Source organism: Rhinoraja longicauda, chromosome 2, assembly GCF_053455715.1.
Source record: "Rhinoraja longicauda isolate Sanriku21f chromosome 2, sRhiLon1.1, whole genome shotgun sequence".
NCBI lineage: Eukaryota > Metazoa > Chordata > Chondrichthyes > Rajiformes > Arhynchobatidae > Rhinoraja > Rhinoraja longicauda.
In genome coordinates, this window is record NC_135954.1 from 79185458 (window position 1) to 79473815 (window position 288358).

Below are 288358 nucleotides of genomic sequence, written 5' to 3' on the forward strand. Positions count from 1 at the left end.
TAGACCAAGTGGACCCGTTGGGTCCAAACCTCTCCTGCATTGGTGCAGCAGCCTCTCCTCCCCCTCCCCTCCCCCCTCCCTCCCCTTCCCCTCCGCTCCCCCACTCTATCTCCCTCAACCCTCCTTATCCTACACCCCCCCTCCCTTCCTGTCTCCCTCCACCCCTCCCTCCCTCCCCCTCCCCCTCTAGGAGATAGATTTAAACTTTAAAATGTGAATAACTTAAAAAATATAACCGATTTCAATGAAACCTCTTCCATGAGCACCAAAGGGACGAGGGTGAGTAAGGTGGGTCTAAAATTGTTGCGCTATCGTGTACCATTTTGGCTGTAGTTCAGGAACAAACAAACAAACAAACGAGAGTTTTGAGTATACAGATATGACAAATGTGGGGAATCGGGATGAGGGTGTCTTGATCAGGATGGACTATTTGGGTCAAAGGGCCTGTTTCCGTGCTATGCTTAGTTGAAGAGCCTCTCTATCCTTGTTTGGCTGCAGACATTGCAGATGCGCTGTACACAGTTTTGCACTGGATCAGATGTCAGGTTGAAGCAGGTGTACACACAAGCCCATGTAACATTGTGAGTAGCTGTCTGTAAAGTGAATAGTAAACATCATTTCATGGCTGTTGACGAGAAATCCATATCATTCCGTTGAAGGAAACAGAAGTGAGCAGCTGACAGGAACAAACAATGGCAGAGTGATTAGTTAATGGACTAATAATCCAGAGGCCCAGTCGAACAATTTGGAGAACCAAATTTGAATCCCAGCAGGCAGCTGTAGAATTAAAATTCAATCAATAGCCTGGGATTTAAAGCAATAAAAACAGCTAAAGAATGGACTCTTGTTGTAAGAGCACATCTGGTTTCACTATTGTCCTTCGTGGAAGGAAATCTACTATTCTTCACTGGTTGAGAAAGCCACTCTGTTCAGGGGTGAACAGAAAGGAACATTGGTGATAGAAGAGATCCAATGACAAAGTCCAAGGGGAGAAAGGGTGGTAATAACCAAAGACGTACAGATATGTAGGTTAATTGACTGGGTAAATGTAAAAATTGTCCCTAGTGTGTGTAGGATAGTGTTAATGTGCGGGGATCGCTGGGCGGCGTGGACTCGGTGGGCCGAAGGGCCTGTTTCCGCGCTGTATCTCTAAAATCTAAAAATCTAATAGAACAAATAAGAAAACACTAAATTAATGGAAGGGAGTGTGAATGGCAAACAATTACCCTTAAATTACCAGACAAAGGCGAAGTGAGCGTCAGAATAGATTCTGAAGTTCATAAGTCATCGGAGCAGAATTAGACCATTCAGCCCAAGTCTGCTCTGCCATTCGACCTTCAGAGATCTATCTCTCCTCCTCAACCCCATTTTCCTGCCTTCTCCCCATAACCCCTGACACGAGTACTATTTATTGGTGATGCCCGTAATTGTTGACACCCTTACAAATACTGGAAATCTGGAGTATTGACAATACTTTTAAAAACTGTTTGGAACCCAACATTTTATGAAGTTATTTATATTTACTATTTCCTGTTGCTTTATTTAAAATATTTCAAATCACACGAACCATAATGGATGCATACAGTTAAAGCGAAATAGGTGAAGCAAATCTATGAATAGGAATTCATAGTGTGGTGCTGGCTCAAAGGGCCGAATGGCCTCCTCCTGCACCTATTTTCTATGTTAATTCTTCGTAGGTTTTGCTAGTCAAAGAATGGTGACAATGATGAATGTCTTCACAAGGAGTGGTTGAGCCTGATAAGAGTAGCGGTTATACTGTTCGATTTATTTGAGGATAGACCAGGCACATGCAGGACATACCATTAGCTGATGGCATATTTCTGTGTATATATTCTGTAAAAATAAACCTACAATCCTAAAATGCAGCTCAGCTCAAGGCTGAAGAGGACTGAAGCCTACGACGTGGCAGGCAAAAGTGAATGGAAGTAGAAATCAAGATGCAAGCACGTCTACAGAGATGTGTTAGAATTGCCCAGTACTTCAGAGAGCTGAAGTAGAGATGATTCTGTGTAAATTGCTTGTGTAATGTCCCAACCACTTTCACTTTAGACTTGTTACATTGCAAAGGTTTATGTGTAGGTACTCTCAATTACCTTTGCTTTTGCATCTATCAAAACAGATTTTAGCATCACTGTTCAACATAGTAGTAGAGTTGAACTGCTGCATCATGCCTCTAATGACCCGGATTTAATCCTGATCTCCTTTGCTTTTGGTGTGGGGTTTGCATGTTTTCCCTGTGACTATGTGGGTTTCCGTCAGGTGCTCTGGCAACATGTAGGTTGTTGGATTATTTGGCATTGCAAATTGGTCTCCGCGTGTCTGTGAATGGTAGAGTCTGGTGACGTGGGTGGGAAGGAGAATAAGATGGGATTAGTATAAAAGCTTGATAAGTCTGTTTGCCATACTGTATGACTCTAGCATAAGAGAGACAACAGCAATATTCATCTATTATTATGAAAACATTATGATAGAAGGTGAAGTATAAACAGCTACACTGTGTAATCATCTAAAAGTATACCAGGAAGATGGGGGTTCCCTTTCATCTGCCTCACTTTTGTTCTTTCCAAAAAGCATCAATTCCGCTGTTATTAGGATTATTATGTGTCTTCCATTCCTCCCTGCAAAAGTTTTAACTCCAAAAAATCTTAGGTTCTATTTTCCTGTAGAGCCCACGAGGGACGGGGCCAGAAGCTCTCTAGGAATTCCTTTTCCAATGTTTATCAGATGGACATAACTTCAAGTGAGTGGAACTGTGTTTGGAAATGTGACATGATAGCCTGGACCAACTTTATTATCTTCTCCATAAGAACTGCTAAAAGATCATATCCCAAACTTACCAGAATGTTTGAAGCAAGCTTCTTAGAATATGGTTTCCTTTGAACAGAAGCCGAAATTTTACTTGATGTCCACTCTCTCCACATAGACTCCCCCCCCCCCCCCCCCCCCCCACCTCACTCAGGGAAGTTATCTTCACCAGAAGCATGAAATGTATCACTGTTGGTCTGGACACTCACCAATGCAAGCACATAAAGATCCCTCCCATGGATCCACCAAAGCCACTGGCAGTGGTTTAAGTGAATGACCCCTGATGTTAATGCAAGAATAGATTGCATTGCTGGTTTATGTACAATCCAACTTTCTCCTTCAGTCTTGGGTAACTTCACATTGCACACTGGAGCTTTGTGATGTTATACGTTACCTTCAGCAAGTGTTTTATTTTGCTCACTGTGCTTTCATGTCTGTTCCAACTGCCATGCCAAAAAGGACATGGCATCCCTGGAGAACATGGATAAGTGACATTTCAGATCGACACCCTTCTGAACATCACCTATCCACGTTCTCCAGCGATGCTGCCTGACCAGCAAAGTTACTTCAGCACTTTGTTTCCTTTTGTGTATTAACCAGCACCTGCAGTTCCTTGTTTCTCTAGCTGCCAGGCTTTTGTGCCTTTCAATGATGAGGGTTTCTCTTGATCTTCTATCTAGCAATGCCTATGCTTTGCCAGCAAATTATCCATTTACATCATTACAATGATACCTATATCAAAAGTCTTGCAACCTCCCACAATTTCAACATTATTTTCCACCTCAAGACAACATTCTTCTCCAGGCCAATAACAACTGCTCCTCCTGTGCACGTAAATGCAATGCAAGACCTACATTTTCATCTGGCCCATCGCCACTGATCGGGACCCACGTATCTCCTGGTCATGGGACAGCTTACATATAATTTCTGCAATCCTCTGAAGGCTACCTTTCTTTTGTGGTGCTCTGGATCTTTCCTGAGAGCACAGTCTTGGGATAAAGTCTAGATTGGATTAATGATCTGACCTTGTTCCATCTCTAGTTGGAGATCTGAATTTCCATTTTAAATTCCCTAGCTCGTTTCTTTTCAATTCTTTTTCTCAGTCCCTATATTCCACCCATCATTTTTCCAGAGTTTTCCTTGCACATTCCACCATTAAGCACATTTCATGATGCAGATGATCCTGAAGTTAAAAAGCAGTTTCTAGCTTTCCTAATTATTAACTCAAGTCTATTCAATAACACATATTTTCTCCTTATTGAAATCATTTTCATTAATAAAAAAGTGATGGAGGACAAAAATTTGATTCCATTTAAGGGACTAATCATCGTTCCAGTTCTGTTGAATGTGTACACTTCGAATTTTGTTTTGTTTTTCTATAGCGTTTTAATTAAAGTAACACTCAACCAAGCACACATTCAGTAATTTTTTATTACAATACTGAAGTTTTACAAACTTCACTGAAGACTATATTTTAAGAGAAACATGTACAGTGTGTGTGGACATAGCAATTTGTGAGCAAAACAAATAGAAACAAGTCAAAAAATATACAAGAAACATTTATAGTAATACTGTTTAAACACCACTTTCACAAAAAAGGAGGGCAGAGAGCAGAATTTGAACTCGTTCCAAATCTTCACTGTGCTCCTGCAGTCATCATAGTCCTGCATACACCATTTCATTATATACTACTAAGGCAAGCTGCTGTAGAAAGTAAAGGGCAAAAGACTAATAAGAAGCTATGTGTGTAGTATAACAAATGAAAATGCTGATAAGGCAGTACACAAGTTGTACTGGATATTTGGCACTTAGTAACAGGATGGTGGTTTGTATTTGGCTTAATAGACTATAATATGATACAGCTGTACTTCACAAACAGTACTCATGTACAACAATGATGCTGTCCCTTTATACCCTTAATACAGTGTTTGTAGACCCAGCTACTATTCATTATGTTCACAAACAGCAAAAAAAAACATGCAATGAAAATTGATTGTGCACTTCAATTCCACAATGCATTTGATGCTTCAGGCTGGCAGTTTTCAGATCAAGAAAAAGGCTGCTTAAATCTAATCTCTCCAATCAAGGTTCTAAATGTTAGTGTTGATAGAAATTTTGTTCCCTTCATAATGCTGTCAGGGCTAGTCTGCTATCAGACATTGCAAATGACACAGAAAAAGGTTACTTTATCTTCTGTCCTACAGTAATCAACTAAGCCACTTTCTCCAAAGATACGTTCATAGAAACATAGAAAATAGGTGCAGGAGGAGGCCCTTCAGCCCTTTGAGCCAGCACTGCCATTCATTGTGATCATGGCTGATCATCCACAATCAGTAACCCATGCCTGCTTTCTCCCCATATCCCTTGATTCCACTAGCCCCTGGAGCTCTATCTAACTCTCTCTTAAATCCATCCAGTGATTTGGCTTCCACTGCCCTCTGTGGCAGAGAATTCCACAAATTCACAACTCTCTGGGTGAAAAAGTTCCTTCTCACCTCAGTTTTAAATGGCCTCCCTTTTATTCTAAGACTGTGGCCCCTGGTTCTGGACTCCCCCAACATTGAGAACATTTTTCCTGCATCTGGCTTGTCCAGTCCTTTTATAATTTTATATGCCTCTATAAGATCCCCTCTCATCCTTCTAAACTCCAGTGAATACAAGCCTAGTCTGTTCAATCTTTCCTCATATGATGGTCCCGCCATCCCAGGGATCAATCTCGTGAACCTTCGTTGCACTGCCCCAATTACAAATCATAGATTTCAAATCTCCATTATTTGCAAATATTTAGTCTCGATCTCAATCATGGTTAGCAAAACGTCAAAGAGGTATAAGGGATGCCAAATATAATTGTATCTGACTTAATCTGAATTGAAACAGACTTAAATAGAATTAAGGCACTAGGAAGGCTGATCATGCTATTGGATCTCAAAGCATTTAACAAAATTTTGAAGGAAATCGGAACCAACATGTGAATTAAAAGTTTCAGGTCCATTATCAAATTCTAGTGGACTGGAAAAATGATGATGGGCAAGTCTAATAAGGGAAAGTAAGTGGACCTAGAAATGTTGACATTGGTTATAGGAATTGTACTGAACGGCATTACAAGCAATCAAAGGTATAACAATATGAAGAGGTCGGCAGCATACATATAGGAAACAAAGATTTTACTACATTAACATGATTGAGGAAGGGAATAAATTGAGAGATGTTGACCAAGAATGATAAGAATAGATTTTATTTGCATTAATTCTGGAAACTGAGCGCGGTAATATCCTGAACAACTTTTTTTCCCCTCAAAATCCATCTTTAAAGAAAAATTTAACAGGCAAGTTAATGTGAACATCAAACTTGTCTGTGCAATTTTGCGAGTAGAGGACTGCCTTCACTCAGATTAAATGTGTGGAGTCAGGTCACAGATGTAATCTCTGCAGAGTTTTGAGTTGGACCTATTGCTGTTTATTTCCTTTAATAATTTGTAAGCATTTACAAGTTTCAGGTGACACAAATCTTTGCATATTTATACATAGTTTTGGGGAATTTATATTTTTGTTCATAACTAAATAAGTTAAAGCTTGGCAGATATCATTGAATGTAATAAACCCAGTAATATTAATTTGGGTTTGGAAACTAATGTTTTACGACATGGGTACTCAGTGGGGTTACAGACCAAGGGAGAGGCTTAAGACATGGAACTGTGAAATTATTAAAGATGGAGTAGAAGTGTAATGTTGTTATTGAACATATTATTGCTTTCCTGGGATACATAATGCAATATTAAAGGAAACCTGTTAAATATATAGTCATGATCTTCTGAAGCATGTTACAGAACATGCGTGCATTCGACTAGTGCAATCTTTAAGGAGGGAGGTTGATACGTTACATCCGATTGATTTGTGTCGGAGTAATATTTTCAAATTGTGTGTTCAATAGTAGTTTGCTTTCTGCATGATGAAATACAAATGCTTCCAGGCTGAAGGTCGCACATAGTGGGTCTCCTGTTAAGTAACGGGAAACTAAATTCATGTGATAGCCATCACAAATTGTTCCTCAAAAAAGTGACAGCTGAAATGGATGAATATTTAAAAAATCAACACCATTAGCTTTGCATATTACTGTCTTTTGGTTTTTGCATATACAATTACAACATTTACAAAATGTAATAAATGCATCTTAATAAAATTATCTTCATAAGGACAGTTTAAAAAATGTTACATAATGCACACCATGTAAATTTAAACATGTGCAAAATTAGTAATTATCAAAAAATGTACATTGTGCACCAGTACTTGTGTTTTTAAGTCTAAAACCTGTCTGATAAAGTAATTGCATTTGAAGAGTACATTTATTTGTTAAACTGTACATGATAGCTTCTAATAATTAAAACACCATTGTATTGTAGTCCTTTGTAATTGCTCACTGAATCAATAAGAGCTTTTACTTTGAGTATGAATTTGTTTCCTGACAAGAGTGCAATCTACAAGAGGAAGGTATAATAACTGAGGCGCGCGCAGTACTCATGGAAGACGATACTAGATATATGTAAGTACTGGGAAAAAGTACAACTCATAGTGGGAAACCCCACACAATAATCCTCAATACTGTTGTCTTGCTACATGTTGCATGCGTGCCAGAACCCACAGCATGCCAACATCTAAAACTAATAATTTACACAAAGAAGGTTGCTGCATAGACCATAGTTTCTTTAAATTAAAAACAACTGACTATATCATGGTTCCTAGCGAATAAAGAGACGTCACTGCTAAAATACAATTCTTGGAAAATAATTTCTATTTGTAAATTCTTTCACAAGATAATTTGTGGAAACATCAGTAACTGTTAAGACACATGCTTACAAGGGGAAAATAAGGTACCCATTATTGAGATTTATGTATCAATGCAACTTACACAAATGGGAGAAAATGCCTCTGAAGATACTTACTATATTTAGTGATTGCTATCTAATGTTAAATATTTGCTGCAGTCTTGAAAAATTTATCATTAAACACTCCGATTTATATGGAAGAAAAATATTTTAAATCCAAACTAAAATGCACAATCAGTATAAATTTCATACCGATTTGCTTTAAAGGGTGGGTATAAAATGGGGTCCAACTGTTTGTGATTAAAAGTTATTCACAGGTATTAATTTTAATTAACCATAATCTTGTCACTTTAAGTTATTCTAATGCGACCCATTCTGTATTCTACTTGTACAGCATCCATGGGATTCCTTTATCTCAATGAAAATAGTTGTTGTTTCTTTAGTCTTAAGGAAAATTACTATAGTGCACAGGGTTCTTCAGCATTTCCATTATAACATTAACTGGTGGGCCACAAATTTTGAAAAAGTTCATAAATGGTGTCAGATGTTATAAATCATCAGGATGTGAACTTCTACTCCAACGTTATCACCATGTATGGGGGCTAGTACAAATATTTATAGGTTTGTATCAATTTGAGACAAAAAATAAATATAACAATGTCTTTTTATATTTACTGTTAGCTGTCCCAGAGAAAATATCCTTTACATTTCATTTCTCGGCAGCAGATTCTCCTTGTGTCACTACTGTTTTTAAAGTGCCATAACATGAACAGTTGAAAAGGGTAAATGATTGTCAAATCTTATCTCGCACGCACAGTCTTGGAAGGACCATTTCCATTTGGCAAAAGTACATCTGGCAAATTAATGAACACAACTTTAAAAAAAAATTTTTTAGCACACTGGAATAACCAGCTTCTATAGTTGTTGTAAAATTACGTTCATTATAAGTTAAATTTGGTGCTACATCCTACAACTCTATGTCCAACCAACAATTGCAATACAGGTCATTCATTGTGAAGGAACATCTTGATATTTCCCATATGAATCCTGGAACAAAATACATATTGGAACCAGACTCAGCTATAAAAGAGCATCATGGTATTTGAAGACTGGAGAGACCGTAATACAATCCAGCACAGTACAATCTCTTGCTCCTTTTAATCCTCAATTTAGAAGCTGAATCCCTTCACATTCTACATACATATATTGGTTCCTTCAGCAAGCAATGCAAAAACACTCCCACATTTCTTGTCACAGAAAGTTCCACGCTTGCCTAGATAAAGCCACTGGACGATTGATTTGAGTACGGTCCAGGTTCTCTTGGATGATCGTGTGGAGCCTGGGGAGCTGTGTGTGTGTAATTCACATTATTGAACATACTTGGATAAACTTCATTACTGTTTCCATTGTTGCATCCAGTTTGGATCTGTTGAAGCAAAGAAAAACACGCTTTATTTTTTTTAAAGGAAGGACTGATTGCCAACATTAAAATAATATTTACTGGATCTTGGTGAACCAGCCCCAGTTTACAGTGCAAACTATTTTCATTCTTTAATTTATATTAAGTGCCAAAACTAATGATACTTTAAGATTGTTAAGAAAATATAATTTAAAAAATTTCAATATATACAATAGAAAATAAAACTTGCACTGTCATATAATAAGGATATTTTATTGGGTCAGGCAGCATCTCTGAAAAAAAGGAATAGGTGACATTTTGGGTCAAGACCCTTCTTCAGACTCAACCTGAAACATCACCTATTCCTTTTCTCCATTGATGCTGCCTGACCTACTTCGGCATTTTGTGTCTATCTTCGGTGTAAACTAGCATCCGCAGTTCCTTCCTACACAGGATATTTTAACGTCAGATTCATAAACTGGCTTAGGTATGCTAGACACAAAAAGCTGGAGTTATTTAGTGGGACAGGCAGCATCTCTAGAGAGAAGGAATGGGTGACGTTTCGGGTCGAGACCCTTCTTCTGACGTCATTGCTTTTTCAAACACACAGTATAATGTCAATACATGAAATAAGTCATCAATCAAATTTAAAATTACTTCAGCTCTGCAATATGAATTTAATTTGTCATATATCGCAAGACTTTATAGATAATTAAAATATCAATGGCATACTGGAATGTTTGGAGATTCCGTATCCAAGCAAGGTCCATCTGCTAACAACTTCACCAACTCTAGTAATCGTAGAATTGCCCCATGCCGTGCAATCAAAACACCCACTCATTGACTTGATCCTTCCTGCAAGACTGATTCCAAACCGTCATAAGCACCCTATCACATTTCCCTCCTTGCTCAACAATGTAATATTTTACTACCAAGATAGGTGTATACTACGCAAAGACATTGCAAGATACCTTCCGTCTCCCTCATTTTCTTTTGAGAGTGTCACCCAGCAAGCCAACAACAGGATATCAGCAATAGATATTACGATGAACATATAAATTTTTTGCATCTTTCACGTACTCAGCATCTGACATGAGGTCAAGCTTTGCCCATTAAACAAGACAATGGTGAACCTGACGAGTTCCCAGGAATGAAAAAGCCCACAGTCAGGGCAAAGGACAAGGGTGGCTTGGATACCAGTTACTCAGGGGTGAGTATGGACATTATTTATTTATTTCATTCTTTCACCTCCTTTAGAAAACAGTGTGTAAGTTGTCATCTTTATTGCAGTGCTTGCTCCCATAATGCTGTCATAGGATTTCAAGCCAGCAGTAAAGAAGCTTTAATGAGGCACTTCTGGATTAGTGGTGAAACACTTTGAAGGTGCTCATTGCTTTCTTCCTCCCAGCTGGTAAAGGCCAGAAGGTTTCCTGTTCCAGTCAAAGTGCCTTGGTAGTTGCTGCCATCCATTTGTATTTGGTGTACGCTGCTGCTGGTCTGTGCCAGTGTGGGGAAGAGTGACAAATTCATGGTGCTTGAGTGGGTTGACAAAATGCAGTCGGCCGCAGTAGATTGGGTGAAGTCCAACTTCCTTCGTGCTGTTCGAACTGCATTCTGCCTGGCTGGTAGAGAAGAGTTTGTTTTTCCCCTCATCCCTTCAGGGGTCTTGCTTCAAAATTAAGGCTTTGGAAAATCAAAAGTTTGCTGCAGAAAATCCTGCCGCTGACAAATAGAACAGTACAGCACATGGACAGGCCCTTCGGCCCATAATGTCTATGCTGACATGATGCCAACCATCTCTTATCTACCTGTACATAAATCATCTCTCTCCATTCTCTGCATATCCATATGCCTATCCGAAAGTGTCTTAAATGCCACTATCATATCTGCCTTAACCACCAATCCTGGCAGAATGTCCCAGGCACTCACCACACTGTGTAAAAATAAGTTGTTCCAAGCATCTCAGAATCGTAGTGACATTAAACTTTGCATATCTCACCCTCAAAAATCATCAGTAAACTTCAATACATTCAAAACTCCGCTGCCCGTCTACTCACCCACTCCCCGATCCGTGACCATATCACCCCCGTCCTTTACAAGCTCCACTGGCTCCCCATCCCCCAGAGAATCCAGTACAAAATCCTCCTCATGACCTACAAAGCCCTCCATAACCTGGCCCCATCCTACCTGACTGACCTCCTCCACAGACACACTCCCACCTGCACCCTCCGCTCTGCTGCTGCCAACCTCCTGTCCCCCCCCAACCGGACCAAACTCAGATCCTGGCGGGACAGGGCTTTCTCCATCGCTGCTCCCACCCTCTGGAACTCACTACCCCAAACCGTCAGAGACTCCTCCTCACTCACCACATTCAAAACATCACTGAAGTCTCACCTGTTCAGCACTGCCTTCAACCACTGACCGTCACCTCACCTTCTGTCTCCTTTTTCTGTTCGTTTACTTATTTATCTATTTATTTTCTTCTCTATGTTCTAGTAATCCCTGTAAAGCGTCTTTGAGTGTTTGAAAAGCGCTATATAAATGTAATGCATTATTATTATTATTATTATTAAAGTTAAGCCCTCTTGTATTTGATTTTTGCATCCTGGGATAAAGATTCTGACTATCTACGCCTCTCATAATTTTATATACTTTTATCAGGTCTCCCACAACTTCTGGCATTCCAGAGAAAACAATCCAAGTGTTTCCAATCCAGGCAACATTCCGGTAAACTTCCTCTGCACCCTTTCTAAAGCCTTCACATCCTTCCTGTAATAGGGCGATCAGAACTGCATGCAATACTCTAAATGTGGACTAAACAGTCCTATAAAGTTGTATGGTGACTCCCTGACACAGTCTATGAAAGGAAGCACATCATATGCTTTCTTTACCATTTTACCTGCTTGAATTGCTAGTTTCAGGGTTTATGGACTTGAACCCCAAGACCCCTCTGCACAGCAAAGGAATCTTATTAATTTAGCAAAATAAGGGATTCTTGTCCTTGAACTTGCATGTTGTATATAGCCAGTGCCCCAGTGGAGATTGTATCCACCGTGGAACCATCATTACAGTATTCAGGCATTAGTGCAAATGGATTTTGAAGGACAAGAACCCCTGAGGACAAGCACCATTGAGGGCTCCAGCAATGAGAGCCAAATTCTTTTCAATTACAGTAATTTCATGTCTGGTTCCAGCCAAGGTAAATGCTTAGACTTCTTTGTCTAATGTTGTGAATCATAATTACGTACCATAAACATAACCTGCTACTTAGTAAATCAGGTTGTACCGCATTCAGGTACAGACCACCTTCTTTTCTGAGCTGTGACTCTGTGAGTAGGATTTCCATTTGAAGCAAAAGGGACATCCAGAGCACTGGTTAAAGATCCAAATGTTGTGAGCCTCATTGTATGTTATTTAACTGTAGTCGCTGGAGCCTTCACTGGTGTGGACTCAGTGGTTCTAGTCCAAGAATAGCCATTTGCTTTCTTGTCTGGTGTCTATAATGATGGCTGAACAGCGAGTAACACAATCTCCCCTGGGGCACAGGCTACATCCAACATGCACATTTAAGGGGATTAGTTCTTCCTTTTGCCATACAAATAAGATTCCTCGTTGAGCCCCCAATACCATGACCACAGGTTATCACTCCCTGAACCGCAAGGTAGTCTGCCATATTGGCAGAGGCACATGCCATGCTGTCATTGCCTCCTAAATAATGAATTTTCCTTTCGTTATCTAGAATGTTCCTTATGTAGCAACAAGGAAATGATCTGCGGACAAGCACTTGAGGACCACGATAACCTTCATAGCCAAAGAACAGAGCAGGACCAGGTCGAAGGCTGCTCTGCCTGCCACAGGTAAATCTCAATGGAAACCTTGGCATCCAGGCAAAATATCTAGCCCACTGATGCATAAATAATTACTCATAGAAGACACCTGGACAAGCCGTAAGACATAACAGAAGAATTAGGCCATTCGACCTCCATCATTCGATAATGGATGATCTATTTTTCCCGATCAACCCCATTCTCTTGCCTTCTCCCCTTAACCTTTGTCACTCTTACTTATCCTATCACTATCTACTTTAAAAACATCCAAAGACTTGGCCTCTACAGCTGTCTGTGGCAATGAACTCCACAAATCCACCACTCTCTAGCTAAAGAAATTCCATCTGTAGACGTACACTATAGTCAGGCCTTTCATTACTTGGTAGGTTTTAATGAGATCCTCCTTTATCCTTCTAAACACCAGCGAGTACAGGACCAGAGCCATCAAATGCTCCTCATACATCATCCCACGGATCATTCTCGTAAACCTCATCTGGACCCTGTACAATGCCAGCACATCCATGCTCAGATATGGGGCTCAAGACTGCTCACAATATTCCATTTATGGTCGGACGAGTGCCTTGTAAAGCCTCAGCATTACATTCTTCCTTTTACATTCTAGTCCTCTTGAAATGAGTGTTAACATTGCATTTGCCTTCCTTACCGCCAACTCAACCTTGCATCTCCGATTCCTGAACCTTCTCTCCATTTAGAAAATAGTCTACTCCATCACTCCTTCTACCAAAGTGCAGGACCATACACTTTGTTAGACTGTGTTCCAATCGCCACTTCTTTGCCCACTTTCCCAATCTGTTCAAGTCCTTCTGCAGACTCTGCTTCCTCAACACTACCTGCCCCTCCACCTATCTTTGTATCACCCGCAAACATGACAACAAATCCATCAATTCCATCATCCAGATCTTTAACATATGACGTTAAAAGTAGCGGACTCAACACCGACCCCTGAGGAACACCACTAGTCACCGGCAGCCAACCAGATAAGGTCCCTATTATTCCCACTCTTTGCCTTTTGCCAGTCAGCCAATCTTCTGTCCATGCTAGTACCTTGCTCTAATAGTATGGGCTCCTCTCTTGTTTAATAGCCTCATCGCTGCTCCCACCCTCTGGAACTCACTACCCCAAACCGTCAGAGACTCCTCCTCACTCACCACATTCAAAACATCACTGAAGTCTCGCCTGTTCAGCACTGCCTTCAACCACTGACCGTCACCTCACCTTCTGTCTCCTTTTTCTGTTCGTTTACTTATTTATCTATTTATTTTCTTCTCTATGTTCTAGTAATCCCTGTAAAGCGTCTTTGAGTGTTTGAAAAGCGCTATATAAATGTAATGCATTATTATTATTATTATTATTATTATGTGCGGCACCTTATCAAAGGCCTTCTGAAAATCCAAGTAAACAACATCCACTGACACCCTTTTGTCTATCCTACTTGTTACTTCCTCAAAGAATTCCAACAGATTTGTCCAGCAAGATCTCCACTTAACATGACGATGCTGACTTTGGCCTTTTTTATCACATGCTTCCTGTAACCCGAAACCTCATCTTTAATATAATCTATATACTAAAACTCTTGTTTGTTTGTTTGTTTGCTTGTTTGTTTGTTTGCTTGTTTGTTTGTTCCTGAACCACAGCCAAAAAGGTACACAACAGCACAACAATTGTAGGCCCACCTTACTCACCGTCGTCCCTTTGGTGCTAATGGAAGAAATTTCATTGAAATCGGTGTTATATTTTTAATGTTATTTCCATTTTAAAGTTTAAATCTATCTCCTAGGGAGGGAGGATAAGGGGGGAGGAGGGAGGGAGGGGGGGAGGAGGGAGGGGGAGGAGGGGGAGTGGGGGAGGAGAGCGAGCGGGGGGGGGGGGGGGGGGGGGGGAGAGGGTGCTGCACCAATGCAGGAAAGGCTTGGCCCCAATGGGTACACTTGGTCTAGTGGACTCCAAAATCTTACCAGTTACTAAAGTGATACTGACTGGCCTATAATTTCCTCTCTTTGCCCCATTTCCATCTTAAACAGTGGAGTTACATTTGTGATTTTCCAGTCCTCTGGTACTATTTCTGACTCAAATGATTCTTGAAAGATCACTATTAATGCCTCCACAATCTCTAGTTACCTCTTTCAGAACCCTGGGGTGTAATCCATCTGGTCCAGGTGATTTATCCACCTTCAGACCTTTCAGTTTCCCAAGAACCTTCTCCTTAGAAGAGTAATTGCACTCACATCTGCCCCCTGACTCACTTGAATTTCTGACATGTCGTTGGTGTCTTTCACTTTGAAGAGTGACACAAAAAAACTTATCCCATTTGTACTCCATTTCTTTGTTCTCCATGACTACTTCTCCAGTATCATTTTCCAGCAGTCCGATGTCCACTCTTGCCTAGCTTTTACTGTTATATATCTCAAAAATCTTTTGGTCTCCTCTTTTATATTATTGGCTGGCTTACCTTCGTATTTCATCTTTTCTCTCCTTATTGCTTTTTAAATTACCTTGTTGGTTTGTAAAAGCTTCCCAATCCTCTAACTTCCCACTAATATTAGCAAAATTATATGCTTTCTTTTCAAGGATGCCTTTGACTTCCTTTGTCAGCACTGTTGCCTCATTCCTCCCTGAGTATGTTTCTTCCTAATTGGGATGAAAAGATCCTTGTGTTTTCAAAATTACTCCCAGAAACGGCTGGGGCCATTGCTGCTCTTGCTAGTGTCCACTTCCTAACAACTTTAGCCAGCTTCCCCACCCGCCCCTCCCCCTCATGCCTCCATCATTACCTTTACTCAACAGTAATTCCGATACATCTGATTCTGGTTACTCTCTCTCAAACTGCAGGTTGAATTCTACCATATGATTATCACTGCCACCTAGGGATTCCTTCACCTAAGCTTCTTAACCAAATCTGGTCCATTACACGACACCAAATCCAGAATTGCCTTTTCCCTAGTGGGCTTGACCATGAAATGCTCCAAGAAGCTATCTCGTAGACACTTTACAGTACCAACCTGATTTTCCCAGTCTACCATATTGAGATCCACCACGATCCATTGCCCTTCTTACATGCTTTACTACCTCCGGATTTAATTTGTGCCCTGGCACATCCTGGCTGATTATTTGGAGGCCTGTATATAACTCCCAACAGGGTCTTTTTACCCTTGCAGTTTGTTAACTCTACCCACAAGGATTCTACATCTACTGATCTTATGTCATTTCTTGCTAATGATTGGATTTCATTTTGTTATCATCAGAGCCACCCACCCTCTCTGCCCACCTGCCTGTCTTTTTGATAGGATGTGTATCCCTGGATGTTCAGCTCTCAGCTCTGATCCACGATTCTGTCATGCCTACAATGTCATACCCACTACTTTCTAATCACACTATAAGTTGATCCACCTGGTTTCGTTAACTACGTGAATGCAAATATAACACTGTCAGTTCTGTATTCATCACGCCTCTTTTTAAATTGGTCCCCATGTTGCTGGATGTAAGACTCTTATCCCTTTCTAAATTTTTAGTTTAGAGATACAGCGCGGAAACAGGCCCTTCGGCCCACCTAGCCCGCACCGACCAGCGATCCCCGCACATCAACACTGTCCTCCACACACTAGGGACAATTTACACATACACCAAGCCAATTAACCTACATACCAGTAGGTCCTTGTAGTGTGGGGGGAAACCGAAGATCTCGGAGAAAACCCACGCGGTCACGGGGAGAACGTACAAACTCCGTACAGACAGCACTTGTAGTCGGGATCGAACCCGGGTCTCTAGTGCTGCAAGCGCTGCAAGGCAGCAGCGCTACCGCTGCGCCACCGTGGCCGCCCTTTCTGTCCTATTTATAATTCTGGAGACTTTGGGAACCTTTCATGCACTCTAGCCTTTCTAGCCACAATCCATTCAAACTTTAATATAACTACTCTTCAAATTGACACCAATATACTGTGTTATGTCCAACACTATGCATTCAAATCTCTATGATTCCCAAATGGAACCAAATCACCCTTCATCACCAATCTCAAACAGAAGTTTCCCAATTCTGTGATATAGTTCAGCAGAATGAGCTCAAGCCCAACAAGTAATTATGGATTCATCTTAATGGGAGAGTGCTACCTGCTGTCACGAGAACATAACAAATAGTAATAGATGGCTATTGGGTTCTTATACGGTCTTCTATTCAATAAGATCAATTAATCTTTTATTCCAGAACCACATTCCTGCACTAACCCATATGCCTTGATTTCATTAATATCTAGAAAGCAATCACATCTCTTAAATACTCAGCCACAAGTTTCCACAACCCTGCTGGGTAGAGAATTTAAAAAATGCACTGCCATCTCGAGTTTCCATTTTTCTGTTTTGAGTGGCTGACCAGTTACTTTGAAAGACTCTGCGTCTTTCCCGACATGCCCTTTCAGTATTTTGCACAAACTTAAGACAGTACATACCTAATCTATTAAATCTTTCCTCTTTCAAAAACTTTTCATGCCAGGAATTAATCCCAGTGAACCTCTGCTGCATTTTATCCTTGTCAAGCTTATCCTTTTGAGAGTAAGCAGACCAGACTTGCACCCCACATTCACTTGTATAAGCGAGTTCGGTACTTTGACTGAGCATGTGCCAGTCATAGGTCGCAGGAACTAAACATTTTCGCCGGCTGATCTGCTGCGTGTATTACAGACCTGCGTTTCATCCGTGTTTTCCAGTTTTGCTTCGCAGAGGTACGAAAATACAGCTTTAAAAAATTTGAATTAGGTGTATTTATGGTTAATTTGTACAAGACTACGATGATTTTGTAGGTTTTATTGCTTTATGCTTTGGTGAGTGAGCGAGATTGTTACAATTTTCTTTTGCTGGTCGTGCAGCGATTAGACAGTTGCAGAGGTCAGCATCCAGCGGAGCAGTTTGCTGATCAAACCATCCCTATAATATCACCCGGTAGACACAAAATGCTGGAGTAACTCAGTGGGACAGGCAGCATCTCTGGAGAGAAGGAATGGCTGATGTTTTAGGTCGTGACCCTACAGGAAGAGTCTTGCTCACTCACCAAAGCATAAGGCAATAAAACCTACAAAAATCATCGTAGTCTTGTCCAAATTAACCATAAATACACCTAATTAATATTTTAATGGAAAATATGAATGAAACGCAGGTCTGTATACACGCAGCAGATCAGCCGGCGAGAATGTTTAGCCCCTGAGACCTATGACTGGCACATGCTCAGTCGAAATACCAAACTCACTTATTCTCACCTGGGGTCTATATGACAATAATTGGAGTAAAATGTCTCCACCCTTGCACTCAAAATCTTTTTGCTGTAAAGACGGAATTCAATTCTAAAATTTCACAAATCAATAATCCACCCCCAATACTATGCAATCTAATTTTAGTATTCTGTTGTGATTTTATTGGCCAGATACACCATATCAACACTGGTTTACCCTTATTGATTCTGCTAGTTACTATTTCATAAACATACAATAGATTCATCAAACATTATTTCCCTTTCACAAATCTATGTCCTCGGTCCTATTTTTATTTTTCCAAGTGCACCGTTAAAACTTAATTAATTTAATAACACATGTCAGCATTTTCCTTAATACAGATGTCAGGCTAACTATTCTACACTTCCCCGTCCTCTTCCTCCATTCTTATATAGTGAAATTGTATGTAGAGACCACTCTAGAATCTATGGAATTTTTCAAATGCATCTGCTATTTCCCCAGCCACCTCTAAAAATATAATTAGATGCAAATACCTTATCCTCTGGGAACTTGTCACTTCTCCGTCCCATCACTTTCTCCAATATTTTTGTTTTTTACTAATATTTATATATTTTTTACTTACTTTAGATCTATAATCCTGAGAGGTATTTTTTTAATTGTGAAACAAAATATTTAACTTCTATGCTGATTCCTTATTTCCTAACACAATTCTTCCTGTCTCAATCAGTAAGGCATCCTAAATGATTTTTCACAACTTTTTATTTTTACATAACTATATGCACTTTTACAATCTGCATTCCTGTTTCTTCCCTGCCTACTGAGGAAGGGTCTCGACGCAAAAAGTCACCTATCCATGTTCTCCCGAGCTGCTGCCTGACCTGCAGAGTTACTCCAGCACTTGTGTTGTTTTACTCATATTCTACTTTCCCCTTGAAGTTTTTAGACATTTTGAAAATCTGATTTTTTTTTCTCACTCCCAAGGCTTGTTGTAGTTTTTGGCAACTTTACAAGCCTTTTTCTTAGATCTAATGCTATCCTTCACTTCTCTTGACAGTAACGGGCGGATTACCTAGTATCTTGGCAATAATTCACAAATTGCTTTGAATGCCAGTTTGATAGGGCAAAGAGCAAATCAATGTAGTGTGAAGAATAGCACAATCACATGTAGCATGCAACACCTTTGGCACAGAACTTTGATTCAATCTGATAAACAGCGCAAGACACTCAATAACATTAAGACTGTAATTCATATTCAAAATTCCAACCACATTAAGATTATTACTCTGCAAAATAGAACAATGATACATCCCCAGTTTGAGATCAATCATAAGATCATGTGATAGGAGTAGAATTAGGCCATTCGGCCCATCAAGTCTACTCTGCCATTCAATCATGGCTGATCTATCTCTCCCTCCAAACCCCATTCTCCTGCATTCTCCCCATAACCTCTGATGCCCATACTAATCAAGAATCTATCTATCTGCCTGAAATAGATCAACTGACAGCCTCCACAGCCTTCTGTGGCAAAGAATTCCACAGATTCACCACCCTCTGACTAAAGAAATTCCTCCTCATCTCTTTTCGAAAAGAATGTCCTTTAATTCTGAGGCTATGATCTCTAGTCCTAGATTCTCCCGCTAGTGGAACCATCCTCTCCACATCCACTCTATCCAAGCCTTTCACTATTCTGAACGTTTCAATGAGGTCACCCCTCATTCTTCTGAACTCCAGCGAGTACAGGCCCAATGCCGTTAAACGCTCATCATATGTTAATCTACTCATTCCTGGGATCATTTTTGTAAACCTCCTCTGGACCCTCTCCAAAGCCAGCACATCCTTACTCAGATATGGTGCCCAAAATTGCTCACAATATTGCAAATGCGGCCTGACCAGCACCTTGTAGAGCCTCAGCATTACATCCCTGTTTTTTGTGGACAAGCCGTCTCGATCAATGTCATGATTCGAGAGGTGCATTCCCATTCAAAGCCTATTTCTAATCAATGATTTCTTTGTTTGGGCTCCATTCCTTGTGAAAGTGTTCTGCTTTATATTTACCTCTCAACTCAGATTATTGATATGCTTTGAATTTTTTTTTTAATGTAAATTTTATTTTGGTGTTAGCCTTCATCACTGGCAGCATTTGCATTTCCCAATCAGAAAATCACAGGTTCTCATTTCATTCCCTAAGCTGGATTGCCTAAACTAAACTGGCAATGATGGACCGTTAGACATTCATTGACATTAAACCAAGTTTCTATCTGCTGTGTCAAGATGATGTAAATAATTACAGGTTACGGAACCCTGATTTATGTTAGCCTGGAGATATGAAAGAGTATTTGGAATACCGGCAGACTAGATCCGTTGGATAATGTTGCGGGGTGGGGGGAACGACACAGTCCGCGTATTGTTACGGGAGAGGGGGTTAGGGGAGAGATTCAGTCTGCAGCCACATTCCTGTCCTGTGAACTGTTTGGGTCATGAACAGTACTCAAGAAAGGAACATGAGGGAGAGGCTGTAAATTGCTCTATTCAAAGTAGTAGCAGGAAGCTCCATTAAATATAAATTGAAAATATTTTTTGTTTGCACAAGTTGAGAATAGAATTATTTCTAAGAATTTGAGTTTTAACAATGATTGCACTTTAAACCTTTGAGCTTATTCGCAGTAGTGAAATATGCTATTTGAATGGAAGTCATTTTCAAAGATATAAAATCTCACAGTTAAACAGTAATCATGATTATCTTGAGACAATGTCAGTTTAACTTCAAGTTCAAAAGAATCTTAAAACGCAAAGATTTAACATGAAAGTGCCGTGGTGCTGACAATTGACAAATAAATCAAACGGCAATAACCCAATGTACAGGAAGGAGGTCAAATCTCTCTTTGGCAGTGTCAAAAATTGAACTTGATTTGAAAATAATGTGGAAATACAAAAGCTGCCACTGATTAAAACAGATATTACAATCGGGTAATTGTGTTCCCACAAACACATAATGATTCACTGATATTCTTTATAGAAGTTAACATAGTCTGGCATGTATGTACCTCGTGACGCATGACAACATGATATGCCATTGAGCGGTCAAGGAGGCCTTCCTATTGCACCAATACTTTCTCAGGGCAATCAGAGACAAGTAGAATTGTTTTCCTTTACCCCGACCTCTTGAGAATGGTATAAGAAAATAGTGTTTACCTTGGCTAAAAATGGCTGTTCGCCCGGGTTTGTCGACTTGAATTGCATTGTATCCATACAGGGTAAGTCACTCTCTGTTAGACATGGAATCATTGACATGGCGCCTGTGTAACATGCCTGTGGTGTAATCAAATCCATTGATGGGCTTATAGCACTACAATCCTGAATCTCGGAACGCTGCGGTACACAGTCCAGGTAATCCTCCAGGCCATTAACTTTGTTGCAGTTCTGTGTATGGAAGCCATCAACCTGGTTTGTTTGGCCAAAGTCAGAAGGCTGGGTTAACCCACTATCTCCCTGCTGATACAACAGGAAGGCTTGCTGACACGCTGAAGTGGTAACATTCAGCTCAGATTTATATTGGAATCCTGATGATGTGTTGTCCAAAGTAGAGAAATCAAACTGCTTCTCCTGATCATTAGCAAGACTTTCACTGCCAGAGTTCCAGTTTCTGAACAATCCGTTGACTTTCATGAGCTTCATTTTCTGGCACAGCTGCTGCTGTTGCTGATAATGTTGCATTCGAGATTGTTGCTGCTTTTGCTGGCAATGTTGCGATGGAAGAGGCTGCTGTCGGTAATGCTGGATTGGATGTTGTTGCTGCAACAAGTGTTGTGTTGCAAGTTGTTGCTGCTGCTGCAAGGGTTGCACTGGAGGCAGGTGCTGCTGCAATGGAGGAAGCTGCTGCTGTTGCTGCAAGGGCTGCACTGGAGGCAGCTGCTGCAAACGCTGTACTGGAGGATGCTGCTGCAAGTGCTGCATTGGAGGAAGCTTTTGCTGTTGTTGCTGCAAATGCTGCGCTGAGGGCAGCTGCTGCTGTTGCTGCTGCGAGCGCTGCATTGAAGGCAGCTGATGCTGTTGTTTCAGTGAGCACTGCACTGGAGGAAGCTGCTGCTGTTGCTGCAAATGCTGCGCTGGGGGCAGCTGCTGCTGTTGCTGCTGTTGCAAATGCTGCATTGAAGGCAGCGGAAGCTGTTGCTGCAAATGCTGCGCTGGGGGCAGCTGCTGCGAGCACTGCATTGAAGGCAGCTGTTGCTGTTGTTGCTGTAACCGCTGCACTGGAGGAAGCTGCTGTTGCTGCAAGTCGTGCGTTGGGGGCAGCTGATGCGGTTGCTGTGATTGCTGCACGGGTGGCAGCTGGTGCTGTTGTTGCTGCGACTGCTGCACTGGAGGTAGCTGATGCTGTTGCTCAAAACTTTGTGCTGGAAGTTGCTGTAAGGGCTCCACTGGAAGCTGCTGTAAGGATTGCAATGGAAGTTGCTGCTGTTGTTGCAAATGTGGCAGAAACCGTTGTTGCTGAAAGCGTTGTGTTGTAGGTTGTTGTTGCATCATGCAATTTGAGTTTGAGTTCAGTGGTTTCCCCTGCATACAGCTTGAATACATGCAGTCTGACCTCTTCTTTAGCGATTCTTGAACAAAATTTAGAATTTCATCATTCAATGTAATGTTATTTATATCTCCAGCATCATCCCACTGAACCTTCAGGAATGTCTCATCCTGGCTTATGAGATCAAAGTCCTCTAGTTCTATGTCAAGATTTTTCATAGTGTTATAAAGCTCACTGCCAATGCTATTTGCCATAAAGTCTACATTTTTTTCAGGAGCAGGAAAAGGCTTTTGCTTCTGAACACAATCAATCTTCCTAATACTGTTATCATCATTGAACATATGTTCTTCCCAATTATATGGATAGACATCACTTAATTCCATATCTCTGCTCTCATTAAAAAAGGCCTTTTGAAATGTTTGATCCTGTGAAGGTTCAGATATATATACTGATCTATCTTGGCTCAACATGGCACCAAGAAGGGAGTTTGGATCCAGTGGTTCCTGCTGCGTCGTTGTTTCTGCCACAATTGTGTGTTTAATTTGATTAATTATAGGATCCGATAATCCAAGCATTATACAATTTCCTTCATATAGCAATGCCTCGCCTGTTGCAAAATTAAAAGGTAACTGCAAAGTTCGTTTTTGCAAATGCTCTTCCCCTTCCTCCTTCCTGGAAAAAAACAGAAATGTCCATTGTTATTACAAGCATTTGCAGAACATCCAAGAACTCAAGTCTAACTGTTTCTAATATAAAAGGGCTCTCAAAGGGGGTTAATTTCTGATGAAATTACTCTAGCCTTTGCAGGAAGAGGGAATGGGTGAAAAAAACAAGGAATTAGGAGTCCTGGATTGTGACCCGTTACCTGATCTTGCAGCTTGCGTTACCTATCTGTTCTAGATATGGAGGGTGAACAGGGCTGACTATCCAACCAGAGTTTTCCTGAATTGAATAGAACTCCATATTGCAAGTGAACCTCAGACAACAGATCACAGAGAGAAGCACTCGGGAAACCAAGGGAAACACAGGGAAACGTGTACATTCTTCACACACGGCCCCTTAGATTGGGAATGAACTCAGTCATTGTTGAGAGGCAGCAACATTAATAGATAGACACAAAATGCTGGAGTAACTCAGCAGGACAGGCAGCATTTCTGGAGAGTTTGAAGAAGGGTCTTAATTCGAAACGTCACCCATTCCTTCTCTCCAGAGATACTGCTAGTCCCGTTGAGTTACTCCAGTCTATCTTCGGTGTAAATCAGCATCTGCAGTTCCTTCTTGCAGCATCATTAATACGTCAGCTACTCTGTAGCCCAAAGATGTTTGAATGCCGATCAATCTTTGCCTTCAATATATTCAAGGTGTAAGGATGGCTATACTTAAATCTCTAACTTGAAGTTATCAGCAAATGATTCAAGGTGTGAGGCACTGTTAAAGCAATTGTGAAAGGATCCAGGGGCATTGTATTAGACGTGGTCACAGAGAGAGTGTGTAAACTCCATACAGAGAGCACCAAAAGGCTCGGCGGAACAAGATCACTGGTTTTGTAAGGCAGCAGCTTTACTAGATGTAACAACTTGCAACCTGGAAATATGGAAGTGAAGGGATTATTTAATAATCATCATTAATTCTAGACAAAATTAAACAAGTATTTAGACATGTTTTCCCTTCCCCGAAGAATGGTACATCAAATGGGTTGCTTCGTGAAGAGAGGTGCAAAGTCAATCAGGGTCCCGCAAATAAAATGTAAATCTTTTTTTTATATATACTTACGTGAGAGGCCTTTGTGTGGCTATAATATAATCTGGCTTCCCATTTTTGTATCCAAGTCGTGCATTTGCTTGCACCCAAGTCCACCTATTCTCTTTGGTCAAAAGTCTGAAAACAGTCATTCCACTTTCCCCTTTCTTCATCACTGAAATGTAAAAAAACAGGTAGAAGTAACTGAAGAATAAATTCAGACTATTCAACATTTGTTAAAAATATGTATTTGGAAAAAGTTGAGGTGATGACCAAGTTGATTATAAATAGAATTAAGATATTCAATTTACAACCCAATCCAACCCCCACCAATTTGTCCACCACCTAATAAACCAGAAGCATACTCTCCCTGCACCAAGAGAACACTATTGACTACCATCATTCAACAGCATATAAACCAGTTTACATCATTTAAAAATCTTCACATATTTCATTCCAATAGTTAAGCCATATATTACCACATTGCCAAATTCCAGATTACGCCTCTGTATTTTCACGTCTTCTGGGATTTATTACATTGCACCGCCACCATTCCCGTACCTTCCATCCATTTGATGTTTTTTAATTAAAATAATTTTGTTCAATCCCGTGCTTCTTAATCTTTGGTGTCAGCCTACTATGGAGTATTTTTATCAAATGCTTTACTAAAATTTACATAGACAATAATCACCGCCCTACCCTCATCAATCACCTTTGTCACCTCCTCAAAACACTCGATCAAGTTAGTAAGACACAGCCTGCCATGTACAAAGGTATGCTGACTATCCCTAATTAATCAATGTTCTTTCAAACGGGAATAAATCCTATTCTGAAGAATTCTCTCCAATAGCTTCCCTGCTACTGATGTTAGGCTCGCTGGCCTATAATTCCCTGGATTCCCTCTACTATCATTCTTAAATAAATGAACATTAACTACTCTCCAGTTCTCTGGGATCTCACCAGTGGGTAGAGACGATGCAAAGATCTTCAACAAGGCTTCAAACCAGTCACTGGAGTTGTGAAGCAGCAACATTAATACGTCTGCCTCTCTGCAGCCTAAACTAGTTAAAATGCCTGTCAATCTCTTTCTTCAATATATTCAAAGTGTAAGAAAGACTGGCTATACTAAATAAGTTATGAGCAAATGAGTCAAGGACTGAGGCACAGTTAAAGCGATTGTAAAAAGTTGCATGGGATTAGATATGTGCAAAAACGCATTGCTTACAAGCTCAAGATACGGGTGTAAATTGAAATGGTACTACTCTTCAAAGTGATAGGAAACAATCAAGGTTTTTGAAAGGGAAGTGAATAGTCACTGCAGTGGAGTGTTTTTGTGCAGTATGACTCTATGACTTGAGAGATGATGCAGGATAATGGGGTAAAAGGAGGATAATAGGACTGACTATCTATATACTAAAACTCTCGTTTGTTTGTTTGTTTGTTGCTGAACTACAGCCAAAATGGTACACGATAGCGCGGCAATTTTAGGCCCACCTTACTAACCGTCGTCCCTTTGGTGCTAATGGAAGAAGTTTCATTGAAATCGGTGTTATATTTTTTAAGTTATTCACATTTTAAAGTTTAAATCTATCTCCTAGGGAGGGGGGGGGGGTAGGGAGGGAGGAAGAGGGGAGGGGGGGACAAGGGGGGTTGAGGGGGATGGAGTGGGGGGGGAGGGGAGGGGAAGGGGGGACAGGGGGTGGAGGGAGGAGGTGGAGGGGGAAGGGGCAGGGGAGGGAGGGGGAAGGGGCAGGGGAGGGAGGGGGTGGGGGAGTGGAGGGAGGGGGTGGGGGAGTGGAGGGAGGGGGTGGGGGATTGGGGAGGAGAGGGTGCTCCACCAATGCAGGAAAGGTTTGGACCCAACAGGTCCACTTGGTCTAGTATTACTATAAAGTGCTGTCCTAGCTCTGTCGGCTGAATAGCCTTTTGTTTTGTTTAAAGACTTGATTCCGTGAAATTACTATATTTATATTAACCAAATCCTGGTTGAATACATCTTAGTTTGCTGAAAAAAAGGAGGACAAACTGCAGAAATACTGACCGTTTAGAAACCTCACTAGATCTGGGATTGGTATACTGGAGAATTCGAGAAATTACTTCCTTGTTCAAAACACCTGGCAAGGATAAACCTAGCAAGCCAGTCAGTCACTCTTTCCTTAGTTGCATGGAAGCCACTATGGATGAACATCCAGGACAAAATTCAGTGTCATGCAGACAAGGGTGGATTTTAACAGTATGGATTTGTTAAAGTAATTCTTGTTTCAGAAAATAAATTGGGTTTTTTTGCTGATGAAATACATAAAAGTTGATGAGTGTGACATTCATAGTAGGCAAGTCAGTAAAATTAAACCTTGTGAAATGAAAACCCATGGAGTAAAAGGGGAGTGGCATATTGCAAATAAAATTGGCTTAGGGACAAGAAGCATCAGCAACAAGCTGGTATTTTGCTAAAAAAAAAATCTCACCAGAGTAACTAACTCTTCATTGGAGGTGGTACTAAGACAACTACTTTTCTGGATTTATTTTTTATAGCTTGGCTATTCCTGGGCATACAGGACCCAGGTCTGTAATAAACGCAGGCTTAGGCCACAAATGCAAAGAAGTTATTTTGAATACAGTGCCCACACCAGAAGTAAGAACAGAATTAACTGATTCAGCACCTCAAGCCTGCTCTGATATTCCTCAATTCCTGCCCCTTCCCCCCCACCCCCCCCCCCCCCCCCCCCCCCCCCCCCCCATAGTCTTAAATGTCTTTGGCTGATGCATCATGGACAAATGCAAAATATCTGTTTATCTACCATTTCTTGTTCTTCATTAATATTTCCAAAGCTTTCTCAAAGGGCCTAACTTCATTTGGATCTCTTTCATCATTTTTATTTACTTAAAGTATCAACCCATATTGCCTGTTTTTTACATTCTTTGTTTGCGCTCTGAGTTTTTTCTCCACTATTCCAATCCTTGGCCTACCACTGTTTTTCCTCCTTATAAAACTTTTTGTTCCAACTTAATACCCTCCTTAACTTCCTTGGTTAGCCCCATTTGGTTTCTTCCCACAGAATCCACATCATTACTGGGATATATTTTTTACTGAATCCTTTAAGGTTTCCTTAAGTGTCGGCCACTGCCCGTCCTGTTCATTTATCTACTCAGTCTACTTTAATCAACTGTTAATCTTCTTTCCATTGTAATTCCCTTCACTGTTGTTTCCAATCCATGTCTTTCCTTCTCAATCTGAACACAAAATTAAGAAACATAGAAAATAGGTGCACGAGGAGGCCATTCGGCCCTTCGAGCCAGCACCGCCATTCATTGCGATCATGGCTGATCATCCACAATCAATAACCCATGCCTGCCTTCTCCCCATATCCCTTGATTCCACTAACCCCTAGAGCTCTATCTAACTCTCTCTTAAATCCATCCAGTGATCTGGCTTCCACTGCCCTCTGTGGCAGAGAATTCCACAAATTCACAACTCTCTGAGTGAAAAAGTTCCTTCTCACCTCAGTTTTCAATGGCCTCCCCTTTATTCTAAGACTGTGGCCCTTGGTTCTGGACTCCCCCAACATTGGGAACATTTTTCCTGCATCTAGCTTGTCCAGTCCTTTTATAATTTTATATGTTTCTATAAGATCCCCTCTCATCCTTCAAAACTCCAGTGAATAATATCATTCTATCAAAATTCTATCATGCTGGGATATCTGGGTATAAGCTATCATGCTTCTAGAGATCCTCCTTCCCCAAACATCGTTCCAGTATCCCAAGAATCTAAATCCATTCTTTCTGTACCATCTTCTCAGCTGTGATTTAAATCTGGTCTAATTCCCTATACTATATTCACTGATACGTGGTCCTGGAAACAATCCTACTACCCTGCTTTTTTTACTTATCAACTCGCTCTGTAAAATTAGTTTGCTGGACCCCATCTCTTCCTTTAACCTTAACCATTGGCACCAACATGTACTATAACCACTGGTCTCTCCCTTCAGCATGCTTTGCAGCTGTTTTGCGACATCCTTAAGTTGATGCTAGCAACCTCTATGAATGGACAAGTTGGTGTTATTTTTCACCTAGATGGAACAAGAAACTGCACCAGCACAAAAAGTGTACTTACTTCGGACATGGTTTTCTGCGCAGTACATCATGTCAGCTGCGTGAATAAATTGATAGCCGCTTCCTCGCATACATAATTCAGCATCTGTGTAACCCAGGACAATCTTCCCTCTGCAGCAAAACAGAACAGTATTTGCCTTTGCACATAACACCCAGGTTTGCGCGCATAAAATCCTATAAACTAAATTTTAGTTTAGTTTAGAGAAATAGTGTAGAAACAGGCCCGTCGACCGACTGAGTCCGTACCGACCAGCAATCCCTGCACATTAACAAATCCTACACACACTAGGGACAATTTACATTTATACCAAGCCAATTAACCCTCAAACGTGTATGTCTTTGGAGTGTGGGAGGAAACCGAAGATCTAGGAGAAAACCCACGGGGAGAACGTACAAACTCCATACAGACAGTAGTAGGGATGGAATCCACTGTAAGCGCTGTAAGGCAGCAACTCTACTGCTGCGCCAACGTGCCCTTGATAATTTCCAAAATGAAATTATGTGAATTAATGAAACTTTCTCCCCTTCAAAGTTCATTGAGATAAATTTATGACGACTTTTAATTGATCACACATTTGCCAAAAATTGCTACATGACCATCAATCCCCTGCCATAAACAGTAACTTTCCAGCATACAACAGCAATGAAATTGATTGCATGTGAAGAACAATCCAAATGGAATACAAGCCACCAAAATTAAATTTAAACAGCTGTAGGCTCACAATGCCAGCTGCCAACACAGCATACCTAATAACTGCACGAGTCCATGGGAAACATGCTGTAAGAAAATAATTCTAAACTAAATTTTGAATGAAACAGAACATTTAAAACGAGTACAATAAACAGGATACTTCATAGATCCATTTTCAATAGATCCATTTCCCCCCTATTGAAGGAAAGTGAGTGCCTTTATAGAATAAGAAGCCAAACAAAAATTGCAGATGCTGTTAATCTGAAGCAGAAACTTTAGATGATAGTAGGACAGACAGCATCTGTGAAGAGAGAAATAAATTTAATAGATGATTAATTCACTTGAAATGATAACCCTGTTTCTCTCTCTACTGATGCTACCCAACTTCTTGAGTATCACCATCATTTTCTGTTTCTATTTCATTATTACGACATTGGCTCCTCTGTTCAGCAAATCTAATGTAAACAAACCAAACTTCCACCATTTTTGTGAATTTGAAGTTCAAGTAGTCCCCAGCCTCAGGCAAGCTCTGTCTCAGCAGGTTTGACCTGGCATAGGGCCTATGACACTTTTCATTCGAATGAGGATTTTGCAACCACAAGGAGAAAGGTAAAAATAAATTGTGTATTCTTGCAATGTTGTTTTTAATAATTCAAAAATCTTTTTAAGTACTTAGTCTACTGATGTTTTCAATTTTTAACAATTTAACATCAATTTGACTTCATTTTTAGCAATTTCTAAAGGTTTATGAATGTCAGGGACATCCAGTGCATTGAAAATCTTTAACAAAGTGCAGAGTTGTGGTCTTGCCACCAGTCAATGTTTCTCAATAAGAGCTTGCTCAGCCCAGCTTGCGTCTTGGTTAGCTGATAAGAAACTCTGGTGTAGAGCTCCTTTCCAAGTGCAGTCTGGTGATGACCTTTAGCTGGCAGTGGGCCACCTTCCACAAAATCTAGGCCAGTGATGAAGAGAACAGGCGACACAGGTTATGATTTCATTTTCCTTGCTGTATTATCTGTGGCTCATTTATCTGAAAATTATCTGACGATCGTGGATTGCACTAGCAAAAATCCAGGCTGACTCTGTTGCGCAAATACCAGGAGAACAAAATTCCAAATCTGCTTATATTGAGGAGCCCGCACAAAGTACATAATGCATAGTTCTATACTTTCTTACCATACAACTGCCTAGGAGGGTTGCAGAATTATTTAACGTTTGGATCAAGTGACTGATGGGTGTAACTAAAAAGACTGACAAACTTCCAATCTATATCTCCATTGTGACTTAGAAAAATGCTACTTCACCTCAAAATATTATTTAAATTTTCAGTTGCTGCTTATTGAACACCCAGGTGCTTTTCTTTCTTTAACTACATGTGTAAGTTACTTGAATCTCTCAGCATTTAACTATTGAATGATTTCTGCCATTTAAAATACATTGAGAACGAAATAAATCCCAAGTTTGTAAGTGATGTTTTACACACTAATGTGTTATCACAATGATATTGCAAATACTTTCCACTCACTTAGCATCGCAGCCCATTGGGGTGAAGTCTAATTTGTGTTTGGTTCTGAAAATTAAATTTTTGGTTCGGATCTCCAGAATGGACGGAGGTTGCAGTGGTGTTGCTATAGCAAACAAAGCCAACTGTGGAGGAATAAATGAGCCATCCTTTCCCTTTATGTTCTGTCCATAAAGATGCTTGAGTCTGCCTTGGAAATTCATGGCCTTGAGGGAAAAAACGTTAGAAGTTAGTTGGTACATCATTGATAATCATATCATATCATATATATACAGCGCGGAAACAGGCCTTTTCGGCCCACCAAGTCCGCGCCGCCCAGCGATCCCCGCACATTAACACTATCCTACACCCACTAGGGACAATTTTTTACATTTACCCAGTCAAATTAACCTACATACCTGTACGTCTTTGGAGTGTGGGAGGAAACCGAAGATCTCGGAGAAAACCCACGCAGGTCACGGGGAGAACGTACAAACTCCTTACAGTGCAGCACCCGTAGTCAGGATCGAACCTGAGTCTCCGGCGCTGCATTCGCTGTAAAGCAGCAACTCTACCGCTGCGCTACCGTGCCGATTACAATTGTAATGCTGATTACAATTTGTGAGGATAGGTCACAATACATCCTCCATAATAATTCTCAACACCGATACCCTGCAGGATACTGTTTTAGTCCCCTACTGTACTCCTTGTACACTCACGACAATGCGGCCAAATTTAGCTCTAGCTCCATCAAGCTGCAGATGACTCCACTGCGGCGAGCTGGATAACGAACAATGATGAGACGGAGTACAGGAAGAAGAACTTGGTGACATACAGGAAGAAGAACTTAATGATATGGTGTCAGGACAACAACCTTTCCCACAATGTTAGCAAAACAAAGGAACTAGTTATAGATTTCAGGATGTGTAGGAATGAACTGCAGATGCTGATTTATACCGAATGTAGACACAAAATGCTGGAGTAACTCAGCATGTCAGGCAGGCTTTCTGGAGAAAAGGAATAGGTGATATTTTGGGTTGGGACCCTTCTTCTCTGGGACCAGGCAACAAAACTGCCCTGAGCCACTATCTACCTCATCGGAGACCCTCGGACTATTTTTGATCGGACTTTACTGGACTTTATCTTGCATGCAACAATATCACGTTATTCCCTTTATCATGTATCTGTACACTGTGGATGGCTCAATTGTAATCATATATTGTCTTTCCGCTGACTGGTTTGCATGCAACAAACGTTTCAAGAAGCATGGTGGAGTAAATGCTCCAATCAGCACAAATGGTGCCAAAGTGGAAATGGTTGTGAGCTTCACGTTCCTTGGCATTAATATTGCCAATGATCTGTTGTGGACCAACTACATTGAAGTGACAGCTTTGAAGACAAACTAACACCTTTACTTCCTCAGAAGACCGAGCAAATTTAGCGTGTATCCAGTGATTCCTACAAAGTTCGACAGATACAGCATAGAAAGCATACTGTCGAGTTACATCGCAGCCTGGTTTGGGAACAACTCTGCCCAAGACTACAGGAAATTGCAGAGAGTTGTAAATGTAATGCAGTCCATCACACAGGCCAGACTCCCCACCCTTGACAACACTTCTGCTGCCTCGAAAAACAGCCATCATATTCAAAGACTTGTCCCATCCCAGTCATTCCTTTTTCTCCCTGGTCCTGTCTGGCAGAAGGTACTGATGCTTGAAAGTGTGTACCACCAGACTCAGAAACGTAGAAACGTAGAAAATAGGTGTAGGAGTAGGCCATTCAGCCCTACGAGCCAGCACTGCCATTCAATATGCTCATGGCTGATCATCCGAAATCATTCCTGCTTTCTCCCCTTATCCCTTGATTCCATTAGCCCCAAGAGCTATATCTAACTCTCTCTTGAATATATCCAGTGAACTGGCTTCCACTGCTTCTATGGCAGAGAATTGCACAAATTCATAACTCTCTGGGTGAAACAACTTCTTCCCCTCTATTATCAGGCTACTGAATGGCCTTTCCATAAGCTAGAATACTGTCTGGTTCACATCTACCCCACTGTGGTCATTGAACTTTAAGGCACTGACACACTGTAATGCTGAGAATTACTTAATTCTGCACTTTGCATCTTCCCCTTTGATCTGCTAATTGTGATAGAGTTTGATTTGATTGTATTTATGTATAATTTCATCTAATCCGAAATAAAGCTTTTCACTGTACACGTGACAAAATGAACTTAAACCTACAATGGAAAAGAATGAATCAGGAACAAGAATCCAAATTGGATGATCAGACCGTGTGTCAGTTCAATGATATAACAATACATTAGGAAATTTGCAAAAAATGGCATTGCTTATAATGATGAATTATTAAAATGGCTAATGTTAACAGAAAAATGTTAACAGAAAAATGTTAACAGAAAAATGTTAACAGAAAAATGAATATCTTCACATGATGGCATGATTTCCTGAAAATTAATTTCATTCAATATTGAGGGCATTTATAGTTTGAAAGTATTCATACATTTAAAATGTTACAATTCTTGCTGACACTTCTGAGAAGAATTGCGATGCCAACCATCAGAAAGCAGAGCTGCACAAATGCAGGAATGCAGACACTCTGTTCAATAAGCATAGATTCTGGCCAACATTTACTAATAATCTATGGCTAGAAGCATAATGCCCAAGCACTGGAATATTGCTGATGTGGCACGGTTGGTTGAAGAAGGGGAAGCCTTATTCATCCACAGCCAAACCAACCCATTGGTGAGCAGTTGTTTATCAGCATTTATTAGCTTTTAGAGAGGTACAGATTAATTACGAACAGTCAGCACTGGTTTAGGAGAATGTTCAACCGACTTAGGTAATTTTTTGAAGCCATGAAGATGAGAGCAAAACAAAAGCAAATGTTGCCAATGCTTAAAATCTGAAGTAAAAATAGACAATGCTGGAAATAGGCAGCAAGTCAGGCAGCATCTTTCACAAGTATACAAATATTCTGGAAGGCTTTGTCAAAGATCGATTGGTTGCGGAAATAAAAGTCATTGGATATATATCAGAAAAGGATTAAAGATGGGTTAAAAATTGGGAAATCAAGAACTAGAGGACATAGGTTTTCAGGTGAGAGGGGAAAGATTTAGTAGGAACTTGTGTGGCAATATTTTCACACAGAGGGTGGTGGATATATGGAACAAGCTGCTAGTGGAGGTAGTTGAGGCAGATGCTATGACATTTTAAAGACAGGTACATGGATTGGAAGGTTTGGAGGGATATGGGTCAAATCCGGGCAAGTGGAACTAGTGTAGATGGGGCACCTTGGTCGGTGTGGGCTAGATGGGCCAAGGGGCTTGTTTCCATGCTGTAATGACTATGACTGGAGTGCTTGGCTTTAAGGCGAGAGGATCAAAATTTAAAGGATATGTGCAGGGCAAGATTTGTTTTTTACACAGAGGGTATGGGCCTGGAACGCACTGCCAGTGATGGCGGTTGAGGCAAATATGATAGCGATATTTAGGAAACATTTGGATATGTATATGGATAGTCAGGGTATGGAGGGTTGTGGATTATGTGCAGGCAGATAAGTGTTGGTTTTGGCATCATATTCGACATAGACATCGTGGACCAAAGTGCCTGAACTTGTGCTGCACAGATTCACGTTCATATTCCAGTGTTCCAAAGCTTTACAGATTTTAATGTGGCATTAAATGACAAACCAAGTATAGGAAAGACACAGAAGCTAAAGTAGATGCAAAGCACTGGTGTAACTCAGTGGGTTAGGCAGCATCTCTGGAGAAAAAGAATGGGTGATGTTTCACGTTAGGACCCTTCTTCAGACTGAAAGTAGAGGGGAGGTAAGAAAAGGCCAGAACAAACCAGGGCCGGCAACAAATGACCATTATGGCCTATTGGTGGCTGTGAAGAGGTGATAACAAAGGGATACAAAAATGCAAACAGTGGAACTAATATGACAACTAGAGTGGGGGGAAGGAAGGAAGGGAGTACAGGCGTTACTTGGAATTAGAGAAATCAATGTTCATGCCACTGGGTTGTAAGCTGCCCATGCGAAATATGAGGTGCTGTTCCTTCAATATGCTTGTGGCCTCACTCTGACAGTGGAGGAGGCCCAGGAAAGAAAGGTCAGTATGGGAATGGATAGAAGAGTTAAAATGTTTGGCAACCGGGACGTTGCACAAGCCAAGGCGGACCGAGCTTAAGTGTTGAGCGAAACGATCGCCCAGTCTGTGCTTGGTCTCGCCGATATATAGGAGCCCATACTGAGAACAACGGATACAGTGGATAACGTTGCAGGAGGTGCAAGTGAACCTCTGCCTTACCTGAAAGGACTGTCGGGACCCTGGATGGAGTTGAGGGAGAAGGTATAAGGACAGGTGTTTCATCTCCTGCGGTTGCAGGGGAAAGTACCTGGGGAGGGACTAGTTGGCTACTCCTGACCAGCGATGTAGAACCACTATATGACTATTCTGTTTCAGTCTAAGCTTATGAAGTCAGTAATGAAACAGCAAATAGCACATAAAGTTAATGTCTCAGCTTGGCATATCCCCAAAATCCCTCACCAATGTCCACACATGTGCAGTTGAATGCATTTCATTGGGATGCATCACTGCCTGGTTTGGGAGCAGCTTCATTTTAGACCATAAGAAATTGCAGAGAGTTGCGGACATAGCCTAGACCATTGCGCAAAAAGACCTCCCTCCTATTGACTCCATATACACATAACGCTGCCTTGGTAAGGTCACCAGGATAATCAAGGTCCAGTCTCACCCCTGCACTCCATCTACTCCCCCATCCCATCAGGCAAGAGGTACAGAAATTTGAAAACACGTGCCTCCAGATCCAGAGAGAGTTTCCTCTCAGCTGAACTATCCTATCACCAGCTAGACTGCGATCCTGACCTCTCATCTATCTCATTGGAGACCTTTGAACTATCTTTAATCAGACTTTACCTTCCACTAAATGTTGTACCCTTTATCCTATATGTGTGCTCTGTGGACAGCTGAGATTGTAAAGTGTAAAAAGGAACTGCAGATGCTGGTTTAAACTGAAGATAGACACAAAAAGCTGGAGTAACTCAGCGGGACAGGCAGCATCTCTGGAGAGAAGGAATGGGTGATGTTTTGGGTCGAGACCCTTCTTCAGACTACTCAGAGGAGAGGGAAATGAGAGATATAGACAGTGATGTAGAGATAAAGAATAATGAATGAAAGATATGCAAAAAAGCAACAATGATAAAGGAAACAGGCCATTGTTAGCCGTTTGTTGGGTGAAAATGAGAAGCTGGTGCGATTTGGGTAGGTGGAGGGATAAAGAGAGAGGGAATACTGTGGCGACCTGAAGTTAGAGAAATCAATATTCATACCACTGGGCTGTAAATTGCCTGAGATTGTAATCATGTATAGTCTTTTCTTTGATTGGATAGCACGCAAACGAAACGCTTTTCACAGTACTTTGGTACATGTGACAATAACAAACTAAACAAGGAACCTCCGACTCATGGATTAAACTACAGTGAAATAGCTGCTTTTTCTACATGTTTTTTAAAAACGAACTTTAAAAAAATACATTTCTTTAATCGATCAGAGATTGCTGTTCTACAAATCCTTTACCTATTTATAAAGCTATTTACACCATTTTTCTCGGCTAAAGGTACTTTACAGATACACACGTGTTGTGATTCCAAGCAGCCGACTTGTTGTCCACATTACCTTCAGCTCCCTCTCCATTGTTTCAAAGCCACCTGCACAGGAACTCACTTTTATCAAAATAACATAGTTTGGAAGACAAGCAGATTATCCACTTCCATAATTACACTAGTGTGCCAAGATCAAACTCTCTTGTCTGGAATGTAAAATGCTATACTTCCTTCTGTCGAATCATCAGTTTAAAGGCACAATAAAAAAACAAATGCACTGCTTAACCCAAGAGCAAACTACTACATAATGTAATTATCAAGTGCTACCCCTCACTTAGCCACTTTACCTTACTACCATGTATTTCTAGCACGCGGACAAAAAAAATATTTGGGGTAACCAAAAACATGATTTAAACACACTGACTTTAAGGGCATGGTGTTTCAGATTAGGGAATGCGATTGTGAAACAAAGTGTATGTGCCAATTGTGAGCTGCGATGTCAGAGAATGCATCAGCCCAAACTGAGTTCAAACGGGTGAGGGTTTGTAGAATGTAGGAGATTACAAGTAGTGAGGAGCAGTGAGACAGTGAACAAATCCAAGCAAAAGTATGATATTTTTGTACTTGAAGTGCCGGGAAAGTAAGCCAGTTTAAATATGGGAAAAAGTGTGCAAACTAGTTGGTAACAGGTATTATGGAAAAGTTGAAGAATTTGCAGAGAATGGGAAGCTGACTAAGAAAGTAATGAAGTTTGTCAGTTCTTGAGGTGACAAAAAACATGGATGAGAGTTTTGGAAGTGGCTGGGCTCAACCATATTTCCTTCATTCTGAGTTTAAACCCCAAAGCCCTGCATGTAACAGGACTAACTTTTGTCCCATAGATTACAGCAAATGAAGGCAATAGCTCATCAGAATATGCCCAGGGCTATAAGAAATAGGCAATAAATGCTGGGCTTGTCAGCGATGCCAACATGCCATTATATTTTTCAATTACTTCTACAACGTGATAATATTGGTGAAGTTTCTGTAAATCAGGGAAAAAGTGGGTAAATCAAGCAAAATAATTTTGAAAACTTTCTATTTTAGAATTCCATTCTATGTTTACAGCAAGCATAGGTTGCATATATAATTTAGCCATAATTTGCTATATGAGCAATTTTAAGGTATCGCCAATAAATAGTATGAGTGGCAGGGGTTATGGGAAGAAGGCAGGAGAATAGGGTTGAGGAGGAAAAAAAGATCAGCAATGATTGAATGGTGGAGTAGACGATGGGCCAAATGGCCTAATTCTGCTCCTATACCTTATGAACTCAACTTGTCCTTGAATCTTTCCATAGATTGATATATGGGCAGTGAAGGGAAAGGGCATCTGGATCACCATGGACAGGATCTCCTTAGTCAATTAGATTGAACATGTAAATTTAATAGCACATAGACTGGGAAAGAGGAAAATTCAGACACAGAGGTGCAAATGAAAAGAGGAAAGGATTAATGGATAGTGAGATGGAGGTGAAGGAGCCAAGCAGAAAGAGAACAGGGGAGAGGAAGAGAGAAAGAAAGGAGCAAGTAAAATAACAACAAACATGTTTCAAAGTTAGATTTTGAAAATCTCCAATAGCAGCTGACAGCTGAAGTAATGGGAGTCCATAGTATTAACTTTAATGACTGACAACAATCAATACATCACATCATTAAATGGAGTTTTGATTTAACTGGTCATATCTCAATTTTACAGGGCAATTTTAGTTCTTATCTACAATGCAACTTCACTGTATTCAAAATGTTTCAAGATCAATTCAGTCAGTTACTGTTCTTGTTTTTTTGTTTTTAAACATTTTTGTTTGTTATTTTGTATTTGGTTCTTCAACTCCTTCATCCCTAAACACACTTTGAAATTTGTAAAAAGATCATTTATTTTCATTAAATAAGTTAAACTTAACATGGTAACACCTTAGGACTTTGGAATTACGATACAGCACATAGGATAATAACATTTGAAAATCAGTGCCACTTAGTAAATGTTTATTGATAAACAACAACATGAAAGCTGCAAGACAACATAAAAATGTGCAATGCCAAAAGCAACTTTACCAGAAATCCAGAGGAATTATCCAAGAGACATCGCAACCTGCACACAAAGTTCCTTTCCAAAAAAGGGGAATTTTCTGGGGGAAGTTGCTCAGGACTGTAATGGGTGATGGACAATGGAAGGCCATTTTCACCTGAATGAAAAATAGTGTTTTGTGAGACATAGACTGAGAATGTAAAGAAATATAAAAACATAATGTGGCTTGTTTCACGTAGCTTTCAATTTCTACACTATATCTATATTATGCAATGGCATAAGCATCCCAGAGCAACACTGCTATTGATCATATTGGATATGAATTTGATATCTGCCTTGAGCGTGACATAAGAGAAGCCTTCTACTCTTTGTACCCATCCATCTCAGCCTCTATCTCTCACACACACACATGCACTTCTCTCAGAGTACCAGTCTCCCTTATCCTACGTACACATCATAACCAGACCCAACCTGACTTTAGATGGTTAGTAAGCACATACATTCAGGCAGATCCAAAATTAACAGGTAATTTGAGAAGCTACAGACTTGAGTCAAGGCATACTTTGCTAATGCATTAAATGTATCATTATTCTGAATCTGCAGAGATTAAGAAGCAATCGCATCATTACTGACAATGTATCAGTGGCAAATGGCCATTACTAATTTTATTAATCTCACCACATATCTATCTCTACAAATATATATATATATTATTAAAACTCTTATCTTGTTTGTTCCTTTACCCTGTATGTTTGTTCCCCGTTTGTTTGTTTGTCCCGTATGTGCAGTTTTCATCCGGTAAAAAACGGTACACGATAGTGCCACCATTTTAGGCCCACCCTACTTACCATTCCCCTCAATAAATAAACTTTTGTTACTTTTTAAAAACAATTCACTTCATAAACTTTAACAAATGCACTCCCCCCCCCCCCCCCGGCTGGAGGACCTGCGCCCGTCCAGGCGGTTCCTGCGCCTGACCTTCCTCCCGTGGTGTAGCGCAGCAGCAGAGGGTTCAACAGGGTCCATCAAGATGGCCGTCTCCGCCATTTGCTGCCGACCGCTGCAGGACAATTTTCGGGTCCACGGCTCGCACTGGGCGACGCGATGGACGCCCGGTGCCGACGTAAGTGACTCCCTCTACCCTTCCCTGTTCCCCCTCTCGAATGCCCACCGCCCCGGGGGACACACACTGCCCGCCAACAGCTCCACGGATCGGTAGGGTTGCTGGGCCTGCAGGAGAGGTTTGGACCCAACGGTGGTTGCCGCACCCACAGGACCACCCGCGGGAGAGATTTGCACCCAATGGGTGAACACCCGTCTAGTATATTATATTACTAAAACTCTCTTCTTGTGTGTTTGTTTGAATGTTTGTACATACCCGTCCGTACCCGAAATACAGTGAAAACGATACACGATAGCGCAACAATTTTAAGGCCCACCTTACTCACCATTGGCCTGCGGTTCAAATGGTGGTTATATTTTAAAAGTTATTCACTTTTTAAACTTTAATAATTCGCTCCCACTTGCCTTGCCCGTCAGCCGCACCTGCGCAGTAATACCTCCGTGTTCGACATCACAATGGGAACCCAGCGGGTCCGTGCCTGCGCAGTTTGGGCCCGTTGATCTAATACTTATGTACGATGGCCACCGGATCTGCTCATGCGCGAAACCCAATGGGTCCACGCCTGCGCAGTTGGGGCCCGTTGATTTAATACTTTTGTAAGATGGCCACTGGATCCGCGCGTGCGCAGAATCCAACGGGTCTACGCTTGCGCAGTTGGGGCTCGTAGATCTAATAATTACGTAAGATGGTCGCCTGATCCGCGCGAGCGCAGTTGCGGGAGGGTTGCGGGACCCGCCCAAGTGACGGGAGTGGTGGCCAATGAGGGGGGGGGGGGTGAGGAGAGCTCTCCTGCTGCTGGCCGCCTCGATGGCTGCCCGGGGCCGGGGTGAGTGGCTCCCTCTCCCCTTTCCTCTCCCACCTCGCCCACTCCCGGCCCTGGGGGAGTTTTAAGGGGGGTTGAGGGGGGATGGAGTGGATGAGTATCGTCAGTTGGGGAAGGGTTGCTGGGCCCGCAGGAGAGGTTTGGACCCAACGGGTCCACGCCCGGCTAGTAGTATATCACAAAACAAACATGTGGAATGACAGGCAAGATGCTATTTCATCCTGGATTTCTCAAGGTGATAGAAAATGAATCATTAACAAACTTTACCTTCTTCATAAAGCACCATATAGCTGAATTGCTAAATTGGAGAGGTTTCATGAACTAGTAAGAAATAATACTATAAAATCTCTGTGAACACATTACAGTATTGAGGATTAATGCCAGATGTTCAACTCCAAAATTAAATGACAACTTAGAAAATAAAACTATGGCGATATTCTGAACTAATTACACAGAAATTATTTGCAAACTGGAATTAACATCCTGACTTGATAGATTTTGAAGAGAAGCATCCCATGTAAATTATGTTAAATATAAAATACTATTTTATATAGTTTAGATTAGAGATACAGATCAGAAACAGGCCCTTCGGCCCAAGGAGTCCACGCCGACCAGTGATCCCTGCACAGTAACACTATCCTACACACACTAGGGACAAATTTAACCAAGCCAATTAACCTCCAAACTGTACGTCTTTGGAGTGTGGGAGGAAATCGGAGCACCTGGAGAAAACCCACACAGGCCACAGGGAGAACGTACAAACTCCATACAGACAGCACCTGTAGTCAGTATCGAACCCGGGTCTCTGGGCTGTAAGGCAGCAACTCTACCGCTATGCCACCATGCCACCCTAAAAAGTTTTTTATAGACCTTCACACACCTAAGCACCTGGTGAGGACTTTTGTTCAATGTCTTTTTTGAAAGATGGCTTCTCTGAAAGCATAGCATTTCCTTGGTACTGAAACTGCCTAGATTATTTGTCCTGAGAAGCAAGAGCAATCCTGACAATGATAATACTTAGGAAAAGTAAAATAAAAAAGAATGTATGGATTATTAAAGTAAAATGAAAAATGAGAATGTCACAAATGAGTACATTATTATTTTTTTAGTAGGTTAATTGGCATGGGTTTGTATACTTGGTATAAGTGTAAATTGTCCCTAGTATGTGTAGGATGGTGTTAATGTGCGGCGGTCACTGTTCGGCGTGGACTCGGTGGGCCGAAGGGCCTGTTTACACACTGTATCGCTAAACTAAACTAATTTACTTTTGCTCCCCACAATAATTCCGAGAGCACACATGTTATTCCATACTTCAAATTTTTGGGTAGTAATTTGTAAATTGTATAAGGGCGATTTTCGGTCACCCAGGGTTCACCTGTACAGCTTTTTTTCTGAGAGTTCTAGAGTCCAGGGAAGGTACTTTTGCAAAATATCAGGCAATTAAAATAAAGTTGGAAAGGAAATCTAGGCTAAGAAAATGAAGAGTACTTGAACTCAAGTTAAATCTGCAGGGATTGGAACTTTAATATTGAAAAGCTAAGAGTAATCTTCCTCTCCATTAAAAATAATATTTTATTTTTTAAGCTGTAAAGCAACATTTTGAAGATATTGATAATGAAAAAAGAAATAGGAAATTGTATAAACAAATATAAATGATTCAGTTATTTATGGGTAATTTATTTTAACTATAGGTATATTAATAAAGCTTGAAAATGAGATACCAAGAGAAAATATATAACATTTTGATTCATTTTCATAATGGTGTAACAAAGTTCATTATTGTCTAAGCGTACATGCAGACAAAAAGAAATTGAATATATGTTTTCACATATTTGACCACTAATATTAGTTAACTTTTCCCTTTTCAGATGGAATCAGTATTTCAGTCTATCTCTAAAAAAAAATTATAACATGAAGAACATATAAGAAACTGAGCGTTTCTTAGCTTTATTTTATTCTTGGCAAATACAGTCACACTAACAGTGCATGCCTGGTTACGAGAGGTATCTCTGTTCCTTAAGGCATCTACTGCTATAATATGCTAATCTATCTTTAGCTAGAGGAGGGTGCCATTTCCAGGGTACATTTGTGTTTTCGTTCAAAATTATCGATTGGCAGAAGATATGCAAATGAACAGATTTTAAGAAACTTCAAATCTACAAAATACAAGGCTCCTCATGATGACACACGTACCTAAATCTTATTTGAGGCAGCATATAACTCGCTGTATTTAATATGCTCTGAAGTGGTTCTGCTCAAGTAATCTGGTCGTCTAAACTATTGGATCAGCTTACTGTTTCTAAATTGGTACTGCATGATTTGAGGCTTATGGTCTGTGCTTAATTTAGCCAGCAGCTGTTGTGAAAATGCACATTTATGAGCTAACATACTCTGGAGTTAAGGCAACATCTAAAAGCATTTCAAAAATAGCAAGTCTACAAATATGTAGTCCTAAATAATATTGAGGTAACTCATGGAAATTAAAACTACCGTCAATATATTTAATAATAAATAATACCTTTTTGAGATCAGCATTTGCCTGTGTTTCTCTTAATCTTTCTCATCCAAGTACCCAGTGAAATGTCTTTCAAACATTGTACTTGTACTTTCTCTATCATCTCCTCATATGCCCATCACCCTCTGTGGAAAACCTGCCCCCCAGATCTCCATAACATCTTTCACCTCTTATCTTACACCAGTGCCCTCTAGTTTTAAATTCTATACCCTGGGGAAAAAGACTGTGACTATCTACACTAACTATGCCTTTCATAATTTTATATAATCTCATAGGTCACTCCATAGCCTCCTCTGCTTCATTGAAAACAGTCCCTGTCTATCCAATCTTCTTCTTAGGTAGTCCTTTGGGGTCAAGGATGACTTACTTCCATTTCAGCTTTGTGGGTTTTGAAGTGGCCCATAAGGTCAATGTGGGAATCACAAATTCTTCCACAGAGAAGGTCAGAGCTGCTGGTTAGTTTGTGAGATGGTGCCATAGTCAATGGGTTTTGTGCCAAGTCTTGATCTTCAATAACCATCTTCCTTAATTGATTGGAGGTTGTGCTGTTGCATTGAAAGTGATGGTGAGGATCATCATCCGTCTGCCTTGATGAAAGGTGGCTTCTGACACATGGAGCATGGTCCATGTTTTTCAGGGTCTAGCTGTGAAATGTTATTGGCAGAGGGCAGTGTGAAGTGGCAGAAGCCTATTAGTGGAGGACTAACTTGCAGGTGTTAAATGTAAGGCCTAAACTCTTGAATGCTTCAGTAACTGAATCAATAATTGCATGGAGCTAGCATAAACAAATAGGTGTAAATAGCATTAAGCAGAGCCAACAAGGTTTTAGACAATAGACAATAGGTGCAGGTGTAGGCCATTTGGCCCTTCGAGCCAGCACCGCCATTCAATGTGATCATGGCTGATCATTCTCAATCAGTACCCCATTCCTGCCTTCTCCCCATACCCCTGACTCTACTATCCTTAAGAGCTCTATCTAGCTCTCTCTTGAATGCATTCAGAAAATTGGCCTCCACTGCCTTCTGAGGCAGTGAATTCCACAGATTTACAACTCTCTGTTTTGTGAAGGAAAAGTCACTTTTAGCTAATATACCAAAGGTCTCTGAGAATGTGAACAGTAGATTAAACAAGGGGGAACCAGTAGACATGGTATTTTTGTAACACAAGAACACAAAACAGGGAGCAGAAGCAAGCCACATGGCCACCTAAACTAGTTCTGCTATTCACGGATGATCTGCCCTAGGCTTCAACTCTACTTTTTCAATATTTCGTTTAATTTCCAGATCTGTAAAATATATATGTACCTTCTCTTTAAAAGCCTCCAGCAAACTAGCCTCCACAAACCTATAGGGTGGAGCAATCCAAAGATTTTCATCCCCTGCAACGAGGAGTTCCTACACACCTCAGTTTTAAACAACCACCCCCTTATTTTGCATCTATATCCCCTCATTTGGGATTCTCCCACTGATGGAACCATCTCAATATTTTGATTGCCCATTTTGCTTGCCTCCTTATAATTTTCTATACTTTTAATCTTCTAAACTCCAAATAAAAATACAGATCCAACTTTATTTAACCACTTGTGATTAGATATTCCTCTCGCCCTAGGAATTAACTTAGTAAACCTCTTATGTACTTTTGTTAATGCTAGCATAGGTTTTCTTAGCCAAGGAGGTCAGAACTTGATTTTCCAAAGAAGCTTGATAAAAATCCTGCACAGGAGTTGGTCAACAACAACAGAATACATGGATTTACAGTTTATATACTGACAAGAATTGAGAATAAGTTAACAAATCTAAATCTTTAGTAGTTTAGTTTAGAGATACAGCCTGGAAACAAGCCTTTTGGCTTACCGTGTCCACACTAACCATCAATCACACGCATACTAGTTCCATGTTAGACCACTTTTGTATCCTACATACTAGGGACAATTTGCAGAGGCCTTTTAACCTACACACCTGCATGTCTTTGCAATGTGGGAGGAACCGAGCACCTGGAGAAAACTCATGTGGTCACAGGGAGAAGATACAAACTCCACACAGACAGCACTCGTAGTCAGGATCGATCCCGGGTCTCTGGCACTGTGAGGCAGCAACTCTACCGGTGCACCACTGTGCCACTCAAACAAATCGAATAGTGAGAATGAAAAGATTGCTGTCAGGCTTACAGCCTGTGAATTAGTGCTTGGACCCCAGCTGTTCAGATTTTACATCAAAGAGTTGGTGAACATACTAAATGAGGCATAGTTGAGTACAGATGAGGATTTAAGGAGGACTTGGAGCACTAGTTAATGGAAAAGGTCACGGAATTCAGAATGTTCAGTCTCTGCATTGTTTTTGCAGCTACCTTGAGTTGTTTGACTTCAGCCAATGAAGACTTTTCCGCCCATTCCCATGACTTCAATATTATTAGTCATCTTGGTCATACTTGGTCAAATGCTTGCTTGATATCAGATAGACACTTTCACTCACTTGTCCATATTTGCATCATGTGCAATCAAATCTAATCAAATATTTATTTTGTAACAAAAAATATGTGTCTTTAAATGTCCCAGACATTGGGTTCATTGGGTCAGCTCATTTAGCTTCATGTTGAAATTGTGGGTGGCAAGCACATATTCTATGCAATAGGTCTGATCTAGCACAGTCACAGCAATGTTTGTAACACGCAATTGAATGATGTTAAAAACTAAAAACGTTAAAAAAACAAAACAGATATGAAAATACAAGACATGTATTATCAACAAATCCAGTGAACAATTTGATGAACAAGATCTCGATCTGAATAAAATGTTCTGTGAACTGGGAAGGTAAATTAGAAACAATAAACAGCCAAAGATCGCGTAATATTTCTCATTGTTGCAAATTAAAATGTGATGAGCTTTTCAAATAGCAAAGGCTTGCTCATTAGGTTAGTTAAGTCTTTAAGTGAAACAGCAGTGTTACCTTGAACCATTTTTCCCAGTTCATCTGAATCTGGGTCCAGAGCCCAGTGAAGCTGCCGTTGAAATTCAGGTCTATCTTCAGTATGGATCAGTTCAAATACACTCTGATGGATGATATCAGACTGAGAACAGAAAACAAATGTAATATTCAGCTTCATGGTGCCTGCTAAATGCTATTTTGAACATACATTCTTATGCAGCCAATTTAAGCATTTAACTTGAACATGATCAAAGTCAGTAAAATTATTCATCAGCAAGAAAACTGGCACAACTTAAATGCTTACAAATAATGAAATGAATGTGTATTATATAGTAGATTTAAAAAATAAATAAAACAAAGCATTATTATTATGATTATTAAATAGGCACATCTCACAAGAAAATCCTATGCTCAAAAAAGGTCACAAAGTGCTGGAGTAACTCAGTGGGTCTGGCAGCACCTCTGGAGAAAATGGATAGGTGACATTTCGGGATGGGATCCTTCTTCAGACTGATGGATTCAAGCAGTCTTTTTCATGCCTGCCTTTTTCATCGCCCATTTCACCTGCATTACCACTTCAGGAAACGATGGACTTGGAACTCTAGGTGACTTTGTTTATCAACTTTGCTGGTGCCTTACTGTGGGTCTGGCTGCCACTGATCATGGAAGTTGGGGTGCCTGTTATCAAAAGGTATCATTGAGTTGGTGGCGGTGGCCTGAAGAAAGCGCTGTTCCCAGTGGCTACAACGTGAGCTGCAACAACAGCCGTGTCACCAGACCATGTGATGGGTGATGAAGGGCTCGCTGGTCCATCTTGTGAGTCGGGAGTGGCGTCGGAAGCCGGGGCGACGGTACGAGCCAGGGATGGGTCGGCAGCACGTTGCATTCACATTCAGTTTACATTTCTATCTAAGTTTCTGAAACTCCATGGTGCTTTAGAGACACGGGAGGGGAGTCATTAGCGGGCCAGGGGTGTATTGCTTCATTATCACGTGACCTCTGTTGGTCTGGAAAAACGGGTAATCTAGAAAGGTTCTGGAACAGAGGGTGCCGTTAAATGAGTTTTCAACCTGTATCAATTTTGAAGCTGTGAATTTTGAATACGGATTTTTGAGAAAAAAAAAAACTTCAATGCTATTGTAACAGAATTCACATAAAACAAGTCGTGGTATTTTTAAAATGTTTCTCTATTTACCATCAATTATGTATATCATTTATTGATCATCAGGGAAATATCTTAATCACATTTTCTTTCTTCAGAGAATAAAATCACCAAAGAAACACAAAGTGCTGGGCAGATCCTGAAGGGTTACAACCCGAAACATTGTCAGAAATGCTGCCTGACCCACTGAGTTATTCCAGCACCACGTTTACTCTGGTAACCAGCATCTGCAGTTCGTTGTGCCTCCAAAAAAAACACCACAGAAATTAAACTTTAAAAATAAAAGTGGATTACAGCTCATAACTAGAAATTCTGAGAAAAATAAAGAGTTATGTGGCTATGTTCAGTGGTTTACTTTTGGTAAACCATCTAGTCTCCTGAGCATCCAGATATCAACCTATTCAATGAAAGCTGCATATAAACTATAAACCATTGAACAAGTTTGCAATTTTAAACACACGGCACACATGGATCAAGGCTGTCTATATATGTTAGCAGCCTAAATGCAAACATAAACCAATGTTTAAATTATAGCTAAGACCAGCTTTCATTTAACATTGTTTAGTGCCGATTCAAAGAAAATGCCATTATACCGCTGTAATCTTAGTTAATGCACAGATAGCTCACATAAGCTAACAATTAACAGCATTGTGAAGTTGCGCCTGGTTTAGATTTTTCATAGGCCTAGAATTTGGACTTTATCCATCTCTAGAGTGCTAAATGGATGCTGTACTGAAACCAAATCCGAAGTCTCAAAAAAATAAAGAATATGTTTGCATAAGAACATTATTTATTTAATGCGCACTAAACCTGACCCAAGGGAATCAGTGGGAATTACGATGGAAAATAGACGATGGGGAGGGAAGAAACTGAGATTGGAGACCGATATCTGTCCCCATACCTTCGTCAACCTAGACTCAATTATATATTTTGATCATAGGGATCAAATAGGTATCTTGATTAGGAAGGGTGACAAAGGTTACGGGGAGAAGGCAGAAGAATAGTGTTGAGAGGGAAAAACATCTCATCCATGATTGAATGATGGGAGTGGAATCAATGGGTTTGATGGCCTAATTCTGCTCCTTATGTCTTATGGTCTTATTATAGTATACTCTCATGATCAATGACAGCCAGAGATACATTACAGTTACATTAGAACTATTACAGTTCCATTTCCACACTGATCTATCCATCCCTGGCCTTCTCCACTGCCAACGTGAGGCCCAAAGTAGAGGAACAACATTTCATTTCCACCTGGGTAGTACACAACCCAATGGTATGAACCATTAATTTTCCAATTTCACATCCAGTGTCATCCCCCACGCCACCTTCTCACTCTCTTTTTATTTTCCTCCTCCAATCTTCTCATTTTTGTTCCCCCCCCCCCCCCCCCACACACACCCTGCATCATCCCTTTTCATAGCTTCCATCCCTCCTGATTCCATTCAGCTACTACCCTCTCATTACCCTCTTTTTTTCCCCAGTGGAGGGGCATCATAAATAAAAGAGCCTGGGTTTAAAGTGGGAAGATGGAGGAGTTAAGGGGATTTTTTTTTTAATGTAACCTAAAGAGTGGTTGGTTTTGTGAAATGCACTGCCAGAGTTGGTGGAGGAATCAGTTACAATTACAGCACTCAATAGATATTTACATAGGCACCAAAGTAGGCAAGGGATAGGGACGGAATGAATGAAAATGGCAAAAAGGTCATCGTGGACATGGTGGGCCGAATGATTAACCTCTGTGCAGTACACCTGTATGACTCAAAGTTAGAAATTGTGATAATGTTCCTGGGATGCATTTTAAATCATGCAGAGTTTATTACTCAGAGAACAGAGTACTCTCTGCTTTATTGCTAATTAATTTTTAAAGTCCAATTTCCATTGTTAAATAATTAAACCAGCGATGCATGTGTATGACATAATTACATGAAGGAAGCACAGCTGGCAGATGGTTGAACGTGTTAGTGAGAATCGGGGCATGAAAGAGCTGGTTTAATTTCCTGATGGCAGGCTTCTGCTAGAAGTAATCACAAACAGTTCAAAACAGGTAAAGCTTTGCTTTTTAGATATGATGATTTACTCACAAAACAGAATATGCAAGTCCAGTTTTGAAACTAATCCCTTAGTGCAATGTCCATATGGTTGTGACTTACTATTTTCCAAGAACATCCACAATTACAATAGAGTCATAGAGTTACAACATGTAAACAAGCCCCTTGGCTCAACTTGCCCACACCAGCCAAGATGCCCCATCTATGCTAGTCCAACCTATCTGTGTCTGGCTCAAATCCCTCTAAACCGGTCCTATCTGTGTATCTTTCTAAATATTTCTTAAACATTGCGATAGTATCTGCCTCAACTACCTCCTCCGGCTGCTCATTCCATACACCCACCATCCTTTGTGTGAAAACGTTACCCCTCAGGTTCCTATTAAATCTTTCCCCCCTCACCTTAAACCTATGTCCTCTGGTTCTTGATTCCCCAACACTGCGCATCTATTCCTCTCATGATTTTGTACACAAATGACTTAAGTTTTTGAAATTAATTATTTTGATAAAGCACAAGCACGGAACAGCAAGTTAGTTTTATTCAAGTGTAAATCAAATTAACGTGCAACTTGGATTATACAAACAGAAACCATCGGTAATGTCAACAACATTCTTTTCTAAACGTCCATTTTTCCTGAGTGCAATTTTAAATCTTATTTTGAAGCCAAACTCTGAAGATAGAAATAGCAGGCGGCTTGGATAAAGCGGAAGTGGAGCGGATGTTTCCACTAGTGGGAGAGTCTAGGACCAGAGGTCAAAGCCTCAGAATTAAAGGACGTTCCTTTAGGAAGGAGATGAGGAGGAATTTCTTAAGTAGGAAGGTGGTGAATCTGTGGAATTCATTGCCACAAAAAGTTGTTGGGGCCGTCAATGGATATTTTTAAGAAAGAAAGAGATAGATTCTTGATTAGGGTGTCAAGGGTTATGAGGAGAAGGCAGGAGAATGGGGTTAGAAGGGAGCGATAGATCAGCCATGATTGAATGGTGGAGTAGATTTGATGGACCGAATAGCCTGATTCTACTTGATTGCAGAGAATAAGTTTAAAAATCATCTGATGATTTATTATAATTAAGCAGACCACGTCATCACTTTATAATCTATTCGGATGTAGACCGTCACCAAGTAAAAGGTTTGCGGAGACATTTCATTATGAACTTGGTTCTATTTCAATTTCTGATTCTCTCATTCTGAAAATAAGAGCATGATCCCTTATATGACAGGCATGCCAACATTTTTTATAGCTGAAATATTGGAACCACTGAAATCCAATAACTGATCTGATGTACACACAAGTAACTGTAGCTGCTGGTTTACAAAAAAAAGAAACAAAGTGCTGGAGTAACCCAGCGGGTCAGACAGCATCTCTGGAGAACATGGATATGCAAGGTTTCAGGTGAATGCTTGTTGATTTAACCTCATTATTGATCAACTAGCTACAAAATCAATAACACACTAATTTTTCATCTTTGATAATTGAATAAAAACAAAGTGATTTACTTAGAGAGATTTATTCACAAAATGCTGGAGTAACTCAGCAGGTCAGGCAGCATCTCAGGAGAGAAGGAACGGGTGACGTTTCGGGTTGAGACCCTTCAGACTGATGTCAGGGGGGGCGGGACTAAGGAAGGATATAGGTGGAGACAGGAAGACAGTGGGAGATCTGGGAGAGTTAGGTTCTAAATAAATTTCAAGGCTCTTCACAAAACAGTAATCAGCCTAAAGTCTGCACAAATATTTACTAACCTATTAAATCAACATGTAATAAATAATACCTGATGTTGATAGTTATAATCAAAACTCTGCACGAAGCACTGGGGCATCAGCACATTATAATGAACTTTTCATCAATTGTTTTTAGGATTTTTCATGAACTTGTAAATCATCTTTATGATTCCCTTATTCACTACTGGTCCAATGAAAGTGGTGTTGACTTTAGGGTTACCATAATTATCTGCGTCATGCCAATGAAACCTTATGTATACTTTCATAAAAGCAACACTTCCTGCATTTAACGAGATTTGCAAAATTATACACACCACTGTCTGCCTAAAATTGCATTTGTATAAAATTGACTTCTATAATGTCTCAATATATAATATTTAAAATTTCATTTTCTTTTGAAAATGTTTCACTCTACCTGAATGGATATCTTTACATATTAACCTTTCACTCTTTTTTATCTCCTAACCTTTCAGTTTTAAGAACCTAAACACCGAGTTACATGCAGTACTCTTCCAGGCAAAAAATGGAATCAAAGTTACAAAGAGCAGCAGAGAAAGAATATACAGTAGAGCTGTTCAAAAATAGAATTTAAACAAAATATTAAATAATAATCTACACGTTAACCTTATCAGAAAAAGTGTCTGTTAATATATAAAAAGAATGGTAAAGAGGAATACAAATCAATTAAATACTGATGCTGGCTAAATTATAATGTAAATCATACAACGTGGCAAACGTTATATTTATTCTTAAAATGGAAAGGACAAAATTCGGTGGTACGAGGCGGCACTGCAAAAACACTGGGATTAAACACAGACATACTCCAGGATTGGATCACCTAACCCCTACGATAGAGGTAGGTTTGCCTCGAAGGATGTTTGCTAGAAGAAATGCCATAAGGTTTTTGAAAACTAGGTAGAATGTTGAAGAAAAAGGGTTCATGCCTTGTTTTGTGGGGCCTGATCCTCGGGGATAGCTTAATGACGGAACAGCAGGTGTTAAAAACACTGCACGCAGTGAACTCCGAACAGAAAATGTCAAAAGCCAAGTGCGTTCACTAAACCAAAAAGGTCTCAATATGGGGAGTCGACTCTTAGAAAGACAAATGTAAATTTTATATTAAGGTAAAAGTCAAAGACCTGTAGAATATGAAATGAACGTCGATATCAATGCACATAAACTGTTTAAGCAATAGCCAAAAAAGGTCGATGGAACGTTAGCCTTAATTTCAAGTGGATTATGCTTCAGTTATGGTGAAGGTTTGGTTATGAGGTTTGGTAAACCTCTTTGGTTTGGAACTGAAGTTTTATTTGATAAATAGAGAGCACTGAGTAGATTCACCAGAAGTGATATAGTATCTGACCCAATGATAGATTTCAATAAATTGTCTAGTATCTCTGTGATTTTAGGACAACATTTGATTTAACTGAAGATAGACACACAAAGCTGGAGTAACTCAGCGGGACAGGCTGCATCTCCAAAGAGAAGGAATGGGTGACGTTTGGGGGGGGGGGGGGGGGGGGGTGGAAGAGACCCTTCTTCAGACTGGGCTGATGGATACAGAAACTATTAGATATACTAGCTCTACTTCAAATGAAACTCCTTCATTCCATTTTCACGACTACTTGACCTGGTCGTGAAAATGGAATGAAGGAGTATCATTTGAAGTAGAGCTAGTATGTCTAATAGTTACAAAATGAATCAGGAAACGTCTTGATAAAAATGCTCAAAATTATAACTCACTCCCCAAATGGTTATTGGGCCGAGTCAATTTTTCAAGACTGACACTGAAAGATACTTCTTAGGAATAGCTATCACAGGGAATGGTTCAAAAGGCAAGCAAATAGAGTCAAAGCTTTCCTTGATGCAGAGAAAACAAACCTATCGTTCGAGTCTCTCCTTGCAATGGAAAAGCTCCAATCCTGGCAACATGCCAGCAAATCTCTTCCTTGCCTTCTCCAGTGCAGTCACATCCTTCCTAATGTGGGAACCATAGAATTGCACAAATTACTCCAGGTGTGGCCCAACCAAACATTAAGCTGTAACATGATCTCCATGTTCAATGAAGGCAGGCATCCCATATAGCTTGCTCATCATTTTATCCATCTGTGTTACCTCTTTTAGAGATCTTTCAGACATACCCGAGTCCCTTTGTTCATGAACACTCCATAAGGCCCGACAACTTACTGTGTACACCCTACCCTTACTCGCCTTCCTATAATGCATTATCTTGCATTTTGTCAGCATTGAATCCCATTTGTCATTGTTCTGTTTAACTTTTCAGCTGAACCCTGTCATTCTGTGACCTTAAAAACCATCCTCAACACCACCAATTTTCAAAACTCCATGGAATGCCTTGCTTCATTAAAGGCACTATACAAACACAGGTTTTATTATTGTTGATTGAGCGCACAAGTTGGGAGAAAAATCACACAATGAAAGCCTAAGACTGCAAAAATGCCTACTTGAGAGAGGAAATTTTGATTTCTACTAAAATTACAAATCTTCAAATTACTGTACATAGCAAGGCCATTCACTTTAAATAAAACAAATTTATTTTTTAGACATAATCCAGCAGTTCATTTGCTTAAAAGAGAAGTAAGTGGATTGTTGATGTTTTAATTGTACAATAAACCATATTTTTAAACTTAAGTGGCAGTTGATCAATGCTAAAGTTTAATATTTTGCAATCGTACTTGGAAGCAATTCAGGAATACATTCAACAACAAGATAACCTGATTGCAGAGCAAGAGCTTACACCAATCATGTTCAAACATGAAAGAACTGTACTGCAAGCATATTGTTTTAAATGGCTAAAATATCAAAAGACTGCACCTTTTAATGCAACCTGTTTTAATAATGAAATTCATTCAGATGAACTTGCAGGCAAATAATGGTGTCTTCTTTGAGTTCACAATTTGGGAAGAGTGAACATTCTCCCCACAGTTAACTGAATTCTGAATTATGAAAATCTGCACGTGCAATTGTGTAAAATATAAAATAATCTTAAAAGATTTGCGAGTCAAAATAAAGTGATGTATGCAATTGCGGATGACTTGCCTTTGGGAACCTACATTTGGTTTTCTGTTCATTTTTTCCTCTAATTAATTAGGTCGAATTAAGAAACAAGAGGATTCCTTTTCTGGGTGCTCAGCGATAAAAGGTAGCTACTTAGCTAAGGAAGGGGAGACATTTGGAAAGTGAGTTTTGTAGGAAAGAACAGCAGATGCTGGTTTAAATCAAAGGTAGACACAAAATGCTGGAGTAATTCAGCGGGACTGGCAGCATCTCTGGAGAGAAGGAATGGGTGACGTTTCAGGTCGAAAGTGAGTTCATGGATGCACATACCAGGGCATCTATTGCACATGAAATGGTTAACATTTAGAAAGAATAAGATGAACAAACAATTCATTGGATTTTTCTTTATTGTGCTATAAGGCTTCATTTCTCGCTCTTTGTGAATTAATATTATGGCATGCAAAATAAACCACAAAGATTAGAATCATTCACCAGCTGTCAGTCCTATTAATGTATCATTTACTTTTGAATACCTATAGGACAAAAGCCAATAATTTAAAGCCTTTTAGTGTGTGCCAAACAGATATGTGGCCGTTCTGTGTCAAGTTCCTATGGTCTTCACAAAAGATTGCCTGCTAGTCTGCTCAAAGACCAGTGCCATTGATGGAATTCATCAATTAGGTGCAACCAAAGTAACTTTTTTGCCCCATTGCTTTTTAAAGCCAACTTCAAATGCTACTTTGAAAAGACAGCAAAGATAGCAAGGGGGGACCTCATTGAAACATACAGGATAGTGAAAGGCTTGGATAGAGTGGATGTGGAGAGGATGTTTTCATTAGTGGGAGAGTCTAAAACTAGAGGTCATAGCCTTAGACTTAAAGGACGTTCTTTTAGGAAGGAGTTTGGGAGAAATTTCTTTAGTTAGAGGGTGGTGAATTTGTGGAATTCTTTGCCACAGAACGCTGTAGAGGCCAAGTCAGTTGATATTTTTAAGGCAAAGATAGATAGTTTATTGATTCGTACATCTGTCCGAGGTTATGGAGAGAAGGCAGGAAAATGGGGTTAGGAGGGAGAGATAGATCAGCCATGATTGAATCCAGGAGTAAACTTGATGGGCCGAATGGCCTAATTCTACACCTATTCCTTATGACATTACCACTGTCTGAACTTCTGTAATCTAAATTATTTTGATCATGTTTTGCAATATTTTTATCAATTGGCAATGTATTAACTTTATTGCTATTTTGGAATGTCTCAATAATATTAATTTATTTTCTGAAAATATCAAATATGTTTAAAAATTAAATTAACTTGACCCTTTTTGTCTTGAATCTTAATTACGAATTAATAACCTTGAATAGCAGTTTCCTGCTATCTATCAAACATTAACCATTAGTAGAGCAACATTAAGCCACAAATGGCACCAAATAACAATCAGAATTCCATATCATAAGTAGATATCCCACTATTAACTCACTTATTTGACAACATCCAACAGGAACTGACATTTGAGTGCCACATTAACCAGCATACAATTTTCTGCAAAATGGCCCAATAACCTAAGAGGGTAGCAGCACCTCCTCCACAGAGGAATCAGCCTGTGGCCAAATTTCTAAAGTTGGAAACCCTTTGTGCAGTATCTTATCGCATGAGAGCCACAGGGGGTTGAGGATGATATGTTTTTACTCCAGTTCTATGGTTCGCGCGTTGGCTGTTGAGGTCAGTGTGGGACTGGCATATTTTGCACAGAAGGGGCAGGTAGTTTAGGAGGTGATGCACTCCTTCTGCCATTTACACTGAAATTCTGGGTGCAGCCAACAACAGGCCAAGTTTTCATTTACACACCACATGCTTCTTCTCTGTTTTCAGAAGTCATGGGCCAGGGATTTGCAGATCAGTGAAAATGTGCAGGAGAAAAGTGGATGCTTCTGGTGTCAGGAATCTCAAAGATGCCCATTGATGTCGGGCAGGGCGCAGCAGTGCACGTGTTCGCAGCTGCATTGTAGGTGTTGGAAAAGAGGCTTCTGACACGTGGAGGGTTGGTGTTTGGCGGAAAGGTGTGGGGATTGGGTGCAGTGAGTTGTCAGAGGGAGACTCTGAAGAAGGTTGGTGGCTGTCTCTTCCTGGGAGCTGCTGAAGAGTGCAGTAACAGATTAGGAAAGAAGACTAAGGGGAGGTGAGCTGAGGGGGAGAAATGGGAAGGGTGTTGGGGGGGGGGGGAGGTGTGTCGGGGAGACAACTAGGCACAGGCTAATAGGGATGGATGACAACTACGCTTCCAATCCCAGGCTTATTACACTTCCCCTAATACGCCATTCCACAAAAGATATTAGCCAGATAGTTCCAGCTTTCTGATCATTATCTTCCTATTCAAAATGTCCAAATCCTGATCCCCTCCCCCTCCCCCTCCCCCGCAACTATCTTCTCGGTCCACCTCCAAAACCCACCACCATAGGACTCAGCCTCAGATTTAGCTGATAAACTCTGTGCAGGTCAAAGGCCTTTCCTTGTCCACTAATGAATGGGCTTTGCACAACACCTCGGGTCTTGTGTGCTATTAAACATTGCAGCAGTGGTCCTTTGAATACACATTCAATAATTTGCAACCCAGTGAAAATTTGATGCACAGTGACAGATACCACTCAGTTTCTAAATATCTACATCTGTCAGAAATGTGGATATGAAACCTCTAACAGTACAAAAAGGATTCACGGCTCAAAAAATGTGAATTTAACTGCATCCAATCCTTCTTGTTCAAAGTTTCCTCAAAACACTTTACTCAACAAACTAAACGGTATGTTGTTTGCTCAATGAGTGTTAAAACTGTGAAATCGTCACAAATGTACCAAAAAACTAATCAAGAACACAGAACTATAATAGAAAACAGGTTAAAATTCAGTTCTGTGAACTACTGAATTGCAACTTTGAATACATTGTGTAAAGCGAGCCAGTTTACATTGGTTCTCCAGACAACTGCAATGACATTCAGCTTAGTAACAATAGAGCTTACCATGTATGGTTCTTTTATAGATTTTGAGTGAAATAATAAATAAATAGTACCTTTGAGCCTTTGCTCAGCATAAATGCTGAAAAATAAACAATTATATTGACTGGCAACAAATTATATCTCAGCAACAGTTAATAGTAAAGGAAATACCAGAGCAATTACATTCCTGGAGTCTAATTTGAATTTCACACGCAAAGGGTAACATGCAAACTTGGAATATTAAACAACAATCCAAAACTGTGATCATTGAGCTAGTTATTTTTGAGATCCATACACATATTTTAAAAAGGAAAGAAACCTACCTGGTGAAATCCTAGATAGTCCTGAATGGTGGATGATGTGTAGAAAACTAAACCTTCAGCTGTAATCACTAGCACAAATCCACTGAGAGCCTGCAATGGAAAAGAATATAGTCAATTAAGGGATCAATAATGAGATAACAACAACATTTCCTACAATAAGGTAAATAACACCTTCTTGCAAGGCGAATGTACAACTGTCAAGCTCCGATGGAGTGTGGGAGGAAACCGAAGATCTCGGAGAAAACCCACGCATGTCACGGGGAGAATGTACAAACTACGCACAGACAAACACCCATGGTCAGGATTGAACCTGGGTCTCTGGCGCTGCAAGGAAGTATTCCAGACAGGAGCCCCTCCTCCAACTACCTGCAGGATGGATAAAGCTCTTCCTCAGATCTATTCTAAAGTAGTTACCCTAAACCTATGCCCTCTAGTTTAGCTAACTTTGCTATGAGAAAAACATTTCTCATTATCTATTTATTTTCTCACTTTTGTATTTTTCCCATCAGAACTCCCCTCAGTTTCTTCTAGTCCAAGGGAAATAAATTTAGTTTTTTCCCGTTTCGTCTTTGAACTGAAACATTCCATCCCAGGCGACAACCTGGCGAATTTCCTTTGCATCCTCTTCAGTATTATCACAACCTTTCTGTAATGTAGTGACCAATTCAGTTGTTTATTGTCACATGTACCGAGGTACAGTAAAAAAGCTTTTGTTGGGTACTAACCAGTCAGCAGAAAGACAATACATGATTGCAATCGATCCATTTAGTGTATAGATACTATGGGAATAATGCTTATTGCAAGGTAAAGCCAGCAAAGTCCAATTAAAGATAATCTGAGGGTCACCAGAGGTAGATAGTAGTTCAGCACTGCTCTCTAGTTGTGGTAGGATGATTCAGTTGCCTGATAACAGCTGGGAAGAAACTGTTCCCGAATCTGGTGGTGCGCGTTTTCACACTTCTATACCTTTCGCCTGATGGGAGAGGGGAGAAGAGGGAGTAGCCAGGGTACGATTCATCCTTAATTATGCTGCTGGCCTTGCCGAGGCAGCGGGAGGTATAAATGGTGTCAGAACTGCAGACAGTACTCCAGCCGTGACCTAATCAACATTTTATAAAGTATTATCATAACCTCTTTTCTCTTATATTGTATACCACTGCTAATGAAAGGAAACATACAATATCTCCTTACCAGCACCATTTTTGCCTATGATAACAAATCTACCACCTTAGATTATCATGTTGCCATTGTTGGGGATTCCTGGAATTGTATACTGAGGTCCTTTTGTTCTTCATTACTTCCCAAAGTCCTATTATTTAGTGTGTATGTTTTACCCTTATTAATCCTCCCAAAGAGCAACAACTTCCACTGCTGTACCTATTTTATCAACTGATCATTATCACCCTACAGTTTATAACTATCTTCATTACGATCAACAACACCACTGATTCTTATGTCATCTGCAAATTTACTAATCATACCTTCTTCATTTATATTCAAATTGGTACATAAAACAAATGGTGGGAATGGTGCACCATTAGTTACTGGCGTTCAATCACTAAATCAACCTTTCACTATCACCCTCAGTCTCTTATCATGAAGCCAATTTTGGATCTAATTTTCCAGCTGGATGAGTCTGCCTTGCAGGATAGTGTCAAAAACCTACTGAAATCCACATAGACCACATCAATCGCACTGCCTTCAACAATATATTTTGTACCTCAATGGGAAATGAATTCAAATTGTTCATATGGCATCTTTCCTAACAACAAGGCCGCCTATCTTTAATTAATTCTGCCTTTGAAGTGTAGATTAATTTTATAACTTAATGTTTTTTCAATAACTTCCTTTATCACTGACGTTAGGCTCACTGGCCTGTAATTCCATAGCTTATCCCTTTTTCCTTCTTGAATGAGGGTAGTACATTTGCTGTCCTCCAGTTTCCTGGTACATGTCCTGTGGTCGGCAAAGATTTAAATATCTCAGCGGGGCCCCAGCAATTTCCTACATCCCATAACACCCCTGGTGATTTATTTATTTATTCACCTTTAAGCCTGCTGAAAGATCTAATATCTTATCTTTTTTTAAATCATAACATGTTCTGAAATTTCACTCTTCTCTGCACACCCACCTCTCCCACCTGCTGCTTTCCAACTATAATGACCTTTTCCTGAGCAAACACAGGTAAGCAGTCAATTCAGACATTACCACTACTCTCTCGTTTCACATACAGTTTGCCAATTTTCTTTCATACTAGGCTCTCCTATTTTTCTCGTTTCCTTTTGCCCTCAAGGCAGCACAGTGACACAGCGGTGCTGCCATTGAAAATGGCACCAAAACATGGCATCTCTTGCATGTGGGCTCAGTGGACGATTTCTGTGCATATGCTAATCGGGTATGTTCTTGGGTATGGGAATGCTGTATTGGACTGTAGTAAGAAAATAATTATCACTGTGCATTTGTACATGAAACAATAAAAGCACCATTGAACCATTCCAGCACCAGAGACTTGGATTTGATCCTGACTAAGGGTGTTGTCTGAATGGAGTTTCTATGTTCTCCAGGTGACTGTGGGGGTTTTCTCCCAGATTCCAAAGACATGCAGGTTTGTAGGGTAATTGGCCTCTGTAAAGTGCTCCTCGCGTGTAGGATACAACTAATATTGTCGGTCAGCATGGACTCGGTAGGCCGAAGGGCTTGTGCCCACTGCGCATTACTAAACTAAACTTAAGATACTTATAAAATGCTTTTAGATTTCCCTCAATCTTGTCTACCAGTGACATTTTGCAGCCTCTCTTCACCCTGCTAACTTTCACCCCCCCCCCCCCCCCAAATTTCATTTTTTTTTTTTGGCAGTTGCAGAATAGAAGACATGGCAGGAACTTATAAAACATGCACAGCATATCAGGACGTAATGTGCGATGGTCCAACCCGCAATATTTGCTTTATTAATGAACTTCATTCCATCAGAAGGTCAAGAGCTGGGATGTTTGTTGACATTTGCACAATGTTCGATTCTGTTTACAATTCCTCAGCATGCGATGAAGTCCAAGGTTGCACGTAGCAAAATTTAGGCAGCATTCAACCACGAGTTGATGAGTGGCACATAACATTCATGCCACTAAAGTGCAGGCATCAACCATCTCCAACAAGAGAGTTTTACCAACTAAAAATGTAATTCAACTGAATTACCACTGCTGAGTTCTCCACCATGATTGAACTCATGTTATGATTTTGTGTGGACAGCACACATAGCAAAGCATTTTGCTGCATCTTGATACATAGTCATAGAGTCTTACAGCGTGGAAACAGGCCCTTTGGTTCAACTTGCCCATTCCAGCCAACATGTCCCTTCTACACGTTCCACCTGCCTGTGTTTGGCCCAAATCCCTCTAAACCTGTCCTATCCATGTACCTGTCGAAATGTTGCGATAGTACTTGTCTCAACTACCTCCTTGTCCCATACACCCACCACCCTTTGTGTGAAAATGTTACCCCTCAGGTTCATATTAAATCTTTCTCCCCTCACCTTAACCCTATGTCCTCTAGTTCTCGATTCCTCTACTCTGGGCAAGAGATTCTGTGTATCGACCCGATCTATTCCTCTCATGAATTTGTGCACCTTCATAAGATCACCCCTCACCCTCCTGCGCTCTTGCCGAGTGACAATAAAAAAATAAAACCAAGCTGGTTGACATGGAAGCTCAGCTGGATCAGGCGTGTGTATATATATTATATATATATATATATATATATATATATATATATATATATATATATGTATGTTCCATTGGTTGAGCAAAGCTCCAAATTGCCCTATCATCCAAAACATTCATTCTTTGTAGCACAGGCTGCAATGAATAACATTCACAATATGCACTGTAATGAATTGCCCGGGCTACTCCAACAGTGCCCACTGAATCCATAACCACTGCGACCAAGGGGAAGAGGGAGTCGGGTACATGGAAATAACAGAACCTGCTGATTTCCCCTCCCTTCCCATCCATTTAAACCAAAGTTCAAAGTATTCCAATTTGGAAGTAGACTTGTCAACAAGGAAGATAAAACAATCCAAGTCTTGGAACTGTGTTCAAAACAGTAGCCTTAGACTACCTTCACCAGAGTAAGTATAATGGTTCAGGAATGAAACTCACCACCACCTTCATAAAGGCAATCGGGAAAGGTAATAAATTATGGTTTTATTAGCAATGTCCGGATCCCAAGAAAAATAACGAAAAAATAACTGTGTGATGCAATTCCATACAGACTCAAAAGTTTCAGTCTAGTTCTGCTGTACCATCTTAGTGGCTTACAGTGTGGCAACAGCTGCCTGTAATGATTAAAGAAATGGAATCAATGCTTTCTATTCCAATCCCGCCATTGTGGCAACAAAAAACAGTCATTTGAAAAATGCAAATTGGTCTGCAAATAACACCAAGCCTTTAGCATTCCACGAGGCACAGGGAGGAAACTGAAAAATATCCCAGGAACAAGAGTATTAGGTCACTGTCACAGTAAGATCTATATTTACGTAAAGAATATGCAACAAAATACCATTTTATGCCAATTCATTTTAAATCGATGTTGCAACTGGTGAGTTTATTTAAAACAACCTGTTTGAAGAATACTACTTAAGTAACATAAAAATAGAACTCCAAAGGCGTACAGGTTTGTAGGTTAAATGGCTTGGTATAAGTGCGAATTGTCCCTAGTGCGTGTAGGATAGCGTTAATGTGCGGGGATCGCTGGTCGGTACGGACTTGGTGAGCCGAAGAGCCTGTCTCCGCACTGTATCTTTAAACTATACTAAACAAAATATCTGCTTTACCTCTGGAACTATATTACAGCAGATTTTAAGCACAGGTCCAACACAAAGATCTTATGTACATGATTAATGAATATTAATTTGAATGTCCTTAAAATAACTTCACCCGACAATATATTTGGAAATTATACCAAGCCATTTGGAAATATATTGTTGTCCAAATCCTGGAACATCCTAACCAAAAGCCTTGTTGGAATATCATCGGCAAAAGGACACTAAGTGCTGCCAATTCCATAACTTGTGAAAACAGAAATGCCACACTCAGTAGATCAGAGCAGTTTCAAAGGATAAAGAAGCAGAGTTAACATTTCAGGTCATCAGAAAGGTCATCGACCAAAATTATAACTTTGTCTTTCTTTCCATGCTTCCATCATTTTCTATATTTATTTCAGATTACATTTTTAAAATTTTCAATATGTAACACACATTTCAATTATTCAAGGAACACAATCCATTCTAATCCAAGAGTTTTAAAATATCAGGGATATGTTATAAAGAGCTCAAAATCTTTTGGTAGACACAAAATGCTGGAGTAACTTAACGGGACAAGCAGCATCTCTGGAGAGAAAGAATGGGTGACGTTTCAGGTCGAGACCTTTCTTCAGACAATTTTTTTTGACAGCAGGGTCTTTAAATGACAAAAGTGGCAAAAATGTAAGGCTGAAGAGGGGGAACGATGAGAATAGTGAAAATCCAAAAGGTTGGGCCGGAAGAGTTGTGAATATAGAAGGTGTAATATCTGAAGTCAGGATGAGATGCTCACGGCTTAGAGTAGCCAATCACCATATAATTAAGACCCTGCAATCTTCCGGAAAGAAGACTAAATATTAGTTGGAATAGAATGCTGGAAAGGTGCAATAGTGCAAAGAAAAATAAAGTCAACCTTTTGGATCAATAGACTTTACCATTAGTTAACTTAATAACAATAATCAGAAATCTATATACTAAAACTCTCGTTTGTTATCTTGTTTGTGACTGAACTTCAGCCACGGTGGCGCAACGGTAGAGTTACTGCTTTACAGCGAATGCAGCGCCGGAGACTCAGGTTCGATCCTGACTACGGGTGCTGTACTGTAAGGAGTTTGTACGTTCTCCCCGTGACCTGCATGGGTTTTCTCCGAGATCTTCGGTTTCCTCCCACACTCCAAAGACGTACAACAGGTATGTAGGTTAATTGACTGGGTAAATGTAAAAATTGTCCCTAGTGTGTGTAGGATAGTGTTAATGTGCGGGGATCGCTGGGCGGCGCGGACTTGGTGGGCCGAAAAGGCCTGTTTCCGCGCTGTATCTGAAATAGGAAATTTAAAAAATGAAAACGGTACAAGATAGCGCGACAATTTTAGGCCCATCTTACTCACCATTGTCACTTTAGTGATAATGCAAGTAGTTTTATTGAAATCGGTGTTATATCTTTTGTTATTCACATTTTAAAGTTTAAATGGAGGGGAGGGGGAGGGAGGGGGTAAGGGGGGAGTGGGGGAGAAGGGAGAGGGGAGTTGAGGAGATAGGGGAGGGGAGGAGGACAGGGTGCTGCACCAATACAGGAGAGGTTTGGGCCCACTTGGTCTAGTGATTAATAAAAGGACTTTGCCTTCCCCCTTTGCTTGATGTGCACTGCTAAATAAAACCTGGAGAGTAGATATTAACTCTGTTCCCAATGTATCCTGATTCAGGAGTTCCAGCTATTCCTGCCTCTTTGTAAGGAACGTCAAACAATCCCTGTTCCAGGTGTACACTGGCCCTATCCCCAGACTCTACACTAAAGATAGACACCAAATGTTGGAGAAATATAGCGGGACACACAGCACCTCTGGATAGAAAGAATGGGTGACGTTTTGGGTCGTGACCCTTCTTCAGACTGAGAGTCAGGGGAGAGGGAGACAGAGATAAGGAAGGGTAAAGTGTGAAAACAAGACATCAAAAGAGGATCATTAAAGGAAAATGTAGCATACATCATTATTAACTAGGAGAAGGTGACAACAAAACAAACAGAGATAAAAATGTGTAGGAAGGAACTGCAGATGCTGGTTTAAACAGAAGATAGACACAAGCTGGAGCAACTCAGCGGGTCAGACAGCATCCACAGAGAAAAGGAGAAGTCCATTGCAATGACGACTGTAACAGGGCTACCTCCTGCACCCATGCAGAACTCATGGACTTCAATAACTTAACCACCAATTTCCATCTTGCACTCAAATTCACTTGGACCATCAAGACCCCCCTCCCCTTTCTTGATCTCACCATCTCCATCACAGGACATAGACTATCAACGGACATCTATTATAAACCTACTGACTCCTACACCTATCGAAACAAAACTTCTTCCCAACCTGCTGCCTGCAAATACCCTATCTTCTACTCCCAATTCATCCATCTGTGCCACATCTGCATGCAAGATTTCCCCTCTTCCATCATAGATGAGGCCCTCATACGGGTCTCCTCAGTATCCCACAGCTCCGCCCTTGCTCCCCCTCACCCTAGTCACAACAGAGTCCCCCAAGTCCTCACCTTTCACCCCATCAGCCGTCGCATACAGTTCATTCCTACACACAGAAACTACTATTATCTACGACAACGTCCACTCTTTTAATTGCTTTTGATTGTACTCATGGTATGAATTTGTCTGGATGGCACCAAAAAAAAGCTTTGCACTGTATCTAGGTACAAATGACAATAATAAACTAAACTAACCTAAACTAAGTTAATTTAGTAGATATACTACCTCACTGCCTTGAGGAAATTAAGTTAAGTAACTCTTTGGAAAGTGTAGGATAGTGTTAATGTGCGGGGATCGCTGGGCGGCGCGGACTTGGTGGGCCGAAAAGGCCTGTTTCCGCGCTGTATCTGAAATAGGAAATTTAAAAAATGAAAACGGTACAAGATAGCGCGACAATTTTAGGCCCATCTTACTCACCATTGTCACTTTAGTGATAATGCAAGTAGTTTTATTGAAATCGGTGTTATATCTTTTGTTATTCACATTTTAAAGTTTAAATGGAGGGGAGGGGGAGGGAGGGGGTAAGGGGGGAGTGGGGGAGAAGGGAGAGGGGAGTTGAGGAGATAGGGGAGGGGAGGAGGACAGGGTGCTGCACCAATACAGGAGAGGTTTGGGCCCACTTGGTCTAGTGATTAATAAAAGGACTTTGCCTTCCCCCTTTGCTTGATATGCACTGCTAAATAAAACCTGGAGAGTAGATATTAACTCTGTTCCCAATGTATCCTGATTCAGGAGTTCCAGCTATTCCTGCCTCTTTGTAAGGAACGTCAAACAATCCCTGTTCCAGGTGTACACTGGCCCTATCCCCAGACTCTACACTAAAGATAGACACCAAATGTTGGAGAAATATAGCGGGACACACAGCACCTCTGGATAGAAAGAATGGGTGACGTTTTGGGTCGTGACCCTTCTTCAGACTGAGAGTCAGGGGAGAGGGAGACAGAGATAAGGAAGGGTAAAGTGTGAAAACAAGACATCAAAAGAGGATCATTAAAGGAAAATGTAGCATACATCATTATTAACTAGGAGAAGGTGACAACAAAACAAACAGAGATAAAAATGTGTAGGAAGGAACTGCAGATGCTGGTTTAAACAGAAGATAGACACAAGCTGGAGCAACTCAGCGGGTCAGACAGCATCCACAGAGAAAAGGAGAAGTCCATTGCAATGACGACTGTAACAGGGCTACCTCCTGCACCCATGCAGAACTCATGGACTTCAATAACTTAACCACCAATTTCCATCTTGCACTCAAATTCACTTGGACCATCAAGACCCCCCTCCCCTTTCTTGATCTCACCATCTCCATCACAGGACATAGACTATCAACGGACATCTATTATAGACAATAGACAATAGACAATAGGTGCAGGAGTAGGCCATTCAGCCCTTCGAGCCAGCACCGCCATTCAATGCGATCATGGCTGATCACTCTCAATCAGTACCCCGTTCCTGCCTTCTCCCCATACCCCCTCACTCCGCTATCCTTAAGAGCTCTATCCAGCTCTCTCTTGAAAGCATCCAACGAACTGGCCTCCACTGCCCTCTGAGGCAGAGAATTCCACACCTTCACCACTCTCTGACTGAAAAAGTTCTTCCTCATCTCCGTTCTAAATGGCCTACCCCTTATTCTCAAACTGTGGCCCCTTGTTCTGGACTCCCCCAACATTGGGAACATGTTATCTGCCTCTAATGTGTCCAATCCCCTAATTATCTTATATGTTTCAATAAGATCCCCCCTCATCCTTCTAAATTCCAGTGTATACAAGCCCAATCGCTCCAGCCTTTCAACATACGACAGTCCCGCCATTCCGGGAATTAACCTAGTGAACCTACGCTGCACGCCCTCCATAGCAAGAACATCCTTCCTCAAATTTGGAGACCAAAACTGCACACAGTACTCCAGGTGCGGTCTCACCAGGGCCCGGTACAACTGTAGAAGGACCTCTTTGCTCCTATACTCAACCCCTCTTGTTACGAAGGCCAACATTCCATTGGCTTTCTTCACTGCCTGCTGAACCTGCATGCTTCCTTTCATTGACTGATGCACTAGGACACCCAGATCTCGTTGAACTCCCCCTCCTCCTAACTTGACACCATTCAGATAATAATCTGCCTTTCTATTCTTACTTCCAAAGTGAATAACCTCACACTTATCTACATTAAACTGCATCTGCCATGTATCCGCCCACTCACACAACCTGTCCAAGTCACCCTGCAGCCTTATTGCATCTTCCTCACAATTCACACTACCCCCCAACTTAGTATCATCTGCAAATTTGCTAATGGTACTTTTAATCCCTTCGTCTAAGTCATTAATGTATATCGTAAATAGCTGGGGTCCCAGCACCGAACCTTGCGGTACCCCACTGGTCACTGCCTGCCATTCCGAAAGGGACCCATTTATCCCCACTCTTTGCTTTCTGTCTGTCAACCAATTTTCTATCCATGTCAGTACCCTACCCCCAATACCATGTGCCCTAATTTTGCCCACTAATCTCCTATGTGGGACCTTGTCGAAGGCTTTCTGAAAGTCGAGGTACACCACATCCACTGACTCTCCCTTGTCAATTTTCCTAGTTACATCCTCAAAAAATTCCAGTAGATTTGTCAAGCATGATTTCCCCTTCGTAAATCCATGCTGACTCGGAATGATCCCGTTACTGCTATCCAAATGCTCAGCAATTTCGTCTTTTATAATTGACTCCAGCATCTTCCCCACCACTGATGTCAGACTAACTGGTCTATAATTACCCGTTTTCTCTCTCCCTCCTTTCTTAAAAAGTGGGATAACATTTGCTATCCTCCAATCCACAGGAACTGATCCTGAATCTATAGAACATTGAAAAATGATCTCCAATGCTTCCACTATTTCTAGAGCCACCTCCTTAAGTACTCTGGGATGCAGACCATCAGGCCCTGGGGATTTATCAGCCTTCAGTCCCATCAGTCTACCCAAAACCATTTCCTGCCTAATGTGGATTTCCTTCAGTTCCTCCATCACTCTAGGTTCTCCGGCCCCTAGAACATTTGGGAGATTGTGTGTATCTTCCTCAGTGAAGACAGATCCAAAGTAACGGTTTAACTCGTCTGCCATTTCTTTGTTCCCCATAATAAATTCCCCTGCTTCTGTCTTCAAGGGACCCACATTTGCCTTGACTATTTTTTTCCTCTTCACGTACCTAAAAAAACTTTTGCTATCCTCCTTTATATTATTGGCTAGTTTACCCTCGTACCTCATCTTTTCTCCCCGTATTGCCTTTTTAGTTAACTTTTGTTGCTCTTTAAAAGAGTCCCAATCCTCTGTCTTCCCACTCTTCTTTGCTATGTTATACTTCCTCTCCTTAATTTTTATGCTGTCCCTGACTTCCCTCGTCAGCCACAGGTGTCTCTTACTCCCCTTAGAGTCTTTCCACCTCTTTGGAATAAATTGATCCTGCAACCTCTGCATTATTCCCAGGAATACCTGCCATTGCTGTTCTACCGTCTTCCCTGCTAGGGCCTCCTTCCAATCAATTTTGGCCAGCTCCCGCCTCATGCCTCTGTAATCCCCTTTGCTATACTGTAATACCGACACTTCCGATTTTCCCTTCTGCCTTTCCATTTGCAGAGTAAAACTTATCATGTTGTGATCACTGCCTCCTAATGGCTCTTTTACCTCTAGTCCCCTTATCAGATCAGGATCATTACACAACACTAAATCCAGAATTGCCTTCTCCCTGGTAGGCTCCAGTACAAGCCTACTGACTCCTACACCTATCGAAACAAAACTTCTTCCCAACCTGCTGCCTGCAAATACCCTATCTTCTACTCCCAATTCATCCATCTGTGCCACATCTGCATGCAAGATTTCCCCTCTTCCATCATAGATGAGGCCCTCATACGGGTCTCCTCAGTATCCCACAGCTCCGCCCTTGCTCCCCCTCACCCTAGTCACAACAGAGTCCCCCAAGTCCTCACCTTTCACCCCATCAGCCGTCGCATACAGTTCATTCCTACACACAGAAACTACTATTATCTATGACAACGTCCACTCTTTTAATTGCTTTTGATTGTACTCATGGTATGAATTTGTCTGGATGGCACCAAAAAAAAGCTTTGCACTGTATCTAGGTACAAATGACAATAATAAACTAAACTAACCTAAACTAAGTTAATTTAGTAGATATACTACCTCACTGCCTTGAGGAAATTAAGTTAAGTAACTCTTTGGAAATCAACTTAAAAATTTGACTGAAGCCCGAAGTTTAATTTACTTTAGTTTATTGTTACATGTACCAAGGTACAGTGAGAATGTTTTGTTGCGTGCTAACTAGTTAGCGGAAAGACAATACATGATTACAATCGAGCCAACCACAGTGTACAGATACGTCATACATCATAAATTATATGAATAACGTTTAGTGCAAGATAAAGTCCAGTAAAGTCAGATCAAAGATAGTGCGAGAGTCTCCAATGAAGTAGATAGTAGCTCAGAACTGCTCTCTAGTTGCTGGTAGGATGGTTCGGTTGCCTGGTCCCAGAAAAGAAGGGTCCCAACCCAAAACGTCACCTATCCATTTTCTCTGGAGATGCTGCCTGACCTGCTGAATTACTCCAGCATGTTGTGTTTCCATACTCCAGCATCTGCAGTTCCTTTTTTATTATATTAAAATTTTAACTTCTTTGTTCAGCAATATTGTATCAGTTAAATCTCTACAGCAATGTTATTAAACTAGTATGCTTCAGAAACTGTTCCGTGAACATCTCGTGCATTGAATTGAGTTCTCCCAATCATTCGTGCGAGTCAGCCTTCATGACATTAATATTTTAAACAATGAAACAATTAAAAAACTTAAAAAGCACAGAGAAACAACCTTGTTCAAAAGACTAGAAAATGTCCTGCCTTTCAAAACAATTGTTGAATGGAGACTACTTTTTAAGGAAAGACTGATAAGGAAAGAGCTCAAAGGTTCCAGTAGGCGATTGTGAAAGTACTCCACTGGATAAACAATATTCCGTAGTACAGATGACTACATTAATATTGTGCAGCTTATTTTGCAAAATTAGTTTCTTTGCAATTTAATTGTTTTTAAAAAAATCCATATTTAGTATTCTCTGTAACCGATAACCAGTGAAAGTACCCAGAAATTCCTAGGTGGAGTGTTGTTACAGTTTTCAATACATTCAAATATTTACACAGGGTTACATTTCTCCAGCTTTATTTCACTCATTTTGCCATCCTTCATGGTATCTTTGATGACACAAATTATAAAACCTAATTACAATAATTTCCATTATATTGAATAAAGTTTTGGAATTGTGGCACAAGCTGCTCTTGGGTAGAAAAGCCTTATTTAATTCTGCAACACGTCTCACAAATGCCATGATTATTTGCTATGCAGTTTGATTTTTCCTTGTGGCAAAATTCAGTACAATTTATACCCATATCTTTTTGATCTGCCAGTGCAATAAACTTATAACCTGCTTGTGCATGGCACATACTGGAACAATCTAATAAACTTCTCTGCAGCTGTATTGAGAAGTGAAAACAGAGTCTTCAAATGCTTTTTTTAAAGATGGGTGGATAGATATTTTATGGATAAGGGAGTGAAAGGTTCAATTGCAGGGTTGAGGTTGCAGTCAGGCCACTGATTATTTTAATAAGTGGCAAGGGAAGTTTGAGGGGCCAAGTAGCGCACGCCTGCAAATTTGCATTTTTGCATATAATAGTGATTTTTATTCATCAATAATAACAATCTCTCCTATTCCTTGCAAACTGTTTTAGTAAATAACATCAAATTTCTCATCCTCCATATGCATGATTTCAAACTTTTAAATAAAAGTGAAAAAATAAACTGCAAGTGCTGCAAATGTGAAATAAAACACAAAATGCTAAAAGATTCAGCAGGCCAGGCAGTGTTTTTTGAAAGAGATGCATTGGTAGTTGTCTTCCAATTTTTTTTAGACTTCAGAGTAGTTCTTGCAGATTGGAAGGTGGCAAATGTTACCCCACTATTTTAAACTGGATGGAGAGAGCAAACAGGGAATTATAGACTTCGCAGTCCAATATAAAAAAATGTGAAACATGCTCAGGTACTAAAAGCAATGGAGAAGGCAATTGGCACACTGAACTTGATTGCAAGAGAATACAAGTGCAGGAACTTGGTGAGGTCCGACCTGAAGCTTGGTGCATAGTTTTGATCTCTTTATCTGGGATAGGGAGGGGAGGGGGAGGGAGGGAGGAGGGAGGGAGCGGAGGGAGGGGGAAGGGGGAGGGGGAAGGGGGAGGGGGGGAGTGGAAGGGGGCGAGGGGAGGGGGAGGAGAGGGTACTGCAGCAATGCAGGAGAGGTTTGGGCCCAACGGGTCCACTTGGTCTAGTAGATTCTAACATTTTCCCTGCAACAGATGTTAAGCTGACTTGGTTGTAATTCCATGTTTTCTATCTCCTTTCCATTTTAAATAAAGGGGTTACCTTTATTATTCACAGAGAGCAGTAATCTTGGAAAATCCAACTATCCTAGGATAAAACCGATTGGAACTCATCAGCCCAGTTCCATCAATTTGCTGAGTATTGGTAATAGCTTTCCAAATTTACTTCCCTCTCCCCACCACCCCCAATTCCTCCCACCACCAATTGTCGATTTACAGCCATTTTGCTAGATGTTACTTTGCTAGATGTTACTAGAGATGCAAAAATATATATATCATTTAATTCATCTGCTATCTCTTTATTTTCACTCACGTTTTATATGACCAACTCAGTGTTAACTTTTCTTTTTCAAATATCTACTGAAGCTCTTGCGATGTTTTTGTATTTCTGACTTGCTTCATCTCATTTGTTGATTTTTCCTTCCTTATTAACCTTTTTAATTATACATTGCCATTTTTAACATACTGTTCAATCTCCTCATCTGACACCCATCTTTGTGCACTTAGGCTTTTTTTTCTTTTGATACTATTTTTGTTGACCACTTATGTTGGGTCCTCCCTTTAAAATTTATATTTGGAAAGATCTCCTTAAATATCTACTCTATGACTTGCTTGGCTAAACCCTTAACCTAATTTACTGGTTCACTTTAGCCATTTAGGCACTCATATTTGCCCTTATTTGAGTTCAAAATATTAGTCTTGGACAAATTCTTCTTTCCTTCAAAGTGAAAGCAAAATGTAATCACATTATGATTGCTACTTCCTCAAGGTGTTTCAGTGATGTGGTCATTAACTATTTCTATCTCAGTATACAATCTACTTTAGCTCCATTATTTCATATAATTATATAAACACTTCAAAAGAATTATTTTACTTGTATGTAAAGTGCTATTAAGTGTACCAAATGTTGAAAATTGCTTATCCAACTGTTACTTATATATGCATAATAAATTGTCATGTAATTTGTAATTCATTTCAAATAATATCAAACATGCGTGGAATATAGAGCATGCACTTTAAATGCTGCTTGCTGGTAACATACAACCAACGAGAGTTTCGGATACATTCAGCATTCAGTTTAAAAGTAGCCAAAAAGTAAATGCGATGTTCCAGAACTTGTGGTTAACCATTCTAATCTACAATAAATTCCTTTAATTTAAAAGTTGCTTTCAATAACTAAAGCAAAATTACTAATCATGTTATTTTTGATAATTTGTCCGAAAGTATGAGTTCTTGCAACAACTATTTTCTTTTTTTCAAACTTTATTACGTTTCTCTGCTTAATTGCTCAATAATTTCAATGGACCTATTCCCATCATTTGGCAATTCCATGCCAGTGAGCAATTTGGGAACTGCTAACTGGTACTCTGATAAGATAATTACTCTGAAGGGAAGGGGAGAGATTGAGCACAAGCATGAACATTCAGCAATGTCAATGGCTGCAATTTCCTGTGACAAAATTACAGAGAGGACTGGAAAAGAGAAACTGTTTGTTGGGGCAGTCATGGGAAGACAACGACGAGATTACCATGTGAATAAACGAGACTGAAAGGCGAATGTTACAACTTGTACCAGGAAATTCTAGTGCAGTCTGGGTCCAACACCCAGGCCCCTGATTGTTTTGTTGTTGGCTACCACAGCCGCACCCAAAGCCCAATGCCCTGGTACCACTGACCAGATATTACACATTTCTGGGCGAGACTGTGCCTTACACCTTTCGCAAGAGGGATTTGGGGCAGTGATGTGGTTGGCAACCAGTTATTTAGGTTTGGAATGCAGCTGTGTTGGAGGAGTGAGAAACCAGATGCTGTCATTTTCTGAGAAGGAGGGGGGGGGGGGGGTGATATGTTTGAGGCATTCATGCTGGAGGAGAGTAAAACACAGATTGGAATCAGCAGAAGGGATCCTTTGAGGGATGGACTGGTGTTAGGGTTCGGATCACAGGATCAGTGAAATCAACAGAAGACGATGACAAGGGACTGAATTAAATACAGATCAAAGGGGAAAGGGGGGAACAACAGACTGATCTTAGCAACTTCGAAAACTGTAGGGTTGAGGTCTAGCCTGGAGATACTGCCCTCTCATCTTTGCCAATGTGTTCAGATTCCTTGCACAATCTTCTCCCAGACTGTCCCCAACAATCTCTACCCGTTACAGTCACCTCCTTGGCAACCAATCTTCCCCTGACACCAGTTGTGTCCGCAGCAATATTCCCTATCTGCTACTAACAAATGAATGAATACTTTATTGTCACATGTGACAAGTCACAGTGAAATTCTTTGCTTACATACCCTAAGTATGCAAATAGTCGCCCATAAAGGGCGCTTACAAAGTTACACATTACCCCGGCGCCAGGTCCCCCTTTGTTCTCCCCCCTCTCCCTCCTCACAGCGGTCCCCCCCTGCTGGGTCCTCCATTGTTCATTGTATTTCCCCCTCCCTCACAGTGGTCCCCCCCCATGCCGGGTCCTCCATTGTTCATTGTATTTCCCCCTCCCTCACAGTGGTCCCCCCCATGCCGGGTCCTCCTTTGTTCCTTCCCTTGGCAGCGACGACCTCACTTCCACATGTCCGTCCTCGTCCATTGGTCGGCGCCATCATCGACTGCTGCACCGACCTCTCCACTATCGCTGCCACTCCGGATCCTCTCCGGACACCTACGTGATGCCTACCCAGGCCCCAGCCACGGGGTCCGCATACCCAGGGGCCATTGGCCGTGGGCTTCGTTGACTGGCGAGGCTCCACCTCACGAGGCCCGGATTCCGACCCACGAGGCTCCGGCCTCGGCTTCTCAGCGGCCCACCGAAAGGCGTCAACAAAACAAACCATGAGCACCCTCCAGCAATCAAATGTTGAGCCACAATATCAATCAAAACTCCGTACCCTCTCTTTCCCCTCTCTACCTACTTCATCTCCACAATCTTGCTGCATAATTTCCAGTTTGCAGCACCTCAGGAGGTCAGACAAGAAAAGCTTCTGAGGTTGTTTGTACAACTCACACACATGGCCCTACAGAATCTAGTGTCTTGCCCCAAAATGTCATGGATCTGCCATAGCGCACTGCTTCAACATACATTTCTGCACACATTCAATTTCTGATCTCAAAATGTCCCCAAGGTTGAGATGACAACACGTTTCTGTTCTCAACATGCAAATTCAGCAGTTTGTGCACTATCAGGAAACAATTTTGATAATAGCTACAGGAGAAAAGATGATTGTTTCAATATTAATCAGACGGGGGGAATTCCTGAGAAGGTTTGATAAATAGATAATAGGTGCAGGAGGAGGCCATTCGGCCCTTCGAGCCAGCACCGCCATTCAATGTGATCATGGCTGATTATTCTCAATCAGTACCCCGTTCCTGCCTTCTCCCCATACCCCCTGACTCCGCTGTCCTTAAGAGCGCTATCTAGCTCTCTCTTGAATGCACTACTCTCTGACTGAAAAAGTTTTTCCTCATCTCAGTTCTAAATGGCCTACCCCTTATTCTTAAACTGTGGCCCCTTGTTCTGTCAGGAGCTGATTTGATACTAGCTCGTCCGGTCAGAGGGGACGAGAGGGAGCATTGGTTGGATTATGAAGGAATAATATATCCAGCCGAGAAATACACGTTGCATCTGCATGCATGCACAACCCACAGAGAACTGTGTAGAAGCACAATCCATTTCCAGCTGACATCAGGTGGACATAAGAAATAGGAGAATCAGGCCATTTGGCCCCTCATGCTTAATCCGTCATTCAATAAGGCCACGGTTGATCTTTTACCTCAGCGTCACCTGCCTGCACCAACCCCACATCCCTTGTTTTATTTCAACTGATCAATCTTAAATATTTCCATCCACTGAAAATATGTTCCATAGTAAAATTGGAAAAGTCATTATTCTCAATGAGAAACAATTTATTTCCATCTCAGTCCTTAATGGCCAATTCTTTCATTTGAAAACGTGGCACCCAGTTCTCAGCATTCCAGCTCGGAGAAACATCCACCTTGTCAAGTCCCACAAGAATGTTGTACCTTTCCATGAAATCACTGCAGGAGAGAATGGGCTCAGTCTACTAGATCTTTATTTTCCTCGTACAACAATATCTCCCCATCCCAGGAGTCAATTCACCAAATCTTTGCTTTACTCTCCCTGCTGCAAATAAATTTTTGCTTAGTTAGGGAAATCAGATTAGTTCACACCATTTCTGATATGTCTCACCAGGGTGCTACATAAATGAGCAAGGCAATTCCATGTACATTCAAATCACAATTAAGGCAAATTTATGCTATTAATTGCTTGCTATGCCAGATACAACTCATGTACAACTCATCAGAATATGAAGCAGTGTGAAGTGATGCCAAGACAAAATTTAGGCATGAGCTGCATAGCATCAAGGTACACTTGCACTACCAAAGTGCCAGGCAATAATCTTCTCCAAACGGAGTGTGTCCAGTCACCAATCCTGACAGTCAATGGCATTACAATCATCAACTTCCCTCATGCAGGAGATGGTTACTATTTATATGAAGCTCATCTGGACCAGTCAAATACATACAATGGTCACAAGAAGTCAGTTAGAGGCTAGGTATTCTGCAGCAAGCAACTCACTTTCTGCTAGGCATGAGAGTGATGAACACTTTCAACTTGCCCAGGTGAATACAGTAGAGCAACATCGAAGCATCTGAACAGCGAATGGGACGGAAGGTTTCCCTGGATTCACAACCCATCAAGCAACCTAACGATTTATTCTCTCCACAACCTGGGTACAATGGCTGTAGTTATCAAGGATGCTCTGACACCATCTTCCATCCACTATGACCAAGATGACAAGGCACCAGGTGCACAGGGATACTATCATCTTCACGTGCTCCTCAAGTTGCTCACTGTCCTGACTGGAATTATGTGACAATTCATTGATTGTCCAACCCAAATAGTAGTGTGGGATTACCTTTCCAAAAAATATTTTAATACAGATCGAACACCGATTTTCTGGCACCCTCGGTTCCACAGCCTTTCTGGATCATCTGTGTTTCCAGACTACAGAGGTCATGTGATAATGAAACCACAATACACCCCTGGCCCACTAATGTCTCTGAAGCACTTTGGAGTGCCAGAAACCTAAACACAACAAACATAAATTGTAAACTGAATGCGAATGGAATGACCTGCCGATCGCCTCCACTGTCTCCTCGGCCAATCAGAGCCCCGGCTTCCGGCGCCACTCCTGACTCACAAGGTGCACCAGCGAGCCCTTCTTCACCCACTGAAAGGACAAAAAGTGCTGGAGTAACACAGTGGGTCAAGATCTCTGGAGAACATGGGTAGGCGACATCTTCAGACTGATTCTATCGACTGAGTCACTCCAGCACTTTGTGTTTCAGTGTGCCCCCTCAGTCACCATGGAGCTCCTGTCCCTCTCGCTGTCCCTTCCAAGATGGAGTATGTCGTCGACTCTGGGGGAGGCGGTGGGGGGAGGAGGCGACTGGGGGTGGAGGGGGAACCGCGGTTTCCGACCTTCAGATCACCACCTCATCCCATCCCGCCCCCCCCCCCCAAATTTGGCATGCCAACCAGATTTTATAACTGGGGTCGTTTCATTTGCTAGCATTTTGCCCATCTTCCTCTAAACATTTCCTTTCCATGCATCTGTCTAAATGTCCTTTAAATATTACCATTACAGCTGCTTCTACCACTTCCTGTGACAGCTCTTTCCATATAGGCATTAACCTCTGCATGTAGAAATTGTCCCTCAGGTCATTTAAATCTTTCCGCTCTCAGTTTAATTTTACACCCTCGAAACTGAACTTGTCTATTCTGGAAATAGAACTATGATCATTGACATTATCTACGTCTCACATGATTTTGTATACCTCTATAAAGTTAACCCTCGGTCTCCTACGCTCCACAGATAAATGTCCCAGCCACTCCTTATAAATCAAGCCCTCCAGTTCTGGTAACGTGCTGGTGAATCATTTCTGCACCCTTTCCATCTCTGTACTGGTTTCTTATTGTCACCTATTGTGACATGTTACAGGGAGAGGGGCAAGGATTGAAAGGAGATGTGTGGAGCAAGTTTTCTTTTAGAACTGAGAGTGGTGGGTGCCAGGTGCACTGCTAGGGGTGGTGGTAGAGGCAGGAGCATTTAATAGGCGTTTAGATAGGCACATGGAAATGCAGGGAATAAAATAATAGGGATAACATGCGGCATTGGAAATTAATTTAAATTGGCATCATATTCAACACAGATTTTGTGGACAGAACTGCCTGTTCTTGTGCTGTACTGGTCTATGTTCTATGTTTAGTGAGATACAGTGAAAAACCTTTGCTTTGCGTGCGATCCAGGCAGATCATATCAGTAATGAGTGTAATGGGCAGTGAAAAAAGAGAAAATAAACAGAGTGCAGAATATATTGTTACAGTGAAAGTGCAGATTAAGAAAGTGAGTGTTGCAACAAATTAGATCGCAAATTTGGGGATGCACCCTCATCTAAGACATCCTTCCTACGAGAGAAAATCTAGAACTGCACACAATACAGTAAATGTGGTTTCATCAGCATCTTGTACTTTTTCAGCATGACATCCCAACTCCTGTACTCTTTACGCTTACTGATAAAGGCTAGCATGCCAAATGCCTTTTTGATCACCTTATCTATCTGTATCACCTCGACACTTTCAGGGAACTGTGTACCTGTACCCTAGATCTCTCTGCTCTACAACACTCTCCAGGGCCATACCATTTACTTGCTTGTCCTGCCCTCATACCATTTACTTGCTTGTCCTGCCCTCATTTGACTTTCCAAAATGCACCACCTCACACTTGACAGTTCAATTATATCTGCCATTCCTGGGCCCACTTCTCTAGTTTACTCAGATCCTTTTATAAACTTCGATAGCCTTCTTCACTGTCCACTATACTCACCACATTTTGATCTTGTTTGCAATTTTACTAATCATGTCAACTGCATTGTCATCCAATTTATGAAGATAAATGACAACCAGCAGTGTTTGGAGGTCCCTGTGTCACACCAGTGGTCATCAGGCTCCAAACTTAGAACATTTTAGAAAACCAAGCTGATAAAAACTATCCTGTGATTCCTTTCCCCAAGCTAAATTTTGAATCCAACTGGATGGCTCACCTTGGATCCCACGTGATTTAACTTTCTGAACTGAGCTACCATGTGGGACCTTGTCAAAGAACTTGCTTAAAGTCTACGTAGGCACCATCATCCGCCTTGCCCTTTGATGACCTCATTAAAAAAAAACTCAACAAATTGGTGAGACATGATTTCCCCTTACACAAAAATTTCCCCTTATGCAAAAATATCATCCATAATCAGTCCTTGGCTTCCAGATGCCGATAGATGCTATCCTTCAGAATCCCCACTATTAACTTACCCACCATTGCTGTTGCACTAACTGGCCTGAAGTTCCAAGGTTTCTCCTTTCAGCCCTTCTTAAATAACTGTACAACACTAGCCACACACCAGTAGACACCACGTGGTACACGGATCCTTCCATGTACATGCATTCACTTCCTATTTAGTTGTAAACTAATTTGCCTGCCTTCCCATCTGTTATAGAGCAGGATGTGGGGAAAAATAAAAGGAATGTTTCCACAATAACATTTCTTCATACAGGATGCAAAACAAGATTGCTTTTTAATCTTTTTCTTTTGCAGACTTTAAACTTTTGGCCTGGTTGATTATCATCAAATTAAACTAAAAGTATAAATGTCTATGTATTGATATGCACTCTGATGCAGAACTTGGTACATGTGCAACAATATTTAACATTTATATTTAGATTGCACGAATGCCAATCTGTCCCATGATTTGAGTAAATGAAGTTAGAAATCTTAATGTTTTCGAAATCTCACGCACTTGAGATGTAAAAAGCAATTCAGCATATTGTGGATTGAAAACACAAAACAAAAACAGCAGTAGTAATACAGCTTCAAAGCCTCAACACTTATAAATAAGTCACAATCAAATAATGTTTGGACAAGATTTCCCCAGTACACCAACTCTTACTTGATAAGTCACGCAAGGGCCATTTATCTACACTCGCAATCAATAGAGTTCATGGCGATTGCTGCGATTGCAAATAGAACATTAAAAACTTGGCAGACAAGCAAATGGGCTTGGATTAAATTCCACAGCTCCTAGACCAAGAGATTCTGGCTTTAGTTGATTCATACAAAGCAATAAAAGAATGTTGTTAGCTGTTCTTGCTAATAAAATTTCACCAGATAGAAGTAATCAACACAAATGATCTTAACCCATTGAGAACCAACATAGTATCATGTGGAAGACACCCCTGGAATTAGATCATGAATCAATAGCATTAAACCTGTTACTTTGAAGCAGCAGCAAGTTCTACACTACTTTGAAACTTTGTGGAGGCAAATCCAGCTATTTGTACATTGCTGCTTGGTGCAACTGATGTTGAATTTCGAGACAGCTTGGTTCAACTGATAGTATAAGAAAATAACTGCAGATGCTGGTACAAATCGATTTATTCACAAAATGCTGGAGTAACTCAGCAGGTCAGGCAGCATCTCGGGAGAGAAGGAATGGGTGACGTTTCGGGTCGAGACCCTTCTTCAGACTGATGTTCAACTTGGTTCAACTGATGTTCAATTTCGAGACAGCACTTCCCAGCATCATTTTTAACTATGCCTTTTACTGTTTCATGTTGGGGAATTAAACTTTCCTCATGTAGACACTCCTTGACATATTTAACCCTTGCAAAGTCAGATGTTGTGCAAGTCAGAAATGGAAGTGCCACTGTACAAGCATACATTTACTTTGAATCTGAGACCACGGGGGAACTCCAGGGCAGGGACCATTTCGGCATCTGTGGGCATAAAGTGCAAGAAGGAACTGCAGATGATAGTTTACACCGAAGATAGACATAAATTGCTGGAGTACCTCAATGGGTCAGACAGCATCTCTGGAGAAAAGGAACAGGTGATGTTTCAGGTTGAGACCCTTCAGCAGTCTGCTGGCTTTGTGGTTTGGAAAACCATGTCGTACCAATTTGATAGACTTTTTTGAAGAAGGAATCAGGAAGGTCGATGAGGGTAAATTAGTGAACATACAGTGCTCTCCATAATGTTTGGGACAAAGACCCATCATTTATTTATTTGCCTCTGTACTCCACAATTTGAGATTTGTAATAGAAAAAAAATCACATGTGGTTAAAGTGCACATTATCAGATTTTATTAAAGGCCATTTTTATCCATTTTGGTTTCACCATGTAGAAATTACAGCAGTGTTTATACATAGTCCCCCCCCCATTTCAGGGCACCATAATGTTTGGAACACAGCAATGTTATGTAAATGAAAGTAGTCATGTTTAGTATTTTGTTGCATATCCTATGCATGCAATGACTGCTTGAAGTCTGAGATTCATGAACATCACCAGTTGCTGGGTGTCTTTGGTGATGCTTTACCAGGCCTGGATTGCAGCCATCTTTGTCTTGTGCTTGTTTTGGGGGTTAGTTCGCTTCAGTTTTCTCTTCAGCATATAAACGGCATGCTCAATTGGGTTCAGATTGGGTGATTGACTTGGCCACTCAAGAATTGACCCATTTTATTGCTTTGAAAAACTCCTTTATTGCTTTAGCAGTATATTTGGGATCATTGTCTTGCTGTAGAATGAACTGCCGGCCAATGAGTTTTGAGGCATTTGTTTGAACTTGAGCAGATAGGATGTGTCTAAACACTTCAGAATCCATTATGCTACTACCATCAGCAGATGTATCATCAATGAAGATAAGTGAGCCAGTGCCTTCAGCAGCCATACATGCCCAGGCCATAACACCCCCACCACCGTGTTTCTCAGATGAGGTGGTATGCTTTGGATCTTGGGCAGATCCTTCTCTTCTCGATACTTTGCCAGATCTCAAGCGTCTGAGTTATAGAGGGGCTCTGGGCAGGCTAAGACTTTATTCCTTGAAACATTAGAGACAGAGGATTGATTTTTTATATAGGGGTATAAAATCATGAGGGGCAAAGAGAGGGTGAATACATAAAAGCTTTTTTTCTTCTGGGAAAGTGGAATCAAGGCTAAATGACATAGTTTTAAGGAAAGAGGTGGAAAAAATGAATAGGAACCCAATGGGTAACTTTTTCACAAAGGCAGTGATATGGAACGAGCTGTCAGACTAAGTGCTTGAGGCAGGTCCATAACAACCTTTAAGGGACAGGTACATGGATAGGACAGGTTCAGATGAATAAGGATAAAACACAGTCAAATCAACTAGCTTATATGGGGATCTTGGGCAGCATGGGTGAGATGGGCCTTAGGGACTGTTTCTGTGCTACACAACCCTGACTCTGAAATCCACGCATTTGCTTTAGGCAATTCATACTTAATAGCTTTGTTTGACAAGACAATAATTAAAATGAAGTTCTAACATTTGCTAGAAATATTCAAGAACTTGGCATATGCTCATGTAACAATATCCAAGTAGTTAGTGAAGATGCAGGGAATAGTTGAGGTGATGTATTAATGACATAGAGTGCATAGTTCAATCGTTTGGCCAAAGTGTTAATGAGTTTATTTTTGTTCTGTGTACCCATCAATTGTGATGGTGGTTGTACAGAACCAAATTTGACAATGTGCCAGCAACATATAGCATGAGGTTTGGGAAATTGAGGAGGACTAAAAGACAAACTCATTCGCAGAATCGAACAAGCATGTTGCAGGTGCTATACAATGCAGATCGGTGTGACTTTTACATCTTGAATTAAATTGAATTGAATAAGTTTATTGGCCAAGTATGTACACATACAAGGAATGTGGCTTGGTGCTCCGCTCGCAACAACACGAACATAGAGTAAACAATTAAGAATAAAGCATAAAACATTAAACATTAAGAATAAAACATTATAGTTTAAACATGTGATTGAAATAAACCAGAGCAAAAAGAGGCTACAGACTTTCAGTTATTGAGTAGAGCTACTACTCGCGGAAAAAAGCTGTTTTTATGCCTGGCTCTGGCGGCTTTGACAGTCCGGAGTCTCCTTCCAGAGGAAAGTGCTTCAGGGCCAGGGTGAGAGGGGTCAGAGATGATCTTGCCCGCTCACTTCCTGGCCCTTGCAGTGTACAGTTCATCAATGACAGCCAAAGTTGCAGCCAACAATCTTCTCAACTGATCGAATGATTCGTTGCAGCCTCCGGATGCCGTGCTTGGTGGCTGAGCCAAACCAGACCATGATGGAGAAGGCGAGGACAGACTCTACAATGGCAGTATAGAATTTGACCATCATTGCCTGTGGCAGATTGTGTTTCCTCAGCTGCTGCAGGAAGTACATCCTCTGTTGGGCCTTTTTGATTGTGGAGTCAATGGTGGCCCCCCATTTAAGATCCTTGGAGATGATGGTTCCAAGGAATTTAAATGACTCTACAGATGTGACTGGGGTGTTGTTGATGGTGAGTGGGGGGAGAGGAGAGGGAGCTTTCCTAAAGTCTACTATCAATTCACTCTTGGCAAAATAAATGGGTGTGTCCACCATAAAATAACCAACAGGACAAGAATGAACAGAGGCAGATATGGGATCAAATCAGAGATTCCGGATTCTATTCATACATTCTAATTAACAGCCGAAAATGTCAAAAGATGAAATCAAACCACCATGATACAGCATTAAAACATTCATCTTGTTCTCAAGTGCCGAAAACATTTTAATCATGGTCTATCAACTGCCTCCAACAGCCATCTTGTGCTTATTTAAGTGCACAATAGTATGAATATTTCTGATTTAAGTTAGGAAATGTTTACACTGTTACCAACATTCACTGGCCTGCTATATACTTTAAAGTTCAAACCACAAGATTACTCAAACTTCTACATGTTCTCAATATTTGAGAACAGTTGGAAGCATGGTCCTGACCTGAAACGTCATCTGCCCATTCCCTCCATTGATGTTGTGTGACCTGCTGAATTCCTCTAGCACTTTGTTTTAGCTCAAGATTCCAGCAACTGCAGTCTCTTGCATCTTTGTTCTCAATATTTGTTTGCTTGGAAATGTTACACAAATGTCTTATTTTGTGTACTTCATTCCCACTATTTGAGAACTGACATTTAAAGAAGATATTTTTGTCTCTCTGGAGAACATAGCTTAAAATCAATTGTTTACTGAAACACTTTTAATGCCATATGGAGAATCTAAAATTCTTAAGTAAATTTCAAACATGTAACGAGGTTGAATTGTATTCTGTAACGCTCGGCCAAAATGTCTGTGTCCATTTGAAAAGATGATTATTTTAATTTTATTTTCAGAGTAAATTTGCAATTTATGTTTTCTTTTCTCTGACACAAAGTAGTGGCCAGCCCATCATCTCACAGCTTGTATAAACATGTTGTCCAGAAACGATCAATATTACGCATTAACTTTTGCACTGTCAGCAGGTAGGGAAGCATTTCTTGCAATGGAAAAAAACCATTGATTACACTTATCCATATAACCATAGTGACAATGCCAGACAAAGATTCAGACTTTTCAGGCCTGTCAACCCTCTCAATGTTTTAGTTTCCTCACAACTTTCTGTTAGCCCATTGAACACACCAAAATTTGGACCCAACTCAGGTTGAACAACTCCAGTCATTTCAATGTAAACAAATGGTTTCAAATATATAAATTAAATCTATCTTTTTTTTTCCCATTAATCAGTTTATTAGTATTTTCGTGTTTTTAACTATTTTAAGTGAAAATGAGAGGTATGTGTGTGTATTCAGATTGTCTGATAATTTTAAAAGCAGGTTGGGCCGAGGATAAAGAGTTTAGCGTGTTAGTAATGCTATGGACAGAGAATGTTTTCCAAGTTCTGCAATGTGATTCAATTTACAGTCAGAAGGTCCAGAATTGCAATGAGCCTTGCTGATCAAATTGAAGTGACTTTCAAATTGATGCACAAAAATCTGCTTAATAGTGCAGAATTGGAGGGTAGTTGAGTGGTAAATTTAGACTGCTTGCTGCTTACTGAAAATTTCAGGTCACAGTCCAAAAATAAACGTGCTTCAGGGCTCTGTTACAATTCTGCAAGCTCTGTAAATGCAAGTTGAACCAATATTTGTCCAAGTTGCACAATTTATGAAGTGAATGCATGACCAAACTACAGTTATAATTCAAAGGAAAATTAAAAGATTTTTGGGAGGCTATTCCACTCCTGTGCACAAAATAGAGAGAAAAGTTCCTTCAAATAAATTCGCTGTGATAAAAAGAATGGCCACCGATGGCTGTGAATGCAAAGTCAGTGGATATATTTAAAACAGAGATCGATAGATTCTTGATTAGTACAGGTGTCAGAGATTATGGGGCAAAGGCAGGAGAATGGGGTTAGGAGGGAGTGATAGATCAGCCATGATTGAATGGTGGAGTAGAGTTGATGGGCCGAATGGCCTAATTCTACCCCTATAATTTATGATCTCATGATCTATAACAAAATCTGTGGAATTCTCTGCCTCAGAAGGCAGTGGAGGCCAATTCTCAATGCATTCAAGAGAGAGCTAGATAGAGCTCTTAAGGATAGCGGAGTCAGGGGGTATGGGAAGAAGGCAGGAACGGGGTACCGATTGACAATGATCAGCCATGATCACATTGCATGGCGGTGCTGGCTCGAAGGGCCGAATGGCCTGCTCCTGCACCTATTGTCTATTGTCTAAAAGAGCAGGCCATCAAACTATTATGTTGCAACATGAAAATCATGCATGCATTGGAATGCTTTCTTTGAACTTTAAGCAATTTAATTCTCTGTTTCCATTTACGTTATATCAAAACACAAAGTTGATATATTTGATTAGGATTTAAATTTTTAGGTATTTACCACTAGATCTTTACTTAGAAACTGGACTTAACGTTCCTAACCATTTGTTATCACAGAATAGAGTTGGGATAAATTGATAAGAAACAAATAAAAATGGTTTGTAATCTTCATAGGTCTTCAAATGGCTGGGTGATATAATTGAGGATGACCTGTCATGGGCTCAGCACATAGTTGCAATCACAAAGCCGGCTCATCAGTGCCTCCAGTTTCATCAAAGTTTAAAAAGATATGGGTGCACTATGGAACATATTGTGACTGGTGGCATCATGGCCTAGTACGGCAATTCCAATGTGTAAGAATGCAAGAGGCACCAGAGAGTAGTGAATTCAGCCCATCCACCACCAGCAAAGCATCCCGACTTCAAGAAGCAGGCATCTATCATCAACACTTCCCAGCCATCAAGAAGGAGGCATCATCCATCCATCACAGATCTCCTCCTTCTGGGCCTTGCACCTTTCTCGCTGCTACCATCAGGCAGGAGGCACAGAATCCAGTACACCACCCGATTCAGGAGTAGCAACTTCCCTTTAGCTGATCTGCAAACCCCCAAACTTCTTCAGCAATGGAACACAACGAAACCCCTCTTGCACAACATGTACTTGTTTCCTAACAGTGTATATTTCTCTAATTTATGCAGTCTTCTTTTCACTGTTTCATAGAATTTGGTATAATTTATGTATAATCCCCCCAGAACTTACATTCTTGAGTGGTGTCCAAGTCTCTGGTGCCTGTGATACTGCTGCAAGCAAAATCTTTATTATACCTGCACTGCACTGTACTTGTGCATGTGGCAACAAACTGATATTGATTTGACTGTGGAAGGTCCTGCCCAGTAAGAATGGACAATAACATCTTACAAATCATTTTCTCTGAAACATACAGAATTCAGTTTTATTCTCAAAACAGCAATACAGATTTTGATCTTGGTGTGTATCTTTTGGCTGATTCATGCTCCACTAATAAAAAAATTGCATGATCAATAAATAGAGCGGCACAGTGGCGCAGCGGCAGAGTTGCCGCCTTACAGCGCTTGCAGAGGCCTGGATTCGATCCCGACGACGGGTGCTGTCTGTACGGAGTTTGGACATTCTCCCAGATTTCTCCGAGATCTTCGGTTCACTCCCACACTCCAAAGATGTGCAGGTTTGTAGGTTAATTGGCTTGGTATAATTGTAAATTGTCCCATAGCGTGTGTGTAAGATAGTGTTAATATGCGGGGATCACTGGTCGGTGCGGACTCGGTGGGCCGAAGGGCCTGTTTCCTCGCTGTATCTCTAAACCAAAATAAACTAAACTAAATAAAAGGTTAATCTAAACATCAAACTATGTAATTGTTTTGAAGGTGGGTTTAAATAAAATAGCGGGGAGGAGGGGTTGACAAATTGGGAGTATAAGAATGGAGTTGAAGGGGAAGAGTGTATGGGAAAAGTTATGAAAGACACCCAAATTAATGGAACGGAAAGTTCAAGAAGGGATAAGAGAGTAAGGTCAGGAGAAAGAGGAGCCGGTGTGAGAGGGGAGGTGAATACCGAATTAAAAGTGTTATATATGAATGCGCGAAGTACAAGAAATAAAGTGGATGAGCGTGAGTCTCAGTTAGAAATTGGTGAGTATGATGTTGTGGGAATTACAGAGACATGGCTGCAAGAGGATCAGAGCTGGGAACTGAATCTTCAAGGATATACGTCCTATCAAAAAGACAGACAGGTGGGGAGAGGGGGTGGGGTGGCACTGTTGGTAAGGAATGAAATGGGAGTTATCTACAGGCCCCAAACAGTAGCCTGGAGATAGGGTGCAAGTTGCATCAGGAGATAAAATTAGCATGCAACAAAGATAATGCTATGGTGGTTATAGGAGATTTCAACATGCAGGTGGGCTGGGAAAATCAGGTTGGTACTGGACCCCAAGAAAGGGAGTTTGTAGAGTGCCTCCGAAATGGATTCTTAGAGCAGCTTGTACTGGAGCCTACCAGGGAGCAGGCAATTCTGGATTTAGTGTTATGTATTGAAACGGATTTGACAAGGGAACTCAAGGTAAATGCATCATTAGGAGGTAGTGACCATAATATGATAAGTTTTAATCTGCAAGGAGTCCCTAAAGACGGTCGGCTGATCCCTCGGGCGTCCGCCTTCCGGCAACTCCTGCAACCGAGTAGGCCCCAGACATAGCAGCCACGCTGTTCAACTGGAAGCAGCCTATCAGGTCGAGAGGGGAATGCAGATGCTCGGCAAGTTTGTATTCCCATTTACATGCTCAGGCTCAGCGGCCAAATCAAATGGAGAGGACACTTCATCCTTGCTGGGCATAGTGAGATGTAACCACAAATGAAAAATCCCCCTCTCCAAGCAGGACAACGCCAAGCCGCACCATCATCTCTCGCAGATGGACGGATGCCAGTACAATCTGCAATTTGAGAGGAAGAAGGTAAAATCGGAAGTGTCGGTACTGGAGTTGAACAAATGGGACTATGGGGGCATGAGGGAGGAGCTGGCCAAAGTTGACTGGAAAGGGACCCTAGCAGGGATGATGGTAGAACAGCAATGGCAGGAATTTCTGGGAATAGTCCAGAAGATGCAGGATCATTTAATTCAAAAGAGGAAAAAAGATTCCAAGGGGAGTAAGGGGCAACCATGGCTGAAAAGGGTAGTCAAGGACAGTATAAAAATAAAAGAGAAGATGTATAACATAGCAAAGGTGAGTGGGAAGCCAGAGGATTGGGAAACTTTTAAAGAACAACAGAAGGTAACTAAAAAGGCAATACGGGGAGAAAAGTTGAAGTACAAAGGTAAGATAGCCAAGAATATGAAGGAGGATAGTAATAGCTTCTTTAGGTATGTGAAGAGGAAAATATTAGTTAAGACAAATGTGGGTCCCTTGAAGACAAAAACAGGTGAATTTATTATGGGGAACAAGGAAACGGCAAACAAGTTGAACAGGTACTTTGGTTCTGTCTTCACTAAGGAAGACACAAACAATCTCTCAAAGGTACAAGGGGACAGAATAGCTAGGGTGATGGAGGAACCGAACGAAATTTGCATTAGGCAGGAAATGGTTTCGGGTAGACTGATGGGACAGAAGGCTGATAAATCCCCAGGGCCTGATGGTCTTCATCCCAGGGTACTCTAGAAATCGTGGATCCATTGGTGATCATTCTCCAATGTTCTATAGATTTTGGATCCGTTCCTGTGGATTGGAGGGTAGCTAATGTTATCCCACTTTTCAAGAAAGGAGGGGGAGGGAGAGAGAAAGCAGGGAATTATAGACCAGTTAGTCTGACATCAGTGGTGGGGAAGATGCTGGAGTCGATTATTAAAGATGTCATAGCAGTGCATTTGGATAGCAGTAACAGAATCGGTCCAAGTCAGCATGGATTTACGAAGGGGAAATCGTGCTTGACTAATCTTCTAGAATTTTTTGAGGATGTAAATAGTAACATGGACAAGGGAGAGCCGGTGGATGTAGTGTACCTGGACTTAGAGAGTTAGATAGAGCTCGGAGAGCTAGCGGACTCAAAGGGTATGGGGAGAAGGCAGGAATGGGGTACTGATTGTGGATGATCAGCCATGATCACATTGAATGGTGGTGCTGGCTCAAAGAGCCAAATGGCCTACTCCTGCATCTATTGTCTATGTATCTATGTATCATGGTCTCACAAATAACCAACATTGGCAGGTGTTGGAAACCTCCAGCAACAAGTTTGATTTTTGGGCTTCTTCTCATTGGTATGCTGTAATTTTTTCTTTTAACTTTATTATTGGCACATTGCTTATTGGATAAATCTGAATAATATTGATGCTGAAGCCTTTTAAGCATCAGTTTTAATTCTGGACTAGAGTAGCTCTCTAAGCTTTAGCATGCTGAATACAGGAACATAGTACGAAACAAGTGAAAAATATTATACCACCCCGATGGACCATGTCATTGAGTCAGAGTGATACAGCATGGAAAGAAGCCCTTTGGCCCAACATGCCCACACCGGCCAATATGTCCCAGCCCCACTCGTCCAACCTGTCTGCGTTTGGTCCATATCCCTCCAAACCTGTCCTATCCATGTACTTGTCTAACTGTTTCTTAAAAGTTGGGATAGATCCAGCCTCAACTACCTCCTCTGGCAGCTTGTTGCATACACTCACCACCCTTTGTGTGAAAAAGTCATCCCTCAGATTCCTATTAAATCTTTTCTTCTTCACCTTAAACCTATGTCCTCTGGGCCTCGATTCACCTGCTCTGGTCAAGAAACTCTATGCATCTACCCGATCTATTCCTCTCATGATTTTGTATGCCTCAATAAGATCACCCCTCATCCTCCTGCACCTCCAAGGAATAGAGACCCAGCCTACTTAACCTCTCTCCACAGCATACCCTCTAGTCTTGACAACATTCTCGTAAATATTTTCTGTACCCTTTCTAGCTTGACAACAAATTACCTCAAATTATTTTACATTGGGAAAGCATTTCTCTTAATAGCTATTTAAGTACTACTTGAAATGCATGCTCAAATTCTTCAAGTATTTGTGGCTACCTACTTTATTGTTCATTTCTTCACTGTCATAATACACCCATGCCATAATGCTGCAAGTGAACAAATAAAGCAGCAATTACATAATTAAGATATTGAGCTCACTGCTACTAACACTAACCAAAGTGCAGCGGGTATTGATTTCACCTTCTTTACAAATTCAGACTTTTGTCTTGGGCAGTAAATGTGCACATATCTGTGTTATTTCAAATGGTGCTGTTTGCATGCACTTCATAAGTGCGATAGAGCAAGTTTAACAAGTTTAACAGAGCTATTTCTCCCATTTATTTGTACCTTATTCCCACCTTCCCTGCTACAGAGCATGTCTTTATTTACTATTTACTTGAACACATCCAATGTAAGTGTAGCCAATCTAATTTAATCATTTACAGGGTCCGTGATCTCGCCTTTCCCCAGTCATTGATTAGCTTCACAGTTCCTTTGGCAGAAATGAGTGAAATCATCCAGTCACATCAACGTAAAATGGAGTCATATTATCAGTCATATTATTATAGGACGCTTACAAAATTACAGATTTGAGAACACAATTACAGCTTTAATTCTCTCTGATAGTACACGACAATTAAGAAGCCTACATCAATATTTTCCCAATTGAAGTGCTACCGCGAGCGAGATTTACAAGTGAATAAGTAACAAGTTTTCTGGCCTTCGTTAGCAATTTCCTGATAGGATCATAAAGTTAGGATGATTTTCCAGGAATTAAATGGGGAATTGGTTGAACCTGGCTCAGAAACAGCTACCCCATTCATTGGTGGAATAGCTACAAGGGACAGAGTGGGTACCAGGGAGGTAACATTTCTTTTAACTTAACAAACAACATTTAAATAATATTCAATTGGTTTATTGGTTTCTAATTTTAAGATTTAAAAAAAAATTCCAGTTAATTTTGGAATGTTCTTGGCTTTTTTCCCCATTAAAATGTTTGCCAGGTTCTAGTCTGCTGGGCCTGAGTTTATGAACTACTAGGCCCTCTTAATAATTGCGGCTTAATCTGATATCCCTTTCAATGGTACTTAGATGACTAATGCTCTACTGTCAAGAAGGTCATGCCAGACAGCATTTAGCAGACAGTCAATACTGGAGGTATAAGAAAATAACTGCAGATGCTGGTACAAATCGATTTATTCACAAAATGCTGGAGTAACTCAGCAGGTCAGGCAGCATCTCGGGAGAGAAGGAATGGGTGACGTTTCAGGTTCACAAAGGGCAAGTTTGATGGCTTGTCAATGACAGGAAATTCTACTCAACATTTTACTCACAGTGCAAGTTTGTTAAGATGATATCTTGCAAAAGGTCATCAAATAACAGTTAACAGTACTCCTTACAATCTATCAAATTTGCAAGAATCAGAACTCAATTTTTTTTTTTTTTTAACGAATGTGGCACTTAAGTCATGATGCAGAGAAAGAGAGAAAACCTACCACTGCCTTAAAGGCGCTGGACAACCTATGCTGTAAATTTTGCACACATTTCTCCCATCATCTCCAACCACCCCAGTCACCCTGCCACCTTCCACTCGTTTGCATTTTTATCTCCCATCCCAGAGTCCCACTTTCTTTTTATCTGCTGCTTTTTCTTCTCCCATCCCCCTCTACATTTACATTTCACCCCTCCTTTTCCTCTGAGTTGCTCAAACTTTGCAGCCAGTCCGTAGTAACCATCTACAAACTGCAATATGATAATAATCAATAATCTGCTTAATTTAGAGCAAAAAAAACCAAAGTGCTGGAGGTACTCAGCGGGTCATGCAGCATCGGCAGAGCCAAGGGACAGTTGCTGAGTTGGGTCAACACATTGATGGGAGTATGGTAGGTGGGTGTGGGGGTAGGAAGCTGTAAGAGGGGCGGGGTGGAACAAAGCCTGGCAAGTGATAGGTGGATACTGGAGGGGGATGATCGGCAGATAGGTGGAGATATTGACACCCAAGGCTAGGGAGGAAAAAGAGTCAAAAAGGTGTCAGATAAGGAAAGAGAAGGAGCCGTGAAAGATTAAGCCAGAGGGATGGATATAGATAGAAGGGCACAAGGGGATGGGGATTAAAGGGAAATATAGCACTCGGGGATGGATGGAAGATGAGCATGCGAGATATAGGGGCGGAACAGGGCGACTGTGGTTGTGGGAGATAGTGGATGAAATGGATGCTTGGCAGGGTGGGCTAGTAGGAGAAAGAGAGGGAATTTTATAGGTATATAATTCTGCTACCCAAGCAGAATATGTTCCTCTCTGAAGAAAAGCAACGGAGTTGTTGCTGATGTCATTGTCTCTACTTGTCCTGTACCAACATAAATTAAATAGTTAAGAGAGGAACATATTCTGCTTGGGTCATTTAATTTATGTTGGTACAGGACAAGTAGAGACAATGACATCAGCAACAACTCCCTTGCTTTTCTTCAAATTGCTGTCATGATTTATTACAGTGAGACACTGAACAGCATGGAACCAGGTCCTTCAGCTCTGTCGACACACTGGCCATCAAGTACTTATTTATACCAACCTCTGTTAACACCATTCAGCCTTTTCTTTTTACATCCATTGAGAATGTGGAAGGGGCTCCGTTCAACATCTCATGAAAAACAAAACCACCGAGAGTACATCGTTCCCTCGGTATTCCCGGGAGAATCCACTGAGAATTATGTGTGCATGTTTTTGGATTGAGGCTTTGACTCTGGACCCTTCCGACTCAGAGCCAGGAATGCCACCAACTGAGCTTCAGCAGACAATGAGTAATGAAACTGATTTATAATTTGGAGTCAAACGTAACTTAAATAATGCTTTATATGCAAAGCTCCAACATCCCGAGCAAACATATTAGAAGCTACAATGCGAAAATTGGAACTGGCTCGTAGACAGTGGACAACTGATAAACAGAAGAAATACTAGTCCATTCATCTCACATGTGCCTCAGGGAAAGGTCCAATGACCCTGAATCTAAAGTAACTAATTGTAACTGTGTACTCGTGTAAATACCCAGAATTGTAAGAAAACCACAAAGTTTGCAGCAAAAACAGCATCGTTGGATGCAAAATCATTGAAGCAAGCCAAATGTAAGCCTCTGATGCTTACCACATGCCATTAGTTAACTCTCATATAACACTTTGATGAAAATTAACATTTTTACCTACACTACTTGATCTTCTGAGTATTTCCATCATTTTAAGTTCTTACTTTGATTTTCAGGATCCTCACCATTTTCATTTCGAAACTACACCAGACTGAAAGCAATTATTAGACTTAACAAGTCCAGCGTCACTCCATCATAAAAAATTCAAGGTTATTTTAATTTAATTTTATTATTAACTATAATCCACGCAAGAAAAATCAGATTATTCTGCAACTCCTGCCAACAGTAAGATAATGCACAGATACCACAACGTAAGAAAAACATTATTGCATTATCACGTAACCATTGCAACCTATAAATTTGAGAACATTTCCAAACATGGTTGCTTCTTTTCTATGTTCTAAAAAAATCAGTAGTCTTACTTGTAGGAGAAGTTCTCCGTCTTGCAGATGGTCTCTTGGTTGAGATGCTATGCAGTTTTCGTGGATACCATTCCCATTCGATTTCAAAGTAACTGGAGAAAAAAGTAAAATATATTTTTGTTTTGTTTTGCAGTGAGAAATTTAACTTTTTCCAAAATAAACAACGTGGATATTGTTGACTACTCATACAATTGGAGAAACTAGCATGTGTACATCTTACCCCCTACATATTACCTGATTTGAGGCAACAGGGTCAGCACATGTTACAATTCAGCAGATGTACCCAATACATTAGACTCCTCTGCTACCTTAACCTCAATGGACAGAAATGAAAGAGGGGTCTCGACCCGAAACATCACCCATTCCTTCTCTCCAGAGATGCTGCCTGTCCTGCTGAGTTACTCCAGCATTTTGTGTCTACTTTCGAACAGAAATGAAAACTTCATACAACAACATGGAAACTAAACATCGGAGAAGTAACTTTTCCATGAATAATCAAATAATTTAAAAACAGCCTACAATTCAGATACCATTCTCAAATCCAGGAAACCTGCATGAGACCAGAGGGAATACAATCATAGGAAAGTATGGCACAGAAATGGGCCCGTTTGGTCCACCCTGCCCTTGCCAATCTTGATGCCTACTTACTGTACATTCAGAAAGTATTCAGACCCCTTCATTTTTTCCACGTTTTGTTACGTTACAGCCTTATTTTAAAATGGATTAAATTAATTTTTTTATCATCAATCTACACAAAATACCCCATAATAAAAAAGCAAAAGCAGGTGTTTAGAAATTTTTGCAAAGTAATTAAAAAGAAATAACTGAAATATCACATTTACGTAAGTATTCAGACCCTTTTGACACTTGATGTCAAGTTAGGAAAAGGGGACGTACAACGAGATCTGGGTGTCCTAGTGCATCAGTCAATGAAAGGAAGCATGCAGGTGCAGCAGGCAGTGAAGAAAGCCAATGGAATGTTGGCCTTCATAACAAGAGGAGTTGAGTATAGGAGCAAAGAGGTCCTTCTACAGTTGTACAGGGCCCTAGTAAGACCGCACCTGGGGTACTGTGTGCAGTTTTGGTCTCCAAATTTGAGGAAGGATATTCTTGCTATTGAGGGCGTGCAGCATAGGTTTACTAGGTTAATTCCCAGAATGTCGGGACTGTCGTATGTTGAAAGACTGGAGCGACTAGGTTTGTATACACTGGAATTTAGAAGGATGAAAGGGGATCTTATTGAAACATATAGATTATTAAGGGGTTGGACACGTTAGAGGCAGGAAACATGTTCCCAATGTTGGGGGAGTCCAGAACCAGGGGCCACAGTTTAAGAATAAGGGGTAGGCCATTAGAACAGAGATGAGGAAACACTTTTTCAGTCAGAGAGTCGTAAATCTGTGGAATTCTCTGCCTCAGAAGGCAGTGGAGGTCAGTTCTCTGAATGCTTTCAAGAGAGAGTGAGATAGAACTCTTAAGGATCGCGGTCAGGGGTTGTGGGGAGAAGGCAGGAACAGGGTACTGATTGAGAATGATCAGCCATGATCACATTGAATTGTGGTGCTGGCTCGAAGGGCCGAATTGCCTACTCCTGCACCTATTGTCTTTACTCAGTACTTTGTTGAGGCACCTTTGGCAGCGATTACAGCCTCAAGTCTTCTTGAGTATGACGCTACAAGCTTGGCACACCTGTATTTGGGTAATTTCTCCCATTCTTCTCTGCAGATCCTCTCAAGCTCTGTCAGGTTGGATGGGGCGTGTCGATGCACAGCTATTTTCAGGTCCTTCCAGAGATGTTCTATCGGGTTCAAGTCCGGGTTCTGGCTGGGCCACTCAAGGACATTCACAGACTTGTCACAAAGCCACTCCTGCATTGTCTTGGCTGTGTGCTTAGGGTCGTTGTCCTGTTGGAAGGTGAACCTCCGCCCCAGTCTGAGGTACAGAACGCTCTGGAGCAGGTTTTCATCAAGGATCTCTCTATACTTTGCTCCGTTCATCTTTCCCTCGATCCTGACTAGTCTCCCAGTTCCTGCCGCTGAAAAACATCCCCACAGCATGATGTTGCCACTACCATGCTTCACCGTAGGTATGGTATTGGCCAGGTGATGAGTGGTGCCTGGTTTCCTCCAGACGTGATTCTTGGCATTCAAGCCAAAGAGTTCAATCTTGGTTTCATTAGACCAGTGAATCTTGTTTCTCATAGTCCGAGTCCTTTAGGTGCCATTTGGCAAACTCCAAGCGGGCTGTCATCTGTCTTTTACTGAGGAGTGGCTTCCATCTGGCCACTCGACTATAAAGGCCTGATTGGTGGAGTGCTGCAGATATAGTTATCCTTCTGGAAGGTTCTCCCATCTTCACAGAGGAACTCTGGAGCTCTGTCAGAGTTACCGTTGGGTTCTTGGTCACCTCCCTGCCCAAGGCCCTTCTCCCCCGATTGCTCCGTTTGGCCGGGCAGCCAGCTCTATGAAGAGTCCTGGTGGTTTCAAAGTTCTTCCATTTAAGAACGACAGAGGCCTTCGGGACCTGCAATGCTGCAGAAATTGTTTTATACCCTTCCCCATTTCTGTCTCGAAACAATCCTGTCTCGGAGATCTACGGACAATTCCTTCGTCTTCATGGCTTGGTTTTTGCTCTGACGTGCCCTGTCAACTGTGGGACCTTATATAGACAGGTGTGTGGCTTTCCAAATCATGTCCAATCAATTTAATTTACCACTGGTTGATCCAATCAAGTTGTAGAAACATCAAGGATAATCAGTGGAAACAGGATGAACCTAAGCTCAATTTTGAGTGTCATAGCAAAGGGTCTGAATACTTATGTAAATGTGATATTTCAGTTATTTATTTTTCATTACTTTGCAAAAAATTCTAAATTTTTAAAATAAGGCTGTAATGTAACAAAATGTGGAAAAAGTGAAGGGGTCTGAATACTTTCTAAATGCAATGTATGTCAATCCCATTTGCCTGCATTAGGCCCATATCCCAACTTCTTTCTGTCCAGGCACCTTTTAAACATTAGAATTGCAACTGCCTCCAATGCCTTTTCTGGTAGATCATTCCAGAAAGTGAGAAAACACCAAAGTCCTCTATTCCAGGCAATATCCTAGTGAATAGCGTGTGTATTCTTTCTATTGCTACCACATCCATTCTGCATTTTTTGCTCAAATGTCGCATTTGTTGGTCCTTATTATACTTTATGGAATTGAAATTTAAGAAGGACAAATGTCAGCTACAAAAACAATTGGTAATAAACATTGATTAATTTAATATAGTGAAATGGTGGATCTAAATGTTCCATCTATGATAGTGGGTTAGTAATTTTGGAGTGAGATTTCTTTTTGTGTCCAATTTGAAAAGATTCAATAAACTAAATATACCAGTCACATAAATAATTAAAGGCCATCTAATCAGTTAGGGCCCTCCAATAAGTTGTCAAAAACAAAATCTGATAATATCATGTTGTTCTTATCAATTAATTCATAGCCAGGAGACAAATTGCAACAAAGCTCTGTTGGGGTTAAAACAATCTTTAAACAGGGATAAAATATGATATAAAATCTATATACTAAAACTCTCGTTTGTTATCTTGTTTGTGACTGAACTTCAGCCAAAATGGTACACGATAACGCAACAATTTTAGGCCCATCTTACTCACCATTGTCACTTTAGTGATAATGCAAGTAGTTTTATTGAAATCGGTTATATTTTTAAAGTTATTCACATTTTTAAGTTTAAAAGGAGGGGAGGGGGAGGGGAGGAGGGAGGGGGGAGAAGGGGGAGAAGGGGGGAGAAGGGGGAGAGGGGGAGAAGGGGAGAAGGGGGAGAAGGGTTGAGGAGAGAGGGGAGGTGGGAGGACAGGGTGCTGCACCAATGCAGGAGAGGTTTGGGCCCAACGGGTCCACTTGATCTAGTATCTTATAAAAGCACAAGGTCGGATTCAGCAACATTGAAGATACTGACAAATGTGACCTTTATTGGGTGGCAGAGGAGGTAGCTGAGGCAAATACAATAGCAGCATTAAAAAGTCATTTGGACGGGTGCAAGGATAGGAAAGGCTTAGAGAAACATGGGCCAGGAAGGGATAAATGGTCCTAGCATGGATGGGGAATCTTGGTCAGTATGGATGAGTTGGCGGAAGAGCCTGTTTCCATGCTATATGATTCTATGGGTCTCACTTGTGGAGAAAGATACGCTGTTTGAAGCATCGGATACATTTACAGGTCCCATGATGGAAGTAACATGTACAATTTTTCAGAAACCTTGAAGCGTGCAATAAAACATTTGTCCTGAATTGTTTGTCAAAGATCAATTAGATTACGTGCTGAAAGTTTGTTTTTGAAGTGCCAAAATTTCACGCTGCAGCACGTGGCACATGCGGCATGGTGGCGCAGCGGTAGAGTTGCTGCCTCACAGCACCGGAGACCCGGGTTCGATCCTGACTACGGGTGCTGTCCTGATGGTGTACGTTCTCCCCGTGGGTTTTCTCTGAGCTCTTCAGTTTCCTCCCACACTTCAGACATAGAGATTTGTAGGTTAATTGGCTTGGTATAAAATGTAAAATTGTCTCTAGTGTGTGTAGAATAGTGTTGATGTGCGGGGATGGCTGGTCGGTGCGGATTCGGTGCGCACTGTATCTCTAACCTAAACTAAAGCTAGGAAATTAATTTAGTGGCATAAAGGAAAGGGAAGAACTGTCCCATTTTAGAATGCAACACTTTTGCCAGAATGCAAGGACTGCTGCTTCAGGGAAGAACAGGGAACTCCATGTCCCAGGGGGAAAGCCATCAATAGTGACACAAGAGAATCAGAGGAAAGCCTCAATGCATTCTAGAGAGTCATTCAGTATGGAGACAGACCCATCGGCCCAACTTGCCCACACTGGCCAATATGTCCCCTTTACACTCGTCCCACCTGCCTACATCTGGTCTATATCCCTCTAAATCTATCCTGTCCATGTACCTGTCGAAATAAATCTTGTGATAGTACCTGTCTCAACTATCACCTCAGTCTATACCACACACCCTTTGTGTAAAAAAGTTACCCCGTAGGTTTTTATTAAATCTTTTCTCCCTAAACCTAAACCTATGTCCTCTGGTTCTCGATCCCCCAACTCTGGGCAAGAGGCCATCTATTCTTCTCACAATTTTGTACACTTCAAAGAGATCAACCCATATCCTCCTGCACTCCAAGGAATAGAGTCCGAGCCTGCTCAATCACTCCTGATAGCTCAGGCCCTCAGGTCCTGGCAATATCCTCATAAATCTTCTCTGCACCCTTTCCAGCTTGACAATACCTTTCCTATAACATGGTTCATCCGATAACTGAACACAATACTCTAAATGTGGCTTCACCAATGTCTTATATAACTGCAACTCTCCCCCCCCCCCCCCCTCCACCCAAACTTCAACACTCAATGCTCTGACTGATGAAGGTCAAAGTGCCAAAAGCTCTAGTCCATAAAAATTGAGAATTGAAGAGGAGCCACAGAAAGAGGTTCCATTTAGAACAGAGATGAGGAAAAACTTTTTTAGTCAGAGAGTTGTGAATCTGTGGAATTCTCTGCCTCAGAGGGCAGTGAAGGCCAATTCTCTGAATACATTCAAGAGAGAGCTAGATAGAGCTCTTAAGGATAGCGGAGTCAGGGGGTATGGGGAGAAAGCAGGAAAGGGGTACTGATTGAGAATGATCAGCCATGATCACATTGAATGGCGGTGCTGGCTCGAAGGGCCAAATGGCCTACTCCTGCACCTATTGTCTATTGTCTATTACAGCATTTGCTTACATTTAAAACACACAAAACAGCAAGCCACACCCTACTATTTCCCAATGACATGAATTTTCTGCACCTTAGCCACTTTACAGAGAAGCCATGGTGTTCGCAAAGTGGGCAAGCTGAACTGGCACACCAAGGGTTACTATACTCTCCATCTGTGAATGCTTTTACTTCACCTGCTAATGCCCATCAACAACCCCGAGTGTTGAGAATAGAAAACCTTCTGTTCTAAAATTCACCCTCACAGCTCTACTATTTGCAAAGAGCTTCCTTTGGGAATATTATGTAAAAATCACTATTTTATATGTCATGTAGTTAAAAAAAAAAGGGGATTCCGAGATAACCCAGCGGGGATAATAAAATTGGAATTCAGCAGCTGCAGATATCAGCATAAAATCAACAACGAATGTGTAGTTAATGAAAGGAAATCTCTGTTTTAACTGCAATAGCCAAAACAATGTGATCTCGAGCTACAACCTTACTTGTGCAATACCACTGGCGACATTTGGTGACATTTCTCCAAAGGATTAGTTTTAGGATATGACAAATAAATACAACTTCCATATTGCAGAATAAAAGTTAAATAAATATAGGTACATTACATTCAAATATGTAATGTGAAACGAGTAAATAAATGGTTTCCAATTAATAAAACCTGGGTCAATTGGAACCAACAAGACAAAGTTTGTAAAGTTGTTTGCGACTAGTGTACGAAAACCTTGTGCACCTGTAAACTTCATCAACCTTACAGATTCAGAATAAATAGCCTGAAGTCAAAGCAACCAGCAAAGTGTTTCCTCATCAAGAAATTATAAAATTTGTCAGTGCAATAATTCGCCAGACTAAAATAAACATTGCTGCATATTTTATGAAATGAAAATGTCATGATAGGTATTTAGTTCTGATCAGCAGATAGAGGCATTCAGCACAGAAACATGCCCTATGATCCAACCCAGCTCTGCTGACCACAATGCCCATCTAAGATAGTCCCATTTACACATGTTTTGCCCATATCCCATATGCCTTTCCTATCCTTTACCTGTCTAAATGTCTTTTAAATGTTGTTATTGTAGCTGTCTCAACTACTTTGTCTGGCAGTTCATTTCAGATGTGTACTATTCCTATGTGAAAAATATGCCATTCGGGTCCCTTTAAAATCTTTCCCTTCTTCCCTTAAACCTCCGCCATCTAGGTTTCGATTTCCCTTCCCTTGGAAAAAGCTTTTGTGCATTCACCTTATCTATTCATCCTCCTATGATTTCCGTACACCTCTGTAAGATTACCCCCCAGTCTCCTTTGCTCAAAAAATATATAAAGCCCTAACCTGCCCAACCTCTTCCTAGAACTCAGGCTCTCGAGTCTCAGCAACATTCTCGTAAATCTTGTTTGCATACTTTCCAACTGAATGACGCAAATGCTGCGAGAGCATATTTCATTTTGGATAAGAGTCTGTAAAGCAGCACGAGTGCAATATCTTCACGTCATTCAGCAGTTCTTCATAGTCATAGTTCCGCCCATTGTTCCCCTGCAGCAACAGGGCAGGAAGTCGGAAACCCATTAGTTCTCCTCCATCTACGCATTTATACACCATTCAACATCAGTGCAAACTGATAGCAATGTTCTGCTATCACATAATTACCACCATTGTTGGAATTTCTTTTGTTGTCATTTTGAATCACTGGACGACTTTGTTCAAAGCGCAAACTGCTGGAGGAACTCGGGTGGTCAGGCAGCTCTTTGGAGGGAAATGCCCAGATGATATTACAGTCGAAATTGTTCTTCGGCTAATGGAGTGGGGGGGGGGGGGGGGAGAAAGCAGGAAGAGGTCGGGTTGGGTAAGCGAGAGGTGGATCATGATTGGGACAGAACATGGTCAAAGAGCAAGGAAGCAGCAGGATCCGTAGAGGGCAGGGAGAGAAAGAGGGAAAACAGAGGGAACAGAGAGTAAAAAGAGAGGTGAGGTTGGGGCCATCAGCTTGTCATTTCTCAAGAACCTCAAACTACCTATTTTCTCATTGCTGTGTCTTTCTGATGTCTAAGGTTCTATGAATTAAAATATGTCACACAAAAGCAACAAAAAAAACTATAAGAATGAGCCACAAATTAAAGGCCCCGTATCTGATCATATAGGTTCAGAAGGTAAACATTTTAAAACCCAATACAAAGGTAAAAGAAAGGTGATCGGCCATCTCTTGCTGCACACTGGATTAAGTTTGTTCCCCCAAATTGTTACTATTGAAATGGAAGGGATTAATTGTACAATTTTACATATTCGCAGGGATTCCATGTTTATATGAACTGGAAGCGAGAAAAAACCAGGACAAATCAGGGCCGACAACAAGTGACCTCAGGCAAGGAGGTTCTCCGATAGGCTAACTATTGACTCCCGACAGGTGTGAGCCCAAGAGAGATACACGATTACAAACTGTGGAACTAGTTATTGGACTTTTAGTGGAGGAAGGGGGAGGGGGGAGGCGTTTGTAGAAATTACCTAAAATTAGAGAATTCGTCGTTCATACCGCTGGTTTATATTTAAGAGATACAGCAATGCAGCAATCAGCAACTTCAATTTGATCTCAATCTGAAGAAGGGTCTCGACCCGAAACGTCACCCATTCCTTCTCTCCCTGAGATGCTGCCTGACCTGCTGAGTTACTCCAGCATTTTGTGAATAAATACCTTCGATTTGTATCAGCATCTGCAGTTATTTTCTTACACTATCGTATCTCCTTCTGTTCATTCCTGTCCAATAGGTTATTTTATGGTAGACACACCCATTTATTTTGCCAAGATGTAAAAGTCACACTAATCTGCATTGTATAGCATCTGCAACATGCTTGCCCGATTCTGCTAATGAGTTTGTCTTTTAGTCCTCCTCATTTTCCTAAACCTCATGCTTTATGTTCCTGACACACAGTCAAATTTAGTTCTGTACAACCACCATCACAATTGATAAATACACAAAACAAAAATAAACTCATCAACACTTCGACTACATAGGCCAATATCATTATTTTAGACTTTACTTTAGAGGTACAGAGTGGAAACAGGCCCTTCAGCCCACAAAGTCCATGCTAACCAACGATCACTTGTACACTAGCAGTATCCTACACACTCAGGACAGTCTAAACCAATTAACCTACAAACCTGTACAGCTTTGGAGTGTGGAGGAAACCAAAGCACCCTGACAAAACCCACACAGTCACAGGGCAAACAAAAAATACTCTGTACAGACAGCACACGTGGTCAGGATCGAACCTGGGTCTCTGGCACTGTAAGGCAGCAACTCTACCACTGCGCCTCTGTGAAGCTACCCAAGCGGAATACGAGCTGCTGTTCCTCCAATTTGTGTGTGGCCTCCCTTTGGCAATGGAGGAGGCCCAGGACAGAAAGATCAGTATGGGAATGGAAAGGAGAGTTAATGTGGTTATCATTTGGGAGATCCAGTAGGCCTTGGCAAGTTTTTTGTTGCGTGCTGTCCAGCCAGCGGAAAGACATGCAACAATAAAGTATCATTGAATCATTGGGAGGAGGTGGTTTGGGTCGGAAGGGATGAGCGAACCAATGAACTGCAGAGGGAGTGGTCTTTGCAGGAGGAGTAAAGGGGCATGGATGGGAAGATTAGTGGTGGGATCATGTTGGAGGTGACAGAAATGTCAGAGGATAATGTGTTGGGTGCAGAGGCTGGTGGAGTAAAAGGTGAGGACCAGGGGAACTCTGCCCTTGTTGCGTCTATGGTGAGAGGGAGCGAAGGAGATGCAGAAGGAGATGCGGGCGAGGGAGCTATCTATGACAGACACAGGGAAACCATGTTCACTAAAGAATGAAGGCACCTTGGATGTCCTAGTGTGGAAAGCCTCATCTTGGGAGCAGATGCAGTGGAGACATAGGAATTGAGAGTAGGAGATAATGTTTTTGCAAGAGGAAAGGTGGGAGGAAGTGTGGTCAAAATAACTATGGAAATCAGCAGGTTTATAGTAGATGTCAGTCGATAGTCATCCCGAAACAGCTCACAGAGGTGCACTAAAAATGCACACTATGGCAAGGTGGGAAAGATTAATAGGAATAAACAAAATCTTGGTCAGAGGTGGAATAAACTAATCAACCATTTGACTTCCAAATGGCATGGTCTGAAGCATCTCCAGTTTTATTGGTAACACTGATAAACCAAGGCTCTCCCGGTCATAACTTGAACCTCCTGTTTGCACTGCAGATCCTAAGGAACAACTGAGCGGGAGCAAATATTATATTAACTATTTTCTGCATTGTTAACATTGATAAATTTTGAACCAAATCAAACAGAAAGCACAATAACTGCTTCAGCAAGTCTTCACCTCAAAATACTATCCAAGTAACACTGATACCCATTGTTCCCACCTCATGTTGGCTAGCAACTGTAGTCATATTCAAAATAAACACCCTTAAAAGCAAACACTGATTCAGAACTGGTTAATAATACCTGAAATTAGAGAATTCTATGTTCATGTCGTTGGGTTGTAGTTTATCCAAGCAGAATGCGAGGTGCTACTCTTCCAGTTTGCACATGGCCTCACTCTGGCAAAGCAGGTGGTCAAGGGCAGACTGGTTTATATGAAAGTAGGACAGGGGAATGAAGTAACTTGCAACCAGGAGCTTCAGTTGGCCCTGGTGGACAAAGGATAAGTCATAAGGTCAAAAGGTCATGTGGTAGGAGCAGAATTAGGCCATTTGGACCATCAGATCTATTCCGCCATTCAATCATGGCTGATCAATCTCTCCCTCCTAACCCCATTCTCCTGCCTTCTCCCCATAACCCCTGTACTAATCAAGAATTTATCGGTCCTTAAAAATATCCATTGACTTGGCCTCCGCAGCCTTCTGTGGCAAATAATTCCACAGATTCACAACCCATCACCTTACGTGTTCTGTGAAGCACCGCCGAGCATCAACTGTGTTTTACAATTGCCCATGTCCATCTAATTTAATTGCTTTTAGTTTTAGAGATACCCATGCGGTCACATTTTAGTTTTATACACTACGTTTATGTGGATTGTGTATGCTCATTGGTGAGATCAGCATCAATTCAGCCATGCATGTTTTACAACAGAGACAGCCCCAGGATGTATTCTTCAAATATACACAATTCCCTTTTATTGCTTCTCCAAATTGCAAGACTCTTTCAGAATATTTCAAGCAGCTGAACTAATCTCCTCTTCTCTCCACCTTTAACAACTGTCCTTTCTCATTCATCTGATGTCATTCATTATAATGCTATGGAGATAGAATTACTGTAAAGCATTTTTCATGTATTTTCAGCTTTTTCATCCCAAAGTATCTCCAGAACACATCTTGCCTTTGTCAATTTCAAAGAAGATGTGCCTTTTAACCTGAGAAGTGTCAAAAACGTGTTATTTACTAATGTGTTGTTATTAATTTATTTCTTATGGATTTTGTGGATCCAGAATACAAATTATAAAGATAGACACAAAAAGCTGGAGTAACTCAGTGGGACAAGCAGCATCTCTGGAAAGAAGGAATAAGTGACGTTTCGGGTCGAGACCATTCTTCAGTCTGAAGAATGGTCTCGACCCGAAACGTCACCCATTTCTTCTCTCCAGAGATGCTGCCTGACCCGTTGAGTTACTCCAGCTTTTTGTGTCTATCTTTGGTTTAAACCAGCATCTGCAGTTCCTTTCTACACATACAAATGATAAATACAGAATGTGTTTCAGGGCATAACCAAACCACAGCAATATGTGAAAGTTGGAGGAGAGTGGGGATGGAACTCAACACAATTGGTGCAACCCTCCAGTAAACTAGAACTTGGGAGAAAAGACTAGATATGAGCATCATTGTGGATTGCAGCATTGTACATGGTACCAAAGATGTTTCAGAAAGGGAAGACCCAAAAAGGGAAATGGGACTAGTTTAGATGAGGCATCTCGGTTGGCATGGATGAGTTTGGGCCAAAAAGCCAAAGAGAGATGTGTGGGCAAGTGTTTTTTTGTTATGGGGGGGGGGGGGGGGGGGGGGGGGGGGGGGGGAGTACCTGGAGTGCATTGCCAAGGAAGGTGGTGGAAGCAGGTACAATCATGCATTTGAGAGACATTTAGATGGGTGCAGGATATTCAAAGAATGGAAGGATATAGATAATGAAACGCTTTACATACTTATCTGCATTAAACTCCACTAACCATTCCTCAGCCCACTTGCTCAGCTAATCAAGATCCTGCTGTAATTTTTGATAACCATGTTCGCTATTCACGATACAACCCACTTTAGTGTCGTTAGCAAACTTCTCATCCAAATCATTGAAATAAACCACAAACAGTAATGGGCCCAGCATCGATCCCGGGGCATACCACGAGTCACAGGTTTCCAATTTGAAAATCAACCTTCCACTGATACCCTCTGCTTCCTTCCATGAAGCCAATTCTCCTTCCAGTTGTCTAGCTCTCACCGGATCGCATGCCAACTAACCTTCCAGAGCAGCCTAGTATGCGAAACCTTATTAAATGCCTTGCTGAATTCCATACAGAGAACATGTATGGGTTTGCCCTTGGAAAAGCATCCTTCTGAAATTTTGCCCAACCTCTTTCTACATCAAAATACATGGAAAGTATTTGCACAGAAGATTGGTATCTCTCAATAGGTCCATTTAGGAGTGGGCGGCTGGCCTCGTTTCCACTCCTCTACCCCAAAAATGGAGAAAGCTAACAACTTGACAGGAACCAAGAGTTGAAAAGTTTTAGGGAATGTTTTAAAAATGAGATATTTTCTGCATTTATTTAATGATTTTCTCAATATCCCCAACTTGTTGGCTAATATTTTCAGCAACTAATTAAATAGGAACTTAATAGTTATGATATTCACTTTCTCTCTTAAGAAAGTTGTTCTTAACTTTCTTGAAGTTAAGAACTTCAATTCAGTCTTAAAATAAGCCACAGACCTCTAGAGTTGCTAAGATCTCACCGAATTAGAAGTGCCCATCACTTGTCATTATCTGAAACTCACTTACATTTTGATTCTCCACTTTCTCTATTTGCTTGCTGTTTCTTTGTAAAATTCTCTCAAATTCGTCATTTTTTATCTTGAGCAGTGCTGGTCAATCAGGATTAGGAGTTTGGGTGTCAGTGTGAGAAGAGAGCAGAAAAAACGCTAGTTCTGGAGTCAAATTTAACACACAGAACAAAGAACATTAGAGGCCAATCATTTCATAATATTTTTAAAAAGTAAAGGACTTTTTGGTTTACTGAATGATGGTGATCGTCATATGGTAGTGAGAAAGTCAGCTCAAAGGAAAATGCGCTGCAAGATTTGTGCATTCGTTTATCTTGCTTTGAAAGTAGGTGAAAAGTTATCTTCTTTTCAAAGTAGGTACATTCAAATCTGATCATGCGGAAATAATTCTGAAATTAATTACACTCGTAAACATGGTATCATCCACAAATTTGAAAATTATCTTCCACATTCATGTCCAAACATGCAACAAAAGTGTCCAACACTGATTCCCAGATAATCAAGTCTACTATTCCTCCAGATGAAAAAAAAACATTCCCACCACTGCCTACTTTGTACCTTTAAGAATGCTCCTACTGAACCTTTAATTTTGCGAACAAGCTTTTTGTGTGGGTATTCATCAATAGCCTTCTGAAATTCTACACAGACAACAACGACTGCATTCTCATTATTAATCTCTTTCATTGTAGATAGGGTCAAGTTGGTTCAACACAATTTCTCTTTGACAAAACCATTCCAGTTCTCATTTATAGAGTTCTCTATGAATGTTTTGCTTGATCGTTATTTCTAATGGCTTTCCAACAACAAGGTTAAACTGATTGATCTACCTTAGCATGTCCTTAGTCTATGTCCTTACAACCCTTGTTGGATATTTGGCCTGAGATGATGAATAAAATAACAACCTTATAGCAAGACCCCAGGCAGTTTGTACAAAACAAATAGTGGCTCCTGGAGAATTTTGTATGATGGGCATGAAAAGTAAATACCAACATGGAGAGCATGTCTGACCTGATGTCAGCCTGGCACTCTTTTGGTGATGATTAAAGATTCTGCTAAGCTCCTAACTGACTTAGATCGGCTGACCTAGTGGCTTGCACCAGGCCACCCCAGCGACAGGCAGAGGAGGTCGTCTGACTCTGACTGGGCCATGTCTGCACTGATGATATCAGAATTGAAAGGGTGATGTTTTGGTTCGAGATCCTTCTTCAGACTGAGAGTCAGGAGAGGGGGAGATACAGAGATAATGAAGTGTAAGGTGTATGAACGAGACATCAAAGCGGGTGGAGATCAAGGAAAATGTAGAATCGATCATTGTTAGCTAGGAGAAGGTAACACAGCAAACAGAGATAAAATGTAATCAGGGACAGTCAGACTGGTCAGAGAACTGGGAAGGGGAGGGATGGAGAGAGAGGGAAAGCAAGGGTTACTTGAAGTTAGAGAAGTCAATATTCATTGTGCTGGGGTGTAAGCTGCCCAAGCGAAATATGAGGTGCTGTTCCTTTGCGCTGGGCCTCACTCTGACAATGGAGGAGGCCCAGGACAGAAAGGTCAATGTGGGAATGGGAGGGGGACTTAAAGTGTTTAGCAACCGGGAGATCAGGTAGGTTTAGGCGGACTGAGTGGAGGTGTTCAGAGAAACGATCGCCGAGCCTGCTCTTGGTCTCACCGATACGTAGGAGTTCACACCTGAAACAGTGGATACAGTAGATGAGGTTGGAGGAGGTGTAAGTGAGCCTGTGCCTCACCTGAAAAGACTGCCAATGACGTTCATGGGAGGAGGTACAGGGATGAATAGAGGACCAGGTTGGTAGGTTAATCGGCCATGCCTCCAAAGACGTACAGGTATGTAGGTTAATTGGCTGGGTAAAATGTAAAATGTAAATGTAAAAATTGTCCCTAGTGGGTGTAGGATAGTGTTAATGTACGGGGATCGCTGGGCGGTGCGGACTTGGTGGGCCGAAAAAAGCCTGTTTCCGCGCTGTATATATATGATATGATATATGATTGTAAAGTTACTCAAAGGATGTAAGTGAATGGCAGAGCCAGGAGGGAGTTGATGGGATTGTGGGGAGGATACACTGGAATTAATGTGAAAAGGATGCCGAACAGTTGATGTGCACTCAGCAGGCCGAAGGCCTGTTTGCAAGCTCCATAACTTTGTAATTCCAATTCAAAAGCTTCAAAGCTAGTGAAAATTACCTTATCATTCACTAAAGATTTGTGGAGGATTTCCTTACTTCCTATAGGGACTCTATATAAAAAGATATTTTAAAATTAACTAAAAATATAAATAAATTCAGAACAGATACTTCAGGGAGCAGAAAAACTGATGTTTCATTCAATTGCTGAAAAGAAATTTGTCTGTAAGTGCAATGGAAGCCAAGACATTGGCCTTAGTTAAGAAATACAAAAATATTTTCAAGGTTATGTCTTCACTCACCCGAGTCAGATACCCCACACATCCCCCTCTTCCCCACCACCTCCTCTCCTGGGTCAGATGCAGTCTGAAGCCTCTTGCCATTCAATTGTCCAGGTGTGCGGAAAATTCTCGGTTGAGCCAGGATCAGAGGACGAGGGAGGCCCACCTGCAGATGTGAAGGCACGTAGTTTGGCTCTCAGCAGTGAGGTGCTGCATGCACTTAATCCAGGTGTTGCCATTTGCAAAGTCAGAGATTCAGCAATCACTGAAGGATTTGTCTGATCAATTTTCTGACCCAATTGTATGATAGATTACACTCGTTGTGCCTCTACGAGTATAATAAAATGAAAAGTTATATCCAAACTGCAAACTGTTTTCTTTCCTTTATGTAATGTGTGCCTTTTATGTTCTCTGGACAAAAAAATCCTTGCCTTTTAGTTTCCCAAGTCAGTGCCAACTTTTAAGCACTTTCATCTGCAACAAGTAATATAAGACACATGCTCAATCATACATATCTAAATGTTAGAATAAGTATTTGTGGACCACCCTCCTATCTAGTCACTCAGCACTGCTAGAATAGTTGGTAAATTTTAATGATCTGGAATTAAAATTGCATCTTCCGTACATACATATATTTCCTATTGTGTTTACAGCTTGGTGTCATTATTGACAGACTGTGTTACACCATTTCACAGCAAGATAAATGAAACATATTTTCATCCTTACTCCATGTTGCCCTCTCAATTTTTGCAACTTTGCCAAATTCCATCTCAGGGCTTTCGTGGGTTCTTAAAGCTTTGTTCGTAAAACATAATATACATTTATAATGTTTATTTTCTGGGGATACATTATATATATCCCCATTTCCATTATAAAACAAAAAAAACCCATATCTACAAAGATCGTCCTCCTATATTCCTTATAGCTTTTACCCCAGCATCCATCCATTGATTTTTTTTCCATTTTCCGTGCCACTGTTTATAATCAGTCACTTTTATCCGTAAAGGATTCCACTCTCCCTAGTGCATAGTCCTATTCTCACGTTTTTCATTCTCCCCCAGAAGCACAAATGTTCCTTTAACTTTGCTCTCCCAACCACCAGCCGATGCACATCACAGACCACCCTACGTCCTATTTCACACTCCCAGCATGATGTTACTTTAAAAAAATCTTCCCTCTCTTTAACTTCCAGATTACCAAAGGAACTATACATTTCTCTGCACCCACGTTTCCTCCTCTGTCATCAGCTTAGTTATTGCCCAGGCAAACAACTGTTTCATGCCCTCCTAAACCCAACAGCAGTAATGGTTCTTACTGCGCGAACCATTGTTTTGTTTAATTGCCCTACTACCACTCATTTTAACTCACATTTTATTCATAGGTGGAAGAGAAAACTACTTGCAAGGTTACAGAAAAATAAACAGTGTCATGGAAGCAATTAAAATATTCCAGAGTCAGCATGACAATAGACAATAGACAATAGGTGCAGGAGGAGGCCATTCGGCCCTTCGAGCCAGCACCGCCATTCAATGTGATCATGGCTGATCATTCTCAATCAGTACCCCCGTTCCTGCCTTCTCCCCATACCCCCTGACTCCGCTATCCTTAAGAGCTCTATCCAGCTCTCTCTTGAATGCATTCAGAGAATTGGCCTCCACTGCCTTCTGAGGCAGAGAATTCCACAGATTCACAACTCTCTGACTGAAAACGTTTTTCCTCATCTCAGTTCTAAATGGCCTACCCCTTATTCTTAAACTGTGGCCCCTTGTTCTGGACAAAGCATGGTCTTTGTCCTGATGATTCTACAAATCCCTTTGCCATCAATCGCAAAACTTACTTTGGGTTTTTTCTTTATTCTCCTAAGCTTTCTTTGTTTTAATTTTTTTTAAATTTTAACATTTTCCATTTGTAATCCAAAGTCAGTGACCTGAACTTTGTAGCAAATACTGGTTTTGATAATTTAGCTACTACAGGGAGTCAAGTAAAACACAAAGTGCTGGAGGAACCATAGGTCAGGCATTATCTCTAGAGGAAATTGACAGACAGCATTTCTGATCAGGACCCTTCTGTCCCTCCAAAGATGCTGCCTGACCCACTGAGTTACTCCGGCACTGTGTGTTTTCTTACGATTCCTGCATGTACAGTTCCTTGCCTAACAGTTGGTCAAAGACCAAATCTACAGTAAATGTGAGTGTTGAAAAATCAACACTTGGAGATGCAGCCAGGAAAAGCCACTAAAGATTGATTGGCATGTCCGATAGAATGTGGCCTCCCACAAGAAGGAAAAGAAAAAGCGGACTTTATAAAAATCACTGTAATATTCTTTGCCATATTACTATTTTATCATTTAACTCATTACCCTGCTTTTTTTCTACCCCAAAAAAAGTAAAAAGATATCAGATATCATTCTTTGCACATAAACCCAACTATCAATAGAAGCTATAAAAGGAAACCTTATATACACAGCTCCATTTCTTGGCACAGAGGATTGGAAGTGGGCTGGCTGCACTAAACCATTAGCAAAGATTTGCCTGGAAATTGGACCTGTCTGTGTAAAACTGTGATCAAATCATGCTTAGATGCCATTTTGCTCATGTCAGATCACAAGATAAATCATTTTCAGGTTGAGTTATTGTAGAATTGGTCTGGGCACTTCTGTGGCACATGTGAAGTTTGCCTGGCCTAGTCTCACAGATAATTCCATCATGGGGCAAGCAGCAAATGCTTACTCCACTGCCAGCTGAAACCAGAGTTTTATTACTTACACACACACAAAAAAAAATTAGGAGTCCAATATTTAGGAATGAAATGGCAATTAAAAGATCTGCAATGTAATATCAACGTCCTGTACACAAGATATTCCCACCTCAAAAGTTAATATTACGTTAATGATTTCCCGGGAGCTCCCCTTACTGATCATAGCCATTTTAAAATAAAATCAATACAAGCTACATTCTGCAGTCCCTGCATCAACTCCCACCCTGGAGTTGATGTAGAGCCACTCATGATGTAGGAATCCGTTTACACGATCCATGTTGTGGCTGGCACCCTTGACACATTGGAGAATGCCAAGGGAATGCTACTGACGGGCACGTTCCAGAATGCAGGGGTATATGCTGAGAGATACACTGAAGCTGGGTGCAGCCAACGCTGCAGACTCTGTGGAGGAAGACCACAATCTAGTAACCTCCCACTGATGGACATTGAAGGGTTGGACATTCCTCATGCAAGGGAAGAGACATTACCCCAGAGTGCCTCGTGAGTAGCAATGGTGCGATGTGTAAAGAATGAGGTGTTAACACTACTGGGTATAACACCACCAATATTGAATGCAGAGTCACACAGAATGTATTAAGCTTTGCACAATTGTATTTGTTTTGTAGATATTTTTTATCAATAAAATATATTATTGAAATAACAATATATTACTTGTATTATTATTGTATACAATAATATTTTTGTATATTGTAAAATATACAATATTTGTATATTTGTGTGTATTTTCCTTGTATTTTCCATGACAACCGATCTTTCTGCTGCATTACGGCTCCCAGGGGGAGACTTCTTTTAAGTGCTGCTTCATTTCCCAGCCACCAGTTTGGCAATGACGTGGCAACTACAAGCTCTGCAAGCAGCTCCCATGGGAAATCTTGCCGTTCTCCTTTAAGCCCACCAATCGATGTGCCAAATGTCATAAAGCATGACTTTTAACCTACATTTCCTCAAGTTGGGTATTTTTTCTAGATACCGGTGTGGGACTTGGTGCTAAATACAGCATAGAAACATAGAAACATAAAAAATAGGTGCAGGAGTAGGCCATTCGGCCCTTCGAGCCTGCACCGCCATTCAATATGATCATGGCTGATCATCCAGCTCAGTAGCCTGTACCTGCCTTCTCTCCATACCCCCTGATCCCTTTAGCAAAAAGGGCCACATCTAACTCCCTCTTAAATATAGCCAATGAACTGGCCTCAACTACCTTCTATGGCAGAGAATTCCACAGACTCACCACTCTCTGTGTGAAGAAATGTTTTCTCATCTCGGTCCTAAAAGACTTCCCCCTTATCCTTAAGCTGTGACCCCTGGTTCTGGACTCCCCCAACATCGGGAACAATCTTCCCGCATCTAGCCTCTCCAACCCCTTAAGAATTTTATATGTTTCTATAAGATCCCCCCTCAGTCTTCTAAATTCCAGCGAGTACAAGCCCAGTCTATCCAGTCTTGTAGCTGCCACGTCATTGCCAAACTGGTGGCTGGGAAACTCATGTATTATCAATACAGCATGGGTGCTAAATCACACCCTGGCCACTCCCTCATCTCCCCTCTCCCATTGGGTAAAAGGTATAGAAGAGTGAAAACACACACTTCCAAGTTCAGGGACCATTTCTTCCCAGCTGTTATCGGACAACTGAACCATCCTACCATAAACCAGTGAGCAGTCAACTATTATCTACCTCATCGGCGACCCTCGGACTATCTTTGATCAGACTTTACAGGCTTTACCTTCCACTACATGTTATTCACTTATCATATATCTGTTTACTGCGAATGGCTCGATTGTAATCATGTACTGTCTTTCCGCTGGCTGGGTAGCACGCAACAAAAGCTTTTCACTCTACCTCAGTACACATGAAGATAAACTAAACTGGACTGAATGTTTAGCAGCTCAGAAGAGGATAACTGACAATTTCTGGGCAGCTTTGTGGTGAAACAGAATATTCAAACCCAGACTATGCATTCCAGCTGCATTCGTTGCAGAACATCCCATTGGTTATACGTAAACCAGAGTATGGCACTATGACGTTATGATCATTACAGAAACGTAGTTGCAAGAGGGACTAGACGGGCAGTCAATTTTCCCAGGTTCCGACGGTTCAGAAGGTGAGGGAGAAGGGTGTAAAAGAGGTGGGGGAGTTGCATTACTAACCAGGGAGAATGTCACAGCAGCACTCAGAGAAGGCATACTGGAGGGTTCTCTCAGTGTAACAAACTGGGTAGAGCATAAAAATAAGAAAAGCTGTAACCACTGAGATCATGCTATAGGCCTCCCAATGGCCAGCAGGAGACAGAGGAATAAATGTGCAGGCAATTTATAGAAGGATGTAAAAGCAATGGGTTTGTCAAGGTGGATGTCTTCCCAGTGGCCTGAGACTTCCTTAGTGCAAAAGGCTTTGGACAGAATTTAATAGATGTATCCAAGACAAAAGTTCAAAGGAGATGTGTGGAGCAAGTTTTTGTTTGTTACAGAGGGAGGTGGATGCCTGGAAAGCACTGCCATGGGTGAGGTGAAAGCAAGTGCAATAGTAGCAATTAGGTGGTTTTTAAATAGGCAATGAATATGCAGGAATGAGGGGGATATGGATCACGTGCAGGGATTAGATTAATTTGGCATCATCTTCAGCACAGGCAACCTCTGAACTATACTATACCATGTTCTATAGGGTCTATGATACATAGAAACAACATTTTAATGAACATCTGAGTTAGTTCTGGAAAATACCTTATCAAAAGCAAGATTGAAAACAGAAAGCAATGGAAATGAACAGTATTAAAGAAACAAAAATAGATCTCAGACAAACAAGCAGAACTTGTTCAATCCTTTCATTATATTCTAATTGTGAATAATTGAAAACATTACAACTGCAAGACATGAGGAAGGGCTGGTTTTTTCTCTAATATGTAAACGGTACACAGTAAACCCACATTTTAATGGACCCCTTTGTAACAGAGTTCTGATGTAGCAGACGAACCTGCCAACGCCACCCTCCAGCTGACAAGGTGCACCAGTGAACCCTTCTTCACCACTGCATGGCCCAGTGGACTCAGCCATTGTTGCGGCTCACGTTGTAGCCCCCGAGGTCAGAGCTTTCTTCAGGCCACCGCCACCGACAGGGCAGTCAGTGACTGTAGGGCTCCCTCCCCTCTCACAAGCTTTTTCCTGTCGGCCCTCAGTCGTCCGCTCCCCGCTCCACCGACACCTCTCTTCCTCCTCCTCCCCCACCCCCCCCCTCCCTCCCCCTCCCCCACCCCCCCCCTCCCTCCCCCTCCCCCCCCCCCCCTCCCTCCCCCTTATTACTCCTCCCCCTTCATTACCTTGGGATTTCTGTACGTGCTAATACGTCTGTTAACTGCGATAAGGAGCTTCAGTTTTGTAATTACCCGAGGATGTATCACAGAACTGAGATATCAGTCCCCTATTTGTTATTTAGAAAGGCTATGCACAAAGAAAGGGGCAGACCAAAACTGGACAGTCCTTAAGTTGGCGGAGACATGATCAGAGGTCTGCACAGAGAATGGATTGGGAACAGTGTGTGAATATATGTCAGGAATGTAGATATAATTGAAGAGAGACAGGGAACCACAGAGGAAAGCAATTGGAAATTGTTACAATATTGCTCGCAACTTCTGCAGATTAACATTGGGAATCCAATGAGGACGTTGGGCACATCTCAGAAGATAGACCACTGATTATAGAGAGTACAAGAGTGGATGGAAGCAACGTGCCAGAGAAGCTTGGGTGCAGAGACACAGTTTCTAAGCTTTACCAATACAGTAAACCCACATCATAGTGGACCATAGGGGGTGGGGGGGGGGGGGGGGGGGGGGGGGAGAATGGTGTCTATTATTACCATTTGTCTGCAATAATTAAGCAAGGGATTACTGAGTAATAGAGTATCATTGTATATGTGGTAGAAGCAAAGAACTGCAGATGCTGGTTAATACATAAAAGGGCACAAAGTGCTGGAAAACCTCAGGCCAGGCAGCTTCTCTGGAGAAGATAGATAGTTGATGTTTCGGTCGGGACCTTTCTTCAGCCTCTCGGTCTGGAACTAGGCCTGGAATCCAGTTAAGTTGAGTTGAGGATTGGCGGTGAATGGTCATGGCCAGCGGGTGTCCAGAGTGCAGACTACAGTGACTGGCACAACCTGGAAGCGGCTGTAGAAGAGGGGTGGGCCGGCGGTGGCGGCAGTAGGTCCGGCCTGGAAGCAGCCAGGTAGGTGGTGCAGTCCTGCGTCAGTTGCCCAACCTGGCGGTGGCGGCAGTAGGTCTGGCCTGGAAGTGGCTGGGGAGATATTGCGGGCCAAAGGTGGCCTCAGCAGCCCGGCCTGATGGTGAAAGTTGGTAGGGCCGTCCGCTATTACCAAAATTCATTATAAAGATATCCGTAATAACAAGGTTTTACTGTAATCAAGTGTTAAATGTTTTCTTTATATACTTTAGCTTAACTTAATAAATCTTAGCTTAAATTTAAACTTCCTTGTACTAATGCTGCTCTGATTAATCAGTTTTTTTTTAAAGTGAAGAATGATGATTAATATATTAAAGAGATTACAATTCTAAGCTCTCTTCTCTAAAGCTTGTACTAGAATAGAATGGTATGAGAATTCCTTGTTTTGTAAATAAATGTTTGATAATTTTTCAGCCAGTTTATCCAGTAAAGCGAAGCAAAAACATAAACATAATCAATCAGTTAAATGTGTTTAGAAAATTTAGAACAGCAAAAGGTCAAATAGAAAATTGGTGCAGGAGGAGGCCATTTGGCCCTTCGAGCCAGCACCACCATTCATTGTGATAATAATAATAATAATAATAATATATTCCTTTATTCGGCCCACACCGGGGAAATTTACAAACGATGTCTCACCAGGGCCCTATACAACTGCAGAATAACTAGATTGTGCATGCAATGTGAAACAATCAATCATGGCTGATCATCTACAATCATTTACTTGTGCCTGCCTTCTCCCTATATCCCTTGATTCCACTAGCCCCTCGAGCTCTATCTAACTCTCTTTTAAATTCATCCAGTGAATTGGCCTCCACTATCTTCTGTGGTAGAGAATTCCACAAATTCACAACTCTCTGGGTGAAAAAGTTTCTTCTCACCTCAGTTTTAAATGGCCTCCCCTTTATTCTTAGACTGTGTCCCCTGGTTCTGGACTCCCCCAACATTGGGAACATTTTTCCTGCATCTAGCTTGTCTAGACCTTTTATAAATCTCTACAAGATCCCCTCTCATCCTTCTAAACTCCAGTGAATACAAGCCGTCTTTCCAATCTTTCCTCATATGACAGTCCCTCCATCCCAGGGATTAACCTCATGAACCTACGCTGCATTGCCTCAATGCCAAGGAAGTCCTTCCTCAAATTAGGAGACCAAAACTGCACACAATACTCCAGATGTGGTCTCACCAGGGCCCTATACAACTGCAGAATAACTAGATTGTGCATGCAATGTGCAACAATCAATCACTTTTTTTCTCCAAAATTAATCAATCAGAAAGCAGCCTTGGTTCGTACTGATAAAGGTCAAACTCCAATACAAACCCAGTAGAAACAATTAACTGCAGATGCTGTTCAAAAAAAGACAAACAGCTTGAGTAACTCAGTGGGTCAGGTAGCAATGGAAATGTGCACATGAGAACATGGATAGATGACATTGTAGATGGGGACTCTTTTTCAGACTGAATTATTTCTAGTAAAGAATGACTGGAAGCCCTTAATGATTATCACTTTCAGTGTAAACACATAACTATTCTGTCCAATCTTGAGCTTGCTGAGGTAGATTGGCTCCTGTTCTAAATTTTTCATCCTTATTTTTAAAACCATCCTTAGTCTTGGGGTATAGGGCAAGATTCCAACCCTCCTCCAACTCTACAACCTACCAATATATCCATGTTCCTCCTCTCAAATATATCTAAATGTAATCGTACAACCCCAGGCAACTATCTCTCAGATTGTTCGGAGGCTTAACCCTGGAATTTCCTCTACCTCACGGGCTTTTTTCACTTTTAAGATGGAGTACAAAACTTACCACCTTGGCCAAATCATCATGCATAATACTCAAATGGCTTGGTGTCACTTTGCTCCTGTGAAACATTCAGGGTTGTTTTATTTACATTAGGTTCATCATAATCATAATCTTAATTATACAAATAGAAATTATTGTTCGAGATTCTAAGTGGCAAATTTAGTGAACAAGTTAAATTCCCAAACTCAACAGATGTGTGGAAACGATAAAGGCAAGCTGATAATGGTTTGATGTACTCAAGTGTTCCCTATCAACTTTATGCCATTTGTGCCTTAACAATTACATCGCTTTAATGAAATACAGGTCAATTATTTCCAAAAGTATCCAAATTAAATTTAACTGCACCCATCAGAAACCTGAAAAAATCTCCAAAATAGTTGTCGCCAAAAGTCCAGAATAAATCAAACAACTCCAAGTATGAAGGATCACTGAGACAATGGTTCCGACAAAATTCCGCATGGTAGGCTGCTCTTGAATGTTAGGTCGCATGGGATCCCAGGAGGAGAGATAGTTGAATGGATAGCAAATTGGCTTCATGGAAGGATGCAGAAGGTGATGGTGGAAGCTTGCATCTCGGACTGGCAGCCTGTGACTAGTGGTGTGCCTCAGGTTCAGTGCTGGCCCATTACTGTTTGTCATCTATATCAATGATTTGGATGAGCACATCCAAGGCAAGGTTTGCAAATTTGCAGATTATACAAAAGTGGGTAGTTTTGCAGATAGTGAAGATGGTTGTGAAAAATTGCAGCAGGATCTTGATCGCTTGGCCAGGTGGGCTGAGGAATGGTTGATGGAATTTAATACAGAGAAATGTGAGGTGTTGCCTTTGGGGAACTCTAACATGGCAGTGAATGGTAGGGCTCTAGGGAATGTTGTAGAGCAGAGGGATGTTATATACTGAGAGCAGAGAGGAGCAGGTGCATGTTCCTTGAAGGTGGAATCGCAGGTAAATAGGGTGGTCAAAAAGCCGTTTGGCACATTGGCCATCATCAGTCAGAAAATTGGGTATAGAAGTTGGGAGGTCTTGTGGCAGTTGTATAAGACGTTGGCGGGGTTGCATTTAGAATATGGTGTTCAGTTCTGCGCGCCATGTTATAGCAAAGATGTTGGTAAGCTGGAAAGGGTACAGACAAGTTTTACAAGGATGGTGCCAGGGCTAGAGGGTCTGAGCTATGGGGAGAGGTGGAGTAGGCTGGGACCTAGGCATGTAGGAGGATGAAGGGTGATCTTATTGAGGTGTATAAAATCATAAGGGGAATACATCGGGTAAATGTACAGAGTCTCTTGCCCAGAGTAGGTGAATCGAGGATCAGACGACATAGGTTTAAGGTGAGGGGAAAAAGTTTTAATAGGAATCTGAGGGGTAACTTTTTCACACAAAGGGTGGATGCATGGAACAATCTGCCAAAGGAGGTAGTTGAGGCTGGGACTATCCCAACATTTAAGAAACAGTTAGACAGATACATGGATCGGACAGGTTTGGAGGGATATGGAACAAATGCAGGCAGGTGGGACTAGTGTAGCTGGGACATGTTGGCCGGTGTGGGCAAGTTGGGCCGAAGTGCCTGTTTCCACACTGTATGACTCTATGACTTTGGATTGTAACTTCACAGATCATTAAAGGTTGATATCTTGATTGGTTTCCTTTATATACTGAGCATCGATTAGAGCCAAGGGCTAATGTTCGAATTGTGTCCACTTATTAGGCCATAGGTTGAGAAATGTGCACAGTTCTGGTTACCACAATACACAAAAAAATCTGATTACACTGGAGAAAATGGGGAGATTTATGAGGATGTTGTCAAGACAGGAAAATATTATTATGAAGAAAGACTGAATAGGCTGGGGTTGTTTACTTTGGAAGAGAGGCGACTAAGGAGAGACTAAACGGAGGTGAATGAAGTGGACTGGTCTAGCAAGTGTATGTAGATAGGAACTTCAGTTAAAGAGGCGTGGGAGACAGAGTCAGGACAAGTCAAAGAAGCATGGGAAGCAGAAACCTGGTCAGTTCAAGCAGGCATTTGATTTAAATAAAGAGCTGGGAAATTAAAATAAGCAAGGAAGTTTGCTAAGGATAAATAAAACATTTAAGTAATGCAACCATAACAGGTTTTTTATATATACACTTTTTGTTTCTGTTTGTTGAGCAAATTGAACACAAGATGCCATGCAAGGGACTTCAACCCCTTGGAATGAACATCCGGTTATTCATGGGAAATTCAGGACACTTCCCGTGTTCTGGCAAACTTCAGGTAGAGCAAACTTCAGATGGTGAAGTTCAAACTCTGGGCTTTGGAGCCCGAGCAACAGCTGACGTCACTGCGACCATTCACGAGACCAAGTGTTTTGTAGAGAGCACAGTTCAGGAAGTGGTCAGCCCACTCACTACCCAAGTGGGCAGGTAGTGAGGAAATGGGCAGCGGCCAAAAAGAATAGAGAGGCAGCTCAAAATATCCCCAAGGGAGTTTTTCTCTTCAGCCAGTAATCGGTTCTCAGTATTGATGGGAGAAGAGGTTTTGTATGGAAAGCATAGCCGGACCCAACACAAAAGTGCTATGTAGAAACAAGGAACTGCAGATGCTGGTTACAAAAAATAAAGACAGGAAGTGTTGGAGTAACTCGGCAGGGCATGCGGCATATTGGAGAACATGGATAGGTGATACTTTGGGTCAAATCCCTTCTTCAGACTGATTGTGGTGGGGTGGTGGGAGAGGGGGAGGGGTCGTGATGTAGGAAAAAAGCAGGAAGCGAGGCGGGAGCCTGGACAAAGCCTGGCAAGTGATAGATGGCAATAATAGTGCCATAGATGGCTCAAATGACAAGGTGGAAGCAGAGAGGTCAAAAGAGCAATTGTTACAGGGAATTATATGGTTAGAGGAGCAGTCAGGTATTTCAGTGGTCTCAGAAGCAATCCCAGCATGGTTTAGTTTAGTTTAGAGATACAGCTCGGAAACAGGCCCTTTGGCACACCGTGTCCACACTGACCAACGGTCCCCGCACATTAATACTATCCTTCATGCACTAGAGACAATTTACACATACACCAAGCCTATTAACCTACATACCTGTACGTCTTTGGAGTGTGGGAGGAAACCGAAGATCTCGGAGAAAACCCACATGGAGAACGTACTCCTCGGGGAGAACGTACAAATTCCGTACAGACAGCACCCGTAGTCGGGATCGAACCCGGGTCTCCGGTGCTGCAAGCGCTGTAAGGCGGCAACTCTACCGCTGCGCTGCTGTGGCCGCCCATTGGTATATTGCCTCCGGGGAGAGAAAGTTGATGATCATCACTGAGTGGATGCACAAGAATCCGCAAGGGAGGGTAAACAGACAGAGATCGTGGTCCACATTGAAAACAGTGACAGAGGAACAAAAAAGGACATGGTCCTGCTGACAGATTTTAATACATTGGAAAATAGATTATAGACTGCAATCTCCAGATTACTCTACTCCCTATTCCTCGTGCCAACGATAAAGAAACAAATGCACAGCACTGAGCATCTTTAGAGTCAGATTCCCGGGGCAATGGGACCTGCACAGGCCCGATGGATTGCAGTCAAGAAATAAGGGGCTAATGTCCTCATAGAATGTTTACAAATGCTGTGGGGTGAGGTTTGATCTAAGTTGGCAGATTGGAGTATGTAGGAAGATAGAATTTGAAAGGAGGAACAAGTTGCAACCAAACTAAAAGAGTCGTGTACAAGCAGGACAAAGATATATTGGTGCCTCTGTGCTATAGACCCAAGAAGCTTGTTAAATAAGTTTATTAAGCTGCAGACATAATTAACCACACAGTAATAACAGGGGTTAACCACAAAAAAAATGGCAAGAATCCGTTCTTAACAATAATGTTAAGGACAAATAAGGAAGGTAAGTCAAGAGGGACAAGAGTTGCACTGATTAACGAGAACACTGCAGTGTTGGAGAGAGAGGATATCCTGGAACATTCAAGGACAGTATCTACAGCAAAACAAAGTGCTGGAGCATCTAAAGGTTCAAAGTTAAGAAATAATAAGATGTGTGATAACACAGCTGGGGCCAACCAGGCTACCAAACAGTTGGAGGAATAATGAGAAGCAAATTTAGAAGAAGGAAGTTTCCTCGCTGTGCAAAGAGGGGAAATAATTCCTGAACTTTCATGACCAGTACAATCTGGCCCAATGAAAAAGGGGACATTGGTGAACTAGAGTCAGGAAAATTAGGTCACAAAACTGGACCGAGAATCAGTGAAGATACACTTCGGAATCATAAAAACATAGACAAATAGGTGTAGGAGTAGGCCATTCGACCCTTCGAGCCAGCACCGCCATTCAATATGATCATGGCTGATCATCTAAAATCAGTACTCCATTCCTGCTTTTTCCCCATCTCCCTTGATTCCTTTAGCACTAAGAGCTAAATCGAAATGATCCTAATAACATTTGTTCATAATAAATATGGAGAATGAAATAGACAATAGTTGCAAGAGAAGGCTATTCAGCTCTTCGAGCCAGCACCACCATTCACTGTGATCATGGCTGATCATCCACAATCAGTACCCAGGTTCCTGCCTTCTACCCATATTCCTTGACTCCGCCATTTTGGGAGCTCTATCTAACTCTCTCTTGATAGCATCCAGAGAATTGGCCTCTACTGTCTTCTGATGCAGAGAATTCCACAGATTTGCAAATCTCTGACTGAAAAAGCTTTTCCTCATCTCCGTTCTAAATGGCCAACCCCTTATTCTTAAACTGTGGCCCCTGGTTCTGGAGTCCCCCAACATCGGGAACATATATCCTGCCTCTAGCAGGATAATCCTATATGTTTCAATAAGATCCCCTCTCATCCTTCTAGATTCCAGTATATACAAGCCCAGAAGCTCCAGTCTTTCAACATACGACAGTCCCTCCATCCTGGGAATTAACCTCATGAACCTATGTTGCACTCCCTCAATAGCAAGAATGTCCTTCCTTAAATTTGGAGACCAAAACTGCACACAATATTCCAGGTGTGGTCTTATTAGAGCCCTTTACAACTGCAGAAGGACCTCTTTGCTCCTAAACTCAACTCCTCTTGTTATGAAGGCCAACATGCCATGAGCTTTCTTCACTGCCTGCTGTCTTTCAATGACTAATGAACAAGAACAACCAGATCTTGTTGTACTTCCCCTTTTCCTAACTTGACACCATTCAGATAATAATCTGCCTTCCTGTTCTTGCCACCAAAGTGGATAACCTCACATTTATCCACATTAAACTGCATCTGCCATGCATCTGCCCACTCACACAACCTGTCCAAGACACCCTGCATCCTCATAGCATCCTCCTCACACTTCACACTGCCACCCGGCTTTGTGTCATCTGCAAATTTGCTAATGTTACTTTTAATCCCTTCATCTAAGACATTAGCTGCGGTCCCAGCACCGAGCCTTGCGGTACCCCACTAGTCACTGCCTGCCATTTCGAAAGGGACCAGTTAATCCCTACTCTTTGTTTCCCAAGATATCTTCCCAAGCCAAGATAAAATTATCAAGTGGAGAACTCCTTTCAATGGGTTAAAAAGAGATAAATTGAATGAGTAAATTGAAATCTAAACTTGAGAAGCGAATCTGAAATTAAGCAATGGGAGGCCTTTAAAGTAACGTTTCAATTTCGGTACTTTCCCCATAGGGAGAAGACAAGCAATTTAAGCCAAAGTTCCTTGATTGATCAAACAAATAAATATAGAACAGAACAGTACAGCACAGGAGCAAGCCCTGCTGCCCACAAAGTGCTAAATTAAACTAATCTCTGCCTGCACGTGATCCATATCCCCATTCCTTGCATATTCATATGCCTCTTAAATGCCACTATCATAGAGCAAAAAAACATGGCATATTATGCAGTTCCATTTATTTTCAGATAAATCAAGGCTGAATTTACAAACTGACAGGGGGAATTATCTCAAATGAAATTTACTCCCTTATCATGAATAAGGCTGGATTCCAAGCCGAGGCTCCAACTAGTTGCATTGGAAATTGGTTTACTACAACAAGATGCATCCATGGCCAATTTTGTAGAGAATGAGGAAGCAGTTCAATGCTAAATCTATTCTAAATCTAAAGCAAAGTAAACCCTCGTTTAGGTTAATGTTCTGTCAAGCCGTTTGCAAAACCTAAAAAACAATCCAAATATCTTTTTAGCCATGCAAAAATTTCTCTCTCGGCCTTATATAAACATTTCATGTGACCTTAAGATTGTGTGCTAGTGGAGCATTAAGATGCTATCGCAGCTGAGCTGAACCACAGTTTGCAAGCAAACCCAAAACGTGGCTCTGGCACTGCTTTATATCAACTTTTGGCATTGGTTTCCACAATTCAGCCAAACAGGTCAAAGTTTTCAGTTTAAGCCAACACTATCAAATTGCTTCATAACCCTATGTGGAGTCAAGAGTTCAATGCTGTGTTCTGGATTACTCACGCAACCAACTTTCCTCCTTCTCCTGGGAGTTTTGTAATTGACGCCAACTTCTAATGCAAAGTATTGTTTTTGACCACTTTGTGAATTTCAATGTCTGGAAGGATTCTACATTCTAGTATTAGAAAATAATAGCAATAGGATTCCGATTTTTTTTTCCTGACCAATTATAGCAGCACTAAAATGACCAGAGTTTCCCATATCTCAAAATTGGAATTTAATCAGTCCAAATCAGAAACTGAAAGGAATCAAAATCTAAATGTTTCCTGGTCCTGTGGTAAAACAGATTTTAAATTCACTATCTGTCCTTCTGTGGGACTTTCAGGGAAACCACTTTGACAATGACAAACTTCACAGATATGCCTGAAGATCATTAGGTTTAAGTAATTTCTAATGTTTTTGGGACGGCACAGTGGTAGAGTTGCTGCCTTACAATCAGTTTGGTTCAATCCTGACTACGGGTGCTGTCTGTACGGAGTTGGTACATTCTCTCTTTGACTGCATGGGTTTTCTCCAGGTGCTCAGGTTTCCTCCCACACTCCATAGACGTATAAGATTGTAGGTTAATTGGCTTGTGTAAATTGTAAATTGCCCCTCGTGTGTAGGACAATGCTAATGTGCTACACCCTAGTATGTAGGACAGAAGGCTGTAGTGGCCAAGTCAACGTATATTTTTTAAGGCAGAGATAGATTCTTGATTAGTACGGGTGTCAAGGGTTATGGTGAGAAGGCAGGAGAATGGGGTTAGGAGGGAGAGATAGATCAGCCATGATTGAATGGCAGAGTAGACTTGATGGGCCAAATGGCCTAATTTTGATCTTATGATGATAGGATCTTATGATCTTATGGACTGAGTGATTGTTGGTTGGCATAGACTCGGTAGGCCGAAGGGCCTGTTTCCACGTTCTATCTCTAAAGTATTGCTATATGCTATGAAACAGTTTCTGAAATTATAAGGCTTTGAAGATGAAAGATATATTCAAAATACAGATTTTAGACAAGGGATTATTTTCTAGTAACTAGCGCACGTTTATCAAATTCCATACATCAAAACAATTACAAAGTATGTAAAGCAATCAAAAAGCATGCGATCCATAATGGATTTTGCCAAATGGAAATTAGAAATTTACAACCAACTATAATCTTTGACATTAAAAGACAGTTCCAATTGCTCAAATTATGTAATTCAGCTTTATGCTTATAAACACAGGCCAAATGGCAGATTTGCCTATGGACACCAGTCTCCCTGAAAGTAAATATGTGGGGGAAAAAAAGTGAGCAATGTTCCGTGTAGACATCAAAGAAGGAAACGCATTACGAAAAAATATATATTTCAGTAATAAAATCACTAAACCATATGCATAGTCAGAGTAGCCAGTCAGAACTTTCTTCCAAGGGTGGGAATGTCAAATACTGGAGAGCATAGCTTTAAAGGAGAGGGGGAACGTTTATAGGAGATGTATAGGGCAAGGTTTTTTTTTAACTGAGTGGTGGGTGCTTGGAAAGCTCTGCCAAAGGTGGTGGTGAAAGTAGATACAATATAAGCATTGAAGAGTCTTTTAGATAAGCACATGGATCTGCAGGGAATGGATCAGGTGCAGGCAGAGAAGATTAACTTAACCTGGCATCATGTTTGACATGGACATTGCAGACAGAAGGACCTATTCCTATACTGCTCCTACATTGTTCCTAACAATCTTAGTAGAATTGCTGATCTTTAAGTTGGTTTTTACAGTGGGGTATTTCAAAGCTGCTGGAACAGAACCATTTGATAGATTTCACTCATTGAAACATGCATTTTTGAACTTGACACATAAGAGGTATTGAGTCAGACAGCATGGAAACGGGCCCTTTGGCCCAACCAGTCCATGCTGCCCAAGCTGTCCCTCTAACCTTTCTGATTCATGTACTTATCCAAATGTCATTTAAATGTTGTTATTGCACCTGCCTCAACTACTCCCTCTGGCAGCCCATTCCAATACCCACCACTGTCTGTGAAAATGGTGCCCCTCAGGTTCCTTTCCCCCTTATCTTTCCCCCTTCACCTAAACCTACACCCTCTGGTTGTCGATTCCTCAACACTGGGACAAACACTATGCATTCACCCCATCTGCTCCCCTCATGATTTTATGTGTCTCTAAGATCATCCCTTGGCATCCTGAGCTCTAAAAGAAAGTAGCCAGCCCTCTCCCTATATGTTCATGCCCTCGAGTCCTGGCAACATCCTCCTAAATCTTCTCTGAACCTTTTCCAGCTTAATGGCATACTTTCCATTGTCATCCACCAAAACACAAGACTCTAAGAATGGCCTCAGTAACATCTTGTACAATCTTAACATAAGATCCCAACTTCTATACTCAGTTCCTTGACTGAAGGCCAATGTGCCAAAAACATGCCAATGTACCTGCATTCCCAAAATGCAACATCATGCTTATCTGAATTAAATTCCATAAGAAAATAAAAATATTTGTTGCAGGAGTTTCAATCAAATTGAGTTTCATATATATATATATATATATATAGGTTAAAAGTTACATTAAGTAAATACATATTTTGCATTAAGTTTGTCAATAAGTATTTACACAAAAATATTTACACCAGGTACACCAGAACTCATTCTATTTAACTAATTGGGCATCATTAATAGAATCTCCAATATTTTCTGAATCTTAGTCTAATTTTTCGCAGTAGAATTGAACAATATTTTGATCTTTAAGTTGGTTTTTACAGTGGGGTATTTCAAAGCTGCTGGAACAGAACCATTTGATAGGATTCACTCATTGAAACATGCATTTTTGAACTTGACACATAAGAGGTATTGAGTCAGACAGCATGGAAACGGGCCCTTTGGCCCAACCAGTCCATGCTGCCCAAGCTGTCCCTCTAACCTTTCTGATTCATGTACTTATCCAAATGTCATTTAAATGTTGTTATTGCACCTGCCTCAACTACTCCCTCTGGCAGCCCATTCCAATACCCACCACTGCTAATTTTTGCCTGTAGAATTGAACAATATTTTGAAATGAACCATCTTTTAGTAATAATCAGTCAAGAGTATTTTCTCACTGCTAAATAATAATTTTTGACTTTCATGGGTCTTTCATGTAATTTCATGGGATTTATTCTTTTTTACCCAATGAATGAATGATGTATGGTCTCAATGATCTACTGAAATATTGAGACCATACAATGTAAAAAATAAACTTGCACATAAACTAGGGTAATCATTGAATTGTCTGTCTAAATAAATCAAGAGTGAAAATGTTGCAGGTCATGATAGAATGCTCAAAACTATATCGAGGCACGCAAAAAAATTGAAGAACAGATCGTAATAATTAAACACTCCTATAAATATGCAGGCAGGCATCATTCATCGTGGAATAAAATAACAAACTTATCTTTTTCAGTAATTCTTGCAAAGGACCAAACAATTGTGAGTCAAAACCCTGCTCAAACACTGGCGTTCTATTGCCATTGCAATAAAGTTCGGAAAATTTCATGCCACAATATTTCTCATTAGTAATCTTTTTTTTTTTTAAAGGAAATTATAGGGTTGAAGCACTGCAATATTACACAGATAGGTTCTCTTAGGTTATATACTGAAGAAATCTGGTCGCAATTACGGGCAACCAAAATTAAGAGAACTATTTTTGTCAGAAGGAAATTTGTTGTGTGCCCTGACAGATCAATATTCACAAGGGACAAAAAACACATTAATAAGTCCTCTGCTGAGGGAGGCTTCCAAAGTTGCTTGATATTAATCATAGGGTAGAGAAGGAATTTGGCAATTGAAGCAAGTTTGCAGACTCCATTTAAATTACACTGTACTAGTCTCAGAGACAGTCCAGCATTTACCACAATTTATGTCCAAATCACAGAGCTGGGCCAATTTGTGGTACTTAGCGTTCACTTTTCCCTCACAAATTCCAAAGTAAATTAGTAAGTAACTTTACAAAGTCAGTAAATAAACTTTAGGAAATAATAAATCATTGAAAAGTCTTAATTTCTGTACAAGCCTTGACTAAACAATGTCCTTACTATCATAACAGGACTAAACATGTTCGCTTTCCAATAGCTCAATTTTTTTTTTACAAGCAGCTTTACAGCACAAACTGTTCAGATATACAGGGCAAGAGAAACAATTAAAATTGCCCCCAGCATTCACGTAAGCAGGAAGAAAGGAAAACCTACAGAATATAAAAAAATATTGCATTTAATTGCATTTTGGCAAATTTTGTTTGGTTGATTAATGTAAATACTAGGAATAGACATAGTCAGGCTTTATTCAGCATCGTAAAGGGCCTACCACGATCCATAAAAGAGGCAAACACAACTTAGCCTAGACGAAAACTTGTGGAACAGTCAGCTAAAACAAACAAAAAGCAGGTAACAGAAAGAATAAAGGCAAAAGGAGAGGTAAATGGGAGAAAGGAAAAATATAAATATTCTTCATATACTCACTGTCAGAGGTTATGGGGAGAAGGCAGGAGAATGGGGTTACGAGGGAGAGATAGATCAGCCATGGTTTAATGGTGTCGACTTGATGGGACGAATAGCCTTATTCTCTCCTATGTCTTATGATGATTCTACACTGTGCAACTATATAATTGACAGAGCAAATCATGCATTGGCATAATTGTAATTTCAAATTAAATAATTAGAAACAAGGTTTTTGAGAGCACAGGTTATGGATTTATAAAAGTCTTCTGCACATTTGTGGAACTTGAAAAGATAAAAATGACATAAAACAACAAGACTGACAATTGATTCTCATGAACAAGTTTAAATATTCATGTGACTGCAGCTTCTACATATCTAATTTCTTACATAGTTTGTTTTCTTTGCTCTCTCTACCCTTCATCTCCCTCACCTCCTATTTATACATACTGTACACTAAATGTATTTTTACCACTCCCTTCAGTGGCACTAATATCAGCTGTATTATTTCACAATTCTTGGTCTTCCCCATCACAAACTTTCATTTTTATTCTCTTCACACCTCCCACCTCTACCTTAAAACTCATTTCATTAAACATAAAAGAACGCACAAATATAAGAATATTTCTGTAACAGGCAATTCAGTTTCAGATCCATTTGGAATTACATATATTTTCTGGACATCTTTCTCAAATATGTGCCTTTAATCTTTTCTCTTATCAAATTATTATTCAGTTAGTAAAGTGCAAGGACATGGTTAAAAAAGTTCACCTTGGAGTGACAATAAGTCAGTTTAATGCAATAACATTTGCTTCACACGGCTTACAAACCACTGAAGCTATTCTCCCTATCGGTTAGGAAGCCATTTGAATACTTTGATAAGATTGATAAAATTGAAAACCTTGCTAGATATCCTTTATGCCTCTCAACTCTTTACCCTCCGAGATAATTTTAATTATATACACCTTCAATAAAATATTTTTTAATATAAAACCAAAACCATCATTTTTTAATATAAAACCAAAACCATCAGGCATCACATGGAAACTAATTTCGGACCACCACCAAGCCACAAATGGCATGGCTTGCTGAAACATGGTTATTGTTTCTGGTTTCCTCTCCATTCCCCTCCACCTCTAGGTCTAAGAGTCATAGGCAAAAGTTGGACACAAGCAGTCCAGCACCACACCCTCTGTGGCCCTTGCTGGACACAGTAACAATGGGACCCATACCAGTGAGGTAAACTGTTTCGCAACACGTTATTTTGTGGGAAAATGAATGTACAGAGGATCATCTTGTAAATAGAAGCAAAATATAACCACATAAAACTTCAATCCAAAATAAAACTAGATGATTAGGGAATGCATGTCCAACTTGATCTTTTCCCTCAAGTAATGGAATCTCATCTTCTACCTATGTACATCACAACCATCAGGACTCAACGCTCACATAATAATTCTAGTCTTGTATCTCACATAGTTTGTATTCTTTCCTCTCTCTACACTTCATCCCCCTCACCTATTTATACATACTGTACTCTCAACATATTTTTAGCACTAATATCAACCGTGGTATTTCACATCCCTTGGTCTTTCCCATCACAGACATGCCTTTTTGTTCTCTTCATACTTCCCATCTTTTCCTTAGAACTCACTTTATTTAACAATGAAAGGTCATTGACCCACAGATGCATTGACCCTGCTGAGCACACCCAGCATTTTCTGTTTTTATTGCCAACTTTCTCACATTTATAGTGCTTTGCTTTTAGTAGAAAGAAAAAATATCACATATATAGAACAACTCACTTTCAGTACATTCAACAGCTCAATACAACCAATACAAATATTTTAATGCAAATAACAAATGTGCATAATAGAAGTTAAATAAATTTGACTGCAGAGTGATTGTCGACAAGGTTATGTGGGATAATTCCTCTGCTATTTTCTGCTGCCATGACATCTTTTTATCTTCAACACAGACAGGATCCAAGTTTATCTTATTTGAAAGAGAGCATTTCTGATGTTCCTCCACTTCCTTAAAAATACACTGGAGTACTAACCCAACTTTTGTCCCCTGTATTGGAGCCAGAGGGGACAACTTTCTGACTCAAGAGGTGAGACTGCCACCAACTAAGCCGCAGTTAACACAAGTTGATTTTTCAGGTATACTTCCTTTGTCAAACTGTGGCGATGTCAAGGACTTACATCAACAAATATCAGTAGCATTCAAACATTGTCAACATAACCAATATGTGTTTTAATTGCCGAAGCCAAAAGTACAAAGTACAATCCACACAAGCACATCAAAAGGTGCTCTTCTTAAACCGCCTCATTTATTCCTTTCACTTTTAGGTCAACACGCCTTGAGGTGTTAAAACCCGATCTGAGCCCAAATGTTTTAAAAAGTATAAATTAAGCAATTATGATGGGCATCTATCTAATAAATTCTCCCGAGAGACAAATCTACAGCATTGTTACCTCACTGCAAAACACCAGCACCCAATTTTATTAAAAACAGCTCTAGCAAATGTTTAAATAGTTCACTTACAAATTTGCAGATTAATTTTTCAGAAAAACAATTCTGATGTGAAAATATGTATTTCAGAAGTACTGAATTAAATATCTTGATGCATCGATAATGCCACAAATCCAAATTCTTTCTTCTAATTTGGGTATGATCCAGATGTATTGGTTATAGATTAGCAAAATAATAGTTATTACTAATAACAGGTATTTATTTTCCATTTTTGAAAATAATTAATTCAACAGTTACACAGAAGAAACCTTTGATCAACTTTTTTTAATAAACTTTTGTAATACATCTTTTATGATGTGATGGAGGAAAATGGGTTTACTAAACAATTAACACAGACAATTATAGAAGATATATTGTCCTTTCCATGTCCAACTGATTCAATTACAAGTACATATAGATTTTAACACCAGAGGTCTCATGACTTAAAAGGTAAGATGGAATAACCTGACAAAGAATGTGGAAAGCGCAGAGTAAGAGTTGCATCAAAGTGATCAAAATGTTTGTATTTTAAGGATTTAATAGGATGCATTCTTAAAGCATCGCCTGTATAATAAGGGGGGGGGGGTGGAGAGGGGGTGAGAGGGGGTGAGAGAGCAGCTGGTGGAGGTGGTTGAGGCTTCACTGAACTTGTATCACTATTGACCACTGAATTCATACCTTTCTTGATTACCAATGCCACCCTCCCCGTTTTTCCTTTTTGGAAGGAAAATAACCTGGAGACCTGAGATCCCAGTCCTTGTCATCCTACACATTTCTGTGATGGCTGTTAAATCAATATAATTTCTAGTTTGTTATTAACTCATCTATCTTGTTACAACTGCAACGTGCAATTAGAAAAATAACCTTAAACTTTGATTTTGTTAACAGTTGTTATTTACTCCAATTCCAATTTCTGCTGCAGTTTTGAACGTGCTTTCTGCCCATTTCGACTTTCATTTACCTGTTCATTATCTTGTACCATTGTTCTATCATTTATCTCTGATATATTAAACTTCCTGTCACTTGAACCCTCCCTAGCTCTAATTAGTTTGAAGCCTGACCTTAACCGCAGCCATGAGATTTGCCCATCCTAATGAAATGGTTCTCTCCTCTCCCAAGTACTTTTGCCAGTGTCCCATGAACGAATTTCTCTGAGTCAACACCTCTCCAGCCTTATTTACCACCTGCTAATCTACACGTGGTTCATTTTCATTCTCAAACATACGGAGACATTTTGCTTCATTGGAATTTCTATACAAGTGCAAATGATTGTTATTCAATTATTATCGAGTAATCTTTTTAGGCCCAGCCCCTTCTGCTAACAAACCCGTTTTGAATAGTATCTATTACGGGAGTTGTTGTCAACACTAATGCAATTCCAAAAATGGAGTCAGAACATTTCAATTCTGAATATTTGCCAGTTCCCAGAATAAAAAATTAGAAACTACAAATTTTCAGAAAACAGCAAAACTCATCAAAAGTGGCAAAAATATTCATTAGAGTTCTTTCATTAAAAATGTTGTCCATGTAACGAAAATCCACTTTTGCGCAAGATTCATTGTAATAAATAATTAGATACGAGTAAAGAATATTGGCTTTATGCAAAAACAATTTAAATACCATTTACTCATTTGGATCAACTCCTAATAAGTTCACTACTTTTAGTCCCTTTACCTCACAACCCTTCACCCCACACTGATCTTGTATTCTGTCATCCACCATGTAGAAATCAATTGTGTCCATAATAACGTAGGCGTTTTAAAAGCACCAGTTTCATAATGGAGCACCAATTGTGCACTAATTTCCCCTCCAGAGTGGGTTATCACTTGGAAGAGCTTGACTAAAATCAGATCACAACTGTCACCATCCTTCAAGTTAAATATAAACCCTTGTTTATATAACTATAATAATTAGATTAATAAATAATCTATAAACCAATAATTAGGGAAGTCAATTTATTAGCACCGACTCTACAAATTTAACATGATCACGAATTTTCACTCTTGTGCTTTTTAGTCGAGAAGGGCTTTGTACTCGAGGTGGGTTATTTTAGTTGAGGCGGGCTTTTAACCGTTTTCTTTAAGCTTGGTGTGTTTAATTTCAGCGTGGGTTTTGTGCAATTTGTGATGTATCTACTGAGGGAGCATTGGTCAACCCTACCATTTTTATATGCCTTCAGATCTTTACCATACACCATGTGGACATTGATCTTTCACAACTCTTGATTTTGGATCACTGGACTGCCCCACCCACTGTCTATAATACCAAACCCACCACGAACCCGGTGAGTTTGTTCCATTCTGCATTTGGATCTCGACCAAAAATATTGGAACAATGCATCACTAGAAACAAACCACAGGTCCAAATTTGTCTTTCTGCACTACTGGCCAGAGATATTGAGCTGAATCCAGGTCCTAGGCCCCTGAAGTATTCATGGCAATTGTGTTATAAAGCACCGCCAAATGGGGCCAAAAAGCTGTGGAATGTGAGCATTGTAATGGCTGGTTCCACACATCTTGCTTAGACATGGATGACAACATGTATGACATCCTTCATACTCTTGGATATGTATAAACTGTGGCGTGCCAAATTTTTCAAAATCATCCTTTGAAAGCCTGTTGGACATTGAACTTTCAAACAGTTTTGAACCACTGAATAAGACTTCTAGTGTTTTTGAAACTAACAATGACAATTCTGGTGCTGACGTCTCTCAATTAGGAGAACCCATTTTTTTATTCAAGCCCCAGAAGTCACGAAGTAAGGCCAAATCCAAGCCAGGGTTGAAGTGTAAGGAGTCAACTGTAATGAACCTGAAAATAATTCATCTAAACTGTCGGAGTATCATGGCCGAACTCCCCAATTTTGAAGCAGTCTTGGCTCTGGAAGACCCTGATGTGGTGATGGGTACAGAGTCCTGGTTAAACAACTGCATAGCGACTGGTGAAGTGTTCCCGTCACATCTCAATGTCTTTCGCCGTGATCATCAAAATGCTAAGTGGGGGGTTTCCATAGCCGTTAAAAACACCCTTGTTGCATCTGTTGAAACCAATCTCCGGACAGACTGCGAGCTGATATGGATCTCAATTTGTGTCAAAGGTGTATCTCCTGTGTACATAGGGGCCCTTTACAGGTTTCCCTCATCAGCCAGAGACTATTAAAGAACTGGATACAACCCCTGCTAAAATACCACCAAACACGTATTTGGTTACTGGGCGATTTTAATGTACCTGACATCGATTGGGAAACCATAGCCTTCCAACCTTGTGGTCAACACCCTGCCATCAGTAAGTTTTTGATAGACATCTTTAATGATCACAATCTCCACCAGCCTGTAAAAAAGACTACTAGAAAGAGTAATATTCTCGACTAGTGCCTTACCAACACTTGCTGCTGCAGACTTTGCTAATGTCCAATGTGGTATCACCGACCACAAAATGATTGTCGTTGGAGCGGTTTTGAAACCTAAGATCACCAGACCACCAAGACACAAAGTTTACCTGTATGCAAAAGCCAACTTTGCAGGAGTTAATAATGACATGGAACAATTTTGTGACAATTTGACTGATAACGATTAAAAGTACTCAACTGAAGAATTATGTACATCTTTTAAAAGTGCTCTCCTTCGTTCAATAGAGAAGTATATCCCTTCTAAGATGAGCTCCAGACACTTTTCTTACCCATGGGTCAACAGTTCCATAAAGAGAGACGTTAGTAGAAAGAAACGTCTATATAATAATGCAAAAAAATGACTGCTGCTTGCTGGGCTAGTTTTAGACAACTTCGCAGGCACATTGACAGGAAGATTCGTATTGCTCATAAATCCTACATCAGAGATGTTATTGGTGGTAGTCTCAAGACCGCAAACACCCAGCCATTCTGGAACTTCATGAAATCCAAGTGAAAGGAAGTCTGTGGAGTTTCACATTTGCACATTAACAATACCATCATTTCAATTGCAAAGGATAAAGCCGAAGCTCTTGGTCGTCAGTTTTGCTCGGTTTTTACCAGAGAAAAACAATTTAATTTTCCAGATCTTGACCCTAGTAGCGTTCCAGATATTGGCAACTTGCTCATCACCAAAGAGGGAGTTGAAAGGCTTTTGTCTGAATTGAATCCTTATAAAGCCTATTGCCCAGAAGGCATAACAGGAGATCTGATCGAAACGTATAAGATAATTAAGGGGTTGGACACGTTAGAGGCAGGAAACATGTTCCCAATGTTGGGGGAGTCCAGAACAAGGGGCCACAGTTTAAGAATAAGGGGTAGGCCATTTAGAACTGAGATGAGGAAGAACTTTTTCAGTTAGAGAGTTGTGAATCTGTGGAATTCTCTGCCTCAGAAGGCAGTGGAGGCCAATTCTCTGAATGCATTCAAGAGAGAGCTAGATAGAGCTCTTAAGGATAGCGGAGTAAGGGGGTATGGGGAGAAGGCAGGAACGGGGTACTGATTGAGAATGATCAGCCATGATCACATTGAATGGTGGTGCTGGCTCGAAGGGCCGAATGGCATCCTCCTGCACCTATTGTCTATTGTCTATAACTGCCAGAGTTTTGAAATCGTGTTCTTCAAGCATTGCTCCAGTCCTCCAGATATTATTCCAGAAATCAATTTCTACTGGAGAACTACCGAGTGATTGTCGTAATGCAAACAGCTCTCCAATTTACAAAAAGAGCGACCACTCAAATCTAGCCAATTATCATCCGGTATCCTTGACTTCAATTGTCTGCAAACGCCTCAAACATATTATTCATGGCTTTGTTATGAGGCATTTTGAAATACACAATATACTAGCTGACCAGCAGCATGGATTCCGCAAAGGCAGATCATGCGAGACCCAGCTCACTGTCCTATTTATTGATCTGCAAACAATCCTGGATAACAGAGGGCAGGTCGATCTTATTATAATGGACTTTAGCAAGGCCTTCGACACCATTCCCCACCGTAAGTTGATGGCTGAGCTTCACCACGTTGGCATCGAAATAACATCTACTCCTGGAATGATTCATTCCTCACCAAACGACATCAAAAGGTTGAAGTAGATGGCGAGTCATCACAACAATCTCCAGTTGAGTCCGGCGTGCCACAGGCAACAGTGTTGGGACCCTTGCTGTTCTTGATCGACATCAACGATCTGCCTGACAACCTGTCTTCGAGAGTGAGACTCCTCGCAGACGACTGTATTATGCATCGTGAGATCAAAGCTGCTGAAGATGCCAATGTTCTTCAAAATTACATCAACTATCTTTGCAATTGGAAAACCATTTGGCAAATGGGTTTCAATGACACCAAATGCTTTTCCATGAGAGTTACTCATAAAGTCAAGCCGATCATAAACCGGTACAAGATGGGAGACAACCTACTTAAAGAACTTGATCACCACCCATACCTGGGTATCACAAAATGCTGGAGTAACTCAGCAGGTCAGGCAGCATCTAGGAGAGAAGGAATGGGTGTCGTTTCGGGTCGAGATGAAGAAGGGTCTCGACCCGAAAAGTCACCCATTCCTTCTCTCCTAGATGCTGCCTGACCTGCTGAGTTACTCCAGCATTTTGTGATACCTTCGATTTGTGCCAGCATCTGCAGTTATTTTCCTACCCATACCTGGGAGTGGAACTCACATCTGGCCTAGCCTGGAACAGACACATAAACCAGATTGCCACAAAAGCAAACAGAACTTTGGGCCTTCTCCGGAGAAAATTATCCGGTTGTGACAAACCAACAAAGGAGGTAGCGTAAAAAACACTTGTCCGTCCACTTTTGGAATATTGCCAGACAATATGGGACCCTCACCAGAAAAATAACATCGACACCCTTGACAAGGTTCAGAGGCGTGCAGCACGGTTTGTTTGTGACGACTACTCATGACAGTCAAGCATCTCCGATATGTTAAATCGCCTTGGCTGGGAGTCGCTGGAGTCAAGGCACACCAAAGCCCGCTTATGTGCTGTCTACAACGAGACTCATGGCATTATCCCCAGTAACATATCTCACTTTATTCAATCCAATACCCAGAAATTTACAAGACAGTCCTCAGGTCACTTCATTTATACTAGAATTAGAGCAAACAAAAATAGCTACCTACAGTCACTATATCCATGGACTATCCCAGAGTGGAACATCCTTCCCGACACCACCAGATGTGCAGCAACCTTGTCACTCTTCAAGTCACAGCTCCACAGCTTGGACATGGATCATCTCACCAAAAGTGCCCACATAAAAATCTAAATAACCTTTTACAACCAGTACCCACGCGAGCGAAACCTACACGAGATAGCCCAGCTGTTGGCGGTTGTGCAGTAGAAAGCAGAAAAGTAGAGAAATTACTACAACCACAATTCAAATATTGCCATTATAGGGGTGAGGGAAGTAGGGGGTGGGGGGGGGGGGGGGGGGAGGAAGAGGGGAAATGGATTAAGATCTATGGGTAAAGTCATCTCAAGTTACCTTCTGCAAACTCTCATGGGACCTGGCACAATGCTCCAACTTCCACCTCCAAGACTGTGCTGCTGGGAACCAGACCTACTTCTCCTCTTCACTAGCCCCGTCCAATGTTAGCCCATCTAATGCCCCACTCCCACTGTGAGACACAACTCTACTAATTCCCATCACAAGGCTCTTTCCCCTTCACAAATTCTGCTCTGCTGCAGGACCGTCTGGCCCTGTTTGATACCCAACACCCACTTTAAGTTCTGGGGGAGGAACCACTCACATTGACTTCTACTATCTGACTCACCCCTTCTATTCCTTATGAAGGACGCCATCATGTCCTCGCCCCGATGTGCAGTGCCAGACACATATGCGGCTAATATAAATCCACTGAGGTTGGCCAATAACTGGTTTGAATGTTAGTGGTGGTTGATCAAGTATTTAAATCTGTAACCTTCAAGACTTAAAGTAATGCACTTGTGGTCAACAGCAAATAAAATCCAATGTCCATAACATAAAAGTAATAGTAACACCAATACTACTATTTTCGTGGATCAATGAAAAGTTTTATAATACCTCATATAAAGAAATTCAAAACCAAAAACAGTAAAATGGTGTGCAATATAAAAATGGGATATGCTGTTCCACTGAAGTAGTATGACTATTGTAATAGATCACCATTGTGATTCAAGTCTACTTTGATTAGAAAAAATGACTTTAGTATTGTTTTAATCTCAGCATTAGAATGTTTAAAATGCCAGTTACTGTGACAATGATATTCCAAGACAGGGTGAATGTGATTGTCGCAGAGTGTCAGTCATGCCTGCTGATTGCATTGTTCCATGCTCACAATAGAGAAGAGCAAAGCATGAAAATGAGTAAACTATACTGCCACTGACTGCATTTCTACTCTGCCAAGACTGGGAGAGGCTGCTATCAGCTTTGTTTCCTCTTCTTAGTTAAATTGTTTTCATTTTACATCATTAACTGCATGAACCATTGTTTGCTATGACTGTACAGTCTACTCCATGTTGATTTCACTGGCTGATGGAGCTCTCAACACAGGTTGAATTTTTAAATAGGCTTCCCTCTCAGTTCAATAAAACTGGCCAACAAATTGCAAAATTCCAGATTCATTGCTTGGTTGGACAAGTTTCTGATCTCCTCTGGTTTGATTGTTGAAACACAAGAATCGGCAACATTATTCACTTGGTGAGGAAAGGGGACAAGAAATAGCATTTAATGTTCCTCTAATGGATCTGAAGCATGCAACCTCAGTTTAGAACATGTGTGTGGCAGTATTTATGTTTTATGCAGCTACAGCTGGTTTATGTCCATTGTCATTACATGTCGTAACCACTGCAGCAAAATGGAAAAGTGGACCACAAACACAGAGCAGTAACCCAATCATAGCTTTCAAGAAAGAACAGGTGTAAGAAACAAACTTGAAATAAAGGCCCGATGAAAGGCAACTGCAAATTAATCCAAAAATAAGCTACATTTCAACTGATGTCATGCTTCAAATGATATTAACAAGTTTAATCTTGTCATATCAACTGGATCTATTACAGTATCATTATCCAGGAAAAAAAATCTTCAGTTTCTCGAGATGCTGGTAAATTAGTGCAAAATATAATGTTTCATGTCTTTCAAATCACTGAGCAAGCAGAGTGAAAAAATAATCCTCAATTTTGCCTGCGAATAGTGGAAAAATACCACCAGGCCAGGTTTTAGAAGAATAAAAATACATTTTAGGCAAAATAAAGAGAAAATAATATCGCAGAATGACTTTTTTTTGGAAGGAAGAAAAACCATGTTGCCTGTCCCAACCACTCATGAAGATCATCCATCTACTTAGTCAGTGACACTTTGCTTTACTTCATCCGTCGAGGAATCTTTTGGCTTTGATTAGCAGTGATTGTCAAAGATTAAAAAGACAAGTTTCCAGAATATAAATCTCTATTACAATGTCTTTCCATCATCCACATTGAGAAGAACATTGTAACAGTGAAACTATTATTTTGTGCAAGAAACAAATTATTAGAGGAACTCAGTAGGCCAGGCAGCATTCATGGAGGGAAATCAACAGACAGTGTTAGACAACAGAATAAAAAAAGTAAAAGGACAGCAGAATAAAAGGACGCACTTTTAGAAAGGAGATGAGAAGGAATTTCTTTCGTCAGAGGATGGTGAATCTGTGGAATTAACTGCCACAGATGACTGTGGAAGTCAATGTAAGGTGCAGATTTGACAGACTCTTGATTAGTAAGGGTGTCAGGGGTTATGGGGCAGAGGCAGGAGAATGGGGTTGAACGGAAAGATAGATCAGCCATAATTGAATGGCAGAGTAGACTTGATGGCCAAATGGTGCCTCTATCACTCCAAGCCACTTATGAGAACACACATAAAATAGCAGGTGCAATGTAGGATTGCAATAGAAATGTTTTTTGCTTTTTCTTCAACACTACTCTTCCATGACAAAACAACATGAACAAAATTGATGCCACTGAGTAAAGATCAAAAGAAACTGTTTCAAATGTCATTGCAAAGCTTCAGTTCATAATCATAGAAGTCAATTGAAGGTCACGCGAACGGTGTGCTGCAATAGGCAAAGACATCTTATTTTGGATGAGCCATTAAACTAGATTCACTATTCACCCACAGCTTAGCGTAAAATACCATGTGGCACTGTTTTGACGATGATTGGGATGTTAACCAACATTTATCACTCAACCAAAATCACCAAAATAAATATATCATTCATTTTTCACCAAGTTGTACTGTGGAATTTTTCTTGCATGAGAAGATTTCAGCCAGCAAATAGTTTGGAACGACAAATAGTCTAGTGTTCCAACACATTTCATAATATTCAAAAATCCTTAAGATTTAGAAATATCTGGCAAGATTGATCATACTAAATCATTGTAACTTTTTCCATTTCATGCAAACTGTTGCTAAAAGGAATTCAATGGATCAAAACATGTAAAATAAATTTGGAGCTAGCTTGTGGATCACACTATTGTGTAGTTGGAGTGTATCTGGCATTTTTTCAAACCACGATCATCAGAATTTAAGGACTGTGACCCCACAGTTTATTGTTTCCCAGCAATAGTAAAAATGGAAACTGGGCAGTGCATGCATTACATTAAGAATGTGATACAGTGGTTTTGCAAAAACTATATTCTCCATTAAAAAAATAGACAATAGACAATAGACAATAGGTGCAGGAGGAGGCCATTCGTCCCTTCGAGCCAGCACCGCCATTCAATGTGATCATGGCTGATCATTCTCAATCAGTACCCCGTTCCTGCCTTCTCCCCATACCCCCTGACTTCGCTATCCTTAAGAGCTCTATCTAGCTCTCTCTTGAATGCATTCAGAGAATTGGCCTCCATTGCCTTCTGAGGCAGAGAATTCCACAGATTCACAACTCTCTGACTGAAAAAGTTTTTCCTCATCTCTGTTCTAAATGGCCTACCCCTTATTCTTAAACTGTGGCCCCTTGTTCTGGACTCCCCCAACATTGGGAACATGTTTCCTGCCTCTAACGTATCCAACCCCTTAATAATCTTATACGTTTCGATAAGATCCCCTCTCATCCTTCTAAATTCCAGTGTATACAAACCTAGTCGCTCCAGTCTTTCAACATGTGACAGTCCCGCCATTCCGGGAATTAACCTAGTAAACCTACGCTGCACGCCCTCAATAGCAAGAATATCCTTCCTCAAATCTGAAGGGATATGGCAGAGAATAGATCCAGAAACAAATGTGCTTTGAACTAACAACGACATTCACATTCTGAACTTAGTGTAATCACTTTAGCTTAGTTTACTTTTAGTTTAGTTTAGAGATACAGCGCGGAAACTAGCCCTTCAGCCTACTGAGTCCGTATTGACCAGCGATCCCCGCACATTAGCGCTATCCTACACACACTAGGGACAATTTACACTTGTACACTTATACCAATTCAATTAACTTACAACCCTGTACATCTTTGGAGTGTGGGAGGAAACCGAAGATCTCAGAGAAAACCCATGTGGTCATGGAGAGAACCCACAGGCAGACAGCAACCGTAGTCGAAACCGAACCCAGGTCTCTGGCACTGCAAGCCCTGTAATGCAGAAACTCTACCCTTGTGCCACCATGCCGCTACTTTGGGAATTTATTCCCTGTTTATTTCAGTACTCTTATACATTTCTACACTCCATTTTGATTCAGCAAAACCAAAGCAACAGTAAGTATTGCTCTAAACGATAAGAACAAAGAATGCCACCAGCAATCACACAAATCTCGGCTGTTTATTTTAATTGTTTTTTTTTGGCAGTGATCTTTCCATTTTGAGAGATTATGATATGCATCTTATAACATTTTAACCAGTATCGAAATCACAATATTTTTACTCGTATTTCCCCTGCCACTTTTGCCTAGAATTTTAAGACGCCACCCCACTGGTCACTGAATTGTTAATGGGAAAGCTTTTCTCTGCCTTCACTTCTACCTAATCTGGATGGCACAGTAGCAATGCCACCTCACAGCTCCAATGACATGGGTTCAATCATGACCTTCGATGCATTCTGCAGATTGTTTACTTATTCTTAGGTAAATTAAATGGATTAAAGGCCGATAAATCCCCAGGGCCAGATAGGCTGCATCCCAGAGTGCTTAAGGAAGTAGCCTCAGAAATAGTAGATGCATTAGTGATAATTTTTCAAAACTTTTTAGATTCTGGAGTAGTTCCTGAGGATTGGAGGGTAGCTAATGTAACCCCACTTTTTAAAAAGGGAGGGAGAGAGAAAACAGGGAATTATAGACCAGTTAGCCTAACATCGGTAGTGGGGAAAATGCTAGAGTCAGTTATTAAAGAAGTGATAGCATCACATTTGGAAAGAGGTGAAATCATCGGACAAAGTCAGCATGGATTTATGAAAGGCAAATCATGCCTGACGAATCTTATAGAATTTTTCGAGGATGTAACTAGTAGAGTGGATAAGGGAGAACCAGTCGATGTGTTATATCTGGACTTTCAGAAGGCCTTCGACAAGGTCCCACATAGGAGATTGGGGTACAAACTTAAAGCACACAGTATTGGGGGTTCAGTGTTAAGGTGGATAGAGAATTGTTTGGCGGACAGGAAGCAAAGAGTAGGAATAAACGAGTCCTTTTCGGAATGGCAGGCAGTGACTAGTGGGGTACCGCAAGGCTCAGTGCTGGGACCCCAGTTATTTACAATATATATTAATGATTTGGACGAGGGAATTGAATGCAATATCTCTAAGTTTGCGGATGACACGAAGCTGGGTGGCAGTGTTAGCTGCGAGGAGGATGCTAGGAGGCTGCAGAGTGACTTGGATAGATTAGGAGAGTGGGCAAATGCATGGCAGATGCAATATAATGTGGATAAATGTGAGGTTATCCACTTTGGCAAAATTAGAGCACATGGTATTGGGGGTAGAGTATTGACATGGAAAGAGAATTGGTTGGCAGACAGGAGGCAAAAGTTGGAATAAACGGGTCCTTTTCAGAATGGCAGGCAGTGGAGAGTGGAGTGCCGCAAGGCTCGGTACTGGGCCCGCAACTATTTACAATATATGTTAATGATTTGGATGATGGAATTAGAAGAAACACTATCAAGTTTGCGGATGACATAAAGCTGGGCGGCATTGTGAACTGCGAAGAGGATGTTAGGAGGTTGCAGGGTGACTTGGACAGGTTGAGTGAGTGGGCAGATTCATGGCTGATGCAGTATAATGTGGATAAATGTGAGGTTATCCACTTTGGCAGCAAGAACAGGAAAGCAGAGTATTACCTGTATGGTGGCCAATTAGGAAAAGGGGAAATGCAACGTGACCTGGGTATCATGGTGCACCAGTCATTGAAAGCAAGCGTGCAGGTGCAGCAGGCAGTGAAGAAAGCGAATGGTATGTTAGCATTCATAGCAAAAGGATTTGAGTATAGGAGCAGGGAGGTTCTGCTGCAGTTGTACAGGGCCTTGGTGAGACCGCAACTGGAGTATTGTGTACAGTTTTGGTCTCCTAATCTGAGGAAAGACATTCTAGCCTTAGAGGGAGTACAGAGAAGGTTCACCAGATTGATCCCTGGGATGGCAGGACTTTCATATGAAGAAAGACTGGATAGACTAGGCTTATACTCGCTGGAATTTAGAAGACTGAGGTGGGATCTTATTGAAACATATAAAATTCTTAAGGGGTTGGAGAGGCTAGATGCGGGAAGATTGTTCCCGATGTTGGGGAAGTCCAGAACCAGGGGTCACAGCTTAAGGATAAGGGGGAAGTCTTTTAGGACCAAGATGAGAAAACATTTCTTCACACAGAGAGTGGTGAGTCTGTGGAATTCTCTGCCACAGAAGGCAGTTGAGGCCAGTTCATTGGCTATATTTAAGAGGGAGTTAGATGTGGCCCTTGTGGCTAAAGGGATCAGGGGGTATGGAGAGAAGGCAGGTACAGGTTACTGAGCTGGATGATCAGCCATGATCATATTGAATGGCGGTGCAGGCTCGAAGGGCCGAATGGCCTACTCCTGCACCTATTTTCTATGTTTCTATGTTTCTCCCTGTGACCACACGGGTTTCTGTCAAGTATTGCAGATTCCTCCCACATCCAATGAAGATTAGTAGATGAATTTCCCTAAGTGCTGGTGATAGAATCTGAGAGGAGTTGGTGGAAACATGGGGGAGAATAAAATGGGTTAGGATTAGATCTGTGCTTTACACCATCTGTAAGCTGAAGGGTCTATTTATGCACCATCTCTCTATGACCATGATAAAGTTAATCATGCACTTGCACATGCAAGTCAAATCTCCTCCCAACTTATTTTGCAACTTATTTTGCTCACAGAAAAGCAATCCCACCTTCACTACTCTAACACTGTAGTTGAGATTCCCCTCTCTGGAACCATTCTAGTAAAATATTTTCTGTAGCCTGCTATTATCAGGTAGCTGAACCATCCTACCAACAACTAGAGAGCAGTCCTGAGCTACTATCTACCTCATTGGAGACCCTCGGACTATCTTTCATTGGACTTTATCATGCACTGAGCTTTATTCATGTTATTCCCTTTATCAAGTGTCTGAACACTGTGGATAGCTCGATTGTAATCACGTATTGTCTTTCCGCTGTCTGGTTAGCACACAGAAACCTTTCACTGTACCTCGGCACATGTGACAATAAATTAAACTAAACTCAAAAGCTTTTGGCTTTCACAATTTTTTTTCAATGCATTTCCCCCCGCTTTTAGACTCTATACCTCTATAAACGAAGCTCCTTAGCACATTTGCTGCATTAACCACACTCTCAATGTTCTGCCATTTCAAGGATTTATTAAATACACATGTGCCAGGTCATTTTGTTCCTGCATACCTTTTGGAATTGTGCCATTTAGTCAACTTTGAAAGAATAAGGGGGAGACAATGTGTATCACTTCACACCTTTTGCATTATATTTTTATCTGCCACTTGTCTGTCCGTTCAGCATGTTTTTTGTGGTATATTACAATTTTCCCTCGCCATTTAACACACTTTGTAATTTTCCATTGTCATCAAACTCTGAAATTTTACTCTCCCTACCTATGGCCTTGATGTCATAAAAGGCAGTAAGTAGTCCAAGCACTGATCGCAGGGCCCACCGCTATTCACCAAATCGACAATTGGAGAAAAAACAATTACCAATGCACTCTGCTTTCTGCCATTTAACTAATTTTATATTCATAATGTTACTGACCCTTGAACTATACAAGCTTCAGCTTGCTACTTAAACCCTTCTGTACGACTTTACCGAACACCTTTTGAAAATCTACAGACAACATCCACTTCAGTCCCTTTGATAAACTTTTGTATTACCCAATCAAAAGATGAATTCATGTTAACCAAACACAGCTTTCTTTAACAAAATAACATAGGATCATTACCAGTTATCCAAGAGTATATTAATTTCTTCACCAATTATTAGTTCTATCAGCTTTCTTATAACAAAGATTTTCATAAGTGATAGGACCAGAATCACACCATTTGGCCCATCAAGTCCACTCCACTATTCAAATCATGGCTGATCTATCTTTCCCACTCAACCCCATTCTCCTGTCTTCTCCCCATAACCCCCGACACCCATACTAATCAAGAATCTATCTATCTCTGCCTTAAAAATAACCGTTGACTTGGTCTCAACAGCCTTTTGTGGCATACTTCCCTGCTTGGCTTGACCTCAGACCCATTTTTGAACAAGATGTTGCCTTTTTTTTTTCCTGTGCACTAGTAACTCCCCTGCATCTAAGTGGAATTGGAAGATTATTGAAAAATATTTCTGCATCTTCAAGCCTCATCTCCCTTAGAATCCCAATGAGACATGGAGACTCATCTATCTTGGACAGACAGGTACTGTCTAAAAATCTATAGTTTTTAGTTTAGTTTAGAGATACAGTGTGGAAACAGGCCCTTCTGCCCGAGTCCGCACTGACTAGCGATCCCCGCACATTAACTGTAGAGTAGGGATAATGAACCAGGTAATTAACTTTTTGAATCATTAAAGGTCCAGTGCTTTCTTGAGCCATGTTTTAGGTATAACAACTACATAATAATCCTACAGAGCCATGTATTTATGCAACTTATTCACATTTATCACCATACTTCATATGTTTACATGCAAGCATTTTAAATCTGGTTTTGTAACTACCATTGCCTCTCCTGATCTCCCACACATTACTATGTTACTTCTATGCAACAATATTCTGCTTGACTAATCTTCTGTAATTCTTTTGAGGATGTGACAAGTAAAATGGATGAAGGAGAGCCAGTGGATGTAGTGTATCTGGACTTTCAGAAAGCCTTTGATAAGGTACCACACGGGAGGTTGGTGAGCAAAATTAGAGCACATGGTATTGGGGGTAGGGTATTGACAGGGATAGAGAATTGGTTGGCAGACAGGAGGCAAAGAGTAGGAATAAACGGATACTTTTCAGAATGGCAGGCAGTGGAGAGTGGAGTGCCGCAAGGCTCGGTACTGGGCCCGCAACTATTTATAATATATGTTAATGATTTGGATGATGGAATTAGAAGAAACACTATCAAGTTTGCGGATGACACAAAGCTGGGCGGCAGTGTGAACTGCGAAGAGGATGTTAGGAGGTTGCAGGGTGACTTGGACAGGTTGAGTGAGTGGGCAGATTCATGGCTGATGCAGTATAATGTGGATAAATGTGAGGTTATCCACTTTGGCGGCAAAAATAAGGAGGCAGATTATTATCTCAATGGTGTCAGATTAGGTAAAGGGGAAGTGCAACAAGACCTTGGTGTCCTTATACACCAGTCACTGAAAGTAAGCATGCAGGTATAGCAGGCAGTGAAGAAAACTAATGGCATGTTGGCCTTCATAATGAGAGGATTGGAGTACAGGAGCAAAGAAGTCCTTCTGCAGTTGTATAGGGCCCTGGTGAAACCACATCTGGAGTATTGTGTGCAGTTTTGGTCTCCTAATTAAAGGAAGGACGTCCTTGCTATTGAGGCAGTGCAGTGTAGGTTCACGAGGTTAATCACTGGGATGGAGGGACTGTCATATGAGGAAAGATTGGAAAGACTAGGCTTGTATTCACTGGAGTTTAGAAGGATGAGAGGGGATCTTATAGAGACATATAAAATCATAAAAGGACTAGACAAGCTAGATGCAGAAAAAATGTTCCCAAAAATACTTCTCAGTGATGTCCTTGACCCCGGAAACGTAGAAGCAATACATATTGACCAGAATTGATATGGAATTCACCCAATCTACTTTACACTTCCTTATCATAATTGTCCTTTGTTTCACATGAGATATGCTGCTTCTTACCATTTTTACTCTGGCACTAGAGACACCATTTCCGTCACTGGACATGGAATTTCCAACAACTTTGCACGCTAAACTTTGAAAATCCTAACTATGCAAGAACCATTCTAATGCCAAATATTGTTCATTGCCCAACCACAACATACTTCAATATTATTGCACAGGATTTTTTTCAAACTGTTTCTCATTTGAAAGGCAACATTTAAAATTTTGTTTAAAGGGTATTGGCACATGGCAATCGAGAAAATATTTTCTGACAAAGATTTTAAGGTAATTATGAAATTTACATAGGAAAATAATCTACTACAGTCTTCATTAAAGGGTGTGCATGCACAAAATTAAAACCAGCATTATCCAATTTGCTTAATGCCAATTTAATTGTCATTTGTAATAATTGTGGAACAATATCTTCCAATTTGTGCAAAGAACATAACCCTAAATAACAAAGACATTAGACAAGAGATTAGTCAAATGGAGATAATTCGAGATCAATAAAAGCTATCACATCAGTTTGTTTCAGTGGGAAAAATAATTAGCCTATGGCAGAAATTCATTGAGAAAGCATATTTTAGGTCTGTTGAGATGGTTCTATAACACCTTAAAAAAGATAATCATACAGCATGGAAATAGACCCTCTGGTTCAACTTGACAAGCCAACGAAGGTGCCCCATCTAAAATAGTCCAACCTGTCCCTCCAAACTTCTCCATGTACAAGTCCAAATTTCTTTTACATGCTGAGATTGTACTGGCCTCCAAGACCTCCTCTGGCAGCTCATTCCATTTATCTACCACCCACTGTTGTTCTTATTAAATCTTTCCCATTTCAACTTGAACCTACATCCTCTAATTCTCGATTCCCCTATCTTGTACATTAATTCTATCTTTTTCTTCAATGTTTTATACAGCTCCATAAGATCACCTCTCAGTCTCCTGCGCTGCAAGGAATAAAGCCCTCGCCTGCCCAACCTTTCCCAACAGGTCAGGCCCTCATGTCCTGGCAATTTCCTTAGGATATCTTGCATTTAAACACCATTCTTCCTCAGCTGTAATACAGTTCTCAGGAATGGTCATCCCAATAAGTGAGTAGGGTATCTCGACTGCGCATGCCCAGGTCATGGGTCATAAGCTAGGGTACTGTTCGAATCACCTCTATCCTATTGAAGACATTGGACTTTGTCTAAGAAACCGATAAGCTACAATGCGGAGAACGATACTCCACACTCAGTACCTTTCCCTTTACTCTGTATCGTACTTGAGTTTGAACTGATTGTATCTACATGTGGTATATCTGATCTGTTTGGATTGCATGTAAAACAAAGTCAATACCTGTGACACTAATAAAACTAAACCTTAACTCAGCAGGTCAGGCAGCACTTCTGGAAGGAATGGATGGGCATTGTTTCGGGTCAGGACCCATCTTCAGGCCCGGTTTAAGTGTAGGAAAGTGTAAGTTTAAGAGGATCTCTGGTCGGTGTGGACTCAGTGGGCCAAAGAACCCGTTTCCACACTGTATCTCTAAACTAAACTAAACCAAACCAAAACTTACTTAACTAAGGTATTAAGGACGAGCAATAAATTACAGAATTGTCTGTGTGCCATGAAAAACAAGTAAATTCTGATACTGTGAAATAACTGTCAATTTTCTGCAAGCATTATGAAGATGGACAGGACTTTCCAAGTTGAAATTCCAAGAGATTTATTCCCAAACTGTTGTCTTTCTCAGGCGACTATGTAGGCGACACTCGACTGTGAAGCAGCTGGGAGCCATAGTGTGCAGTAAGTGCCTCGTCAGTGTACAGCAGTCGCTATGGCCAAGCTGGTGAGACTCTACTCTTTGTTTTTATGTGCAAAATAATTTCTACTCCTCAGCTATGTCAAGATGGAAAAAAAGGGAAGGCAACAGCAAGCCAAAAAAAAGACAAGAGCGACAACAATCATTCAAATAAACAGCCATAATATCTTTTTTTTCCACTTTACATAAATACTCCTAAGTAAAAATACTCCTTTCTTAAAAATGTAATGTGCTTGACCATAACAAATCTCATTCCATTGCCTTAAATTATGCCAGAGTCAGGCCTTAGGGAAGTGGGAGACTTGAATCACCCAAGGACAGGATCTAATTTTTTTGTGGGCAAAGTGGAAAACAATGCCAACTCAAATTAAAGAGTAAGGGGCGACGAGGTTTGATGAGGCATCTTGGTCAGCATGCATAATTTGGGCAAAGGGGCCTGTTTCCATGTTGTACGACTCTATGGCCGACCTAGCCCCAACAGCCCCTTCACATTTGTTATGATACTTTGACTGCAACTTCCTCTTTGCAGGACATTGCAGCACTCCCAAGTACTGCTCATCTCAGATCAACAACATCCCATGGGCCTGGCATCAAAACTGTACAACTTACAGTTTGCTGAGTTGCATCTTTTTGGAATCACCCTCTTTAGTAAATCCCAAGAAGAAAATGTCAGAAATCTATACTAGTAAAAGGGTGAATGAGCCTGCCAAATGTCTCAATGAGACTATGTAATTCAAAATCCATCGCATTCTTCATTAAAATAACTCTGCAGAACTACAATGCTGGTAGTCTGTAAGGATGCTTAATCTTTGCATCTCCCAAGGAACAACAATGTAGGAAATCCTGTTTACAACTGTTACATGAACAATGACAAAATATGAACAAATTCCTCTCAAATTTGTAAGCGGCTTTATCATTACTGACCATTCACGTCAATGTTACGATATCTAACGAGGCCATTCTGCCCACTGGCTAAATGCTGGTTCCATATATAGCAATCCTGTTGACTATGCAAGACAGACGCCCTGCTTGGTCTCAACTGTCTGATTCATCCCCCTACATTTTTCTCTGTGACAATAGACAATAGGTGCAGGAGTAGGCCATTTGGTCCTTCGAGCTAGCACCACCATTCAATGTGATCATCGCTGATCATTCTCAATCAGTACCCCGTTCCTGCCCTCTCCCCATACCCCCTGACTCCGCTATCCTTAAGAGCTCTATCCAGCTCTCTCTTGACCCTGCAAGTTATTCTTTTACAAGTTCATCACCCTCCCCACCCCTTGATCCTTTTGGCCTTTACTAACACCACGAGATTCTTTACAGTAGACAATTGACCCACCAGCAAGTCACAAAAGAAAAAGCAGAGCACCTGGCAGAAGCAAACTCCACACAGGCAGCACCCAAGGTCAGGGCTTAACCTGGGTGCCTGGAGCTACGTGGCAGCACACCAACTTTTTTGGACTGCTTCCAGATAAGAAATGAGCTCAGCTTCTTAAATCAGCATTTCCATGTTAAATGCCAGTTAACAACAGCAATTTTGAGTAGCAATCAAGACTACATCTGCTTCAAGTGGAGGTACAATGATTTTAATTAGTAAGAATGAAGTAGATGAAGAGAGATTGTAGCATGTGGCCCAGGGGTTCAGAGGACAGGAAACAGATAATGGCACTTTAAAATATAACTTCACTGCCATTCACAGTTCACCTAGTCACTGCCACTAAAATACATTTTTTCTGAAATATTTTTGTGTGTTTTCAAATTAAATCTAAAATTTCAAAATCAAACATTGTCAGCATATGCAAATAGAAAAGGAGGGAGAAATTGTTTCAGTTTTTACTTTCTCACTTTTCACGGGTGTCCTCCACACTTTCCATCTTAAGGTAACAAAATCACCATCCACAACTAGGACTTCAGCAACAACAATCTTAAGGCTTGTTTTGTTTTAGGTGATTTAATTCATTTTATCAAAGACCTTCACAAAAACAAACCACGCAATCACGTCTGAAGGGCACCACCAGAAACAGTTAACAGGAAGAGAATTGTGTGAAAAAGAAAACTGCCTTGTCTAGCACTCAGCTCTCAGATTCAGACAATTAGCCACAGCATTACTAATAGATTATTATCTCAAGACTCATATTTGAAACCTTAGTGCAAAGTCGACTAAAAAGGCAAGTTATGTCATAGCTGTGGCCTGGGGATGTCTTGGGGTCATGAAAAAAATGTTTTTCCCCAAATAACCTACAGAAATATATTATTGAGCTCCTAGAAGTGTGGCTCCCATTCCAGGAAGCCTCGTTGCCAGTAAGGAATTCTTTGCAGGATTTCAGAAGGCTGAAGGTTACAAGAGCAAAAAGGGGCAGGTCAAGGAAGGATGGGAGATGAGCTAGAAGCCAAGGCAGAAAAACAGAGCGAGATGCGAATGGAGGTTGGGGAAAGAGGACAATGAGCTAGAAGATAGTCACGAATGGGGCAGGCAGGGACCCCTTCAGGAAACATCACCCATTCCTTCTCTCCAGAGATGCTGCCTGCCCTGCTGTTACTCCAGCACTTTGTGCCTATCTACGGTTTAAACCAACATCTGCAGTTCCTTCCTACACAATGAGTCAGAGTTAGGTTGAGACAGAGAAAGAGGTCAGGATGAAGGGTGGGATAGGAGATGGACTGTGGCCTGATGGGGCTAGACGTGAAAACATTTTTACTTATCCTCTTTTTTTTTTTTTTTTAATTGCTTCTGGGTTTTGGACCCCTCATTGTCACATTCTATCTAGGCCCTTTGTAATTATATGTGCCTCAATTAAATGTCCCTTCAACTCTGTTTCAATGTTGGAGTAATGCAGCAGAACCCATTCCTTCTCTCCAGAGATGTAGCCTGTCCCGCTGAGGTACTCCAGCATTTTGTGTCTTTTGGGCACTTAAATAATTGTGCTCTATTTTAGTTATTTTGCTTTCTACAGTCCAAACTTTGCTCATAAATGTTCCACCTCTTCAGCCAACAATACAAAGCTCCTCCAGTCAGAAGACTAGTTTAGGTCTCTTCTGCTTTCTCCTTCAACCATCTTCCACAGTGGATATAATTTACCTCATGGTACTTTCATTTTAACGCTGCCTTAGAGAGAAAAATTAGCCCAATGTGTTTAGTTGATTTACCAAAAAAAAGCTTGTTCGAGGTTGCGATTTAAAATGCAAATGGCAATCTAATGCATTCCCACAGAACATGTCACAATGTCTACTCTTTCATGTTCCCATCCATCACCTTCCTTGCACCCAACTACTATAACATGACAACAGGCACACTTTTTTGGAACAACCATTCATGTGAAATCCATAGATTTAACTTGCTTTTTTCAAACAGAAACCACAAATTTTGATGTTATAAAAAGCTGCTTCCTATTAACTTCATATTCTTACACATCAGGAAAGTGCCACACTGCAATCTAATAATTAAGCATATTTGAGATTCATTAGTGATAAGTTGCAATTTAGCTGCATTGTACTTAGCCAGTTGAAATTATCTCCTCTGCAATAAATTAGCTCCAAAAAGTGCAATAAATTAGCTCCAATAATATTGTACTCCCATTGGATAAATTCAACCTGAAAACCATCGGTTGCACAAAAACAAAACAATCTGGATATGTTTCGAGTTTTCAATCTGATCTTTTGTTTAACAAGGGTTAAAATAGCTGACAGAGAGCAATTACATTCGTATTCTGTTCATATTGTAAAACACTGTTTAAAACCTTTCTGGTTTTGTCGACAGTAATGTTGGATTTAAGGAAATCTGTTTTCACAGCAAAAGAAAGCTTCCCTTTCAGTCCACCAGAGTTAAAGATCATGTGATAACATTTAAATTTTGCTTTCCGCAGGAATTACACACCCCTTTTTTGTATCCTGTTATTCACAAGAGTATTTTCCTTTTTGTTAACAGCAAGAACATGAAAAGTATGTCATCAGGTGGTCTTACCATTAAAGAAACTTTTAGCTCTGAGGTAACTGACACTGAGACGGAGAACTGATAGTTTGTCCAATTTGGATACAACATCATGTGGGAAAGGCAGGAGGTTGGATAGACGTTCTAGCTCTCCATTCAATCGGTCCCGATGTCTTTTGGATGGATTCGACATTGCTCCTTCAGATGCCAGGGATTTTACACTTAAAAGTAAAACAAAAATACCATTGCATTAATATGAATTTTTACTCTCCAGTCAAAAATTTTAGAGCATCACAAAGCGTTTTCCGGCAGTGCCAATTTTGAAATTTAATAGCATATGAAGTATCATCACAGGCAAAGTAGACAAAACCCAATAACAATTTACTCATGAGCACTCTTAAATACAATCATGCACACTCCTCACTCTTCGCATTTCAGCTGCAAATGATTCAAGATTCAAGATTCAAGATAGCTTTATTTGTCATCCAATATTGGACGAAATTCAGTCACCCACAGTCCAACAATAAAAGCATTAAATAGGCATTAAAATTACACAACCCCAAAAACACACAAAAAAAGAAACATCCATCATTGGATTACATTTTACAAGCTAGTCAAGTGTCACGAATGTCATTAATTTAGAAATCCAATTCTTATTCCTTCAACAACTGTTACACACACTGCAGTTAGTTAAGAATGCTTATAATGAAATTTGAAGAGGAGGGATTTGGGTGAAGTTTTTTTCTTCAAAATGTCATTGTCGTTGTTAAACTTAACTTTTTCTCACGCCCTATTGAAAGTAGAAAATGTTATTTTAAGAAATAAAAGTGATTTCACTCAATCCAAAAAAAGATCTTATTTCTGAATAAAATAAACTATGAAAGTATGAGGTACGAGTTAGGTAGGGAAGATTGGAAAATTACATTGAAGGTATGACAATAAATAAATAATGCAATTTACAGAATTGCAACTTAGGAGTATATATAATAATAATAATAATAATATATACCCTTTTAAAGGCATAAAAATCCAAAAAAGGTATATCAGATGGCTAACAAGTTAAGGTTATAGAAGAACAAAGGAAGAGATTTAGAAAGTTGTGAAAAAAAATCATTGTTAAAATTGGGAAAGTTTCAAAATTCAGCAGCGAAGGATCAAGAAACAAATAAGACCGGGTAAATGGAGTGATCTAACAAGAAACATATCTACAAATGCTTTCGCAATCTACAGTAAATCTCGTTATAACGGACCAGGGGGGTGGCACCCATTATTGCCGATTGTCCACTATAACTGAGCAGGGTATTATCATTATATAAGCAGTAGAAACCAAAGATACTAGAGGAGCAAGATGGACCACTCCATTCAAATCGCCTATACTGAAGTGTAGTATGCAAAGGAGCGTAACGTCCGCCATTTTAGTAGGCAAAACCCGCCATTCGCTATACCTCGCAGTGTAATCAGTGTTTTGGGGGAACAGTATGTGTGATGATAACATAAAAATGCAGAATATATCTCATCTATCAATTCACAGATTTTTGTTATTTTTCTTTTTAAATATTTCTGCAAGTTTCTGCCTACTAAAATGGTGCCATGACATACTACGGTTTTTAGGGTCGAGTGGTCTATCTTGCTCTGCTCTATTATCTTTGGTAGAAACAAACAACCTCAGTTGCTGTTTAATATACAAAAGGACACAAAGTGCTGGAGTAACTCAGTGGGTCAGGCACAACTTCTGGAGAACATGGAAAGGTGAGGTTTTAGCATGTTACAGGCCTTTTTCCACGCTGTATCTTTAAACTAAACTAAATATTCTTGTTCGGGTGAGGAAGGCAAATGGTACTTTAGTTTTTTATTCAAGAAGAATTTAAGAATGAGAATGAAGGCATCAACTGCAATTATAAGGGGCTCTGGCAAGCTATACCTTGAATATGGGATATAGATCTGGTCTTCACATTTAAGAGGCAATATCGAGAGATAGCAACAAACGATCAGCTTAACCAGTTAGATGCAGAGATGATGCTCCCGTGGCTGTATCCAAAACCAGTAGTTGAAGACTTAAAATAATAATATGGCCATTCTGAACTGACGAAAATTAATTTCTTCACGTTGATAGTGGCAAATTTTCACAAATCTGTGCACAAGAGACTCAGTCGCCCAGTATATTGAAGTCAACGATCAACAGATTTTTGGACATTATGGGAATAAAGGGACATGGATTTTCTGCAGGGAAATGGTGCAGAGGTAAAGGACAGTCATGATCTCAATGAATGGCAGAAGGGGTGAAATAGCCAACTCACGATTCTATTTCTTGTTCTCGTGCTCCAAATTGAATAGACGGATTCAAAAGAATTAGTTACAGTTGGCAAAAGAAAACTTTCAAATAATGTAAAACAAATTGGCATCTCTCTCACCTCCACTGCCAATTTGGATACAGTCAGAATATAAACTAAATTAGCTGTCACAAAATGCTGAAGTAACTCAGCGGGTCAGGCAGCATCTCAGGAGAGAAGGAATGGGTGAAATTAGCTAACTCCCCAGCCCCTACAGAAACCAACACACATTGCTTTATCCTCCTGCCTCTTGCTTCTTATACCAGCTGCATGGTGCCAAGCAAATTGGCTGCCAGTGAACAATTCTGAAATGTGTACACTTCACTGATGTCGGGACTGTCATACGATGAAAGAATGGAGCGACTGGGCTTGTATTCTCTGGAATTTAGAAGGATGAAGGGGGATCTTATAGAAATATATTATTAAGGGATTGGACACGCTAGATGCAGGAAACATGTTCCCGATGTTGAGGGAGTCCAGAACCAGGGGCCACAGTTTAAGAATAAGCAGTAGGCCATTTAGAACTGATATGAGGAAAACCTTTTTCACACAGAGAGTTGTGAATTTGTGGAATTCTCTGCCTTAGAAGGCAGTGGAGGCCGATTCACTGGATGCATTCAAAAGAGCGTGTGATAGTGCTCTTCGGGCTAGCGGAGTCAAGGGGTATGGGGAGAAGGCAGGAACGGGGTACTAATTGTGGATGATCAGCCATGATCACATTGAATGGCAGTGCTGGCTCGAAGGGCCGAATGGTCTACTCCTGCACCTATTGTCTATGTATCTATGTCCTCACACAGGCATCTTGGCAATAAGCAAGGTAAATACCTTCAAACAAAATCAAATGGAGGAAAAGAACATGAACAGATACATTTAAAGAAAGTCATATGCATGCAGCTGAATTGTCAAGGGCAACCTTCACCATTGTATTAAAACAATGAGGTTCCATCTTAGAGATATTGGAAGCTCACAGCAGAGGAGTCTATTCTGCCCATCATGTCAAAGCTAGCTCCGGACAAGAGGAACAAACTGATCCTTCTCGCAGGTTACTGCTCCACAGCCCAGTCACGTTTTCCTCACTGTAAATTAATCCAAACTCAAAGGAAATGGTAGAACCTGCCTTCACTGTATCAGGAGGCAGTGCATTCCAGATTCCAAACATACGATGTGTGAACAAACCTTTTTCTCATTTCTCTTTATGAAGACTGCGACCACCATCCTTGATCCCTTGCTCGTGGGAACAGCTTCCCATTATCGACTATCCTAACCACTTACCATAATTCTATTAAATCTCCCCTCAGCTTTCTCTCCAGAAATCTCTCGAATAATTTCTAGACACTAATTTACCCCTGTAACTGTGCACTATCATCCTGGGAACCATTCTTGGTCTTTTCTGGAGCTTTGCTAACATCTTTACATTATACAAGAGGTTATTATTCAGAATTGAATATGGAATTCTGTACTTCAATAACTTTACAAAACTAGTGACTTAATTAACATTTGTACCATTAAAAAGGCATAACAACTGTTTTATGTTTGCTTCAAATAAATTATTAGCTCCATCCTTTGGTAATTAACTCAACCAGCAAAATGATTGCTACTCACATTCTACAAGCCTCAAGTACAACTCTGCCTTTCACTGCACTGGGGTTACAGGCATATAAACACCACCCATTCATCCACACAACTAGTGCTGTGAGTTGTTAACGTATCACAATGCTACAGTGAATTTTATAATGCCAGCATGCATTTCATTGGTAAGTGCTCCGCACTGCTGACATTTGCCTCCTTAATTACCTGCAAGATCTAGGCATTAATCCCAAATTTACCCTGCAGTCGGGGATGTTACGTCTGGCAGATCTGGGTCTTGTTGAGATGCGGCATTAGTCAGCTAATCATTGATTTCAGAAAGGAGAAGTCAGGTAACCACTCTTCATTGACGGGCTAGTGGTGGAGAGAGTGCTTCAAGTTTCTGGGCTTTAGAATTGTGGACGCCCTGTCTTAGGCCCAGCACATAGATGTAATCATGAAGGTGTGCCAGTGCTTTCTTAGGCGCTTAAAGAGATTCAGTACATTACCAAATATTCGAACAACCTTCAAAGGATGCACTGAAAAATGTATCTGGCTGGTTGCATCATGGCCTGGTACAGCAATTCCAATGTACAGGAATGGAAGAGAATGTACTCAGCACATTCCATCATGGACACATCCCTCTCCTCTGGCAAAAAGTATCTACACGAGGTGCTGCCTCAAGGTGGTTGGAATCTATCATCATGGATGCCAATTATCCAGGCCACACCCTCTTCTCACTGCCACCATCAGGCAACAGGTGTGGGTGCTTGAAGTCACAGATTGCCAGTTTCAGGAACAATTACTTTCCTACAAATGTCAGGAGAGGGATAAGGATGGCAAGGCCAAGTATGGCAGAAAAATAGAGGAGGAAAAGAGAGGACAGGGACTGTAAGTGGTAGGTGAAGCAGGAGAGCAGACATTGTGGTGTGAGGAAAAAACAAAGAAGGAGCAATGTGAGTGGCCCAGCAGAAAGAGGAAAACAAACCTGAAAAGAAGTCTACAGAAGGAAGTGTTTAGTCACAGCATAAAAACTGCATCATACCCACTCGTGGAAAATGAAACCTGAATGATCATTATCACTCCATCTACCAACACCCACCTGTGGAAATATTAGAAATCGTGAGAAAGTAAAGCAATGCAGATATGAGAAGGGCTAACAGCGGAACACACACGTAATAACAGGTTTATACGAGTGATGCCACTGGATATATACTGTAATAAACGTCCCCATGAGATCATTTTTTGAAGAAAGAGAATGGCGTCAGAAAGCATTTCTAAGAATGGAATGATTCTTGGTATAGCGATGACATGCATTATATGGAACCAAAAAGCAGTGTATAATGGTTTGTTAAAACACACATTTCTAACCACAACTAACCATAATGGTGTTTGCATTTTGAATGTGGGGAGAACTTTCCTAGCACTATTTTAAAGCAAAGACAACACCACAGTTTAAACAGTTTCGCTTCACTTCACCATTGGCATGTAGAACTGTTCACTGAGCTCTTGAAAAGCAAAGGAGTCCAAACCAAAATTGGACTCATTTTCCTTGCAGATGGAGTCAAAACTATGAGAGATTTGCTGTCACTTTTGTGGTATGGCCAAGTTAAATTTTAATAGACAACCTTCTAATAGGCTGGTAACCATCTTTTGAGTCCAGATAATAAGTAATTAGAAACAACTGCAACTCATGTAAAACTCCGCCGCAGAGCAGACTAAAGAACATTGGTAGTATAAACACAGATAATTATATCAAAATACGATAAAATATTAAAACATAGTTAAAAGCACAAACTGATGAATGAATAAACATGCCCAATCAGCAGTTTATCTAAATAACATTACAATGATTTTTTTTTCCACATTCAATTATTTTTAAATATTCCAACCAAAGGGTGCAATAAAATTTCTTTGCATCTTCAATGTTCCGTCAGGGCGCACGCTTAATGAAGACTGATTTTCATTGTACCTCACAATACTTGTGCATATGATATAAATTCAATTTGACTTGATATAATTACTTACTTGTGGAAGTTTTAAGAACTTTTAGGTAATTTTTTTTCCTTAAAAAAATCACTATTTTTAAATAGTTTTTAAATGTTTTTGTGCATCGGAGATATTGAGACATCCAAAACTTTTCTAGGTCTAACAACCAGTAAAACTGGGGCCTAGCTGTTAAAGTTTCAAGGATGTTTTGAGAGCAGAGCGTTTTAAGCACACCATTGGCTGCCTTGCGATATATCAGCCTACGTTGCTTCAGGCAATCAAGCCAAGCTCTTGTATCTGAATCAGGTTAGGTTTGGGAGTGAAGGGGATGTTAGCTGTGGGCACCAATGTCAGGCAACACATCTGCAGGATGTCAAGCTCACTGAAGATAAAAATGTATAAATCACACAAATGAGGATTAAAAATTAATCTCTGCATTCTCACCACCTAAAATTGGCAAAAGAAAAATTCGAGCTGTACAGGAGTATCTGCTTGGGAAATAGTAATCATTATTATCTACCATAACCATTTTAATCACAATCCTAACCTTCCCTGACAAGTCCATCTATTAACGAATGGTTCCTGCAATATATTCAAAGTGCCACACTCTTTTTGACCGCTCTGTCTTTTTTCTTATCTCCACTTAACATTACAATTAGCTTTCCACATCACCTTTCTCCGCAGCCTCCAAGACCAGAATGTTTCTTCCACAAATTGAAAGTCCCAGCAAGCTTCTCACTGTTTTGCAGGTCTGCTCAAGTTATATTACTCCATTTGTTACCACCATTAACAACGTTCACTCTCAGCAGTTCAATTCCCCATCTTCCTTCCCACATCATCACCCCAGTTCATGTCATAAGGAATAGGAGTAGAATTAGGCCATTCAGCTCATCAAGTCCACTCCGCCATTCAATCTTGGCTGATTGAACTCTCCCTCCTAACCCCATTCTCCTGCCTTCTCCCCATAACCTCTGTCAGCTGTACTAATCAAGAATTTATCTATCTCTGCCTTAAAACATATCCACTGTCCTTGCCTCCACAGCCTTCTGTGGCAAAGAATTCCACAGATTCACCACCCTCTGACTAAAGAAATTCCTCCTCATCTCCTTCCTAAAAGAATGTCTTTTAATTCTGAGGCTATGACCTCTAGTCCCAGACTCTCGCATTAGTGGCAACATCCTCTCCACATCCACTCTTTCCAATCCTTTCACTATTCTGTATGTTTCAATGAGGTCCCCCCTCATTCTTCTAAACTCCAGCGAGTACAGGCCCAGTGCAGACAAACGCTCATCATAGGTTAACCTACTCATTCCTGGGATAATTCTTGTAAACCTCCTCTGGACCCTCTCCAGAGCCTCCCAGCAAATAAATCACCGTTCTGCCCCACATTCCACAATTCATGACATTATTTGGATACATGTATTTATATCCTTGTCCATATCCAACCTATCAAGTACCCATTCAACTTCACTGACAAAAATTGGATCTAATCCAACAATAGTCTCCAATTTAAAACACTCACCACATTTTTCATTTTCCTTTACAGTTATATCATTAGTTAATTGCTCCAATTAACAAATTCGATAGTGATTCAACAAAACTTCCCTATTTATCAATTCTATTTCTTTAGAAATAAACCAAAGTGCTTGGTTTGGTCTCTTCATAACCTTACTAGCCTGGAGTTTTGGTGTTATCGATTGATATATTTGTAGTCAACACATTTTTTTGTTCTTCTATGGCAATGAAAATTGGAAATTCCAAGTAATTAGTAATCAGTTTATTCTTCCTATTAAGAATATACTACTTCACATTCATTGAAATTAAATCTATCTTTTCGAATTACCATTCTCTCTCTACCTTCAATCATATTAGTAATTCCTGCCAACTATTTGCCCATTCTGCAACTTTATGTAAGATGTTTTATATTTGTTTTGCTCTTCCTCAGTAATGGTTATTCCTCCCACTTAGTAGCCCCACAAATTTAGAAAGCAATTTAAAAAATAATTTAATTTGCCACTTGAAGTTGCGAACAGCAACTAGTGCATTTCCCATTCATTTTCATTTCCTCCTTCCATACAACCACATCACCTCCGGTTCCCCAATTAATCTCAGCATTTAATCCTCATGGAACATCACTGCCCATTTCCATCATTGTGAATGCTACACCTTAGTCGCAGTTTTTGCTTTTAGTCTCAGTGTAAGCAAATAATCTATTATGTCACTGCACCTCTAACTGCACATTCTATGACAATCATTAAGGGGAAGCTTATTGTATGGCTTATGACAATCTAGATAAATTACTGTGTGGGAAGGAACTGCTGCTGCCGATTTAAACCAAAGATAGACACATGGAGACTGGAGTAACTCAGCGAGTCAGACAGCATCTCTGGAGAAAAGGAATAGGTGACGTTTTGGGTCGAGACCCTTCTTCAGACCTTCTTCACGGTCTCGACCCGAAACATCACCTATTCCTTATCTACAGAGATGCTGTCTGACTCACTGAGTTACTCCAGCTTTTTGTGTCTATATTAGATAAATTACTGCTTCATTATCTACTCACACCTCTTCAAAAATGTTTCAAGGTATGGTGATTAAGTAAAACATTTTCTTTGACATTTAAATATTCTCTCTTTGGCTAAGTAGATAATTTATTATTCACCCCCTATATGCCTCAATTCCAAATGTTGCCCATTAATGCACACGTGAGATGCCTTAGTCATTTTATTATCCTAAAAGCACTATATCAAGGCACACAGTCGTGGTTGCCAATGTTAATAATTCTTTTTGGTCAGCACTATTACTTCCCTCCTTTAAAATTGCTTTCATCATCTTTATATTATATTCTCATCATTCTTATTTTTGAAACGTAATAATTTTTGTGGAACTGAGACAGCAATATTGGCTGAAAGCAAAAATGAGGTAGTGACCAGGCAACGTTTACTGGGTATTGAGGTCTAAATATTGATATGGGTGCTTTCTGTCCACCCAACATAACAGATATATTAAAAAAAAATATATATATTTTTTTTTCATATTTCAGATACAGCGCGGAAACAGGCGTTAAACTATTTTCTTCATTTCTGCTCCCTAAACTCGGCCAAATGTATAAACTGCAACTGCATCATCATTTTCCCGCTCAGCCTTGTTGTACATTTAATCGTCACCATCCTCTCTCTTTTTGCTTCTTTACAATATAGGAATTCAACTGACAGTTCCAACACTATTGTGAGAAGAAACCAGTGTATTTCCCATTTATTTTCATTTCCTCCCTATACCCAACCACATTACTTCAAGTTCCCTGAGGATTTGCAGTGGTTCACTGTTACGATCATCTTGAAGTCTTCCCTGTAGCATCATCCACGATCTACATCACACATTATCCAAAAATCCACTGTTCCATCACTACCCTCAACCCACAATCACCTAAGGGTATTACGTGAGGTGACATTTCCTTCAAATGAACTTCAGGAAAACCAACAAAATCAAATCATTATTTTTGCTCTCCATCAATACATTACTCTGCTTCATTCCTGACCACAAAATCAGTCTAAATTAGTCCAGTGGGAGTGCAAAAATAAGCTCTTCAAACCATAAGTTAACTTCAAACTACATCTTATTATAGTTTAGTTTAGAGATGCAGCACGGAAACAGGCCCTTTGGACACCGAGTCCGCACCGATCCCCCGCACAAATTAGGAACAATTTACACTTATAGCAAGCCAATTAACCTACAAACTGTACGACTTTGGAGTGTAGGAGGAAACCAGAGATCCCGGAGAAAACCCATGCAGTCACAGGGAGAAGGTACAAACTCCATACAGACAGCACCCGTAGTCAGGATCAAACCCTGGTCTCTGGCGCTGTACTGCTCTACTTCTGTGCCACTACAATTAAATGATGTATTGTCCTTCACACTTGTTGAAACCCTCTCCACACTTTTCTCACCATCACACGTAATTTTATCATTGTTCCCCCAAAAACACACCTCAATAAACTTCACCTCAGGCAAAAACAAAAAATATCCCATCTCTAATTCAATCCTGTGTACTGACTCTTGGCCATATTGAATAATGTTAACTCTCACTGCGATGAATATAATTTGCATCAATTTAAGATCCCACTTACATTTCCTGAAACTTCATTATATTTCTCTCTACAAATCTGCCCTCTGTCCTTGCATCTTCCTCACCACTACCCTGCTCCCCCACCCCTACTTCACTCAGACCTATGTGTCAGAGCCTTCAGATGCTCCACTAATTTTCTGACATGTTACTCCTTTCTCCCATTTCAAAAACATTCCTGCAAATCACACCCTCTTGCCCAGCGTCTTGCACCATGAACAGCAGCCTTTCCTTTTGGTTTCCACCTTGGGATGTTTTCACATACTTGTGGAGGTTTAAAAAAAAACAGGTACCACCATGCAACAGTTTGTCTTCCCTCAAGGCAGTTTTATTTGACAGTCCAGAAACATGCACTACAGCCCACTATCGAGTCAGCACTGACTGCAAATATCCTTTTCCACTTGGCTAACATTCTCCCCATCAAATCCCCCTAGATTCTATCACTCATCAACACATTAATTCTAATTTACAGTGGCATTCTAACCCACTCATCTTTGGGATAGAGAAAGAAACCCGATTACTGGAAAGGAACCTATACAGTCACAGAAAGACGATGCAAATTCCACATAGACAGCACCAAAGGCAAGGATGGAACTCACTGTTGAGCAACACTTGCTCAACAATTCTACTTTCCTGAGGTCATCATTTCTTGTAAGGACCTGGCTGCCCTTTAGCAAATGTAGATATATTCCTGTGCCAAGCAGAATTCTTGGAATACACATGTTAACTGCTGCAAAATCTTTTATTGTTTGTTGGCAAAACTTCACTATCAACGAATCATTAAAGGCAGTATTGTTGGCCGGTGTGAGCAAGTTGGGCTGAAGGGCCTGTTTCCACGCTGTATAAATCTACTATTTTACGACTCTATGACAATTCAATAACTTGGATAAGAACCAACTACCAAAGTGCGATTCATGTGAACGGTATCCAATTTCTAAATACAAAGTAATTTTATTACAGCAATGTGCCCAGCCATTTACATTTCCCCCTTCATCACATCCAAGTACTTTCTTACAAGTTTAAATAGATTTGACATGTCACCACATACTCTACCAAACTTCTATAAACACACTGTGTAGGAAAATAACTGCAGATGCTGGTTCAAATTGAAGTTAGACACAAAAATGCGGGATCAGCGGGTCAGACAGCATCTCAGGAGGGAAGGAATGGGTGACGTTTTGGGTCTCAACCCGAAATGTCACCCATTCCTTCTCTCCTGAGATGCTGCCTGACCCGCTGAGTTACTCCAGCATTTTGTGTCTACCTTCTATAAAAACACTGTGTATTCTGATTGGTTGCATCATGGCGTGGTGTGGCAATTCCAATACACAAAAACCTAAGAGGCGACAGAGGGTGGTGGACTCAGCCCGGTCCATCTTGGGCACAGCTTTCCTCATCATTGAAGTCATCTACACGTGACGCAAGCTCAAGAAGGTGGTATCTATCATCAAGGATTCCCACCATCAAGAACATGCCCTATTCTCACTGACACTTGGGCAGAATGTCCAGATGCCTGAAGTCTCACACTAACAGTTTCAGGAACAGCTACCTTCCGGTTCGTAAAATGACTTGCACAACCCGAATGCGTACAATTTATGCACAACTAATGTTTTTGTGTGTTATCTGAATCTATGTGCATGTGATACTGCTGCAAATGAGATTTCCATTGTATCTGTACTTCACTGCACTGGTATATATGACAGTACACTTAAGTTGACTCGAATTGATGCTTATATCCCCACATAATTTAGTTACCCTGTAATTAACTGCATTCAAATTTGAGCAAATATTGTGAAATTGTTAAATGCAGGTGTAACATGGTCAGGTGACATCACGAGCAAGGAGAAGAACAAAATGAAGTTGAATGGAGACTTTCAGGTAGAATATTATATTTTTCTGTTGGTAATCATAACATATTGCTTCTTAAGCAAGTACAATCTTCTACATTCAAGGGTTATATAGATGAAGGTCCCTTACAATTATATTTGAAGATTTCTCAAATTATTTTACAGAATATTTGTGAAAAAAATAAAATTGATCCAAATATCAGAAGGCACCCATTTCTGAATTTAAAGTTTCTACTGAACTTGATGCATGCTTCCAGCTCCACAACTTTATAATGTAAACAACATTTTTTGTAAGAAATGAGTCATTGCATTAAAATTCAGAAAGTTTTGAATTTTGCAGAACTAACAAAAATGTTTAAGACACGAGAAGAACTAATAACCTCCTTTATCTTCATGCGCCAACCTTGCCAATCACCACTTGAAAAATGCTAAATAGCTTGATTTTATAGATATCCACACTAAATGGATGGAAAGTGTGTGTGTCACAGTCTTCAAAAAAAAACTTTTAAGAGAGAAATCTGTATTGGTGCACGCTGGATTGCTTCCAACATCATTATTAGCAACAATAGTAGATTCATATGTTAAATGGGGAGCCTTATAATGGTTTCTCAGTACAGCTGCCAGATTCTGCCCTTTACCATAGGTGGCATTGTTCCAATAAATCAAACTGTACTGACTTAGCAGATATAAAGCACATGGACTGCCTTTTCTGCATCTGTTAAATTCTGACGGACTGACCTACACGGAGGACATTGAATTATATTCAATCTAAAAGCTGTAACTTGCATTAACATTGTGACTTTAACAGAGAAGCACGATGCAAGATCTAAAAAAAAAGGCAGACAGCCAAAGAATTAACTACTTGGATGGGCATTAAATAGCTCAGTCAAAGTAATAAATATTAAATGGCGACATCACTCCACATTTACAAAAATACAGTCGTACATCAGATTACAACTGTAATTTAAAAAGCTGCATTGATGTCAGACATTATTTTTTTGCGTATCTTTCATTCATTTGTTCTACATCTCTATACATCATCGTCTATATCTCTCGTTTCCCTTTCCCATGACTTTCAGTCTGAAGAAGGGTCTCGACCCAAAACCTCACCCATTCCTTCTCCAGAAATGCTGCCTGGCCCGCTGAGTTATTCCAGCATTTTGTGTCTGTCTGAATATCATACATTAAGACTTCTTTCCCTTTTACCTGAAGCTGCAGATATATCAGAATCTATTTCCTCACTTTCTCGTTTCTGCTAAACATTGGGAGCTAAATTGCAAAATGACAAGAGCAAAACAAATATATTTGTTTAAAATTTGAATTGAGATACATTATGACCTATAATAAGGCTGTAAATTTTGATTTGAAACCCCAAACAATGACAAATATTTTGCAACACTGGATTAATTCTGTGGTTTAATAAGCAAAGTCTAATAGTTCATGCAAAATGAACCATGTGACAAAAGTTCCGTAACTCTGTTGTCACACAGTTTGTGCCACATTTCTCGAGTTTAGTCCCACGTGTACGACTTCCGGTTATCTGCCAACATAGATGCAGTGAAACACTACACGGAAGTTTAAAAGTGACCAATTTTTTTTTTAAAGAACAAGTTTCTTGCCAAATGTACACATCTGTGGAGGCATGGAAGTACACTATGCAAACGGAACCATTCCCATTTCATTGTTTTGTGTAATTAGTTCTGCTCAAGGGCATAAAGGAAACATACCTAGAAAATATGAGATCTATAAATTCATGGATGCAATTCAAATACTTAGTACACAAAGATGCAGAATATATTGTCAATAATGTATTTCAATTTAAATTTTAAACAAATATAATCTTGTGTAGTTCCAGTCATCATTGCAAAATGCATTTCTTTTTTTTGGGGGGGGTGCATCAGTGATTATCATTTCATAAGTATCTATATCCGTTTGTCCCCCACCAGAAAAAAAAACAATGCGAATTCTGTAAACAGTCATTACAAGTCATCAGTACTTTGTTCTATTTTTCTATGTGTTGTGGAAGAACAAGTTGTGGAAACGAATTCCACAAGCGAAACGGAGAAAGGGTTATGCATAAATCAGTTTGTTTATAAATTGTAAGTATCTGTGCTAAGTCTGGTATAAATCACTAAAGGAACATTCGACTCTTTACTCTTGCTTAATTCTATTGTCAAATGTCACGTTATTTTAACATTCAGATAGAATTCATATATTAATAGAAATATGTTTTATATTGAAAACTAATCCCAACCAGACCCAAATAATAACCTGTAGTGTCCGCAGGACAGTTGTCAGTGTATAATCGAGTCTCGGTATTCTTTGCGAATAGAAATATAAAACATATTTCTATTCGCAAAGAATACCGAGACTCGATTATACACTGACAACTGTCCTGCGGACACTACAGGTTATTATTTGGGTCTGGTTGGGATTAGTTTTCAAGAGTGCAATGTTTACTTTCTGTTATGCAAGCAGATTCCAGTAAAATCTGCGGCTGAAGCGGATCATAGATTTTGTTTATTGCATTAAACAGTTAATATTTCGTCGTGGTGGGTGATTGTTGGGGTCCTACTGAATATACCTGCATGTTTACATGCAGGGAGTTCTTGGCTCCCGTGACACAACGAAGAGCAGCAGAAATTCGGGGACAACTCATTCGGTCTATTTTTTGTAAAGCTTACAAAATAAGTAAAACAAGTTACAATGCAGTTTAAATAAGCAAAAGGGGGGGGGGGGAATCACGATCCAGTGAGATCAAAATGTAGACTGTACTTGTAAGTAGCGATGACATGGATGGCAAAATAAGAAACAAAAAGCGGCCGGAGACGCTTGTGGGGCAGGCAGGCAGGCAGGCAGACAGATGGGGCTCGGAGCAGAGTGAGTGTCTACCCCGGCGGGTAGAGTGTTTCCAGGAAGAGCGAAGTGTGCCTGCCACTGTACGTTTCTTTTTTTTTTCCTAATCAGATGTGCAGCACTTTGGTCAACGTGGGTTGTTTTTAAATGTGCTATACAAATAAAATTGACTTGACACAACACTGCCTTACCTTCTCTCCCGAGATGCTGCCTGACCTGCTGAGTTACTCCAGCATTTTGTGAATAAATCAAACTGCCTTACCTTTTCTGGACTGGCTTTCGCCGCTTACGGCTGGCGTAAATACTGCTGGAGTTCATGTTTGTCGTTGACCCAAAAATAAAAAGAGGCGCAGGACCCGTCTGGCTTGTTTGCTCGGTCACTGTGTTGTGTTGAGTGTTGTGTTGTGTGTGAGAGAGTGAGAGGGTCGATCACTTCTCACTCTGCCGGTCTTTGTCTCCCCTCCTTCACCGCTTGGTTCACCGCGGCACGGACAGCGCACTGATTAATCCAAGAGAGGAAACGCGCATATTCTCCACTTCCACCAGTTTGGGTTTGCTCTGTGCGTCTCTGTCTGTCTGCATGTATGACACTCTATCTATCTCTCACACACTCACTCACTCATACTCTCTCTCACTCTCACACACACTCTCTCTCTCTCTGGCTCACTCACACACTAACTATCTCTCTCACACAATCATACATTCTCTCTCTTACACTCTCTCTCACTCACACTCACTGACTCTCACTCACTGATTCACACACACTAACTATATCTCTCTCTCTCACACACACAATCACATGTACATACTCTCTCTCTCTCTCTGACTCACACACAAGCTGGCCTCTTCCTTATTAGACGGAGCCGGGGGAGTGGGCGGGGTTGCAGAGGTAGCTGCGGCCGCTCGATGGAGCACCAGAGCCGGGGAAGGAGGGTCGCCGCTTGGCTTCTGAGGGGAGGGAGAGTGAAGGAGGGGGGAGCAACAGGAGCAGCAGCAGCTCCCACTCCCACTCCCACTCCCACTCCCACCGGCTGCGGGTAACACACCGCTGCTCCCTTTTTGTTTTGTCCCCAAACACAAAGTCTGATGAAAGGTTGCTCAGCCTTGCCCTTGACTCCCCTCCCGCTGGAGCCGGGGGCCGCTACATGAGCTGCTGTCTGACCGTCGGTAGGCGAGAGCCAGGCTCTCAGTCCACCGCACTCGCAGCTCTCTCACCCGGCTACTCTTCGCTCGTCCTCCAGTCAGTCCCCACTACCCGGCCTAGAGTCTGAGCCGATTCACACTGAGACCGTCCCTCTCTCCCTCTCAAGGCGCTGTAGTCTGGCGGCGCTTTAGGCTGATCACCGAGAACCCGCCCAGGAGCACTTTGACAAGGTCAGATTTGTAAACCAACGTGAAATGTTGATTGCGAAACAGAAAAAAATGCTCAACATTTACAATGCATTCAGAAACTGCAAATAAGAAGTATTGCTAAATGTAACCACTGATGTAACACATTAGGAATAAATGCAAACATATATCAAAAATGACTTGATGGAGCTTATTTTCCCCCTCCCATCATCTCAATGCTTTTCCAGTGTATGCGCTGTTGTTACTCAAATCCGTTCACATCTTTCCATGAATGCTTTGCCAAATTTTCCCTAATCAAGTATGATCTGCTACTATAGCAATGTGTCTCTTATCAAAGGGACATATTAATTCCTGGGGACTCCAACAAAGAAACAGAATCTCACCGTCTCCATCACAGGAGACAGACTATTGACCGACAAGCCCACTGACTTCCATAGATATTTAGACTACACTTCTTCCCACCCTGCTCCCTGTAAAGACTCTATCCCCTACCAATTCCTCCATCTACGCCGCATTTGACCCAGGATGAGGTTTTCCATACCAGGTCATCGGCGGAGTCTTCATTCTTTAGGAAACGAGGGTTCCCCTCTTCCATTATAGATGACGCTCTCACTAGGGTCTCCTCGATATCCCGCAGCTCCGCTCTTGCTCCCCCTCCCTCCATTCGTAACTAGGACAGAGTCCCCCTTGTCCTCACCTTTCACCCCATCAGCCGTCACATGCAGCATATAATCCTCCAACATTTTTGCCACCTCCAACAGGATCCCACTACTGGCCACATCTTCCCATCTCCACCACTTTCTGCTTTCCACAGTTGTTCCAGGTGAGGCAGAGGTTCACTTGTACCTCCTCCAACCTCATCTACTGTATCCACTGTTCCAGGTGTCAACTCCTGTACATTAGCGAGAGCAAGCGCAGGCTCGGCGATCGTTTCGCTGAACACCTACGTTCAGTCCGCCTTAACCTACCTGATCTCCCAGTTGCTCAGCACTTTAACTCCCCCTCCCATTCCCAATCTGACCGTTCTGTCCTGGGCGTCCTCCATTGTCAGAGTAAGGCCCAGCGCACGTTGGAGGAACAGCATCTCATATTTTGCTTGGGTAGCTTACACCCCAGCAGTATGAACATTGAAGGTAGACACAAAATGCTGGAGTAACTCAGTGGGTCAGGCAGCATCTCGGGAGAAAATAAATGGGTGAGGTTTCACGTCGATACCCTTCTTCAGACATTCATTGACTTCTCTAACTTAAAATAGCCTTTGCTTTCCCTCTCTCTCCATCCCCTCCCCTTCCCATTTCTCCCACCAGTCTTACTGTCTCTGACTACATTCTATCTCTGTCCCGCCCACTCCCCTGACATCAGTCTGAAGAAGGGTCTCGACCCGAAACGTCACCCATTACTTCTCTCCAGAGATGCTGCCTGTCCCGCTGAGTTGCTCCAGCATTTTGTGTCTACCTTCGGTAGAAACAGAGAAAATAGGTGTAGGAGCAGGCCATTCAGCCCTTCGAGCCAGCACTGTCATTCAATATGATCTTGTCTTATCATCCAGAATCAGTACCCTGTTCCTGATTTCTCCCCATATCCCTTGATTCCATTAGCCATAAGGGCTATATCGAACTCTCTCTTGAATACATCCAATGAATTGGCCTCCGCTGCCTTCTGTGGTAACATTATAAACAGGAGCAGAAGATTCCTCAAACCTTCTGGGCCATTCTGTAAAATCATGGTCAATTCAGTCACTCCCATTGGATCTCTTCCATTTTCAATGGCTCTACCTCCTCAGTTCTCAGAGATAGAGAATAACTAAGAATACTAACTTTGAGAGCAGATATTCATTCTCATCTCTGTCCTAAATAGGCAACCCCTTATTCTTAACTATCCCCCATTAGAGTCATAGAGTAATACAGTGTGGGAAATAGGCCATTCGGCCCAACGCCCACACCGGCCAACATGTCCCAGCCACACTAGTCCTACCTGCCTGTGTTTGGTCCATATCCCTCCAAACCTGTCCTATCCATGTACATGTCTAACTATTTCTTAAACATTAGGATAGTTCCAGCCTCAACTACCTCATCTGGCAGCTTGCTCCATACACCCGCCATCCTTTGTGTGATAAAATTATCCTTCAGATTCCTATTAAATCTTTCCACCTTAAACCTATGTCCTCTGGTCCTCAATTCACCTACTCTGGGCAAGAGACTATGTGCATCTTCTCTAATGATTTTATACAATGTTTCAATAATCACATTGGATGAAACATCCCCCCCAATATCTACCCTGTCAGTATGTGTTTAAATAAGATCCTTCTAAATTGTAGCGAGTGTTGGTCCAAATGGCTCAATGTACATCAACTCCTTCATCCCAGGAATCATTGTAACAAATCTTCGCTGCAATGAATCTAATGCACGTATATCATTGCTCAAATATGTAGATCAAAACTCTACTCAGTACGCCATGCATAGTCTCAGCATGCGTTGTAAAGTTGCACTGAAAACTAACTTCTAGAGGAACTCAGCAGGTCAAACAGCATCTGTGGAGGCAAACGGATAATCAACATTTTGGGTCGAGACCCTGCCTCAGAGGCAATTATCACTTTGCAGATTGTTTTTTGTCCAGATTCCAATATTTGCAATCTCTTGTGTCTGCTTGAAAATTTCCTTACTTTTTATATTTCATGTGAGGCCAGAACTTGTTTTCATGTTTCATCCAAATGATAGCAGTTCAAAATTCTGCATTGATTGGAATATCTATTCAAGTTTCTGGACTGAGGTTTGATTACTAACCAATCCATCAGGGGTACTTACCTCCACACCATCAATGGGATTTACAGGAGTCTCTGCCTTAAAATGTCAGCCAGCATCATCAGATATCCACATCACCCTGGTCACTCTTTCATTTCACTCCTGTCATTGGTAAGAAAGTATAGGAACCTGAAAAATAATGTCCAAGTTCAGGAGCAGCAGCTTCCCAATGATCATCAGGTTATTAAACACTACAACCTCCAGCTAAGCTCTGAACTGCGTAGATTTGGGGACATTGTTTTTGGCTTCGCGCTATTATTGTTTATTTTTTTTATATACTGAACTTTTTTGTTTATTATGGTGTTTACAGATTACTATGTTGCATTTCTGTGGTGCTGCTGCAAGTAAGAATTTAATTGTTACGTTTTGGGATATATATATATAATAATAAAATTCTCTTGACTCTTGATATTTACAGATAAAAATAATTGTACAATTAGCCTGCAAAGAAAACTTGGTTAGAAGCAAATTCTCTTTCGGTCCAGTTTCAAGGTAACCAGTCGCCCTTTAATTGTTGAGACTAGATAGTTATTGTGGTCCGTCACCATTCATTGATTGTCTGCAGTGGTGTGCCATTATGTTCCCGCTATATAGCCAGAAGAACATTCATACCACTAAAATGATTAACATCCTGTGAATTACTTGCAAGAGCCACTTTTAATTTATGAACTGCCAGACTTGTGGAAGATACCAGGAACAAATGAAGAGATCTGTGGTATTTGAAAGTGTATCAAAAAAACTGCAGATGCTGGTTTAAATCGAAGGTAGACACAAAATCCTGGAGTAACTCAGCGGGTCAGGCAGCATCTCGGGAGAGAAGGAATGGGTGACATTTCGGGTCGAGACCTTTCTTCAGACTGAAGGTATTTGAAAACTGGATCAACATGAATTTGAAAGATTTAATAGAAATATGATTCAACCTTTTCACACAGAGTGGTGGGTATATGGAACATGCTGCTGCCAGAGGCAGATAGAATAACAACATTTAAAATACATTTGGAAAGGTACATGGATAGGAAAGGTTTAGAGGGCTATGGACCTAATGTGGGAAATGGGACTACCTAAGATGGGCCATATCGGTCAGCATAGATGGGTTGGGCTGAAGGACTTGTTTCTGTATGACTAACTGACAAGCAGCCTGCCCTACTTCAAATCATTTCATTCAGATTGGCACATTATTTGATAGCTTGGAGACTTAATGAATATAAGTGAAGGGATAGGGAGAAGATATATTGTTATTGGAGAGATGGGGCAGTGAAGAGCCCAGAATGGAATAATCGTGATGATTTTTCTCCTGATTATGAAACTAATCTCTTCAACTCTGTCAGCAGGAAATTTACACAAAGTATGCATTGCACTAATCTATCAAGTTTATTCCAAGATTACAGTCAGTATTCTATTGGGTTTGGAGAACCCGGAATGTTAGGGACCTTGAGCAAAATACAAAGTGCTGGAGTAACTCAACGGGTCAAATAGCATTTGTAAGGGTCCCAACCCAAAGTGTTACCAATCCATGTTTTCCAGAGATGCTGCCTGACTTCCTGAATTACTCCAGCACTGTGTCTTTTTCTGGTAAAACCAGCATCTGCAGTTCCTTGTATCTTCATGTAAAACTATATTTTTCACTTTGGTATTTTTCTCTTTGCTCTACCTGTTGTACTTGTGTATGGCTTGATTGGACTAGTTTATGATTTGATTGGATTTAATCGCTAACAAAGATTTTCCACTATATCTTGGTTCATGACAATAATAAAATAGATTCACATCATGGTCAGGATGGATGAGGTGTGCTAAAAGGCCCATTTCGGTGCTGGACCTTTCTACAATTCTATGATTTCTCAAATTTGATTTCCTTTTAATTAATCTATGTTGTCTCTGCGTATCCTATTATTATTTTGTCTGAAGAAGGGTCTCAACCTGAAACGTCGCCCATTCCTTCTCTCCAGAGATGCTGCCTGTCCCGCTGAGTTTCTCCAGCTTTTTGTGTTTTAACAAGCGTCTGCAGTTCCTTCATACATATTATTTTTAAGCGTCCAGATTAATAGATTCCATCATTTTCCTGACTACTAGTGTCTTGCTAACTGGTCTTTGTTTAGTTTAGTTTAGTTTAGAGACACAGCATGGCAACAGCCCACTGAATCCATGTTGATCAGCTATCCTCGCACACTTACACTATCCTACACACACTAGGGACAATTTACAATTATACCAAGCCAATTAACCGACAAATCTGTACATCTTTGGAGTGTGGAAGGAAACGTGATCCAGGAGAGACCCCACGCAAGTCACGGGGAGAATGTACAGACAACACACATTGTCTGGATCGATCTCGAATGTCCGGTGCTATAAGACAGCAATTCTACTGCTGCGCCACTGTGCCGCCCCTAATTGTCTCTAGTTTGTTTCTGAGTGTAATTCTAAAAGAGGAATTACTATTGTACGCCACAAGTTTTGGTGTTGAATGACATAATAAAAACTCTGTTCCCTGTCAATCTTGATTCCTTAAATATTCAGTCTTCCTTCACCATTTCCACTTCAATGTTGAATGTTCAAGTTTTGGAAGCACCAGCTGATGTTTGTAAAGAATGTGCTGCAAAACCATGGCAAAACCGGGTATTTCTACTAAGCTATCACCATCAAGGTGTATAGTATGTTAACTCTGTGACATGTCATCTTGTGACAGGGTCTTGAAGCCAGGATGTTTACATTATGATAGACACAAAAACTGGAGTAACTCAGCGGGTCAGCCAGCATCTCTGGAGAAAAGAACCTACACCTTTGCTCCAGTGATGTGGCCTGACCCACTGAGTTACTCCCACAGTTTTTGTGTCTATCTTCAGTTTAAACCAGCATCTGCAGTTCCTTCCTACACATGTTTACATGTTTACACATGTTTACATTATGCAGGATATTTGTCATACAATATGCAAGATCATGCAAGCCATGATACCAAAGGGTTACAACAGAACCAGTCTCTGTGAAGAGCGATGTCAACAAACAATGTTACTGCCCCACACCATTCTTAAGCTTCCATTCTGCAACATTTCCATTCTGGAAATTAAGAACGTTTGGCCAAAGTCAGTGCATTGGTGATGAATCCCCATGTGTGCAAACTATTTATTCCATCTTATGTTCACGGCAGTTCTTTGACTCCTCCCACTTCCTCCAAATCCGAGGCGTAGCTATGGGCACTCGCATGGGTCCTAGCTATGCCTACCTCTTTGTAGGGTATGTCGAACAAGCCCTGTTCCAGGCGTACACTGGCCCTATCCCTGAACTCTACCTCCGCTACATTGACAACTGCACTGGTCAGACCTCTTGTACCCATGCAGAACCTCTTGTACCCATGCAGAACACCAATTTCACCACAAATTTCCATCCTGCTCTTAAATATACCTGGACCATCTCCGACATCTCCCTACTGTTTCTGGATCTCACCATCTCCATCACAGGAGACAGACTAGTGACTGACATCTACTACAAAGCCACTGACTCCCATAGCTATCTTGATTACACTTCTTCCCACCCTGTTTCCTGAAAAACTATCCCCTATTCCCAATTCCTCCACCTACGCCGCATCTGCGCCCAGGATGAGGTGTTCCATACTAGGGCATCAGAGATGTCCTCATTCTTTAGGAAACGGGGGTTCCCCACTTCCATTATAGATGAGGCTCTCACTAGGGTCTCCACAATATCCCGCAGCTCCGCTCTTGCTCCCCCACTCCCCCCATTTGTGTTTGGAAATAGCTCCTAAAACAGAAAAACATCAAGTCCCAAGAACTCATCAACGAGCACGTGTCGGTATGCTCAAAACAACATTTGCACTGACTGGACTATTTGGATCATATCGAGATAGAACTCTGATTAGACCAAGTTCAAACTAGACCAAGTGGACTCATTGGGCCCAACCTCTCCTGCATTGGTGCAGCACCCTCTTCCCCCCTCCCCCTCCCCTCCCTCCCTTCCCCTCTCCCTCACCCCCCTTTCCTCCCTCCTCCCCCTCCTTCTCCCCTCCCCTTTCCCCTCCCCCCATTCCATCCCCCTCAACCCCCTTATCCTCCCTCCCCCCCGTCCCTCCCTCCCTCCCTACCACCCCCCCCCCCCAGGAGATAGATGTAAACTTTAAAATGTGAACAACTTTAAAAATGTAACACCGATTTCAATGAAATTTCTTCCATTAGCACCAAAGGGACGACGGTGAGTAATATGGGCCTAAAATTGTCGCGCTATCGTGTACCGTTTTGGCTGTAGTTCAGGAACAAACAAACAAACAAGAGTTTTAGTATATAGATGTGAAACCATCTGCAGTAAACTATAATTCTGCCATAGTGCAGAACCAGGAACAGAGTGGCCCAGGGAGTTGCTGCAGAGAAAAAGAATGAAAAGAAAGTCTAATGACCTTGAACTTGCAGAGATTTTTTTAATTGATAACACAAGGAACTGCAGTTGTTGATTAACAAAAAAAAGACAAAGTTCTTGAGTAACTCAATGGTTAAGGAACGACCTCTGGAGATGATGGATAGGTGATGTTTTGGGTCAGATCTGAATCGTTCCTATCCATGTTTTTAAAATTGGTATTCGTTTATTATCCTCACGTACATTGAGCTTCCAATCCAGGTAAATCATACAAGACATGTGTACACCAAGTATGTGCAAAGGAGAAAAAAAACAGAATGCAGAATGTAGTGTTACAGCTAATGAGAATGTGCAGATAAACAGGACAAAGGCCATTACGAGGTAGATTTCAAGATTAGGAATTCAACTGAAAAATATGACAGCTCCAGGAGTCTGAAAGTGGGGGGAAAACAAATCTTGAATCTAATATTATGTGGTTTTAAACTTTTTGTACCTTCTGTCCTATGGTAAAGCAGGGAAGAGAGAGTAACTGAGGTGTGAGCATTCTTTGCTTGTGCTGGCTGCTTTCCCGAGGAAGCGTGAAGTTTAGATGCAGTCAATGGTGGTGAGATTGGTTTATGTGAAGGATTCAGGTGTATCTACAACCCTCTGAATTCCTAACCGTCTTCAACAGAGCAGATACCAAACCAAACTATGGTGCATCTGAATAGCATGCTTTCTATGGTAGGTCTTCAGAAATGGTAAGGGTCATTGGGTTCATGCCAAATTTCCTTCTTCTTCTGTGGAAGTAGAGGTAGTATTTTCTTGGTTGTAGCACCAATATGGTTGGACCAGGACAAACTAATGGTGATATTTACACCTTGGGGACTTGAAGCTCCTAACCATCTCACTACAGCACCTTTAGTACAATCAACAATGTCTACTCCATCCTGCTTCCCGAGATTGACGACTAGCTCCTTGGTTTTGCTGACACAGAGGGAGAGGTTGTTGTCTTGACTATGTTAAACGCTCTCCGACACCTTCCTGTACTCTGTCTTGTCATTATTTGACATCCAGCCCACCCAATTTATGAATTTGCAGACAACACCGCCATTGTGGGCTGGACATCAAATAATGATGAGACGGAGTGCATGAAGGAGATTGATAACCTCATGACCTGATGTTGAAACAATAACCTTTCTCTCAATGCGAGCAAGACAAAGGAGATAGTGATCAACTTCAGGAAACACATACAGCGGTTTGCATTGATGGCGCCGAAGTAGAGATGGTTAAAAACTTCAAATTCTGAGGAGTAAATATCACCAACAACTTGTCCTGAACCACCCATATTGAAGCAATGACCAAGAAAGCACACCGATGCCTGTACTTCTTTAGGACGCTTAGGAAGTTTGGCATGTCCCCAACATCTCTCACAACTTCTACAGATGCACCATAGAAAGCATTTTATCGGGATACTTCACAACATGGTTTGGGAACAGATCCATCCAAGACCCCAAGAAAACCCAGAGAATTGTGGACGCAACCCAGATCATCACACAAACCAACCTCTTTCCGTTGACTCCATCTCACGCTGACTCGGCAAGGCCATCCGCATTAAATCAAGGATGAGTCGCACCCTTGCCATTCCCCTCTATTCCCCTCTCCCATTGGGCAAAAAGTACAGATTCAGGGAGAGTTTCTTCCCAGTTGTTATCAGGCAACTGAACCATCCTACCAACAACTAGAGAGTAGTCCTGAGCTACTGTGTACCTCATTGGAAACCCTCAGACTATCTTTGACCGGACTTTACTGGACTTAATCTTGCACTAAACGTTATTCACGTTATTCCCTTTATCATGTATCTGTACACGGTGGATGGCTTGATTGTAATCATGTATTGCCTTTCTGCTGACTGGTTAGCATACAACGGAAGCTTTTCATTGTACACGTGACAATAAAGTAAACACATACTCAAACTCCAACAAAGTCAAACTATGGTGATGCCATTTTCAGAGTGATGTTAGAGATGAATTTGGCCACACAGTCGTGAGTCTTTCAGGAGTTTAGGAGTTTAATAAGCGGCTGAGTACGCAGCTTTGTGGGGCACACCTTCCCCCCCCCCCCCCCCCCACCCCCCTTCCCCGCACCCAATCACTAATCTCCACCCTCCTGACACTTCCTCTCTCTGGGCATACTGGAATGTCATTGACTAGAGGAAAATCGGAAGTGCAGAAGGTGAGGATTACAAGTTCATGTGAACGGGAAATAAGTTACTTCCAGGCAGAAATTCCATTCTTCCAATTTTCCTCCCTTTGCTATTCTCTGGTGACTCGTACATTCAAGAACAGGAATAATTAGCACCCTATGTGCACAGAGCAGCAGCTACTTCTGTGTGTGCAACTATACAATGTTCAGGCCTTTTACACATGAAGTATGTCTATGCCTGCCAATTGTAATGTCCCACAGGATCAACACATTGCGAATGCCTTGAAATAACTTGTGTATGACTGTGTGTTTGGAAACTTAATTGGTAGGAAAAGTGCAGATGGCAAATTAGAGTGCATGGTTTTTTTTCTCGGATACTACACCAGAGAGAGGACAGATGACTTGAAAGGCAACTTAAAATAAAATGTTCACTCATTTACCTTTGTAATTTGACACACCCCAAGGAATTTTATTCCTCATTTACTCAAAGCTTTGGGTCACAACTTCAATCCAAGTCATCCTCAGTCTATGCTGCCTGACGGCTCTTGCACCACAGTGACTATCTTTTAGTGCAAGTCCTCTAAAGTAGTGTTCCTGGATGGAGCATTGGCCCAATATATTGTTTTCCTTCCATTGTAAGGCAGCAAACACACCTTCCAAAGGTCTCGGAATATTTAGCTGACAATACATGATCCAGTAAGAATGACCCATTAAAATGCAATTTCACTAACCTGCATTAACTAGGAAGTTCACCTAATCCACGTGATGTCAACAGTATCTGATCATCAGTAGCAGTAATTCCATTTCAGTGAAAACAGACCATTAATCCCTTTACCTCTGGGCTGGAAAAGAAAAAAATCAGTTGGAGGTTCCTGTTAAATATTTACCTCAAAATAACTTAGACCACTCTTGTCCATTAAAAACAAAGTGGATGTTAAAAACCATCATGAATTTAATTCATGATTCTATCTTAGTAATAATCTTAGTAACAGCCCATAACCTGGGCTCATCTACGGTAATTATCTTTTTATAAAAGGGGGTAATATTATTCCATAGCATAAGTTCCCCAAAGTAATAGGGATGCGCTTGTGAAACCAAAGGGAAAAGATTGTGAGATTTTACTTCTCAGATCTCCTTTAAACTTGTAGGAAATAACTGCAAATGCTGGTTTAAACCAAAGATAGACACAAAATGCTGGACTGTCTCAGCGGGACAGGCAGCATCTCTGGAGAGAAGGAATGTGTGACTTTTCGGATTGAGACCCTTCTTCAGCCTAGTCAGGGGAAAGGGAAATGAGAGATATAGACAGTGATGTAGAGAAATATAGAACAAATGAATGAAAGATATGATGAAAGATGATAAAGGAAAAAAGCCATTGTTAGCTGTTTGCAAAGTGAGAATGGGAGCCTGGTGAAGACTTGGGTGGGGGAGGGATGGAGAGGGTGCAGGGGTTACTTGAAGTTAGAGAAATCAATGTTCATACCACAGGGTTGTAAGCTACCCAGGCGTAATATAAGTTGCTTGTCCTTCAATTTGTGATTAGCCTCACTCTGACAATGGAGGAGGCCGAAGACAGAAAGGTCAGTGTGGCAACCAGGAGATCAGGTAGGTCCAGGCGGACTGAGCGAAGGTGTTCAGCGAAACGATCGCCCTGTCCACATTTGGTCTCGCCGATGTATGAGTCCACATCTTGAACAACGGATACAGTAGATGAGGTTGGGGGAGGTGCAAGTGAACCTCTGCCTAACCTGAAAGATTTGTCAGGGTCCCTGGACAGAGGAAGTATTGTGTCCCAGGAATACGGATTTTGTTCAAGAAAATAAGGTTCCGTTTTGGCATCACATTTGGCACAGACACTGTGGGCTGAAGAGCTTTTCCGTGCGATACTGTTCTATGCATTGTCACTGCATTTATCTTCTTGAACTTACATTTCTTGCATTACAACAATCACTGCACATGAAAGGTATTTTGATGGCAGTACAACACCTTGAAATGTTTATAAAAGGATAAAGGTCATTTCTAAATTCGTTATTTTTTTAAATAAACAGACAGATTTGGGCCATGCATTGGACTTGGCTTGTGCTGCTTAGGTCACTGGCATTCTGCCTTGTTCTCACCAGCAAGTTTCTTCCTCACATTAGTAGGAAAAAATAACTATCCTTTGAGCCCTTTTCGGTTCCCAGCATGATATCCAGTAATGCATCTTTGCAGCAAGAGGCAGCTATGGTGTGTCTGCAGACAATTCTCTTCTGTTCCTTTACTGTGCAGTCAACTCCTGAACCTATTAAATTTCACTTTTTAAATAGTGGAGCTAAAGTTGCAGCATCCACATCATTACCGTGCCCATTCACTCTCATTGGGCAAGAAAGCCAGAAATAAGATTTTAATGCAGTGGTTGGATTAAAGACTTTATGGAAAATAATTTAGTTCTGCCAGCTGCTGGTGCCCCCACCAACCCTGAAAGTTGCTAAAATAACTATTGAGTAGAAACAAGGAATTTGGGTTAACGGACCAATGCTGGCATCGATATTCTGCCCAGTGTCTTCCTCCCAGTTTCCTACTTTCCAGTCTATTCATTGCATTCTACATTCCACAGTAGACCAAATTGGATACTCTTTCCATTCTCTAGGTAATGAGTTTTCTCCCGAATTTCCTCTCTTGTTTATTATTGGCGATTGAGTTAAGTATGACCTCGAGTTTGACACAGCCCAAAGTGAAAATATTTTCTCAATGTCTCTCCAATCCAGCTGTTGCACCAGCTTAAACAAATCTACCCTCTCACTTCTTAGCATTCCCCTTCCTAATGAAAAAAATCCCCACTCTGTTTAGCTTTACTAATTGATTTATCTTCTTAGTTCCAGTATGAACCTTGTAATTTTTGTTTGCACCCTTACCATTGATTTTTATTTCCTGATTGATCTATGTAAATCAGACCCAGATTCTACATAATTATCATAGCTCCTTTCCTTTTAATTCGTAACTTTCTAAAATAAATCCTACAGCTGTTCTTTTTTAAAATACCTTATCAATTCATATTGTTAGTTACTCTGATTGGTTTCTCTATACCCCTGTATCTGACTTTATCCTGAATCGCACTTAGACTCTTATTTGCCAAGTGGACTCTATATTTTCCTAACCACATTATACCACCGCACACCGCTCTGAAATCTAATTCACAATGAGACTCTTATCCTACAATTTATTATTATTATTAATCATCGCCTTCATCACCTCCCGTCTGGACTACTGCAACAGCCTTCCCTATGGTTCACCCTCAAAAATCATCAATAAACTCCAATACATCCAGAACTCCGCTGTCCGTCTACTCACCCACTCCCCGATCCGTGACCATATCACCCCCGTCCTTTACAAGCTCCACTGGCTCCCCATCCCCCAGAGAATCCAGTACAAAATCCTCCTCATGACCTACAAAGCCCTCCATAACCTGGCCCCATCCTACTTGACTGACCTCCTCCACAGACACACTCCCACACGTACCCTCCGCTCTGCTGCTGCTAACCTCCTGTCCCCCCCCATCCGGACCAAACTCAGATCCTGGGGGGACAGGGCTTTCTCCATCGCTGCTCCCACACTCTGGAACTCACTACCCCAAACCGTCAGAGACTCCTCCTCACTCACCACATTCAAAACATCACTGAAGTCTCACCTGTTCAGCACTGCCTTCAACCACTGACCGTCACCTCACCTTCTTTTTCCTTTTCTGTTCGTTTACTTATTTATCTATTTATTTTATTTTCTATGCTTTAGTAAACCCTGTAAAGCGTCTTTGAGTGTTTAGAAAAGCGCTATATAAATGTAATGCATTATTATTATTATTATTATTATTATTTTTATTGTGCATTACAAAAGTGGAGTTACCTGCAAATTTCAAAAATGCAATTTCAAGTGATGAGTTCAAGTCATTCTTACATTTTTAACTGTAGTTTTTCCAGGATAAAAATGTTTGATCACCTGTTGTCAGTCTGAATGGTTAATCTCAATCCTCATTTTTTTGCTTTCTGATGTTACTATTTGTAAAGTTTGCTTTCTATTTTATGACGTGCCCCTGACTCAGTCACACTCACTTATTTGTTGGTGAACTATGGGCTAAAAAACAAATTGATTACATCCACTATATTATTCCACAATAATTTGTCACTGTTGTAGCATTCAAGGGTGTGCTGACTATTCCATTTTATATTTTGATTTCTAATAACATCTTTGAATTAGGCTTCTATTTTCTGTCACTTACTATTAAGAATAAGTAAATTCCATCTTTTAGAGATGTGAGATTTTTTTAAAAAAAGATGGTGCATCTTTTAACAGTACAGTTATGTAATCTGATACTATTTATTTATTTACCATCCTAACATTATGGAAATGAAAAAAAGATCCTCCTTTAGTTCCAGAAGCAAATGCTACATCAAAGATTTATGTTCACGCACAGGCCAGTACTGTGCTGCAGATATTAACATGTTTTGGTGCTATTACATAAAAATACTGTGTGTTATAGTCAGATGTTTTCAATTAACAATAAATTCCAATCTTTTTAAATTAAAGGCTGTTGATGTAATATTTGAACATAGCCTTCTTATTAAGAACTATTTTGAGCAGCTTATGTGTGGAGAATCAAAGAACTGCGGACTTGTTGATTTATATATTTATGCAGTTCAAACTCAATAACATTCGTAATGAGCCATGAAATTAACTAAAGTGGTCAGTCAAAAGTGGAAATATGTCTAAACATAGAAGTTTCTGCAACATTGAGACAAGCTAAATCTTTGTATTTTATTACAGCAATCAGCATCTAACGCTTCTTTAAAAACAGTTCAATAAAATTTTCATTTAATAATATACTTGCCTTTTACAAGATTAGAATTAGCAATTAGTTTCTAGATTTGTTAAATCTCCAGCATGTCAATAGTCACAATGAGAATGACATACCTATTTGCCATTGGATATATGTTGCATTTTGAAGTTTTTACACCATGCATCTTCCTGAATTTATCAAATAAATGATGAATTATCAAATCATGCAATGTCAAACCATGGAGATGGCTATGAGGGCTATCATGGCTGTTTTCTGTTGCGGTTGTAATTTACTCCCTTACTCCATCCCAGTATTAATATTTCCCCATTTCCCTACCCAATCATTAGTTGTTTTTTTAGTTTAGAGATACAGGCCTTTTTGTCCACCAAGTCCACGCAGACCATTGATCAATCATTCATACTAGTTCTATATTATCCTACTTTCGCATCAACTCACTGCACACTAGGGACAATTTTACAGAGGCCAAATCACCTACAAACCAGCATGTCTTTGGGATGTGGGAGAAAACCGGAGCACCCAGTGGAAACCCACAGGGAGAACATGCAAATTCCGCACAGTCAACACCCAAGGTCAGGATTGAACCTGGGTCTCAGGGACAGTATGGCAGTAGCTGTGACACTAAGCCACACAATCTTATATCTGTGCTGCCTAGCTTCCAAGTCTTCTTCATTGATCACAATTGTGAATGCTTTCATCAACATCTTTTATCCTTTACAAGAAAAATGACCCTAAGTTCCCTGATCTCCCATCTTTAATATTGTTCTAGTAAGTACATTTGACATCTACTCCAAAGCCTTTCTGAAGTATGTAACGTACCCGATCATAAACCTCTGTAGTTTAGCTTGGCATTTATTTATTTCATTGTTATTAAAGACTAAGATCCCATACATACTTTGATATGCTTCCAGATCATTTGCCACCTTCAAAAATATCTCCATGCACAGTCCTATTTAAAATTGTACCATGTTGTTAATCCTCTTTTCATTCTTTCCACAAAATATTCTTCACACTTCTGTGTTCATTTTCATTTGTCACATTTTTCTCATTGTACCCATGTTTACATTCTCTTAAGCTTTGTTATTGTCTTGTCATTATTCACTATGTTTTGAAGTTTTGCATTGTGTGTTGTGTACCTGTCAGATCAAATGTATATGTAAATCAAAAATCAATAGTCCTGCTAATAAACCTTAAGAGTTAACAGCAAATACTTTAAAGACAATAATGCAATTGTTCATTACTGTTCTCTGGTTTCTAATCCTCATCCAACTTTTCACTGAAGTTACCACTCTGTTAAACATACAGGATCACTTGTGCTAATAAATTATCCAGCACTGTGCCAAACACCTTTTATCAGTCCATATAAACAGCAATAAATCTCTTTGTTATTTCATCAATTTATCAATTTATCAATTTATCAATTGTGATTTCCCTTCATCTGAGCCTAGAATGGCCATGTTCTAATCTAAGGGACAGTTTGATGGGCTGTACCTGTATCTGTTGGACTGTGGGTAATCTTTCATTTCACTGCACATTTATGTGTATGTGACAAATAAACTTGACTATTGACTGTTGAAGTTTCCAGGAGTGAGAAGGATAGAAATGTTTACGATCTCGAGTTATCTTGAATCTGTGGATGTAGAGAAGATTCTTACTCTTCTTGAACTTGGGGCATACTGTTTAATCATAAAAAGCAGTCTGTTAAGGCATAAATGAGGTAAAATGTTCTCTCGCAGCGATCCAGTAAATCTCCAGTAATTGGATATCCTGTGGAGTAAGGTGGTGCAGGACTGACAGACTTTCAAAGTATTGGATATTATTCCCGTTAGTACCCCAAAGGACTTTCAATTCACTTTTTTTTAAACATATTATGCAATGGTATAATATTTTTTCTGATGAACTAGGTGAGTTTAAAAGGAGCACAGGGGAACAGGGCCCCTCTCTCTGAGTTTAAGGAATGCTGGCAAAACAGAACAGAAGAGCCAAATGCTAAACCGTAGGAGTTCTGAAAAAAAACCCGTGATTGGGAATTATCAGACTTATATTGTGTGTGCATCTTGGGAACTCTCTTCCTCAAATGTCAGTGCAAGCAATTGAATAATTTTAAGTCAGAGATGTATATATTTTTGATAAAGCGAGGAGCTGAATGGTTACTGAGCTAGGTAGGAATAATAATAATAATAATAATAATAATAATAATAATAAACAATAGGTGCAGGAGTAGGCCATTCAGCCCTTCGAGCCAGCACCGCCATTCAATGCGATCATGGCTGATCACTCTCAATCAGTACCCCGTTCCTGCCTTCTCCCCATACCCCCTCACTCCGCTATCCTTAAGAGCTCTATCCAGCTCTCTCTTGAAAGCATCCAACGAACTGGCCTCCACTGCCTTCTGAGGCAGAGAATTCCACACCTTCACCACTCTCTGACTGAAAAAGTTCTTCCTCATCTCCGTTCTAAATGGCCTACCCCTTATTCTTAAACTGTGGCCCCTTGTTGAGTTTACTGTCCCATCAACAGATATGTTGTTGAATGGTTAAGCAAGCACAAGTAGCTCAGGTTTACTCCTGCTAATTCATTTGTTTGTACTTTAGCAGTATTCTCTTTGGTGAAGTCAGATGCAAAGTATTTATTCAATATTTCAACCATGCCTTCTGCTCCACAAAAGATTGTATTCATTATCTGCTAATAGAATATAGAACATAGAGCTATACCGCACAGGAATAGGCCTATTGACCCAAAATGTCCTTCCACAATAGTAAGGAAAACAATACCAAAAAAGGACTGACACTAAACTATTGATCTGAAAACCAGTGTTTCCCTTCTGGTTTAGTCATTTGAATCTCTAGAGTTTCATGGGAAAAGGTAAGTGTAATCAGCCAAAGATTTAGGCATTGAACCAAACAGATGGCTTCTTTATGGAAAAAAAAGTATATAAACTGCATACAATATAAAGCAGTGGATTTATATACACTTTGAAAAGTTAAAATGATGAAGGCACTACTCACTCTCACTATGTAATGTCTAAAACAGAAACCCACGACTGAGACTGTGAAACTTACTGCAGCTTGAAACTGAACTCACTTTCCTGCTGGGCTGCCACAAGCCTGAAATATAGAAGTGCTGGCTGGAAGTCTGAAAACTGCTGGCAGGATGCTGGGCTAAATCCAGGAAAGCCAATATAATCCTCTCTTTGGAGACCCCAGCCGCTGCACTGTCCACCAAAGGGTGACCCTATTCCAAACTCAAATATCTTAGACCTTAATCAAAACCATAATCCCAGACCAGGTCCTATTCTTTGAAGTATGTCAACTGGGAAGGTCTCTGCAGACAACGGAGCCCTCGTAGAAATTACTTTGATGGCCAAGACAGTAACTTGGCTTGACAAGACAGTCTGCTTTCAATACAAACATCCTAACCATAAACTTTAGATCTGCCATTGGAATTTGCAAAGAAAATTACACTTGTGTAGCTCACGACCACAAATTTGGACTCGAATCATGAGCTTAAAGAATCTAAAACAAAACATTTAACATAGCCAAACATTACGCTCTTATGAAATTTTGCCGTGAAATATGTGCTAGTGGAAATGCTAAATCTTGTAATTTAATAAAGAACGTGTCCCATGACCTCATGAACCATTTACCCAAATACAATTCATCTAATATAATTGCAATGATATACTAACTTTCTTGATTAATTGACTAGGACATGAGGATACAAAGTGCTGGAGCAACTCAGTCGGTTAGGCAGCAGCTCTCATCAGATCAGAGATGCTGTCTGACCTGTTGAGTTGCTCCATTTCTCCGTCCCCTTTTGAGCATTAACCAGCATCTGCCGTTACTTTTTTTTTCTACATTATTTGAATATTGTTTAACAGGTGAAAAGTCAATTTCCTTCATAAGGGCAAAAATAACTCGTCTTCAGGTGAGTGAACATGTCAACAGGAAGTAAAACATCACAATAAGTGTTAATATTCGGGATAGTAATGTGATTATAAAACCATAAGTATGGATCTTGAGTTGATAAAGGGTTTCTCTGGATGTTGAATTTCAAATAGTTTGTGGAAGTCCTGATGCTTCCTGTAAAAACACATGCTCTTGTGGTTAACGCCCAGCAACCCCTGCTTCAACAGGAATCACCTGAATTTTTGTGGTAGTGTGAACTTTGAACTTTCTTTTAAGTGCTTCCAACCATCCTGCTGAACACTTAAAGCACTGAAGAGGCTGGAATAAGTGCTATTTTTGAGACAGAGTTGCAAAAGCAGAGAGCTTTTCATAGCTAATAACTGGTTCCCTGCAGTGGTTAAAGCTTGTTGAAAGTCAAGCCATTCGTATTGTAGCGACCATAGAGAATGGTCCAGGTCGTCGAACCCTCGGATTGGCCAGCGAGGTCACGTGGGAACGCGACCATGGGGATTGGTCCAGGGAACGACATCGCTGATTGGCCAGCGATGTCATGTGCGCGTTTGGCGCCCGATTTAGTCAGTTCGGCGAAGTCTTCAAGGAAGACAGTAAGTTTGTATTGGTTGTCCTGTACCTTGTTGTTTAACTCTGTATTCGTGTATTGCGGCTGCAATAAACTTCGTCTACAACCAACAAGTTTCGGACTCGCCATATTGGTGACCCCGACGTGATCTGGACGATCACCGACTGAGCAGGAACCCGACGCCTCGTTGACGATGACCGAGCAGGGCACACCGGAGTCAAGCGCGGCAAGCGTTCATCTTCCGTTATTTTGGACGTACGCACCGCAAGCTTGGTTTATCCACGCCGAGGCTCAATTCCATATAAAGAAGGTGTCGGACGAATCCACGAAGTACTTCTACCTCGTCAGCGCTCTATCGCCGGACACAACCAAGCGCGTGATGCGGTTCATCGTAAATTCACCTGCGGAAGACAAGTACGAGGCCATGAAGAAGGTATTACTGCGAACCTTCGGGTTGAATAAGCATGGTGGTGCGGCAAAACTTCTGCACCTACCGGATCTTGGAGACCAACTGCCTTCCGTCCTCATGGCCGAAATGATGATGCTAGCATACGGATTGCCCGATGTTTGAACAGGCATTCCGCGAGAAACTTCCCGAGGATGTCCGACTGCTGCTTACGGATTGTTCTTTTAAGGACCCCGAAGCATATGCAGCGAAAGCGGACGCGCTCATAGCGGCAAAAAACAAGGCAAGTGGTTCAATCAACAAAGTCTCGACATCGGTGACCACGCCACAGCGTCGGCAAGATGGCGCCACGTCTCCCGCCAATTCTCCGAAAGCCCGCCAAAAAGATCCGCACAAGCGCGGCTGGTGCTATTATCACCTACGATGGAGTAACGAATCCCGCAACTGTCGTTTGCCTTGTACCTTCGCGGGAAATGCCTCGGCCGATCGTACATAGGGGCAGTTACGATTGGCCAGAACCGGCGCCTCTATGTCCATGATCGATTCACGGACACAGAATTTTTGGTAGACACGGGAGCCATCGTCAGCATAGTGCCGCCGACCGACCTCGAAACCAGATCGGGTAAGACAGGTCCCACCCTCATCGCGGTTAATGGCAGCCCAATTCGCACTTTCGGTACACGGAAGATGTCCCTTGTGTTAGGCCTCCGCACGTACGAATGGCCATTCATCATAGCCGACGTCAAACAAGCGATCCTGGGCGCAGATTTTCTCTGGGCTTTTTCACTGGTTCCTGATGTCCGCGGTAACGACCTCCGACCCTCCGCCGAAGATGAGCACGTCGCTCCGACAATCGCCTCCTCGCCCAGCCCTACTGTCCAGGCCGTCGTCGCGGCCCCCGACTCGTATGCTGCGATTCTGGCAGAGTTCCCAGAGCTGCTCGTCCAACGTTTTGACGCACCTTCGGCTAAGCACGGTGTGGTCCATCACATCCGCACCGAAGGCCCTCCCGTTTTCGCTCGGGCCAGGAGACTACCGCCAGACAAACTGGTGGTGGCAAGGGCGGAGTTCAGGAAGATGGAGGAAATGGGAATTGTCCGTCAGTCTGACAGCCCGTGGGCCTCGCCGTTACACATGGTCTCCAAGGCATCTGGGGGGTGGAGGCCATGCGGCGATTATCGGCGTCTCAATGCTGTCACCACGGCTGATCGCTACCCCATACCGCACCTACAGGACTTTTCATCTGGGCTGGAAGGAGCGGTGGTGTTTTCCAAAATCGATTTGGTGCGAGGATACCATCAGATTCCGGTGCGACCGGAGGACATACAAAAAACTGCAACTATTACTCCGTTCGGGTTGTTTGAATGGTTGCGTATGCCTTTCGGTTTAAAGAACGCGGCACAGGCTTTCCAGCGACTGATGGACCGCGTGGGCCGGGGTTTACCCTTTTTGTTTATTTATTTAGACGACATCCTGGTAGCCAGCCCCTCAGTGCAGGAACACCAGGCCCATTTGCGGACCGTGTTCCAGCGGCTCCAAGACCACGGGCTCATTATCCAACCCTCCAAATGTCAATTCGGCCTGCCTGCCCTCGATTTTCTAGGGCACATAATTACTCCTGCCGGCGCCGCCCCTTTGCCCGAGAAGGTGGAAGCTATCCGGGCTTTTCCCAGGCCCACCACAGTAAAAGGGCTGCAGGAGTTCGTAGGCATGGTTAATTTCTACCATAGATTCGTTCCGGCAGCGGCGCGAGTCCTGCGCCCGCTTTTCCAATGCCTTGCAGGGAATCCGGTAGAGTTGTTGTGGTCCCCGACCGCAGAGTCGGCTTTTACGGCAGCTAAGGCAGCCTTGGCAGACGCCACCATGTTGGTCCATCCGAGCCCCTCCGCCCCCACGGCCCTGACGGTTGACGCCTCTGACGTGGCGGTGGGTGGGGTTCTGGAGCAGCAGGTCGGTGGCCGTTGGCAGCCTTTAGCGTTTTTCAGCCGGCAACTAAATTCGGCCGAGCTGAAATATAGCGCATTTGACCGAGAGCTTCTAGCTCTCTATTTAGCTGTCCGTCATTTCAGGTATTTCCTCGAGGGCCGCCCATTCGTGGCATTTACGGACCACAAGCCATTAACATTTGCTTTTTTGAAATTGTCTGACCCATGGTCGGCCCGCCAGCAGCGGCACCTGACTGCTATCTCCGAATTTACCACAGATGTCCGTCATATCGCGGGTAAGCTTAATGCCGTTGCTGACGCCCTGTCTAGACCTGCTTTTCCCCCTATTTCGGCGGTGGACTGCGAAGTGGATCCCCAGGAGCTCGCGGAGGCACAGCTCCTAGCGGATACCATTTCGGCTTACCAGTCCACCACTTCGGGATTGAAGTTGGCCCAGGTAGCTTGTGGGTCGGAGGGCACGAAAGTCTGGTGCGATGTTTCTCTTCCTCGTCCCAGGCCGGTAGTACCGCCCTCCCTTCAGCGCCGGGTTTTCGATGCCATTCATGGGCTGGCGCACCCGTCCATCCGCTCCACCTCTGCCTTGGTAGCAGCGAGGTTTGTCTGGCATGGCCTGCGGAAACAGGTAGCGGGGTGGGCACGTTCCTGCGTGCCCTGTCAGACCGCTAAAGTCCAGCGCCACGTCCAGCCCCCCGTACAGAATTTCGAGGTCCCGGCTTTTCGTTTTTTCCACATCCACGTGGATTTGGTCGGGCCTTTGCCTTCCTCCCGGGGCTACACCCACCTCCTCACGGTGGTGGATCGGTTCACCCGGTGGCCAGAGGCTTTCCCATTGTTTGATATCTCGTCAGCGTCTTGTGCTAGGACTTTGGCCCTTCATTGGGTAGCTCGTTTCGGGGTCCCGGCAGTTATTACAACTGACAGAGGGCCACAGTTCACTTCGTCCCTCTGGGCCGCGCTGGCGGAACTGTACGGGTCCAAGTTACAACCCACAACTGCATATCACCCCCAGGCAAATGGACTCGTAGAAAGGTTCCACCGCCAACTTAAGGCGTCCCTCAGTGCAAGGCTTGAAGGCCCGGACTGGGTAGACCAACTCCCTTGGGTTCTTTTGGGCATCCGGACTGCTCCTAAGCCAGATCTCGGTGCGTCGTCCGCAGAGCTAGTATATGGCTCGACACTTCGAGTACCCGGAGATCTGTTTCCGGACCCTTCAGCCCTGCTCCCTACAGTCCCATCAGCGTTAGCATCTCTCCGGGAACGGGTGGGCTCCCTAGCTCCAGTGCCGACTTCACGTCATGGGTGTCCCATGGTACATGAACCGTCTTCCCTGAAGGACTGTGAGTTTGTTTTTCTGCGTAAAGATGCCCATCGCGCCCCGTTGCAGAGGGTCTATCAAGGGCCGTTCCGGGTTTTACGTAAGGGAACGGCTACTTTCACCTTAGACATGGGCGGCAAGAGTGAACTCGTCTCGGTGTCCCGGCTCAAACCTGCCCATTTGGACCCGGATCAACCAGTCCTGGTCGGTCAAACCCCTAGGAGAGGCCGACCTCCGTTAGTTCCGCCCAGTCCAGAAACCCCCGTTCCGACAGTTCCTCCAGGACCCCCCGTTTCGGCAGTTCCTCCAGGACCCCCCGTGCCGGTAGTTCCTCCAGAACCTCTCGTTCCAGCTGTTCCACCAAGTCCGGAACCTCCGGCTCCTGTGGTTCAGGCTGTCCCTCTCCGTACTCGTTATGGTCGCGAAATCCGGCTCCCATCTAGGTTCCGCACCTCGGGTTCTGGGGGGGGTCATGTAGCGACCATAGAGAATGGTCCAGGTCGTCGAACCCTCGGATTGGCCAGCGAGGTCACGTGGGAACGTGACCATGGGGATTGGTCCAGGGAACGACATCGCTGATTGGCCAGCGATGTCATGTGCGCGTTTGGCGCCCGATTTAGTCAGTTCGGCGAAGTCTTCAAGGAAGACAGTAAGTTTGTATTGGTTGTCCTGTACCTTGTTGTTTAACTCTGTATTCGTGTATTGCGGCTGCAATAAACTTCGTCTACAACCAACAAGTTTCGGACTCGCCATAGTATTTTGATTTATCTTGTCATGGCCAAATAATATGAAATTGATTTTCAAAATTTCAAAACGAGGAAAATGCCAATAAGTATCTCGATGGTCTTAACATCTCTACTTAAAGCTAAATAAAGTAGAATGTTTTACTAATAAATAAAGAGCTTAGTTTGCTACATAATTAAATCATGTTCAATGTAAGCAGACACAATATACTACGGCTGCTGGAATCTGGAGCGAACAGTCTCTGGCCATTGTGTCTCACTTAGCGCAGCTGTGGCAAAATCAGAGAGTCTTGAATTCCCATACTATGAAAGCAGAGCGACATTCAAGCCTGTCACAACTAAGACTACCCATGAGGATCCTTACACTTCAGGTCCTGACCTTCGCACTGAGGAGTCCAAACTGCCTGTGTTTCACTTCTTTTAATGTGAGATGGGTAACTTAAGAGAGTGAGGTCCTGATCCAGTGGCAAAGGGGTCTAAGACAACTGGAGGCCAGGCTCTGCTACTTGGACATTAACATCCACAAGTGAGTGGACAAGTTAGGAGGTACCTTTAGGCACATATGTACTGAAGCGCACATAAGGTGAGCCCAAACATAAATGCCAGTAACTACTGTCTCCTCTCCACTCCCCCACTCTCTCCACTCTTCCCTACGATCCTTTTCACACTTGATCATTCAAACCCCGCAATTTCCTGATCACAATATGACTAAACTATCTGCCATATTCCATCTAACAACATGAACATCAGATTTTTTGTGCAATGTTGGCACCAATTGGTTTCCGGAGGACTGGAAGGGAAAATGCCCTCTACCCAATTTAACTTTCAATTGGTAATTCTGGCGTGATTTTCAAAAAGATGATTTGAAAATGTGATATTGTATCAAAGGTTGCCAATTAGACAATTCTCAGTGGTAGAGTTGCTGCCTTACAGCGGCAGAGACCCGGGTTCAATCCTGACTATAGATGCTGTCTATACGGAGTTTGCACGTTCTCGCTGTGACCTCATGGTTTTCCCTGGATGCTCCCGTTTCCTTCCTCACTCCAAAGACATACAGGTTTGTATGGCTTCAGTAAAGTTTGAAATTGTCAATAGTGTGAAGGATAGAGCTAGTGTATGGGGATCGCTGGTCGGCGTGGACTCGGTGGGCTGAAGGGCATGTTTCCGCACTATATCTCTAAACTAAATTAAACTAAATTGAAAGAAGGAGCCAGAATGATATTACAGAATGAAAGAAATGGAAAGAAGAACCTTCATAACCCAACAATATTTAAAAACAGTTTAAAATGAAGTCAATGTTGCAAAATATGAAACTATCTCAGCAAAGTCTACAGGCCCAGTCCATCACACATTGACTCTACTTCATGCTTGGGGGAGAAACCAACATAATCAAGGCCTACTCTCACCCCAATCATTCTCTCTACTCCCCTCTTCCATCAGGCAGAAGATACAAAAGCTGGAAAAAAATATACTGCCAGATTAAAGGACAGTTTCTTCCCTGCTGTTATCAGATTACTGAATGGACCTCTCATATGCTATGGATGACTCATAGTCTTCCAATCGACCACATTGTGGCTCTTGAACTTTTTTACCTGCACTTTACCTGTAACTTAACACTCTATTCTGCACTGTTTATTTCTTTATTGCATAACCTGATGTGCTCATATATATTGTGACCAATATTAATATCAAGGTTGCATAGTTGCATCCTCATATAAGCAGTGGTTTAAGGTGACCTATCTTCCCTCTGGTAAAACTTCAGCATCTTCACGGTGCAGCAAGGGAATCCAAAGCTTATATTTCTTCTTTTGACTTGTTTCTCAATCTGATTCTTCTGCTGGATCTCCTCTTCATGATCCACCCCTTTGACCAACTGGTTTGGAAAATAGCAAGGTTATAGTGTTGATGAATGCCCCTTCTCAAATACTGTCTTGGATAGATTACAGACAAAAACAACAGAGTTATTAATTCACCTTGTGACATATTGATGCTGCCCACCACATCCACCATTTGACCTGCAGTGAGAAAGGAGAGTGCAGTGAGATTTACAGTGCAGTGGCGTTGTAACTGAGAATTGCAAATTACAGCCTGCCAAGTACCTTGGGTGTCTGTAAATCAGATAGCCTCTATTGAAGGATTTTATCAGGAGGTGGAGTTTTGCTATGCAGCCCACTGCATAAGACCAATATGTTGTCAACAACTTTTCAGCTAGCTGCATGTCTTGAAAATAATTATTCAATCTCCAACTCAAACCCATGCATTACCAAAGCCCTTTGAATTTAATTTCAGTTATTTCAATGGAATTGAAAGCAGGTTGTGGAAGAGGTTGGGGGCATACACCAAAATAAATTGGAAGATTATACTATTCAACAGCAGTTCATGTTAAAATCTCTATTTTACAGTTCTTTTCGAATTAGTAGCTGCTTCAAATTAGTAGCCTGTTTTTTTTAAATTTACAATCACAATAAAACTTTATTAGCCAAGTATGTTTTGCAACATAATGGGAACTTCATTTGCCATACAGTCATAACAATAAAAAGCAACAGGACACACAAAATACATTTTAACATGAACATCCACCACAGTGACTCCTCCACATTTCTCACTGTGATAGAAGGTGAAAAAAAGTTCAATCTCTCCCTTCTTTGTCCTCTAGTGGTCGGGGGCTCTAACCTTCCGTTGACGGGATGATCTTGACTCCCGTAGCCGGCGGCGAGCCTTCCTCGTCAGGGCGATCAATCTCCTTCTTCGGGGGAGGGGGGATCTCAGCGGTCAGGGCTGTCGAACCATACGCAGTCAAGGCGATTAAAGCTCCCGCAGCTGGCGATCCGAAGCCATCGCGTCGGGATGATCGAAATTCCCACGTTGGGACGGTTGAAACTCGCCGCGGCTTGGAACTCCCAAATCGGTCTCTAACCAAAGACCGCGGGCTCCACGATGTTAAAGTCCACAGGCCCGTGGTTGGAGCTCTCCAGAGTCGATCCCCAGCAAAGGGATCGCAAGCTCCACGATGGTAAGTCCGCGCCGCGCCCGCGGTTGAAACATTGGGTCAGTCTCCAGGAAAGACCGCGCCACTCCACGATATTAGGCCGCAGTAGGGACCAAGATATGATACGGAAAAAAATACCCCATCTCTGTCGAGGCAAGAGATTGAAAAAATGTTTTCCTCAGCTTTCCCCCCCCCCCCCCCCCCACATAAAACAAACCAAGGAACACTAAAACAAACTCTTTAACACATACTTAAAATAACAAAAACAGAAGAAAGGACAGACAGACTATTGGCGAGGCAGCCATTTGCTGGTGCCACCCGGAGCCAGTCTGACACCAGAGTGACATAATCTAGGCCCAAACATCAAGTTTGCAGAGAGGAAGTCCTGCATTTTTTTTGAGGTGCAATATTTCATCCGTGGTAATAAAATAATATCTTGACTACCATGGGTCTATATCAAGGAAAGCAAGAAATGTTGTTCTAGTTACTATTTACATATCCAACAACATTGTTAAATGTCTGATCATACAGTATATTGACTGAAATATACTGCATGGAAACATGTCCTACTGCCCATTGAGTCCACGCCGACCATTGATCACCCATTCACACTAGTTCCATGTTAATGCGACTTTCGCATTCACTTCTGACACACTAAGGGCAGTTTACAGAGGCTAATTAACCTACAGACTCACATGTTTTTGGGACGTGGGAGTAAGCTGGTCAACCTGGAGAAAACCTGCGCAACTACAAGGGGAACGTGCAAACTCCACACAGACAGCACTCGAGGTGGGATCTCTTCGTGATCTGTCATTGGCTGAGTATGTAGCTTTCCGCGGCACTGAAATAAACACATTTAATTATTTTCCTTTTACCTTTAATTGTTGTGAAAATGGAAGATTATTCATAATCTTTGTATATGCTATCTTCTCACAGCTCCGCATGTATTTCAAATCAGTCTAGCTTATGTATCTGACTGCAAAGAGCTAAATCAACAATCATTAGAGCACAACTGCAATGATTATATCTGGCTGGATAAATACAACACTAAATCGTCATAACATTTCGAGGAAAGTCTCACAAGTTATCAGTGAAAAACCATGGGTAACTTTGCCACATTTCCTGTGCCTTGACATTTTCTTAAGTTTTTTCAAACTTGAGGCACATGGTTAAACGTTTGATAATTGTTTTAACCAGCGTAGCGGAAAACTGTTTCAAATTAACAACTGTAGGGACTCTAAGGCAACTCATATATACCACAGAATTAGACATCTTTCCCTGAAACAACACGACGTTTAATGTCAGATGATGAATTGAAAGTTCGAGACATGTAAAAAATATTTTTTGAAATGTCGGTTACCACCAGCTTAAGTTTCGACATGGAGTATCCTATAATTGAAATGATGTTGTTTCAAAAACTGTATTATTGTTAATATATTTAAAAAACAAACAAATATCAATATTTTGAGATCTCTGTTGTTAGTGCTATATATATTGCCAGGGGTGATGATGGAGGCTGATACGATAGTGACATTTAAGAGGCTTGTAGATAGGCACATAGAAATGCAGGGAATGGTAGGATATGGATAATGTGCAGGCGGAGAAGATTAGTTCAACTTGACATCACATTGGGCACAGACATTGTGGGCCAAAGGACATACCAGTGCTGTACTGTTCTATGTTCTAAAATTAACCACATTACTTTCTGAACAAACTATTTTTGCTTTTGCGATGCTGTTGGAAACACTAAGATAGTTTTTTTCCTACGCTATTGTTAGAAATAAGCTAAAAAATATCATATTTTAAGTAAAAACAATTAAAGAGACGAAGAGTGAGAAATGGCTTTCATCTTCTTGTTCCAACTATAGTAATAAATACAGCTGTAGCGATGGAAAATTAAACTTCAGCCAAGTTATAAAGCTTATCTCAGTTATTGGGGAGATGGTGATTGCAGATTTCAAGCTGGTTTTCCTAGATGCACGCACATCTGAGTCATGTGAGATTTTTATAATTCCAGTAAATTTATGAGTTTACTACATGACTAATCCCATTTACGATTAAGAAGAGTTTAAGAATTAAGGGATGGACCATGTACCTCTGTAAGCCTGATCTGCCATTCAGTAAACTTCATGGTAAATCCCTTAAATTAAATTAAAACAGAAAATGCTGGAAATACACAGTAGGTCTTTCAGCAAGTCATCCTTTGACTGCTCACCATTTTTAACCTTTGAAAATTGAAAGTCCAAAGTTTTTTAGAGCTTACTTTCAACAATAATGTGCAGAAAGAGAAACCAAATTAAAATTTCAGATGGAGGACGCTTTGAGAGAACTGGGAAGGGGGAGAATAAGTTAGGTTTTTTTTTAAATCCCTGACCTGAAACCTTACCTCCATTTCTCTTTTTACTGATGCTGCCTGCCTGACTGAGTCTTCCAACATTTCAGCTTGTATTTAAGTTAGTTTTAAGCTGCAGAGAAGATAGACAATAAACAATAGACAATAGGTGCAGGAGGAGGCCATTCGGCCCTTCGAGCCAGCACCGCCATTCAATGTGACCATGGCTGATCATTCTCAATCAGTACCCCGTTCCTGCCTTCTCCCCATACCCCCTGACTCCGCTATCCTTAAGAGCTCTATCTAGCTCTCTCTTGAATGCTGGGGGATTGGTGGACTGTACAAAGACAAACCTGGCCCAGACCTAGCAGAGAAACGTGTGGTTGACAATTATCTTTGGTGTTTTTTTTAATGGAAAATATGCCATTTTGGGCTGAGAATATTTTCTCAGGTTTTATTGGTGAAAAGTGCAAAAGTTTGTGCATTATTTGGACTATTTTGTTTTAACTCTTAAAGCATTCTTAAAGTTTAGTTTGGTTTAGAGATAATAGCATGGAAACAGGCCCTTTGGTTCACCGAGTCCATGCTGATGTTCGATCACCCATCCACTCTAGTTCAATGTTATCCCACTTTGGCATCCTACACACTAGGGGCAACTTACAGAAGCCAATTAACCATGCATTTGGGATGTGGGAGGAAACCGGAGCACCTGAAGAAAACCCATGTGGTCAAAGGGAGAATGTGCATGGACAGCACCCATAGTCAGGATTGAACCCAGGTCTCTGAACATTGTGAGGCAGCAGCTCCACTGTGCTGCCCCGGGCTTTAAAAGTAGCAAGTGTAAAAATGTTACAACATCTTTATTTTGAAAAGTTCCACCAAAATCTTGCATTCAGTCCCAACACAAAGCAAAGTTCGGTGATTATTTATAGGCAAAATAGACATGCAATTTGAAATCCAGATGAAATAATCATTAACTTGTAAGACTTAACAGTTAATTATCATTTTAAGTGTTTAGTTATACAGTTTAATATATCATCCAGTTGGATATTTTGATTTATATTTAGCCTGCTTGTTAACGGCTTTAATGAATGAAGCTCTGAGTATTATATAGTTTATGTTTTTGATATGAGATGATGCTCACTGGAATGGGCAGAACGAAAGACAGAATCTTTGGAAACTTTGGGTACTTGTTATGTTATAATCTAAAAAGGGAAGGGGGAGGGATTTGGGGGGGGGGGGGTCCAGGAAAATACTAAGTTGACAGAGAGCTGTGGCAGGTAAAATATCTGATTGATGAATATCTTACAAATCTAGAAGACAAAAACAAAATTGTGGAATATCCCAAACCAATAAAGGCAATTAAAACAAGAGGAACAATTCTGAAATTGCAGAATAAATTATACACGGGCAGAGCAAAAGCAGAAAATATGTGATTCAATTACATGTGAATAGACAATAGACAATAGGTGCAGGAGGAGGTCATTCAGCCCTTCGAGCCAGCACCACCATTCAATGTGATCATGGTTGATCATTCTCAATCAGTACCCTGTTCCTGCCTTCTCCCCATACCCCCTGACTCTGCTATCCTTAAGAGCTCTATCTAGCTCTCTCTTGAAAGCATTCAGAGAACTGGCCTCCACTGCCTTCTGAGGCAGAGAATTCCACAGATTTACAACTCTCTGACTGAAATTTGTTTTCCTCATCTCTGTTCTAAATGGCCTACCCCTTATTCTTAAACTGTGGCCCCTGGTTCTGGACTTCCCCAACATTGGGAACATGTTTCCTGCCTCTAATGTGTCCAACCCCTTAATAATCTTATATGTTTCAATAAGATCCCTTCTCATCCTTCTAAATTCCAGTGTATACAAGCCTAGCCGCTCCAGTCTTTCAACATACGGCAGTCCCGCCATTCCGGGAATTAACCTAGTAAACCTACGCTGCACGCCCTCAATAGCAAGAATATCCTTCCTCAAATTTGGAGACCAAAACTGCACACTGTACTCCAGGTGCGGTCTCACTAGAGCACTGTGCAACTGTAGAAGGACCTCTTTGCTCCTATACTCAACTCCTCTTGTTATGAAGGCCAACATTCCATTGGCTTTCTTCACTGCCTGCTGTACCTGCATGCTTTCTTTCAGTGACTAATGCACTAGGACACCCAGATCTCGTTATACATCCCCTTTTCCAAACTTGACACCATTCAGATAATAATCTGCCTTTCTATTCTTATCACCAAAGTGGATAACCTCACACTTATCCACATTAAACTGCATCTGCCATGCATCCGCCCACTCACACAGCCTGTCCAAGTCACCCTGCAACCTCATAGCATCTTCCTCACAGTTCACACTGCTCCCCAGCTTTGTGTCATCTGCAAATTTGCTAATGTTACTTTGAATCCCTTCATCCAAGTCATTAATGTATATTGTAAATAGCTGCGGTCCCAGCACCGAGCCTTGCGGTACCCCACTAGTCACTGCCTGCCATTCTGAAAGGGACCCATTTATCCCCACTCTTTGCTTTCTGTCTGCCAACCAATTTTCTATCCATGTCAGTACCCTACCCCCAATACCATGTGCTCTAATTTTGCACACTAATCTCCTATGTGGGACCTTGTTGAAGGCTTCCTGAAAGTCAAGGTTCACCACATCCACCGGCTCTCTCCTGTCCATTTTCCTAGTTACATCATATCATATCATATCATATACATACAGCCGGAAACAGGCTGGTGTTTTCTCTCGGAGTGTTGGAGGTGAGGGGAGACCTGATGGAAGTACATACAATTATGAGAGACATAGACAGGGTAGGCAGTCATAATCTTTTTTCCAAAGTGGAAATGTTTAAGACCAGAGGGCACAAGGCATTTAGTCAGAGGGTGGTGATTCTGTGGAATTATTTGCCATAGAAGGCTGTGGAGGCCGTCAGTGGATATTTTCAAGGCAGAAATAGATAGATTCTTGATTAGTACAGGTGTCAGAGGTTATGGGGAGAAGGCAGGAGAATGGGGTTAGGAGGGAGAGATAGATCAGTCTGAAGAAGGGTCTCGACCCGAAACGTCACCCATTCCTTCTCTCCTGATATGCTGCCTGACCTGCTGAGTTACTCCAGCATTTTGTGAAATAGATCAGCCACGATTGAATGATGGAGTAGAATTGATGGGCCTAATTCTACTCCTATCACTTATGACCTTATGGCCTTATAACTTTCAGGTCAGAGAGAGAAAGTTTAAAAGATATGTATTGATCTTTTGGGTCAGCACCCTTCATCTAGACTGGATGATATGGCTCAATGCGTTGAGTTCCAACAGCAGTTTGTTTGTTTATCGCTCCAGATTCCAGCATCTGCAGTCTCTTGCATCTCCATCAAGGCAGGATGCTGTTTCTCTAGCTTTCGTAAACTGATGACAGCGATGCTGTTTCACCTTGGCATGAACATTTCCTTTCTTTTCAGGTGCAAAATATTGAATATTATGAGTTATACAAAGACTTCATTGACAAGCTCTATGAGACATTAATATATATATAATAGATGTGTAGGAAAAAAAACTGCAGATGCTGGTTTAAATCGAAAGTGGACACAAAATGCTGGAGTAACTCAGCGGGTCAGGCAGCATCTCAGGAGAGAAGGAATGGGTGACGTTTCGAGTCGAGACCCTTCTTCAGACAAATATATATAATAGACTTGCTTCAGAGTGCTTGAGGTGAAATGTAACTTTGGCAATAGCCTAAAACCAGTGATGTGCATCTTTCATTCATTGTTCTTTATCTCTCTACATCATCATCGTCTATGTCTCTCATTTCCCTTTTCCCTAACCAGTCTGAAGAAGGGTCTCATGCCGAAACATCATCCATTCCTTCTCTCCCGAGACTCTGCCTACCCCGCTGAGTTACTCCAGCTTTTTGTGTCTATCTTTGGTTTAAACCAGCATCTGCAGCTCCTTCCTGCCCAGAGAATTCTGGACTGGGTGACATCAATTTCACTATGGCCCTCTGTTCACAAGTAACAAAGATAAATTTCACTCTCCCACGGTTTTAATATTACTAAGTAAAACAAACTTAACTTCAAGCCTTTTACGGAACCTACAACCTTTATCACTCTTAGCATATTTAATAGCATTTATAGTAATTTCATGTTTATTCCACCAAGCAATTCGTTTTTCAAAAAGATCTGAATGTAACTAAGTTAAAATAACACTGCCATCAATTTATTAAACTCAGTTTAAATGGGTTTCTAGAAACTGCTGGGCAGAATGATTATGGCATCAATGTACGGAACTGATATTTCTTGTTATGACAATTTAGCAACAGATTATTACATTAAAGTTATTTCTGCCCGTATGCTGTGTGCAATTTTGGGTTAACAATTTTATTGTAATACTTTATATAGTTTTGAACAAACCTGTTATTACAGAATGTAATTGCAAAGAACTGCAGATATTGTTTTTTTACCTCCATCCAGGGACCCCAGCAATCCTTCTGGCTGAGGCAGAGGTTCACATGCACCTGCTCTAACCTCATCTAATGGTGTTCCCGATGTGGGCACCAAGCGTAGACTGGGCGACCACTTGTGTTCGGTCCACCAAAGTCTACCAGAACTCCCGGTCGCTGACCATTTAAATCCCCTTCAGATTCCCATACTGATCTTTCTGTCCTTGGCCTTCTCCATTGCCAGAGTGTGGCCGTAGGCAAATTGGAGAAACTGCACATCATATTCTGTTTAGATAGCTGACAATTCATCAGTATGAACACTGAATTTTCCCCTCTCACCCCCTGAAACCTGGCTGACCTCACCACCGGTCTTCCTGCTATTCTCTCCACTTGCACCATTTACAACGGATGCACAATTCATAACTTTTGCATCCGTCAACTTAACAATTCAAGAACACAAGAACACAAGAAAATAGGAGCAGGAGTAGGCCGACCGGCCCCTCGAGCCCGCTCCGCCATTCAATACGATCATGGCTGATCCTACCCCAACCCCCTTCCCACTATCGCCCTTCTTCCCACCCAAAAGAACCGTGTGATCTCCTGGGAGAGGCGAAAAACCGGATAAAAACCCAGGCCAATTTGGGAAAAAAATCCGGGAAATTCCTCTCCGACCCCAAGCTAGGCGATCGAAACTTGTCCAGGAGATTACTCAGGTCTTACTATACTAACAATAGCTCCTTACCCTGTCAGGCTCACACCCATGTGCCTGTCCAACAACCTGCCATCTCACCCATATACATCTATTCTGGTCCTCCCATTTCTCTATCCCAGCATTCTTTCTTACCTCCCTATAATCAGTCTGAAGCTGGGTTCTTACCCGAATCGTGGTCTATCCAGATTCTTCAGGGATACTGCCTGACCCACTGAGTTACTCCAGCATTTTGTATCTATCTTTGTTATTGCAGCAGCTTGTTAATATATTCATTGCTAACATTGCATAGTACAATTTAGGAAATACCTTACATTTTTCATAACTTTAACGGAACCCTTAAATAGAATGGGCTGGAAAACAGTCCTCCCGTTCAATGCTTTTGGTTGCCCAAATGGCCTGATGCCAATTTTCACTTGTGTGTAAAGATTTTGTTCTACCCCATTTCATTTGCTTCTTCTGTGATTTAATTTCATTGTCGATGGCGTCAAATTTTAAGTGAACAAATAACAAACTTAAATTTACATTCTGCTCTTACTGTGAAGACTTCACTTGGGGAATAATATCACTGCTGTCTTATCTTGCAATTGAATAATTTTAATTTAAGTACCCCATGTTGAATTGAGAGAAGCATGCTAATACAAATCCTCTGCCAATCCATTTTGTTTCCATTTTTTGAGGGACAAGTATCGGCAAGTAACTATACTTTATGCAAATACTATCTGTCTCAGACAGGGAAACAGCTGTTGTATCATCAACTTACACTACAATAGCTGATTTATTGCCTGAAGGAGTAGGTTTTCTGTTGTTAGTCCTGACCTGCCCAGTTTACAGTATATCTAACTGTTCAGGAACATAGGCACTTAGGAGGTCATTGAAGCTGTTCTTGTCCACTTTTGCTGTCTTTACAAACCATTACCTCTGAATCACTCACTTATTTAAATATAGGCCTCATTCTCCCTACATATTTCCACACCAGATGCTTCCACAATATCAAAGGTAGACACAAAGTGCTGGAGTAAGTAACTCAGCCAGTTAGGCAGCATCTCTGGAGAAAAAGGATGGGTGACGTTTCGGGTCGGAACCCTTCTTCACACTCGGAGAGAGGAGAATTTCTTCAAAGTAAGCATGAAGAAGGGTTCCGACCCAAAACATCGCCCATCCTTTCTCTCCAGAGATGCTGCCTGACCCGCTGAGTTACTCCAGCACTTTGTGTATAAACCAGCATCTGCAGTTTCTTCCTACACGCTTCCACAATATCTCTTGGTAGGATGTCCCATATACAAACACATGCCGCTGGGTGAGGAATTCTGTACTTAACCAGCTGGAGATTTCACAACTGATAATGTATATAACAAATATTAATAGTCAGTGATAACTCAGTGATGTTTTTTTACATCTGAAAGGATTATAAAAATTACATTTGAACTGTGTTATATTGCTATGTGTTAATTTATGTGATAGATCTTCAGGTTGTTTTGTTTTGGAATTATTTCTGATTGATGACAGATTAATGATGCAAAGTACCAATCATCAGAGAATTAATAACATAACAAGCTTCTGCCCTCAAAGACTAGAGAATGTAGCTTTAAAGTGAAAGGGGTAAAGTTTAAAGTTGTGCAAAGTTTTTTTTCACAGAGAGTAGTGGGCAACATTAACATACTGCCAGAGGTGGTGGTGGAGGCTGACACAACAAGGTGTTTGAGAGGCTTTTAGAAAGGCATATGAAAATGCAGAGAATGGAGGGATATAGGTCATGTGCAGCCAGATGAGATTAGTTTATCTTGGCATCAAGATGAGCACAGACATTGTGGGCTGAAGGACATGTTCCTGTACTGTTCTATATTCTATATTTTATTGGCTGTATGTTGATTCTGAGGCTGTTTGGGGGTATGGCACTAAATCAAATGAACGAAGAAGAGACAGATTAAATTGAACAATGGAGGCTTGAGTTGCTGAATGGACTGCTCCAATTCCTATATTGGGATGTTGCTCTATATAATAATGGTGCAATTTTGAATCAGATGACAAAATACCATAATGCTAACAAACATAGACTATGCCAACTCTACAAACAGACAGAAATATAGTAACGTCAAAAAAATTACATTACTTGTAAGTCATTTAAAAAATGTGTCTTTTCTTTTAAGCTTTCATGAAATACATAAGATTTCATAATTTGTCAATAACCTCCTTTCTGAATTATTATCTTAAACAAAACTGTAAACGTATGGAAAGTGTAGGCAGAGGTCAATGGGCCCGCGGTGGATGCCGGAGGTCAGTCGAGGACACACCGCTGAGATAACAAAAAGGGAGACCTGGTGTGGGAGGTACTGCCGAGAACTTAGAGGACCGGGCGTGGGGGAGGGGGGGGGGGCATACCGAGAACGAAGAGGGACCATTGGCACAGCATTGCTCACTTTGTAATTTTGTTGACGCCCTATACGTAGTGACTCTTTGCACACTTTGTGTATGGTGTGCAAAAGGAAAAATTTCACTGTAACATGTCACGTTTGATAATAAAGTATCATTCATTCATTCATGGAATAGTGCTGTGGCTTATGATCTACTTCAACTCTACTTGTCTACTTTGACTTGATATCCCTCATTCACAAAATCCTTCAATATTAGCAGAACATCCATCACTCTCTGCGATAGTTAATGCAAAAACAGCTCAGAAATCTCTGTGCAAAGTAACTTCTCTTCAGCTGATCTTGAATTGGCAATCCTTTATCCTAACACTTAATTCTACAAATTCCTGCCAAAGGAAGCAATCTCCTCGCACCTCGATGTACAAGATCTTGAGAATTTCATACATTTCAATGAGATTATGGAGAAAGTTTTCTTTGGTCACTTCTGCTAAACATGATGATGATCAATAGCACATCTCCACATTTACAGTTCAGTTGAAGACTGCAAACCTGTATATATTTTATACCATCCTTTCATCTAAGTTATCAACAGATTAATAGTAACAGAAACCTTCATACTGATTTTTGCGGTACTGCACTGGTTGCTACCTGTCAATCCAAAAATCATGAATTCATTCTTTTTTTGTCTATTCACTGAACTCCATTCTATGATTATGTTTAATCACCATTCCCTTGAAAAACCTACTCTTCTGTTGAATTTCTTTTGAAAATCCAAAGCAAATAAAATCAGCCTCATCCCACAGATTTATGCTGCTGATTACTCCACATCAGTCAAGTAAGATTTCACTTTCATGTAACTACATTGACTCCATTGCGTTTTATAATTTCTCAGGTGATACCTGCTAAATCATGGATTCTAGAAATGTTTCTAATAATGCATTCCTTCTTCTTCTTTACTGACTAGCAAGGTTACATTTCTACCACTTAATGTATGGGGATAAAATATTGAATTTGGATAACTCCACAAAATAAAAATTAATGTTCCCATTATCACTGTAGCCAATGACTACTTTAATCTTAGTTTAAAGATACAGCGTGGAAAGAGGCCCTTCAGCCCACCAAGTCCATGCTGACCAACTATCACCCATACACATAAGGCACAATTTTACAGAAGCCAATTAACCTACAAACCTCAATTTCTTTGAAATGTGGGAGGAAACCGGAACAACCGGAGAAAACCCACAGTGGGAACGTTCAAACTCTGTACAGAGTGCCCATGGTTGGGATTGAACCCGGGACTCTACCACTGTAAGGCAGCAACTCTACCACTCATCACGGAGCAACCATTAATTTTTTCCAAGTACCTATACTGTTCATTTGAACATTTTTCCAGAGGAAAAAATAAGATTAATATCAGCACAGTTAGAATTGTGTGAATTATCAATATGAGCGTAGCAAATGACTCTCAATAGTGTCAGATTGTTGGATGAATGTTTATCAGAATGTTTATCAGATATTGCAATGTAACAGGAATGGGAGGCTGATTGATGCAAGTGAAAGTGTGAGCTCAATGCTTAGTTTAGATCTGATGCAGCATACAGATGGTGGACGGCAGCAGAAGAACAGATGTCCATTGACTGGCATTATTGGGAGCATTATTGGCAAGGAGATAAACTGTGAGGAGGAAATTTTCTGACCACTACATGAATAAAATCATCACTTGCTCAATGGAGAAGAGTGCACCAATGCTTCGTAGTGGTGAGTGCACCTACTGTGGCTTGGGGGATGACACTAGGTTCAGTAGTGACCACACTGACACTTGCAGTAGGGTGAACTCCTGTGATATATTTTATTTACTGAGGTAAGTAAGTCCAGGACTGCATGAGGTACTGTCTCTTGCTGTCAAGGCGCATGTGCAGTGGTGGTGGTGATCATGGGTTTATCACAACAGTCAGTCCTGGTCTTTGAAGAAGGTGGCATTGCAATCTCAGGCTTCTCCCTACAGTTCACCCTTGCCTCGAGAAGAGGCGCTGGTGGTCTCGTGTTTATCCTGGTGGCTCAGCTTTGGGCATGAAGAGGTGGACTGGCGGTCTCTGGATTATCTTGGTGGCTCAGTCTTTGCTTCTGCGTGTGGGCGCAGTCCTTCTTTCCCAGGGCAGGAAGAGGTGCAAGTGTCAGACTTGCACTGGCCACTCAGTCTTAGCCTCAATAGAGGCACTGGCTGTCCTGAGCTTCTTCCCAGCAGACCCTAAGGTGGAGCTGGTGGTCTTGTATTGTCCCAGTGTCTCAGTCTTCCTTGAACCTGCGACAGGGGGACCACAACCAGTAGGGATGATCTCCCTCTCTTCTCTGGCTAGAATGCCTGAGTTTTATATGCAGCAGGATGAGGTTCAGGTGGCCAAACCAATATCAGCTAATTGGACACCGCTGTTACCATTGATGCTGGGGTTTGGCCTCTCCTGGCCTGTCTGCCAGTGATAGGGATCAGAGCGACATAGGGAGGGGCTACTGTCACAATACTGATATAGAAACATAGAAAATAGGTGCAGGACTAGGCCATTCGGCCCTTCGAGCCAGCACCGCCATTCAATGTGATCATGGCTGATGTTCCAAAATCAGTACCCCATTCCTGCTTTCTCCCCATATCATCATATACCTTGATTTGATATTCAAGGATGGCATCCAAATGAATAAGCAGCCTCTCCAATTCCAATTATAACCGGTCATATTATTCTCAAGCAACGTATTTACAGTTTCAGCTTCACAGTGGAAAACACTAATTCTCAACAAGTTGCTTATCTTTGAACTATGGAAAGTAAAAGGTTAGCAGTTTCTGAAGATACATTATATAAGTCATGGCTAACCACAAATTCAATTCCCATGGTTGAAAGAGTCAAATTACTAAAGGCTTCTTGACTTTGCCAGCGATGCTTGTACCATGCTTGTACATGTGTGATTTCAGTCACTGGAAAGAAGGCATAATGCTACTTTTTTTTTTTAATAACAGATCCAGAATTTACATGAAATGAAATAAACATATTTTCCAGAGAGCTGACCAGTTAGATGTGGTTAGCGTTTCTTAAGCCATTTGCTTTGTCACTGTTCCTTATTTATTTAAATGCCACTTTCTAAAAGGACGGCAATAGTGTGGAAAAATAGAGGCAGAAATAAAAGCCAAACTGAAGGGGAAGATATTTCGACAACATGTCATTGTGGTAAGTTTTAAGCTCGGTCTTAAATGAAGGGAGAGGAGTAAACACAATTCGGGAATTCCAAATTGCCTAGGAATGATAGATTTAGACATTACGGTATTAGGCCCGGAATGACTAAGCACAGAAGAATGAGAATGTTAAATCTGATGAACTGGGTGGAATAGGAAGGGCTCAAGCAATAGCTTTTCTGAAGTACTACAATGTACTGTGGATGGGTTTGGGGTAGGATCCGGGTTAGATTTTCAGGACTGCATTGAAATAAGGCAGGGATAAAAGTTTCAATAGAAGATGAACTAATGAAGGGGTTGAAATTATTTTATAGAGGGACCACATTTGTAGAGATTTATTTTTTAAAAAGCGTTGCACAATTTTTGGCAATTTGATTGAGGGACACAATGATCATTGAAAACATTTGCAGTGCAAAATAGTCACTCACATATTTTGCTATATTTTCTAAAGCAATAAAACTCATTAAATGCAACTTGCTTTAAAAATGAGCAAAACACAAAATGGGAAGTAAAAGGTGGTAGATACAAGATGTTCTTAGATTAGGAATTCAGCCCGGATATGATCCCAAGAGTAAAAGTAGTCCAGTTAATTCTTGAACAAGGATTGTGTTTATATGAGAACCCAGAAATTCAGTGCTATTTTCTTCCACAAATCCCATGTTCTTTGTTTTCCCTCCTTTCCAAACAATTATCAATCTCTGCCTTGAAAAATTCCCTGCCTTAGTTTTCTCTGGTATCTCCGGTTTCCTCCCACACTCCAAAGATGTACAGGTTTGTGGGTTAATTGGCTTCGGTATAATTGTAAATTGTTCCCTGTCTGTAGTGTTGGTGTGTGGGGACTGCTGATCAACGTGGACTCGGTGGACCAAAGAGCCAGTTTTTGTGCTGACCGCTCTTAAATAAACTAAAAAAGAGAATTTCAAAAATTTACTACCTCTGTGTGAAGAAATGTCTTCTTGTCTGAATGGCTGACCCCTTATTTTGAGACTTTTTTTTCTAAAATTCTTAACCTGGAGAAACATTATTCATGTAGAGCCCTGTAAGAATTCTATATGATTCAGGGAAATTCACTTCTCATAGGCCCAGTATGCTTAACCTCACCTAACAGAACAAATGCTTATCTCAGGAATCAAACTGATCAATGTTTTGTGGCAATATTCTATTGCATTTATCCATCCTTAGATAGGGAGACTGGACAGGTGTTAGAGAGGGCACAAGGGATAGTCAAAGGAATTGCCTTGTACATGGGTATGAGAGGTTATATGGGGAGGTGGGGGAGAGACAAAGGAATGAAATTAGAGGAGAAAGGTACTTCAACAGATGATTGAAAACATTGATGATGGGGAATTAAAGCACCAAGGATTTCTTAGTGATAGCCTTGTTAGGTGGGTGGCTGAGAACACTGGTTTCAAGGAAAAGGAATAGAGAGGTGAAATAAGATGAGCTGCTCGGAGTCATAGAGTGATACATTGTGGAAACAGGCCCTTCGGCCCAACTTGCCCACACCGGCCAACATGGACCAGCTACACCAGTCCCACCTGCCTGTGTTTGCCCCTTATCTCTCCAAACCTGTCCTTTCCATGTACCTGTCTAACTTTTTCTTAAATGTTGGGATTGTCCCTCCCTCAACTACCTCCTCTGGCAGCTTGTTCCATACCCCCACCACCCTTTGTGTGAAAAGGTACCCCTCAGGTTCCTATTAAACCTTTTCCCCTTCACCTTAAACCAATGTCCTCTTGTCCTTGATTTGTCTGCTCTGGGCAAAAGGCTCAATGCTTCTCGGCGGAGAACATCCAAGAGATGGAAAAGGACAGGCAAAGTCAGGGTATTCAACAAACTCCACACATCAAGCAGTTTGAGCAAGGTAAATGTAAGCCAGGCAAGAAGGCCTCGTCAACGGGAAGAGTGTCACCACCCATTGCTACCACATATAACATGGATTGATTGGTCCTAGAGAAAATGAGGAGAGAGGCACAGAGGCAAGCTGTGATTTGTTCAAGAGGATGTCAAACCTGAGATGGTAGCATGATAGGGAACTGTCATGGTTGGGCTGAGATACGGAGAAGGGGCAAAATAGTTCTCAATTGGGAGAGATGAAATGTGGCATTGACAGGATAATGGAACGGCATGGAGACAGGCTAGAAGTCCCCTGGACATTACATGCATGAGTGTAAATAAATAAGTTCAAGAGGACGGTAGTGAAAGGTGAAGGGGTAAGTGAATGGATGTGAACGGGTTGTGAGCTCACCTTCTGCACCATCAGAAAGTGTCCTAAAGGGCCGAATGGCCTACACCTGCACTTATTGTCTATTGTCTATTGACTCGTAATATGTTCCATCTGGATAGCACGCAAAACAAAGCCTTTCACTGTATCTCGAAACACTTGACAATGATAAACGAAGCAAAATTAAACTAATATTTCCCACAGTAAGATATTGGATAGCATCCTATGTTGTATTAAACTTGCTGGAAAAGTAATTGTAAGTTTTATTTTTCTCAGGTCATTAAAAGTTATGTAAATGAATGTGTAAATAGAGCAATCTGTGTGATCTCTACAAGATTTGAAATACTACTCACGCAAGACTCTAGACTACAATGACTTATTTCGTGCAAAATTATAGGAAAGGAAATTGAAGAACAATTAAATGGGAGGGTACAATTAAAATCTTGGGAGAGTGTAAATACTCTCAAAATAACTGCTGAAAGGTGGAGAATGATTACATTTTTCAAAGCTATTACATTTCTTAAAGGTATTGTCATGGGTTGGAGCCAAAGTTTTCTCCAGAGAATTTTTTCTAAACCTTAACTTGAGGGAAATAGGTTCCATGAGGGATAAATTATCCGTTTTCATATCTGGTTGCATATTCTTTTCACATTTAATGTTACATTGAATGCCAATGCATGAATGAAAAATAAAGCAAAATATTTTTTTCTTTCATGTGTTGGCAAATTCCCAAACTCATTTCTCCTCAATAGGAAATTCGAAGTTTATATTGAAATCTGGGTGAAAGCCAAATTCCGACCACACTCTGAAAGTTGCAGCTCATATTTATATGAATGGAAAAAAAGTGTTTAAATAATACTGCCATTATTCCACTTTAGGTAATCACTGAAGTGGATCCACCATCATTAGATGCCAGCTCTGTAAAATAATGTAAAACCAAATCTGAGTTACCTTGTCCATTCTGAAAAGCAAGATGCAGAGATAAGGGCTAGAGGGCATCGTGAGTCCCCACTTCTCAAATCAATCTTTATCAATACTGCCACTCCACTCAGCACAGTAAAAGTAATAACCTTCTTTAATTTTAGCCATGGACCCTATCCAATTTCTCAACAAAGATTATCTAAATATTGCTAAGAGCAGAATGCACTTTTATATTTGGGAGGTACAAGAGATATGCAGATTACTTCTCCAGGAAGAACAGGTTATCTGTAGATGGCTATTTCTAATTCAGCATACATCAAACCAATTTGACAAATGTAGACTAAATATAGATTTAGTATGCAAACTATGCATGCAAAATATGCAGACAAAATATTTCCTGAGTTTGACACTATATTTGAACATCATGCAATGATCAGGGGTGCCAATACAAGAGAATGAACCTCGGAGCCAACAAGTACAAGTCGCGCACAAAATTTGTGCTGCTCTTCATTAATATGATTTCAGCCGCCAGCCAGTGCCATCAATGGGGTTTTTTCTGGTCTTCGTTCATCACCAAGTGACTCAGGTTTACGAAGAGCTAGTTCCAGTTCAGGCAAATAAATTGTACTTTATCCAGCCTGTACCTTTTAAAGCAACAAGGTCTTGCGGCTAGACTTATAATGAAATTGATTGAAGAAGCCATTGGCATACCTGTTACCCAGATTTTTGCCAACAGTAAAAAAAAACAGAGTAATGGTGAAGCAGGTAGTATTAACAGAACCACTCCAGGGCATGTATTTTATTTGTAACTGTAAACAGTAACACCAGAGGACTGAAGCTTCAGGAATCATCACTTTCATTTGCTTATTGGACTGTTGATCTTTAGTTTCTGTACTTGCATGAGAATAGCTTAGACCGTTTCAGAAGTACTGCCTGCGGTGGTCGTTCCTAGGGAGCACATAACCTGTTAAAGTTGTCTGAGGTAGCATGTTGGAGTGATAGAAATTACACTGCGACTCAGCAATTTGCAACTATTCAATTACATTGGAAATGTTCTGCTATTTTTTTTAATTCTCCCCAACAGCTGCAAGTTGCCTAAACAAAACTCAGATTATGCAGCAAATCTTTTCTGCTTGAGGATTAATTAAATCAGAAAGCAGTAGAATGCTAACCCCCTGGTCGCATAGTAAATTTATGTTGTAGGCTCTCTAACTATTTCATCCTTTCTAATCTAATGATGATGGAGCAACAATCTTTGAAGCAACTTTTCAATTTACAAGTTTAACCGCAAACCTGTATTTTGATTCAATTTACATTTAATAAAGATTAGACAATAGACAATAGACAATTGTCTATTGTCTATTGTCTATTGTCTATTGTCTATTGTCTAATCTTTATTAAATGTAAATTGAATCAAAATACAGGTTTGCGGTTAAACTTGTAAATTGAAAAGTTGCTTCAAAGATTGTTGCTCCATCATCATCAGCATCTTAAAATCAATCTCTGTCTGGCTCCTCAATGAACTACACTTACTGACAAGTGGACGTGACACTAACTCAACAAAAACTTTTTACTTCTAAAATTTGCGAGTCTTAACTATTCTCTGCCAACTTTTCTGCCATCAAAAATGAGCTATTACAATTGCTGAACCACATCCCTTTAGATTTTAATTTTTTGTTGACTTGAGAAAGACATTTTCTTCCAGTTCATAATTTCCATCAATCAAATCTTTTTAGATTTTTTTTAGATTTAGAGATACAGCACAGAAACAGGCCCTTCGGCCCACCGGGTCCGCACCACCCAGCGATCCGCGCACACTAACACTATCCTACACACACTAGGGACAATTTTTACATTTGCCCAGCCAATTAACCTACATACCTGTACGTCTTTGGAGTGTGGGAGAAAACCGAAGATCTCGGAGAAAACCCACGCAGGTCACGGGGAGAACGCACAAACTCCGTACAGACGGCGCCCGTAGTCAGGATCGAACCTGAGTCTCCGGCGCTGCATTCGCTGTAAGGCAGTAACTCTACTGCTGCGCCACTGTGCCGCCTTTCCCCTTTATTTACTTTGTTTTCTGACATTGAAGCCACACCCTTTAACTGATTCCAATCTTACATGAGAGATACAAGGAACTGCAGATGCTTGGATCTGGAGCAAGAAACAAACTGCTGGAGGAACTCAGCAGGTCAGGCAGCATCTCTGAAGACAAGGATAATCAACGTTTTGGGTCAGGAACCTGTACCGAAGTGTTGATTACCCTTTTACCTCCATAGATGCTGCCTAACCTGCTGAGCTCCTTCAGTGGGTTTTTTTAAATTTGCTTCAAATTTTACAGATTTCATAAAAATATTAACCATAAATATGAAGCATTACTTCAATCAATTTCCAACTGCCAATTCAACATGGTCTCTGTAGTTTTACTATGGTTCTATATTCTCATATTTAACGATAAATGACAAGTACAGAATATATTTAGGAAACAAATGTGCACACCAACGCAACCTATAATTATAAACACGCAGTGAAATTAGTCAAAATAGTTACATACTCCGGAAATCAAATGCCCTATTTATGACATCCATATTCAAACAACCTTTCTTGTTTGCTTCATGCAAGTGACACACCTACTTCCAAGGAAGAACAATAGTTGAGTACGACTTCAACAACTAAAATTAAATCATGATTTTCTGAAAGTGCAACACAAACTTTATACTTGCACTTTGACCAAGGAAAATGTGGAACTGGATATGTCACATCAATATATAAAGTGGAAGGAATTTGTCTAGGTTATTAGCTTGTTAGAAGACTCCCAATGTTCCACTATATGCTGAAGGGCATACGCTTTCACAGCTATGTTTAAACACTTATGCACGTTAAAAAGAGCCTAAAGAAATTCTCTCATCATTCGTCTCCCTGAACTGATCAAATTTCAAAGAACATCAAATGAAAAGTTTCAATTAATTCTAATGGTGAAATGCAGACTGCTTATAAATTTCTGTTGTGAATAGCATGAACACCTGAGTAAATGATCATTTCTGTTGAAGCAACAGTGGAGGTGTCATGCATGTACGATTTATAACCCTTCCCAACCGGTTCAACACACTTGTAACATTATTGCTGGGCTGCAGCTATTTCCATTTTTGCTGAAGCAGGATTGTTCACAGGCTTTTATGGCATGACATACTATTTCCGATGAAAGAGAACCATTTTCTTCAGGGCTCGCTAATTATTTGACAACAAAGTAGAACCCTTGATACTTCGTTTGACTATGAAATAAGACAACATTAATTTCCAGTCAGATGGAAACTACCATAATTTGAAATCTTTCATACAAAAAATATTTACTTTGAAAGGTCTTTATTGGACTTGGGCAGAAAAGGAGGAAATTTGTCCTTTCTATAAATCTCAAAGAATATACCAACATCTTCTGAACTGGAAAGAAAGATCGAAAATCCAATTGCAATGGTTCAGACTCCTCTTATGAATGTTGTACAAAGCTCTTAGAAAAATTGAACAATGTAAGTTAGAACAATATTTACAGGAACAAGCCTTCCTGCAAATTCTTTGGGAGAGATACATCACTGAGTGTGCCTATTGAAACATCATTGCTCTTTTTACAACATCACAGTCGAAACTTTCCCAAACATTTGCTGCCAAAAGGTTCAATGTAAGACATCATTCTGACAATGACTTTGCCATAGAAAAAAGGGTAGTCATTACAGTCTTGGAATTAATTGATCAGACACCTGAATATTTCTACCTACCTTTAAGCCAGGTATGTTTCATATAACCATTGAAGTAATTGGAAAATAATGCAGGCCTGTGTAACAAGTGAATACTGTGCCACTTCTCTTGGCCTCTCCTGCCTGATGCTATACTCAACTCCAAAAGTTCACATTTTATATATATATTAAAAAGATTAGGAATAAAGTCAATGGTAATTTATCTGGAGCAGGAACATGATGTAAAAAGAAACATGGATTTTTTTTGTTGTTGTGTGAAAAGAGCTGAGGAATTTGTAGGAAGAACAGCCATAAGCAAAGAGAGCTGAAGGTAGTTAATCTGAGAGGCAGGACAATTTAAAGGTAACTGGTAGACTGATTGGAGCAGCCAAATTGGCAAGCGTATAAAAACAAGGCAAGGAGCAACATTGTAGCTAGAATAGTAAGGACTGGTGGCTTGAAATGCACATTTTAATTTAGATTTTTTAGATTTAGATTTAGAGATACAGCGTGGAAACAGACCCTTCGGCCCACTGGGTCCGCGATGCCCAACGATCCCCACACATCAACACTATCCTACACACATTTTGCCAAGCCAATTAACCTACATACCTGTACGTCTTTGGAGTGTGAGAGGAAACCGAAGATCTCGGAGAAAACCCACGCAGGTCACGGGGAGAACGTACAAACTCTGTACAGACGGCGCCCGTAGTCAGGATCGAACCTGAGTCTCCGGCACTGCATTCGCTGTAAGGCAGCAACTCTACCGCTGTGCCACCGTGCCACCCTGAGACCTGACAGGCCTCACATTTGAGGCCTGACAGGTGAAGCAGATGAACTTGGGGCATGGAGAGGTATGTTCTACTGGGATGTTGTAGTCATCATGGAAACCTGGTTAAGAGAGGGACAGGACTAGCAGCTCAATGTTCCAGGGGACTGGTGCTTCAGTAGACACAGATGTGGGGGTAAAAGAGTAGGGGGTGTTGAGTTATTGATTAAGGAGGATGTCATTGCAATTGTCAGAGGTGACATTACTGATAGTTTGTCTGTGAGGTCTATATGGGTGGAGCTTAGGGATAAAAATGGTTAATGGGAATCAGACGTGCAAGTGTGCCAGGAGATTGCAGGCTGCTGCAGGGCCAATAAGGTTGTTATAGTAAGGGGTTTTAAATTTCCTGATATTGACTGGGAATATCATGGTGCAATAGGTTTAGACAGGGTAGAATTTGTCAAATATTTCAGGAAAGTCTCCTCTGTTAATATGTAGAGGGGCCCACATGGGAGAGGGCAAGTGGTTGATGTGTTTGTGAATTAGCCTTTTGGGACCAGCAACCATTATTCCATTAGGTTTAAGGTAGTTATGGGTAGAGACAGGGTGGGCTCACATAGTTAAAATTCTAAATAGGAGCAAGGCAAGCTTAGAAGGTATAGACACGAGCTCATTCAAGTGGATTGGAGCAGGTTGTTTGAAGGGAAAGGAATGTCAGAAAAGTGGGATGTTTTTAAAAAGTGCCTTGACAAGAGTCCAGGACATGCATGTTCCTGTTAGAGTGAAGGGCAAGGCAGATTGGTGTAGGGAAGATTGGATGATGAGAGAAATTGAGGCTCTGGTCAAGAGTAAGAAAAAGGTATGGAGCAGGTATATATCAAATGAATCCCTGGAGGAGTTTCTGGAACTAAGGAGCAAGCAGTAAAAGGAAATCAGGAGGACAAAAGGGGGCAGGAGATGGCACTGGCTGATAATATTAAGGTTAATAACAGGACATTTTATGTACATAAAGGGAAAAGGGGTAACTAGAGAGAGAACAGGCCTCCTCAGGAATCTAAGTGGTCAACTCTATGTTGAGCCACTGGAGATGGAAAAGGTCCTTAATGAGAATTTCTCCTCTGGCTTTGTGGTAGAGAAAGACATGAGGACTGGGGAACTTAGGCAGGAAAGCAATGGAAGTGGCTTGAGGGCAGTCAATATTACACTCAAGGAGCTGCTGAAGGTTCTGATGTATATGAAGGTAGACAAATCGTGTAGGCCTGATCGGATATATCCGAGGGCACTGTGGAAAGCCAGAGAGGAAATTGTAGGTGCCCTGGATGAGATATGTGAGTTGTAATTAAAAACAGATGAGATGCTGGAGGATTGGAGGGTGGCAAATATTGTGCCTCTATTTAAGAAGGGCTGCAGGGAAAAGCCTGGGACCTACAGGCCAGTGAGCCTAGCATCTGTGGTCAGAAAGTTACTAGAGAACATTCTGAGGGATAAGAAATACATGCATTTAGATGGGCAAGAGGCTGATACTAGTGATAGTCAGAATGGTTTTGTATGTGGTAGGTAGTGTCTCACAAATCTGAGTTCTTTGATGAAGTGACCAAAAAGGTTGGTGGAGGCAGAGCTGTAGATTTTGTATACATGGATTTCAGCAAGGGATTTGACAAGATTCTGCAAGGTAGGCTGATCTGCTCTGATGCCTGTCCTTTCTCCCTTTCCTTCCAAATATCCAGGGACCCAAAGTGGCTTTCCAGGTGATGGAGCAAGTCACTTGTGCTTCTTCCAATCCAGTGTACTTGGTTGTTGACAATGTGGTCTCCTCTACAATGGCGATAGCAAAGGTTGGATGGTGGCTTTGTTCAGTCTGCAATAATGATTCTAGGTGCCCAGTTGCCTACTGCTTTAGTTCTCCATCCTACTCTCTCTCTTGGCCTTCCTGTTTGTTAACTCCAGCACTTTATCAACAAGGCCCAATGCAATCTTCTGGAACAACAGCCCATCTTCCATTTGGATATGGTGCAGCCTGCAAGACTTAATATTTAATTCTTTAACGTTAGATAATTCTCTTTCTCTTATTTGGTTTTAAGAATTGGACATTTTTGTCTATGAATTTAGCTCAGTTTTTAAATATATATTTTGTATAGTGTGGACCTGCTAGGCTTGTCCCATCACTGTACTGAGACCCCCCCCCCCCCCCCCCCCCCCACTATCATGTCCCCCTCAGGATCTAATGTGTTTCAATAAGTCATTTTAATTCTTTTAATCAAAGAATATTGACAAAATTCTGATAGCTGCTCCTGATAGAACAATCTTCTTATTCCAGAAATTGGTTTGGTGAATCTCTTTTGGGCTGCATTCAAAAGCAATTTATCCTTTCTTAAATAAGAGCACAAAAATCTGCACAGTCCTCTAGCTGTGGCCTCAACATTACCCAATATAATTGCAATAATACTTCCCTATTTCTAAACTCCAACTCTCTTGCAATAAAGACCAATATGTCATTTGCCTTCCTCATCCGTTGCTGCAGCTGTCTGCTCATATTTTGCAATCTGTGCTCAAGGACATCTAAGGTACTTTGCTCATCTGCAATTTTTCTCAGTGTTATTAATAATCAGTCTTTATCTTCCTTTTGTGGCTATAATCTATTAAATGTGGTTCATTATTTGCCTGCCACAGTGACTCAATACTTCAGATGATTTTATTGCTCATTGTTTCAGACTGTAAATGGAAGTATGAATATAGTCGAGAAGGCACATCAATGTCAATCCAACAAATCTGTTCTCATTAATAAAACCCCATAGGATATGATCATTCTTTGCAGCTGAGTTGTTCATGTACACGTACAATTTCGATTTTTGGGCAAGTTTAAACAACATTCATAAAGATATTCAGCATTGGAACAGGCACTTTGGCCAAAACTCATCGATGCCAAACAAGATGCCTCATCTAAGCTAGTCCCATTTGCACATGCCTGGCGTATGTACCTCTAAACCTTTCCTGTCTAAGTACCTGTGTCTTTTCAATATTGTTATTGTTCCTGCCTAAACTACTTCTGCTGACAGCTCATTCCAAATACCCATTATTCTTTTTGTATCAAACAGTTACTTCTAAGATTCATGTTAAATATTTCCCCACTCACCTTAAACCCATGTCCTCTAGTTCTTGATTCCCCTACCCTGAGAAAAGGACTGTACACTATTTAACCAGCTGCTGTGCATTCCTTCCCATCTTTAATCATTTGATGGAGATTAAAGTTGAGAGAAATGTACAGATTATCCACAAGTTACAAATATGTATTTGTCTATGTGAAGCTTCTCCCAACCTAAACATAGATTTGCAAAAAAAATCTAACACTTTCAAATACATTGAACCAAACATGTCCATCCATTATCCCATCAAAACCCCTATGGGAAAGAAAAATCCTGACCCAAAACATTGTCTGGTGCCCTCTACAGACACTGCCTGAACAGCTGAGTTCGTCCAGCAGATGTTTTTTACTCCCGAGGTAATGGGTGACACTATTTCTTTCCAGTTGCAGATTGCCACTTGCCATAACATAATCAATTGTTGAAATTAGATTGCTAATATTTAAATATCCTTCCATAATCTTCATGAATGTTGAATCACAGCAATATTGTGCCAAATATCCTCTGCTCGCAATGTTTCAGGCTGCAAAGTAGATCATGGATGTGTTTTCCCCATTTGTCCAGGAATAGAATATGCCTGCTTATAACTGAGTGTCAGTGTTATTCAGTCAATGCCAATTTTGGCAGAATATGCTTGTGGTCAGTAAGGCCTGAGGAAAGTAAAGGAGGACATTACAGAGGCCCCTTGGCCACAATCTTTCAAATAACTATAGATTTCAGGGGTGGTGCCCAAGAATTGGGAAATTGTAAACAATACACCTTGTTTCCAAAGTGTAGGGATAATCCCAGCAACAGAATATGTATCTGTTTAAAGCCAGTGATGGGGAAGGTTCAAAATACAGTAAATAGGGATAGAATTGGTAGTCATATGCTCATGCACATGTTGAGTTTGTTAAAGCCAAATTGTATGTAATTGACACTTTGTATGTATGCAAATTGTATGTAATTGATGAAGAAAATGTGGTTGGCGAGGTAGATGTGTCTTTCAAAACCTGTTTGAAACATTACATAATAGGCCATTTACCAGAATTGAAACCCATTGTATGAATGGTGTTGAATCAGAATGGATGAAAAATTAACTAAATTAGAGGAAACGGAGTAGTAACATAAGATTGCTTTCTATACTGATGTAAAGTGTGCAATGAGTCTGCCAAATGTTGGTTTGGTTTTCTTCCTGTTTATTAATGACTTGCTCTTGGGTGTACAGGGCACATTTTCCAAATTTACAGATAAAACAAAACTTGGAAACATAATAAACTGCGAGATGAATAATAACAGATTTCAAGGTGACAGTGATAGGCTGGTGGAAATGGAAAATAGGTGACACTTGAAATGTGAAGAAAGAGCAATGGGAAAATCAACTGGAGTGGAAAATTATTAAGTGTACCGAAACTGAGTTCTGGGGGGGGGGGGGGGGGGGGGGGGGGGGGTGGCTTGAGCATAATTTGTTGAATGTATTGGTGCAGGTTGAGAAAGTAGTTAAGTGAGCATGCAGTTATTTGACTATTACTGGTTTAAGAATCAGGAAGTCTTAGTGATTTAGATTTTTAGAGATACAGAGCGGAAACAGGCCCTTCGGCCCACCGGGTCCGCGCCGCCCAGCGATCCCCGCACATTAACACTATCTTACACCCACTAGGGACAATTTTTACATTTGCCCAGCCAATTAACCGTACCTGTACGTCTTTGGAGTGTGGGAGGAAACCGAAGATCTCGAAGAAAACCTACGCAGGTCACGGGGAGAACGTACAAACTCCGTACAGATGGCGCCCGTAGTCAGGATCGAACCTGAGTCTCCGGCGCTGCATTCGCTGTAAGGCAGTAACTCTACCGCTGCGCCACCGTGCGGTCCTGTGAACCTTTAACATGTGTAGGAAAGAACTGCAGATGCTGGTTTAAACTGAAGATAGACACAAAATGCTGGAGTAACAGCGGGTCAGGCAGAATCTCTGGAGGTATAGGATGAGTGATGTTTTGGGTTGGATTTTTATTTAAGTTCTGGCTGCAGCTGTCTTTGAATGTAGTACATGGATTATTCATTGTTTCAATCTTCCTTCATTTTTTATGGTATGTATTCTCACTTTAGGAATGTCTGAACAACCTTGTGTCAGATTTTCATATATTCATGCCTGTGCCTCATCACTTTCCTTCCCTTCTCGAAGCACATAAGTGCCCTCATCTTCCAGTTCCAGCATAATGCAACTTCAAAAAACTCTTCCCCTTTTTATTTTCAGTTTTCATAAAGGAGTGTTCTCTCTACAACTTTTTGATCTATGCTTCAATCACCTGAAACACCATCCGCCCCTTTCCTCAGCACATCTCCCTCGCAAGGAAATGACCCTTGTAGTTCAATCAGACACTCAGGATTTGGCACCAAATCGCACAATTCCGTTGACAATTCTGCTACTGCCACTGGCAGCTCCTTTAGTCCTATCATATGTATTCTTGCATCCAATTGTTGCTGACCCACTTCCCCATCTTTCCCAAGTCATCAAATCTCCCTTCTGCAATAACTTGTATTATTTCCTTTCCTTCTCCTTATCCCTACCTTTGTACTCCATTCTGTCTGCACCAGATGCTGCCTGTTTCATTCAGTATTTCCCACTTGTGCTGCTGATATTTCACATCCACAGTGTCTGCAACATTTTGCCATTATCCTGCTCTTACTACATTGGAATTCTGACCAGATATTAGAGGTTTGGGAACAGAATCGACAACTGAGTTGCTTTTGCTTTTGAAGATTAAAACCCTACTGCCTCACAACTGACTTCTGAGGGGTATTTTTCCTGGATCATTTTCTAGGCATTGGGACATAACAGACCATTAAAAACAGAATGTTTCTTTTAAAGGAGGGGCACCCAATTTTCTGATATTAGTTGTGCCAAACCAATTTCTCTTCTGACAATGATTTAGCATAAAATCCAGACACACATTTCACTGCCCATTTGAAATATGATTTACTGCTGCTATTGATGTAGTTACAGTAATTTGTGAAAAAGAGATTTGTTTTATGTCTCAGCAATAATAATGTGAACATGAGCATGGAATGCAAAACATATGAGTGAAAGGGGGAATAATTGATGACAATGAACTGTTTATCCCAATACTCCTCCCAATGAAAATGTTAAAGTAACAGGCCTCCAATTCACTGGCACATTGACATTACAACTCTCTCAGACATGCACCATTAATCTGTATCTCACCTATTGCATCAAGTAAAATATGCACAGTTCCAAAGCCAAGCATTCATGATACAAAGTTTCCTGTGACTGCTTGCATTCCACAGCATTAATGTCAGTAAGGTTAGAATATGTTAGTGACTGATCACACACCATCTGTTTATCTTTTCATCTGAATGTGTTAAATAGACAATGTTAAACGTCCTTTTGCCAGCAATAGCAGCTATCTGAAGATAAAAATACATGTTGGCATTGTACAAAAAACAACCATTAGGTCTCATTTCTTAGACTGTTAAAACTGGGGAATATTTCATTGTTTTGAATCAGTTAAGTTGTGCACAATTCACAACATTGGAATACCTATAATTTCAGGATGATAGGAAGCTCTTTATAGTAATGGAGGTTTCTACATGCACAGAAGGTTCTAGGAATTGTGGTTATACATAAAAAGAGGCTATTTTACAATGCCTTGAAATCACAGGATTTTTAGGGCTGATTGAGTGGGTGAACCACAGTTGGAAATATTGTGAATCTGAAAAGATAGGAAACTGCCATCTTTGTTTCAGGCCCAGGGGGCTGCCTGGCTGTGCAGCAGCAGCCGGAAAGCTTCCAAATTAGAGCAAATGTTTAATCCTTTTTTTGCATATTTTCTGTTTCACTCAACTCCAGTGCAGGGTCAGGCTTTTTAAAGCACTCTTGCATCTCAACAGTTTTCTGGAGAGGAAAATAAGTGTCTCCATCTGATGTAAGAGTCTTTCCTGTACGTTTCTAAGTGTAAATATCACCAACAATTTGTCCTGCACCGACCACATTGAAGCTATGGCCAAGAGAGCACAAAAATGCCTCAACTTCCTCAGAAGACGAAGGAAGTTTGGTACGTTTCCAATTACTCTTATCAATCTCTAAAGATGCACCATAGAAAGCATCTTATCGGGATGCACCACAACATGGTTTGGCAATAGCTCTTCCCAAGACAGCATGAAATTGAAAAATTGTATATGTAGCTCTGCCCATCACACAAACCAGCCTCCTTACCATTGACTCCATTGACACTTCATGCTGCCTCAGGCAAAACAGCCAATGTAATCAAAGAATATTTGCATCCCAGTCATTCCCTCTTCTCCCCTCTCCCGTCGGGCAGAAGATACAAAAGCTACAAAGCACTAGCCACCAGATTCTGGAATAGCATCTTCCTTGCTGTTATCAGACTACTAACATGTCCTCTCATAAGCTAAGGGTGGAGGCCGAATCTCCAAACCAACCCCATTGTAAACCTTGCACTTTTCTTTATCTGCACTTTCTCTGGAGCTGTGACATATAACACTGTAACACAATATTCTCCACTCTTCTATTTTTCTCTTTGCATGACCTGTACACACGTGCATCGTATGATTTCATGGAATAGCATGCAAAGACATTTTTACACTGTATCTTGATGCACGTGACAATAACAAGCGTGATAATAAAAACTGTATCTCCCTAACAAGCTCAAAATAGGCTGGAAATCGGTTTATAAAGCCCATATTATTAAATCGTCTCTTCAAATTCAGTTCACCATGAGGAAGAACTATATAGTTTAAAAAAGACAATCCTTTTCCTGAAAGATGTGGTGATATATCTTAAAATCCTTTTGTTTCTGTATCCAGCTTATAACTTGTATCCAATCGGAAATAATCTAATGCTTGTTCTGCCGTATGACTTTTCTTTGCAAGATCTGAATATTGCATCCAAAATTTTTAATTCATGGAACATTAAACTGTTGTGACAGCGACCCCTCCCTTGGATGTCGCTTTGATCCCCATCACTGGCTGACAGGTCAGGAGAGGCCAATCCCCAGCATCATTGGTAACAGTGGGGTCCAAGTAGCAGATAGTGATTTGGTCACTTGAACCATGTCAGCCTACAAAACCCAGGCATTCTAGCCAGAGGGGAGAAGGGATAGGATGAGAGAAGAAGCAGGAGAGAAAGAGGAAGGAAGAAAAATAAGAGCAAGAAGAAGGGAGACAAAGTGGTATTCCTTCCTCCCTGCTAGCTGTGTTCCCCTGTTGCAGGTTTGAGGAAGACAGAGCCACTGGGACAAACCCGAGACCACCAGTGCTAATGTGTGGTCGGGACTAGACTGCTGGGAGGAAGCCCTAGACAGCCAGTGCCTCTACTAAGGCTAAGACTGAGTGGCTGGGGCAGGCCTGAGACACCAGTGCCTCTTCCTGCCCGTGGTCAATGAGTGACTGCGCCCACACACAAGCAAACACTGCGCCGCCAGGATTACCCAGAGACCACCTGTATCACCTCCTCAAAGCCAAAACTGAGCCACCAGAATGAACCTGAGAGTGCCACGCCTCCTCTCGAGACAAGAGTGAACTGCAGGGAGAAGCCTGAGATTGCCATGTGCCCTCCTTCGAAGATCAGGACTGAGCTGCTTGAACAACACTGAGATCACCAGAGTCTCTCCGCACATGTCCGTTGATGGTGAGGGGGTAGCACCCACATGTGGTCCTGGACTTTCTCACCACTGTAAATGAAATATATATGTGAGTTCACCCCACTGAAAGTGTTGGTGTTGACACTGCCAACCCCAGGGTTATCCCTAATGCCACACAGTGCAGCACAGGAAGAGGCCCTTTGGTCAACACTGTCTATGCCAACCATGATGCTTACTGATCTTACGAACCATGATCTTACTTTTGGAAGCCTACAGTACAGTCCTATCAAGGTGATCAATCCCTTCCTATTTCTAAGTTGAATGAATGAATGAATAAGTATATTGACCAAGTATGTGCATATACAAGGAATGGGCCCTGGTGCTCCGCTCACAAATGACAACACAAACATACAGTTAACAATTAAGAATAAAGCATAACCACATCAAAACACCACCCATATATGTTCCACCCATATAGCCTCACTGGACAATCTCCCAAGAATATCCTCTCTGAGGGCTGTAGTTATGTCCTCCCTGACCCTAATGTTGCAAAGGAGCAGAAAATTATGGTTGGCAAGGCTTCAGTTTTACAAAGACTTGGCAAAATCCCCCTCGAGTTCTGTGTCCAGTGCACACCTACGTAGGAGTGGCACATTGGATCTAGAAAGGGCACTATGCAGATTCACGTGCTGACTGCAGGGATTAATGTGTTGAACTTCATTGTGCAGAACAATTATTTTCTCTGGGGATCTATACGCTGGGACAATTGCAATCGAGGACAAAGCCCTCTCCTCTCAAAAGACCAATATATTATCAGCATAGATGGCCATTAAATTGCAAAAAAAATTTGTGAGACGGGACCAATCAAGAGGTAAGGATCGAAGCACATAAATTCAATTAAGGAACAATTCCTCATTCTGACAGAATGGCAAGCGACATTGATTGTTGAATCCTTTGTTCTTGACCCTGCCTTCCTCCCTCTTACCAGTATCTGTGCCCGTTTCAGCAATAATCTCTGATGTGATTTTACGGTGCAGTAGAAATACTGTAACTTACATGCATGACAGCATTTTCATGTGATTGTCTGACTTTCACCATGTCATTCATCTTGCTTGAAAGAGAACAAAATCAAAAGCAGACTTAGTGTAGAACCTCTAGAGTGTCAAAATAATATCTACATTTAACTGTTTTGGGGCTGGAAAAGGGGGATTAGCATTCCTGAGATGGCTCTTGTCTTTCTGGATCACAGTCCAAATACAAAATTGTCAGCGCTCATATCATATACCCGCTGAGCATAGTTTCCATTTTTAGTCAAAATATGTTCTATTACTTCTGTTCCATTCCTTCCAGATAACTTACATTTTTGGAGAAAATGCCCCACTTTTTATTCTTTCAGTTCATGAAGACAATAGGAACATAAAGTGCTGGCATGCTGGCCAAAGGTGCAATTGGTAACAATTTCTATGTCCCCTTTATGAATCAGCAGTATTTATCAAATATGTGTTTTCAATGCAGATAGAACTTAATATTGGACAAACGTAAACAACAACTGAACAACAACTAATAAGTATTAGAGCCGACAGAATGTTAGTTCCACCAAGTTTGAAAGTGAAGCTTACAAGATGTGCTCCAAAATGTAACTTGGTGAAATGCTAACTGAAGGTCTGGGCATCACAATAGCACGGCGATTAGAGCTGCTGCCTCACAGCGTCAGAGACCTGGGTTCGATCCTGACCTGCGTTTGATCCTGACCCTTGTGGAGTTCATGTTCACATCCCAAAGACATGCGTGGTTGTGGATTAATCGGCCTCTGTAAATTGACCCTAGTGTGCAGGAAATGGAATAACATGGAACTCTGGTATACGTGTGATTAATGGTCAGCGTGGACTCAGTGAGCAGAAGGGCCTGTTTCCATGCTGTATCTCTCAACTAAACCAAATTAAATTATAGACAATGCTGGCTGTTGATGTAGTCTTGTAGTTATCAACAGAATGTTTTAATTATTGAAAATTATACCTACATATTTTGGTTAAACACAAATCTGTACAAAAATGTAATGATAATCCAATAAGTTTTACAAAAGATCTCCTGCAAATTCTGGATAGGTAAATTATCTAACTGCATTCTGGAAGTTGGTTATGGTAGTCTGCGTATTAAGGTCATAACTGACAGGAGCAGAATTAGGCCTTTCGGCCCATCAAGTCTACTCTGCCATTCAATCATGGCTGATCTACCTTCCCCTTCTAACCCCATTGTTCTGTCTTCTCACCATAACCCTTAACACCTGAACTAATCAAGAATCTATCTATCTCTGCCTCATAAATATCCATTGACGGCCTCCACAGCCTTCTGTGGCAAAGGGTTCCACAGATTCACTACCCTCTAACTAAAGAAATTCCTCCTCATCTCCTTCCTAAAGAAAAGTCCTTTAATTCTGAGGTGATGACCTCTAGTCCAAGACTCTCCCACTGGTGGAAACATCCTCTCCACATCCACTCTATCCAAGCCATTCTGGCATCCTCTCATTTAATTTGGCATGGATTCATCATGTAACATCAAAAGACACTTGGACAGGTACAGGACTAGAAAAAGGTGGGATTCTGAATTCGCCAGCCATTTCCCTTTCTTCCAGAGGCTTTTCAACAATAAGATGATTCCGGAGTAAACAAAATTGAAAGGAACCTTTATTACGTGAGAATGCAAAAGCCAAATAATGTGGTTGCTGGAGCTCTGAAATGAAACCACTATAATACTTCCTCACATTACATTTGTTTCCATTCATATTTCCTCAGCCCAACTTCATCAGATCTGCATTGCAAATTCCAAGAATAAATTAAACCTAGCACAGAGAGTGCAGAAAGAGTACAGTTAAGGAAACTATATGAGCATTATCTCTTAAATAAATGCAACCCAAACAAAAAGTATGCAATCATTTCGTAGTGCAGTAACTGAAAATTGTTTCAGGTATTTCAAAACGAAAGCAGTTCTTTATTCTTAAAAATGGTAAGAGTAACGGCATAGAAGTTCAGCATAATGCCTAATAAACATACAGACAAATAATGTATTTTGTGAAGATAGACACAAAATGAACAAAAATAACAAATAAAAAACACAAAAAAAAATTGTACAAGTCCTCCACCTTCTGTCATGGGGTCAACTGACTCCCCTCTGCCCCTAACCACAAACTTTGCACATCCCTAATCCTTTCCAATCGTCATTTTAATTTCATGTTTCATGTATTTTGTGTTTTATGACTGTTGGCAGATCAATTTCCCCCCTGGGATAAATAAAGTTGTATCGTATCGTATCGTAAAAAGCTGGAATAACTCAGCGGGCCAGGCAGCATTTGTAGTAGGGAACTGCAGGCGCTGGTTTAAACTGAATATAGACACAAAATGCAGGTGTAACTCAGCCGGGCAGGGGACATCTCTGGACAGAAGGAATGGTGATGTTTCAGGTCGAGACCTTTCTTCAGACACAGTGCATCTACTTAAACTACCATAACCAAGCTTTCATTTCCTACCATCTCCCCGTTTAGTTTAGAGACACAGGGCAGAAACAGGCCCTTCGGCCCACCGACAAGCGATCCCAGCGCACTTACACTAAGGCCAATTTACAATTTTACCAAGCCAATTAACCTACAAACCTGTAAGTCTTTGAGGAGGAAACCGGAGCACCCGGAGAAAACCCACGCTGATCACAGGAAAAATGTACAAACTCCGTGCAGACAAGCACCCTTAGTTAGGATTGAACCCGGGTCTTTGGCACTGCAAAGCGGCAACTCTACCACTGCACCACTATGCTACCTTGCTTAAAAAACAGTTTTCTAACTTCTTCCCCTTGATGGTTTGACCAGAGGAAGATTTATTCCTCCTGTGGAGATGTTGACATGTTCATTGCGGGTGCCTCATGAGCCAAGATTCATTATTTCCAATGATATGTGGGAAAATTGATTCTGTAAGTTGATTGAACCCCTTCAAAACACCTATTCATTTCCTCCGTCTCTTTGGGACTGTGCTGACAACCAAGGGCAGAGAATGAGCCGGCAGGATAACCCAAAGACTGCCACAGCCGCCTCTTCAAGCGCGGAAGAAGCCTGAGATCGCAAGGTCTCCCCCTTCAAAGACCAGGTCTGAGTTGTCGGGATAACCCCGAGATTGTCAGCGCCACCGTACAATCGAGGGACCGTGCCCACGTGATCCTTGACTTTCTTACCACAGTGGTTCAGTTTAGTTCAGAGATACAGCGCGGAAACCGAGTCCGCGCCAACCAGCAATCCCCACATACGAACACTATCCTACACGTACTAGGGACAATTTTTACATTTACCAAGCCAATTTTCCTACATACCTGTAAGTCTTTGGAGTGTGGATGGAAACTGAAGATCTCGGAGAAAACCCATAGAAACCCAATGAAATAAATCACATGAATTCACCCTACTGCGAGCGACGGTGAGGTCACTGCTGAATGCGGTGTCATCCCCGATGCCACAGACCTGTCCCTTCTGAATGATCTCCAGGCTGTTGAGGCCAGTTCATTGGCTATATTTAAGAGGGAGTTAGATGTGGCCCTTGTGGCGAAAGGGATCAGGGGGTATGGAGAGAAGGCAGGTACGGGATACTGAGTTGGATGATCAGCCATGATCATATTGAATGGCGGTGCGGGCTCGAAGGGCCGAATGGCCTACTCCTGCACCTATTTTCTATGTTTCTATGTGAGCACAATGATGTCAGGGCCTTAGCTATTTGTTCCCCCACAGTCTTGACCAGCAGTAAGAATGTAGTCATGAATTTATATTAAACTATTCATATATTTTCTGATGTCCCAAGGTAGAGTGAAGATAACAAAGTATTTTGATGTGCAGTCACTGCTCAGAAACACACAACTGCCAAGCACTTACATAAAGGACAATGAATGCCACAAGACAATCTGTTTCATAAATGTTGATTGATGGATAAATATCAGCCAAGACGCCATCATGACTTACTTGCTTTTCATTTAAATATTTCCTTGGGACTTTTCACATTCACCTGACATAACAGGTTTGACCAGTAACACTGGCATGCTCATAAAACATAACTTAGCATTCCAGAACCAGTGTAAATTAATCAGCTTTGGATTTAGATTTCTTCTTTCAAATTGGTCTCTGTTTTTTGGTGTTGATAATTATTTTCATTCCTTGAAATCAACCATTACAGACAAGTGAGCCTGAGTTGCAGCCATTTTCCTATGGGGTCACCACAACTTTAAATACAACATCAAATAGCAGTGCAGTCCCTTAGCAGGGTTGTTTCATAAAATGTTGCCAATACAGTTTACAGGACTACCACAACTCCCAAAGGCCTAATAAGTTATTAACAATAAAAGTACATGATATTGCATGATCCACTGTTTAAAAGTTTTTTTTAATTGATTGAAAGATACAGTGTGGAAACAGGCCCTTCGGCCCACCAAATCCATGCTGACCATTGATCATTTGCTCACACTAGTTCTATGTTATCCCACTTTTGCATCCACTCTCTGCACACGCGGGGGTAATTTACAGAGACCAATTAACCCAAAAAACAGCATGTCTTTGGGATGTGGGAGGATATTGGAGCACCTGGAGGAAGCCCACAGGGTCATAGGGAGAACATGCAAACTCTACACAGACAGCATCCGAGGTCAGGATCAAACCTGGGCCTCTGGCTTTGTAAAACAGCACCTCCACAACCTGTGCCAATGTGCTGCCTGAGCAATATATGATTTGTAATGGTACAAGATTGTTAGTTTTCAGGGTTTTAAATAGTGGACAGAAAATGTGCCACTTTTGAATACTGGTTTGGATTCTGAACTCATTGAAGACAAATGCACAATGGATATACTGTATATAGATATTCCCCATATTTTTCCACAATAATGATTCTAGCCACTCCAGAAAGAAATATGATGAGTTGCAGTTTTGAGCCAACGATCGTTATGGTTGACAAGTCTGAGTGTGAGTGTGACTGTGAGTGTGAGTGTGACTGTGAGTGTGTGTGTGTGCATTTGTGTTCATCCTGATAGTCTCATAACATGTATGTTGGCTGATCAAATATTGACATACATTACAGCTTCACCAGCATACATTATACAGGTATGTTCATATATCCATAAAACTTCATACTTTGGATGGCCATAGCTGCAGATTTTATATTATTTTAATAAAACTTATATGGCATTCTATGAATGTAAATACAATTCATTTGCAGAGGTAACAATGTTGCAACAACAAAATACTATAGTGAAGCAGCCTCACTGATTTTCATACAGAAGTATAAAATGAGACATCTGTTTTTCAACGAATGCCAAAGAAAGTGAAACATAATACCTCCACAGTCTTGCAGGTTACGAACCAGAAACCAATAAAATCCCAGAATGCAAAATCATCATGCAGCAAATATGTTTGTGGTTAAAAAAATACAAATCATACCTCTACCCTGTTGCTGACACAACAATAAAAACCATGAACTCAATTCAACTCAAATCACTAGGTTTCCTTGTGAGAGACTGTTGTTCCCTGCCGAGCTTCACTATATTATTTTGTTGTGGCATTATTGTTACCTGTGCTTATAAGGTTTATATGCATCTGTTGGATTCCATATAAACTTTACTAAAACAGCGTGAAATTTTGATGTTAAAATTGGAACACAGATCGATTACAGGCTAGGTAACGTGAGGGTCGATGGTTCGTGGGACGGTGCGTCCGGATCGAGGCACCGATGGAGTGGGCCACTGGAGGCCCTGCTGCAGCCTGAGGTTTGATTAGAACGGGCGCCATTCCAAGAGGCTGAATGCGCGGACCGGACGTGGCGGTGGAGCAATGGTGGAGGACACCAGAATCAGAATCAGAATCAGAATAACCTTTATTGTCATTCAAAAAAACAAGTCTTTTGGGCGTAATTCCGTTACCCACAGTCCAACAATAAGAGCAACTTTGCTTGGCCAGTCAGACACTATCACACCACCAGGACAATGGGCCTTTATGGCCATGTTAAGAACTCTACGTTTATAACAACTTGGACTTGAAAAAAATGGTGCCAAAACAAAATGGCGACTCTTGTACTCTGTCTCAGTGTACCATTCCCATACACTTGTATCTAACTAAGATTGTGCTTATGTACAGTAATACCTACTGAACTGTATGCAAAAAAGGAATTTTACTGTACCTTGGCACATGTGACAATGAAGTACTGTAGAACCATTGAAAAATTCCATTCCCTCCTGAAATGTTATGAATGTCAAGGAGAATTCTACCGAGTGACCTCTCATGAAATGGTGAAAACTCATTGCAGAGAGTCTAAGCAGATTCTTAAATGCTGCCTCACCAGTCCCCCTGAGTAGTACTTCCCCTAACCTCTGTTAATAACTTTAAAGTCTTAGATTCAGCATAGAAACAGACCCAACTCTTCTATGCCGACCTAAATACCCCAACTAAGCTAGTCCCATTTGTCTGCATTGGGCCTATATCACTCCAAACCTTTCCTGTCCATGCACCTGTCCAAGTGTCTTTTAAATGGTTTTATAGTACCTGGCAATTGTCCTCGTGATTTTATATGGACAGGTGATGATTTGGATCGGGTCTGAAGAAGGTCTCCATCTTTGGTATAAACTCGTACATGCAGTTCCTTTTTTTTTACGTAAGGCATATGGTGTGCTTGCTTTCAAAGATCAAGGCATTGAAAATAAGAATCACAAAGTCATGGTACAGCTGTATAAGACATTGGTTCGGCCACATTTGTAGTATTGTGTGCAGTTCTGGTCGCTGCAGTACAGGGAGGATGTGGAGACGTGGAAAGGGTGCAGGAGAGGCTTGCCAGAATGATGCCTCGATTAGAAGGGTACAGGGAGAGGTTTGACAGACGTGGATTGTTTTCTCTGGAATGTCAGAGGTTGTGGAGAGACCTGATAGAAGTGTAGAACATTTTGAGAGGCATTGCGAGGGTAGACTGTCCAAATTTGTTTTCCCAGGAAAAATGAAATATTAGACGGCATAGCTTTAAGGTGAGAGAGACAAATTTTAAAGGAGATGTGCGGGGCAATTTTAGGTGCCTGAAATGCGCTGACGGGGTGGTAGGTAAAACAGATATATTAGTGGCATTTAAAAGACTTTTGGATAAGCATATGGATGCGCAGGGAATGATGCAAGGTACATAAGTGATGGACTTGGCATCATGTTTAGCATAGAAATTGTAGGCAGAAAGGCTGGTTCTTGAGCTGTACTGTGTCGGAAAGAACTGCAGGTGCTGGTTTAAATCGAAGGTAGACACAAAATGCTGGAGTAAATCAGCGGGACAGGCAGCATCTCTGGAGAGAAGGAATGGGTGACGTTTTGGGTCGAGACCCTTCTTCAGACTTGAGCTGACTGTTCTATGTTGTAGACCCAGTAATTTATTTGAAGGACTGTGATTTAATAGTTATAATTTCCTAAGTTAAATGAGTGCACTACATGTATCGTGTAAGTTTTTTCAGTATTTCAGGATCCAGCTGAACCTTCGACACAACATTTAATATAGTACTAGACCAAGGGACCTGCTGGGCCCAAACCTATCCTGCATTGGTGCAGCACCCTCTCCACCACCCCTCCCCCCTCCCCCTCCCCCCTCCCTCCCCCCCGAATACTGTGGTCACTATAGCAGACGCTAAGAGCCCCGTGACAAGTAACTGGTGTCAGAGGTTCTGGGGAACAGGCAGGAGAATGGGGTTAGGGGGGAGAGATGGATCAGCCATGATTAAATGGCGGAGAAGACTTGATGGGCCGATTGGCCTAATTCTACTCCTATTCCTTATGAGCTTATGACCTTATAACTCAGCATTTCCTTCTTCAATAAAGCTCAAGTTAGGAGTGTGATTGTCTACTCTCCATTGCTGCATGCTCTGTTTCACAGGGACATGATTCACCTCTGACATGCCTGACTGTGCTATCTAACCTGAGGGCTTCTCCCTTCCATGGACCACATGGTCATGGGGTCTTTGGGCAAGATTGGAGGCAGATGGGCCAGCTTCCTAATCAATACCTCGTGGTGCTCAGACATGAGCTCATGCTTCCCGGACCTGGAATATCTAACTGTGAAGTGCCGTCACTACTACCTGCCGCGGGAATGTTAAAAACATCAAAGTTTCAGTACCATAACAAAGATCACACAGGTACTGTAATAGGAATGTTCTGAAGTTAAAAGCTTAAATGAAAATGGCATCTTATATTTAATCATAACAAAAGCCCATATTCAACACAATACAGATATTTACACATAATCAAATAAATACTAAAAGAAGTGTTGAACATTGCCACAAAAAGTATTTCCACTTTGGCCACTTGCACATTAGAACTGGCAGGCTGTTCATTAACAACATTGAAACATAAGTGTTCTTGAATCTTCAGCATCTGAGGAAGTAGATAAATCTATCAAACTGTTGATACCTCTCCTTCCTGCTGTTTTGCCAAATTGAGCATTTGAATGTCATTTATCAAATTAGCAGCTTCCTGCTTGCTGTATGAAAGGTTCTTCAGTTTAACCACTGCACAGACATAAATGAGAAGATTCCCAGGATGATTGAACACTTGTCTTGGCACATCTCCATCTGCAGTTACAAGCTGTATCACCAGGCTTCCTTGTCACAAATTCCATCTGCATTTTGTTTTAAGCTCACAATAAATTGCTAAGTGCTGCCCACACTGCAATCAACTTTCCCACTACAGTTCCTGCTTCAGCTTTACTTTGTATCAACAAAATCAATTATTGATTAATTGAAAAACATCACTGCGATATGGCGGATGTTAGTGCCCCTTTGAATAATCCCACCGAAAGAAACACGTTCACAAATACCACAAATGTTACCGAGGTTGCAGGTGCTCACAGAAGGAACTTGGTTTGAACTAACTATATATTGTAATAATATAAGGAGGGAATATCACAATGAAAGTGAGCCCAGCAGCTATACACAACCTTGGAATGTTGTAATGTACCCATCACAGTATTCTGCAGTCAGATCTGATAACCATCTGTTCCTTTCTGGTTTCTGATGGCACTTGACGTTTCACACAGTGTTTTCAATGGTTGCTCTGTGAGCTTTAATGCCCCTTCCCTGCTCTAACCTAGCTGCAAGGCTCCAGTAAGCATACACCTGCAGTCACTATGTATCAATAAAGCATCTTTCTAACATTAAGTTGAAGAATTTCTGTGCAACTACTTTTATTAGTATTTACACACACCTGATTATTTACTGGCTAAACACAAGAAAAGATAATTTTAAAAAACATAAAATGTTATTAATGCTGTATAAAGAGAAAATACAGTTCATGCTATTGTCAACCAAAGAGTCAAAGAGCTATGCAGCGCAGGAACAGTCTTATCACCCCGATTTATTTGTGCCAACCAAGTTACCCAGCCAATCGAGCCCTACTTGCCGGGCCCATATCCCTTTAAACATTTCCTATTTATGCACCTGTTAAAGTGTCTTTTAAATGTCATCCTAAACTGCCACCTCTTCTGGCAGGTTGTTCTCTACACGCACCACCCTCTGTGCGAAAAACATATGCCTTTAAATCTTTCACCTCTTACCTTAAACCTATGCCCAGTAGTTTTAGACTCCCCTACCCTGGGGAAGGGCAATTCACATTATCTATGCTCCTCATGATTTTATATATTTCTATAAGGCCTCCCCTCAGACTCCTATGCTCCAGGGAAAAAAGACATTGTCCATCCAGCCTATCCTCATAACTCTAACCTTCGACATCCGGTAACACTCATAAATCTATTTTGAACGCTTTTCCCATTTAATGACATTGTTCCTACTTCAGGGTGACCAGAACTACATTGCACTCCAAGTATGTCCTGTATGTCCTAGTAATGTCTTATATAGCTGCAATGTTATGTCCTAACTCCTGTACTCGATACATTGACCATTGTAGGCAAGCATGCGGAAAAAAAAATCTTCACCACCCTGTCTACCTGTGCATATTCTTTTTTCATCATTTCACATCTCAACATCTAGCAGACAAAAGATTTGGGCATAGGATGCCTCATTTCTCCTTAACTGTGACTTCTCCATTGCTTTCATTGACAAAGCATCCAATTGTGTCTCCAGTTTTTCCTGCATTTCTCAGCCCCATTCACCTCTGCCAGAACATGAATAGAGCTCGCTTCACCCTCACTTTCCAACCCACCAGACTACTTTCAATGCATCATTCTCGAGCTGCCTTTTACTCTCTCTACACCAATGATTGCACCTCCACAGACTCCTCTGTCAAGCTCCTCAAGTTTGCGGATGACACTACCCTGATTGGACTGATCCAGGATGGGGAGGAATCTGCCTACAGATGGGAAGTGACACAGCTGGCGTCCTGGTGCCATCGCAACAACCTGGAGTTCAATGCTCTCAAGACAGTGGAACTAATTGTAGACTTTCGAAGAGACCCCCCTCCCCTCCCCCCACTCACCATCAACAACACCACAGTCACATCTGTGGAGTCATTTAAGTTCCTTAGAACCATCATCTCCAGGGATCTTAAATGGGGGGCCACCATCGACTCCACAGTCAAAAAGGCCCAACAGAGGATGTACTTCCTGCGGCAACTGAAGAAACATAATCTGCCACAGGCAATGATGGTCCAATTCTATACTGCTATCATTGAGTCCGTCATCACCTTCTCCATCATGGTCTGGTTTGGCTCAGCCACCAAGCACGACATCCAGAGGCTGCAACGGATCGTTCGCACAGCTGAGAAGGTTGTTGGCTGCAACCTTCCCCCCATTGACGAACTCTACACTGCAAGGGCCAGGATGCGAGCGGGCAAGATCATCTCTGACCCCTCTCACCCTGGCCACAGATGCTTCGAAGCACTTCCCTCTGGAAGGCGACTCCGGATTGTCGAAGCAGCCACAGCCAGACATAAAAACAGCTTTTTTTCCATGAGTGATAGTTCTACTCAATAACCAAAGTCTGTAGTCTCTTTTTTGCTTTGGTTTATTTTCACCCACATGTTTAGACCGTAATGGTGTATCCTTATTGTTTTGATGTGTTTATGCTTTATTCTTAATTGTTAACTGTATGTTTGTGTTATCATTTGTGAACGGAGCACCAAGGCACATTCCTTGTATATGCATACTTTGCCAATAAACTTATTCATTAATTCATTCATTCAATCAGATAGATTTCTCTCCTCTCCCTTTTCACTATTCCAAATAGATTATTCCTTCTGCAGCTTCCTCATTTGCTCTTCCATCTCTGCTAACCACATCCTTCTTTCCCATGCATCCAAAGGAAACATACCCCTGCTCTTTTACACGTTCACAAGTTATAATAGAATTAGACCATTTGGCCTATCGAGTCCACTCCACCATTCAATCTGGCTGATCACTGTCTCCTAATCCCATTTTCCTGCCTTCTCCCCATAACCCTTGGCACCCATTCTAATCAAGAATCTGTCTATCTATGCCTTAAAAATATCCACTGACTTGGCCTCCACAGCCCTCTGTATCAATGAGTTCCACAGATTAACTACCCTCTGACTAAAGAAGTTCCTCCTCACCTCCTTTCTAAAAGAGTGCCTTTTAATTCTGAGGTTATGACCTCTGGTCCTAGACTCTCCCACCAGTGGTAACAACCTTTCCACATCCACTCTACCTCTTCCCATCCAGAGACCACCCAGGTGAAGCAGCAATTCACTAACAGTTCTCCCATTTTAATGTAATGCATATTGTTGCTCTATGTTGGAGAAACCAAATACAGATTGCAAATCTGCTCAATGTACAAGAGTAACTCTCAGCTTCCTATTGTTTGACACACTTGAATTCTCCATCTTACCCTCACTCTTATCTCTCTTTGGCCCTTTTGCTTGCCCCAATGATGCCATGTAAGTTCAAGGAATAGCACCTCACCTTCCTTCTGAGCACTTTGCCGCCTTTCATGCTCAGTATTTACATTGGAGGCAAAATTAGAGGCAATTGCCTCTATTCTCACTTCATAGATGTCGTTGCATGCCGAGTTCCTATTCACTCCATATTTTCTGTTCACTTTCCTCTTCCGCTGAACTTTAAATTTTTTCCATGACCACTGTTGTTTACATCTAATTCAGACATTCCCTCTGACCCCTCCATCCCTCCGCTCTTCTGCGGCTTAAAACACACTTGCTTGCTCACTTTTCCAGATCCATTGAAGACTCCTTGACCTGAAACATTGGCTCTGCTTCTCTCTTCATGGCTGTCCCCATGACCTGCTAATTCCCTAAAGCTCTTTCTGTTTCCATGTGGTAAATATTCACAGTTGCATTTGGCCAACATTGGCAATAACAATATGCGAATATACAATCAAGACAACTAATGTTTGGGGGATTATTGTTGAACCGTGTTGGACACAAAGGCCATATTCTACTAACATCAGGTGACTCTGGTCATGCTGCAGGTCATAATCCTCACATAATTCCGATGTTACCTCCAAACCTAATGTGCCCACTATGTACTTGGATGTCCTTCCTTCCACCCTCCATAAATTAGTTACCCCAAACTTTACTGCCCATGACAATTTATAACACGCTCTATGCTTGTTGATGTACATTCAATCCAAGTTAAGTAATACTTTGATTTTAGAATTGTCACGCAACAGCCTTTTCCATTCTCAGCCCTGTAACTTTCTTCAGACCTGGGCTTCTGATTATTCCCGAATTTAACTGTTCCAGTGGTCTTGTTGAAGGCTGCCAGGCTTCTAGGCATTGCGTTCCTTCTGTAAACCTATCTACCTCTTTTCATTTCCTTCTTCCTCTCAGACCCTCCTGCATTCTTTATTATTTATGACAAAACCGTAATATTTACTAACATGGTACTGTGGCAAATTTTGTTTGATGACTGTAGGTGAACCATGTTGCGTGTGTCTCCACGTTATAAGCACCACATACTGTAAATACAAGTGGTGTTGTGGGTGAGATTGTGACCCTTCACCATGCTGGTTCACATTACAGGGCAGACCCTGATTCAAAAAACCTTTGTTAACAGAGTTGCGTGACCCAGCGACAACATCTTTTATCCTGAAAAGCACAAAATTCATTATGTGAAATAGAGCTTTGTGCCTCTGTTGCGTAATTCTATTGTGATTGAATGGGAGGGGTCGAACAAACTACCAAGGCATTTGATAGCTATTTATTGAGTCGGTTCACAGGTTTTCCTTTTGTACCGGTCGTGGATTTGTGTGCCCAATTTCTGAAAGTGTGAGGTTGTTATTTTAAATATTACACCATTGTTTGCCTTCCTTAATAATAGTGTTCATAGCAACCCCAGTCAAACCTTCAGGATTGATCCCATTGTGCAGCAATAGCAAAATGCGTAACAAGTTCTCCAAAACAATCAAACCATTTATACTCAAGCTAATTACGTGATCATAGACTGCTGACTATATCAAGGGCTGGATTTGCATGCATGGACCCTTTGGGAGTGGAGTGGGATGGGTTGCTTGAAGGTCAACCAGGCAAACTGTTACACTTTTCTCTCAGTGACCTTTTATTGCAACAAGTTCATTACTCAGTTTATTATCTCTCCATCTAAATAGTGACTGTGGGCAGTAGGATTCTCCAGCACAGAAGAAAGCCTGCTAAGGTATTTGGAAGGCCTTATTACAGATTACACAAGAGGTCAGTAGCAGGAGCATGGTGCCATATTCTTGAATGCAATCCTGAAGGTTTGACTGGGTTTGCTATGAACACTATTATTAAGGAAGGTAAACAATGGTGTAATATTTATGGCAGAAAAGTTGAGAACAGTGGGGTATTAATGTATGTCTTCATGTGCTGATTACACCCTTTCACTCTGCCTTCACTTGCTTACTCCTCACACCTTGCGGGTGAGCCAGCTCTCTCTGCCTGCACATCTCCACACATACATCTATTAATCCATCGTTTACACTCCTCAAGCAATGTTATATCTCCGTCATATAGTCACCAGCAACAAATGTTCCCAAATCATCAGAAAATAATTCCGTTTCATTGTCCACCTGATTAAATATAACTGATTGTATGCCTTGTTGTCGTCACCTTCCCCTCAGCGAACAAGGCGCCATTCTACATTTCCTTGATCACCGTCTCCTTTGATCTGTGTTTTCACACCCTACTCTTCCCATCTCTCTGTCTCCCTCTCCCCTGACTCGCAGTCTGAAGAAGGGTCTCGACTCGAAATGTCACCCATTCCTTCTCTCCAGAGATGCTGCCTGTCCCGCTGAGTTACTCCAGCATTTTGTGTCCATCTTCAGTATAAACCAGCATCTGCAGTTCATTCCTACACATCAGAAAATGATTGCTGTTTATATTCCCTGTGACAGTGAGGTCAGAGAACAGGAAGAGATGGCCTACCAGGTGTCCCTCAACTACTAACTGCAGTTATTGAAACGTATATGATTATTAAGGGGTTGGACAAGTTAGAGGCAGGAAACATGTTCCCAATGTTGGGGGAGTCCAGAACAAGGGGCCACAGTTTAAGAATAAGGGGTAGGCCATTTAGAACTGAGATGAGGAAAAACGTTTTCAGTCAGAGAGTTGTGAATCTGTGGAATTCTCTGCCTCAGAAGGCAGTGGAGGCCAATTCTCTGAATGCATTCAAGAGAGAGCTGGATAGAGCTCTTAAGGATAGCGGAGTCAGGTGGTATGGGGAGAAGGCAGGAACGGGGTACTGATTGAGAATGATCAGCCATGATCACATTGAATGGCGGTGCTGGCTCGAAGGGCCGAATGGCCTCCTCCTGCACCTATTGTCTATTGTCTATTGTCTATTGTCTAAGAGGACAATGTGCTGGAAGTCTCGATGTGTCGTTATTTAAGAGAAGTGGGAAAATAATGTCCATTTTTCCTGATGACAGAATTAAAAACCACACTGCCACATAATATACCACTTGCAGTCATGTAGTTGTGATACAAACATGCATATCTAAAAAAAAAGAAATTAGAACAGATGTCGCCGCTCAGCCTCACAACCCAAGAATCCCAGGAATGAGTGATTTAACTTATAATGAGCATTTGATGGCATTGAGCCTGTACACGCTGGAGTTTAGAAGGATGAGGGGGGATCTCATTGAAACTTATCGAACAGTGAAAGGCCTGGGTAGAGTGGATGTGGAGAGGATATTTCCACCAGTGGGATAGTCTTGGACTGGTCATAGCCTCAGAATAAAAGGACGTTCCTTTAGGAAGGAGATGAGGAGGAATTTCTTTGGTCAGAGAGTGATAAATATGTGGAATTCTTTGCCACAGAAGGCTGTAGAGGCCAAGTCAATGGATATTTTGAAGGCAGAGATAGATTCTCGATTAGTGATTGGCAACATTCCCTGATGGATATATCACTGTGCTGGGAAGGTCACCAAGCTTCAGTCTAATCCAAATTCAAATGAATGGTGCTTCTTTCATTTCATGTCAGTCAACAAGTGCAATAACTGACATATATTTTAAAACGTCACTCTTGGGCCATGAGGATAAAATATCACTGTTTCCCACAAATACCAGAAAGATGAGAACATATGATTTGTAATTTTTAAATGTTCTGGTTAAAAGACAAAGTATCCTGCTGTGATGAAGATCGTCCTGATAGGATGAAGTGCTTGCCTAACAATAACAAATACATGTACATTAACTTTTTTTAAACATAACCTGTCCACAAACGAGATCTGCAGCCAGGTTTATCATTCACCAAGGATGAGACTAGAAATGCTTTCTGCAATAGTTTTTTTACATCGAAGAATGCAGGCATGTTTTGACAGGTCAAAACTTTCACACAAATTATTAAGAAAAGCAATTTCCATTGAGCTTAAAGTTTTTGAAAAAGGTTCTTTAAGTTGTTTATTTAAAAGGTGGCAAAATACACATGTTCATTGTTGTGTTCGATAAACCACTGGATTCAGATAACAGTTTTGATTCACTCAATAACTTATGACACGACTAAATAAGGCACATACACTCACATATCCCCGAACATCCCCGAACACACTCGTAAACCCCGAGCACACAGCAGAGCAGGCCGCAGGGTCTTTCTACATACACTCACGTAAACCCGTACGCACTCACAAACTCCTCAAGCACGCCACAGGATGTTTCATTCAAGATCACCTGGCACCGTTTGCGTCACAATACAATACAATACAATACAATATATCTTTATTGTCAATGTACCCAGGGGTACAACGAGATTGGGAATGCGCCTCCCATACGATGCAATAATTTAAGTAATTTAGACAACAGCAACCCAACGAAACAATTGTAACAGTTTTAGACAGGGTAAAGTGCAAGTTGATCTATGCGTTGTGACCATCCGGCTCAGCAGGACCGGTTCATAGCAGCTATGGCCCTGGGGATGAAGCTGTTCCTGAGTCTGGAGGTGCGGGCGTAGAAGGCCTTGTATCGTCTGCCCGATGGAAGGAGTTCGAACAGACTGTTGCAGGGGTGTGAAGAATCTTTGTGGATGCTGGTGGCTTTTCTGAGGCATCGTGTGTTGTAGATGCCCTCCAAGTCTGGTAGCTGTGTTCCGATGGCCCTCTGAGCTCTATGGACTACCCGCTGTAGAGCTTTCCTTTCAGCCTCTGTGCAGCTGAGATACCACACAGGGATGCCATGCGTTAGGATGCTCTCTATGGTGCAGCGGTAGAAGGTCGTCAGCAGCTGTTGGGGTAGACCAGACTTTTTCAGTGTTCTTAGGTAGAACAGTCTTTGCTGTGCCTTCTTGACCAGCGCAGCAGTGTTATTGGACCATGTTAGGTCCTCCGAAATGTGAGTGCCCAGAAACTTGAAGCTGGACACTCTCTCCACACTGTCCCCATTGATAGAGATCGGGGCATATTCCCCGTTGTGTGACCTACGGAAGTTGATGATCAGCTCCTTGGTCTTGGTGGTATTTAGGGACAGGTTGTTCTCTGAGCACCAGTCCGCCAGGTTCTGCACCTCCGTTCTATAGTTTGTTTCATCCCCGTTGGTGATAAGCCCGATCACCGTTGTGTCGTCTGCAAACTTGACAATGGTGTTGGTGTCGAATGCAGGAACACAGTCGTGTGTGAAGAGGGAGTAGAGCATGGGGCTCAGAACACAGCCCTGTGGTGTGCCGGTACTCAGGGTGATAGTGGAGGACAGGTGCGGGCCCATTCTCACTGCCTGCGGTCGTTCCAGCAGGAAGTCCAGGATCCAGTCACATAATGACGAGTTGAGGCCTAGCTGGTGGAGTTTGGTGATGAGCTTTTTTTTTTTTTTTTTTTTTAATTTTTTTTTTAATCAAAAATATTTATTCAAATATTAAAATAATATATACAATACAATAAAACCAAAACAGAACCCACCACCAGAGTATTATACAAACAAATATACCTATTGAAACTATTATACAATTATATTGCAATCCCCATCCAGGATACATCCAATCCCCCGCGGTGCCCAGCGGTCCCGGAAATCCTCCAGGGTGCCCGTGGACAGCGCGTAGTCCCTTTCCAACACCACCCTGGCACGGACGTAACCCCGGAAAAGGGGCAGGCAGCTGGCTCGGGCAGAGCCCTCTTCCGCCTGGCGCCGTGAGTCGCGGATGGCCAGCTTGGCCTGGCCCAGGAGCAACCCAACAAGGACATCTTCGGCCCTACCCTCTTCCCTACGCACAGGGTGTCCAAAGATGAGGATGGTGGGTGAAAAATGCAGCCAAAAAGCAAGGAGCAGCCCCTTTAGATATTGGAACAGGGGCTGCAACCTCACACATTGCATGTACACGTGGTACACAGACTCTTCCAACCCGCAAAAGTGGCAGGCGGCTGGCGAGTCTGTGAACCGCGCGAGGAACAGGTTGCAGGGGACTCCTCGGTGCAATATCTTCCACCCCAGGTCCCCGATGGAGAGGGGCAGAATCCCTGCGTAGAGGGACCCCCACCGCGGGGTCACCTCGCTACCGGAAGGCAACACCGACCGCCACTTAGTGTCCGGACGGTGGACCAGGGCGAGGAAGTGCAGGGTGTGGAGGAGGAGCCCGTACAGGACACGCCTCCCTGCGTCTCGGAGGGAGATGAAGGGTGTCGAGGAAATGCGGCTCATGTTGTGTGGGACCGGCTCCCGGGAAGGATTACGTTGCCTCGGTCCGACGAGTACTTCCGGCTGAGCGGGGGTTTGCTCAGCCGCAGGTACTCCACACATTTGAGCCTCTCCGACACCCAGCGGGGCAGGACAAGGGCCGGCTGCTCTCAAGCCTGGGCCGCCGCCCTCCGTCAGCGGAGGGGGGGCCCGGCCGACAGCAACCAGGTTCCAGACTCTCAGCAAGTCCCGGTAGAAGCCGGGCATTCTCAGCAGGATAGCACGGCTGACGCCCACCATCGGGATCCGCGTACCTGCTTGAAGGCAGCGGCCCCGTTGGAAAAAGTGCGTCGCCAGCACGTGCCACCTGGGAGGACGCTCCGAGTACAGGTATCTCTGCAGAGTCCTGAGGCGGAGAGCCGCCAACTGGGTACGGATGCACACCAGCGACTGCCCGCCCTCCTCAATCGGGAGACTCAGGACTGCTGCAGAGACCCAGTGCTTTCCGTTGCCCCAGAAGAAGTCCACCAACTTCTTCTGGATGATCCCAGCAAAAGTGGCTGATGGGACCAATGTGGTCAATCTGTACCAGAGCAGGGAAGCCACGAGTTGGTTAATGACCAACACCCTGCCCCGGTAGGAAAGCACCCTGAGGAGACCTGACCAGCGCCCCAGCCGGGCGACGACTTTCAACTCCAGCTCCTGCCAGTTCGCCAGCCAGGTCTCCGCGACGGGACTCAGGTAGACTCCCAAGTAAAGGAGGCGCGTGGTGCTCCACGTGAAAAACCGCATCTCCTCAGGGAGGGAGTCCACCTGCCATGGACCCACCAAGAGTCCAGAACATTTCCCCCAATTGATCCTTGCAGAGGAGGCGGCCGAGAAGACTCGTTGGCACTCGCGCATCCTCTGCAGATCAGCGGGGTCAGTGACCACGAGGAGCACGTCATCGGCATAGACCGAGAGGACCACCTCCATATCTGGCTCGCGTAGAACCATGCCCGTCAACCTCCTCCGAAGCAGACTAAGGAATGGCTCCACGCAGATGGCGTACAGTTGGCCTGACATGGGGCAGCCCTGACGTACTCCTCTGCGGAAGGGAATGGGGGCCGTCAAGGATCCGTTGACCTTGACGAGGCACTCCGCAGTGGTGTATAGAAGTCGGATCCGGGCCACAAAGTGCGGTCCGAACCCAAACGCCTGCAGAGTCCTCACCAGATACTCGTGATCCACCCTGTCGAAAGCCTTCTCCTGGTCAAGGGAGAGAAAGGCAGTGGGTACACCGGTCTCCTGAGCCAGGTAGACCAGGTCCCGGACCAGATGGATATTGTCCTGGATGGACCGGCCCGGGACTGTGTAAGACTGGTCAGGGTGGATCACTTGGGCCAGCACTGGGCCCAGACGGTTGGCCATTGCCTTAGCAAAGACCTTGTAATCGGTACAGAGGAGGGAGACCGGGCGCCAGTTCTTTAGTAGGCGGAGATCACCCTTCTTGGGCAGAAGGACCACTACAGCCCTCCGCCAAGACAGGGGCATCTCCCCGGTCGCCAGGCTCTCCCTCAGGACCATGGTGTAGTCCTCCCCCAGGGTCCCCCAGAAAGTGCGGAGGAACTCTGCTGTCAGGCCGTCCAGGCCAGGGGATTTGCCCCTTTGAATCTGATGGAGGGCCGCGGTCAGTTCGTCTAGTGTCAGGGGGGCGTCCAGGCGCTCGGCACCCTCCGGGCCGACCGTGGTTAGACCTTCCCACAGATCACTGCACTCGTCCACGCCGGAGCTATCCGGTGAAAACAAGGTCCCATAAAAGGAACGAACCGCCGCGTTGATGTCTTCTGGTTCGGTGACGGGGGAGTCATCGTCAGCGAGCAGCTCCACTAAATGCTGACGGACTCCCCGCCACTTCTCCAGCGAGTAGAAGAAGGGTGAACCGCGGTCCAAATCGTGGAGCATTTGGATCCGCGACCTCACATACGCGCCTCGGGATTGCTGTAACTGCAGCTCCTTCAGCGCGTCCTTCTTCTCCTGGTATTCCCTCCAGAGGGTCGGGTCCCCACCGGTCTGACTTAGACGCGAATCTAAATCGAGTAGCTCACTCCCGAGCTGTCTGACCTTGGAATCGCGTCTCTTGGTAGACCCCCTAGTGTACTCCTGACAGAAACGCCGGATGTGGGCCTTGCCCACGTCCCACCATAGCCGCAGGGAGTGAAATCCTCCCCTCTTCCCCTTCCAAGTGGTCCAGAACCTCACAAACGAGTCCCGGAAGCGGCGATCCTCCAGCAGCCGGTTGTTAAAGTGCCAGTACGCGGACCCTCCCCTCGTGCGCAGCGGGGTAAACTCCGCCCACACCAGGTGGTGGTCCGAGCAAGGCATCGGCCGCATGGAGGCCGCCGAGACGCGGGAGACGTACGCCCGAGAAATGTACAGGCGGTCAATGCGAGAACCACCCCCCTCTGACCTCCTGGAGAAGGCACTGGAGTCGGGGTGGAGGTTCCTCCAGGTGTCTACCAAGTCAAAGGAGCCCACGAGCTCCTTCAACTTCTTCACCGACTCCTGGCCGCGCTGGATACCGGAACGGTCTCCTTCCTCGAGGGTACAGTTGAAATCTCCCCCGAGGATCACGCAGTCGCCAGGGTCGATGGAGCTCAAAAGGGTAGACACCTCCCGGAACAGGCACGTCTGCAACACGGCGGGCCTGGGGGCGTACACGTTGACAAAATGCAACGGCACGCCATCCAGGCGCACGGCCAGGTGAAGCAAGCGGCCTGGCACCAATTCCTGGACCTTTAGGATTTCTGGCCGGAAATTCGGGGCCAGCAAAATGGCCACCCCACTGGAAATGGAGCTGAGGTGGCTCATGAAGACCTCACCACTCCACTCCAGGAGCCAGGTGGACTCGTCTCCTGGGATGGTGTGGGTTTCCTGCAGGAAGCTCACCGCATATTTCCCATCCCTCAGGGTTGAGAGATGGTTAAACCTGCGGAGAGGCCCCCTGCTGCCATTGATGTTATAACTGGCTATGGTGATCGCCATGTCAGGAGTACACTAGATCCCCTCACCAGTCCCCTGGTCACTGACAGCAGAGTCGCCTTTGCCGCTACGGACCCTAGATGGATTGGCAGTGCGTTTCACCTTCCGGATCTTGGCAACAAGGGACGCTCTACTGGTCCCTCTACCCTCAGCAGGAACGACGCTGCTCTGGGCCTCGGCGTCCTTTTCCAGGTCGTCCAAGAAAGACCTGAGCTGACGCCGGTCGTTCCCCTTCACCCCCATCCCTCCCTTCACCCCCGTCCCTCCCTTCACCCCCGTCCCTCCCTTTCCCCTCCCCTTCCTTCTGAGGATGAGGTTCAGGGAGCTGGTGACCCCTTGTAAGTTCGGCCACCGGAGGGAGGCCAGTTTGGGCCGATGTTGGGCTCCTTCGGTGGCCGCGATGAACTCGCGGATCTCCTCCACTGGAATGAGAGGAGTGGCGTCGGGGGCAGCGAGAACATCCATTGACTCATTGCCCGAGGAGTCCTCTTCCACCCCCCCACTGCAGATGGAGTCACCGTTCCCATCCTTGGACACACCTTCTGTGCTTGAGACTCCCGCCCCACCCTGTGCAGCGGTTGCCTCTTCCCCACCCTCTGGTCTCACCTCCACCTCAGTCCCCACCGTGGGGCCAGTGGCAGAGGGGCCTTCCTCGGGTGTACCTGGGCAGTCAAGACCATTGACAGTGGGGTCTATCCCTCCACCAGTTGGGCCCAGAGTGGACTCTGGTGCCCCAGACTCAGGGAGTCCCTCTGGAGACAGGTCCTGCGGGAGAGAAGGGCTGGTTTCCCCTTCCCCCTCCCCCCCTACTATCCCTAACTCCGCAGGCGTGTTCTGCTCCTCGTCCTGGGTGGGTTGCTCCTGGGCTTCCTCGGGTGCATGAATTGGGATTCCCTCCCCAACAGGAATCTCTCCCTGCTCCATTACACCCGAGTGGTCCCCATCACCACCCTCCCCAGAAACCCCTTCAGAGCATGGAACCGGGGCCTGAACCAGAGGGCAGGAGTCATCCTCCACCACAGCACTCCCCACCCCACTGGAAGATTCCCCTATGTCCCCCTTCTGCTCCTCCCTGGAGAGATTCCTCCTTCTTTTTTTCGAAGGGGAGGAGCTCACAGACTCTGGGGTCACCTGAGCAACCCTAGTCTGCGGCTCCCCCTCCTCCCGCCCAATCCCCTCCGCCCCTGGCTGGATTATGGGGCTTGCGGACTCCCTAACGGGAGGTGACGGGATGGGTGGCAAAGTCTTATCCCCGGGGGGTTTGTTCCCCAGGTGCCTTATCTTCTTCGTCACCTTGCTCCCCTTCTTTTGACCCTCCCCATCCCCAGGGTTCCCTGGCTCAACTACAGGGGGAGTGGGAGTGGGGGGGGGAGGGGGGTTAGTGGCACCGGAGGCGGAGGCCTCCGCCCGGGATTTGGGGCAATTCCTCCGAATATGCCCCACTTCCTTGCAGGCGTGGCACCTCGGGCGGTCCGATGTCCAGAAGATGGTGAAGTCTCGCCCATCCTGCTGGACACAGAAGCGCCCGTCGACCACCTCCTCCCGGTCCAGCAACATTGTCAACTGGCGCCGGAGGGAGAGAACGTGCTGCAAGTCCTTCCTGCGGAACCCCATGGGTATTGGGGTGATGTCGGTGAGGATCTTCCCCAGGGTATGAAGGTGGGGAAGGAGGGCCTCGTTCTTGATGCAAGGCGGGACGTTGGATAGGACCACCCGCTGCGCGGTGGACCCCAGGGGCTCGACCTGTAGGAAAAGTCCACCCACTGTGACCCCTTTACATACAGTCGCGTTCACCCCCTCAACGGACTCCAGAAAGAACACGCCCTTCCCAAACATTTTTCCCACATACACAATGCCTACAGGCTTGGCTGCCGCTGCCACAGCAGCCGCGCAGTCCTCCAGGTTCATTTGGGGGGGCAAGTAGCACCTGACCCCATGTTCAAAGGGTAGGTTCCTCATGGGGAACCGGGCCCCCAGAGGAGCAGCCGAAGCAGCTGAAGCAGCCGCCTTAGCATAACTCCCCGAAGGCCCCGATCCCCCAGAACGCTGACCCTGCATGGTATCAGGCACTACAGTGAAAACAAAACACTGATACACAAAGACAAAGACAATCCAAAAGGCACGGGGCCAAGTCCAAACACACAAACAAGTGTAGAACAGTTCAAGGGAGGGAGGCGAGTGGTGTTGCCTCGAACGTCAATAATGGCGGCTCCCACTAGAAACTGCTGCGTCACGGCCTCTTGGCCCAGGTATCTCGGCTCTCCTGCGTTCCCTGGTGAGCTGCAGACTTTCTCAAGCAATCCCCGCTGGTCTTCGCTGCTCCTGCAGCAACGAAAGGGATTCACCTGCAGTCTGTTATTGTTGGAAGCCTATCTCTGATAGAGAGGAGGCTCCTTCAGCTCCAGGTCTCAAGGCCACAGAAGAAGGTCGAGGGTGTAGAAAAACTCCCACACCGCACGAAAACCAGACCCGTCCGGTCAGTAGCGACGAGGCAGTGTGGGGGGGGTTGTTCTGGACGCAGGTGTATCAGTCCAGACAGGTTTTTCTCCCCCTTTTTGTGCGCCACAGTTTCCTGGCAGGTTGCCAGCCTCAGTAGTGGGAGCTGAGCAGTCAATTGATAACACCGCTCGCAGCCCCAAAACACACAGAAACCTTTTAAAAAGATTTCTGTAGCGTCGCAGCGATACCCAAGGATGTTTAGAGTACCGCTGTACCTCCTCCGAATTCCAAAAGATGTTTAGAGCTCACTCGTTCGGGTGATTGAGACAGAGCTCCGTAGCACCACACCTGAGCTTGGTGGGGATGACCGTGTTGAAGGCAGAGCTATAGTCTATGAATAGCATCCTCACGTACGCGCCCTGTCTCTCTAGGTGAGTCAGGACAGTGTGAAGAGCCAGAGAGATGGCGTCCTCTGTGGATCTATTTGCCCTGTATGCAAATTGATGTGGGTCCAGTGAGTCAGGGATGCTGGATTTGATGTGTGAGAGGACCAGCCTTTCAAAGCACTTCATGACTATCGGCGTTAGGGCAACCGGGCGGTAGTCATTCAGGTTGGAGATCTTTGCTTTTTTCGGCACCGGAACTATGATAGCCGACTTCAGGCACTTGGGGACCGTAGCCAGAGATAATGACAGGTTAAAGATCCTGGTGAATACCTCAGCCAGCTGTTCAGCACAGTCCTTCAGTACCCTTCCTTGAACTCCATCCGGTCCTGCAGCCTTGCGTGGGTTGACCCTTTCCAGAGCGCGTTGTACCTCATGTGTGCTCAGTTGCAAGACCTGTCCCTCCGCCTCGGCTGGGGTTCTTCCACTCAAGGTGGTTTTGCCAGTTTCAAAGTGGGCAAAGAAGGTGTTAAGCTCGTTGGTCAGTGCCTTATCGCTGTGGGGGCAGGCAGGGCTGCTCTTGTAGCCAGTGATGTCCCTGACACCCTGCCATATGCTTCTGGTGTCCGTGGTGTTGAAGTGGTCTTCCACCTGTTGCCTGTGGGTGTCTTTGGCCCTTTTAATCCCTTTGTTCAGGTTTGATCTCAGTCCAAGGCTGAGGTTCACTCTCTGAAAGAGCACCCAAAACCATCCTTTATGACATTTCTTATCAGAGCAGACCGCAACACTGCCCCCTCCCCAAGCCAGTCATAAGCCCCCATTAACTGCAACATTTCTATGCTACAAGCAGTAGGGGGTGAGGGTGGCCTACCCAACTATTGCTGTTGTTTTGCTCAGATCACCCAGACATTATCGACATTGTTTGGGAACATCTACTCAAACATCGTCAATGCAGCCTTTCCCATGCACTGATCGCAGGTGCGAGGAGATAAACTCATAGATTGTGGAATATATGGCTGCTAATTAAGCTGATAACTCCATTTCACATTTTAGCTGAAATTGTCAGTTTAACCCTTACACTACAATCATGCAAGTTACTTCAGGCACCAGATATTTCTTGAAATAAATTTCATTTGTCCAATGTTATCTTTGAATACAAAGGAATATTCGAATAACTGGCCAAAATGACCAATCATGATAGATGCCTCGTTTTCTACAAAAGGGCAAATTAATAATTTTACCATTAAGAAAAACTACACGACTTTTCAATTATAATATAATGCCTGTTCCTATTAAGCTATTTCCCGCCATTCTAGACTGAATTTATTAACTTTGATTAAGAAACTATATTGTTTAATCACATTTTGGTGCTAATTGCTACGATGCCACCAATTTTTGTGTCATCTGCAGACTTACTAATCATGCCTTGCACTCATTCAAATCATTGATATCGATGGCAAATAGCAATGGCTCAACACCGAACACTGAGGCACACGATTTGTCACAAACCTCCAGTCTGAGAAACAACCTTCCACCATCACCCACTGTTTCCATTCATGAAGCCAATTTTCTAGAACACTCCTTGGAGCCTATAGCTCTCCTTGGATCCCATGCAATCTAACGATGTCAACAACGCTGCCATCATCCAGCTTTTTGGTTACATCTTCACCAAAAGATACATGTTTACACTCAACATCCAACCAGTTGGATGATCTGGTCTATGACCAAAAATGCCTGTGATCTGGTCTATGACCAAAAATGTCTCAAGGAGCATTAAGTCAACATTGCATTTTCATGCAGGATTATGCAGCAGCCAATTAATGCATGGAAACAAGAAAACAAAAACAAAATGTCAGATATCTGAAATTAAATCAGAAGCTGGAAATATTTAACAGATCAGACAACACCTGTGGAGAAAGAAATAGAGTTCACATTTCAGGTCAATTACATTTCATGGGAATTAGTAAATGTTAGAAATCAAACTTGTTTTAAGTTGCCCAGAATGTGGGAGGATGCGGCACATTTTCTCTCTGTCAGTTCTCACAGCCCCAGGAGCACATCTGGGAAGGCAATGGTGAAGTGGCAGCAATAACGCCCACTCTGTAGGTAATTAGACAGCAAACTCAATAATCAGATGTTAATCTCACATAGAATACCAGAGTAGTTCCTCCACACCTGCACCTGGCACATCCACAAGTTAAAATCCAGCCCAGGGCTATTGATAATTGACATAAAGTGGTTTTAGAATCATTACTAAAATACTGTAGTTTGTCTTTGACTTGACTGTCAGGTGTGGCGCAGTTAGTAGCATTGACTCCTCTTGCATCCTGATGTTCTGGGTTGACCTCCAACACCAGAGACATAAATGCTGCACAATTAATGGTGTTGTCTTTCACATGAGATGTAAAATTAAGGACTGTCTGCTCTCTTGGGTAGATACGGAGCAATCACACCGTGCTGGTGTTGTTTGTGCTGATCCTGAAGATTCAACAGATATTATTGATATAGCATTCATCCCTGGACCCAGTTAAGGTGTCATATTGTGGCTATCTTCCTTCATGCTCTGTGTCAGGTTTTCTTCAATAATTGTATTGCTCATTCCAGGAATGTACTTAAACACTTTCTTGCTATTCTCTTGGATAACATGCAGAGATGATGTGGTCTATGTGATCTTTTTCTAAATCTCCCTGCCTCCCTTTAGAAGATAATTAATAAGACCTTGTATCACAACCTCTCACATCCCCTGCTTTCTCGTCTTTTATCTCTTGGGAGGTCTTAGCATAGAAATCTTATCAAGTTGTCTAAACCTCTTCCCATGAGCACACTGGCACAACTAGTAGAGCTGCTGCCTCACAGCACCACAGACACGGGTTCAATCCTGACCTCAGGTGCTGAAAGTGTGGAGTTTGCACATTCTCCCTGTGATGGCATTGGTTTCCCCCAGTTGTTCCAGTTTCCTCCCGCATCCCAAAGATGTGCAGGGTTGTAGGTTAATTGGCTTCTGTAAATTGTCACCTAGTATGTAAGGAGTGGATGAGAAAGTGGGTAACATAGAACTAGTGTGAACGGATGATTGATGGTCGGCATGGTGGGCTGAAAGGCCTGTTTCCATGCTAAAGATACTCTTTATCTGGATCTGGTAGCATCCTCAGAGCATGTTAAGTGATAACAGCTGTAAAGATACTTCACTTTCCAGTGCCTTATTTTGGCATCAAATTTAATGGAAACTTTGGCCTCTGTCATAGAAACATAGAAACATAGAAAATAGGTGCAGGAGGAGGCCATTTGGCCCTTTGAGCTAGCACCACCATTCATTGTGATCATGGCTGATCATCAATGGTGTCATTTATTGCAGAGTCATGGTTTGGTAGTGTTCCCTCTCAATCACCTGATTCAAGTCTTTAGACTCTTGGTATTTCTTTATGCATCCTCTCTTTAGGCTTCTCTCTCGCCACAATGGGGGGTTTGACTTTTCAGCTAAAATTGAGTTGTCTGTTAACAGTCCCTATGTCAAGCAAGCAGGCTCACCTAAACACAATTGGGTGCTTAGGAAAATAATTGGACTCATTAGGAAGAACCGATAAATTATGAGGCTTCAGATTATGCAGGTGCAAGGACGTATGAGTCGTACGTTAAGACAAACTTTTCTTCCTGGTGACATCTGAGACGAGCTATGTTCCTGATGCAATAAATAACCCCTGTTCCCATCATTAAGGAGGATACCTAGACTTATCAATAAAACAGAGATGACTGTTTGTGGATGAGGGAAGAAGAACAGGTTTGATTATACATTGCTGCAAATAAGATTGTTGGACTTTACCTCGGGCTACGAGTCTAGAGCAGAGCTAATACCATAGATTTTAAGATGCAGTTGTCATAAGAAGGAGTTCACAACAAGCATTTCCCGGTTTTGCAAGCTTCTGCATTTGAAGAACATGTGTTTATTCATTTCTTTGCTGCTGTTTAGTTCTAGTTTTATTATAGTTTTATTGGAGTTTTAATAAATGGTTTTTCCTATTAATTTTATATTGTTTGAGTGTTCTTTCTCCATAATTGACCCGAATCCTCGAAACCACTCCATATCTTGTTATATCCCATTCCATCAGTGAATTTTATTTCCTTGGGCTCTTAACCACTTTGGTTCCATTTAGTCAGAGTCGTACAACACAGAAGCAGATGCATTGGCCCAACTTATGCTGACAAAGATGCTTCATTTAAACTAGTCACATTTAATCCACATTTGGCCCATATCCCTCTCAATTAGTCCTGACAGAGATGTACCTGTCCGAATGAGTTTTAAATGTTGATATTACACCTGCCTCCACTACTTCCTCTGGCAGCTCGTGCCACATACTCACCATCCTCTGAATGAAAAAGCCATCCCTAAGGTTCATGTTAAATGTTTCTGCTCTCAATTTAAACCTATGCCCTCTAATCCTTACTCCTGGGAAAAAGACTCTGTGCTTTCATCCTATCGATGCTAGAATTTCTTTAACATGATTTGTCCTTTACATGAAGTGGAGAGATGAGTGTTGAGATGGGGTTGATTAGTAAGTTTGCAGATGACACAAAACAGTGAGGAGTTGAAGATAAGAAGGAAGGCTGTCAAAAGATGCAGCATGGTTATGGAGCTGTTGGGGAAATGGATGGTGAAATGGCAGATGGAGTTCAACCTGGACAAGTGTATGATATTACATTTAAGGAAGTCATGGCGCTGTCTATGTAGCAAGTCTATGTAACAGTGCCGCATGTCAAAATTAAATCTGGGTTGCTGGAGCTGTGGATCTGTGAGGCAGCAGCTCCACCAGTGGCACCACTATATCTCCCCAAATATGATGGTCAACTAACTTGTTACGGTGGCGCAGCGGTAGAGTTGCTGCCTTACAGCAAATGCAGCGCCGGAGACTCAGGTTCGATCCTGACTACGGGCGCCGTCTGTACGGAGTTTGTACGTTCTCTCCTTGACCTGCGTGGGTTTTCTCCGAGATCTTCGGTTTCCTCCCACACTCCAGAGACGTACAGGTATGTAGGTTAATTGACTGGGTAATATGTTAAAATTGTCCCTAGTGTGTGTAGGATAGTGTTAATGTGCGGGGATCGCTGGGCGGCGCGGACTCGGTGGGCTGAAGGGCCTGTTTCCGCGCTGTAACTCTAAATCTTTTTTTAAAATCTTGTCATCCATTTCCTTGAACTTGCATCTGCTGAGTGCTTTGCTAAACTTTGTAAGAAACTTTCAAAGAACCGATTTTCAGCTCTGCATCCATTCATATACCTAGTGTGCATAATCCTTGTACATTGATTTTCTTTCTAAAGAGTCAAATTCCACATTCACATCCTGGCCCAATTCAGCACAATTGAAATATCAATACTATTTTAGTGAAGAAAATACTGACATAGCCTCATTTACTATTTCCAGACACATTGCTCCTTATTTTACATATATAAATGCATGGATTGGTATGTTTCTAAAGCTCCATTTCTAAATTTCACTTTGAGACTTAAATCTGTAGCTTCAATGTTTATTTTCAGATTACATATCACATGTTGTTGAGCGTTGCAATATACGCTTTCTGCTCAAGGTACACTGGTGAGTGAAGCAGTACAATAAGTGCAGGTAATGCACTTGCTCCCAGACAATGAAGATCTCCATTCATGCTTGTAATAACAGAACACATACCTGGAGGCAATTTGTTTCAGCACAAGCTTTTAATTGAACTAAAAGGTATTTCAACACCAGCCAGCCAACTCCCTGTTGACTATTCTAACTTTAGTCAAGAATAGGAAAGCTTAAAAAAATATGGAAAGTTTGCACCAGAAGGCAAACAGAAAAAAGTCAACAAATAACTGGGATTTAGCCTGATCCCTTTAAGTAGCTCTGGAGAGAACAATTCTCCATGCTGTTTTTATTCACCAGGACAAAAGTTAGGATAGGGTGTAGGCTGCAGCACGGCATTTTAAAGTAAGACGACTGGCACCAAGTCAGTGATTGATTGCATAATCTGCCTGCTAGTATGTTGCCTTCAGATGAGTGAGCATAGGCACTAGGGTAGCATTGTGTACAAATACCATCAGAGATTTATGTGTTTATGTTGGACTCTATTTTGCACTGTCAGGACACCATGTAACATCCATAGAATTGCTGGGGAGCCCAATTTTTTACTCTATTTTTCTCCACTGTGTTAGTCTGCAAATATACGTCATTGGGGGCATGAAACATATCAGCCACATGTTGGCACATTTTAAATCGCAGTGCCATTCTAGCAAGATAATATCAATATCTTTTCATATTTATTATTTGCACAGGCATTGATCATTACATATTCATTTGGATTATTCTAGCACTGTGAGTTAGACTCTGCTCTAGCCCAAACAAAAGCTCTGAAAAAAAGACACAAAGTGCTGGAGTAACTTAGTGGGCAGGCAGCAATTCTGGAGAATATGGATAGGTAGCCTTTTGCATTGGTATACTTCTTCAGTCTGAAGATTTTGAAGAAGGGTCCCGACACGAAACGTCACCTATCCATGTTCTCTAGAGATGCTGCCTGACCTGCTGAGTTACTCCAGCACTTTGTCTCTTTTTTTGTAAACCAGCATCTCCAGTTCCTTGTGTCAAGCCGATCCAGGGACCTCAACTGATGATCCACTGACACAAGTTCACATCCTACAGTGGTAACTGGGATATAGAAATGTGGTTAATTTGGAGAAATCTGTTCAAAAGTTAGTGGAGTCATTGAGTGATACAGTGTGGAAACAGGCCCTTTGGCCCAACTTGTCCACACCAGCCAACATGTCCCATTTACACTAGTCCCACCTGCCAGCATTTGGTTCATATACCTCCAAATTTGTCCTATCCATGTATCTGTCTAAATGCTTCTTAAATGTTGGGGTAGTCCCTGCCTCATCTACCTCTTCATGCAGCTTGTTCCATACATCCACCACCCTTTGTGTGAAAAAGTTATCCCTCAGATTCCTATCAAATCTTTTCCCCTTCACCTTGAACCTATGTCCCCAGGTCCTCAATTCACCTACTTTGGGCAAGAGACTTTGTGCATGTACCCTATCGATTCCTCTCATGATCTTATACTCCTCGATAAGATCACCCCCCCATCCTCCTGTGCTCCTAGGAACAGAGTCCCAGCCTACTCAAGCTCTGCAGATAGCTCAGACTCTCTCGTCCTGGTAACATCCTCATAAAAAGTAGTAGTATTTACAGTAAAGTACAGCAGAGCAGATGATAAATTTACAAGCTAACACCTTGGAGAAAAATGGAATAAAAATTGTGCTCTCCAGCAGCTTTATGGGTTTTATATGGTGTCCTAACAGTAGAGAATAGAGTCCAACATAAACCTACAAATCTCTGATGGCAAATGTACATGATGGCTTCTTATGCTCACACAACTGAAGCCCCATAATGTCTGCGCCAAACATGATGCCAAGCGAAACTAATCTCATCTGCATGCACATGATCCAAACCCCTCCTTCATAGTGATATGCCTATCTAAAAACCCCTTAAAAGCCACTATTGAATCAGCCTCCACCACCACCCTTGACAGTGCATTGCAAGCACCCACAACCCTCTGTAGTAAAAAAAGTTGCCCTCCACATCTCCTTTAAACATTATCCATATCACTTTAAAGCTATCCTCTCTGGTCTTTGACATTTCTACTCTGGGAAAAGGGTTCTGACTGTATCTATGCCTCATCATTTTACAAACTTCTATCAGTTCTCCACTCAAACTTCAGTGTAGCGGAGAAAATAATTAAAGTCCAAACTCTCCTTGTAGCTAATATCCTCTAATTCAGACAGAATTCTATTAGGTAAACCTATTCTGGACCCGCTCCAAAGCTCCCATATTCTTCCTGTAATGGGCTAACCAGAACTGCGCGCAATTCTCCAAATGAAGACTCACCAACGTTCTATAACGTTGCATTGTGACTTCCTGACTCCAATTATTCAATGCAATTAAGTTACTATAATGTCATAAATGCCTGTCTGGTAGAAATCAATCTGCTGGGTTTACTGGTCTGGATTTCTTTGTTACTTGAGACTCACAGTAATGTGGGTAATTGGTAATTGCACTCTGCGGTCTTTTTCGAATCAATATACTGATCTAGCAAAATAAGGTTTAATAAATAGTCTATTGTTAAGCCAATAACTGGAGATTGTTTCACTTGAAAATGTTCCAATTTTACATTGAAATGATAATTATTCTACATTAATATGTCCGTAATTTCCCTTGAACATATTGGACTTCTTCCATGAAAAATGTCTCAGTATTTTGGTAAGTTTTCATGCAAGTAACTGCTACCTTATTTCCCACTGGCAATGTTCTTAAGTGAGAAATGAAATCCTAAATAAATGGTTCAATATCAGGAAGAAAATCTTCACAAAGAATTCCACCCCATCTTAAAATGTTACCTCAATTCCACACCAGTTTTATTTGTTTCCACAAACTTATACTTCTTTGACGTTCTCTAGTCATCACAATTAGCCTTTTGGAATTTAATTCGGTACTTTTTTCAGATAGGAATTTAGAACAAAATAAAATGCTATGTGATTAGGTGTCTAATTAGTGGTTTCTACTTCACTACAATTTACATGGAGGTAGAGGTTTTGTTGAAATATGTTCTTGGTACAAAAGTATTTTGTTTTAATTTTCATTGATTTATGAACTGCAGTACTTTCTTCCACGTTAATCACCGAGTCTTTTTATATACTGCGTGGATCCCTTTAATCTGTGCTGTCCTTCCACAGAGTGAATCTATTCTTCCTTTGTGGAATACCTAATTAAATCTTTGTAAAAAATCAAACAATTAGTTTGTTAGCAAGATTGCTGGAGTCTCAGACTGCAAGGAAGGCTGTCAAAGTACACAATGGGATATAGATCAGCCACAGGAATGGGTGGAGAAATGGCAAGTGGAATTTAAACCAATGTGAGGTGCTGCACTTTGGGAACCGTGGACTTGGTGGACCAAAAGGTCTGTTTCCTCCTTGTATCTTTAAACTAGACTAACTAAAATCTTCTGAATTCTAATGATTTCATGCTTAAATAACGTAATGTGTCTTTCTACACCAGTCTTGCATTCCCAGAATCAGTTTAGTAATCCTTTGTGAAACCCCTCCATGGCAAAGACATCTTTCCCCTGATAAGGAGATCATAACTGCACTCAAAATCCAGTTAGGAGGTGTGCCATTCACCACAGGATTACTAAATTACTGCTGTAACACGCGTCTTATCTACCTACAGTCAATATTTATTGTTAAGTGCACAAACTGAAAAGAGATGCTATTTTCCCACTTGTCAGGTGATAGGAATAATAAGAAATTAAATACTCTATGATAACATTAAGCATATGCTCCTCTTGGTGATATGAAAGTAAGAGAAGAATGAGACATATATAATGCAAGACAATTTAAGCCAAACTAAAATGCACACTCCAATAAGCATTGTGAAATATCTGCCCAAGTGAAAAAATTATAATCCTATACTTCCATGTTTAGATATGTTAAAAGTTCGCTTCCAAGGGTAATGCAAAATATGCATTTTTTTTAAGAGTGATGTATAGCAGAGAGCAGGATATGTGAGTCAGATTGAGTCATGCATTACATATTAACTGTAAAGTAATATAATAACCAAGGGGGAGGACCAACATCTAATCAAATCAAACAAATTAAAAGCAGGCATAACAAATGGTAAAAGTTACCTTTAAAGTCTGATCATTTGAGAATATACTGCTCTTCTCGATATAGTTAGTTGGATTGTCAAACCCTTTGTGGAAAACTAGTCACTACTTAAATTTCCTGTCATTAATTAATGCCATCTCATTGAATTGATTTTAGTTTTTTTTTAATCGATGTGTCACAATAAGAAAAGTATTAATGTCATGTCAAATGAAAGTAGATCATCCAAACCTTTTTTTAAAAGATGTATAGTTATAGCACTTATTATATAGTTCCATATCTAAAGTATTATTAAACCAAGTTTGACATCAACCTCATAAGGAAAGATTAGGGTGGATGACCAAAGGATGGTAAGTTTTAAAGTGCATTTGGTTTAGTTTAGATCTGCATGCAAAATGTTATAGCAGTCAATTAATCAAGCAATATAATGCCAAATTCATGTAGTAGTTGTGGTGTACTGAAATCACATGAAAAATGTAAGATAGAAATATAGAATTTATTAACCTCCGTTTCTGTCAATAAATAGATTGCAAAGACTCTTGGCATTTCTTAGAATTTATTTATTTTTAATCATCGGGTAGGCCAATGAATTTGGGCTGGCATAGAGGCTCAGTTATCAAAGCTTGAGCTGTCTGTGGATGTCATAGGATGGAATTTTCACATTCATCCTATGATTGTGTGTGTTCTTGGAATGCTCTGATTTGCTTCTTCATCCCCAAAGCATACAGGATGAAAGATCAATTGCCCACTCTAAGTTGGTCCTAGCGTACGTGTGTATGTGTGCGTATGTTCGTGTGCATGCATGTGTGCGTGCATGTGTGCTTATGTGTGCTTGTGTGTGCTTGTGCGTGTGCGTGTGCGTGTGCGTGTGTGTCTGTGTGTCTCTTTGTAAGTGAATGATGGAATATTGTGTTAATTTAGGGGAATCTGGAGAGTATAAAATAAAATATGTGCTAGGTTTGGCTCTATGTATTTCGATAGAGTGGTATGCCATTCGTGCTGGATGACTCTTAAATACAATCTTATTGGAGAAGAAATAATAGATCAAATAACAAACCTTGGTACAATTTATATATTTGATCAATCTCACGGGGGAAATGAATCCTTCTTGGTACACATCATTTTTTTCAAAAGAGTAGAACTGGTTAAATAATGATTTGTTCTTTAACAAATCATGTCATGATAACATTCACTGGCACTTGATTGCTAGAATTACGTTGGCATTTAATTGCTAGAATTGGATAGGTTATCAAACCCCAGGCATTAACAGTTTTCACAAAATAAAAGATAAGCCCATACCCTCATGCAATTGCTCATTGATTAATTTCCCTCCAGGGATAAATAAAGTTCTATCATATTGTATTATAAAGGAAGGATCTCAGCAACTCACACCAGTAAACCCGCAGGCAAGGATAAACCATGTTGTCATAATGTGAATCAGCGGAACTCTTTCATTGATTTATGGGTGATATCAGGGCAATGAGAGGAAGCATTATAATTGCACAATATTATTGTAGAGCTTTTTTTTTAAACCTGAGCACTCGTCTCATAAAATTCTGTAGACTGAACCCTTTAGAATGTCAATGTTCTGAACAATGTAAAGAATATCTTGAGAAATATGCCTTGCATAAGTTGTGTCTTTTAGAAGATGTTTACCAGTAATTTGCAGATTATGAATTATATGGTTACCATTTCACACACATTTTATATGGCAGCGAGTTGACATTTGGAATCTTATTGGAGGGTGCAATTAGTTTACATATAGGATTAAGGTAGTTGTGCAGGTAGTGTGGGATTTCCCATGGGAATGCTGAGGGGAGCATTTGGAGATAAGAGTAAAACTTATCTTGGTATTAGGTTGAGAATATAATTACACTGCTTTTCTGAATCCACAATAATAATTTGTTTCCATTCATCTATCTATCTATCCCATTTTCATGTTGAAACAAGACTTGATTAGAACATATAAAGAATCATACTTAGTTCATATTGAATTCAAATAAATAAATTGAATACATAATTTTGGAGTGAATTTTATCATCTTAGGAATCTCTAGGCACGATAAACTCAAAGTATTTATTGATGTGTGCTCACTGAAGCAATGCAGGAAATACAGCAGCCTGTTTGCTAGCTGCAACCTATCATAAACAACTATGGTAATGGCCAGATGATCTACTTTAGTTACATTAATTATCAGATAAATGATGGTTCTTCCAGTGGTTCTTTCAGTGCTTCTTCAAATAAAACATACAGCTGAAGTATTCTGCTTCAACTTGCTCGAGCGGAAGTCACCTTAATTTAATATCTCATCCTTGACTCAGGAGCTTACTGCACCAAGTTCCAGCAGGGTCTGTGAAAGGCAACACTTTCAACAAAGCACCAATTCCTCAGTAGTGTACTGCAGTGACAAACTGTATTCCCGTGCTCTGATCTTTGAGATGGAACACTGAACCTGTCATCCTTCTAACTCAGAAAAAAACTCCTACCAATTGTGCCACACCTGGCACTGCATGTATACGTGCAGGAATACATGGGAATGGGTGGATTTTATCAGCTCTCTAATTGTATTGGCACAAGGCAAACCCAAATATTTAAACAACCATTAATATGGCCATTATTGCCATTGTTCACATTCTTAAATGTCCAAATGACACAAATGATTTCAAGTAGACTTTATACTCTAGCATAAACAGATCAATCTACACATTAAGCAAAGTGGAGCAGGAAAGAGAAATGTTTTACATTGCATTGTGTACAGGTGTAATGCATTCCCATAGCAGCAAATCATTCTTTGAATACTGATCCAAAGTGTCTTGAAAGGCAAGAAAATGAAAAGACATAAAATTATTCATCTCAGATCAAGTTAGAAATTAGCATGAGATAATCAGTCATGGAAATATGAACTGGAAACATTCAACAGCTGTGGTTCATAAAGGGCCATCACTGGCATTTAATTAGGAAGCTCTTGAATAACATTTCATTTTTCTATATGTCAGACCATTTCTAGTTCATTTTTGTATCCCATTGAATGCTCCTGCACTATAGGGCAGGAATGACCATATTTCTGATATATAGTGTTTAACCGCTTTCTAGCTAGCATTTTGGTTCCTACAAAATCACGAGAGGAATAGATTTGGTCGACACAAAGAGTCTCTTGCCCAGAGTAGGGAAATCAAGAACCAGGGGACATAGGTTTAAGGTGAGGGGGGAAAGAATTAATAGGAACTTTTTCACACAAAGGGTGGTGGGTGTATGGAGCCAGGTACTAATGCAATGTTTAGGAAACATTTAGGCAGGTAAATGGATAGGACAGGTTTAGAGGGATATAGATCAAACATGGGCAGGTGGGACTCGTGTAAATGGGACATGTTGGTCGGTATGTGCAAATTGGGCCGAAGGGCCTGTTTCCACATTGTAAGACTATGACTAACTAAATTTGCTGTTTTTTCCCTCTCTATTCAAACCTGGCAACTGGTCAGATGAGGTAATTCTGGAATCAAATGCAAAATATAACAGTAATGTCTAAATTGCACTGTTCCCCCAGCTATGTAACCCAATATCAGATAAATAAATACAAATCAAAATACATGACTGCATTATAATTGATCTTTATATTCACAAAATGCTGGAGTAACTCAGCAGATCAGGCAGCATCTCGGGTGAGAAGGAATGGGTGACGTTTCGGGTCGAGACCCTTCTTCAGCCTGACCTGCTGAGTTCTCCCGAGATGCTGCCTGACCTGCTGAGTTACTCCAGCATTTTGTGAATAAATCGATTTGTACCAGCATCTGCAGTTATTTTCTTATAATAATTGATCATTAGATGTAAATATCCACAAGCAGTTACATGCAGCAAAATTATGAGGGCTTCATTCTATAGTGTAACAAAAATGAACATGTTTAAATTTTATATACAGTAAATTTCAAAGGTTCCCATCAAAGGTATGGTTGGAGTCCAGGAAGTGTTTCCTATCATTGCTTTTGTTGTCTATAGTTGTAACCTCAGTGCAAAGGTATTCTGTGGATGTACAGATGATGCCTTTTTTTAAAATATACTTTACAATTATATACATACAAGTGGTTATTATTTGTTTCATGTGAAAATATTGCAGGACTGAAATCAATAGAGACTTAAAAGGAAAATTATTTTTACACATATTTATGAAAGGCAACAAATTGCTTGAGGAATCATCTCGGCACTTGCTATGTCACTCCTGGATGTAGAGCAATCAAAAAATGCCTCCATCTCAAAATGTACACTGTTAATATTACATTCCTTTTTTTACTTTTAAGAAATAATTGTACAGTACTGGAAATGTGGGAAACATAGGCTTCATATTGCAGGGCTTTCAGCACCTGTGCACAATACCCTGGTCTACATAAACGAACAGCCACGGATCACTCAATGTCAAAAAGCCTCTGATTATCTTAAAGGCTCATGCATATCTATTTCCTGTTGCGCTATCATGACTTCTGCATCCTGCGGTGCACTTGTGAGTCGGATCACGTTGAAAGTAAAGGAAGAATGGCAGGTTGATTCCTAAGAGACTTGCTCCACGCAACAATAGTGGCTGGCGACATGAACTGACACACCGGTAAAACAACGGATGTATAAGCAGTGAGAAACTTTTCCTTAAAGCAGAGATGTTTGAAACCAGAGGGCACAAGTTGAAGATACGGAGTAGAGGTTTAGAGGGGGTCTGAGAAATATTTTTTTCACCCAGATGGTGTCAGGATCTGGAACGCGCTGGCTGAAGGGGTGCTGGAGATAGAGAATCTCACAACATTTAGAATGTGGATTTGATGGCTAAAGCATAGAGTGCCAGAATGCTGGAAATGGGATTAATATGAATGAATACCTAGTGTTGGATTGGACATGGTAGGCCAAATGTCCAGCTGCTGTGCTGATGCCTCTAGAACTCTGCATTCCATTGGTAGACATTAGATTTCAAATAGTAGTTCAGAGTTTTTAAACTGGTCACGAGAGGTAACCCTGGTAAGATACTTAACAGAGAAATGATCAAATTGTTATAGTATGCACTCAGCAAGTATTAATGCAAGGCAAGAGGCCCACACATTGCACTGCTGAGTTCCCATGATTTGATTGAGAGATTCTATTTGGCCGCAATGCAAGGCTTCCCAAATAAATTGTTTAATATTTCAGAGTGATACTTAGAATACACACGTAACAGCAATAAACAAATTAAAACAAAATATGGGTAGATTTAATATCTTTATTTAAGCTATACTTGTGGTTTTTTACATCAGTCTGTCACTGCACCCTTGGTTTTCCAATCATATACTCACAGGGCCTTACCTATGAACTTTAAGAACGTGGGAATATAGAAACATGGGAGCAAGAATAGGCCATTTAGTCCTTCAATTTACCCGATCATTTCGGATGATCATGGCTGAACTGTACCAGGTCTCATCTCCTCTTCTGTGCCAGTTCTTCATAACACTCAATTGCCTGATCTCTCAAAAATACTTCCAATTTAAATACCTGTAACGATTAAGCTTCCACGACCATCAAATTCCAATGCCATTTGTTCATTTCATACACAGATGTTGCCTGACATGATGGGTTACTCCAGCCCTGTATGTTTTGCTCAAAATGTCAAAAGGTCCCCGTGTTTCCTCCCGGGTAGACAATCCAGAGATTCTCCATGTTCTGTGAAAAGAAGTTCCTACGCAGCTCGGTTTTGCATGACTGACCCTGGTCTTGTATCTAAAATAAGAGCTCCATCAGTTTCTGCACTGTCTTGAGAGCATTGAGCTCCAGGTTGTTGCGATGGCACCAGGACGCCAGCTGTGTCACTTCCCCTCTGTAGACAGATTCCTCCCCATCCTGGATCAGTCCTGGAATATTAATGGCACAGAATCCATAGCTCTCTACAGCAAATTCTCAAGATGCACGACCTTCTGAGGTAACTTGTTGCTTTAATTAAAACTGTATCCGTATAGCACAGAGGCAGCAACTCCTTCCTACCTTTGTGCAAAATCCGTTGCACAACATAAACTATTGTGCGCATGTGCAGATTTCTGAGTGACTGCACACATTAATCCCTAACCTGCATTGTGCTATGATTGAAATCATTGCAGTGTTTCAGTGTCCTTGTTGGCATATTAAGTGCACAGAAATATTTTACACAAGCTAATTTCAAGGCTTATTGCTGCTGGTTGAAGTCAATAGCACAAGGATCTGGAGACTAGGTTTATTATTGTCATACGTTTAGGTTTATGATTGTTACATATACTGAAGTTTAGTGAAACATTTTGTTTTGCATACTCGCCAATTAAATCACATAATACTATGCATGAATACAATCAAACCAAACTCAAGTACATTTGAAAGAATGATGAGAAAGATAAATCTATCCTGTTACTACTGGTGTGCCTCAAGGATTGGTGCTCGGCCCATAGTTGTTTGTGGTTTATATCAACAATTTGGATGAGAATGTACAAGGCAGGACTAGTGAGTTTGCAGATGACATTAAAGTGGGAGGTATTGTAGATAGCAAAGATGGTTATCAAAGGTTACAGCAGGATCTTGCTCAGTTGGGCAAGTGGGCACTGGAATGGTTAATGGAGTCTAACACAGAGAAGTGCAAGGTGTTGCATTTTGGGAAGTCTAATCAGGGCAGGACCAGTAAATGGCAGTGCTCTGGAGAGTGTTGTAGAGCAGAGGGATCTAGGAGTGCAGGTACATAGTTTCTTGGTGGCATCACAGGTAGATAAGGTGGTCAATAAGCCTTTTGGCACATTGGCCTTAATCAATCATAGTATTGAGTATAGAAGTTGGGATGTTATGTTATAACTCTACAAAGCATTGGTACTGCTATAGGAAAGATGTTGTTGAGCTGGAAAGATTGCAGAGAAGATCTATGAGAATGTCGCCAGGACTTGAGTGCCAAAGTTATAGAGAGAACTTGGCCAGGCTCGGACTGCATTCCTTGGAGCAAAGGAGGATGAAAGGTAATCTTATAGAGGTGCACACGATCATGATGGAAATAGATAGAGTAGATGCAGTATAGATAGAGTAGGCTTTTACCCAGAGCAGGGGAATCAAGAACCAGAGGACAGAAGTTTAAAGTGAGAGGGGAAAGATTTAATAGGAGTCTGAGGGGCAGAGCCATCTGTGCTTTCTGAGAAGTCTCCGCTCTTTCAACGTCTGCAGTAAGATACTGCAAATGCTCTATCAATCGGTGGTGGCCAGTGCCATCTTCTTCGCTGTTGTGTTCTTGGGTAGCAGGGCAAAGGCCGCGGACGCCAACAGAATTAACAAGATCATCAGGAAGGCTGATTCCATCCTGGGGGTGGAGTTAGATTCACTGGAGATGAATTTGGAGGGGAGGATGCTCCTCAAATTGCAGAACATCTTGGACAATACAGTTCACCCCCTCCATGATGCACTGGTCAACCTGAGGAGCACCTTCAGCAACTGAATGGTTCCACCAAGAAACCAAGATGCAGCACAGAACGCCACAGGAGATCCTATTTCCCTGTGGCTATCAAACTGTACAACTCCTCCCCCTTCTGTCGTGGGGTAGACCAACCCCTTCCCCAGGTACATGAATAGGAAAGGTTTAGTGGGATATGGGCCAAACACAGGCAGGAGGGACTTGTGTAGATGGGGCACCTTGGTCAGCATGGGCAAGCTAATTAAAGGATTGTTCAGAAATCTGATAACAGAGGGGAAGACGGTTTTCCAGAGTCTGGTGGTGTGCACTTTCAAGCTTCTGTTTCTTTTGCCCAATGGGAACTTAGTGGGAAAAGTCTTTGATTATATTGGCTGCTTTCCACTGTCATCGTAATGTGTAGATGGAATTAATGGTGAAGAGTGTGTACTGTTTGACTAGAAAATAGAGCCATAAGTTTTGAAAACACTTGTACAGCTCAAGTACAAATCTATACTGGTGGAAATTTTAAATTCACTTGGAATTGATGCAATGTTAATTATATTGCAATTGAAAGAGTTTCAATTTTAACCTATGATCTCAACTAATGACAGAACTTCAAGGAGGTAAATAATCTTTTACTTTTCCCATCTTTTATACTCAGTGAGAAGAAAACATCTGGGTACAGATCGCACAGTCCTTTGTTTTGCTTTTTGTCTACATCGGAATCTGAGTTTGGAAACAATTCCAAAGGACGTGTACTATTGTGCTTAAATTTGTGATTCATTATGATACATTCTAATGAACTGCAATAATCATTACCTATTCCCGAAAGTGGTTTAAAGAGTGCAAATAAAAGTTGTCACTTCTTTAATATATTTCAGACTGAAGGAATACCAAGCAGAATTATTTGCAATCAAGTGAATTCCAGCACTTTTCCATGTAACTGCACCCAATAACATTGAAATTAGTGGAAAGAAAAAGAGAGAAATAAATAAAAAGGATCTCAACCCATTGAGATGCCCATTTTCAGTGTAACTAAAATCTATATTAGCATTATCGCATCAAAGGGACATCTGCATCCTGAAAAAGCATTTGACAAACCTTGTTTTGTTTCAGATCCGTTGTATGTTGTTCTTGAGAGAATGATATTGTGCAACGGAGTTCATGATGTATTTTGACACTTCACTCATCCTGCCTTCATCCTAAAAGAAAACAAAAACAGGTCTGAAACATTATATCGTAAAATTGTATTCACTTACACCTGAAAGTGTAGCTGGAAAATTCCTGCACCCAGTTACCTGCAGATATACACTGGCTTCTTGTCATGTGACACTCCGGAAACCTGAACACAAAGGAGCAATTGTCAAACTTGTTTTAGTTGATCAGATAGTATGAATTTCGAACAAAGGAGCAGTGTACTTTTATCATTTGAGACTTGTCGGGCTTAATGATTTGCATTTTTCAGGAAGATTGGACAATATTACCATGATATTCTCAAGCCACATAATTTTAGGAATGCAACGATTCAGTTTGTGTGGCAAGTGAACCTGTGAAATTTAATCATGAAGCCTATGATAAGGTGTTTCATAAACTATCAAAATTATATTTCAACATCTTCAAAATAGGCTTCATATGTATCACAACCATAAAGTTATAAACTGGGTGTTTTCCAGTCATGTGCAACATTCAATTTGTCATTTGTAATTGAATTTAATGAACGTTAATATCAATTCAAGCGTGTAAACTGCACAACTGGATTAAATACAATTTACAGAAGAGAAACATGTTGTTTGATTTATATAAGCTTTGAGGGTTCATGTCCCACCCGAGTCCCTCTCGCATAATTTTCTTTACATTTTTATTCCTTTCTTTCCTCAACGCATGTATAGTTAGTATTTCAATGCAAACACTCATTGCTCCACCCACTACAAATGATACCAGTTTCTGCAATTTTATCGTTCTTTAGATGAGATATTTTTCCAGATTTTATTTAATGCGTTATGACTCATGAGTATCTTATGAAGCAAAATCATCTTAAGGTGGAAAAATAATGCAACCTAATTTCTGAAATTGAGTTCTGCTGAAACACTAATGCTTTATTGAGCATTTAATGCTCAATGACTGAGGATCGATTGCTAACTTTTTGCTTTTTTTTTTAACTTATCAGATTTTCACAACGTGGGCATACATTGCAGCTTATTGAGTACCATGTACATAATTCCCGAGGGATTTATTTGCATCTAGACCAGATCATCATCATCAATTTGAAAGATTACCTTAATTTTTTTCTCTCTCTCTTTCCATGGATGCTGTCTGGTGGATATTTCCAACAATTTTGTTTTTGTTATTTCAGATTTCCTGCATCTTCAAAACTTACTTTCAAACAGCTTCCACGTAGTCTTGGGATACTTGTAAGGTCTAATTGCACTGACAATATAGACCAAAATTCAAAAATCCTCAAAACTTGCACAGAATGCGTTTTATATGCAATTTAGGCATAGGGTGCAAGTTGAATCAGGAGATAAAATTGGCGTGTCAAAAATGTAATGCTACGGTGGTTATGGGAGATTTCAACATGCAGGTAGACTGGGAAAATCAGGTTGGAAATGGACCCCAGGAAAGAGAGTTTGTAGAGTGCCTTCGAGATGGATTCTTAGAACAGCTTGTACTAGAGCCTACCAGGGAGAAGGCAATTCTGGATTTAGTGTTGTGTAATGATCCTGATCTGATAAGGGGACTAGAGGTAAAAGAGCCATTAGGAGGCAGTGATCACAACACGATAAGTTTTACTCTGCAAATGGAAAGGCAGAAGGGAAAATCGGAAGTGTCAGTATTACAGTATAGCAAAGGGGATTACAGAGGCATGAGGCAGGAGCTGGCCAAAATTGACTGGAAGGAGGCCCTAGCAGGGAAGACGGTAGAACAGCAATGGCAGGTATTCCTGGGAATAATGCAGAGGTTGCAGGATCAATTTATTCCAAAGAGGTGGAAAGACTCTAAGGGGAGTAAGAGACACCTGTGGCTGACAAGGGAAGTCAGGGACAGCATAAAAATTAAGGAGAGGAAGAATAACATAGCAAAGAAGAGTGGGAAGACAGAGGATTGGGACTCTTTTAAAGAGCAACAAAAGTTAACTAAAAAGGCAATACGGGGAGGAAAGATGAGGTACGAGGGTAAACTAGCCAATAATATAAAGGAGGATAGCAAAAGTTTTTTTAGGTACGTGAAGAGGAAAAAAATAGTCAAGGCAAATGTGGGTCCCTTGAAGACAGAAGCAGGGGAATTTATTATGGAGAACAAAGAAATGGCAGACGAGTTAAACCGTTACTTTGGATCTGGCTTCACTGAGGAAGATACACACAATCTCCCAAATGTTCTAGGGGCCGGAGAACCTAGGGTGATGGAGGAACTGAAGGAAATCCACATTAGGCAGGAAATGGTTTTGGGTAGACTGATGGGACTGAAGGCTGATAAATCCCCAGGGCCTGATGGTCTGCATCCCAGGGTACTTAAGGAGATGGCTCTAGAAATAGTGGAAGCATTGGAGATCATTTTTCAATGTTCTATAGATTCAGGATCAGTTCCTGTGGATTGGAGGATAGCAAATGTTATCCCACTTTTTAAGAAAGGAGGGAGAGAGAAAACGGGTAATTATAGACCAGTTAGTCTGACATCAGTGGTGGGGAAGATGCTGGAGTCAATTATAAAAGACGAAATTGCTGAGCATTTGGATAGCAGTAACAGGATCATTCCGAGTCAGCATGGATTTACGAAGGGGAAATCATGCTTGACAAATCTACTGGAATTTTTTGAGGATGTAACTAGGAAAATTGACAGGGGAGAGCCAGTGGATGTGGTGTACCTCGACTTTCAGAAAGCCTTCGACAAGGTCCCACATAGGAGATTAGTGGGCAAAATTAGGGCACATGGTATTGGGGGTAGGGTACTGACATGGATAGAAAATTGGTTGACAGACAGAAAGCAAAGAGTGGGGATAAATGGGTCCCTTTCGGAATGGCAGGCAGTGACCAGTGGGGTACCGCAAGGTTCGGTGCTGGGACCCCAGCTATTTTCGATATACATTAATGACTTAGACGAAGGGATTAAAAGTACCATTAGCAAATTTGCAGATGATACTAAGCTGGGGGGTAGTGTGAATTGTGAGGAAGATGCAATAAGGCTGCAGGGTGACTTGGACAGGTTGTGTGAGTGGGCGGATACATGGCAGATGCAGTTTAATGTAGATAAGTGTGAGGTTATTCACTTTGGAAGTAAGAATAGAAAGGCAGATTATTATCTGAATGGTGTCAAGTTAGGAGGAGGGGGAGTTCAATGAGATCTGGGTGTCCTAGTGCATCAGTCAATGAAAGGAAGCATGCAGGTACAGCAGGCAGTGAAGAAAGCCAATGGAATGTTGGCCTTCATAACAAGAGGAGTTGAGTATAGGAGCAAAGAGGTCCTTCTACAGTTGTACCGGGCCCTGGTGAGACCGCACCTGGAGTACTGTGTGCAGTTTTGGTCTCCAAATTTGAGGAAGGATATTCTTGCTATGGAGGGCGTGCAGCGTAGGTTCACTAGGTTAATTCCCGGAATGGCGGGACTGTCGTATGTTGAAAGACTGGAGCAATTGGGCTTGTATACACTGGAATTTAGAAGGATGAGGGGGGATCTTATTGAAACATATAAGATAATTAGGGGATTGGACACATTAGAGGCAGGAAACATGTTCCCAATGTTGGGGGAGTCCAGAACAAGGGGCCACAGTATATGAATAAGGGGTAGGCCATTTAGAACGGAGATGAGGAAAAACTTTTTCAGTCAGAGAGTGGTGAAGGTGTGGAATTCTCTGCCTCAGAAGGCAGTGGAGGCCAGTTCGTTGGATGCTTTCAAGAGAGAGCTGGATAGAGCTCTTAAGGATAGCGGAGTGAGGGGGTATGGGGAGAAGGCAGGAACGGGGTACTGATTGAGAGTGATCAGCCATGATCGCATTGAATGGCGGTGCTGGCTCGAAGGGCTGAATGGCCTACTCCTGCACCTATTGTCTATTGTCTATTGTCTATTGTCTAGGCATTAAAAAGTGAACAAAAATGATTTTCTAATCCAATTCCTACATTTCACTGTCATGTTTGACTTTGGGCAACATAGCCAAGCCATCACTAATAATATGTAAAAACAAGGAACTGCAGCTTGTGGTTTATCAAAAAAGGCACAAATTGCTGGAGGAACACAGCAGGTCAGCCAACAACTTTGGAGAAAATGGATAGGCAAAATCGAGTCAGGACCCTTCTTCAGGCTGGTAATACGTTGAATGCCTGTTGAATAATCACAGATGATTGAGAGTTGTAGGATAATTAAGCATTGCCAATTTTTTGCCATGTGGCCTACAAAATGAAAATTAGCTCTTAATTAGCAATGGTGTTTAGAGATGAGCTACAGAGATAATTGAGATACAACCAGGACAAAGGCACAAGATTTACTTTGCTATTTGCATCTAGTGCATTTTATGTGGAATGCTTGGTGCTGACACCATGGGGATAACTTTAACATTCTCCAAATCCCTGCCCCTTGACAGGGAAATGAGCATTATAGCACCATGGATGATTTATTAAAATGAATAAAAATACATAATGCGACTCTAATCTGCCATGCAGCCTAGCAGCTGACGTTATGTTGTAATATTTAAATCAGGCAGACAGGTGCTAATCTTAACGAGATGGATGCATTTACCAGAGGGGAAGTGAGTGCATTTTACAGTATCACTTATCAGACTGAAAAAAAAGAACTGCTTTGCTATCCCGCTCTTCCCCAACCTTCACCAAACATAAAAATAATGCATTCGAGCCTCAGATTTTTGAGATGAATACTGTTGATCCAGGCTGCTATTGCGTAGCCTGTTAATCTGGCTGGATTTATGTTATTTATTTTAGTTTAGTTTAGAGATACAGTGCAGAAACAGGCCCTTCGGCCCACACCAACCAGCGATCCCTGCACACTAACACTGTCCTACACACACTAAGAACAAGTTACAATTTACAATTACACCAAGTTGATTAGCCTGTACGTCTTTGGAGTGTGGGAGGAATCCAGAGATCCCAGAGAAAACCCACGCAGGTCACAGGGAGAACATACAAACTCCATACAGGCAGCACCCATAGTTAGGATCAAATCCGGGTCTCTGACGCTGTATGGCCGAACCTCAACTGCTGCGGCACAGTATTATTTCTAACAATTTAATTTGTAAGAAATACAGTCATTGCTAAATCTCCAAATCAAGACATTGACAGATATAATTTTCAAAAGGTCAGAGGGTGCTGAATCTGTGGAATTCTTTGCCACAGAAGGCTGCAGAGGCCAAGTCAGTGGATATTTTTAAGGCAGAGATAGATAGATTCTTGATTAGTACAGGTGTCAGGGGTTATGGGGAGAAGGCAGGAGAATGGGGTTAGGAGGGAGAGTTAGATCAGCCATGATTGAATTGCAGAGTAGACGATGGGTCTAATCACTTATGACTTATTATGATCAGGGAATTGACAGGGCAGCTCCATTGCCTCACTATTGCAGCTTTGAAGTATGCAGGTTAAGCAGTTCCAATCCTTGTGCATTGCTTGTTTGACACCAATAGTCCCAAACATGAGCGCAGCAACCCATCAAGGACCATGAACTATGATAAGGAGGAGAATACAGCATTTAGCAGTAGAAATGAATCATCCTCTTTCCACTCCGAACCTCATTACTGACTGGCACTTGGAGGAAGTGAAGACTGTGGAAATTAGCAGGCATCTGAAATTTGGATGTTGGTGAGGTTTGAAAATATGCAGCTGAAGATGTAGCCAAACTTTAGCCTGATGAAATTGGGAGATTCAGCAGCCATTCCTTTGAGTTTGCAGTCTGGCCAGGAGGATAAGGGGTAGCCTGCAAACATCAGTTGCATTCCAGAAGCTGGAGGATGAAGATGGGTAAAAGGGCCTCAGAAGAAGAGCCAATCATCCAAGAGACTTTATGCAGCTGTTCTCCCACATCTGTCTCAGCTTTGACTGACTGAGGTCGTTAGTAGGTGAATGACAATGTGGGACAAGATGCGAGGCTCATGATGTAACTGATGACTGTATGGCGTTAGATGATTTATTCATTGACATGACCTTGAGTGGGAGGCTACACATTCTCTTGTAACATTGAGTCCATTTCATTAAGATTTAAATCCTTGCATTGACCTTAACTGCTCCCTACTCCCACTGTTGTGACTGTAAGTCAAGAAAATTTCTCTTCTCAAACTCACATGTTTAACCAGCAAGACAACAAACTGCATGGTTACCACTGCACGCCTGTGAACTCATATAAAAGGAGATTGTAGCATAACATCTTTAAACATTCTTCATCAAGTCAAATATATGCATTTTGTGGTTTACATTGCAATCTCAATACCCACTTTAAATGCAGTCTGTTAATCCCCATTCTCTTTTATTGCTAGCTGTGAAAGGTTAAACATTAGTCAAAACTCCAAAATCCCCTTCTCTTCTTTGAATAGTGCATATTTGCCTGAGAGGTAGTATGAAGTCTGTGCAAGTCCTTGGAATGGGACTTTAAACCACACCCTGTGGCAAAGCCAAGCCTGACACCTGCAGCTCAAGTTGAGCAAAAAATTGAAAACTTCTGATTTATTTCTAACAGCTTTTAAGCCAGTTCGTAAATCTGAATGGCATATCCATACAAGTAATGATTATGCAAGATATCTGGCCAACCATGTCGTAAAAAAAACTTGATGTATTTGGCATTGGTGTGTCATTTCCTATATTTTCCCATATCATTTCCTGACTTGCCTATTCACTGCCAGCATTTCCAGCAGAAAATTCTACAGGGTGTTTTGATCTCCACATATGAATTTCCATTATATGCTCCCAGCAAAGTATGGTCTGGAATAAGAATGCAAATATGTAAGATTAATCTTAGATTCTATTCATATGGTTTACATTTATCAATCCTGGATTCAGAAATAAAATAACTTTCAACTACATAGAAACATAGAAAATAGGTGCAGGAGTAGGCCATTCGGCCCTTCGAGCCTGCACCGCCATTCAATATGATCATGGCTGAACATCCAGCTCAGTAACCTGTACCTGCCTTCTCTCCATACCCCCTGATCCCTTTAGCCATAAGGGCCACATCTAACTCCCTCTTAAATATAGCCAATGAACTGGCCTCAACTACCTTCTGCGGCAGAGAATTCCACAGACTCACCACTCTCCGTGTGAAGAAATGTTTTCTCATCTCGGTCCTAAAAGACTTCCCCCTTATCCTTAAGCTGTGACCCCTGGTTCTGGACTTCCCCAACATCGGGAACAATCTTCCCGCATCTAGCCTCTCCAATAAGATCCCCCCTCAGTCTTCTAAATTCCAACGAGTATAAGCCCAGTCTATCCAGTCTTTCTTCATATGAAAGTCCTGCCATCCCAGGGATCAATCTGGTGAACCTTCTCTGTACTCCCTCTAAGGCTAGAATGTCTTTCCTCAGATTAGGAGACCAAAACTGTACACAATACTCCAGGTGCGGTCTCACCAAGGCCCTGTACAACTGCAGCAGAACCTCCCTGCTCCTATACTCAAATCCTCTTGCTATGAATGCTAACATACCATTCGCTTTCTTCACTGCCTGCTGCACCTGCACGCTTGCGTTCAATGACTGGTGCACCATGACATCCAGGTCACGTTGCATCTCCCCTTTTCCTAATTGGCCACCATTCAGGTAATACTCTGCTTTCCTGTTCTTGCCGCCAAAGTGGATAACCTCACATTTATGCACATTATATTGCATCTGCCATGCATTTGCCCACTCTCCTAATCTATCCAAGTCACTCTGCAGCCTCTTAGGATCCTCCTCGCAGCTAACACTGCCACCCAGCTTTGTGTCATCCGCAAACTTAAAGATGTTGCATTCAATTCCCTCGTCCAAATCATTAATATATATTGTAAATAACTGGGGTCCCAGCACTGAGCCTTGCGGTCAGGGCCGTTTTTACAGCATTATGGGCCCCCGGGCAAAGCAGTGTACTGGGGCCCCTACCGTTATTCTCCCCCACCCCCCTTTCCCTACCTGTCGTGCCGGCGAAAAGCACTTACCGAAAAGCACTTCGCGATGGACTTAGGGTGCTACATTGTTGCGAAAAGCACTTACAGATCGCTGTGAGAAGCACTTAGTGACCGAAAATGTTGCGAAAAAAGCACTTATTGAACCTACATTTTTAAAGTAGTATTTATTTATTGCAAGTCACTTAACATACACAGATCAGCATGGGGCCCCTATGCTCGTGGGCCCCCGGGCAAGTGCCCATCAGGCCCATGTGTTAAGACGGCCCTGCTTGCGGTACCCCACTAGTCACTGCCTGCCATTCCGAAAAGGACCCGTTTATTCCTACTCTTTGCTCCCAATAACATCCTCTGGATGAACTTTGCATGATACAATCTGCTTTTGGCTGTGTTGCTTGAGGCAGGGATATTATCTAGGACAATGTGAAGTTCTTCCCCATGAATATTACTATGGGATTTTATTTATGTTCATCTTTTTAGTTTAAAGTAATTTTATATGAGACCGTCATTTCCAAGTTACTGATCTTAAACCGGATGTTCAATTAGATAATTGTGATGTTCTAAGGAAACATCATCTAATACTAGAGTATAATCACTAAGTCAGAAAACTGAGAAACTAGGGTGCACTGTGGAAATCTGAGCAATCAATGGAGGCAAACATTTCAGCTTTGGGAAGTCATTAAAACAGAGTTATTTGCTTACAAACATTCCAAAGATTCATCTGAAGAAAAGAAGAGCAATCAATGTGGTAATTAATAATTGAATAACATGGCTAAAAGATATTGGCATCGAATTTCCAGACAGTATCTCACTGCACCCCTATCCACTCACTCTGCAGTTACCTGGAACGGACCTTCTCATAGCAGCTTTCCTGAATAATGCCTTCTGATCATGAATCAAAAGACTCCAGAATCCAGTCTGAAGATGAATCTTGACCTGAAACGTCACCTATTCCTTTTCTCCAGAGATGCTGCCTAACCCAACGAGTTACTCCAGCTTTTTTAATCCCGCATCTGCAGTTAGTTTCTAAACATTTTGTCTACTCCTCTGCAAAATCTCAAAAGAAGCACTCCTCTTCTCTCCAACCAGAGTTCATATCTCTCGGTGCCCTCTCCCGTGACTCTCAGTCTGAAGAAGGGTCTTGACCCGATACGCCACCTATTCCTTTTCTCCAGTGATGCTACCTGACCCACTGAGTTACTCCAGCTTTTTATGTCTATCTCCAGAATACTTATCAGCATTTGGAAAGACAGGGGCCTATCAGGGATTGTCAGTGTGGCTTTGTGCAGGGTAAGTCCTCACTCACTAATTGAATTGAGTATTTTTGAGAAAGTAATTCAAAAGATTGATTACTGAAGGCAGGACAGTAGGCATTTGATATGGTCTTGCCGTTGTGCTGGTCTAGAAAATTAAGGCACATTGGATCCTGTGTGAGCTGATTAATTGGATCCAAAAATGATGGTGATAGGAAGCAGAGGATCATAAAGGAAGGATGATTTTCTGATTGGAAGTCTATGATTAGTGGTGTACTACAAGGATTGATGATGTGACCCAGTCTGTGTTAGATATCAATGACATATGTGAATGTAAAATTAATGATTAACAAATTTGCAGACAATATGAAAATCGGCAGTGTTATGGATCGCTATGGGAGAATATAGATCAAATGGAAAGCTGGGCAGAGAATTGGCAAACAGAATTTAATCCAAATAAGTGTAAGATGATATACCGTGCATTCAGAAAGTATTCAGACCCCTTCACTTTTTCCACATTTTGTTACATTACAGTCTTATTTTAAAATGGATTAAATTCTTTTTTTTTAAATCATCAATCTACATACAATATCCCAGAATGAAGAAGCGAAAACAGATGTTTAGAAATGGTTACAAAGTAATTAAAAATAAATCTGAAATATCACATTTACATAAGTATTCAGACCCTTTGCTATGACACTCAAAATTGAGCTTAGGTTCATCCTGTCTCCGTTGATTATCCTTGAGATGCTTCTACAACTTGATTGGAGTCCACCAGTGGTAAATTAAATTGGCTGGACATGATTTGGAAAGGCACACACCTGTCTATATAAGGTCCTACAGTTGACAGCGCATGTCAGAGCAAAAACCAAGCTATGAAGACGAAGGAATTGTCCATAGACCTCCGAGACAGGATTGTGTCGAGACACAGATCTGGGGAAATATATAAAACAATTTCTGCAGCATTGCAGGTCCCAAAGAGCACCGTGGTCTCTGTCATTCTTAAATGGAAGAACTTTGGAACCACCAGGACTCTTCATAGAGCTGGCCGCCCGGCCAAACTGAGCAATCGGGGAGAAGGGCCTTGGTTAGGGAGGTGAACAAGAACCCGATGGTCACTCTGACAGAGCTCCAGAGTTCCTCTGTGAAGATGGGAGAACCTTCCAGAAGCACAACTATATTTGCAGCACTCCACCAATCAGGCCTTAATGGTAGCGTGGCCAGACGGAAGCCACTCCTCAGTAAAAGGCACGTGACAGACCGCTTGGAGTTTGCTAAAAGGCACCTAAAGGACACTCAGTCCATGAGAAACAGGATTCTCTGGTCTGATGAAACCAAGATTGAACTCTTTGGCCTGACTGCCAAGCGTCATCGCTCATCACCTGGCCAATACCATACCTACGGTGAAGCATGGTAGTGGCAGCATCATGCTGTGGGGATGTTTTTCAGCGGCAGGAACTGGGAGACTAGTCAGGATCGAGGGAAAGATGAACAGAGCAAAGTACAGAGAGATCCTTGATGAAAACCTGCTCCAGAGCTTTCTGGACCTCTGACTGGGGCAGAGGTTCACATTCCAACAGACAATGACCCCAAGCACACAGCCAAGACAACGCAGGAGTGGCTTCATGACAAGTCTGTGAATGTCCTTGAGAGGCCCAGCCAGAGCCCGGAATTGAACCCGATCGAACATCTCTGGAGGGACCTGAAGATAGCTATGGATCGACGCTCCCTATCCAACCTGACAGAGCTTGAGAGGATCTGCAGAGAAGAATGGGAGAAATTACCCAAATACAGGTGTACCAAGCTTGTAGCTTCATACACAAGAAGACTTGAGGCTGTAATTACTGCCAAAGTACTGAGTAAGGGGACTGAATACTTATGTAAATGTGACATTTCTTTTTAATTACTTTGCAAAAATTTCTAAACACCTGTTTTCACCTTTTTTATTCTGGGGTATTGTGTGTAGATTGATGATTAAAAAAAATGAATTTAATCCATTTTAAAATAAGGCTGTAACGTAACAAAATGTGGAAAAAGTGAAGGGGTCTGAATAGTTTCTGAATGCACTGTATTTCAAGAAGTAAAACAGGGGCAGGACATATATAAAATGCTAGGATGCTCAGGTGCTCCATAGTTCCCTGAAAGCAATAACACAGGTAAGTAGCTTGGTGAAAAAGATACATGACATGCTTACCTTCATAGGTCAGGCCAGAGAATATAAAAGTTTGGAAATTATATTGCAACTTTACAGAATACTGGTTAGAGTGCAATGCGTAATACGTGCATTTTTGCCCACCGAACTAAAGGTAGCCTGTGGTTGTGGTGAAGGGAGAGTAGAAAAGTTTCACCTAGATGCTGGCTGGATGTGAGGCCTTTACTTATGTTGCCACATTTGTCAGAAAAAAAAACTTAGGACAATATCGGAACCCGTTCTCAAACTGATATCTCATGGGACTTTGCTATATGCAAAAGATGTGCTTTGTTTGCTTAATTACAAAAGTTTCTGATTTTACAAAGTACTCAATTGGCTGTGAACTTTTTAATATCTTGCAAAGGCATAAAATTCTATGTAACTTGCTAACAGACCTTTGCCAACATTTTAAATGCAGACTGCGTCGTTAATCTCTTTACCCCATGTACAGTAAACGGCAATAATCTGCTGTCCAACTTTTGAGAAATTCCAGTGTTCAGGCATCTGGCTCACCAGGTAATATTTTCTTCACTCCCTTTGAACTCAGCAGCACCATGACTCCCATGCTGCCTTTCCATTCACACGGGTCCAATTCCTATGTTCCCTTTTAATTTTCGTGATTCACTGGGCAAGTTATTATCACATTGTTAAACATCTTTAAAAAGTGAATTAAAAGGGTGTTGAAGTAGCAATAGAAATAAAATCCAGTAGTCTGGAAAATCCATAATCTGCTATCACTGAAGTCCTGGCAGTGTCAGATTATTAGAAGTATGCTAATTTACACATCATGTTATTAATAATCTGAAAAGCTAATATATTATTGCTTTTAACCTCCGTAAAGAAAAGCTTGAGAAATATTTTCAGGTAAAATATAAGCATCGATGATTAACCCAGGTAAAGTGAATTTTCACTATTTTTTTCCCAAGGAAGGGATATCAAACAACTCGAGGGCATAAGTTTAGGTGAGAAGGGAAAGGTGTATAGTGACAGCACAATGGTGCAGTACTAGACTTGCTGCCTTACAGCACCAGAAACCCGGGTTCGATCCTGACTACGGGTGTTGTGTGTATGGAGTATGTACGTTCTCCCTTTGACCACATGGGTTGCCTTCGGATGCTGCAGTTTCCTCCCCCGCTCCAAAGACTTAAAGATTTGTAGGTTAATTGGCTTCAGTAAAAAATTGTAAAATTGTTCCTAGTGCGTTGGATAGTGTTAGTATACAGGTTGATCGCTGGCTGGTGGTGACTCAGTGGACCAAAGGGCCTGTTTCTACACTGTATCTTTAAACTAAACGAAATTTGAAAAAAGACCTGAACTGAGGGACACTTTCTTCACATAGAGGGTGGTGTATATAAAGAATGAGTTGCCAGAGAAAGTGGTTGAGGCAGGTACAATTAACAATATTTGAGAGACATTTGGACATGTGCATGGATAAGAAAGGTTTAGAGGTAATATGGGCAAAACACAGGGTTAGGGGAATATGGGCCAAACACAGGCAAATGGTACAAGCATGGATGAGTTGGGCAGAAGGGCTTGTTTCTGTACTATGTTACTCTATGACTGTGATTTTATGCAGTTTCCTCTTGAAACAATGACAATCATTTAGCTATAAAGGGAAAGATGAAGACATTTGAATTATTATCTCGGAAATCTTGAAAGCTGAAAGAAATATGTAACATTATGTGAGGTATAGATAGGGTCGATGGTCAGAGTCTTTACCCAGGTAAAAAATGTCAAATAATGGAGGGTACAACTTGAAAGTGATAGATGGAATGTTTAAAGGATATTTACAAAGCAAGTTTTTATTTACATAGTGGTCGCCTTGAACATGCTGCCAGGACAACCAGTGGAAACAGATATGATGGAAGCATTTTGTAACGGACCGGAGGTAGACCCAAATGCAGCACACGGAACCAAGGAAGTAGTTTTAGAATGAGCTTTATTTCTACCTGCTCGTGGTCGGGGCAGAAGACTGAGGCGTTCACCAGGGCTACGATGAGGCGTGAAGGTCGGGAGCAGGCAGGGTCGGCAACGGGAAATCAGTCCAAGAGAGAATGCTGGAGAGTCTTGCATGAGGGCTAAGAACAATCTGGCAAAGAGTGGGTGTGCAGGAAGGGTTTATATGCTGGCTTGATTGGTGATCTGGAGCAGGTGAGTGAACAGGTGAGGGGAGTTGGCTTAACGTGGTGGGCGTGGCTGGCAGGTGAGTGAACAGGACAGACTGTGACACATTTAAGCGATCTTTAGATGGACACATGAACAGACAGGGCATTGAGGGGTGTAGACCATATCTAGGAAGGTGTACAGTTTAATTCTCATGTCACAGGCCTTGCATAAAATATAGGATTCACTTTTGACCCTTTCACTTCCATGAGAATGATACTCATTGTTTAAAACAACATGATTGTTATCACGCGAAGGGCATAGAAAGATGATTATGGTTACATTAGTAAAACATCGACTGAAGATTGAACTGGAAGAACAGCACCTCATATTCTGCATGGGCTGCTTCCAACCCTACAGTATGAACATAGAATTCTCTTCAATGCAACCCCCCACCCATCACAGCCCCTCTCATCCTAGTGCACAGACATTTCTACCATCATCTCCAACCATCCTAGTCACCCGGCTTTGTTCCCCATCTTTGTAAATCATCCCATCCCAGAAGCCCAATTTCCTTTTATATCCCTCTCTTTTCCCTTCCCCCTGTCCCCTTGCACCTACATCCACCATTCCAGCTTTACATTTCACTCCTCCTCTTCTTTCCTGATCTGACATTCTTTTGTCTCCTTTGAACCTTCAGTCTTTGGTACTTACTCCACCCATATGCCTATTAACCTCCCTCACCTATTACTGGCCAGACTTTGTCCCACCCACTCCTCCCTTATCTAGCTTTCTCCCACTACTCCTCAGTCTGAGGAAGGGCTCTGACCCAAAACATCATCTATCCATTCCCTCCAAAGAAGCTGCTTGACCCGTCGAGTTCCTCCAGCACATTGTTTTTTTGCTATATGATTCATATTGTACCTTCAGCGATGCAGCAAAATAAATCTCGTTGCTGGTCTCTATTCTGTTAAGTAGCTGCCCAAACCTCTTCAACACCCAATTAGTACCATACTAAATAGCCTCCTGACAGGAATACCGAGAGGAAGCTACCATTTCTATATGATGAGTTAGTGGATGACTGAAATGTTCCATTGATTTTATCTGTGGAATTCTCTGCCTCAGAAGGCAGTGGAGGCCAATTCTCTGAATGCATTCAAGAGAGAGCTAGATAGAGCTCTTAAGGATAGCGGAGTCAGGGGGTATGGGGAGAAGGCAGGAACGGGGTACTGATTGAGAATGATCAGCCATAATCACATTGAATGGTGGTGCTGGCTCGAAGGGCCGAATGGCCTACTCCTGCACCTATTGTCTATTGTCTATTGTCTAAGGGCCTGTCCCACTTAGATGATTTTAAGGCGACTGTCGGCGACTAGGCTGTCGCCGACAGTTCGTCGGGGTGTCGCGGGCATGATCATGAGGAGTCTTCAAAGAATTATAGTGGATCTCGGCGCGTCACTGAGAAATCAACCGGTATGAAATTTCTCGGCAACAGCTGGCTTGTCGCTAGGTATCGTTGCTTATTGTGGGCGCTGTCGCATGCTGTCCCCAGGTTTGCTAGGTTCTCTTAGATGCCTTTAGAAGCACATAATATTAAATTTAGTAAAGTCATTTGAAGATACCATAAAATACTTGTGTTTAATCCATTTATTTACCATCAGGACATTTGACAGGTAGATTGGAGGCAACAGTTTGACGGTCAGGTAAGCGTGGGAATATTCGCGATGTTTATGGCCATCAGCGATTACATTTAAAGTAGGCTCCCAACCCAGATATGCAACCCAGTAACCATATATGCATCTCCTGTACATTTTCAAAGAATGCCCACACTCCACACAAAAATCCATTTAACCACTTTTAAAATTAAATTTCTTAATACTGCTATTAGTAAACTGGAAGTCAATCCAGTTTATGCCTTGGTTTTCAAGTAACCCGAACAAGATGTTATATTTCAAAACTCTCAAGTACTTACCGACTTGTCAGTGATTTCAGCCGGAGAAGCATTGACAGCGTGGGAATTTCGAGATGTTTCCGAAGACGGTGTAATCTCGACCTGACGGCATTGGCGTGGTCATTGTCGTCGGGTAAAAGAAAATTTCGGCGATCTACTACAACTTTGACAGTCGCCGGCAGTCACCTAAAAAATCGTCTAAGTGGCACAGGCCCTTATTACGGTGATTTTCATAATGGAATGCCCCTTATCATAGATTTTTTGGGTGATTTTCATGTTAAGAAAGGTGACTAACATCAAACATCGTTCCACGAGTATGAAAATCTGGATTGATTTAAAGTAAGTTGAAGGAAGAAACAGGGGGTACATCCTTGAAGATGAGGGAAACAATAAGCTACCCATGCCAACGCTTTTGTCCTTGACCATCTCCATTGCCAGACTGAGGCCACACATAAGCTGAAGGAACATCACCTCATATTCCGCTCGCGTAGCTGCAGCCCGATGGCATGAACGTTGAATTCTCCAATTTCAAGTAATAATTCCCCCAACCCCTCTATCTTTTCCATCTGGCAACAAGACACCAGCTTCAAAAGAATTCACACAGAGGGCCTTTATTCCTTCACACAGTGCCGGTATTCTCAACACCTGTGGAATGGTTTCAACCACTGGAGATTTCTATCTAATATTTACTCCAAATCTTATCACTTAGGAATGTAGAAGCATGGTGGGGCAATCGTTGCTGAAACAAAGTCAATGAATGAGGAAATTGTCACAGTAGTCAAAACATCCTCTGAGAAATCCCAAATAAATGAAAAAGATAATAAAATAGGCATTACAATGTTCCATATCTATACATTATACACAATAGGTTTCCCAGTATAAAGGTTCAATAAAAAAAAAGAGGAATTTCTTTAGTTAGAGTGTGAATCTGTGGAATTCATTACCACAGATAGCTGTGGAGGCCAATTCACTGGGTATTTTTAAGGCGCAGATGGACAGTTTCTTGATTTGTATGGGTGTCAGGGGTTATGGGGAGAAGGCAGGAGAATGGGGATAAGAGGGAGAGATAGATCAGCCATGATTGAATGGCAACGTAGACTTGATGGGCCAAATGACATAGTTCTGCTCCTATAACATATGGACTTATGAACTTAAAACCTTATACTTTTGTACCAATTCTTACGGCTCTTTGGCAAAAGCCCCGGTGAAATTCAGAGACATAATTTAGTGGGAGCCAAATGTTGCATTTCCTATGGTCTAGAACATATCAACACATTAAACAGGGAATAAATTGGATTTGATGGAGTATATTTTTTGGCAACATGTTATTGCAAGATTAAAAGTTGATGTCTGTTCGACATGTGTAGGCAGAATTCTGCTAAATGCTATTGTGGTGAAGGTGGATACTTGCTGAAGGAACTGTGAACAGGCTTATTGTGGCTGTGTTCTGCAGCTGCGGCTCACCGGCAGTCTCTCTGTCTTTTTTTTGTTTTTTGTCTATTGTCATCGTTTAATGTACGTTTTGTTCTATTTTTAACTCTGTGTATGTGGGGGGGTGGTGGGGGGGTTGGGGGAAACCTTTTTTCTAATCTCTTCCTCAACGGAGATGCGACCTTTACCGTGTCGTATCTCCGTTCGCGCTACGGCCTAACATCGTGGAGTCGGCGGCCTCCAGCTGGGATCGACCTTGAAGACTCCGGTCGCAGGGCCTGGACTTACCATCTCGGAGGCTTCGGCCGTGGGCCCTGCAGACCGCAACATCGGGAGTTCGCAGGTCCCTGGCTGGCGACCGGTTTTTTGGGAGCTCCAGCCGTAGCAGCTTCGACCGCCCCGAAGCGCGAGGTACGATCGACCCGCTCGCAGGCCCTTCATCACCCTGCGTGACTCGGCCGCAGCACTTTCCATCGCCCGGTGGGGGCTCAGGACTTTCATCGGCCTGCTCGGCTCGGCCCTGGGACTTTCCATCGCCCAGTAGGGGTTCAGGACTTTCATCGGCCTGCTCGGCTCGGCCCTGGGACTTTCCATCGCCCGGTGGGGGCTTCAAAAAGTTGGGAGCCTCGATCACCTCGTGGCATCACGGGAGAAGAATGAGGAGGAGATAAGACTTTGCCTTCCATCACAGTGAGGGTGTGCCTGGAGCAATCGCTGTGATGGCTGTTTATGTAAAAATTGTATCTGTGTGTCCTGTGCTTTTTGTTGTCTACTGCCGGATTCTGACGTGAGAGGACGCTGGCGTTGTTTATTCGCCGCTTTTCCGTTAGGATAGTTTGTTTGTTTGTTTTTATGTTGATTGTTTTTATAAAGCGCTTTGAGCACCCGATAAGGCGCTATATAAAATAAATGCTTATTATTATTATTATTATATTATTATTGTACATCAATCAGCTTTCATGTTGTTGCTGTCACTTTGGAGCTAAAAGCTCCAGCATTTGCTTCCCTTTAATGTTGCATGTCTGCACATACATTCAGCAGAAGGAAGGACCTCCTTATCAGTGCTATTTCATAACTTCTTCCATTACTTAAAAATTAAACTTATTACTTAAAAGCTCCCAGTGACGAGCGAAGTTCCGCAGGGGTCCGTGCTGCTACTCTTCATGTTGTATATTAATGATTTGGGTGAGGGAATTGAAGGCTTTGTGGCCAAGTTTGCAGACGATACAAAAATAGATGGAGGGGCTGGCAGTGTAGAGAAAGAAGGGACTCTGCAGAAGAACTTGGACAGGTTGAGAGAGTGGGCAGAGAAGTGGCAGATGGAATATAGTGTAGCAAAGTGTGGAGTCATGTATTTTGGTAGTAAGAATAAAGGCATAGACTATTTTCTAAATGGGGAGAGAATTCAGAAATTGGAGGTGCAAAGGGACTTGGGAGTGTTGGTGCAGGATTCCCAAAAAGTTAATTTGCAAGTCAGATTGGTAGTAAGGAAGGTAAACACAATGGTAACATTTATTTCAAGAGGGGTAGAATACAAACAACAGGGATGTAATGCTGAGGCTCTATAAGGTGCTGGTCAGGCCACATTGGAGTGTGAGCAATTTTGGGCACCATATCTGAGGAATAATGTGCTAGCTCTGGAGAGGGTCTTGAGATGGTTTACAAGAATAATCCAGGAATGAGTGTGTTTAAATGTGATGAGAGTTTGATGGCACACTGGAATTTAGAAGGATGAGCGGGGAGGGGACCTCATTGAAAATTACCGAATAGTGAATGGCTTGGAGTGGATGTGGAGAGTATGTTTCCACTAGTGGGAGAGTCTAGGACGAGAGGTCATAGCCTCAGAATTAAAGGTCATTCCTTTAGGAAGGAGATGAGGAGGAATTTATTTGGTCAGAGGTGGTGAATCTGTGGAATTCCTAGCCACAGAAGGCCGTGGAGGCCATGTCAATGGATATTTTCAAGGCAGAGATAGATTCTTGATTAGTATGGGTGTCAGGGGTTTATAGGGAATAGGCAGAAGACTGGGGTTAAGAGGGAGAGATAGATCAGCCATGATTGAGTGGTGGAGCAGATTTGATGGGCCGGATGGCTAAAAATTCTGCTCCGATCACTTATGACCTTCATATATTCTCTGAATGTATTCAAGAGAGAGCTAGATAGAGCTCTTAAGGATAGCAGAGTCAGGGGATATGGGGAGAAGGCAGGAACGGGGTACTGATTCAGAATGATCAGCCATGATCACATTGAATGGTGGTGCTGGCTCGAAGGGCCGAATGGCCTACTCCTGCATCTATTGTCTATTGTCTATCTCTCTTGGTGTTGCAGCATTTCTGCAACTGTTTAGTAATTGTTATAGACGGTTACAGTGTATAATATGCCAGTTGCCAAAGATCTTTTTCACAAGCTCGGTTTAAGTTCAGGTTTAAGATTATTATTATTGTTACCTGTGCTGAGGTACAATGCAAAGCTGATACAGAGTGCAGGAGTAACTCAACGGAATCAGGCAGCATCTCTGGAGAACATGGACAGGTAACATTTTGGGTTAGGAAACCAAAATCTGCAGTTCCTTGTGCCGATAGTGAAAACTTTAAAATTTTGGTTTATTATCGTCATGTGTACCAAGGTGTAGCAAAAAGATTTGTTTTGCATGCTATCCAAACAGATCAGATATATGATGCATAAATACAATCAAGTCAAATTCAAGTACAATAAATAGAGCAAAGGATGCAGAATACAGAATATACTGTAGTCCTCAGCATTGTAACGCATTGGAGCGTATCAGTTCCATAGACAAAGTCTCAAGGGGGAGAGGTGAATGAGACAGTACCCTAGTTCATGAAAAGAGGGGAAGAAGCTGTTCCTGAGTCTCCTCGTGCATGCATTCATGCTTCACTCCTTCTGCTGGATGGTGGAGGGGAGAAGGAGGAATGACAGGGTGGGACATCTTTGATTACGTTGGCTGCTTTTCAAAAGCAGCATGAAGTCTAAATTGAGTCAATGGTGGGTGTTCTGGTTATGTGTGGTGTTTTGGGCTATATCTGCAACACTCTGTAATGTATTACGGTCTTTCCTGCAGAGCTATTCCCAAAGCAACCTGTGATGCAACCTGACAGTATGCTTTCAATAGTGCATCTATAGAAGTTTGTAAGAGTCTCTGGAGATATGTTGAATTTCCTTAGTCTCCACCGAAAGAAGAGCTTAAGGTTTCTGCAAAATTAGGTGCCATTCAGAGCAGGAATTTCACTTGGAATACAGCTTGACAAGCAGATTACTCACTCCAAAATATCATTGAATATCAGCTCTGTTTAAAACCCTTCTTCTACTTGATTAGTTTAGTTTAGAGATACAGCACGGAAACAGACCCTTCGGCCCACCGAGTCCGCACTGACCAACGATCCCTGCACACCAACACTGTCCTGCACATATAAGGGACAATTTACATTTATACCAGTCAATTAACTTGGAAACCTGCACATCTTTGGAGTATGGGAGGAAATTGAAGATCTCAGAGAAAATCCACACAGGTCACGGGGAGAACGTACAAAAAGCACCCGTATTCAGGATCGAACCCGGGTCTTTGGTGCTGTAAGGCAGTAGCTCTACTGCTCTGCCACCGTGCCACCCAAATACTTCCAGATAACTATGCTGATGCACCTTAATGGGGTGTAGCGTGGAAAAGGGGGTGCATTCTTGACAGACCTGTGGAAAGAATGACTGGATTTACTGGTGGTTTCAGGTTTTGATAAATCAGCTTGGATCAGGTGGAATCATTGCAAACATCTTGTGTAGAATCACACCCACATTATCAGATCTCAGTGAGGAGTATGGATGACACGAGGCCTTAACAGTTGTCTATGGTCTCCATATCGTGCATACATTGCATTCCTCTCTGCTTTCTTGAGGCCTGTCACTTCTTTCCTTCCAGCCGTCTTTGGGAATGGTGACAGATATTTAACAATATTTTTAGACTTAAATTTTAACTCACTTAATGCCCATTCATATTTGCTAACTTTCCCAGCTGCTCGCTTACATGGGATAGTCTGCTCATCCCATATCATGTGTCAGGAAAGGCATCCAAATGATTTGCAGGATCCTCACAAGCTCTTGCGAGGTCAGCTGTCTGCCCTGCAAATCATGCCTTGTGCATGACCTTCTGAAGAAGGGTCTCGACCCAAAACGTCACCCATTCCTTCTCGCCAGAGGTGCTGCCTGCCCTGCTGAGTTACCCCTGCTTTTTGTGCCTATCTTTTGTGCAATCAGCCTGACAACTTAATACAATACTCAATGCTTCAGACGAAATTCTCTTTCTGCCTTTCAGGGAAATTGTCAACTGATGCACCATCAGGAAGTAGTTCTATAAGTGCCAACAGAAATAGGCACCTAGTTTAGTCGGAGAAGCTTGTACAAGTTGGCGCCAGAGCATGGTGACCCTCTACGTGTTCTTCCTACAGGAGGATCTACTATCATCTGATACATTTGCTGTTATGTTTGCCTTGACTGTATTGATGCAGATATGGTCCTCATCTGTATCTGTACCTCTGTACTCATGACAATAATAGACCTAAACCTAACCTTAATTAAAGATATTCAAACAGAAGGGTTCAGTATCTACCTAGCAGCAGTATAAATCATATATTTTTTGTAGTTTCAGGCTCAGATACAAGACTTTTATTTGAAGAACCTGATTTTCTTTTGGGCTCAGTGATCTCCGAAGAGATCTTCTAATTATAAATATAAATATAGATGCTCCCTGACTTTAGCAGCGGTTATGTCCATCAGACCCTTGCGCAAGTCGAATGTTATGCAAGTCAGAAACAAGTGCTATTGCACACGTGCATATTTACGATTCGACGTGGAGATCACATGGGA

General features: G+C 41.6%; 1 protein-coding gene across 2 annotated transcripts; it reads right to left on the bottom strand.

Moving 5' to 3' along the window:
* Nucleotides 1-4299: 4299 nt before the first annotated feature.
* Nucleotides 4300-168006, bottom strand: LOC144606105 (aryl hydrocarbon receptor-like). 2 transcript variants are annotated; one of them, XM_078421921.1, is made up of 11 exons: nt 166937-168006; nt 152000-152187; nt 92603-92694; nt 57029-57118; nt 45790-45910; nt 38410-38540; nt 30697-30899; nt 28482-28591; nt 24404-24545; nt 21304-23302; nt 4300-9074 (listed from the first exon to the last, which is right to left on the bottom strand). In XM_078421921.1, exons 1-11 carry the CDS (start codon nt 166990-166992, stop codon nt 8922-8924), a joined length of 3285 nt encoding a protein of 1094 aa, XP_078278047.1. In that variant the 5' UTR covers nt 166993-168006; the 3' UTR covers nt 4300-8921. The 2 variants fall into 2 exon arrangements, with proteins under 2 accessions (XP_078278047.1, XP_078278057.1); XM_078421931.1 differs by lacking the exons at nt 57029-57118; nt 92603-92694; nt 152000-152187; nt 166937-168006 and adding an exon at nt 52583-52646.
* Nucleotides 168007-288358: the final 120352 nt, after the last annotated feature.

Excerpts from the sequence above, each read along its gene's own strand:
- LOC144606105 (XM_078421921.1), bottom strand. The coding sequence starts at position 166,992 with ATGAACTCCAGCAGTATTTACGCCAGCCGTAAGCGGCGAAAGCCAGTC. Across the intron at positions 30,900-38,409 it reads ATAATTCCTCTGGATTTCTG|GCCATGAATTTCCAAGGCAG; the intron begins GTAAAGTTGCTT and ends TTTTCCCTCAAG. Across the intron at positions 28,592-30,696 it reads CCAATGGGCTGCGATGCTAA|AGGGAAGATTGTCCTGGGTT; the intron begins GTGAGTGGAAAG and ends GTTTTGCTGCAG.